The 288,358-nt window shown below is 38.8% G+C and overlaps 16 protein-coding genes and 1 non-coding gene across 21 annotated transcripts; 10 read left to right on the top strand and 7 right to left on the bottom strand.

Moving 5' to 3' along the window:
* Window positions 1-10,945: 10,945 nt before the first annotated feature.
* Trnal-uaa lies at window positions 10,946-11,017 on the bottom strand. Its single transcript has one exon. It is a non-coding gene; the product is annotated as a tRNA-Leu (tRNA).
* Window positions 11,018-69,494: 58,477 nt separating this feature from the next.
* LOC115626672 (broad-complex core protein) lies at window positions 69,495-102,842 on the top strand. Its single transcript, XM_030522098.1, has 8 exons — window positions 69,495-69,574; window positions 72,251-72,940; window positions 81,530-81,718; window positions 81,916-82,315; window positions 82,378-82,630; window positions 82,847-82,992; window positions 83,138-83,188; window positions 101,482-102,842. The coding sequence occupies exons 2-8, from the start codon at window positions 72,755-72,757 to the stop codon at window positions 102,840-102,842; spliced, it is 2,586 nt and encodes an 861-aa protein (XP_030377958.1). The 5' UTR covers window positions 69,495-69,574; window positions 72,251-72,754.
* Window positions 102,843-124,445: 21,603 nt separating this feature from the next.
* Window positions 124,446-127,953, top strand: LOC115626854 (vacuolar protein sorting-associated protein 18 homolog). The gene is made up of 5 exons (XM_030522356.1): window positions 124,446-124,800; window positions 124,870-125,498; window positions 125,564-127,016; window positions 127,072-127,223; window positions 127,287-127,953. The coding sequence occupies exons 1-5, from the start codon at window positions 124,527-124,529 to the stop codon at window positions 127,749-127,751; spliced, it is 2,973 nt and encodes a 990-aa protein (XP_030378216.1). The 5' UTR covers window positions 124,446-124,526; the 3' UTR covers window positions 127,752-127,953.
* LOC115626856 (protein C19orf12 homolog) lies at window positions 127,835-128,676 on the bottom strand. The gene is made up of 2 exons (XM_030522357.1): window positions 128,324-128,676; window positions 127,835-128,251 (listed from the first exon to the last, which is right to left on the bottom strand). Exons 1-2 carry the CDS (start codon window positions 128,523-128,525, stop codon window positions 128,031-128,033), a joined length of 423 nt encoding a protein of 140 aa, XP_030378217.1. The 5' UTR covers window positions 128,526-128,676; the 3' UTR covers window positions 127,835-128,030.
* Window positions 128,677-128,907: 231 nt separating this feature from the next.
* Window positions 128,908-133,611, top strand: LOC115626688 (protein halfway). The gene is made up of 4 exons (XM_030522116.1): window positions 128,908-129,237; window positions 129,937-130,940; window positions 131,016-131,526; window positions 132,180-133,611. The coding sequence occupies exons 1-4, from the start codon at window positions 129,205-129,207 to the stop codon at window positions 132,570-132,572; spliced, it is 1,941 nt and encodes a 646-aa protein (XP_030377976.1). The 5' UTR covers window positions 128,908-129,204; the 3' UTR covers window positions 132,573-133,611.
* Window positions 133,612-133,925: 314 nt separating this feature from the next.
* LOC115626887 lies at window positions 133,926-135,375 on the top strand. Its single transcript, XM_030522397.1, has 2 exons — window positions 133,926-134,404; window positions 134,465-135,375. Exons 1-2 carry the CDS (start codon window positions 134,045-134,047, stop codon window positions 135,371-135,373), a joined length of 1,269 nt encoding a protein of 422 aa, XP_030378257.1. The 5' UTR covers window positions 133,926-134,044; the 3' UTR covers window positions 135,374-135,375.
* A 490-nt stretch (window positions 135,376-135,865) lies between these two features.
* LOC115626818 (probable ATP-dependent RNA helicase DDX52) lies at window positions 135,866-138,084 on the top strand. Its single transcript, XM_030522298.1, has 4 exons — window positions 135,866-135,995; window positions 136,060-136,814; window positions 136,877-137,521; window positions 137,580-138,084. Exons 1-4 carry the CDS (start codon window positions 135,933-135,935, stop codon window positions 137,941-137,943), a joined length of 1,827 nt encoding a protein of 608 aa, XP_030378158.1. The 5' UTR covers window positions 135,866-135,932; the 3' UTR covers window positions 137,944-138,084.
* Window positions 138,085-139,315: 1,231 nt separating this feature from the next.
* Window positions 139,316-144,062, bottom strand: LOC115626802 (syndetin). Of its 2 annotated transcripts, none has more exons than XM_030522271.1 (9): window positions 143,904-144,062; window positions 143,535-143,789; window positions 143,157-143,471; window positions 142,238-143,092; window positions 141,665-142,168; window positions 141,496-141,606; window positions 140,890-141,213; window positions 140,713-140,825; window positions 139,316-140,396 (listed from the first exon to the last, which is right to left on the bottom strand). In XM_030522271.1, exons 1-9 carry the CDS (start codon window positions 143,967-143,969, stop codon window positions 140,024-140,026), a joined length of 2,916 nt encoding a protein of 971 aa, XP_030378131.1. In that variant the 5' UTR covers window positions 143,970-144,062; the 3' UTR covers window positions 139,316-140,023. The 2 variants fall into 2 exon arrangements, with proteins under 2 accessions (XP_030378131.1, XP_030378130.1); XM_030522270.1 differs by having other exon boundaries at window positions 139,317-140,396; window positions 143,157-143,474.
* A 109-nt stretch (window positions 144,063-144,171) lies between these two features.
* LOC115626803 (phosphatidylinositol N-acetylglucosaminyltransferase subunit A) lies at window positions 144,172-146,233 on the top strand. Its single transcript, XM_030522272.1, has 4 exons — window positions 144,172-144,412; window positions 144,476-144,721; window positions 144,780-145,017; window positions 145,085-146,233. The coding sequence occupies exons 1-4, from the start codon at window positions 144,311-144,313 to the stop codon at window positions 146,017-146,019; spliced, it is 1,521 nt and encodes a 506-aa protein (XP_030378132.1). The 5' UTR covers window positions 144,172-144,310; the 3' UTR covers window positions 146,020-146,233.
* Window positions 146,234-146,427: 194 nt separating this feature from the next.
* On the bottom strand, window positions 146,428-147,671 carry LOC115626858 (band 7 protein AGAP004871-like). Of its 2 annotated transcripts, none has more exons than XM_030522359.1 (4): window positions 147,415-147,671; window positions 146,846-147,362; window positions 146,620-146,785; window positions 146,428-146,557 (listed from the first exon to the last, which is right to left on the bottom strand). In XM_030522359.1, the coding sequence occupies exons 1-4, from the start codon at window positions 147,587-147,589 to the stop codon at window positions 146,456-146,458; spliced, it is 960 nt and encodes a 319-aa protein (XP_030378219.1). In that variant the 5' UTR covers window positions 147,590-147,671; the 3' UTR covers window positions 146,428-146,455. The 2 variants fall into 2 exon arrangements, with proteins under 2 accessions (XP_030378219.1, XP_030378220.1); XM_030522360.1 differs by having other exon boundaries at window positions 146,846-147,252.
* A 1,159-nt stretch (window positions 147,672-148,830) lies between these two features.
* LOC115626728 (band 7 protein AGAP004871-like) lies at window positions 148,831-150,447 on the top strand. The gene is made up of 4 exons (XM_030522174.1): window positions 148,831-149,353; window positions 149,411-149,927; window positions 149,988-150,153; window positions 150,216-150,447. The coding sequence occupies exons 1-4, from the start codon at window positions 149,206-149,208 to the stop codon at window positions 150,315-150,317; spliced, it is 933 nt and encodes a 310-aa protein (XP_030378034.1). The 5' UTR covers window positions 148,831-149,205; the 3' UTR covers window positions 150,318-150,447.
* Window positions 150,332-152,074, bottom strand: LOC115626727 (aminoacylase-1-like). The gene is made up of 4 exons (XM_030522173.1): window positions 151,931-152,074; window positions 151,197-151,688; window positions 150,721-151,135; window positions 150,332-150,666 (listed from the first exon to the last, which is right to left on the bottom strand). The coding sequence occupies exons 1-4, from the start codon at window positions 152,022-152,024 to the stop codon at window positions 150,456-150,458; spliced, it is 1,212 nt and encodes a 403-aa protein (XP_030378033.1). The 5' UTR covers window positions 152,025-152,074; the 3' UTR covers window positions 150,332-150,455.
* Window positions 152,075-152,933: 859 nt separating this feature from the next.
* Window positions 152,934-154,849, bottom strand: LOC115626734 (aminoacylase-1-like). 2 transcript variants are annotated; one of them, XM_030522179.1, is made up of 6 exons: window positions 154,819-154,849; window positions 154,507-154,609; window positions 154,048-154,392; window positions 153,845-153,991; window positions 153,361-153,778; window positions 153,101-153,305 (listed from the first exon to the last, which is right to left on the bottom strand). In XM_030522179.1, the coding sequence occupies exons 2-6, from the start codon at window positions 154,595-154,597 to the stop codon at window positions 153,101-153,103; spliced, it is 1,206 nt and encodes a 401-aa protein (XP_030378039.1). In that variant the 5' UTR covers window positions 154,598-154,609; window positions 154,819-154,849. The 2 variants fall into 2 exon arrangements, with proteins under 2 accessions (XP_030378041.1, XP_030378039.1); XM_030522181.1 differs by lacking the exon at window positions 154,819-154,849 and having other exon boundaries at window positions 152,934-153,305; window positions 154,507-154,597.
* Window positions 154,850-156,240: 1,391 nt separating this feature from the next.
* LOC115626789 (aminoacylase-1) lies at window positions 156,241-157,998 on the top strand. Its single transcript, XM_030522255.1, has 6 exons — window positions 156,241-156,530; window positions 156,603-156,947; window positions 157,013-157,159; window positions 157,207-157,490; window positions 157,548-157,681; window positions 157,739-157,998. The coding sequence occupies exons 1-6, from the start codon at window positions 156,437-156,439 to the stop codon at window positions 157,941-157,943; spliced, it is 1,209 nt and encodes a 402-aa protein (XP_030378115.1). The 5' UTR covers window positions 156,241-156,436; the 3' UTR covers window positions 157,944-157,998.
* A 2,613-nt stretch (window positions 157,999-160,611) lies between these two features.
* LOC115626668 (double-stranded RNA-specific editase Adar-like) lies at window positions 160,612-247,017 on the top strand. Of its 2 annotated transcripts, XM_030522090.1 has the most exons (11): window positions 160,612-160,852; window positions 196,087-196,174; window positions 196,232-196,380; window positions 234,642-234,810; window positions 236,327-236,509; window positions 236,576-236,856; window positions 236,920-237,070; window positions 238,803-238,968; window positions 240,440-240,539; window positions 240,610-241,089; window positions 242,319-247,017. In XM_030522090.1, exons 1-11 carry the CDS (start codon window positions 160,817-160,819, stop codon window positions 242,415-242,417), a joined length of 1,902 nt encoding a protein of 633 aa, XP_030377950.1. In that variant the 5' UTR covers window positions 160,612-160,816; the 3' UTR covers window positions 242,418-247,017. The 2 variants fall into 2 exon arrangements, with proteins under 2 accessions (XP_030377950.1, XP_030377951.1); XM_030522091.1 differs by lacking the exons at window positions 160,612-160,852; window positions 196,087-196,174; window positions 196,232-196,380; ... (2 more) ...; window positions 240,610-241,089; window positions 242,319-247,017 and adding an exon at window positions 232,990-233,471 and having other exon boundaries at window positions 236,920-237,084.
* A 12,235-nt stretch (window positions 247,018-259,252) lies between these two features.
* On the top strand, window positions 259,253-264,927 carry LOC115626781 (double-stranded RNA-specific editase Adar-like). The gene is made up of 8 exons (XM_030522246.1): window positions 259,253-259,661; window positions 260,317-260,499; window positions 260,566-260,846; window positions 260,910-261,060; window positions 262,124-262,289; window positions 263,869-263,968; window positions 264,035-264,517; window positions 264,788-264,927. The coding sequence occupies exons 1-8, from the start codon at window positions 259,319-259,321 to the stop codon at window positions 264,884-264,886; spliced, it is 1,806 nt and encodes a 601-aa protein (XP_030378106.1). The 5' UTR covers window positions 259,253-259,318; the 3' UTR covers window positions 264,887-264,927.
* A 1,602-nt stretch (window positions 264,928-266,529) lies between these two features.
* LOC115626765 (proton channel OtopLc) lies at window positions 266,530-275,781 on the bottom strand. Its single transcript, XM_030522222.1, has 6 exons — window positions 275,513-275,781; window positions 269,913-270,362; window positions 269,648-269,794; window positions 268,967-269,184; window positions 267,444-268,445; window positions 266,530-267,366 (listed from the first exon to the last, which is right to left on the bottom strand). Exons 1-6 carry the CDS (start codon window positions 275,620-275,622, stop codon window positions 266,849-266,851), a joined length of 2,445 nt encoding a protein of 814 aa, XP_030378082.1. The 5' UTR covers window positions 275,623-275,781; the 3' UTR covers window positions 266,530-266,848.
* Window positions 275,782-288,358: the final 12,577 nt, after the last annotated feature.

Below are 288,358 nucleotides of genomic sequence, written 5' to 3'. Positions count from 1 at the left end.
AAGACCCTTTTACCCTTTCAGGGTATAATTAATAACATTATAATACTCAAGATTTCTAGCTTTTGGCCAGCATATTTATTGCCCATACTTAAGCCTGTTTGGATCAAACAATTTAAGGTATATGTGTACAAACAATTAAAAATAAAATACCTTTCAGAATTTGTAAAATGTAAACTGATAGTAATGCTTCTTTGTATCCACCTTCAACAGAAGTTGTATGCTAAGAAAATTGTTGGACAAGCCCACTCTAATTCAAACTTTATATTTTAATTATAAGAATCGAGTAATACTCCAGAGAAAAAACATACTTTTGTATATTTATATATTTATGTTATAACAAATGGGCAAACAGTCGTCTTTAGGAAAGCTTCACAGCCATCCAAGCAAAAAAATGCATTTAATTATTTATGGTTTCGACAAACCAACATTCATACATACGGGTATGTATACGAGTATGATGTTCACATGCATTTAGATAGATACGAAAGCAGCGATTCTAAGATAATTAAATAAAACAAAAATTGTTCGCAATAACTTTATTAATTAGTGAATTAATTATATTAATTATCTGCGATTGTTTTGAGCTCAGTAACAATCAATACATGATTTTATCAGACCACATTCGAAGAGCACTTGCCCTTAAAAAATAAACCCCAAACGGAGAACAATTTAACAGAAGTATTCTATAAAAAAAACTGCATTCATTCAATAATTAATCCTTTTATTTCAACAATTTGCTAATTAATGTGTTAAACGTGTACTCTAACTAAATGAAATTTCATATTGCATGACAAACCATGAAAGGCTGTTAAAGACATCACAATATATCTTTAGAAATGTAGTTTGTTCTCCTAAAGCAGTCAGAATTTAGTTGGCATTGTAAGAATATATGCATCTTTGTGGATTGACCAGATATTTCTCCATTTATAAATTATAATTAAGCATAAAAGTTAACGAAAAGTTGTAATTGCTCAGAATTATTTCCAAATCCTGCACGTCATTAGACCCAACATATCCATTGCATTTCTAACATTAATTTTTATATTCAAACACAAATTTCTGCTACCACTCCATAAAGTATGGCATTAGTATGGCAACAAAATCTGACACTAAATCGACACTAAACTAAGGCACACTCCATACATACATATATAGTATAGTGACAAAAAGAGTCGATCTATATATGTCCGTCCGTCTGGATGAACGCGAGGATCTCAAAAACTATAAAAACTGGAATAACCAAAGTTGATATCCAAATTCTCTGAGAAAGGACGAGCTTATATATATATTTTTTTTAATTTTCCCACGCTCCAGAATTTGTCAATGCCGTCCACATTTCAAAAGCTACATTAACTAAAGTTAGCACAAGCAATTTCAATACTATTATCTATTTTCCTTTCAAATTTGATCCAATTCAGTAAATTTTAGGAAAACTTATTAGCGAAACAGTTTCACTCCAGTTCGCTCTTCTCCTTCTTCAGTGCCGGAAGTTTGTCTGGCTACAGGGTATTTCACTGTCGGGCTTGCTCAACTGTAGCGTTCCCTCTCGTTTCTATTTGCAATGAACAATTGATATTCAAACATATATTTGTATCACTTGTAAGAGCGATCGGGATAGGGAATGGAAACAAAACAGAGCTATAATCATAAGCTCTCATCTTATGATGGATTTTTATAGGCACTAGCTACTTATACCGCTACAAATATCATCAACAATGTCCGCAATGAAATGTGCATCGTTAACATTTATACTATAACTATGCATGTGTGTGTGTGTGTGTGTGTGTGTGTGTGTGTGAGGACATAAACAAAGCAACGTAATAATTTGGGCATTCGGACCACACATTCGGACACTATTTTTATGGGAAAAGGAAAAGGAAAAGGGAAGAGAGATATGGAATAAGATAAGAAACGCGAGATGATGCTTTCTATGTTTTTGATAACCCGTCATAAAGTGGGAATAATTCGAAGCTTTTTACTAGCTCCACACACACGTACACAAACAAACATGTATGCATGCATGTATGCATTTTTATGCGAGCATTAATAATTTCGTATTAGCCACAATAAAAAGGGGCACTAAACTAGCAGGATTCAGCATATGGACCGAATGGATGCATTGAAGGGGAGGGGAAGAACCCCAAAAGCGAAATAACAAAAATCGAAGCGTGCACAGGTCATTAAAGCTAACGGGGCTGCCGGGCCAGCGCTATATACCCACACATACAACTATACTATACTCGTATATGTATAATATGTACGTGTCTCTCTGCGTATACCAGCGTATGTGTGTGTGTGTGTGTTTGTGTTTGCCATTCCTAATCAACCCTTTTATGAACCCTAAAAAGAAAGAAAAATTGTAAAGCAGCAGCGGTAGCAACAACTACACGGCATAACAATAAAATGTAAAATTAGAGACTGCGACGTCAACGGCAACGTTGGCGCTGACGCTAACGCTGAAGCTGAAGCTGAAGCTAGCAGAGCGGCTCGCGTTTAGAGTTTCATTGCTGCTGGACGCACGGTCTCTGGTCTCTGGTCTCTGCTTCCCGCAATCGTTAGGGGCAATTTTATGCCCTGACTGACTACAATTACACATACAACAACAGCACAACAACAACAGCAACTATGCAGCAACATGAGGCATCGCTGCTGGGCGGCGAGGGGGCGAGCAATAATAAGAAAATACACAATGACAGAAAAGGGAAGGAAGTAGAAAAAAATAATAATAAACTGAGCAATAAGAGGCGCCTAAAAAGATGCTACGAAAAACGTTGAGGGCCAAAGCTAAGAATTAGACGGACCTTCTACTGTGACAGTGTGTATGTGTGTGTGTTTGTTTGTGTGTGTGACAGGCTCAACAGTGAAAAACTACTTTAAGCTCCGCAACGCTCTATGTTTCTACATCTACATCACAATACAAAGCTGCACACACAGACACAGACACAAACACACACACACAGAGCACGGGCAGGCGGTCGGTTGGTCGGTCGGTCGGGTGATGGGGCAGGGCGGCAGGCAGGCAGGCAGGCAGGCATCATTAAGGGTAGTTTGCAGCATCGTAAAAAATATAGAGAAATAAAATTGAAAAACAACAACGGCAGCAGCAATAGCAGCAGCGGTAAGACGAACGCACAACAAAAAGGCAACTACAATAAGCACACACACACACACACACGCACACACACACTAGCATACTTCCAGGAACGGCGCGAAACAAAAAGCGAAATAAATAAAACCAAAAATAAGTACAACCATAGAAGATGAAGAAGAAGAAGATGAAAAACTGTATCGATATAGCTGAAACAAAAAATAATTTAAGAAAAAACGAAGCAAACGAGTCGTTGCTGTTGCTGCTGCTGTTGCTGTTGTTGCTGTTGTTTGAGTGTGGCTCGCGGTGGGGGAGATGGGGAGGGTATTTGAGCCAACTAAACGCGCGCGCTAACGAACTAAAATCTTAGAGGCTGCTTACCACACTTACCCTTCCCCCAACACCTTTCCCCAACCAACAACCACTCAGACAGGCGCTCAGTCAGCTGCTGCTCGGTTTAGCAGAGGTGGTGGGGGTGGGGGTGGAGGAGGGGCAAGGGCAGGGGTAGGGAGCTTGTCAGCCGATGGCAGCAGCCAACGATGCGCGAACCGAAGCCGAAATCAATGAGCGAACAGCGAGCTGAACTCTTAATTTTGCTTCTGCCAGCCTTGGCGCGCTAGGTACTAGATGGGTGGATGGGACGGCGGGCAGAACCAAAAGGACCCCAAGGGAGGACTGAGGGTATAGCTACAATATGAATTGGCTTGGCCATAGTTTCTCAGCTAAAGTTTTGGCTTATTAAAAAGCATAGCAAAGCAAAGTAAAGCAGCAGCAGCAGCAGCAGCAGCAGCGGTAACAGCAATGATGCTCTAAACCAAAGCCGAACCACCCAGCCACCGAACCAAACTAAACTGAACCAAACCAGTGCCAGAGCCACCATGCCACCCAATTGCCCAATTCGTGTGCCCTCAGCTGATTTTCAAATGAATTATGCGCCTTTGCTTTGCTTTTTATTGAAAAATTACATATATACGGACAGACATACATAGTCATGCAAATAAAAGTATGCATGATTGTATGCGCGTCTATATATGTATGTGTGTATGTATATAAAAAAATATGTTTCATTTGAATGGGAGGGGGGAGGGGGCAACGGGCGGCATAACCAAAATCAAAGCACTGGCAGCGCAGCTAGTCAGGCATAAGCAGGCACCCCCGAAACTCAAACCCCAACCCCAACCCCAACTCAACCCCCACCCCAACCCTTACGCGCCCACACACTTTTGCACGTCGTCGTCATCGTCGTCGCCGTCGTTATTGTTGGCATTGCACAGTGGTCAATTAGACCTCAACTATGTGGATCTATAAAACTATAGACAATTAACAATTGATTAAGAAGAAGAAGAAGAAGAGGAATCTTATACACTTTTCAACAGTTTCAAAAACATTCGTTCAGTTTTCGAACTTAAATTTAAATCCATTAGTTCAGTTTCTAATTAGAAATGGTTTTCAAATACTCGACAAAGCAATCAACAAAATACACAATTAATTAAGAAGAAGAAGAATAAGGGAATTCTTATACACTTTTCAACAGTTTCAAAAACATTCGTTCAGTTTTCGAACTTAAATTTAAATCCATTTGTTCAGTTTCTAATTAGAAATGGTTTTCAAATCTGCGACATCGATATTGACATCTTAGTGGCCAGAACTTTATCAATCGCTATCTTCACTAGATTTTCAAAATTCTGTTTTAATAGACTATATTATATTCCAAAAAAAAAAACTATCAGTTTTTCAACACAACTTATTCACTTATTGTTCAATCAAACCATCAATCTTTAAATCAATAAGTCTTTCATTTACAGAATCAATCAATATAATAATCCAAATATCTATCAACATATTGATTTATCTATCATGCATCAATCAAAAAATATATCAATAATTATTGCTATTACAAAATCAGTCCGTTAACAAATTCAACTCTGCATTTATCAATTGATCACTTCTTCAAATATGATATTTATATCTATCAACATATTGATTTATCTATCAATCTCTCCATACATCAATCATAAAATATATCAATATTTATTGTTATTCATCAATCTACCAATCCAATTACAATATCAGTCCGTTAACAAATTCAACTCTTCATTTATCAATTGATCACTTCTTCAAGCAACCCAACAACTTATCAATATTGAAATCCAGTAACCTATCAATCCATTAATCAATTTTAATCCATTAATCAACAATCAAATACATCAATCTAATCATATCTGTAGATATGAAGTCCTTGTCAATTGTTCATATCCTTAAAAATTTTGATTCAAACTAAATTGCAATGTTTATGAGTCAATCAATATGTTATGATGAAGAATTTAATACACTTTGGAATGACTAACTAACTGGGCTATACAAAAAAAAAGAAAAAAGAATCCGAACCACTGTGCCTCGACGTCTTCGTCTTCGTTTTGTGAGCCTGTTTTCATCTTCAACTTCATTCCCGCAGCAGCCATTAAGTTTTCTCGCTGTAATAAAAAATTTTCCTTTCTTTTTTGCCGCTACTGCTGCTTGTGCCGTGCTGCTGCTGTTGTTATTGTTGTTGTTGTTGTTGTGCGTACGTACAGCTGTGAATATGTGTTTGTGTGTGTAGATACCTACTACATTTTCTAGTTCTTTTTATTTCCTTTTGCTCTGCCTGGCTGCTTGGCTGCCTTGCCTTGCCTTGCCTTGCCCTGGCATTAGTGTTTATTTTTTTGAAAAGAAGATTTATGTAAAATGCGCCGGGGGTGAGTGAAGCTAGCAGCAACGCCGACTGCGGCGCTGGCAGCGACAGTGAAGTCGACAGTGAAAATAGTCGCAGATGCTGTTGCTGTAAGTTTCAAATAGCCGCGCGCTTCGTTCGAGCACCAAGCACCGAGCGCCGTGCCCGTCGCCACCTACCTCAAGACGCCTTGGCCACCAACGTAGCTGAGGTGTAAGGGTTTCATTTTGGATGGTGGTGTGCGTGTCTGTGCGTGTTTGTGAGTGTGTGTGTGTGTGTGTGTGTGTGTGCCGCCTGGGGTTGCTTGCCAAAGCTTGGCAAGTTTTATGTTTAGATTTCTAAGACGACGACGACGACGACGACGACGACGCCGCCGCCAACGGATTTTCAACTATAAAATATTCTTTTCATTTTTTTAATAGCAACCACCCAATCCCACCCATCGAGCCACCCAACCTCCACCCACAGCAGGCGGTGCAAAGCCATTAAAAGCAAACTCTGAATTATAGTACGCTATGTACCCATACCTATATATACATATATATGTATATGTATTTATATATATATATGATATATATTTGTATGTATTTTGTTTCTTTTCGGTGTTTAGCAGTTAAGCGGAATGGCCGCGTAGTTTTTAGAACGACGAGCCATTCCTCAAGCACAGTGGTTGCAGCTCATTTGTCGCTGCCATTGTGACTCGTAGGCTCCAACATTGTCGACAGAGGCATGTCATTATATTGACTTTTAGAACACGCGTGCCGAATTGACGAGCAATATAGCAAATAAAATCCACAATAACCCTCACACTTTCAATATTTGCATTGACTCATGTGGAATGCATGGCTATATATGATATATACTTGTACCTACATGCAAGTAAACAGTCATCAATAAAGTTCATTCGGTCGTCGACGATGATTAGCAAAAAAAAATAGAGTCGGCTCGAAACTTTGCACAAATATCATTTTATTGGTGCAGCTGTTTCATGGTTGTCGAGTAAAGCGCATATATTTTGTTTGAGCTCGCTCCTCCACATACTGGATAAGTCGTTGCCCATTAATTTGTCTGCCCAATCCGACAGATAATGCCTCAAAACTAAATTGCAGTAATACCAAAAATTCAGCTTCTCATGGATTCTATTGAAAAGCTATGTAAGAGTGCGAATTCCAAACTTTTTAAAATACAAGTATTTTAAAAATAAAACCAAATTTGAAATCAACATAATTATAATATAAATACTGATTTTAAACCACGGTACGTTTCGCAGCCAGCCACGTGCCACAGAACTAAGAAAGTAAGCAGAACGCAACAAAAACGAGCAGAAAATCGAAACGAAAAAGAAACTTTTCTTCTATTGAAGCTCCGAAATTTGGCAAACGCCAACCATGGCCATGGACGCAGTTGCCAGCGCTTACAGTGGGCTGCGGTTGGAAGTGGCACTGTGGGCTGTGCCAGGGGCAGGGGTCGGGGGAGGGGGAGGGGGAGGGGTAAGGGCAGACACTAGAGTTTGCTATTGCTGCTGCTTTTCTGCTCGAATGAATTTTAGAATTTGCCGCATTTTGTCTCTCAACTATGTGCAATAATAATAACGGCAGCAACCAAAGCGGCAACTAGGAGTAGCAAAGTAGCAACAACAACAACAACCAGAATAAGAACAAGAACAACAGCACAAACAAATGCCGCGACGCGTAACAAAACAAAAAAAAATAATAATAAATAGAAGAAGGAGAGGAACAGTAAATGCCACAAAACGTGCTTCTAAGTTATTTTTCATTTTCCACGCTGTGCACAGAAGCAGTACCACCCTCCCTTCCCCCCCTCCCCCCTCCCTCCGCCCCCCTTTCACCCTGGAACAGCACCACCTTACCATCATTACAGCACCACCACTTACTACTTGCCACTTTCGCGCTACTGCTTGCCATTGCTGCTGCTACTGCTGATGTTGTTGTTGTTGTTGTTGCACAGTAGTTAGGCCAAAGGCAACAACAAGGAGCCCTACACACACACACACACACACACAAGGATGTGCGCCAGCAGCCCATTTTAAGATTTATGTCGGTGATTATTTCTAAGTTTTTGTGTTGCGCTCAGCCGCCATAAAGCAGCCTGCGTGCGGGCAGCCAGTCAGTCCCAAACAGGTATACGAATATACAAACAAACACACACACACACACACACACAGAAACACAGATAGGTAACATTCGTCCACTACTGGACCCATAGAATAGTCGACGTTGCCGTCCACGTCCACGTCCTTGTCGTCTTTGGCACAGTGTGCTTTAAATAGCTCATACGCCTCGTGGTCTGCGCCTTGCTTGGCATGAGAATATAACCCAAGAACTTTTGGCAAAATGTTAGTTTTGTACAAAGATGCAGACTGCCCTTCTATTCAGTTATCTGTCCGGGTGTCTGTTGTGTCCGGTTGTGCGTCTACCTAAGTGGCCACAGCTTTGCAAGCTTTTTCAGCTTTACGCCAGCTCAGTAAGCCAACTTGTGATTCACTTTTGTTGCCTTGCTCTTGCCCAAAAACGAGGCACAAATGCAAATTTTGAAGCCTCCTTGATACGAATACAGTGCGTATTATCGCCACTTTTACTGCAGAATGGTGTTGCTTCTTGTTGTTTTTGAAGTACAGATTTTTCAGATGGACACTTTCATTTTAAATTACACCTGAAATTTTGTTTTTATTTAAACATTTAACATTTCCAAGTAGTTGCAATTTAATGATCAGTTATTCGAGTACCTGATGAAACGATGAAAATAAATTTGAATATGCAACTAATAGCATTTTCTTGAATTATATTATGCAATCATATAAAAAGCAACAGTAGTTCCCGATAGCTTTGACAGTTTGCTCACCATTATCTAAATTCCAACAAAATAGTTCATTTATTTTACTTTATATATGTCAGTATGCAGACATAAAAACAATATATTAAGACTCAACAATCTAACATTCTAGGAAGAAAATAAAAAAAAGGCGCAGCACATTAGAAAGCAACAGAAAAAAAGATTTAGTTTTTTTAAGGTTAATTGAGTCTATAATTTCTTATGAAGACGTTGACAAATATTTAACAATTGTACTTATGTTCAGATTAAAACATCACACACTTGAGGATAAAAGTCCCACAAAACCATAGTTTCAAGCTTTAATATCCATTACAACCATTATTTGTGAGTTCGTGTCTCACTTCAAGCGTCAATAATGGAACTACAGCGTTCTCTCGATCGATTCGAAATGAAATCTGAAACTGGCAGTGCTAGTCAAATTATATTGTGAGCCATTGCTTTGCTACATTTTCATCGAAGACTTCTTGCAATATTTCAATTGCTTATACATCCTGTTGCTACAAATTAGAAAGCACTACCCGGTAGAACGGAATTCCGGGAAACCAGTTGTATAAGCCTTGAGGTCTCAGTTCCAATCTTTCTACTAAATGTTTTCCCATTTTCCAATACGACTCGAATCACGGCTCTATATTTTATTCGTAAGAACTACGGCTCGTTGAAGCTTGAGGCCTAACTAGATTGATTAATGGTTGATGATTCGAAAATATATTTCATTCTGCTTTAAAAACTATTGCAGATCATTTTCAAAGAGAGCTTCCGAGCTCTTCGCTGAACGTGTTGATTTGATTTCACATTTTTCGAGTCGCTAATTAGAAAACTAATGCCAACAGTTCTGGATTGGTTCTGAAGCCATGAGAGTGCACAATTTACTGTGCAAAGATGTTCATTTCGTACATCTCAGCGTTGTGGTTTGCTGGGCTATCGGGTTACTAATGGACAAGTAGCTGGCTATACTTATTTGGTACTGCAGGGCTTAAATATAAATTTTGTGGCATACAAACAGGCGCGCTAATGCCATGCTACTTTCTGCTTAATTGTATTGTTGAGTTCAGTTGTGGAGGGGCAGGTACAAATATAGAGCTGGCCATTACTTCAAGACGGTGCGCCAACTGAAGCAGCAGAATGGAAATGAAATAAAACTTAAAATAAGGCGAGAGCATGGAAACTGATTGTGCCAAGTTTTGCGACTTGGAAACGAAAAGCAAAAAAAAACAAAATAGAATAAATAAATAAATAAAAATAGAATGAAAGTAGGCTGTGATGACTTGGATTGAACTGGACAAGACTGGGCTTTTGGGAGTATATGTAGTTAGTAGTTTGTTGCCTATTGGGGGCAAGTAGTAGTTTTGGCTGCTGTTGTTTCTCTGCTTCTTACTGGCTTGGCTTTTTCGTTAAGCTCACTTTCCACTTTCCTTTCCTTTTATCGCCGTGCTGGCCAACAATTGAGCGCTGACAGGTGAAGCAATGAGGCAATCGCTCGGTCTTAAGGCCCAGTCAGGCGGCAAGCTATAACAACAGCAGCAACAACAACAACAACAACAACAATAACTACAGCAATAAGCAGCAATTGAAATGCGATGGCAAATGGCAACATAAAAAATGTATCTAATGTTTTCCTTAGTTATTTTTTCTGTTGTTCCTGTTGTATTTCTACTTATTGCATTGTTGTTGTTGTTGTTGTAGCTCTTTCCATTATTTAGCTCGTTGTCGTTGCTTGGGCTGTAGTTGTTGTTGCTTTTTTCTAAGCACACAATGCTTACTATTTTCGTATAACATTTGCGCTTGCCGCTGTTGTTGTTGTTGCTTTTGTTGTTGTTACATTTAAAATGTTTTATTTGGCCATTTGTATGTTTTATGGCATTCCTTGCCTGGCTAACCTGCCAGCTCCCCCACCCAACATCCCACATCCAATTCCCCCCACTTACTAAACGCTCGCAAGCACTGCTGTTTTTTATTTTATTTAATTTATGTGCCGCACATTCGCCCACACACGCACACACACACACACACACAGACACAGAGAAAAGTGTAGCTACAATATACGTGTATTATGTACAGCATCACATACATATATAAATTGGCAGGTATACTTGTATACTTACTTGTAGAGTATAAATAACTTTAGCTTAGAAAATCCCAAACAGCATTTGCCAGCAGTTTATAATTTCTTTGCTCCTTCCATCTCTCTCTTTTCAGTTTACACTGCGTCGTCACAGGTAAGTTATAGAGAGCTACAACAACAAAGGATAATGAATGCTTGCCCTCTCCCGGACATATCGAAAACGCTTCGATTTTGACTACGACGTGATTCGAACACGCAACCTTCTGATCTTAAATCAGATGCGCTTCCATTGCGCCACATAGTCGACTTTGGGCGTCTAGATATGGTGGGTAGAGCATATAGCATATATAGTATATCCGCACAAATATCAATTAGCATCGATTCAATCGTAGTGTCCATAAAGCATACAAGTAGTAGTTAAATAATTAAATTGAATTCAGCTGAAAAATAAAATGCAGTATCTGAGATCTAGGTGTTCATACGGACGGGGAGCAGTGCAGACTGACAGACAGGCATGGCTCAGCCCATAATTCTGATTAAGAATATATAGTATAACTATACTTAATAGGGTCGAAAATGCTTCCTGCTATCTGTTACATTTTGCACTTTGCAAAAGCCAAATATACCCTTTAGGAACTGGTTATATATATTTTGTAGAATTCACATATTTCAGAATCATATTAAAATTTAAAAAAACCTAAAATATAATCATTTTCACGGGTATTTCATAGTCGACTAAGAATATCTTTCATGTTTTTTATATCCCGTAGGGTAAAAAGGGTATATTAGGTTTGTGCAAAGTATGTAACATGCAGAAGGAAGCATCTCCGACCCCATAAAGTATATACTATATATTCTGAATCAGCATGACGAGAGAAATCGATCTAGACAGATTATCCCAGGTCCGAGAAAGGACGAGCTTATTTTATTTTTTTTAATTTCCTCCCTTCCCCCGCTACAGAATTTCGTCAATAGCGTCCACATTTCAATTGCGACCTAAACCAAACCTTGCACACATAATTTACATATAATTATCTACTGTTGTTTAAAATTTTATTCAATTCGGTCAATCAAAGAAAAGTTATTAGCGAAACAAATTCTCGCCAGAACAACCCCCACAAACTGCAGCAACAAGTTCGCTCTTCTTCTTCCTCTTTTTGCTACTGCTATGGGTGCATATAACTCAGTGACGGAAGTTTACCTGGGTACAGGGTATTACACTGTCGGGCTTGCTCGACTGTAGCGTTCTCTCTTGTTTTCATATAATGCACAGGGATGCTGTACAATCTAAATAGTTAATAGATTCAGGTTCAGTTTATTACAAGAGAACAATAACGAGATGTCTTATTATGATAATTAAGAATTCAATTAGATTTATCCACAAAATGAAAAACTATTTAAATCCACACTACTCCACTGGAACTAAAAGAAATTCAAAATATTGTAGAAAAACTTACTCTTCTGACACTTTTGTTTCTGAAGGAAACGTGTGAAATTTTTGCTTATTTGTGCGTTGTTAATCTCGTTGTTTTTGTTTTATAAGCCCATATTGATATTTTTATTAATACTACAGTTCCATCAACCAGGGACCGCAAATAATGATTATTTTGTTTTTTTATGAACGTAAAAATCATAGTAACTTTGCGAAAGCGAGAAATCTACGAATATCCTGTTTTTAGATTATCTATGCATTTTCACCATGATTTGTTTTCTTGTAAGTCTTTCATCTTTCGTCTTTATTTAAGATATGTCCTAAGGTTGGAGACAATTATTAAATTATATGATAATTTGGATATTTTTTAATCATGCTTCTATATCATGATGGTTGCAGCGTGATTCGAACTCAAGGAATGGGCTTATATTGTGGGGTTCCTGCTAGCACATTAATCATTAATACATAATATTCTTTAAATACGTTTTTTAGCCCAAAACTTTACTATACTTATATTTAATGAACTTTTTTTGCTCAAAAATAATGATGATTAGTTAAATTAAAAAGTAAAACTCTAAATTAATCATTATACTGTGAGCGAATGAATAACATTCAAAAATAATCATTGTTTTGTAAGTTTTATGATTACAGTCCCTGCTTTTAACATTATTGTTCTTGTTCTTAATATTGGTTTTATAGAAATTCAAAACAAATCAGGCATAGATAGTTTAATTATAATAATTTGTTAAACCATTTAAAATGAATCTATCTGTAGAATAAGCATTTAAAACACTTTGAGGAGAGCTTTAGCATTACTTGAAATACAAATGGGGGGAGAATGTTGTGATTGTTGCTGGAAACTACTTGCAACCATAGGCAGAAACAAAATACATGTATGTGTGTATATATGTATGGTATATTCGAGTATGTACTTACATATGCATGTACATGTGTACCTATGCATGTTGAAGTACATACATATGTACATACATACACGTACACGTACATTATGCTACTGTGGAAAGTTATATTCAATGTCAGACGACTTCAAATCAACATTACCCGCATCTTTTTTGCTCTGCTCGCTGTCAAGTTTACTTTCGTTTTTTTTTTCTCTCTACTTCCACCTCTTCTTCGACGTTCACGTACACTCTCATATTCTTATATCATATTGCAAGCTAAACACAAAAACAGACGCATACACACGCACACACATATATACAGAGATATATTAATATACAACTAAATGCGTCTACAACTGGAAAAAAGGAGCAGACGCAGCAGCCGCCGCCTTCAAAAACTCACACACACACACACACACACACACACAGACACACTCACACACATGCACACATACACATTCACAAACGCGCACGCTGATGGAGAAGTATTAAAAGTAATAATAAGTACCTTTTTGGTTAGAGAGGCGGGAGGTGGAGTGGGGGCGGGGGGCGCGACATAGTCTACCAGCCGCCCACCCGCACATAGACATTGAAATGAGGTTTTTTCTTTCTTTCTGCTTTTTGTTGTTGTTGTTGTTGTTGTTGCAGTTGTTGTTGTTCTTATTGTTGTGGCTGTTGAAATAAAAAGGATGCCTTCCTGCCGTGCCGAACTCACGCACACAGACACACACACACACACACACACACACATGGCCATGAGCTTGGCATGCTCAACATATCCCCCTAATATCCACTTACAACAACAGCAACTAATACGCTGGTTGTTGCCTGTGCAGCACCAACAACAACAACAGCAGCAGCAAGGAGCAATGCAAAAGAAATATATCAACCCTCGGCATTCGCGGCCTTGTGTGCTTTTTATATTTTTTTTTTCAAAGTTACTGAAGTTCTCTTCTATATGAGTGTGTGTGTGTGTGTAGGTGTATATGTGGGTCTGTGTGTGTTTGTGTGCTATTACTGTTGTAGTACTTAGTTGCTGGTTTGAGTTACATCTATTCAACTCGACAAAAAACTCTCTAAACACGGTGTTTTACAAAAGCAAAGGCAACGGCAACGACGGCAGCGCAAGGACATCGACAACAAACATGCGAGCTCGGCACTTATCATGTGCGAATTGCACTGAAAAAAAAATGTCATTCACATTAATTACACTGCTTAATAGAACTCAGGTCTGTTTAAACTTATGATGCAACGTTTAAGCTACAAACCAAAACTGAAGAGAGCCTCCTGGAACTCATAGAAACTAGAATTTAATAGGAATGAAAAACAGGCATTCTAGTCATTCGGCATCTCTCTTTGATACTAACTTTACAAAGCAATATAAGAACGTAACTTTTGTAAGACACGTAGGCTTCAAAAAATTTAACAGATAGCTAACTATTGATGGTAGTCCTGCATCTTATTTAAAAAAGACCACGCAAAGGGCTCCGCTATGTTGGTGTGGCATTGAAAAGGGTCAAGGATAGAACTCTCGGGGCTCGTAATAGTGAAAACATAAATGGAAGGCTTTAAAACATTGTACCCGATTCAAAAGATGTTTAAAAGAAGTTAAACAAAAACACGGGGACTGCATTGAAAATACAATTATAGTCCCAGAAATAAAAAGCACCCACCTTATAAAACTTTAGTGTGGAGCTTGCAGACTCTACATAATTCAATAGTTTTTGACAAGTGTCATTAGTGAAGGTTGAAAATTGGAAAGATGGAAAAATTGTTCATCGTTATGTGATACAGCATTTTCATTTGAAAGCATTCAGTCGCACCAATATCAAAACCGAGCTAGATTCGTTTACGAAAGTACTCGATAAGAACTGATACGCATTTGAAAAAGTGCTGTGCATCGCCTATTGACAGAAAACTTGGAGCTGAGTAAGCTCTGCGTAATACTTGTATGGATGAAGTGTATGCTCACACTGGAACAAAAACAGCGTTAAGAGAATGTTTCGAGCAAGTGTTTGGCGATAATTAACCATCATACAGCCAAGCGATCGATTCATATCCATGAAATCCATGAAACATGGGTCCATCACTTCACACCTGAGGCGAAAAGAGGAGAATCCGCAACACATTATAATTCTAATAATATTTAAGTAGAGTATGCAAACTATTTTTAATGCAGATTGTTCAGAAAAACTATAAGGTTTATATTCAAATGATTATTTTTATGTGAAAAAATGTCTTTGTTTTTGTGTTCATCATTTCTATGAGACCGAGAATTGGTTTTCGGGCGAAATTAGGGAAAAAGAGATTTCTGTGGCATATAAATTGAATTGCAAACTAATTGTTTTTTTTATTTTTTATTTAAAGTGCATGTGTTCTGTGCACATCATGCGTCTAAAAGGGCTCCATTTTTCAACTACATTTTCACTTTTCCGCCTGCACTTGTGAGCCAAAAGTAGACGACGCGTCGCATCGAGCCGCGTCGCGTCGCATCCCTCCCTAGTGTCGCTCTCTTCAAAACTGAAACAGACAATGACGACAACAACATACCAGCATAAAAAATGAGATGAGATCTCTTGGTTTTTTTTATTTATATTTTAAGCAGCGAACACGTAGTTAAAAAACAAAAAACAAAAAATTGAGACCTGTAAACCAAGCTGTAGATGATGGCACACAGAGGGGAGTGTGGAGATGGCGCGCTGCTAAATAGAAGAGGCGAAGATGAAGGCGACGGCGGCAAAAATTGAAAAAACACAACTACAAAATATACAGACATACATACATGCATACATATATAGACACGCACACATGCATAGAAGCCACCCTTGAAAAATAAAAATAAAAAAAAAGAGGAACGAACGAAAAATTTCGCGCAGCAAAATTCTAAAGCGAAATTGTTCAGAGCTCAGGAGAACGAAGTGAAAAAGTAAAGAAAGAAATGTTGAAATAAAAACCTTGTTTCCGCGCAAGTTACAACATAGCCACACACACACACACACACACAGACAGACAGGCATACATACGCGCACAGGCACACATACACACAGAGAGTTCCCCAAAAGCGGCGCGCACTAAACATACACGCACACTTTTTTGTTGTTGTTGCCGCTACTGCGAAGCTGCGAACGCAACGCTGGGGTTACACGCCCCCATGCCGCCGCCTTCATTGCCTTTTTCCACCTTTGGAGCAAAAGTATTTGCTAGCAATAAAAGTAGTAATCAGTCGCGCACAGCGACGCCAGCGTCGTCGTTGTCGTTGTCGTCTCAACGTCATCGTCGTTGTCGTCGTTGGCGGTCGTTCCTGGTGCTGCTGCTGCTGCTGCTGCTACTGCTGTCGCAGTTGTTGCTGCCGTCGAGTTAGAAAGAGATGAGCATTAGAAGTAGCAACAACAACAACAACAACAACAACAGCAACAACAACAAGCAGCAGCAACTTGGCAACAACTGCGCCGCGTAACGAGAACTTTTCATTTTATGTAATTCCAGTTAGTTGTTGTTGCTGTTTCTGTTGTTGTTGTTTTTTTTAACTTTCTTCTTTCGCTTGCTCATTTTTCTATAACATTCGAATTTTTTAGTGAGTGTCGTCGCGTCGTCTCTCCGGCATTGCCATTACCCCATTTCGCCCCTAGCGTGCTGCAATGCTTTTGCCAAACTAAGACAGTTGGCAATGTCGCTGGCGTCGTCGCCGTTGCCGTCGCCGTTGCCGTCGCTGTTGACGGCGCTGTTACGTCGCCGTCGCTGTCTCCTTTTTTTCGGCAGCTCTTGCTGTTGTTGTTTTTATTTCGTGTATGGGTGTGTGCGTGTGTGTGTGTGTAGAAATTACGAAAGCGACATTAATTTTTTAGAATTGCGCGTATGCGTGGGTAGCTGAGATGGTGCTCGCGGGTAGTAGGCAGAGGCCAGAGGTGTAGTGGGTGGATAGAGGCTGTGGCAGAGGCTGCGCAGCTTTTCAAAGTTTCACTTTATATGTGTGTGTGTATGTGTGTGTGGGTGTGAGAGGGTGGGGGGTGCGTTGCGGTACAGTACTTGTAATGGGTAGTAAACGCGCATGTATGTAGTTATATTATTTTTTACGAGCGCGATATGTTGTGTAAAATAGCACCCTCGTCCTCTACCCCCCCCCCCCCCCTCTCCGCTTCACCCCACCCTACCACCCCGCTGTCAGTTTTTAGCTAGTAGTGTCAATGCAGGGAGGGGGGAGCAACTAAGCTACCTTGTGTGTGTGTGTGACTGGTGTGGCTGGTTGCCTGCCGTTAAAATATTATAATGTCGGCGCTCATATGCAACAAAGGGCAGCCGAATGAGAACAAAAACAAGAACTGAAATAAAAAATACATGCTAAATAAAATGTAAAATGTATTAAAAAATGTTACTGCCACTTATTTATCATCCTCTTTTTTTGTATTCCACTGCTCTCTTTATTTTTTACCAGTTACCAGTTACCATTTTTTGTTATCAGTTGTTGCCGCTTTTTGTTGCACGCCTTTTAATGGGCGTTAATATGTGCTTATGGCAGAACCCCGTGATGTTAAGCTTAACACCGCCTGACAGCCGCCAAAGAAACAAAACCAACAAATAATATGAAATATATAGTATTCTTCCTTTTTCGTTCGTGTTTCATTTTAAGCAATAGATAAAGTTTTTGAAGCCAAAGCAGCATTTTTGTTTTTCTTTTCTTTTTGTCGCTGTCGCTGTCGTTGTTGTTGCTATTGTTTTTGTTGTGGCAGCACGAAAATTGCCCATAAAATTGAATTAATGCTGGAAAAATAATTAAGCATTGTCTACATGTAAAAATAAACTGTGACAACTGTATTAAATCTTTTAAAGGAAGCCAGAAATTTTGGGACACCATTTTTCAAGTGCTAACCAACAAAGAGAATTTTTTGGTACGTCTTATTACCAAGTGATTTAATATTAATGCATAAATAAAAAAAATTTATTTAAAGTAATCCGACTAGTCGTATCAGAAATTTAAGAAATTTTTATATTCAACTACAAGATCGCGGCATTCACACCCACATGCAGCTGAATAAAAAGACGAGTTTTTGAATAGTAAAGGAATTTTGTAACATAATATACTTGTATAGACTGAAGTGAAGTATTCGAAATTGATATTCAAGCTTAGGAACGATTTCATTTTAAGAACGAACTAATTGCTTAAGAAGAATACTTCCATTCCTTGACAAATATCCTTTTACAAAACCAATATATTTCTATTAAGTCCCCAAGTTATGAAAAGCGAGGGAAGTTTTTTTTCGAAGTATTCGAAATTAGTATTTGCCTAAGAAGCACATTATCCGCACATTATTACTGAATTTGGTTAAATACTAATTTACAACTATTTACTATCTTTATTAATTCAACTATGGCGTACACTTTATAAAAGCAGAAAAAGAAAAATAAATATAAAAAAATATTTTATTGGGTACAAGGCAAATTTCCATCGTCGTTTTCTTAATGTTGAATCAGAAAATTTGTCTAAAGGGTATGAGGGATAGGTAGGAGTTCTCAATTTTACATCGCTATTTGCTTTAAGTCAATGGAAGTGAGTTCAGCCCAATATGAATATGGCGCGTGTAAAAAGCCAACATAATATCTTTCTGCTGCATTCTCATTGCAGCAATTATATATGTATGATTTTATTTAATTAGTTTTCCATTATATGGCAAATGATTTAATCAGAACTTGAGATCATCATATTTTGTAGTAGAAATAAATCAATCAATTGCCATACAAGTATCTTGGAAAAATACTCACATTATATTTTAAAATATTTGTCATATTTGTTCATAAGCTCACCATCTTGAATAGTTTCGCGGATGATTCGTTTCAAATACCTTTCTTAAGACAACTTTAAAATGAACTTAAAAGTAAAACCTCGAAGTAGACTATTTCTGTGATTCCCTTCATTCTCTGAGGTGGAATGCCAGCAGTTTTACTTTTCTACAACTCCCTACATTGGAAACAGCTTTGTAAAATGTCAGAGATGATTTCGATAACGGCGCTATCGGACTGAGCACGTCTAAATCGATAGCAGTAACGGTATAGAAAAAAAATGAAAGTCAGTTCATAGATAGTTCATGCATGTTAGAGTTTATTTGCGTGTAAAATTTATCGCTAGCCGCTAATGCTAAAACTTTAAGCACACATTTATATGTATTTGCACGTGTATATGTCTAGTGTATAGTATACTAGTATATACTACATACTCTCAATAACTAAATATTTTATAAATCGTTTATGAAATCAAATGCACACACACGAACTCATAATATGCAGGTGTGTGCGTGTGTGAGTTTGTGTATGTATATATGCATGGAGTGTATTTAATTTATGAGTCACCAACTCGAAACCCCCTAGCATCCCCCACCGCACAGTCTGGGCAGGAATGGCGCTCATCTATGGCCATGCCAAAAATTATTTTATGCAACAATTAAAATTTATTTTTTGCAAAAACAAAAATTCAACCATGAATAATAGCACAAATATTTGAGCGTCAAATGTTTTTTCTATATAATGGTTAACCTTTTTTACCGCAATATTTTTCGACACTCACACACACACACTCACACACAGAAACATTCTGACAACAGCATGGCTGCCTATATTTGGCCATGTAATGATTTTTTATTAAAAAATATTTTCAACCCCGCATCCCCCACCCCACTCAAAAAAAAAAAAAAAAATAACGACTAAAGGAAAAACATTGAAAAAAAAGTAAACGACGGCTCGCAAATTTATTGATAAAATGGACAAAAAATCGCCACGAAATGAAATGTTAATTTTATTTGGATGCAACAGCATTCAACGTCGACGTCAAAGTTAGCGTCGGCAGCGGCGCCAGCAGAGACGCCTGCACCGCTGACCAACACAAACATTGTCGTTTGAGATCATCTATCTACCACGAATATGGCAGCTGACATTGCTAACAACAAACAATGCAAATCACTATAAGCGCCAGTTGTCGCCTGGCTGCCCGCTCCCTCTATGACATTGGGAGAATGTCCAACTCCCCAAAACCCCCAATCAGTCAGCCCCCCAATCATGCCGTTGCTGAATCAACATTGGACTGTCATATCATCATAGCAACATGACTCGCCACATGTTCCATATGCCCCCATTCTCCATCCCCCTATTCTCATCACAATTCCAATCCCAATCCGCTGCTCACCCATCTAGTCGGTAAAAATGTATAATTCAACTGTTTTCATTTTTTCGTTGCATACTTTTTGGCGCTTTGAATTTTTTTCTAATAACTTTCGTTCGCAGAGATGGGGCGGTGGTCAGTGACTGGATCGGGGTGTGATTGTGGGGACTGCGTCTGCCATGCATGACATGTGTAAGCCTGTCTATGTGTGTGTGTGTGTGTGTGTGTGTGTGTCTGTGTCTGTGTGTGTTCTCTAATAATGGTATTTGCCAGCGTCTATATAATTGTGTGTGACTTTCATTATTTAAATATAATGTTTGCGCGCACACAGACACACACACACACACGTACACACACACAGACACACATTCACAGAGAGCGGCATATACAGCGCCTTAGAAAGCGCCTGAAAGCCGTCTACACTTTTTCTATGGCTTTGCGTATGTGTGTGTGTCAATTTCTGTGTGTAACTCTATATATTTAGCGGGCGCTGTTGGGGTAGTTCCAAATTTATGTAAAACAACACACACCAAGATAACAACGCTCTATATACCCGTATGTGTGTGTGCTTCGCTTTTAAGCTTTTTTCAATTTCTATGCTCCGCTCATTTTAATGGAATTTTTTACAATTGCTCCAATAGACCTACAGACACGCAGATAAAGAACTAACAAAATGCTGTGGCTTAGTTCATGTTCGCTCAGCTTTCAGCTCCCACATGTACACATATGTACCTTTGAATGCAAATATACTTGGATAAGCACTTGCTTTAAAGTATGCAAGTAAAGTCAAGTTGCGACACACAATATCAGATTTTTAATCATTCCAGCTTATCTTGAGGCCTAGTGCGGCCAAAGCAGCTTTACAGAAAGTCCAATTAGAGCCGACTAGGAATTGAGAATATAATTGGACGATAAATTATAAGTAGTATATAAAAAAGCAATTACATTAATTAAAACTCATGAATCAAAAGAAAATATTTATCCAGAAAGATTTATCCATATGTTCTTTTATTTATCTATTGATTTATTTATTTATTTATAGCTATAGACCGATTGATCCCATCTTGCTCATCATAGATAGTATGTACCTGCATGTAATATAGAGTCTGCCAAGAGAGAACAAATATTTACAGTTGGCACTTATTCCTGAGCTAGAATTCCTTTAGAATGTTACAAGTCTGGCAGTGGGAGGCACTGCGATTAAAAAACACGTAATGCCATAATGCCATATTTCAAAATGAATTTGCCAGCGGAATTACATAAGTACTGTTTGTGCTAGAGTCGTTTACGTCGGCATTTCTTTTTGTACATATTGAACTGTGGAATCATTCGTCTACAGAAAGAGTATCTTAGATATATTTTATTTTATATTATATTCATATTTCGCTACAGTCTGTTTGAAGTCACTTTAGATAGAAACAACTATGAGGTTACAAGTTTCCTTTAAGAAAAATGTCACCCATAAATGGAGAAATGTAAATCCACAAAATGTGAACATTCAAACTTAATAAAAAAGCTACCTGAATAGAGTTAAATTGTTTATTAATGTTAAATTTGATTAAAAGGGGCATATTAAGATTATTCCCGATTTTCTGTTCCATTTGTTTTTGTTCATTCAATCCAATTCAATTTCAATTTTCGAGAAAATACACAAATTACAACAAAATATTTAATACTATACAAGTATAAGTGTTAATCAGCAAGATAATGAAATAGCTTTTGAGCGGATTTATCAAATCGTTAGTGAACGAAAAGAACGCTGCAGAAGTTGAATCAAAAGAATAAAAATAACAGCACCGTGAAGAATAGATTAGTTGCCTTTCATAGATATACATAGTATAAATATAATCGGATATCCCTCTAGTAATAAATTTTAGTTTAGCACATAATGATTGCCTTGAGAAAAAATATATTCCAATAGCTTTTTGACTGACTTATCTACCAATACTCGTAATCAGCTATATGCTTATGAACGTTCGCGTATTTCAATAGAAGGCAGGGAATAGGCGCTATGATTATTTCGTGGAGGCTTCGGGGCACATTAAGCATAATGATGAGGATGCATGTAAAATGATGTGTTAAAAAAAGGCAAGCACCCAATTCCGGCTCCAACTGTCAACATCAACTCCAACTCTAGCTCAAGCTTTAAGGCAATGATGCTTGACTGCACCTCGCGTGGCAGCAGCGACTGAAACTTTAGCTGAAGAGGTGGGGTGGCGGTGAGCGGGGAACGGGGAGCGGGGAGCTGAGCTCTCCTTCGAGGCAAAGATTGTCAAAATACACACACACACACACTCGCATACTATACTATGCATATACACGCACAAAAAACGTAATGAACGAATAAGCGCGCAAAGCTCATGCACACACACACACACACACATCTAAATACATACACATGCATATATGAACAGAAAGCAAAAAGTGTGCGCAGACCCAACGACATGCTAAAAAATTTGTATAGAAAATTAGTTAAAAAATTACTCCGCAGACACGCGCGTACACACACATAGACATATATATATATATATATATGTATTTGTATACATAAGTATATATGCATATATAAATATACATGTATGCTGCTTTACATGAATGCGAGTTGGGGCTTACATATGCACACACACACACACACACACACACACACACACACACACACACACACACACACACACACACATATACACATACACACTTACACACATGTGCGCCTTACCAGTTAGACACATACATGTACGAACTGGCGGCGCACATTTGGCATTAGTGGGCGGTGTTAGAAATGCGCGCGTCGTCCTCACCCGCTGCCCCAATCCCCGGCTCCATATCAGCCCCCTCTTCATCATCGTTCTGGGGCTCGTGCTCGGCAAACGCGACGTTGTCAACGTAGCCGTCGTTCCTTCTACCTTCTACTTCTATACTCTGCCACTAAAAATGTGCGACGCTACTTCTACTTTTTTTTCCACAATACACACACACACACACTCACACACCAAAGCACTCACACACACACACACACACACATGTTCACGTACAATTTGAATGTTTAGAGTCGCGAGCGCGTTTAAAGTTTGTCATAAAGCACCCCATTAAAAAAAAGGCACACAGGCGAGTTATGTAGCGCCTGTTGGAGCGGTGGCAGGCAATGAATGGGATGGGGTGGGGTGTTGTGGGGTGGCGTGGGGTGGTGTGGGGGGTAGCATCGCAGGTTTACTTTGGGCCTTGGATTCTTTGTTGGGGTTACGCATTCACAGTGTTAGACATTAAACAAATGAGTAAAAGAGAGCAGCAGCAGCAGCAGCGAGCGAGAGAGAACAAGCATCAAATTAAATACAAATGCGAATTAGAAAAACTTTTTGTACATATGAAAAATTAAATTGGCTGCTGCTGCTGCTGCCGGCGTCGCTGCCCTCTGCTCTCTCTTCGCTCATCTCCCACATCTGCAGCCTCCTCGCATCTCGCTACCCGCAGCCCGTTGCCTGCTTTTAGGCGTATAGTGGGTTATGCTTTCGTTGGCTGCAGTAACTGTCACTAGCAGAATAGCCGCGTTACTTCAGAGCTGGGAATACTGCGGCGGCTGCAACTGGAATGTCTGAAAAGGGAAGAGGGGCACAACATACGCACATGCCACACACACAAAAAAAGGAAACACGAAACGAAAAACTTTTGCCAAGATATGTGGAGGGATTGGGGAAGAAAGTGTGGCGGCATTGGCTCTTGGAATGGGGATTGTGTATTGTGCAAGCAAAGTTAAAACAAATAACTGAGCCAAGCAGTAAGCGACCATTTAATGCGCTGCCCAAGTACTAGTAGTACCGGAACGAACAGAATTTATTGCAAATGAGTGCCATAAATGCATCCAAACACATTTGCAGTCAGTGAGCCATTTCATGTTTTATTACAGTGTCATTCAATGATAAATGGTATTAAAAACTGTAGTTTGTTGTTTATTTATTAACTAAATGCATTTTATTCGTAATTAAAGAAGATATTACGCTCTTTATGCTTAGGTTGTTTGTACCATAAACAATGGTATTTAAATTGAAACGGAAAAATGATTAAGATTAAGAGTTTCAGCTCAAAAAGATCACTCAGTTAGTGTTATAGTATCACTTTAATAGTATCTACACATCCATATACAAATGTCACTTGATTTTTTACTCAAATTCATTCATTTCTGTTCAATTACTTGAACAATTTATCTTGTGTGAAACTAGAATTATCGAAAGGGTATTTTATGGAGATCCATACAATCATACTACTTTTTAATTAGTTACACTTTTTACAAAAAAAACTCATGCCAATATCATAGAGTATTGAAATATGATTGAAAGCAGTGGATTTTCCAAATCAACCAGTTGTATAATTAAAATGATGATTAAATGATAAAAAATCACCAATTGAAGCTCCAGGATCTTCTAATTCTGCTCGAATTACAATTCTTAACACAGTTGGAAGAAAAATGTTCCGAAATCTTTGTTATCGCGATTAGGGGCGATAGATTGTGGAACTGTTACTAATTAATCAAACGTTTAAAATAGTCACAATACGACAATAATAGCTTAATTGCAAATATGAAAAGGGAAACTTGAAATGTAACTTAAAGCCATAGAAAGAAAAAAAGTTATGAATATTAACCAATGATAGATATAAAAGAATTTAATAAAAATCTATATTTAAATTATTAAAATTTATTTTATATAATTTCAATTGTTTTATAAGTTTTCTACAATATATTCTGAGTAGAAATTTTCCATCTATATATAGCATATATAGTAAAACGGCTTGTTCTGACTATCTGATGGACTGCCTGATTGATAATCAACACACAGCTCAAATGGTAAGAGCCAGAACTAGAAAGCTGTCCTTTTATCGCATAAGTGAGCATTAGGAGTGTGATTTGAAAATTCCAATTGTAAAGGGGGAATGGGCTCCTATTTCTGCAAGAATCTACACCCTTCAACCAATGGACTTTAAACTTGGTTTCTAGCATGAAAACAATACAAACTGCCATCACTGTTTTCTACCCTGAATGCAAAGGATAAATTTGTATATTATTTATGTATATATGAGTATATAAAACATATTGTAATGACTATTATTCAAATGACTAATTTAGATTTTTACCAGCCACTTAACTAATTTCGTTCATAATCAAACTTATACTTATAGTGTTCCTACTGGGACGTACAAGTATTTGTACAATCAGCATCTTTGAAAAGTCATTCTTTCAATTAATTAATACTCATCATTGTTGTGTATTTTTTATGGCCTAAAGCATTTGTAAAGATGGGAATCAGTTTCTGCATTTATCGACGACAAGCATCTTTGTTATAGTTATAGAAAAATGTTGCGAAATTCAAACTGATTTGCTGTGTGATTTTTGTTCATTTCTTTGACTGTGCTTTAACTCATTAATTGCAGACAAACTATCGATCGAATTGACTGAGTGATATTATTGAGCTGAAACTTATGCCTTTTCAGTTTATATTTGATCTTTTTATTTATGGCATTAGAGGCATATTTAGAGGCATATTAAGTAGACATTTTGTAAAAAGAAAGCAGAAAATATTGCTTAATACATATTTAATATCAATTACCAATAGATTAATCAATAGATTAATATTAAAAATGTGATATTGCTATAGTTTTGTTATATCGTGCAACGTTTTTGAATAAATGAAAGGTTTATTTTTGGTTTGCTCTTCCGTCTTATACTTAGCCGATTTTTCAGTACTCTCCATTTTGTTTGTCGGTTATGGGAATTCAGTTCGACACTAAATGAATAATAAGCTGCGACAAAGTTTCAGGAAGTCATGGAATCCAATGAATTCGTATCGTTATAGTTTTGCAAAACATAACTTTAGAGATCTCCACACTCGACACTTACTTCACTTCAGAACTAAAGATCAAAAGATGCGGGTGCCTTACAACCTTCTTGAAGTCTGGTTGAAGTATTTCAAGTCTTTACTGATAGTTGGCATGTGATCGAGGATCCCATAGCACTCCTTCTAGGCCATATGCCGCATGTTGCATAGAGCAGGCAAAAGAAAATGTTAAATAATTTGGGAATGCGGCGACGGCGACGCGAAACTTTGCTCTTGCTGTTGTTGTTGTTGTTGTTTTTTTTACATTTTCGTTCTTATGCTGGGGACGGGCAAGGGCGCACAAATTAAAAAATAAGCTCAGCGGCGGCTACGGTGGCTGCTGCTGCTAGCTGCTGGCTGCTGCGGCCGACGAGGCTGTTCTCAGTGCGGGCGGTGGATAATGGGTGATGGGAGATGGGAGATGGGTGTTGGGTGGCTCGAAGTGCCGCACGCACCACAACGCACTTTTCACAAATACATTTGCAATTTACTTGCGTACCTTTTTTGCGGCACCAGCGCCAAAAAATAAAAGGGGGGCACACACACACACACACACACACCCATACACGGGTACACACACTTTAAGTTAGTCACACACCCAGCGCATACCCACACACACACACACACACACACTTATGCATACAAACATATATATATATATATATAGGCATTTCGACATGTTTTATATTTTTTACATATTCATATGTGTTTTTTGTTGAGTTAGCGTCTATGTGCGTGTGTGTTGTATATAAGCGCTGCCACGCAACTTTTACACATATGCGTGCGTGCGTATTGGGTGTATGTGTGCGTGTGTGTGTGTGTGTGTGCGTTGTGGGCTCAACTTTGTTTTTTTATGATTATTTTTTACTTTGCCGTTGTATTTTCGTTTGTAGTTGTTTTTGGCAATTAACCAAAAGTGGTGGCTCACGCTGACGCTGCCGACGTCGACGTGAATGTGAATGTGAATGCGAACGTGAACGTCGATGCCAACGCAGCCAAACAACGCCCCAAACTTTACAAACGCACACACACACATACACATACACAGACGTACAAGCCCCAACCCCAATCCACAGGATCCATTATACAACTGCCTGCCACTCGACATTTTTAAATATTTTTAACTGCTGCGCTTCACGACTTCTCTTTGTGCATGTGTTTGTCTCTCAGTATATGTACATATATGTAACTATGTGTGTGTGTGTGTGTGCGTGTTTGTTTGCGTAGTAGGGTTGGGGTTGGGGACTATGATGGGGCTTGCGTATTCGCTCGGCGCTCGTCTCTGTTTGGTTAATATTTCGGCTTGTTTATGGGCTGTTGTGCGTGTGTGTGTGTGTGTGTGTATGTGTGTATGTGTGCGTGCGTGTATGGGGCGTCGTAGACGCGCTAGTGTCGACTCTTCACTCACACTTGCCGATGCACACGCCCTCACAGCCACCCAACCCAACCGCTCTTCCTGTTACATGTGCGTAATGTATTAACTGAACACAACAATAACAACAACAACAACAATAACAGCAACAACAAGAACAGTCACTACAACACCAACTACACACACGCAAGCAAACGAGCATAATTTTGAAAAGAAAAAAATGCAAAAAGTAGGTGGAGCTGTAAAATGCGCGCTGACACTTTGGCTATTGGTCCGACTATAGCCCGAACTACCCCCCTCCCCCTCCCCCTCCTCCACCAACATATCAATCGCCAACCCCATCCCATGCTATCCCCTTACAATCCACATCCACACACACACACACACACTGCCCACATTTTAAGTTGTTGTTTTGTTTTTTTGCATTATTTATTTTTATTTGCGATACTTTTTTAATTTAATTTTTGTGGCATTAATAATTAATACTGGATAGACACAAACCACATACACATACATACATATACATACATATATCCATAAATGTTTGTTCATGCCATTAGCTGTGAAGGCCTGCAAAGAAAAATAATGGAAATATTTTATAGATACATATTAGCTCTCATTTATCAATAATGATAAATAGCATATATCACATATATTCCTTGCGAGAATATAAATTCACGAAGGGGGACTGAACTGCACAAGAAACCAAATCCCTTAAAGCCCAATACTTGTCCAGTCTCTACAAAACCGTGTTGGGGCGTAAATAGGCTTTTAAACTAAAACATAAATGATAACTAAATATACGAGTATTATTTTATCTTTTATTTATGAAATGCTCCTATGCGATGTGAAATACGAGTGTAGTATTCATCTTAGTATAACAAAATTTATATTTGAAACTGTGTCAGACGAGGCTGAAAAGGAGTGTTAGAAAGTCCAAATCAAATCAGATGGAATGGAGAAGGGCTGGCAGAGCTCGAGTAGGATCGAATACACAAGTCCGTCTGTCGTTCCACCCAGAACTTTGAAACCATAACTAACTATGAACACCAAACTAGCCAAGTAGACTTTCTTAATCCAAACGATGACCAAGCTTAGAGAAAGCCACGTATAACCCTTTCATGGCTCACTCTTAGAATGATAACTCTTTCGTTTATGGAGTACCAGAGTAGTACCTTATACCATTGAAAAGATTAATATATCTGCCTTAGGAGCAAAAATCAAGGTTAACAAACTTTTTCTGCATCCAAATATGATATAAAAGAGTTGTTTATTGTGCCTCATCATGATCTGAAGATTTAAATATATTAAAACTATTCTTGCAACTAAGTTGGTAAAAAGGTATTAATTGCCAATACATGTCTGGGATGGTTTTTATAATAAAATGTCTCTCTTACTCAAATGTTTGCTAAATGACAGATGAAAAGTACCATTTAACAGGTAATTAAATCATTCAGAACCAATAGAATCGAGTGATTAAAATATGTTGTGGAACTACATGCTCTAAATATTAATCGAAATAAACAAAAGAGTCCCATTCTTGTTAAACAATTATTGGAATCCAATGAATATGTTACATACGACGCACTGCAGCAGATCCTAGGCCAATGCCTTGCAGATCTTCCGCATTGAATATTTATGTAAATAAATACATTTTTTATGACTTAATTCAGTGGAGTAGCCATTAAGAAATATCATATCAGAATACAGATAATAAATAAATAAATAAACCTATTAGTATGCCAAACTATTTTCACAAGAAACAATCCTTCTTGAAGTTATTCAATTTTTCCATATTTATTTATATTTCCAATTAAATAGTATTTCGAAATTCAAAGCTTTGTTTCCATCGATAGACGGACTCATCGAATATAAGGTAGCTTCAACTTATATAAATATTTTAAAGCTAACTAGATTGCAAAAAGCAAATATTTAAATTTCGCACAAATATCTAAGCATTAACTTAATATATAAAATAAAATAAAAATGTGTTTATTTGTATTTACTTTTAGAGAGACGATTTGTAAAAGGCATAGCAGAAGGTCATAATTAACAACGGTAAGTGCTATGTTAAGTAATTACTTAGGATTTAAAACAGTGGCAAAAATATATACGTAAAACGCGATCAAATAATTATGCTAAGGCATAAGCTTAATATTTGACGAATTTAATATTTCTTCAACATTTTTCGTACAACGCAATTAAAATAATCAAAACTATTGCTACGTTCAAAATACCTCATAAAATATTACTTTTCAATCAAATCCGCCAATAAACATTTTGAAAAACAATGATAATTTGATATATTGTAATTAAATGTGGAGCTAAGATATTAAAAGCCAAAGCTAAACAAATCGGCATCATTTTACAGAGTCAAATGTGTTTGCGACCGAATCCCAATACCAAACGCAAAAAAGTATGCTATGGAAAAGTGAGCAGGCGACAATGTGTGTATGTATGTATGTATGGAAATCAAATTGCAATTGTGTGCCCCAAATGCAAGTGCAATCATTGAAAAAGCAAAGCAACAACAGCAATACTGTCAAAATCCTTGTCAGCTCTAGCAGATGCTCAATACTCCTGCTCCTCACACACACTCACAGACACACACACACACATACACAAGCACAAGGAAACAGAGAGGGATGACATTTGAAACTGACAAGTGAAGGAGCCCATAATGGGGTAGTTGGAGGCGCGCATCTATATAATTATATTAAGCATACGCAGTGTTAGGCAACCCTACACGAGGCACACACAGGCACACACTTGTCGGCAAGCACCCTTGTCGCACACACGCTCACAACTACACATGCAAAAGCTATTCCTATTGGCTAATTACTACAGCTGCAAAATTATACACTCCAAATAATCTACATATGTAGATATTTGTATATAAATGCGTGTATATGTGCGTGCATGTGTCGTGTGATTGTGTGTGGGCTGTACGTGTGTGCGTGTATGTGTATGTATTTAAAAAGCAAGCTCAAGCTGTGCTGTCTAAGAAAATACGTTAAAAGTTTTCGCCTTTCCCCAGTGCTGTTAAAAAGAAAAACAACAAAAAATGAAAACCCTCCGATGGTGCCTACCCAACGACTCGCGCCCCTTCTTCAGTGTGCGGGTGTGTATGTATGTATGTATGTGTGTGTCAGTGTGTGTGTGTGTGTGTGCTTGCAAAGTAAATCAAAATTATGTACAAACGCGCGCACACACAAACACATGCTTAACTACGATTCAAGCAGCAATAGCAGCAGCAGCACATATGAAAATAAAGAAACTTTTTACACAGGCCCTGTCTTTCCCAGTACTCGGATGTGTGCATGTTTTGCATGGCTATGTAATAGTAGTGGGTTCCGTGGGGGCTTAAAATTTGTTTTCTAAGATTTGTATGCAATGCAATGAACAGCAGCGGAAACAACAACAGCAAGAGCAACACAAGCAGCCAACATCAGCGCACGCCACATGCAGCTTAAATAATTTGTCGCATTTGCCGGCTGTCTACGCGCAACATCACACCCAACCCAACCCAACCATCAACCTTCAATCCCCAATCCCCCCCCCTCCCCTCTACCTACGTGCACAACCAAACACCAGTGTCGACCCTCCCATCCACTCTACCCACAAAAACTACTTACAACAACGAAGACGTCAACGCATTTCTCCCAACGCCTTCTTCAACTTCAAGCATGCCCTTGCCGGCATTCACAAGCGTTACACTTTCTTATTGCCTGTCCGTCGTGCCCGCCACCTCGCAGCACCGCACCACACCGCACCACTCCGCACCACTTCGCACCACTCCGCACCTAACCACCCATCGCTCTTTTTTTAGTTGCTCGCGCGCTCTTTATGCGCTCTTTAGACTTGCCGTTTGCCCGCCAACTCAACGCACTTCATTTCACATTGCCGAAAAAAATATCAGCAATCGTCGCACAGTGGGCCAATATCGAAATATTTAATACAAAAATGATTAACTAATATCAATAGCTATTGACGATAACTAGAATATAAGCTCGCAGGCTAATCTATAAGAAAGGCAACATGTTGGATCCCACATTATAGATTAATTAAAATTCTTAGGGCGAGGTTTGAAGGACCGTCCTTGGGAGAAATACTTTACGCAAAAAAATAAATTACCTATCAAATGCTGCTTATAATTGTCCGTTAATGGACCCATTGCTATGGCTAGATTATTATTAAAAGTAAGGATTATTTTGATTTAAACAACTAGTCAAAGGCTTTTTCAACTTTTTATACAAATTCCTATAAATTACTTTAAATGGCTATAGATGGCTATTAATGACAATAAATTCGAGGCAGACCATCTCTAATTAGTGTTTTGTAACGTCCTGAGTGCTCTACTTTCATCAAAGTGTCCGATAATATATAGCGCCCATATCGCTGAAATCCCTTCAAGCTAACGTACATAAATAAATGTTTAATCTAGTCAAAAAAACAATCTGAAAATATGCAAAGAAATTGCTGATTCCACTATCTATTCCATAATCTATTCGAGCTAGCGCACATAAATATAATTTAATCCAGTCAAACAAATAATCTGAAATATACTAGAGCCTGCTTTCATTTTGGCGTAACTCCAAGTGTACAATTATTCATTTTTTTTCCTATCGTATCCTTCCACTGTTCGTGGCTAGCGTGTGAGAAAAGAAAGGAGCAAACAAAAAATTGCTCGGCGACGCACTTGTTGGACCATCTCCCAGCATCCAAAGCCAAAGTGCTCGAAGAGTAAGCAAGTTAAAGAGCTTATTCTTCTCTTATGTGTAGCATACTTGGGGGCGCACAACAACATCAACAGCGGCCGCAGCGCTGCCGACGTTGTCGTCGTCGTCGTCGCGACTTGTATTTCTTCTTCTTCTTCTGGCGCTGCTGCTTCTTTTGCTTTGGAGCGCTACTGGTGGGTACTTTACTTGATGATTATGGCGACGATAATGATGATTGGAATGGCTTTGATGGAGTTGAAAATGAAGATTGCGTGTAGTAGACGCTTTTCTTCTTTATTTCATTTTTTTTCTTCCTTCTGCCTCCTTGTTCTTCCTTTCTTCCTGCAGCTAAATTTTTGGGCTGCCCGGCTGCTGGTGCTGCTGGCTCTGGCTCTGGGTCTGGCTTGCCCAACTGGGCGGCTGGGCGGCTGTCTCTCCCACACCAACTCTCCACTTTCTCTCTCTGTCGCGCGCGCAATGTTGTGCCTGTTGATGTGTGTGTGTGTGTGTGTGTTGGCTTCGTGCCTTGCTCTGTTGCTTCATTTGCCGTTAGTGTGCGTTAGTGTGTGGGGGGTGGGGGGTCAGTTACTGCTTTATGTAATGCTTACAACTACACACTATCAACATTTGATTTTATTACGCTCGTTTGTATGCATGTACAATATACGCACACAGACACACACACACACACACACACACTCGCGCGCACGCACACTCACTTACATAGTTGTAAATGTTGCAAACTACTTAGTAAGGAGATTGGGTGGATCGGAGGAGTGGGTGAGTGTGGGTGAAGGGAGGGGGCTTTGGCAATCTAATGGCCATAAGCAAACGCAGTTTTCTCATTGACTAAATTATATGAATAGATGTTTCTAAAACATCCTACAACAGCAATCGCAGCAGCAACAACAACAACAACTGAACGAACTTAGAGAAGTTTTGAGAAGTTTCGTTTTGTGTTTTTTGTTTTTGTGGGCGGCTGCCCCCACCGCTGTCCCAGCTCCGGCCGCTGCTGCATGGATTGACGCCAACGCCGACTGTGACGCTGACTGCGCTGTTGGCGCGACTTTGAAGGGCCATGGCGATTTCTGCTGGCTGGCGCGGCCAGCGAAGCAAATCGCCAACATCTTGGACAGTTAGTAACCGTTAAGACGTCGTCGTCGTCTCGTCGTCGTCGCCATCGTCGTCGTCGCTATAGTCGACTTTGTTATTGTTATTGTTGTTCCTGTTGCTGTTACTGTTGTTGTTGTTATTATTACTATTATTATTAATATATTATAATTATTATTGTTGGCACTGCTTGCTGTCGTCATTTACATCTCGGCCACAACGTCATCATCTTCGCTCCCGTCTTCGTCTTGGTCTACGTCCTTGCCGCCAGTGCGTTGTTATTCCATTCCATTCTTTTTCCTATTCATTTTTTTCATCTTTGTTCCTTTCTCCTCTCCACTCTCTTTTTATCTCTTACTCTCTTTCACTCTGTCTCTCTCTCTCTCTCTCCGTGCATTCTGTTCGTTTTGTTCAGTTCTGTTCGGTTTGTTTGTGTCTGCACGTTTGCCGGCTTGTCTTTCTTGGCCTGGCCAAAGACGAGCAGCCACTTGCCGGCTGACTAACTGGGACTGAGATCGCAAAAGCGTACATGTGCGAGTAATATTGTGGCTGTCTGAGTGGGCCATGGGTGCCGTGTGTTGAGGAGATTGTGGCACAACAACAGTTAGTTGTGCGGCAAATTGGTGCACGTTGCTGGACTTTGTTTTGGATATGGATGGACGAGAAGAACATGTTGCTTTCCTTCCAGCCAGCCAGCCAGCCTGTGTGTGTGTGTGCGTCCGTGTGTGTGTGTACTTGTATGTGCGTGTGTGTGCGTATTTGTATAGTTGGCGTGATTTACTGGCCTCAGTTTTGTGGCTGCCTTGGCTGTTCTGCCTCTATATGTTATTGTTAATGTTGTTATTGTTGTTGCTGCGTCTGAGTAACATTTGTATCTTTAAGATGGCACGCCGCTCAACCAAAGAACGCTTTAAATCTGCCGTTACAGACATTTTATTTGCTGTGCGGCAATCCGGTGTGAAATAGAAAGTGTAAAGAGTGCGCTACTTTAATCAAAATTCACGTATTCTGGCAAATGTTTTAGTTTAACGAATTAAAGTTTGATTTAGAAATCAAAATTTGAGAAGCTTTGTAACTGTAGCAAAATTAATTCCTTTGACCTAAATGTTCCTACCTAAATGTATTTCCTTGCAATCATTAAGAACAATAATTATAAGCACATAGCCGTGTAAATAGTAGATCAATTATACATGATTTAGTTAGAGCAACAATTCATTGTTTACGTACCCAAAAAAATGTCCCTATAAAAACTCTACAATTCACTAATCCACAATAGGGGTATTCATTAATAATAATAATAAAGAAAATTTAGAAAACACACCAACATTGTATGGAAATTTTGTGATAAGTGTTTGACGAAACTAGCGATGGGAAACTACAATCTATCTATTCTCGCTATTGTTCAGAAAATAGACTGCTGGAATAAACATTTTTATATTGCATTTTGGTTCATATTTCTTTGTTTAAAGATTTCTTATTTTCTAGAGATATAGGAATTCAATAGCAGTGGAATCCCATACTAATAATAAAATAAAATAATATCGGTCGGATAAAATGTTTTCCTAATTGAATATTAAAATAAAATAGTACTATGGCCCTGACTAGCTAACTTATATAAATAAAGATGTAAAATATTAGCTACAATATCCATTAAAGTACGATTCTATCTGTTCAATGGGCAATTAAAACATTTGGTTTTTAGTAACATTAAGTTAACTATGCTTACTTTAATTATATTCTGAGAACAGATTATGAACACGCTTATGCTTATTTTGCGGGCATTTGAAATGGTATTATTTCTGATAAATATTTTGAAAAGATAGAACATATTCATTAATTAAAATATAGAATTAATTATGCATTAATATTTAAAAATATTTCAGCTTTGTTCATGTTTTATATAAGAAGAGTAACAGATTAGAATGAATTTTACAATTTTGAGCCATCAATACTACAATAACGATTGGTTAGAAAAAAATATGTTATTATTGCTTCTCATAATAATATTATTATTACAGCAATCGCATTATAATTGTTACTAGTTTTGTGTTTATTGCATACTTTGGGGGACTCAAGCAGTCTCGAGAGAAACCGGAGCAGGAGCAGCAGCAGCGGGAGGGCGAGTAGAACTGAAGTGAGGCAAGAAAAGAAAAAGAAAATAAGAGAAAAGAAAAGCCGTGTCGAGAGAGTTTTGCGCGCATTTTTATTGCCTACGCAAAAAACTGCTGTTAACCAATGCAAAAAATAAAACGAGGCAGGGAATTAAAATTAAAAAGAGCGACACACACACGTATACATTTATATATATATATGTACATATATATTTATATATATATATATATATATATATATATATATATAGGCAGCACGCTATCCTTTTTTTGGTTGGTTACTTTTATGCGTTGCCGTCGCCCCGTTGTTTGATTTCCCCTTTTCAAGCGGCAACGTCGGCTTCAGCGCCGACAGCGACAGCAGCAGCGACGTCAGCGTTTGCAGCGGTGGGTGGCTGCCGTCTGCATACCCACATACCTTTCGCTCTACACTGCGCTCTAGCACAACAACAACAACAACAATAAGAGCAACAACCATAGCACTGACAGTGGCAGCAGCATTTTTCTTTTTTACATTCAACATTTTCATTTTTTCCATGCGCGCATCGTTTTAAAAAATATTTTTTTCCTTCTGCTGCCGGCATTCCACGGGGGTTGCTTTTGTTGTTGTTGTTGTTGCTGCTGCTGCTGCTGCCGCTGCTGCGTCGACGTCAGTGGGGTTGCTTGCGAATTTTTTCCTCACACACACACACACACACACATGCAGAGAGACGCACACACATGTGCGCCTGCTTACTCTTTTTTATTTTTCATTATTTTTGTGACGTGCTGTTGTTGTTGTTGCTGCCGTTTTTGGTTTTGGCATTTTTCGCTTTAATTTTTTTCCTTTTTTACTTTTTGTGTTTTGTTTTTGCTCTTCCCTTTGCCAGGCGCGCATCCTTTTTTATATGCCACACGCAAAAAAAGAGAGCAAACGTTTTAGTGTGTCTGTGTGTGTGCGTGTGTGTGTGTGTTTGCTGAGTGTTGTTGTTGCTGTTGCTGGTGGTGTTGTTGTTGGGGTTGCTGCTGGCGTGGGCGCCGGGCGGCTGCTGCGCTCAGCGCGCCTTGCCTGCTGCTATCCTGGCCTGTTGTTGTTGCTGTCGTTGTTGCTGCTGCTGTTGTTTTATTTTTTACATTTCTAGGGGGTGGCAGCAACAACAACAGCAACAGCAACAGAGTTGCCCAAATACAAAAAAAAAAGAAGAAAATAAAAATGAAACGAACGCAATGGCAATGAGTAATGAGTGTTTAGTACATAGTTTCGCGGGTGATTTTTATGACGTTGCCGCCGCAGTCGACTGCGTCGCAGCAGCGCTGCTCACAGCAGCCGGCAGCAGCACTTGGCAATTATTATTTCGTTGCACGGCAGCATGAAGCAGAAACTAAATAGACGCGTACGCGTGTGCAACTCACAGAGGCGCACCAGAGTGGCAAGTAAAGAGAAGAACGAAAAAAAGCAAATTATTGTAGTCTAGCATTAGGCGCGAGCTCAAGCAGCCGCAGCTCATTAACTCTGCGTGTGTGTGAGTGTATGTGTGATAGAGAGTGTGTGTGTGTGTGTGTGTGTGTGTGTAATCGCTTCAATTGTGTGCTAAATTTTCTATTTCATTGTCGGCGCCGGCAGCGCAGCAGCCCAAAACAAAAAAGCCGACGTCGCCGTCAATCGTCGCATCTTTTGGCCGCTGGTCGCCTTGCGTCGTTTGTTGGTTGCCGTTGCTGTTGCCGTTACTGTTGCCGTTGCCACTTCGACTGCGACTCGCTGCTCCGTACCTTTCTCGTCCTCGGCCTAGTCCTCGTGCTTGCTCGTTTACTTCGGCTGCTGCTACCGAGGACGTGGACGAGGACGAGGACCATACGACGACGACGGCGACGACGACGACAAACTTTGGTTTTAGCTTTAGCTTTGGTTCTGGCCCTGGCTCTGACTCTGGCTCTTGGTTTGGCTGCTCTGCGCTGCGCTGCGTTGGCGTCGTAGTCGTTGTCGACGTCGCTGCCCTGACAGCCGCCTTGGCTCGACTTCAATTGAGTTCCGTTTTTAAAAATAACGTTAGTTGCTGTTTGTTGCTCGTTACGTGCGCGTGTTGCGACGCGGACTCAAAATACCAAAATAACTAAACAAACAACAACAAAAAATCTAAAATTCCCAACAAACAACAAAAATATTTTTTGACTAAATCAAATATCAAGTAAAATAATACAAAAATAACAATACATACATATATTAATAATAACAACAACTTGTCTCGATATCCAAGCAATTCTTATCAGTTACAACAACAAGTGCTAAGCAATTTCATCAAACAGAAAAGAAATAAACAAAAAAAAACAATAACAAAATATCGGAATTTTTTTCTAATTTTTCCAACAACAATTTTTTTTCAAGTGCTCCGAAAGAATTGTAAACAAAAACAAAAGGCCGCTTCTGGCATAGACAACAACTATGAGTTGTAATAACAAGATATACAAATAAATACAAATTATAGAGAAACAAAAAACAAAACACACACACGAGCAGATCGAAAAGGCAAGTGCAATATGTTTGCTTGTATTTAAGCAGCAGAAACAACAACAACAACTACCACAACTAAAATTAATACGGAATTCTACAAAACAACAACAAACCAAAACGACAAATATCAAATTTTGTTGTTGTGAACCTCAATCCAGAAAACAAATCCCAAATCACAAACAGCAAACAAAAAGCGAAAGTGAAAGAGAGGACGAGAGGAAGTGGAAGTGGAAGAGGGAGTGCAGCGGAGAGAACGAAGCAGATTCGCAGCCGCAGCCGCCTCCAAGTGCAACGCGAACAGTGCACGCCTCACGCCATCATCACGTAAGTGCCCAAAAGTCAATTTGCCATTCTGTCACTATTCTTTTTATCAGTGTAGCCACGCTCTGAGTACACGTATGTATGTACACGTAACTCCCTCCATCTCCCTGTCCGTCTGTGTGTCTGCTGTCTGTCTGTCTGTCTGTCTGTCTGCTTGTCTGCCTGCCTGTATGTAGGTGGTGGGCGTCTGGCAAGTGCTGACCAAACAGACGACCCGACCACGGACACACCGACCGGCAAACATGTCCTCAAAGCCTGTTGCATGGCCAAGCAGGCGAGTTTTTGTTATTCCCGTTAAGGATTGCAGCACAACCAATAATTGAGAAACACACGTATTTGGATTTAGTTAATATATGAAACTCGTGAGTAGCTATTAACCATTAACTCAGTACGCCCGCCATCAGAAAAAATATAGTACTTTATTGTTAGCAGCAAGTCTAACGATCCAATAAAAAATCCAAGCTTTGCGCAAACAAATTAAATTAACAAAAAAATATTATTAAAATGGTAGCTGGTATTCTTCATTCTTCTTCGAAGGATTATCCAATGAAATGTTATTAAAATGGTAGCAGAGAATAGCTTACTTAGAAATTTTGCTGGTTTAGAAGCAAAAACTAGAAGATTGATTGTGAGTTTAAAAAAAAAGTTTACTTCTTTTATCTTTAAATACTTTTTGAAAGAGCTCTAAAAGTATAACGCTCCTCTAAAAAAAGTCTCTGCTTTGTTTTTATAGAAATAAACTATCATTTTACTTTTTGGCTTGGCACATTATCCTGTTGCAGGAAAAATGGCTCTACAATTATTCTGTAACAGTCCGTCTGGCACTAAGCACGATTCGTCAATTGTGCCAAAGAGGGTAACATACAAGTAGATATAGATAGTCCTTGAAAGTTATTTTATAAATTTCGGGATCGATAAATCACATTTAAACAGCAACAACTAGTTACAATTTTTAATTATGTTTATTTAAATTACATTGAACAAATAAAAGCGGGCTACAAAACAATCTTTTCATTCAAAACCTAAACAAAAACCTTGTCACTTTTCACAATTTGGATATATGGATAAAAACATATAGTATTCAAAATTTCATTGAACAATCACTGAAGTAATGAAAAGTTATTTGTTTGTTGTTTTAAAAGCCCGAAAAACACTTTCCTAGGTAGTTGTTGTATAGAAAAAATTTAGAAATATGTGATCAAAAAGATAGCTTTAAGAAACTAGCAAAGCAATTGAGGCCTCATAGTAAAAATAAATAAAAATAATAGGAACGTCTTCAAAGTAATCATTTTATTTTGGAAACCGTAGTGTAGGCCATAGAATACATAGAAAAGGAATCTTCTTCTTATAATCCGATATCAATAGGAACTTGAAGGAAGGTCCAAAATAATAATATTAAATATAAAAAATTAATTGTATATATATTTAGTGTAGATGGAGAAACAAGTCAGTGTAGCTTGCAGTCATAAATAGTCTGAAAAATAGTTGATCCCTTCCACGAATTTAGTCGAAATCATAAACAAAATCTGCATGAGGAAACTGTAATAATGAGAGTTTTCTCCATAGTTCATATCAACGGGGGGGAAAACGGATTGCCCAAGAATATTTAAAGACAAAGAACAAGTAAACATATATCAGTATTTTCGATTCCACAAATAATGATATGAATAACTGATGCTATCCACACAATAAATTAAATACAAGTACTACTGAATAGTGGAGAAACAGTATCAAAAACCGTTGCGCCAGCCACAAGAAATCTTTTAAATTTATTAGAAACTTCCTTAGAAATATGCATATTCAAAACTCATCAAAAAAACATATCAATAAATATTTTTAAATGCTGGCCAGTATTCGAACTGAATTTCAAAGATTTTCCCGACGTTAACATACGCTTGTTCCTAAGGTTTTTCAATTTTTGCGAGCTATGTTTTGATGTCATCTTAAGAACGAGATTTTATAGTTGTTAAGTAAACTTCAGACGAAATAACAATTTCCAAATAATTGCAACTGCATTTTGAAAACAAACTGCGAGTTTAATATTTTCGTTGAGAAAATACAAATAAAATAATAAAGATAAAACGGCTAATAAATTAAAAGAATGCATAGTACTTTTTTTTATTATCTAACTATTTACAGTTTTAATTTTTAAATTTCATGTCAAGAAAAGCGTGTTCCGTGTATAACTTTCTTTCCAACCCGAAGTTATTATTTTTTTAGATTCCAGGCAAAATTGCCTTAATCGACGTATTCTTTTCTTTCTCTTGTAAATTGATTTGCTCTGTTTTTTATATTCATTCTCAGCCGTGCGCTCTTTTCTTTAAATCGCAAGACTATGGCGATCATTTCATATTAAATTCATTTAATTTTGTGGTTACACCGATGTTTCTTGTAATGGATGTAAAGATCAGTTCTCCAATTTGATATTGATTCATAATTCATTCTGCTCTGAATGTTCTCAGATAGAAACTCAATTAAAGAATAATTTTGCATGCCTTGGGCCTTTGTTCGAAAAATGCAAGTGCGACCCTTTTGAACACATTCGTTTCAGTTTAGCTTCCGCATGCGATATGCGAATATTTGTACATAAGAATGTACATGAGTACAAACATACATTCATGTACATATTCATTCATACAATGTGTGTACGAGTATGCTTAGCTTTGTCAAAAAACTGAAGAATGTGGCGCGAGATCACGAGATCGCGTCGCATTGATCGCCCGACTCACGCCTCGACACTCGTTTTCGCACTTAGTCACGCGACAAATAGGTAGAAATGAATTGGAATTATTATTAAAAATGTGTTTGTTTTTTTCTGTGTTTTTTTTTCCTTTTTGTATTTCTGTATTTGTGTGGCGATTCGTTTTTTAAAGTGTTGAAAAATGAAAACGAATGAGTGGTCGTTGAACTTTTTGCTGATTACTGTAACAACAACAAAGGCGACTTTACACCCGACTGACTGTGAGTCTAACATTTGCGAAAAGACCCACACACACAGACATCTGTGTGCATATGCATTTGTATTTATGTAGTCAGGTAAAATATTACGCATACGCCGCTTGATCATTGCGATCGCTTGATGCTGACTTCGGGACTTACGAATACTGCTGCTGCTGTTGTTGTTTGCCTTTAACGCTCAGCGGTCAATGCACGCTTTGTATATTAGGCCTTCAAAACTGTATGCCTGCGTTTGTGCCTGTGCCTGTGTGTGAGTGTGGCTGGGGATGTGACTAACCCACTGCAGCTTCAATTTAGAACCAAAAACAACAGCAACTCGACTTGCGTCGGTGTGGTTGTTGTTGCTGTTGTTACTGTTGTTGGTTTTATTGCCTCATACATTCGTTCATTGTCGTTTTCATTGCCATTCTCAGTTCGTTTTGTCGAGGTCTTGCCAAAGGGTTAATGTCAGTGGCTACAACAACAGTAGAAGCTACAGAAACAGAAACAGCAACAACAACAATAACAATTGCAATTGCTTTTGTAAGCTTTTTACTCACAGCTCAACTTAACAATTTTAGGCTCCCCATATGGTCAATATTTTATTCACATTACATCGAAATTTTGCAAATTTTCTGGATTTTTTTTAGAATATTTCAAGTTCCATATGAAAACCAGATGGCTATACATTTTTTATTGTGGATTGTTTGTCATGGAAATATTTTGAATATTCTATAGAATATCTCATTAGAATATCACAAATGTAGATACAGAGATGATAGATAGATACGCTTTAAGCTATTTAAGAGTATATGGGTAGAACATAAATGATTTCCTAATATTCTCTTCACATGCTGGGTACATTATTAAATAAAAAGTGCAGCTTACAAGTGTTTTAATAGTTTCAGAAACTTGCTGAACATTATTGGAAAATCCTTTGGAATGCTTTATAAAATATTCAGCTTTAAATGCGAAGCGAAAATTAAGAATATTTGTAGAAAATCTTGAAATATTTTATAGACTATAAAACTAAATAAAAACGGGAAGCATAAAGGAATTGTAAAGCAGTTTAAGCAACGTTTTACAATGATGTTCTGCTTTAAATGCTATTTGTCTACTATTTGTGTCTCGAATTGCGAAATATTTATAGAAACATCCAACACTTCAAAAGAATAAGTAATAGTAGTGGACCTGTGTATTTATTTTCACAAAATTGTTCACGATACATTGTTTTGTGCTTCAGAGTATTGAACAAGTCAAGTTGGCTTCAAATTGCAACAAAAATGCGAAGACATTTAAATTAAATAACATAACATGGCAACTAAAAGAAAACATAAACTTGTTTTTGTTACATTTCTAATTCTTACATTTGATTTGAACATATGTACCATTTTAATGAAAATTGTCGGGCTGTGAAAGTGTCAATAGCCTTGGCAGAATTTCGAGGCATACAAGTATTCAACTATTTCTTGCAAAGCTTTTGTTTTCTTCATTGCAATTCATAGTGAGTCGCAAAACACAGATTTAGATCAAATTTGTATTTGTTTGCATCGATTTTGAAAAGTTTCCCCTTCGAATGTGGTTTGAGGTTTGAAAACGAATTCTGGTTTATTTCAAATTTATTTGCAACTCAGTTGTATTCACTTTTTGTTCTAGTTCTGCTCTCATATTTGTTGCACTTGAAAATGCAAAAGCAACAACAAAAAACAAGAAAAGTGTTGAGTGAAGCGCTTCGAAAAAATTCGCCTTTTTTACATTCAATATTTAACCAACACAAAAGGTCAAAATAACGCCATGGCGAGAAGAAATAAATAAAAAAAACAAGTAAAAAAACAACCTTTATAAACAAAATGCATGTATGTATGTGTATGAATAAGTGTTTATAAAACGGCAATGCGACAAGTGCGAGACTAGCAAAAATTAAAAAATTAAGTAGCCACGCACAAAATTGGGCACAAACAGCAACAGCAACAGCAAATCCAGCAGCCAAACCAAAACTGACCACCAAAATTATGAAAATAAAAAATAAAATAAATAAATAAAATAGCTGCAAGATGCAACTGCAGCCGAAACAAGTTCCCAGTTCCTCAGATCTCAGGGCCAGCAAAGCAACAACAACAAGAGAAGCCAAAAAAAAAAACAACCGAAAGAAAAAAATGTTGCAATTTATTTTGTGCGTAAATTTGGGTTATGGCAGGCACATGTAATCAGCAACAACAGCAACAGCAAAAAGTTAAATAAAACAATATAATAATGCCAGAGAAATATTGAACGAGGCATCAGCAAAAATTGCCGCTGAACATGAACAAAAAAGCTGAAAAAAAACAGGCCGCTGAAAAGCGGGGCAAAGAGCTTTGTAAAATGCGAGCAAAATGTGGGCTACCATAGGCCATGTGTACATGCAAATATAAGTATGTACATGCTTACGTACATGTGTATGTATGTACAATGCAATATATACATACTTGTATGCATGTGCATTTAATATAGGTAAGTGTGTGTGTGAGTGTGTGTGTGTGTTTCCATGCAAATATGCATAAGTACTTTCAATTGGGCGACGATTCACAAATAACGACAATGACGACGACTATGAAGACGAAGACGCAGACGACGAAGTTGATAAACGCTTTGATATGCCAGTTGATCGTGGACACACACACACACACACACACACACACACACACACACACACACACACACACACACACATACTTAGGCAGAGAAAGTCATTGCGTGTGCGTGTGCATCTGCAGTTGAACTCAATTCGCAAACGTTGTAACAACCACACACACACACGCACACATTTGTCTGTGTGGGCAGAGCAGCGCTCACAACATTGTGGACAATCGACGACACTTTTTTAACATTTCCCAGCCCAGCCCCGCCCCGCCCCCCATCCCTCCACAAATTTTGTGGCAAACTTCTAAATGAAACAAAAAAAAACAACAACACATTAACAATGTGTGCAGAATTGGCGACAAGAACGGCAAAAAGAAGAAAGAAAGACGGACCGAACGACAGGCAGAAAGAAACAGCCGCATGCGCCTGCGCTGCTCACAAAAAAATTTGGTTGGCTCTTTTTATTTTTTGGGCAACTGCAAGCAATGCTGCGTACGGCGCTGCCAACGTCAGCATCGGCGTCGGCGTCGGCGTCAACATCAGCGTGAGCGGCGCTGTAAAACCAACATCGAGTGCAGCGACATCGATCGTTGCCGTCGCTGCGCCGTTGCTGGCGTTGTCGTCGCCGTCGCGGTTGTGCTTGCCGCTGCCGCCGCTACCGCCTCTGCTGCTGCGGCTGCACTCAATGGCAAAACGCAAGCCCAAAAAATTAAAGAAATATGTGTAAAAAAAAGTTGTACATATGTATGAAAAAAGAGCAAAATATAGAAGCCGCTTTATATACACACACACACACGCACACATTTATACACATACATGCGCAGTGGCTGGGGCTCGGGTAGGGGCAGAGGCATGGGCAGGGCAGGCGGCCTTTATAGGGAACTCTCTGATTCAATTGGACAGACACACACACACACACACACACACACACACACATACATATATGCGCACACACTCACACAGAGGCGCGCGCATGCCACTCAACACATTTTTAACTGCATTTTTTCGGAACTCAGTTGAGCTTTTTAATTCGATCAGTTCAGTTACTAAAGTTAGTTCAACCAAAACGCACAATTTCAAATTTCAATTCTTTATTTTTTTTTATAAATTGTGCTTTGTGTGTTAGCCAACTAGGAAGAAGAAAAAGAAGAAGAAGAAGAAGAGGAAGAAAAAAAGTGTCACAGCACTCTCGCACACTAATCCAAGTATCAGAGACAACAACGATTGGAAGGTGTGAAGAAGAAGTGTGATGAGGAGCAAGGATTAGAAAAATCAAAACTTAGAATTATGCAAATTTTTTTTAAACATAAAGCAAGTGCAATTTAAACTGCAACTCACACAAATGTGTTAAACCAAAATCGCCAAAACTTAAGCATTATAATCCGCATAAATGCGCCTTGAGCGCGCCACAAAAAAAAAAAACAACAAAAATCAAAATAAAGCTCAACTGTGCAGATCCTTAAACTTAATGCTAAATCATAATTCAAAACAATTATTTTGTTGCAAAGTGAAGTGCAAATCATTGACAAAATGTTGTGTGTGGTGTGACCAAATTTGAAAAAAGGAGGAGCGGCCAGCCTGTAAGGTAGGTTTGAGAAAAAAAGCTTCTTTAATGTTATTTACTTGTATTTCCTGCTTTTTTAAAAGAAGTTGAATCAATCCTTTTTGGAGTTCAATAAAAAAAAGTGAGGCCAAAGGGAAAGTATTAGAAATTTAGGCATTTTAGAAACGTTTCCATTGAACATTTTAGAAGAGCCTGTCACATTTCTAATGAGGACTTTTAAAATCAACTTTTCGCTGTAATTTTCCAGCAATAAAAGCAAATATTTGCAGATGGAAAGGCATGCTTTCCAGCGATCCTCTGGTACAACAAATATTTTGATATTCTAAAAATAACTCACTGTACCAAAATTACGCAGTCGAGTGGACTGACATTTTATAATGTGCTATGTATTCTATATACATACATATATTTCTTTTTGAGCTAACATATTTTAAAAGTGCATTCTTTAGTTAAAGCATATTTGTTATACATATTTGTATATTACGACGAAAGTCAAAGACTTTTGCATAACATTTTTACAATTTGTTATACTTTAAAATGTGTTTTATTATAATAAAACGAGCCTCGGTTCTGCCAACAAACATGAGCCAATGTTAATAGAACCTCAATCAATATACAGATGGTAACCAGACTATATGCATTATATGTACTTGCATTAAAAATTATTTCGTGTGGGCGCATGACGATCCACCCAAATAACTCTCTATAAATAGCAATGATTCCCAAATAATTGGGGGAGAACATTTCAAAATCCAATCTAAATTCTTGCTGCAGCATAATTTGGAGCACAAATTGCGGTTGAACGCTTGAGTTTCGATGAAGATGTTCAAGGAAGTAAATTGCAAGCTGAGCGCAGGGCGCACATAAAGCTTACATACATACCACACATACATATGTACTATGCATACATATATATATATTGCCCTGAAACACGATCGGGCAGTGCCGCGCCCTCCTTCCCCCGCACAGGCTTGGAAAAAAAAAGGAAAAACAAAGTAGAAGGACATTTGAGTCATGCAATTTGCTCGAACTCACACTGCACTTGAGAGCGCGAGAGTGGAGAATGGAGAGCGAGAGAGAGAGAGAGAGAGACAGAGGAAGATAAAGTGTGTGAGAGCGTATGGCTTGTAAGAGAGCGTAACAATGCAGCTGCATGTGCCTGCGTTTGGAGCTGTGCAGCGCTCTCTCCTCAGTTAGTCGCTCAACTTGAACTTCACTGTGTCATTGCGTTCCCCACACACACACACACACGCACACACACACACACGCATACAAATAGACTTTTGTGCGTTTTGGGCGTGCAAGTGTTGGTGTGTGCGTGTGCCCTTCTCGTATGCGCTCTCAGCTCGCAACTTCGATCATTAGCACCACTTTGAGTCCCAAAAGCTGCTGCCCTGGTCCCAGAGGCAGCTTTGTGTGGCTGCTGCTATTGTTGTTGTTGTTGTTGCTGCTGCTGTTGTTGTTGCCCTTCGCTGATAGCGATGATAGCGATGGTGGCTATTGCGGCAGCGGCGGCGAGGGATTCAACACATTTCGCTGTTGTTGTTTTTTGCAATTTTATTTTAAGCTTGTACGCAAATGTGCAAGTATGTGTTTGCGTGTCTGTGTTTGTGTAAGTGAGTGTGTGTGTGTGTGCCAGAGAGTGCAGGAGAAGCAATTCTCATACGCTTTGTAGGGCGCACATTGTGAACTTCAATAAAGGGGTAGCCAGCCAGCCAACCAGCCAGCCAGACACAGGCCGCCCGATCCGAACTGCAGGAAGTCGGCGGCACCATACAGTAGCCAGAGTCCCAGCAACGGACACAGCAACAACACGAATAACAACAACAACAACAATATCATCTTCGTGTTGTCGTTGTCGCTCGTTGCGTTGCTGCCTTTGTTGTTGAATTTGTTGCTCTTGTTGTCTTGTTGTTGCTGTTGCTGTTGCAGCCCACGACGACGACGCCGCTGGCCGAGGATCTTTCCATGCGCTCGTCGCTTTTGCTGCAGTTTGCTATTTGGCGTCGCATCGAACAAACGTCGTGCGGCAGCTCGTTGCTAAAAATATCACTTCAAAAAAAAACAGAAAAAACATAACCAACAATAACAACAAGACAAACAGAACTTCAAAAAGGGACACAAAAAAAAGCGAACAATTAAACAAATAAATAAAAACTCTGAATCAAAGTGAACGTTAAAATTGCATTTTCTTGTAATTTTTTTTTTCTTGTTCTTCTGCCTCAGTGTGTGCACACACACACACACACTCATGTTAATGATATATACATATATTCATGTAAATTGAAGAGCATTTTGGCAAACATAATTCTATTGTTATCGCTTTCGTTGTAATGTATATTTTTCCATAAACTCAGGACTTTTCATTGCTAGCCATAAATGCAAGTTTTATTTTTTTTAATTTGTGTGTATTAATTTAGTCAGTCAATAGAACATAATACCGTCAACCAAAAGCAGCAGCAACAAAAACAACAACAACAACAACAAACACCTCAGCATAACTCAGGAACATAAACGCGATATGCGATACACATACCTACATATACGATTTTAAAGAGAACTATGTACTACTACTAATCAGGAATCAGGTAAATATTGAAGGTAAGCGACTTCAAGATTCAATAAGCTAGCAGGCCTGTATAAAGCACAACTTAACAGTAATTGATACGTCAGCTTTCGGGATTTGCCCTTTTCATTTCAATTTCGGATTATGTGTAATTACAATTTCTGGTACGAATGTAAATGGATTGAGAATTCAATGCTAATAAACGAGAATTTAATTTAATTTGAATTTGGCAAAAGTCACAGCTGAAGCTCTTGAGCCATCTAGCCGTGATTTGCTAAGCCAAGTAAATAAAAAGACCATATGTAATGGTTGAATGCTAATGTGTGTCGATCAAACCCCGATTATTCTTCGATTCATATTCAAGAGAAGTATGAGAATTAAGCATACTTTTATAACGATTTTAATGTTTATATGGGACGATTAAATCAAATCAACCTAATGAAAAAATTAAAAAAAAATATGTAGATGGTTTGAACAGTGTTCATTCGTTGAAGCAATTATTAATCACCAACAATAAATTTCAAACTATTTATATTCGAAAACATTATCGGCAATGTTTAGTTAATTTTAATTCTTTCAATGTTGATTGACTGGGCGTCATTATTCCTCTCTCTTGATGTAAAATACAATTTAAAATAAATAGGATACGACACCTTATTTCTCACTGTATTGTGGGGGTTCAGTTAACACCAAAAGCCGCACAATCTTGTGGCTAATACTCGTAAAGTCAATGCATTGCAAAACCAGTGGCAAGAAGAAGAATAGACGACATCATACACTTGCTCCAGGCACGAGCAGCAGCAGCAACAACAACAATAAAAACACCAGAGCATCGCAACAACATCTACCGTATGTGCCACAACTTTCGCTTTCAAATAGTAGCAAATACCTACACACACACCCATATACTTGTATATGTATGCATATATATACAAAGATAGAACAAATAAGCAAACAAAAACGGACTACGAAGCCGACGAGGATGATGGTGATGATGATGGAGATTATGATGATGGCAACGACAACAACAAAAAGTCAAATGGTCGACGGACAGACAGGCACGCACTCAACCGCAAAAAAGCGACAACGTCGGCTATGACAATGAGATATAGGGACGGACAGAATAAGAGAGATAGACGGAGAGAGAGGAGAGCGTAAGCTTGGCCATAGCAGATGTCGTGGAAAAGAGGAAGTGAGAAGCAGGAGCGGTCGAGGGTGGCGATGGTCGGGAGGGGGAGACAGAAAATGCAGGCATGGCAGCGCGATGGGACTCCAACTACGGCTACGACTACGACTACGACTGGGTGCCAATGCAATGTCTACTTCGCTGGCTCTCTGACTAGTTGCCTAGTTAGTGGCGACCCAGACCCAGACCGAGACCGAGACCGTGAACATGCGAGACAACGACAAACGCGAAACGGATCGGGAGACCGGTATGTGCGCACACAAACACACTTACATGCACACACAAACAGAAAGACACCAACGCAGACCAACATAAAAGCCGACAGACAGAGTCGGGCGGGCAGCCAACCAACCAACCAACCAACCAACCAACCAGCCAGCCATATAGACACGACCGACGCACACAAGGTGACGTAATGGCAACTACTCCACTAACACATTTTTCTGCATTCCTGCACCGCACGCTGTCGCTAACGTCGACGTCAACGGCAACGTCAACGTCGCTGCAGGCAACGTAGTCGTTGTCGTCGTAGTTGTTGGGAGAGATGAGAAAAACTGAATGAAAATTGCAGACAGCATAGAGCATGGGCGGTCGTGGTGTGGGGAGGGGAGGTGATAGAGGGGGGCGACTTTGTGGCAGGCAGCGAAGCGTGCCTAGTGCAAAAATAATAAGAAGAAGCAGCCACAGTAGCGACAACAACAGCAACAGCAACAACGACAAAAATATGCAAGTAGAGTCAGATGAGCAGACGATGAAGAGACAACGAAGCAGACACACACACACACACCGACACATACATGCACTACGTGCTGCCTGCCTCTGGCATTGGAAGCCAGTGTAGTAAAATGGCCGAAGTGCAAGAAAAAGAGGAAAAAAATAGTGTATGTGTGTGCGACTAGACTTTGTGCGTGTGTAAGTTTGTGACTTACAAAAGCAAATGCCCGACATTCAAGGTTGACGGCGCACATTTTGCTGTTGTTGTTGTTGTTGTTATTGTTGTTGCTTTTACTGCTGCTGTTCCTGCATTATACTTGTAGTTGCAGTTACAACAAAGCAAAAGCAAATGCAAAACAGGAAAGCCAACAACAACAACAACAATTATAAGAGTAACAGCAACAGCAACAACACGAATGCATAATTCCAGGAACATTCAATGGCCACAAATACAGTAACAACAACAGCAGCAAAAAAGAGTAACAGTAAATATGAAGCCGGCAGCAGCAGCAACAGCAGCAGTAACAGCAGCAACAACAACATGTACTCGTTATTATATGATGATGGGTCCGGCAATGGCGACGACAACAACAACTCTACTCTGTCCTCATAGGGCTTCTCCTACACAAACATACATACATACAAGTACATATACTTGTATGTATATATGTATGTGGGGAAGAGAGAAAAGAGGCAGAGGCAGAAAAGCAGAAGCAGAAGCGCTGCCCGCACAATTGAGTTGCCGTTTACAGTTAATCAAAATGACAGAACTCGGTCGGTCGCACGCATATGCTCGTACATAGTGTGTAGGTGTAGGTGTGTATGTGTGCCTGTGTGTTTGTGTCTGGCTGAGTGTGTAATTAGAAGTGACCGCCCTTTGGCAAGGCGGCCGTATTTCCGTTAGCCTTGAAACTCAATTAAACTAACAACAACAACAACCAACCAGAACTTAACCAACGACTGCTCAATTGAGTGAATATGAAATTTGTATGTGTGTGTGTGTGTATGTGTGTGTGTTTGTGTGGGTGCCTATCTATGTGTGTGTGACTACAATGTGCAGCCACTAACATGTCATGCACATTGGTTAACCAAAGCTTAAAGTTTTAAAACAGCATTAACTTGTCATACATCCAAATCTAATTGATTAGCTAAAAGGAAAGCCGTTTTAATGCTTTATCACAATTAGATTTCAATAAGGAACTAATCAAATTATATAAAGTGTAGAAAATTAATCAGTTTACTTCAATACATTCTTTCCAATTATTCATACATAAAAGTAGCGTACTAGTAATCCTGTTATCTTCATTGTTTCATAAAAATATTTGAAAATATAAAGTCGTATAAAATCGGCCACATTTAAAATGTATGTATATAGCAACAAGTTTTTTAAAGCAATCTGCAAAAACTTGCTAAGAAATTTAATTCCCTCAGCTAAGGTTACATGAGGTTGTGGATCATTTGGCCAAATCTAAGCGAAAGTTCTGTAAAGCAGTCTTTCATTAAAGCTCTAATTCTTAAACGCACTATTGCTTTGTTTCCTTTAAAGAATTAAATCATCACCATTTGTTGCAGTTCTAGCATTCATATTGGGATTAAATACTCATTTCTTTAGATATATTTAATAATTAGCAAATATTTTCAGTATTGCAGGCATTTGCCAGACAGAAAAATTTCCACTTAAAAGTCGGTGTATTTAATTTAAAACAAAAACAACATTTCGCACATGTTGTATTTTGTAAATAAATATCATTTCAAACGCTTTAAATATTCAACAATTCTGCAAGAGATCTTTCGTCTTCAATACACATTTGAAGTTGAATATAATGCATCAAAATACAAATCAAAATAAGTTACAAGTGAGTGTGTTTTTCAATTTTACTGTAAGAAAAAAAAAATGCCTTTTTTGTAGCTAATTGCTAAGCTCAGCAGTTTCCTAAAAGGATGAGTAGACTTGAGAAATAGTTTACATAGGAATTGTAGAAATTGTCTTAAATAATTGTATATGTATATACTGCATATATAAATGCATTGAATTAAGAATATTTATCAGCACTTTGACGATCTAAAACGCATTGCGAATGCCTTATTTGTGTGTAAGTAGCCCCATAAATAAATTGTTAGGCATTCGGACAATTGATATAGCGGATGAGTCAGTTAGGGCCGTGTAGACAACACACACATGCCAAAATGTTCTAGCAATGTCTACAGCGGACGCACTTGTTTGGTTGCATTTTAAAATCGTGAATATATAGCAGTAGTAGCATGCATGTATGTACATACATATGTGCGTACAAAGTTGATCACGTCATGCTATATACTATATATGTATGTATGTATGCATGCATGCAGGGGAAGAGCAACCGAGGAGGGCGTTCATGATGATGATGATGATGTTGCCGATGATATTGTTGATGATGGCGATGCCATTCAAGGCCGTTTTGGGCGCAGCAACGCAGTATGGAGTTGCAACACAACCACACACACGCGAATAGTCAATAAAATGCATACAGATGTATATGTATGTATGTACATAAGTATGTATGTGTATGTGCTCCAGCAACAACAGCAGCAACTCGTCTCGTTGTATTTTATTCTCGGAAACGGTTACTCCAAGGCCAACAGCGAGCAGATAGACAAACACAAATGGCATGCACAAAAGGCTAGGCATGAAAGCCAATGGAGCTTCATCGCTTCACAAACACACACACACACACACACAGACCCTAGCACACTCCTTGGTGCAGTCATCGTTGGCTGTCAGACCAGTGGAGAGATAACTAAAAAGAGCAAAAACCAACAACAACAGCAGCAAAAACTGTTGTCGATAAGCCGAGCCACTCGACGCCTTCTCCACTTCTCTACTTCACTTCGCATTTCGCATCCGTGTCGCGTTTCTATTTCTGTTGCTGCCTACTGCTGCATGCTGCTGTTGCTGTTGTGCTGCATGCAACTGCAACTGCAGAGACCATGGCGGCGTGCATCGCCCACTCGCCCCCGTCTTGTCTCCTCTGCGGCATGTTGCTCGTTGTCTGCATTTCGCATGCATTTCCAAGTCGTTCAGTCAGTCAGTTGGTCATGAGTGTCATGTGCATAGTTGCCGCATTCGTGGCCCTTGCTGTTATTGTAGTTGTTGCTTTTGCTGCTTCTTCTACTTATTCTTCTTCTTCTTCGTCTTGTTTTTTTTTTGTTATTATTGTACTTGTAGCCGCGTTTGCTGTGGTCTACTCTGAGTCTACTTTCTGTTCCCCTTTATCCGTTTTTTTTTTTCCTTTTTGTTTTTATAAATTGCACTTTCGTTGGCATTTTTGTTGTTGCTGTTGTTTTTTGCCGTTGTTGTTCCAATTGGCAAACGTCTCAGCTTACACACACACACACACACACACACACACACCACTCTTCTCTTCTTTTATTTTTTTGGTTCATTCTTTTAGCGACACTGACCCTCTGGGGTTGCATTTGCCACAAATTTTATGCATATTATGTGCATATAGAAAAACATACTTATCTGCATATGCGTTGTATATACGTGTATGTATGTATGTATGTATGTAGCATGTAATTTGAGCTCTCAACTCAATAACGGTGCTAGTAGCTGCACATGTACATATGTGCATATGTAGGTGTGTGTGTCAACGTGACGTATACGCTATTCTTTCTCCTTTAACCCACTTTCTTTCTTTTTTTTTCAATTTTTAAATATTGCAACGGATGTGCGAAAGATGAGAACAACAAAGAAATTATTATAAAGTTTTTCAATTTCTGTTCTCTTGCTTAAAGTATTCGAAATGTTAGAATCTGAACGTCAATGATATCGTTTATATCGAAAAATGGCAAACACATTGACTTAAATGCATATAAAATGCAATTATTTAACGGAAGACGCTGACACTGGCAATTAAGCTTAACATCGTAATCGTAGATCGTTTATTTATAGATCGACAATACTTGTAGTAGACATTGATGAAAGTATTGAAAAATATATGGGAAGTTAAGAACAAAAATGGAGAAACTTTTAAAAATACTATAATACTATCAACTACTAGCTCTTTGAAATAAAGAAACTATGAAGAACATGTATGTCATAAAGAGATCAGGCTTATTACATACATACTTTGTGAAAAAACTCTTAAATTCCCAAGGAATGTAGTATGTATAGAGTATTCATTATATACATATATGCTTGTGTCGAGATATTTAAATGCAGAAATCTTAGTACTGTTTGCATTTCTCTAGCAATTATTTAAGATCTGAAAAGTATGTATTTATTCCATTAAAGCAACGTGAACACGTAATTTGGTATTTTTGGTAAATATTATTGAAGCAATTTATTGAAATGCTGCAGCTTACGAGCCTAAAATCAATATGCACACACATACATATGCTTACTCGTATACACTCACATTCTTACTCATAATGCATTGACATTGTTACCCGTTCTATTCGGAAAGATCAACGGCATTTTGGGAACAAGCTAACTTCTGTGCAAGCAACGAAATAAAAATAAATATCCACACATACATGTATGTATACATACGTATGTGTATATGTACATATGTATGTATGTATTTAGCACAGGCGGCCTGAGTGACTGATATACGCGCCAACAGCGTTGCAAAAATGTCTAAAACGACAGCCCAAAAATAAGTCACATGGTAGTCGGTTAGACCCCATAAAGCTTCCCGCTAGCCAGCAGAAGAAGCTGCCAGCTGCCCGCCAGGTTCCATATGGCACACATAAACCCTCACACACATACATATAGATAAGTATGTATAGAAGTGTGTATGTATATATGTATGTATGTACATTGCAAAGCAGGCCCAACGCCAACGTCGTGCGTTGATCGTTTAATGTTTCCCCATTTTCATGCCCACAATGCGACGAACAGATCGTAAGTTCACATACACACACACACACATATATATATATACATATATATACAGGCATGCGTGAATTCATGCATATGTATGTACTATACATGCATGCATATGTATTTGCTCAACACATTTTTTATCTAATAACCTTGTGCAATGTTATTAAACCCAAAAAGTTTCTTCACCTCACGAGCGCAACGACGTCGCTGTCGCAGGCGCAGTCGCAGCGACGCAGCAGAAGCAGCAACTTTTGATGAGAAATGCTAATATATGTATACAAAATAAAATACAAATAAAAAAACAATACAAAAACAAAAAATGAGCAAATAATCAACACACAACCGACAACAGCAACTAAGTAAGCGAACACGCAGCGCACAAAGCTTAAAAAATTAAATAAAATAGAGAGCAATGTATAGCTGCCATCAGCTAGACGGCAAGAGGGGGTGGGTGGGGGGCCGCGGAGGCCGACATTGCCATCTACCGTAGTTGCAGGCAGCGTCGAGTATACGACGACAACGAGACGATGTAGAGCGGACGGCCTTCGTATGTGCCAATTGAACACAATGAGTAGGAGTTGGGTCTGTGTGTGTGTGTGTGTGTGTGCCATATTGCGCAAAACGGTCTATAAATTAATAAGCTACAAGCTATAACACAGCATATACTATACTGTACACATACATATGTACATACTGTATGTGCGAATGTGTGTAATACACACAAGTTCAATGCAAGCAATGGCGACCCAATTGGGCGCCATAGTGCAAAAATTGCAAAGCAAATGGCATGTAAAACGAATTAAATTGTACAGACGTACATGCACACATACATACATACATACATACATACATACATACATAGTACGCAGTACATGCACACAAAACACAAATGTACAGTTGTATGTGGGCATGTATGTAGGCTGTGCTCTACAAAGCGGCAGCAGCCGCCACACACAGGAATGCAAGCGAGGAGAGCAATGCGGGAGAGAGCGTTGCTGTGAGAGAGACAGAGACAGAGACAGAGAGGGTGCGCGCGCCGCTTACTGTGGCTCTTAGCTTTTGGGAGCTTTGCACTCGCGCGCACACACACACACACACACACACCCAGAGACATACACACTCACACGCACAGTGAGTGAGAACATACTCTAACACGTTTTTTTTCCCCATTTCTTCCCCCTTAGCTACGCCGTAGGCCGTTTTTAGTAAAGTTCTTCAATTTAATAAAAAATTGCTGCTTTTAATTTTTGCTGAAATTGCAATTAAATTCAATTTTTATGTATTTTTATTTGTTGTTTTGTTTAGCCAATACAAGAGAAGTCGAGTTCTTGCTTCGACTAGTTCTAAACATTCTGTTATTTTTATAGAAAATGTATGACAAGTAGCTAGAGAAATAATTCGAATATGCTTCTTTCTCATTGACAGTATATTTCAATTTTCTTAATTTCTTAGACTCTGCCCACAGGGCGTATTATCAATGCTTGCATATAGAAATGACATAGTTAGAGAAATTATTTGAAAATGCTTCAATTTCAATTTTCAATTTTTATCTCACTATCAATTTCTTAGACTCTGCCCACAGGGCGTATTATCAATGCTCGTATATACATATGTGCATGCAAAGAAAATATATAAATTCAACTGAATCTATTCAATTTTATTTCATTAAACTAAATTTGAACATTATAAAAAGTTGTCGCTGTAACAGAATGTTTGAAAGTACAATTATCGAATCTCCTGGAAGAAGTTATATGGAAATGCAATCTGTATATGTATGTGTGTACATAGTATATAGTCTAATCTAGTCCCATTTGTAATGCAAATGCTCTGTCAATCTTTATTTTGTCAATTGCTTTTGTCTCATACTTTCAAAATAGCAGTCGTATGTACATCAGAAAAAACACAAAAACCACAAACAGAAAAAAAATAAAAACTTGCTTGTAAAAACTGCGCAGCAGGCAATTTTTCAAAAACGATACAAAAACAACAGACACCTTGCCTACAATATCATTGAATAAAACAAATGCAAAACAGAAGAGCTCGTCGGCAATTTTATGCCAACGTCAACCAATTTCTAATAAAAAGCTGTGGCTCTTTTGTATTTCTTATGATTATTTTAAATGGTCGACTGTGCGATTGTTTTTTGTTATTGTTGCTTCGTCTACTTCTGGCTTGTAAAACGCAAATTAACGTTTTTTGTTGACACTGCCATTTGCGCGTACAGTTAGTTTTGAGTTAAGTTCGGTTTTGTTAGCACATGTCGCAAAAAGCAATTGAGAACGAGCTTAAAAGTGATCTTAAAAGATGTTAGATAAGGGTTAAGTGAAAACTATTCACCCATGGCCTTAGATAGCAAAGTATTTATTAATCCTCCTGTGTCGGTGCTATTTAATTTTTTATTAGAAGCCAAGAGTTATGCAACGCCGATGAAAAGCAAATTGGTTCCCAAAATTGAAATGAAAAATTAAATGAAAACTGTTTCTAACTAATAGACATGAGTATGTATGTATGTAGTGTCTAGTACGGGCAGAAGGACACTGTTTAGTGGAAATGATGGGAAATAGGCGGAGTAACACACTCACCCAGAATTGAGAGTGGTGGGGCCGAGTGTGTGAGTGCGTGGGGTGCGCTGCACTTGTCCATATGGCGAGAGAGCACACACATTAGGCAGCAACAGCACATCGGCGGCAGCAGAGGCAGCAGAGGCAGCTGAGGCAGCAGCAGCGGAGACGACAGCAGCTTTTTTTCGGGCGATTGCCGTTCGTGGGGTGAATGCACGCAAGTAAATAAGCGTGACGCGCATGCCGTGCTAGAAGCAAACGACGCACTCAATTGCCATTTACAATTGAAGAGCTGTTCTTGTTATTGTTGTTGTTGTTGCCGTTTTGTTATTTTCGTGCACGACTTGTGCAATTCGCAGTCACACACATTCACACATTCCTAGTTCCCTTTACAGTTCAATGTTCATTAGAGCAGCGCACTTTCGGGCCAATAACTGATTGGCAGCAACAGCCAGGCCAGCCAGTTATTATCAGGCAAATGATAATAATGCCAAGGCGCAGCATTTTAGCGCAAACTCACACAAACATACATGTACACATGTATGTGTATGTGTATGCACACATTTTTGGAGTTACACACGTTCGGTGATGCCATTGAACGACAAACGGCGAGTTCAAAGCCCCCGATAACCAACGACAGTGACGGTGACGGTGACTCTGACTGTGACTCGGACTCGAATTCGGCCTCTTACTGTGACTGTGACTGTGACAGCGGCAGCGGGAGCAGCGAAAATCTCAGCTCGCACAATATTACTTCCCGTATACATATTTACATACATATAAACACTTTAAAGTTTAAACTAAGAATAGCCAGGAAGGCCGTGGAGGCGCCGAGCTGCGACTTGAAAGATCACTTTATCGGGTTTTGTTGACGCACGTACAAACATATTTATGCATTTTGCAATACTTAATGCGCTTTGAAACGCTCCACTATTTGCACTTCACTGCCAACATTTTGCTTATCAAACCATCACTCGACTTGTTATGCAAATAATATATGTATTATATGTAACTATTTGGCTATTTTTTAAAACCGAAAGCCATTACACTTTGACTATTTTTCCCATTTCATTTTTTTTTTATTCAAATACATAGACATGTGGTTGTTACATTTGTGATGAAAAATATTTCCACATTTCTTGTTGATTTGATTAAACGGATCTACAAGTATATACGATTCCGTTTCTGTGTCGTTTATATTGCTTTTACATTGCGTTACTAATTTCTAATTATTGTATGCCTTTGCATTTTTTTTTAAATAAAAGCAACATTCATGCTTTATTCTTTAATTTAATATTACTCTTTGCGAACATTAATTTTCTGGAATTTTTGTAAAAAACTTGCGCACTTTTCCATTCATATATATATATTTATTTTTTTGCTCACAAAGCCTTTTTCAAACACATGAAATATTTGATCCTTTCGTTGCACTTTCTGGCACAATGCACTTCATCAGATAAATTTGCGAGCTTCACGCCACAAATGCGACATAAAAACATGTACATTTGTGTATATTTTCAATGGAAAGAAACTAGTTTCGGGGCAGCTCTAGGTCTAGCTCTTCAATCCAAACCAAAGCCAAACACGTCGCGCACTCAACTGAACGACAAACTGGAAAATGCGCTCTGCTACGATCTATTCCTAAAGCACGAAAACTATTTGCGCTCAAAGAGCAACGACCACTACAACTTTTCACAATGCTCACACAGAAGAAACATAAACTTACAGGCAGGCTGGCAGGCAGGCAGACACATTAGTTTTTCACCACACCATCTGGCGCGCTCAGTTGGGCCCGCTAGAGCTGCTAGATAAGGTCGAAAAGTGCTCAAATAGAGAAACTACACAAACTACTAGTTGAGTGACTTGCGATGAGTGTGCTTTTGAGTCAAAGCTGCCGCTGCGACTACGTTAGAAGCGATCTTTAGGGCACCGCTCCACACCGCACCGCACCACACCACACCAATGTCACTTCCGTTCCACGTATCCTGGACTTACATAATGGAACTTAAGCGCACCCCTTTGTTAAAATCGCTTACAATGCAAGACCTTCAGCCGGAAATGCGCGCAGTTGAAAAAACATAATACATGCAAATTGCCAGATGCCGAAATTTTGTCCAGCTAAGACAACATTATTAGACCGAGAGAAAGAGAGAGAAAGGGAGAGACAAAGTACAGTAGATGTCGCCTAAAAGGGTCCCGAACGACCCTCACATAAACAATTTTAACTTAAAAACAGTCTTAAAAACAAAGTGAAAAAAACAAAGTTGAGATCAGATGTGCTGTTTAGTTCTTCTCGAAAGAAAGAAAAATAGTATTTGTGATAGAACAAATAGTAAAGATTGAATGTCTTTAAGCATATTTTACATTCATTTTATGTAAATATGTAAAGAAAATAATAATAATAACAAAGACATCCTCCACTCTTTCCATTCGGACTTTATTAAAACTTAGCTAAGTTTTCTAACTAATTCATCTCTACATGCATACATTTATATCCATGTACAGTGTCGATTGCTTGTCTGTCAAGAGTGTGACAATTTTTGGAGATCGAAAGCGTTGATCATTTCGCCTATCTCCCTTAAGCCATATCAACTGTAGATATATGCATGTGTCCATGCAGACCTCGCTTGTTTATTTGTCTGCTCAGGCTCAAATGCAAGAAGTTATGAAAGTAAGCGTTGGAGCGTAGAGGGGGCCTTTAGCATATTTCTCAAACGGTGTGAACGATGGATGGCGTATTAATTTTCAAAAAAAAAAAAAGGGGAAAAAAATGAGAAGTGTTGAGCGGCGACGATGCCGGCTGCCGGTTTTTTGAAATCTACATAGATACCTACACATGCACACAAACGAGTACATGCCGGTGTATGTGTATTTATAAATTTGTTCACCTCTTTGCGGTTCTAACGAGCACCAACAAATGCTTCAAACAGCGCTCTCTCATTCACACACACACAGAGGCAGGCATCTATGTATGTATATGGAGGGGACACATGTGTGTGAGAGCGCACACAACTTGAGCTTTTTTCGACTTTGTCTCGGCTATTTGCAATGCTAAGGTAAACGACCGAATGTCCGACACACGATGACTAGGTTAAGGTGAAGGTCAAATTAGCGAAATGCAAAAGCAAAAGCAACAACAACAGCAGCGTTCGCCGAGCAAAGCTGACGGCGCAGTCGCAGCGCTGCGCACTAACAATAGAAAAAAACTTTGTCAGCATTTCAAAAAAAAAAAAGAAAAAAAAACAGAGCGAACACACACACACATACAAAGTCAAAAAAACAATGCCATAATCAAAAGCGCGCACAAAAAAAGGAAGAAGCAGCAGCAGCGCCCGAAAGAAATATAGCCACAGGCAAACGGCGGTAAATTTCATGAATTCGCAAAAAGAAGTTAAAGCGTAGACAAAACTTGCAGCCATGCATTGGCAAAATGGCAGGGCAGACATTCAATTTCACACATACATGCACACATACACTCGTACATTCAGACAGACAGACAGACACACAGGCATACAAACAGACAGACATAAGTACAGACAACAACACATAGCTCAAAAAAGGCAGCCTGTCTGGAGGCAAGGCAGACCAACACCAGACCCAATACCAATACCAATACGAATGGCAATGCGAATGGCTATGGCTATGGCAATGGCAATGCCAGACCAGACCAGACCAGTCAGGCCAAACAGACCGAGAAATTTGGTGTCTTTTATTTGTTGTACGAGTATGTCTGGCACAACAAACATAGAAACAGCAACTTCAATCGCCGCCCGCCCCTACGAAACTGTTTAGCCGCCTTAGTCATAGAAGAGACAGACGTTTTCAACCGAACAAATCTGAGCTCATCATCTCCAACATGATCATCATTATCATCATCATCATCATCATCATTACTAGTATCATAATTTCCAACATCAGTCAATTCTTCTGTATCCGTAGCTGAATCAAGCTAATAAACACAAATGTGCAGAACACTGCCATATGGTGGTGGGCTTATGATGGGGTGGTGGTGCTGCCGGGGGGTGTTGTGTCTGCGATCGAGGGGTTCGAAAATGCGTATACGTATTTTTTTATTGCGAAATCATTATTTACTTGTGGAAACGGCAGGGGGGTGGTCGCGTGTGTTTGAAAGTGTTTGTCGTGATCGAAAAGAGGGCCACTCGTACAGCCCCCAAAGCTTTCTCTCTCACACACGCACACACACAGATTAAACACATCTAATGCGCTCTCTCGCGCACACATACACCATTAGAAACACGCTCTCCCTCTCTCTCTCTCACTCTCTTTCTCTATTGTGCGCAACTAGCTGAGCAAAAGAAACGTGCGCAGACGACGGCAACGGCGTTGGCGAGCATCATGATGATGTTAGTGATCATGATGATGATGATGACGACGACGTTGAACGCAAGACCTTGAACTTGGACTCAGTTTACGAGTTGAAAAATTGGGTTTTGTTTTGAATTGTTTGTTGTTGTTGTTGGTGGTGGTGCGGCGGCTGCCTCTGCCGCTGTTGTTGTAGCTATAGTTGTATTTGGCGCGTCCCTCTCGCAATCTCTCTCCGTCTATCTCTCTCTCTCTCTCTCTGTCTCTGTCCCTCTGCTGTATACTCTATCTGTCTATCTATCTATCATGTGGTGCCTGCCTCTCTCTGCTTCCCTCACCATATTCTAATAGATATTGTGTGAACAGCAGAATTTTTTGACTGGTAATACGTGTTAAATTTTCTTCCTTTTTTTTTTGGTTTTCTGCTATATTGCGAAATATTTTATCAGAAGAGGCAAAGTGGGGGGTTCACAGAACTCGATCACTTGGGGCTGATTGCTACAGAATGTTTAGCGAAATGAAGAAAACCTCAGCAAGCTGGTGTGTCACAGAATATTATGCTATAAACTATTATTATTATTATTCCTATTATGTTCTAACTTGATATTCGAAAGTTTTCATTCACGATTAGCTACTCGTATGCACATGAGTGATATTCAATTATCAATTTAAAAAAATACATTTCCCAATTAAAAGATCACTTTAACTAACGTAGTCATTTTAAAAATGCATCCAAATATTTAACCATGCCCGGCAATTGCTATTTTCTCCGCACAGCTTCACAGTAAACGGCACTTAATCACTTGGTCTAATGGGATAATTAACACGCGCTAATCATCTGCACAAATGTCAGTAAACAGCAACAGCAACAACAAAAACAACGGCCAACAGCTCGCTCCAGTTGGGTTGAATGCTGGAGTCGGTGAGTGTGTGGAGAGAGAGGAGTAGCAACAACAACAACAAAACTAACGGCAACTAAAACGTTTAACCAATTGGATAAACATTTTACACACACGATGTCCGTCAGTCTGAATAACCGAACACACACACACACACACACACATACATATCTACACACGAGTATGTGCACATGCATGTGAAAATGTGGCACACAGACACATACATACATACATATGCATGTAAGCCAGGGACCATATTGACTCCATAAAGTGTCCATAAAATGCCACAAGCACTTACACACACACACAAGCAGAGCACTGACTTATGCAGAGCTCCACAGTGGCAGTTTCTAGTTTAGGGGGAGAGGGTGGGAGGGAGGTAGGTAGAGGAACTCCTGTCGCATTCCCGTTATGCGCTTAGCAGCACGCCACATGCATTTTGTAACGGCAACAGACGATGACGATGACGACCATGTAGACGATGTAGACGTAGACGAGGACACATGCGGCCAACATCATCAACATGCAACAACTGGCACAAATGTGCCGGCTCCATGCTAGCCTCCTCCTCCTCCCCTCCCCCCTATCCGTATTCTCGTCGGATCCTTCCCTTTGTCCATACTCGCATGTGCGCGCCCTCATCTACTTTTTACTACCATTTTTACTACGTTTTTTTTTCTTTCATATTTTTCTTCTTGTTTTGCCTTTTGGCACGTCATGCTGCAGCTCCACGTGGCACCCAGACCCCCCTCCCCCCACCACTATTCGCTCTCGTTCATTGCTTTGAAGCTTGGCTGCGCTTTTTGCTGCTGCTGCTGCTGCACTTGACGTGTGTGTGCGGTGTGAGTGTGTGTGTGTGTGATTGTGGCTCCCTAGTCTACACATTTGTGTCTAGCATTTGTCTAGCTCGCCAAAACGCACACACACACACACACACACACACAGAGACGCTTACATACATTTCCGTTACAACAGCTGCATGGCTGCTCTCCTTGCCTGTCGTCTGCTGCCTTCCTGAGTGGGTGTGTCGTGCGCCACGTCTCTCTCGCTCTCCCGCTCTCTCTCTAGTAGTTTTTACAGCAAAACTTTCGCTTTCGTTGTTGCTGTTACTGCGACCTCGACTGCGATTGCCGCCTGCTTGCCTGCCTCAATGATTGTGCGTATGTGTGTGTGTGTGTGGCTGTGTGTGGGTGTGCTTGGTTGTTAGATTTTACATCTGGCCGGCATACACATGTACACATATGTATGTATGTATGTATGCATGTATGTGCGGATGGGTGTGTGCACGCCTTGCAGCAACAAGTGAAAAGCTTTGCCAACTATTTGAATACAAAAATAAAAACTGACCTTGTTTAGTGCTTTGTAAACTGTCGCGCTGATTATCTAATGAAAGGCAATGGTTTGTTGCCAAGCAAATGGGCACGGCAATAAACTAATCCACACACACACACATACATATGTATATAGATTGATATAGAGCAGCACTAACTCGCTGACGCTTTTATCTGAGCGTATACATATACATACCTATGTATGTATGTATGTATGTATGTACATTTGTATATGTTCGTCTGAGTATCTGTGGCTGTTCGTATAACTAAAACATTTAACCTTGAAAATAGCAAACCAAGCCAAACCAACGGCAACAGCAACAACAACAACTACAACAAAACACACGCGCCACATGAAAAAGTTTCGAATGGCACAAACAAACAGACGCAAACACAAAAAGAAACGAAACGAAGCAAGTAAGAATAAAAAGGTGCCATGCAAAAAAAAAAAAAGAAAAACGTAAAAAAGAAAAGAATATAAGTTTCGGGCTGCTGTTTTATGGATGGACTATAGTGGACATACCTTGTTGTACATACACACACACACACATACGTATATATACATATATGTATATACATACATATATATAATGTACCTGCGCTTAGTGATGCTTGTATGTACAAATAGCCAAGAGGATGTTGGGAAAGCTAAGCCCCAAACTGAAATAAGAGCGGAAAAAAGGTACATAGGTTGAGCTAGCTGGAATAAAAGCCTTAAGCCTAGATCGCTCACTCACGAATAGATACAAATAAAAAATAAGGGATATTATTTTCGGCATAATCATCAATTAGCCACAAGTTCTTAAAAAACAATCAGGATATACACACACATACATATACTTGTAGTACGTGATTTGTAAAAGCGAAAAAAGATTGATTGAAAAAACTAAATTACGAGAACTTTTTGCCTTCATTGCTGGATTGGGTGGAATAATAGAAAGACAATAGAAAGAGATCCAGATGCAAAATCTAAAGCAATGCATAAAACATAGTAGATTTTCAATTTCTATAAATGGGCTTGATAATTTATAGTACTTACATATGTATATTATGAGGTATAATTGCAAAATGAAAAACAATGATACAAGTATATCAACGCATAGAATTACCTTTTCCTATGCATTGAAAATATAGTTCTTAACAACTTAGTTTTCATTGCATTTCATTTTAAAATCCAGCCACTCGTATTATTCAAATCGAATGAGGCAATAGTTTTGCAAAATTCTGGATTATATGCGTAAATGTATTAAAAGATCCATATAGAGATGGATTTGCATTTACGGCTTAAATTAATAAGCATTTCTGAGTAGGATAATAACAAACGAAATCTTCATAAATGGACACTTTCAGTTATATGTATGTTTGTGAGTGCATAAATATTTAAGTCTTCCCAACTTGATGTTTGTTTTTAGTCACGTTCGTATGTGCAATAAAAAATCACGGCCCACGCACACCTCTAGTTCAAACCCTCCGCATTTCAAAATGTTGTTAGCTAATCTATTAATTTAATCATAGCCTGTAGCAAAATGTAGTTTCCAACTAAACAAACTACTTACTCACTCGACTATCTAATCGCATTTGCTTTTTTCGTTATTTATTCGTATTTGTGTGCATTAGTATTTTATAGTCAACGTTCGTCAAATAATACTTCGTTTGTGTATATGTAGGTACATATGTCTGTGCATATATAGAAAATAAACGAAAATAAAAAGCACAAAAAATGCAGTGCAAAAACGCACACACACGCACACACACAGGCAGGCAGGCAGAAACGGCGCACAGAAACTTTTTCTAGAACTATTTTAAAAGCTGCCGCTGCCGCTACCGCTGCAGCCACCGTCGCCGATACACAAAACACTCTGCACCTCTCTACCACACCCTCTCTCGCACTCTCACACTCAACTGCTGGCACACTCTTCTCTATCACTTTGGCGCTCTGGCCAATTCGAGAGCGCAGCAAACAAAAATTTAATAATAATACAACAACAGAAACAACGCAAAAATGTAGTATTTAGCCTTGAAAGTTCGTAAACACTACGAAGATTTGTTTTTTGCACACAAAAAAAAAATTAAAATAAAAAAATATAATAAAAAACACGAAAACGAAATAAAAAATAAATTGTATGAAACAAAACAAAGCAGCTGAAATTTTGAAAAAAGAAACGCACCAACAGCAATTCGAAATGAAATGAAAGAAAGTGCTAAAATAAAAATGCAAAAATTTGTTGCTATTTTGTAGTGGCGCATAAATATTTTTAGCCCAAGAAACGGGAAAAAAATATTATTCTTAAAAAAGGCGACAACGCGTCCACGGTTTATAGTCATTTTGCGTATTGCCGGCCGAGTTTTAAAGTCATTTTGTGCTTTTTGCCAAATTCCCGGAACTCTCATATCTGATACATCAAGCTTAAGTGCCAAGCGCTGATTAATCTATGAATATTGTACAATAATAATAAAAATTATAAAAACATCAAACGAAATAATTACCAGCAACAACAAATTGGCCACGTACATAGGTCAGGATTTGTGGCATTCGAACAGCGTAGTTAATTTTGTGAATACATGATATTATAGTAAAAGGGACTTTCTCTTCAAAATTACTAAAAATGCGCTATGTTACAAAACTAGATTTAAGGAAAGTACAGACACAATATATACATAGCTAGTAGAGTATTAGTGTAGAATTGTCGAGTTAGCTTTCAAACTTATAAAAATTCTACTAATCTTTACTTTATGCTTGAACTTTTTCTTCTTATTTCTTCTTCCCTTTAATTGAATCAAAACCAATTAGAATTCTAAGTATGTTCAAATATGGTGTTATGCTACGAAAAACTACCTGTAAAAAAAGAAACCATTAATTTGTCTGGAAATTCTTTCATTAACTCGCTCTGATTCCTATACCTTCGATCGGTTGTTAAAAGGAGTTTTGCACAATATTTTCAAGTCACACAACAGCAAATATTCATCGGTTGCTAAGGTCGAACAATGTTGCCATTTATTCCACAAGTAGGGATCATTTTTCGCTATTCCCAGGACAATATACAACTGCGATATGGGTATATAACTATGTATAATCATGTGCATAAGCGAATGGCCAAGCCAATTCAATAACATTGTATGTGAAATGAAATATAAAACTATTGACCATATTAATTATATTTATGTATATATATACTATACTATAAATATACATATGTATGTATGTATGTATGTATGTATATGTTCCATAACCATGTCAAATTGCACTTTGCTCACACGCTTACAAAGAAACAAACACACGCTGCACTTTCTAGCTTGGTGCATTAGAAGCGCAGAAACTCGAGCATTTCCCACCCAATTGTTGGACTTCAAATGAAATTTTACGGTGCCTTGGGTAATGCTAAACCGGCGTTACGAGTACCCCACACTCACACACACACACAAACACAACAGCATGGGCGGTAGCTGCATAATAATTTGGGAGTGCGACCGGGACTGGGCCTAAGTGTGGGTATGGGACTGGCGCTGGCACTGGCACTGCCACTGGGTTCGGGTAATTAAATACATACATAGCGGTTCGATGGGAATATGCAAATTGAATGTGTCAGCGACGACGACGACGGCGGCGGCGACGGCGACGGCGTCGTCAAAGTTTCCTCTAGAAGTGTGGAGTGGTGTTAGTTTTAATTTTTTGCAATTTTTTATTTCTCAGCCAACCTTTTTTGTCTGCTTTTTCTTGCCATTATGTGTATTATTAGTCAGCAGACGCAGACGACAGCAACAGCAACAGCAGCAGCGGCAGCAGGCGGCGGCGGCGGCAACAGCAACGACGTTTTGTTCTATGCACAAAAGTTGTTTCTATTTCTATGTAGTAGGTACATAGTGTATAATGAAGTATAAAAAAAAATGAGCACACAAGTAAGAGCGAGAGCGACAAATTTGACACTGGCCTGATGCAAACAATAATATACAAAAAAAAAACACACACACAAAAATTATTTCGCATTTTTTTTCTACTTTTTAAACTTTTTTTTTGGTGCGCTGTCTGTGTGTAAGTTTTGTAGTGTGTGTGCTTTTTGGGGTGTCTGGCAATGATGACGACGCGGCGACGTGGACGACGACGACGCCGGCGGCGGCGGCGGCGGCAACGCTGCTGCAAGTTAACGCGCACTTTGCGTGTGCGAGTGTGTGTGTATGCTTGTGTATGCGTGCGTGTGTGTGCCAAACTTTTTTGGCTTTTGCCTGTGAGGAGGGAGAGCACAGACATTCTAATACACAACAGCAAGTTCAAGTTCAATTCCACTGCGCTCCCACACACATTCAAGCAGACGCTGCTCTGCACACACACGCACACACACACACACACATACCTGCAGCTCCGCACCGCAGCCGCAGCCACAACCCTAACGATCCTTGCTAGCGTCGCACGCCGATCGCCTGTCTGGGCAAACAACAACAGAGCGTGCGCGCACTCGCTCTCTCGCTCACACCCAGCCATTCACACACACACACACGCACACACAGACTGCTGCTATTGCCGAAATTTTCGCTGAATAGTTTAGGCTACGATGCGTGCTTTTGTGTTTGTATGTATTTGTATGTATATGTATGTATGTACTTTTTATTCGACTGCGACTGCGACTGCGTCTCTGGCTGCCTCCTAATGCGCTTTTTGTGCTCGCTACTGCTACTGCTACTAATGCTTCTGCTGCTGCTGCTGCTGCCGCTGCCGGCGTCGACTTTGACGTCGACGTGGTGCTCTGCTCTGCTCTGTTCTGTTCTGCCGCTAGTCCGAGCACCAAGCAAGCCACATACGTTCTTCTTCTTTAGCCTCAAATTCAGTTGAATTTCTACGCTTGCAATCATCAAACGCAACAAAAATCCAACACGCTGCCGCTGCCTGACCGCCGATTGCTGCTCCCGGCGTTCAGTGTAGTCGCTGACTTTCTCACAACTGCAAGACAACCAACATCCAAAAATAATAAATACCATTATTATTATTAAACTAAATCGTTGCCAGGCACAGGCCGCACGCCAACGCCTACGCCTACACCAACGCGTCAACTTAATCCCACTCTTGCAATGAATCTAAGTTTATAATACAAGTAAATAAATAATAATCACTTAAAATAGCTTAAATACAACAAATTTGTCGGTACGTTCGGTCGGTCGCTCGTTTCGGTAGTCTCTACTATTTCTAATAATTGTTTATTTTACATTTTTTTGCGTGCATTTTTTTTACCTCAAAATACGATTTCTTTGCTCTGTATTGCCAAAATTCTATTTTGTGTGAATTGTGTCTAAAAAGATCTCAAAAAAAAAAAAAACCAAGCATTTGAATAAAATTTGCATAAAACACTAGTTAACACAAATAATAATCGCACGACAACAAAATAAACGAAACCACAAACAAAATCAAAACTGATGCAGCAACACAATTAATAATAAAAAATGTGTAGTATAATTAAACGCATTGGCGGCCTCACATTGCAACAGAATTGAAGGCAAAGTATAACGCAGAAAATAAAAACAAAAAATACAAAAAATAAAAAAAATGTTTGCACTGTCAACGTCGCAAAATGTACAAAATATGCCGAAATTTGCTAAAACTAAATCATACAAACAATACTATTCGTTTCTTTTTTTGCTGTTCGCCATGAAAAATAACAAAGTGTACAATTAATAAAACTTATGGAATTGTGTGTGCATTAAAGTGCATACAAGAATCAAAAACTCACAAACAATCAATTTTTTTTGGTTTAAATGCTTCGAGTTCAAGTGCTCAACAAAACTCAGACCAGAAATATGAAAAGCGATTAACAGTATACATCCAAAAAAAAAAAAGAGGTGAGCGATGCAAAGCCAGAGTTGCAAAAGAAATTGCTTGATTGCTGATCTCGGCAAGTTATATCTACATACATATATAATATATGTAGGCTTTTAATTCGGCCATCACATACATTATAATTGCCTGTGTTTGCGAATTGGGTAGTTAGGATTTTCTTAAAATATTGATGCTTTAGATAATACCTTTGTAGAAAATATTCTAAGATACAAGTATTCTAAAGTATATTGTCTGTTAAAATATTTGGAGTTTTTTTAATTTCCCCTTAAGTCGGCGTTGCAGGATATATACGTATGTTTATATATACATCTGCCTATGCATATAGATTTCTCTAATCCTACAGATCACAGTTTTTATTGAAACACTCAATCTAGTTGGTATGCATACTTTTGTGAAGATCCGAAACTACTTTTTGCAAACACTCACAATCACATACAATTTTGTGGTTTTATTTACAACAATTGAAATATCAATTTAAAATAGTTTTAAACATTCAAAGTTCCAACGAATAATTGGCTTGAAAATGTCGAGTCATACATGCTTTATAATTACCTATCCACCTACACACATTTATCGTCTTACTGCGCTACTATTTTTATAACAAAGTGCAGCGCATTCACGCAATACTCGTGTGAGGAATATACATATCTGTTATGTATGTATGTATATAGAGCTCTATATGGCATGACTATTGTGTGACCACACTTTAGCGCTTTCCACTTATCTAATAGTTTTCACTTTCAATGCCACACACACACACACACTCGCACACACACATTCCGATACAAACAGACAACCGCAGCCGCAGCCGCAGCTGACTACGTGACCAAAGCTTTAGTTTAACTTATACATACATTTCAGTCTATTTGTAGGTAGTTGATGTTGTTGTTGTTGTTGAGCGCATTCGTCATGTGTACGATGTGTGTGTGTGTTTGTGGTTGTCTTCATGCCATTGCTCTAATGCCATAGAACGCATCATTTCGCTTATCTGGCTCACACTCTCCCGCTGGCAAGCCGAACGGGCCCGTCTGCTGTGAGCAGAAGAGCGCAAACCTAAACGAAACACTCACACCCGCACATGTGCGAATCCACATTCAGGTTTGTTGCAATCAAATGCCGCATAAAACAAATCGGACTTGCATGTACATACATGTACAGCTTATTCAGAATACGAGTACATACATGCTCGCAGGAGAAATTATTGCTTTTGACATATAATATCAGTTAAATAATTGAAATAAAAAAGCTGTAGATCAACATTGTATTTAAAATTGGATCAACTTTTATATGGGCTGTTAAAATAAGTTAATAATTAATAAAGCAATATAGTAACCATATCTAATTCTCATTTAAAGCTTGTACATCTGATTCGATGTAGAATAAATTGGCGAAATATATTCCATAAAAGAAAACCCTCGCAGCTATGGTGGACACTTTTATATTAATTTAGCTGTATTCTTGTATTCTTCTCTTAACCATATCTAATTAAATAAATTGGCGAAACATATTCCATAAAGGAAAACCACCACAGCTATAGAGCGTCGCTTCGTCCGCCTTGCAACTAGTCAGGAAACGTATTTGCAAAGAATTTATTAAGTCCTAGAAAACCAACACATTACTAGTAACAAGAGCTATTTTTTTCGCGGCTAGTGAGCGAGTCGGGGGAGCGTAAGAGATGCCCAAGGCCGTCGCTCTATGGGCAAACTAAATTTGCTTGAATTTCGATTCCATCTGCTCGTACTATTTGCATTTGTCGAGCGAATTTGCACGCACCGCTCCGACAGCAATCACACACACACACACACACACACACACACCCACACACATACAAATACACATACACTGTCAAAACATAGCTAAGCACAATAAGTTGACAAAAAATTTTCGCACTACAAGTGTTTTAGTTTTATTTGCATTGCGTTTGCTGTTTTCATTATTTTTTGTTTGTTGCCGCACTATTTATTATTACTTTTAACGCTGTTATTGTTGCTATTGTTGCTACTGTCTCAGTAACTTATTTACTATTGTGTGTGACATAGAAATAATGCCAAGTCGCCATCGTGTTGGCTGACACTCCCAAAATGCATTTGTTAACAATTTTGAACATTCTGCATTTTGTGGTAGCAAGCAAAGCGCTTATAAGTATTTGGTAGTAGATATGAGAATGAAAATAAAATGTTTTTTCGCTGCAATTGCAAAAATATGAAAAAGAAATGAATGTAGCGCTGCAATGAGTTTAGCTTTGTTGTTTGTATGTTCTGTAGACTTTAATTGCTCGTTTGTTTTAAATAACTATGTGTGTGTGTGTTTATATTTTAAATTTGGCCACAAATTATTTTAGGCTGTCAGTTTTGACTTTGAGTTCGTTGCTTTGACATTGCAGCCAGACAGTTTTTCTTCTGCGGCTCAATATTGATCAATTCTGGGCAACACATTATTTGAGTGTGTGGGGAAAGCAATTGTCTTTTGAAATTGAAAATTTTACTTGTTTTACATTAAGTATTGGAATCGATATTGGAAACAATCTGCAGTTGTGACTGTCTGTTGTATTTAAGATATCAGAACTAAGTATTTTAAGGTGAAATATTTATGCCTATTTTAATTAAATGTAAGACTATGATCACTTGTTATCTCTAATTAATTTCCCGACTTCTCTGTTTATTTCTCTATCGTTACAGCTAACAGTTAATTAGTTAAATAGTCAACTGAATGTAAGGCAAACAAAGTAACAAATAAATACAACGCGACAACTTTTATCTGTGTGTGTGTGAGAATAATTTTCACCAACCTTAATATAACAACAACAGTACCAACAACAACAGCAACAACAACAACATCTGCAGCAAAAAGCTGACAAAGAAACAACAAGAAACATTATCAAACCCTACGTTGCAATTAAAGCCGTCAAAATACGCAAAAAAGTGACAACCAAGAAAGCTAGCGTTGTTTTGGTTGAGGACGATCTAAATAATAATAACAATACCAACAACAACGTCACTACCAACACCAACAACAACGACAACGCTAGGCAACTAAGAATTGAGGAGCAGGAAGCAATAAGTGCAAGGATAAATCGAAGCAACATCATCACTCACCAAAAAACAATTGAGAACAACAGCAGCAACACGTATCCATCATACCCTTACCAGCAACAGCAACAGCAACAACAATCACAGATCAACATGGACGACACACAACATTTCTGTTTGCGCTGGAACAATTACCAGAGTAGCATCACCTCCGCATTTGAGAATCTGCGCGATGACGAGGACTTTGTCGATGTGACATTGGCCTGCGAGGGACGAAGCATAAAGGCCCATCGTGTGGTGCTCTCCGCATGCAGTCCCTACTTTCGTGATCTCTTGAAGGTGAGTACAAAAAGAGTTTTCGCAATTTTAACATAAGCCTCAGCTTTACAAAATCCTGGCAAATAAAACCCGTTCATACGCTCTAATAGAGTTTTGCAAAATGCTTGGTCTAAGCAAAAAATACTTGTAAATGAAACCCATTCATACGCTTTGGCAGAGTTCTGCAAGTTGCTTGGACTAAACAAACAAAATTACCCACCAATCCTACAACTAGGGAGATTTTACTAATCAAAAAGACCAACACTAACTTATCCTTAAAAAAAGAGATATATGTCTTCCAACATTATTATTTAATATCAACTAAATCAAAGCCGAGCACACCCGATTATTACTGCCTTTAGTTTTCCCAATTGTTCAAGTCACTCCACATTTTTCCTTAGATGAGGTATTCCCTTCAATTTGTCGATTTAAAAAATGCACTTTTTCTTATCCAATATAAATATCCATTCGATATTACGCGAAGAAGTGGCTTTAACTGAAAAGTTTTCGTCCAATTAATTATCAATTTAAAAAATATGTTGTTCAAGTTCTATTTGATATGCAACTCACAATATAGCTTCGTAGACATTTTTTGTCGGCATTGCAAAGTGTGAATAGGGCATAAGTAGCAGGCAGACAGAAAGACGGGCAGATGGACAGACGTACGAATGGACGAACGGACGGACAGTCGAATGGAGCTGTCAGACCAACGAGCTGCAAGGTCCCAGGCAACATAAAGTGTTGCATTATATTAGAGATGTGTGTGCGTGAAACTTGTTCACCCTGAGCAGCACAAGATGCAGATGCAAACGCATACATATAGATACATATGTATATATCTATATCTATATGTATATGTATACTTGTATATGGCTGCAGTCGTGCTTTTGTGGCAAAGGGCGCAGGCAGCCTGCTTACAAGATCACGACAGATCTCGTTTGGATCCAGCAGAGTGCAGAGTAGTCGGGCAACTTTTGTGGCGTTTTCTTCTGCATCTTTTGCAGTTGCCACATGTGCGTTTCGCAATTAAATGTTGTTTTCTTCCCTTTTAGTCTTTTTTGCGCTCTCCTTATTGCTGCGTTTTATTAACGTGATGACCTACATAGCAACAACAGCAGCCGCCGCAGCGAATTGTTGTTATTGTTGTTGTTTCCTGTCTGCCATTTACAAGCCCATATACTATAGAGACTAATATATAGGCATAGGCCCAACTTTATAGAATTGGTACATACAAGTATATATAGAAGTTGGCTCTTCGCACCTCAGCCGCTTGCCTTGTCTCCATTTCTATAGTGCAGGTGCACATTGCGCATACGCCGCGTGGGTCTAGCTTCTACAGTTAATTGCGGTGCTTTGCCAGATGATTAGAAAGATGAAATAATATTTTAAATAACTATAATAAATACAGAGATAATTGTGCTATGTCATTGAAGTGAAGAACTTTAGGAAACAACCACCGAAACATCAGTAGGGGATTGCTTTACTTTTTGAGTGAAACTCACAGTGACAGTATACTATGGCTAACTAATTTATAAATGATTCTTCGTCTATAAATTCATAATTTATTGCCGTAAAAAAAGAACATTCGGCCACTTAATACTGCATAATCTACTCGAGTGTTCAGAGATTAGACAGATCCATCATTTCGCTAACTAGTCTGACGTTTGCAACTTTTGTGTGTGCTGCAGTCGCCTGATATGCAGTAAATTAGACAAAAATGCGACTGGCAGATAGAGACAAAGAAAAACAGACAGACAGACAGACAGACAGACCGACGGTCATAAAGTCGAGGCGACAGGCAAGCCAAAAACAACATGCCATGGCACTAAAAAGTGCTGAAAACGCGGCACGCGAAACCTAAAAGCAAAAAGGGCAACGGGCAATAAACAAACCACAAAACCGGCAACAACGAGCGACCTAAAGACGATGAGGACTACGAGCACGACCATGGTTGCTGGAAAGCCAAAAGGGGGGTGGAGGGATTATAGTGGGGGGATGCGGAGCTGCAGTTACAATGGCAGCAATGCAGCAAATGGCTAAACTGGCGACTGCACGGCATCCAACGGCAAACAAATGCAGGGAATGGACACGGATATAGAAAGAGGGAAGGCTGCCGGTCGTAAACTTTGTACACCTTTGAAATTCATGTTGTTCTTATTGCTGCTGTTGTTGTTGTTGTGTAAAGCGCTTCTATAGCGCCACTTTAATAGCAACCTAATTAATAAAATGAATCTATTCTGCAATTTTTTGAAGTTTACGTGCAACTCACACACACACATGCTGCCAAGTCAGGGACATACATCTATACAGTATATAGTCGCAGCGTAAAACAGCCGGGCTGGTTTTATTGCTTGGCAAAAATAATTTTGTGCCTTTAGCTGAAATGTATGTGTGTACATGAATTATACTCGTACCACATACTATTATCAAGGTAGAGAGAGGCAACTATGTGTTATAGTTTTTGTAGTTCTTGGGGCGTTTTTGTTTGCATTTATACTTAGTTGTAAACGGAGAAAGCAATGACAACAAAAAAAAAAAAAAAAAACCGATGACAGCAAATAGAAAAGCACAGAAAGACCTTTCTTTACGATTAGCTGATGATCATTAGGGAGAAATAACATCTCAACTCTGGGGCATTTCAATCAATTATAATTATTTATTTATTAGTTATTAAAAGAAAAGAAAAACTCTTATAAATGAATGCATTAGTTTTCGTTGATAAGAAATTGTGTTAATGTTTCCTCATTTTAATTACAATTGAATGTGATAATTAGGTTGTAATACGGGGCGTATAATTGATCGCAATGCTCCTAAAAGAAAGACCTTTCTTTACGAATTATCTGATGATCATTAGGGAGAAATAACTTCTCAACTCTGGGGCATATCCATCAATTACAATTATTTATGTATTATTTATTTATAATTAGGACAAGAAAAAATCTTATAAATGAATGCATTAGTTTTCGTTGATGAGAAATTGTGTTAATTTTTCCTCATTTTAATTACAATTGAATGTGATAATTAGGTTGTAATACGGGGCGTATGATTGTTCGCAATGCTCCTAAAACTAAAGAGCTGTACTCAGAATAGAGACAAATATTAAATATGTATAATTATGGCATATGGCCCCTGCCAAACCCCCTCCCTGACAACAATAACGCGAAACTAACTTTAATGCGGCTGCGGCGATAAACGAACGAATGAACAAACGACTCAGCCACAGAGACAAGTGTAAATGCCAGCCGTGGATGCCTGCTGCGCTAATTTGCCAGCTGCCACAGCTATCCAACCCGCCTTCCTCACTCTCTCCCCAACCCGCCCCACCCCCTTCGGCACGACCAACCATTATTCTCCCAGTTCTCATAACCCTTCATCTTGCTGTGTGTTTTTGGTTTTAGTTTTGTTTTTGTTATTGTTTTTGGGTTGCGTTGCAAGTCGCAAGTTGCGAAAACTTTGACGTTGCACGCGCGGCACACGGCAAATGCCAAATAGAGAAAGGCACGAAGGGAAGACGGAATGGGGCGCGACCACGAAAGGGCGAAGCAACTAATGCAGCCAATGCCGTCGTCATCATTATCCACATCGTACTTTGCTTTATTATTTTTATTATGACATTAAAATTATGTGAGTAAACGTCGTCATCATCGTCGTCGAATTCAAAGTCGTCCTTTTCGTCTGCCCACCAAAACTTGTGCTTTTTCTGCATTGAAAATATTTGCACGCAATTGCGGTTTTTAGCTCGAACTCGAGCTCTAGCTCAAGACCTAGCCTCCCCAGCCCAGCCCAGTCCAGCCCATCCCATCCCAGCCCAGTTCCCCTCCTGTCTTGCCAACTCCAATCCGCCCCACAACTCAACTTTGAGTCAAAGTTTGCCATTTTGCATTGTTCGAGCTGTCATTGGCGTCACTGTAGCTTTAGTTGTTGCTGTTGTTGTTGTTGATGTTGTCGTCGTCGTTGTTGTTGTTGTTGTTGTTGCTGTTTTTAGTTGTTCCTCTTGTCGACGTTGCCGCTGTTGTTGTTAGGCGGAGGACGTGCAATGGCAGTCGCCATTGCAGCAGAAATTATATAAATTATAAAGTTCTCATTTTTGTTTGTGTGTGCAGCTCTGGCGCCCTTCCCTCGCCCCCTCTCCATGGCCTGTATGTGTGTGTGTGTGTGTGTAAATATTTCTTTTAGACATGATTTGTTAACATGATAGAAAACTTCGTTTTGTAAATTATACGCGCAGGCAAACAAAAAGCGCAGCAACAAATTAGTGTAGTAAGTTTTGTTAGTTAAAGGAGAACGCGAACATGAAGCAAAATAATGAAATAAATAACGAAAAATTCACAATAACCGTACATACTACATATTTTATAAATACTTAAGTTTCCCTTGCGCAGCTTAGTGCCATGAACGATGCATCATACAGACATACTAGTACAATGGAATGGGCTGAGGTCTCAACTTTTGCAACGCCTTGAACAGTTTTTAGCCGCAAAGGTAGAGTCAGAGAGTCCCATTAGATGACGGTTTAGAAGGAAAGCCATCGATCATACACTTTAACTCTACAACTAGTACAAGAAAACTGATCAGAATCGCGCCTTAGCATGGCTATATAATAGAAATAAATATCTGGATTCTCAGTTTGAGATTCTTAAGATTTGATTGATAAAATGGAATATTCTTCGACTATGTACTTGTATGGCAGTTCTTTAGGGCAGATCATCCCAACATACTCATACAGTATTATAAAAATGTCATTGTTATCTATATCGTTTATTCTTTATACACCAATGAAATCGAGCAACTGCGTTTCCATTTTCCACAATTATTCACTGCCTCCAACAACGAAACAGCTATGATCTAAGCAGCATTTTTTCAATATTCAGAGCAAGATTTGCTTTACCGACCACTTGGCTTCTCCGTCGTGGACGCTTTTCTTTTAATTGTCAACTAAACTCAGAAACCTCATCGCTTAAGACTGCTTAAGTATTTTACCAACAGCTCACAATCGCTGCAGTTTTCTTTCAACGATTGCTTCGAATGGCCCTTCCCACTCACTCGTATTATTGTTTCTTTTTTCTGCTTTAACTTAACCTGAGCAAGTACCAGAAGCTTCTGGGCCGGCAGTGGCGACTGAAGCATCTAATGTATTTCAGATCGCTACGCCTAAAACATGTCCAGTACTACATTGTAGCTAACAACACAAAAAATGAGCAACTAATAAATGACAAAAGTTTCGTTCTTGAGCAAAAAGAGCCCAAATTAAATGACAGTAAGTCGACTCACAATTGTGCAACAGCAGAGGGAAGAACGGGCAGGCAGGAACAGCCAAAGAAATGCACAGCCAGCGCTATGATAATGAAGTACAGAGCCTGCGTTGCACCCCCAGTACAAGCCCACCAATGACACTGGGAGAAGGTACTTGGTTTGGGAGTGAAGGTGTAGGTGCAGGCGGATGTCCAACAATTGGCAAATGTAACAACAGCGAGTCAACATCAACATTTAATTTGTTAAAAAGGTCAACTAAATGCGAGCCAGCAACAAAATGCAAACAAACAAACAGATAGACAGTCAGACAACAAGGACAACAACAATAAAATGTAAAATAATTATATACCAAGAAATTAGTATACAAAAGTTTGCTGGCAATGCAACAAAAAGGCAAAAGTTTATAAATTCAATTTGAAATACAACAACAACCAACAACAGCCATGAAGACAACTGCAGTGGAGCAGGTGGTGGTGCGGGCAAGGAGGACGGGATGGGAGCACAAAAGTCCACTCTTTTTTCTCCTTTCTTTTCTTGCTTTTTTTTTTGAAGACTATTGCCAGGGCACAGCAAACGGCTTGAGGGGAGGGAAGTGAGGGCACATTTGGCGCATTTGTGAGCGCCTCTTGCGCCTATGCATAAATATTTAATTAACTGCAGCGCATTATTTTAATTAGGTTTTTAAACTGCACAAAATACAAAAACAATAACAACAACAAGCAAGTGTAAATGAGCAGGGCAATAGAATAAAGCAATGCAATGGACAGTGGCAGCAGCAATATGGCCGGGAGGGGGAAAGGGGAAAAGGGGCAGTTGTCGAGGTTAATGGGCGCACCTAAAAGCATTTTTGGGCCTCTCTCTATGTGTAAGCTGTCAGCGACACGCGCTCAATTGCCATCAGCCAGACAGTGGGCGACTTTGGGCGCCCTGCCACGCCCACCCATTCATTAAGTTAGTAGCACGCCCATGTCATTGTTGTTGCTGCTGCACAGAATTTGCATTTGCCGGTTGGCAAGTGTTTCTTTTATTTGTTGTCGTCTTTTTTTCTGCAATTCTTGTTAGCAGCTGTAAATGAAACAGAAACAGAACGACAAAATGGCTACCAATTTGCAAATCGATTAATGCGCCATAAAATAAATACGAGCTTGATCTACATATATAGAACTGAGACTGAGACTTGGTAATAGATTATAACATTTTTATATAAAGTCAGTGATTTATTCATGCAAAGCATAATTGATATGCGCAAGATTTCAATGGTTCTAGGCTTTGTCATTCTTTCAAGTTTAAATTATAAATTAATATTAAGTAAACAAAATAATAATAATAATAATAATACTATGTAAAGCTAAATAAAACCCGCTCCTTCAACAGCCACTAATGTTCATAGCACAGCTTATAAAGAAAGGAAGCATTGTCTAAGTAATGTAAATATAATTAGTAATCGAATTAATGGCAACTGTCGACAAGCATTGTGGACGAATCAAGCACTTTCTGCCTTGCAACCAGTCTATAAAATCTATAAAATCAGTAGCTTGTACTAGTCAGCATTATTATCGTTTTTTAACGTGAACAAGATATGACTATTTTACTTTAGAAACATTTTTTTTTGTATTAGCAGAGTGTTTTCATTTAAAACTGCCCTGACTTCGACGAGCATAACTCTCAGACTTTACAAATAGGAATATACATAGTAAAATATATAGTAATACTGAAGAGCTAGCAGGTGAAAATCGGCACTTGTCACAATGCTTGGCCATCAGTTTCCGTCTCCTTTTTGTTAAAAAACAAACAAAAAAGAAGCACATTTTGCTTTTCAAGCGCAGCATCAGCTCATATTTGTTTTTGAAATTTAGTGGCTGGCAAGTAGAGAGTTTCACTTTTCTTGCTGCCTTTGCTGCCTGGCACTGATCGCAGGCGTATTGACCTCAATTTTGTAATCTGTTTTTCCTCTTGCAAAAGTGCAGAAATGAACAAACACACAGTCAAACTTTTAGCGCTAACTCAAAGGCAAATAAGCACAGTATCTTTGATATATATACGTACATATATACATATATATGTATAGGCGTAATATATGTATATACATACATATGTGCGCATATTTATGGACATAATGTGAGTGTGCATTGGCCAGACAAACGAAGACTGCACAGGCAGCGCGCAAGTAAATAAGACAACAAACAAATAAACTGAGAACTGGGAACTGGAAACTGCGACTGTGAGTGTGAGTGTGAGTGTAAATGTGACTGAGCAATCAAAAATAAAACCAACCAACCAACCAACCAGTCAACAAGCAACAACAACAACAACAACAAAAGATGTTAAAGCTTGACCCAATTTCTAGCAGCAGAGCGCCCTTTGTTGAAGTTGCTTTGAGTTGCTGGCACTTGATAAAGTGAAATTTACAGCAGAGTGCGCAGCGAGCCAGACAAACAGACATAAATACACACCAACACACACACACATGCATACACACATGCGTGTGTAAATTAGTTGGACGCGTGTTAAACTGGAAAGCGGACAGCAACAGCGACGACTGTAAAGAAGGCAACGCAATGCACGCAATGGCGTCGGCCCTGAACGCAGACATGGACGGCAAGATAGGAATTATACATACATACATACATACATGTGTGCGTGTGTGTGCTTGTGCCATAAAACAAACTGAACGCAAAATATAATGCATAAGGAAAAAAAAAACACAACTACGAGTCCAACAGAGCGACACAAAGCTCGACCATGCAATGCGAAACTTCAAATCGCAGCCCGTTGACATTTAAACGACAATTGAAGGTTGTCTACTCGCTTGTCGAGCCAAAAGCAGGGGAGCAGAGTGGTGTGTATGGGCTAGGCAGCAGGCTCTGTCAACCATATAGATAGCAGAGAAGTCAAAACTGCACACTAAATACGAATATACTTGTATGAGGAGGGAGAGACATGTGCGTAGGTTGCACATTTTGCAAGCGACTCGATAATTGCTTCAGCAAATAAACTCGCCAAGGGAAGGGTATGAAAAGTAGCCATACAAATGTAAGGTAGGGTATGCAAGGCACCGAAACCACTCAAACATTTAACCAGCAATAAGAAGACGAACAAGAAATAATTAGGCTTTACCCGTTGGAGTCTAGAAAAATGTTCCCCAAGGCTCCATATTCCATGTTTTATAGTTTGGGAGTTGGAAAGCACACTTGTATCCTTATTCTAAAAAAAAAACAAAACAAATAATAATTTATAAACAAATAGTATAACAATATACACTTGGACGAAGCTTTTTCTTTAGAGCGTTCCATTTCTTTTGCGTGTACCTTTCACAAAACCTTTAACGTCATCCTCTCCCTTTATCTTCATTTACAGAGCACACCCTGCAAACATCCCGTCATATTGCTGCAAGATGTGAACTTCTTGGATCTGCACTCGCTGGTCGAATTCATTTATCATGGCGAGGTCAATGTGCATCAGAAGTCGCTGCAGTCCTTCTTAAAAACAGCCGAGGTGTTGCGCGTCTCGGGCCTCACACAACAACAGGCCGAGGATACGCATAGCGTAAGTGTTTGAATATTATTTAAAATCAGTCTGAACAGGGAAAAATTCAATGAAATCATTACAAATATTTTCAAGTCGACAGCTTAAGTTCTTTGAAATAATCTAATCTCCTTCTCACCTTTCTTTGCTCCCGCTTGTGTTCTCTGTCTCGTTCTCTCTCTCTCTCTCTCTCGCTCGCTCTACCTCTCTCTATGCAGCACTTGGCACAAATACAGAATCTGGCTAATGCCGGCGTGCGAACACCACTCAACCCACATCCTCATCATGCGTCCACATTGCTCGACGATGGGGGTGCGTCCGCTCTGTACAGTAGCCGCCAGGGGGCTGGGTCGCCACAACCGCCACCACCACCACAGCTGCAGCATCAGTTGCTCAAGCGGATTGCAATGATCCAGCACCGGAACACCGCTGCCGTTGATGAGACGTCGCACGTGATGAAGCGCATGCGTAGCGCGGACAATGGACTCCCCACAAGCAACAACAACAGCCCGGACTTGCCGCTACACGCGCGCAGCGCTTCGCCCCAAACCACACCGGCCGATTTCAGCACGATCAAGCATAACAACAACAATACGCCGCCGCTCAAAGAAGAGAAACGTAAGTAATGCCCCATACCCATTCTTTATGCCCTCACCTAATCGAACCCATTTCTTTTGCAGGCAATGGACCCACAGGCAATAGCAACAGCGGCCCTGGCAATGCCAATGGAAATGGGATATCGGTGAGCGACAAACTAGGCAGCCTCACACCCTCGCCCCTGGCTCGTACCGTCGATGATGTCAAGTCCGAACCCATGGAACTGGTCTGCTCCAACAACAATGCCAATGCGAATGATGAGCACAGCAATGATTCGACCGGGGAACACGATGCCAATCGCTCTAGCAGTGGTGATGGGGGCAAAGGCTCACTGAGGTAGGCATCATCTATAGCACATCTTTAGCATTAAATTAAGGAAAGCCCCAGTAAGCAGCTGCTTATTTAAAGCAGGAGTCTAGTTTAGTTAACTGACTAAATGCTAAAGCACAATCACAGTATAACCTATGAATAGGAATGAAGATTGAATAGATCCTGAATAGATTCCACGATCTGTCCACGTTTTAAGCTAACCATGTCCATTTCTAATTGCAGCTCGGGCAACGATGAGGAAATCGGTGACAGTCTCGCCTCTCACCATGCCGCACAGCCCTACATAATATCGCCAGCTGAGAGCAAAATGTTTCCGGCCGCCGCATTCAACTTTCCCATGACCAATCTCGATCATTCAGCACTGCTCGGTGCGTACAGTTAGTAGACATTGCTTTGCAATATTACCAATTGATTGATCCGACTAACGCTTCTCCTATCTCTCCCTCTCTCTTTCTCTCGCTCTCGCTCTCGCTCTCGATCTATCTCTGTCCATTGGAACAATTCACAATTCAGGTCTCAACTCGCAATTACAACAAAGTGGTGAACTCGCTGTTTCCCCCCAAGGTGAGTCCATGCATTCCTCTATTAAAACTCTATTGTTTCGCTCTATTTGCGCTCAAACGCTCATTATTACATTTTTTACATCAAATGCAAAATACCAAAAAAAAAAAAAAAAATCCAGAAATATACCAAAGAGAAAGCAAAAAAATGTTTACGTTGAAGAAATGTATCATTTGTTTTACCGTAAAATGATTGAAAGTATTTGTCAACTATATTTTTTTTTTACTTTTTGCCTTAATTTCTGTGAGAACATATGCATATAAACATATATATAGATCGGTTATATATGTGTGTTTTGATTACAATTTGATTTAACTTTTGGTTTATTTGTTTTATTTCACTTTGTTTGTCATTTAATTTTATTTCAAAGTAAACACAAAATAATTTAAAAAAGAAAAAAAGAACAACAACAAAAAACAAAGTTCTAGCGTAATGTGGCCTAGCGCTTGCAAAAATACCAAGCAACAGCCAAAAATACCGCCAAAAAATACTAAGCCATACTTGGCCATTTTTGCCACTGACTTTCACAGCAACAAAGCGAACAGATTTATTTAAAAGAAGATGAAGAAGAAGAAGAAAAAAACAGAAATGAATAAGAACAGCAATTTATTTACACACATGATTTTTTTTTCTAATTTTTTTTTACGTTTAAAGTCTAGTTAAAAGTTTAACAAAAGCGTATAAATTTCTTTCTTGTTTGATTGTTTCGATGGTAAATGTTTTATCATTTATTTCCGTACCAAAGAACCAAAACCAAAAAACAACAAATACTGCCAATAGAGCAACAGTTAGTCGTAATAAACGTTATAACAAATACACACGCACACACACACGCACACACGCCACCGCCTCAACCACCACCACCACCAACACCACCGCACACACACATACACACATGTTGATGTTGATGATGATGATAAGTCCGATTACAATTACGATTACGATGATGATGATGATTATAAAATGTAAAGAAGAAGATGAAAAAGTAAAGACTAAACAAAAACACACAACATCCAAGCAAACAGAGTAAAGAACTCGTGCATACTAGCTGCAGAAAAGGGTGCAGGGGCGTGTGAAAAATGAAGATAAGCGGCCCACCGACACACTCATGTTTTATTAACTGTGCAACATTAATTAACTTCTCACACACACACATCTACATATATATATGCATATATAGATGTATGTACTTATACGCGTATGTGTGGGGAATGCTGGCCGCAGTTGCCACAAGTGTTTAGCAAAGTTTGCAAGTTTGACGCACATTTTAATTGATGTTGTTATGTTGCGGTTAGGCCGCAACAATTTGCCACATGCGTGCGCCCGAAAGCGTGCTACACAAATTTTCTAAAAGCTTTTGTGGCTCACCCACACACACACTCGCAGACACGCAGGCACAGGCATGTCAATTAGCCAGACACCCACACACACACACGCACACGCACACCCAGAGAAGTATTTCGTCCGTCTCGCTGCTTTATCTTCATATTTCAAGTCCACGTTGCTCTGCGCTCTTTAGAGCAGGTTCCTTATTGTAATTATCATTTGATTTTTATTTATTTGTTTTTTTTTTTTTTTTGGTAGAACTCAGATTTTGATTTACACACACACTTCATGCTTACACCCGAAGTCAAGCAAAGTCGTTTATCGAATATAGTTGTCATAACGCCTCTTCTCACACACAATACGATTCTCTCATACACCACAACGACTCCTCATGATATTTTACATGCATATCTGTATTTAAGAAACTCAAATCAGATCCGATTTTGTGGCAATACTATAGTATGCCCAATGCAGTTCGTAACCGCGATACCTAGTACTTAGCGAGCTAAGGAATGTTACACTAAATGAAATATATATTTTCCGTGTATTTGTTTCTTACATATATTTGTTATATTAATTTTATGCGTTACAACCCGCCCCTCAGCCCCCAGCCCCCACCAACCATTTTGTTCGTTCGTTTCGTTTATTTGTGTGCTAATTTTGTATTCGTATTAAAAACAAATAAAGAAAAAACATTTTGAAAAAAAAAAAACAAAAATTACATGTATAGAGGAGAAAAGCACTCCTCAAAATAAAAATAAAAACAAAACTACATACGTCCAATTATCTGTGCTCATATATACATACATACATATATAAATATATTTATACATATATTAATTATTGTATGCAGACATATTTATGTTTTATTTTTATTTTTTGTGCATAATCCCGACAAAACAACAAAAAAAAAGCAAACGATCGGTTTTTTATTACTTCATGTTTTTTCTTTGTTAATGTTTGCCTAAATAACTAAAACCAAAAACCGAAACAAAAAATGATGAAATTCCTTTTTTGTATTCACGTTTTCCTTATTATTATTTACAAGCTAAATAATTATGCAAATTGCCAATTAAATAGTATTTGTTCGTGTCGCAAATGTGTTGCAAAAATGTTATAAAAAAAAAAACAAAGCTACAGCCGCAGCCTGTGCCTCCACCCCCAGCCTGGCGACATTTTTAGTTGCTATACCTAAGCGAGATAAGCATATATGCGAATATTTTATATATTTTCATTTTTATTTTACTTTTGCTGTCGGCGCAATTGTCACTCGATTCGTTGGCGAGACTCGGAGTATAAGTGACTTGTTTGAAATGCCAAACTAACTGATCAAAATTATTAACTTCTATAATTTCAAGAGTTCATTTCACTCAAGCATCAGCACATGTTCTAGTTCAAAAAGTTTACTCACAAAGCTTACAAAGTTTTATGGAAAGCCATTGCTTTTTTTCAAATAAATGCCCATTTTATTTGTCATATAGAGCAGAATCCCCCTTAGATTATGGCATATTTTTGCATTAGACATCAATAGAAGCTCAAGTCCACTAACTCCACTTCAAGCCATTTCGAGATTTTTGCTTAAATCATTTCAATTAATCATTAATGTAAACAGTTTCATTTATTATTGATCCCAATGTTTTCGATGTTTTCTTATTATTGATTGAATTAACGAATCTTATTAATTGTTCCTTCTTGTTTTTGTAATGTGACATTTTAATATATCATCTGCAACAGCAACTGCAACCACAACCAGAACTTACAAATTTTGCAAACACATTTTGTTGATGTACATTTTCCGTTTTACGTGTAAAACGCAACGCATTATAAGCTCCAAATATATACATATACATTTAAATATATATATTATATATGTATATTGAATTTTTCCTTTTTACTTTGTACGTCGTCGTGCTTGTGTCTAAAAACTAAGAAAAACAAAACCAATCCAGAAACTAAAAATTTACCCCCCTTCCCAACCACACCAACAATCAAAAACCAACAAAACAAAAACGGAGAAAATAAAACCCTCAAAATCAAAATTTAATAAAAGCAACAACAACAATTTTAAATACATTTATGTGTAAATTGAAATAATTGTATTCTAAGCAGTTTTCAATGTGTTCTTGTTTTTGTTTTCAGTTAAGTTTGGTTGCATTCTTGTTTTCCTTTTCAACATTCACAATCAATTTGCGATATATATATATATTAATGGCAGCATTTAAAACAACAACAACAACGACAGCAACAGCAGCATCGACAAAGCGTATAAGAAGTCGTTGCTGTTAAGCGAAACAAAAAATAAAAACATATTGTTATCATTTATGTTTGCACACTCATACTCAGTCTCGATAAGAATTCACCAATACGCACACACACATTCGAGCACATCATGCTATTTATTTGGCCCATATAATGATCGGTTCCTTCGAGCAACGCGCCACAAAGTATGCAACAATAATACTTGAAGGCTGCGTTGCGCCCTATTTGTCACAATGCATAAATATCGAATACGAGTCCAACACCGCACACAGATTGGCACTTTTGTATATGTATCGAAGTTTGTAAACCAGCGATCGAGCTACGAAACCGTTAGGCGTGACCAGTCAACCAACCCCCCCCCCCCCCCCCCCCCCCCCCCAACACCACCCCCTCTACCAGTGGCCCAACTAAATTAAAGCCAAAGCAACATGAAAGGCCCCCCTCGCGTGAAATGCAGCTGAAACAGCAAAACAAAGTGTAATGCACAATACACACACACACACCAACAACAACAAAAAAACACACACACGCACAAACAAACAAGCCAGCCAACAAACAAACAAACACAAACAGACACACGCAACAATTCAAATGTTAGTGTTAGTAGAAAAAAATGTGAAAGCAACAGCAAGAAGAACACAATGGTTTTGGCCACACACATACAAAAACATATACACACACACACACACACAATCACACGCGGCTGCTCGAACAGCGCAAGAATAGACAAAATTATGTTTAAAGAAAAAATACCAAATCAAAGGCAAACCAATTGCAGTAATCAAAGCGGTCAATGTCGCTACTAATAATGAAACACATCCATACATATGCATACACCACATACACACGCCCTGCTCCACACACACACCCACACACACACATATACATACATACATACATGCAATCTCTTTCCCGCGCTCGCCCTTTTTAACACACAAACCACACTAATCCAAATCGAAGCTAACGCTATTTGTATTTACTTTCCAATATTTTTACTAACCGTCCAATTACAATTACAATACAAACAAATTACAAACAACAACAACAACAACAACAAATTTACGTTAGGCCCTTAAGATATAAAAACAAACCAAACAAATACCAACAACCCAAACAAACATAACATCCAAAACAAAAACAAAAAACAAACAAATATACCAAGCAACCTATTTAATATTACGGGTTCGATCAACATAACCGTTATACTACTAAACCAATGCTAATTGTGCTTTACTAAACGCTCGCTCCTATTACACAACAACAACAACAACAACAACAAATTAATAAGCAACAACAAAATTACAACAAGAACCTCTCCCACCACAACCAAAACAAAGTATTACCTATATATACTATATACAGAAATCCAAAAGGCTTCTAGTTTATAACAATTGACATACAATTTATAAATGTTGCTACACAAATCGCTTTTAAATACGCAATCTCTCTCCCTCTCTCTCTCTATAAATATATATATACATACATATACATATAAATACATTTAATTAATTTCCTATTATTTATATACACCAAAAACGATCCACGACACAAAAATGTTATATATATGAATATATACTTATATATGAACATTTATGAATGTCTAAAAGAAAAATAATTTAAATGTACCATTTAATTTAGTTTAACTTCGATTCGAGACTAAAAAAAAAAACAAAACAGAGGAAAAACATGTTGAAAATCAATACAAACATAAGTACCAATGCACGCATGTTAATATAAGCAGATAATAATCTTATGTTATCTACAAGTTATCTGTCACTGTTGCATACGAATGTAAGCATAAAGAATATGTATAGCAAAAGTGTCAGTCTCCAATAAAACTCTAAAGCGAACAGACGCACGGCGGTCCGCGACTATTGTCTTTTACTTTACTCCTACTGAGCCCTTCCCTTTTCAGCGAATATATAATCTATTCAACAGGTTATGGGCCCAGGGCATATAGGCTCATAGGAGAAGTTCAAAGTATTGTGAAATAGTAATCGTTTGGTGACTCAAGAAATATAACATTTAAAAAATGAGTGCGCTATATCAAATAGACAAATTGGAAGAGCATAACTATGACTCATGGAGCATACAGATGCGATCTGTCTTAGTGCACGCGGAATTGTGGAGTGTGGCATCAGGTGCTGAACCTAGTAATACTGAGAGTTCAAGGCCAAAAGATGAAAAGGCATTAGCAATTATAACGCTAAGTGTAAAAGCTTCACAATTGGGCTTCATTAAAAATTGCAACACTTCGTACGAGGCATGGAAAAAGTTAAAGGACGTTCATCAGCCGAGTGGACCTGTACGGAAAGTGTCGCTGTACAAGAAATTGCTAGGCAAACGCATGTTTCAAGGCCAAAGCATTTCAAGTTACATACACGAATTTAACGAAATTCTGGATGGTTTGTGTACAGTTGGCATCGAATTAAATGATGAGTTAAAAACAATCGTGTTGTTGTCAAGCTTGCCCGAACCATACGAAAATTTTGTCGTCGCCATTGAGACGCGTGACAATTTACCGTCATTTGATGTGTTATGTATCAAGCTGATGGAAGAGGGAGAGCGCAGAGGCAATGCAGATGGAGAGAGCGAGAATGCAAGAGCATTTATAGCTACGCAGCAGATCGTCGCGCATTCCAAAGCGAATTCAAAAAGGAATTCAAAAATCGTCGTTTGCTACAACTGCGGCGAAAAAGGGCACTACAAGGCACAGTGCAAGCGTGAGAAAATTCGCGGTGAAGGGAAAAAGCAATCGACAAAGAAAGAGATGGAAAAGCAGAGCAGCTTGTTAAATGCGTTGGACGTTGGAAAGATAGAGAACAACATGTGGTGTCTGGACAGCGGAGCAACAAGCCATATGTGTTGCGATAAGACGTTATTTTCAAAATTTATTGCGCACACTGAAATGATCGGTTTAGCTGACGCTGGTTTCCTGAAGGCCGAAGGCAGAGGAGAGGTGAAGTTACAGACAGAACTTTGTACCTTGGTGTTGTCAGATGTACTGTATGTACCGAAAATGAATGGCAACTTTATGTCCGTCAGCCGGTCAGTGCAAAAGAACAATGTTATACATTTTGGGCCACATTTTGCTAAAGTTATACAAAACGGCGAGTGTATACTGAAAGCGAATAAAGTTGGGAACCTTTATATGTTTCAAGGCAAACAAAATAGGTGTTATTCCGCAACTGAATCAGATGGTACATTGTGGCATAAGCGTTATGGCCATTTAAATTTTACCAGTCTGAAGGAAGTGATCAGCAAAGAGCTAGTGCGTGGTATTGGAAAGGTTGTTTTCCCAGACAACTTGAATTGCAAAACGTGTATGCTAAGCAAAATACATGTACAGCCATTCCCAAAGGTAAGCACTAACCGTGCCGAAGAGCTGTTGGAACTGGTTCATGCTGATGTATGCGGCCCATTCGACACGAAGTCACTTGCTGGATCCAAATACTTTCTGACCTTCATCGATGACAAGTCCAGGCGTATATTTGTTTATTTTTTGCGGAAGAAAGATGAAGTGTTCAGTAAGTTCGTCGAATTTAAAAACTTGGTTGAACGGCAAACAGATAAAAAGCTCAAATGTATTCGAACCGACAATGGAGGCGAGTTTGTCAACACAACATTCAACGGTTTCCTGAAACACCATGGTATTGCAAGGCAATTGACCGTGGCTTATACTCCGCAGCAGAACGGCGTGGCGGAAAGAGCAAACCGGACATTAACGGAGATGTCCAGATGCTTATTGGTGCAGTCGGGCCTAGGCGAGTCTTTGTGGGCCGAAGCAGTCAACACAGCAGTATACATAAGAAACAGATCACCTACCAGTGCACTGAACAACCTGACTCCAATGGAAGCGTGGACAGGTAAGAAACCCTGTGTTAGCCATCTAAAAGTTTTTGGTTCCATTGCAGTTGCACTTGCAAAGGGTCCCCGTAAAGGCAAATTCAAACCCAAAGGGCATGAGTACCGTATGGTTGGGTATTCGGTAGCAGCCAAAGGCTATCGGTTATACGACCCAGAGACGAGGACGATTGTCGAAAAACGAGACATTCTATTTGATGAGCGTTGTGGTGGTCATACCAATGAAGATACCGTTACGGTAGATTTTCCTGCATGCGAGGTTCAAGAGCATGTCACTCACACGGATGGTGACAGAAGCATCGACGACGATGACAGTGAGCACAGTTCTGACGACAGCAGCTCCAACGCATATGAGAGTGCAGTCGAAAAAGAAGACTCTGACGAGGATACTGTGAAGATTGGGCCAGGCCGGCCTAAAATTGTTCGAAATGGTAAACCTGGTCGTCCAAGAAAGCAATACAATGTGCTTGGAGCATTGGTTGCTAGTGACGTAATGGTTCCGACATCCTATGATCAGGCCGTTGGTAGCACACATGCAGTATTCTGGCAAGAGGCGATGCAAAAGGAATATCAGGCACTACAATCAAACGAAACCTGGCAGATGGCTGATTTACCAAAAGATCAGCGAGCAGTTGGTTGCAAGTGGGTATACAGCCTGAAACGTGACTCTGATGGAAAAGTCGAACGTTTCAAGGCACGACTCGTTGCTAAAGGGTGCTCCCAGAAGTATGGCGTGAACTATGTAGAGACGTTCTCACCCGTTTGCAGATTGGAAACCGTGCGGTTTATTTTGGCGTTAGCAGCGGAATTGAAGCTGTACCTTCACCAGATAGATGTGTGTACCGCCTATTTGAATAGCGACCTGCATGAAACTGTTTATATGAAGCAGCCACAGGGATACACAGATCCCAATAATCCAAGTAAGGCTTTATTGCTTAAAAAGGCAATATATGGATTGAAGCAGTCGGGGCGCGAGTGGAACTCCAAGCTCGATTGTGTACTACAAGGCATAGATTTTGTAGCATGTGAAAATGAACCGTGTCTTTACAAAAGGAACGGAAGAGGTGACTTATCATTAATCCTTGTTTATGTTGATGATATAATTATAGCATGCCGATCAAAAGAGGACTTGGCCAACATCAAGTCAGCCATTACAACATCGTTTGAATGTGTTGACAAGGGAGAGCTGCATTTGTTCCTTGGCATGGAAGTGCAGCGCGACGGTGAGCTTGGCGAAATTTCGCTAAGCAATTCGCAATACATCAAAGACATATTGCGTGAACATGGATGCGAGACCTGTAGACCTACAGCGACCCCACTGGATGCTGGTTTCCAAGTGATATGTACCAGCGAGCATTGTCAAAAGGTTGACATTGCATCCTACCAGTCTTCAATTGGCGAGTTAATGTGGCTGGCGCTTACAACAAGGCCAGACATATTGCATTCCGTTGCCAAGTTAGCTCAACGGAATCAAGATCCGCATGCAGAGCACCTAGTGGGTGTAAAACATGTGCTTCGATACCTGGCGTCAACTGTGGACCTGAAGTTGCACTACAAAGAGTGTGGACAACCCCTTACCGGCTATGTGGATGCAGACTGGGGTGGCGACCGCATCGATCGCAAGTCGTATACTGGCTATGTATACCACTTGGCTGGAGGACCCATATCCTGGCGATCTGAAAAGCAACGCAGCGTGGCACTTAGCAGCACGGAGGCGGAGTATATGGCTCTTTCAACTGCGTGTAAGGAGGCCATATACCTACGGCGTCTTATAGTGGAGATTGGCTGCGGTGACTCGAGTACTCCAACTATTCTTCATGGCGATAATTTAAGTGCTCAACAATTAGCTAAGAATCCTGTACACCATGAAAGAACAAAGCATATTGATATTAGATATCATTTTGCAAGACAGGTTGTAAACGAAGAACAAATTGTTTTACAGTATACATCAACCAATGAAATGATAGCTGATATTTTAACGAAAAATCTCCCTAAAGCGAAGCATGTTCATTTTACAAAGCTGTTAAATTTGATTTGAAAATTTTTGTAAAACATGTTTGCATTGAGGAAGGGTGTTGAAAATCAATACAAACATAAGTACCAATGCACGCATGTTAATATAAGCAGATAATAATCTTATGTTATCTACAAGTTATCTGTCACTGTTGCATACGAATGTAAGCATAAAGAATATGTATAGCAAAAGTGTCAGTCTCCAATAAAACTCTAAAGCGAACAGACGCACGGCGGTCCGCGACTATTGTCTTTTACTTTACTCCTACTGAGCCCTTCCCTTTTCAGCGAATATATAATCTATTCAACAAAACATTCAAACATATTCCAAATTATATATTTTTAAGTTAAAATAATTGGAAGCAAACTAAAAGGCTAATGGCAATATTGTAAAATATTTAAGTTATTTTCTAAGAATTCATTTCTACATTGGCGGAAACAAAATTATTAAAAACAAAACAAAAATAATTATCGTACTATAAAATAATCATTGCGTGCAAGACAAACTGAGCAGCACTACCTGAGAGTTGATTGTTATGGAAAGGAAAACTAAAAAGGAATATAGCTTAGATCGGGGTCACCAAATAAAATTAGACATTCTTTTGGGTAGTCAATTAGTGTGCAATTAAGTTGGTTAAAACAATAAACAAATAGTAAAAAAATCACCTAAAGCTATACATTTAATAAACTAGATGAGCAAGAATACCTATTTTGTCGCCGGACTGTGCAGCAGTACCTGAGAGTGGACTATCGTGGAAAGGGAGAGCAGAGCGATGCGATTCCGAGAATGCGCTTTCACCTACAAATCTCGGCATATGAGTATTATCATGACTTAAGGTTAAATTTATTCAGTTCTATGTTTAGTTAGAGATCCTAGTGGGTAGTCAAAATACTACAAGTATTATCAGATAATAAATAAAATAAAATTGGAGCAAACTTTGATGTTGCGCTAAAGCTATACTTTTTATAGAATTCTAGCTAAATGGATATTATTTTATGAACAAATACTTTAAATGGTTGATTTTTTACAAATGTAGATATGGACTCGCTGATTTTGTTACTATATAGAATGTAGACAATACCTGTTTAATACCTATATTGCAAAAGCTAGATAGGGGAACACATTAAAGAGTTTCGCTTGGAAATCTCCTGCCTGTTCTGGCTTGATTAATGCAATGATTATTTGATTTGCATTTCGATTTTTTCTTTTCCATTTGGTTCCATGTTCAAATAATCGTAATAAGCAAAATTTCATCTTCCATCAAGTTAATGTTTGGTTCGTTTCAACACGACTACACTCCAAACCAAGTTCGCGTCCAATAAAAAATACAAAAACAATGAGGGATGCACATTGAAAATCAAGATAAATGTAACATGAGCTCAGGCGCGCCAGCTGCATATCCTCGGTTCTATTTGATTTATGAGTGCCTACATACATCATTTTTCGTTTTTGCTTATTACATAATTTTGAATTATTAATAATTATTTTCGCCATGTAATTGTAACTACAAATAAACGTATTTGTATAATATCTAAGTGGAAAAAGCTCTATATATATACATATTTTATATTAATGTGGATATTATTCTTACATTCTTAACCATAATTTTACAAATTATTTAAATGGAAATGAATTGAAAAATGAAAAAAAAAACACACACAAAATCCGCCCCCAACCCCACAACCACAAGCCCAATGCCCACAAAGCCCCCCACCACACACACACACACACGCCCAGAAAAGAAAATGCCTAAACAATAAGCAAAACACAAAAAATATAAGAAATTAATTTGGAAAGAAACAAAAAACTACAACAACAATCCAAGCACAATATAAATTTGAATTGAAAATTCCAAATTATTCGCCAAGAAAAAAAAAATATAACAAAAAACAAGAATTTATTTTAAACACCCCTCTATGATTAACATTTTTGAAAACAAACTGTAGCAAGAATTCGAACATTTTTTGTCGTTTTTTAAGTGACACACATACACACACACAAACACACACGCTACTACAGCAACAACAACAAGTACGAGAACAACAACTATTTTTTGGTGATGGTGTTGTACACAAACACACACACACACAAACACAGACATATGTATATGCCTCTACACCTACACTTACTCCTATACACACACACACACACGCAAACACGCGGGTCTTTAGGCCTCCTACGTTGAAACTTTCTTTCTATAAACCAAACACACACACACACACTGATACACTACGGTTACGAGTACAACAACAACAACAGCAACAACCAGAAACAAAACAACAAACAATATTTTAATACCTACAGCAAGTATTAATCCCCTAAACAAAAAACAACAAACACAAAAATCACAATAAAACAATGTCCAACCATACTATATATGTATATTTAAATATATATGTATATGTATATACCTTATGCATACAGATACAACAGCTATTTTGCAAGCTAAGTAAATATTGGTAGAAAATCATGTTTAAGCAAACAAACAAAAAACAAAATCAAAAAAAAAAAAACACAACAGAAAGAAAAAGAATCAAAAAAAAAAAGACAAAGAAGAAGAAGAAGAGAAAAGCTAACAGCAAGCAAGGAAAATCGTTTTGACTGCAATTTCGAAGCTGCAGCCAGCAAATGAAATTGAAATTTGAAATCAAATTTGAAACACGTCGACGCCATTGCACGAACAATCAAAAAAGAAATAAATTTTGTTATAACACGCCACCTGTGTGTCTCTCTCTCTCTCTCTCTCTTCCCCCTCTACTGTAATCTACTCTACTCTTTTCACACACCCTGTCTATCACTCCAATTCTCTCGCTCTCGCTGTCCCTCAATCTCAATCTCTCTACCACTCTCTCTCTCTCTCTCTCACTCTGTCTGTCTATCTATTAAGCTGACCCCAAAAACAGCAATAAATTATTTAACACAGCACCTTCCAACACTGAAAAGTAGTAGGCAAAACATGTAAAAACAAAAATTGAAATAAAATCAAATGAATCCAAAAAGTTAAATACCAACAAATTGAGCTACAAAAAACCAACTGCAAAGTTAGCTTATGAAATAAAACCAACAACAGCAATTACAACAACATTCATTTCAAAATCAAAATCAAATCCAAATTATATTTGATGCAAAAAATGCGAACGAATTGAACAAAATTCTAATAATGATCCCAACACAAAACCAAAAAAAAAAAAAAACAAAATTCAAAAAGCGTTTAAAAAAATACCCAACAAAAATACCAAAACTCGTTGTTCTTGGGCTAATGCGTCGTTTTCTGACTTTCTTCCCCACCTTGTCGTCAGGTCAACTGACGACAAATGCTACAACTACTACTACTACAACAACAACAAACAACAACAACAAATTCAACTTGTTTAACAACAACAACTTTTACTCTCTACAAACAAACTACAACAACAACTACAACAACAACAATCGCACAACAACAACTCCAACATCAACAACAACTCCAACAACAACAGCAATAACAAACGCCTCTGGCATATGTGGCCTTAATCTCTCCACGTTCGCAGCCAATTGCAACAACAATGGCAACTCTGGCAGCAATGGTGGCATCCTTACACCAACCGGCGTCTCTGTAACCGCACTCTTGCCCCAGCAGCAGCAGCAGCAACAACAGCAGCAGCAGCAACAACAGCAGCAGCAGCAACAACAACAGCATCAGCACCAACAGCATCAGCAGCAACATTCGCAGCAACACCAACACCAACAACATTCACAGCAACAGCAACAACAACACCACCAGTCAAGTGGCAGCGGCAGCCAAACACCCAACGGTCTATTAGCCTGCAGCACGCCCACGCCCAATACGCCCACAACGGCGCAACAACAAATGTTTGCAGCCGTTATGGCCAACATGGCCGCTACGGCAGCAACGGCCAACGCTTCCGCATCAGCCTCGACCAGTGTGAACAGTGGGAACAGTTCGCTAAACAACTCCAATCTGAACACATCGGGCGGCAGTCTGAATGCTTCAAGCGGTGGCGATGACTTTCGATGCAATCCATGCAACAAGAATCTCAGCTCCTTAACACGCCTCAAGCGTCACATACAGAATGTCCATATGCGCCCCACCAAGGAGCCGGTCTGCAACATTTGCAAGCGCGTCTATAGCTCTCTGAACAGTCTGCGCAACCATAAGAGCATCTACCATCGAAACCTAAAACAGCCGAAGCAGGAGCCGAACACAACGCCAGCTAGCAATGCCTTCTATCAGCAGCTCAATCATCACTCATCCTCATAGGGTTTCATGTATTTCGACTACCATCTGGCCAATGTCAATTTCTGAGGTTGACCAGCTGATCAGCTGATCTGCCACCCAGCACATTGCCACAATTTGAGTTTGTTTTGAGTCGTGAGATTGGGCTTGCAGTTGGGCTTGGGCGTGATCGTGGGCCAGAATATGGTCGTGTGGGCATTTGAAATGTTTGTTTGTTAAGTTTGCAAAGCAATTATTTACATACAGTTATAGTTACACACACACACACAAACTCTCTGTCTCTCTCTCTCTCTCTCTCTCACACACACACACACACACAGAAAATACATTATATATACACACATACATACGTATGCGTACATAATATGCACATAATATGTACATACTTGTATGTATGAGAAAATGGAGAGAAGATAAAGAACGACAACGGTGCTTCTGTATACATTAAAGAGTAAAACAAAAAACAAATACAAAACAAAACTAAATGGAAAAGAATACAAAAAATATATTGCAAAACCCAATAATTATATTTATGCAAAGCAAAAGCGAAATACAAATTACAATTTGTTAGCTAAGCTCTAGTTATACAGTTAGTTGCCTTTCGTAGACTAAGCAATGGATACACAGTTTATACTACAGTTCTCCCGCAGCACCCCCAGTTCCCAAATTTTTGTAAAATGTATTTAATTCTCTGCTCAAAGTATATAATTTTTTTTTGTAGATTTAGTTTCCCAGACAGCAGGAGGCAGCAAGCTATGTTAGGTTATAGTTTCCATTCTCTCTCTGTATTTCGTTTAGAGAGCGCATACACTCAGGCACACAAGAGAGAGAGAGAGAGAGACAAAGAGTGTTGCCAGATCAGCATTGCATGCTCTCCGGCTCATCCTTTTTCTCTCTCTCTCTCGTGTGCGTGTGTGTAGGCTCCGCAGCTGTTTTTATTTCTGTTTTAACTGTTTAAGAAAAGGAAGAGTTTAGTTCACAAATTTGCCTTTTTCGACATCAAGGAATAAGCACTGATTTTTTTTCTTAGAATTACATTCGATATATATTCTATATTTACACACATACATACGTATGGTATATAAGTAGTATGTGTGTACATATACACGTACATGTAGGTTATAGAATTGAAACGAAAACTGCAAAGGTGCCGGTAGTGAATTCTTCAAATGGCTTTAATAAACTAAATTTAATGACACATACAATATAGATGTGTGCAAATGTTAGACGTTATACAAAATGAAGACCAAGAAAAGATGTTTTTTTTTTATTTTTGCAAAATTATTGTATTATGGAGCGACCGACCGAACGACCGACCAATTGCAAAAAGTTCTAAATATTTAATAGTATGTAATGATATTTCACAAAATGTTAGTCTAAGCAAAATCCGCATGCACATTTATACATACATATACAAGTATATGAAAAAAAGAAAACACAAAACAAAAACATATTATATATACATACATATAGAGATAAGTTTATTTTTTTTTCATTGGATAGTCTTACATACATATATATACATATATATGATATATGGAAATATTTACCGGATACTTTATATGAGTGCACCTGTGTTCGTTAATTTGTAGCAATTAGTAAGAGCAGAGCCGAAAAGCTAATGATGAAAAGCAGCAGCAGCAGCAGCAAGCAAAATGCGATATGTTATAGAAATCTAAAAACCTAAAATTACAAAATGATTGAAATGAAAATGAAACAAAAAAAAACAGAAGAAATCGAAAAAGAAAACAACAAAAAAAATGTGTGTAATACAAGAAGCAACAACAAATGCAGTAATTATGATAAAATGCAAGAATTCAAATACAAATAAAAACCTACATACTATATACATATATAAAATGCGCAAAATTACTTTTCAATTATTCCTCATCAATCGCAGCAGCGTGTACATATTTGTGCGATTATTAGTATTATATAGTGAGTAAGTGTCAAGTGTCAGGGTCGAAGAGTCAAAGTAAAGCCTACAATATAGCAATCAAGCAATCAAGCAATCATACCAACCAACAATCCAACCAACCAACCAAACCACAACAACAGCAACAGCAACAACACCAACTGCATCAATCATTGTACTTACTCTCACACGCGATCGCTCGCGCTCTCTCGCCCACTCTTTCACACACTGTCTTCTATGAATCACCCGCTCTCTCGCTCTCTCTCCCCCATGCTCGCTCGCTACCTCGCCCGCTCGCTCGCTCGCTCGCCCGCCCGCTACCTTTGTCACACGTCCAATACACTCACGTGACATTGCGCGCGGCGCTCTTTTCGCACTTTTGGGTGTGTGAAGGGCTGCAGAAAACCACACACCATCGATAAATATTAATAATACTTCCTACAGAATATATCATTTGGTTTAAAGTATTTTTTTTCTGTTCTACGTTTGTGTATCGATATAGTACTTACTGTCTATGTTTGCATTTGTTTTGTGTGCAGCTAGATCATATTTCTCGTTCTCTTTTGTTGTATTCATTTACATACTACTACAACAACAACTACAACAACAACGGCAGTTAAAAACCATAATAATAATAATAATAATATTACTATGCATAATATTAAAAGCCAACATGCGCATACGAAATTTAAATTAAGTGCCCCTGTTTTACAAGAGTATTGAAACGAAACAAATTCTACTAAACATACTACTACTAAAAACAAAATACCCAGTTTTCCCTCCAAACACCACCACCAAACCACCCACCTGCCATCAGCCACCTGCTACCTGCTCCTGTCACCACCAACAACTACAACAAACAGCAAGCAGCATATAGTATGTTGCTGCCATGCGAAATGTAAGGTATCACACAAATTTGATCAACCAAAACAAAAAGTGACCCCTACCCTACTATCCATACCCCTCTATTTATATTAAGCAACCCTCTCCCCTACAAGAATTGTGTACCGCAAACATCTAACTGTGTGTTAACCCCAAAGACCCCCAGGACACCACAAAAAAAAAACAGAAAATATATAAGAAGAAACCCCAAAGCACGTTTCGAAAATGGCACATTTGGTTTAATTTTTTTTTCTTGTTCTGTTAACCAACCATAAACCAACCGCGTCACACAGGCAATGGTGCTGCGTTTGAGTTTGAAAAAAAGAGACACTAGTGACAACAATAACAACTGCGAAAAAGAATTTAGTCAGCAAAGTACTTGCAAAAAATACTAAATTACAAGTACAAAAAAAAATTAAAGAAAAAATAATACTAAAAAATTATATACAACAAATCAATCAGGCCAAACATGTTTCAAAATTTTGCTAAAATGAAAAAAAAGAAAAGAAATGAAAAAAGACTAAAGAGAAAAGAAAACAAACAAAACAAATTGAAAGAAAACGAATTGGTTTTAAAACAAACAAAAATTTGGTAATCACTACCACAAGTTCCAAAATTTGTTGCAAAATATATTTTATATGTATATGCCAGAAAACTATTGAATTGGTTTCCACAAAACACCAACAAAATTCTATCGAAAGTTTTCGAAAATGAACACGCATGGTATATTTTTTTCTCCGAAAACGTATCGTGCAACGAAACTACAAAATAATTCCAAAATATTCTTCAAATGTTTACACAACATTTCCACTAATTGTGGTGCATTGAATCACCCTGTTGCCGCCTTGAAATATGCAGCAAAAAACATTGCCACATATCTACGGGGCGAGGCAAAATGGCGAACAAAAACGTAATCCGTATTAGAAACTATCACCAAGAACGATAAAAATTCGATACTCGATGCTACTCTCCCAAAACTGCGCCAATTCGCGCATAGACATCTTTTCAATTAACAACTACAACAAACAGCAACAACAACTACAACAGCAACATCAAATGTTTTATTAATATTTTATTTCCATGAAAAAAAAAAACAAACAACAACTACTACTGCTACAAAAAAAAAACCAGTAAAAAGAAAAGAAAGATCTAAACACAAGAAATATTAGAAAAAACCAAACAAAACAAAAACCAAAGCAAATTGCAATTGCAAACTGCGTTTTTTTCTATTGTTTGTTTATTTTGATAAATCAAGCGAGCAGAAAAACAACAATTTAGAACGCCTCGATTCTTCAAAGGCAAAATTAGCAAAAACAAAAAGAACCAACAAAAATTTACATTGTTTTGAGCCTGGATTTGTTAGTGTAATAAACTAAAAGAAACAAACAACAACAGAAACAGAAACAGACAACGACAATCACACGAACACACAAGCACAGACACAGACACAGACAAAAAAAAAAGACACACACTGACACGCACGCCACACGAATGCAACATCAACGACAAACAATACACACACACAACACGGACAGCAAAAACATACACACACACACACGCACACACACACACAAAGAAACATAAAACAATTACAAAATCAGTCAATAACAGTAAACAATACAAAACAATACAAAACATAAAACAACGTTAAACAAAAACGAAACTAAACAACAAATATATATCAACAATTACAACTACAACAACAACAACAACCAACCAACAAACAACAACTACCAAGTCAAATATACAGAAAAGTCACTATTGTCTCTTTTTTTCTTCTCTTCCTATATGACGTATAGGTGGCAGCACCAACCTACTCGGTGGCGTCATAGTGCCCGGTGGTAGTGGCAACCCTAGTAATAGTAGTAGCAACAACAACAACAACCAACAACAACAACTACAGCAACAACAACAAGTTGAACAGCAACAACAACAGCCAACATCACAACACCACCTCCAACAACAACAACATCATTCCACACCACATAACCCACAGCAGCAGCAGCAACAACAACAACAACAGCAGCAGCAGCAGCAGCAACAACAACAACAACTGCACTCCGAACGCCAAAGCAGCCTCAAGCCCAGCGATCTACTCAGCAGCAGCGAGCGCAGTCTCTCTCGCTCCTCACAATGCGGCATCGACACTCTGCCACTGCACCACAGTAGCAGCGCCAGCGCCACACCCTCGCCGACGGCCAGCAGCAAACGGGAGGCGAGGGAGAGAGAGAGAGAACGCGAACGGGAACGGGAGCGAGATCATGAGTTTGAGAGACCACAATCGGGACCGGGCGGATCGCCACCACCACCACCGCATCATGCACCACCGCCGCCACACTTTGGCCAACATCCGCTCTCGCTGCTCCCCAGCCACCATCAGCTGCATGCCCACGCCCATGAGCTGTCACCGGGGGCGGCGGCACATGCAGCCGCTGCCGCACATCATGCACACGCGCATGCATTGGCGCGCGCCGCCTCACCACTTGACCACCACCACCTGTTGCACCATCGTCGTGCCTCGCACTCGCCCTCCGGCAACAGCGGTGGTCGTGGCTCGGCCGGCGTTGGTGTGGGCGCCAACAGTGCCGCCAATCTGCTGTCGTCGGCACGGGCCAGCGATGTGGCGCAGGCCAATCGGTTGCTATTGCCGCTGCCCCTCAACGCCTGTCATCGGTGCGATGTGTGCGGCAAGCTGCTGAGCACAAAGCTCACCCTGAAGCGCCACAAGGAGCAGCAACATCTGCAGCCGCTGAACAATGCCGTCTGCAATCTGTGCCATAAGGTCTTCCGCACTCTGAACTCGCTGAACAACCACAAGAGTATCTACCACCGTCGCCAGAAGAACCACCATTCATACTTCCATCATGGCGCTGGCGTTGGCCAGGCAGGCAGTCCGGGTAGTCGGCTCCATCAATCGCTTAGCTCGCTGAGTGCCGCTGCCGCGGCTAATAGTGGTGCGGCTGGTGGTGCCAATGGAAATGCTGTTGCTGCTGCAGCAGCGGCTGCTGCAGCCGCCGCCGAGCTTTTGTTATCCCCCATTGTGGGCGCTGCAGCGGTCGCTGGTGGCAACGCCAGCTCCACACTACAACTGGCGGCGGCGCATCAGCAGCAGCAGCAGTCGTCGCCGAACATAGTTAAGCCCTGCATAGACTTCTTATAAGATCAGCATCAACTTTTGCAGCAGCTGTTCCATGTGGCGCTCAACAACTCGGCGGCAGCGGCAGCGGCTGCAGCAGTTGGTGGCGGTGCAGCGCCAACTGGGGGCGATTATGGAACGGCGGGCGCCACACCAACTGTGGATCTGACGCAAATCGAACATGGTAGCGTCGGCGGTGGCGCCAATGTGTATGCAGCGGCAGCGGCAGCGGCTGCTGCTGCGGAGGGTGAGTTGCGTGCGTTGCAGCAACAGCAACAGCAGCAACAACACCAGCAGCAGCAGCAGCAGCAACAACAACATCACTTGCCACATCTGACGCACCACTCGCATTCGCATGCACATCAGCATCAGCATCCGCACCCGCATGCCCATCCGCATACACATTCGCATCCACACTCACATCCGCATCCGCACCATCATCCCTATGAACGTATGAATTTATTAGACCAATAAGCGAAGCGCAAAAAAGTATGCTATACAAACCAAACAACTACAAATCCATGCATATATTGAGTTAGGAATACACTTACGCACTCACTCACTCACGCACACACACTCACTCACTCACCTACTCACACATACACACACACACACACACACACACGCACACACATACCGACCGACCGACCGACCGACAAACAAACACACTTCTATATATACATATGTATATACATACATAGATATATATAGCAACAACATTGATAGAAAATATTCTGAAGCGGCATAGAGAGGAAGCAAATAAGCGGGGAGATAAAAAGAGAAAAAGAAATTCTTCATGTTTCGGCCAAAGGATTTTTTGGTACGAAGCCGTATCTAAGGCGTTTTACATACATTATATATTTTGGATCTCAAGGGCGCGAAAAATTCCTAGATTTTTTCGACCAACCACTGAAACTAATTAAAATAAAAAATGAAGAGATACTGGTGAAGATATACATACATAGATGAAGTTGAAGGATTGAGGTACATGATGAGGAAGAAGAAGAGAGTTTAAGAAGAGCAAACATTTTTAGGCAAATGGAAAAACTGTGATTTTTTACAACTTGATTATAGAGCAAACGACAAACAAAACAAAAAACAAAAAGAACACTTTTATGATAATGCTAAATGTAAAGAGGACAACAACAAAAATTGACTAAATAAATGTAAAACACGGGCGAAAAGGAAATACAAAAAGAATATTTTTTTTTTCTATTAAGTTGAAGAACAAAAACAAAAAAGAATGGCAAGAAATAGTAAAGAGAGCAGCAATCTAGAAATTTCGACCCAACCGAGCAAAGCAAAGCAAAGCATTGAAGACTGTTAAGGTAACACAAGCACAACAACCACACACGCACACATACACACACACCGAGCACATTTACCTTCGAGTATTAGCCACACACTCACAATCAAACAAACACTCACGCAAAGCATGCAACAATGATTCATATTCATATCCCGAAGCAACAAATCAACAACAAACAATGGAACAAGATAAATGCGTTTAAAGCGACGACAGCAACTACAACAACTAAAAAAAAAAGAAATAAAAACAACAACAACAACACTCAACAAGCAAGCATTTGTATTACAGTGTTGACCAACTTAAGAAAAATAAATAAAAAGAATGAGAATATTGCCTAACGAATTACCTATTAACGATTATTGAATGTGCAATCTTGCTATATACATACATATACCTACATAAATGCAACAAGAGTAATGCATATAGCATAAAATATAACATAATACATACATATATAATTACACACACATGCACACACACTCAGACAAACACATACTTTCTTGTTTACTATAAATACTTATCCATTTTGACAATACAATTCATGAATTCATGATTACTTTTTTTTATGTTACTGACTGCGCCCAAGGCGCAACAAAAAACAGAGAAGCACTACAAACAAAAAAAAAAAAACAAAAACACATAAAATGAACTAAGAATTTACAGCTAGTATTTGTAAATTGTTGAACTGGCGTAAGAGCAGCACAAACACACACACACACCGACACACACAGATACACAAACACACGTGCATACAACAAGAAAAATACATTTATTGTTTTATTTAAATATAAACTAAAGCATTTTTTTTATAAATATACAAAGATATACATATAAATACATATATATACATAACTAGTATATAGTCACTAAGCATTCATCTAATGAGTAGCAAGGTCAATGTAAAGAGAGAGAAACGGCAACAGTAACAACAAAACAAAAACAGAAGAAGAAAAAAACTTAGCTTTAAGCAAATGTGTTTTTTTTTTTATATATATATAACTGTAATACTTACATATATCAAATACATATATATGTATATGTACCATATATGTATCACTAAAGAATTAGCACCTAAGCATATAAATGAATTTTTAAACAAATTACAAGAAACGAATATACACATACTTATATACATGTACACATGCAAATATACATACATATGTACACATCTATGTATATTCAACATAATAATTGTATGTATGACAAGAGCAACAACAACAAGAAGAAGAAGAAGCAAAAAACAACCTACAAGCGCAAAACAAACTGTGTACATAGCTAATCATAATGAATACATATATGTAGTACATACACAAGTACTAGCATACATGCATATGTATATATACAAATATATAATTATAAAACAGAGAAACAGACACAGACACACACACACACACATGCCCAAACAATTATGTACTATGTATATTTCCAAAAGCGTTTCAGAACTTGCATATTTACGTGATCGAAATTTTAAGACAAAAAATACATGGCAGCACAGCGCTAAAAAAAATATAGAAAGAAGTAGCAGTAACCAGTAACATTAAAGCACTTCCATGTCTGCCATATGCATTAGAGTCCTGCATGAGTCAAGGGATTCGTACTGAATCAATGGTACATTTATATCAGAAATAAGAGCTATCTGTCTCCTGAATTACTTCAATAATGACTCGAGCACATAATGGACATACCTAGTGCCCATAATGTGTAGATTCATTCCTTCATTACGATTATACTCAATCAGGGTAATTGATAAATCGATTTACTCCTTAAAAATACTGACTGTTGAAATATTTGAGACGGACACTCATTTAGGATTCACTAAATATATCTTTTAACTCGTACACGCACTCAACTGTTAAGTAATGAATTTTCGAATCGAATGATTGATTCATTGTGCCTAGCATTTAAAGGAATATTCCAAATGCATTTTATAGGCATTAATACTCGAATCACAATTCAAGTATCGAATAGCAATCCAACATCACATAACATAGCTCTTTTCAATAATGTTACTGCTGCACTGCAATTTTTGGTCAAGCGCACGGAGAGTGTTGAATGGTGATTCATAAGTATTTCATTGAAATTCTTTTGTTTGTTTTTTGAACGGAAGGACTGATAGTTTTTAGGCAACGTAAAGCAAATGTCTGGCGAATGCAAATAATTTTATATAGTTATTAAAAACACAAATCATTGCAATTCAATTGTTGGCCATGTGTTTGTAAGCTTGTATTTTTTTTTATACTCGTATATGTATATGTTTTTGTTGACCAATTGGCGAGAGCACAATATTTTTGTATAACGATTGGATATAGTTCGTAATGTATAATCAAAATTCTTTATTGAGAAAAACGCAATTTTTTCTAAGCATTTTTATTTGCATTCAATTGATTTTCAAGACTGAACTTTTGAAGTAACTTAAACGAAAAAAAGAGAAAACAAGAATTGAAACAAACAAAAAATGATTTAAAAAAGCGAAAATATTTTTTTCAAGCAATTTATGCAATTTTTTTGTGCAAAAAAAAATTTGTCAACAACACTAGAAAATTGGAAGGTGAGTGCATTTCAATTTATGAGTGCACTCACACGTGCTAGTGGAATTTTATTTTATTGTATTGTGTATTGAGACAGACATCCATCTATCAATGTTTTGATGATGGATGCCATGAGGAAAGGAAGCAAAAGTTCTCTTTTATTATCAAAAATATGTGTATTTTTTTTGGCAAAACGAAAAGTCTGAGAGTTTAATTTTAAATTTATATTTTGTATAAAACTAATGTGTTTCTATTTTACAAAATGAGTAACAATATTATATTTATGTTTTTGATACCAAATTGCGATTTACCAGCGTGTGTTTTTAGTTTTAATATAAAATTATACATACATATACCTAACATACACGTACATACATGCATATACATACATATTTATAAACTAATATGTTTTTATACCCATTTTTATGTATAATATTCTACACTCAAATAAAATATGCACATACTCGTACTTAGTACGTATGTGAGAGCAAAATTTTTTCGCCCCGACCATTCATGCACACTCAAGTATGAGAGCTTTAAAGCTATTGATGATTAATTGGTGATGATGGTTGGTTGGATTACAGTATCAAAATGTTTGTCAATAAACCGAGCGCCAGTTCAGTGTGCAAGACAACAAGCTAATTGATACGGAACTCTGATTCGTAGGTTCCTTTGCAACACTGACTTTGTATGTGCCTATACTCCTAGGGTATTTGAGTGTATCTTTTCAAAACAGTTGCATAATTTTATTCTTATTAGATATCTACTTTAAGAGCCTTTCACCCACAATTCTTGGCAAGTACTACACACTCTGACACATACAGACGAAATGTAAATACAACTTAAATAATTACTTAAAAATAAAACACGGATAAATACTAGTAGCTTGATTAAACAATGAAAAACGAAGAGGAAAACACTTGAAGCTTTTTTAACTGTACATGTTTGTTTTCCCCCACGTAAATGTTGTTTAAAAATAGTAAAGTAAAAGTACATTTTAAAAATAAATACAAAATAAAAATGAAGTAAACGAAAGGATGAAAGAAAGAAGAGAGGAAAGGAAGGAAAGGGCAAAGGTAAACTTGAATTGAATTCGTTTGTGTTAGTTACAAAATCCAATAATAATTATTGAATATCAGATCATCAATAATGATGTCAGATCTCCTGGCCCCGTTTATTTGTCGTATGTATGTATTTAGGTATTTTGTTGCTATATACGTATATGGCTATGTATTAAGCACTCACTCGCTCTCTTTCTGTCTGTCTATATATATATACTTATTAATGTCTTTACACCTTTTTACGTGTGCTATTCAAATGTAACAGCAACAAACAATATTATTCAATGAAACCTTAGCTCCAAGCCACACTTACCATATTACTTATATTACAATAATACTACCACATGCATATGAATAAACTCTCAACTACAGTAACTACAATAACTACGTGCATATGGGAAAACAAAAACCAGAAAAACGAATAGATAAGTGCATACGTATATACATACATACATACCCAACTATATAGAAATAGAACTAAAACCAAACAGCGTCAAGCACAAACATAAATAGCAGTCAGAACTCTACCAAAAGCCAAGTACTACAGTGAACACGTGCCACAGTGGACAACTCAATTGTCCACTGCATGTACTACGTTCCCAATCATACATTAAATAGCTAATATTATGATCGCGTATGCGAGATCAAGAAGAAATAAGTATCAGAGACCACAACACTCGCTCAATTGCAAAATCAAAGTAACATTTCAAAAACTAATATTACACGAAACAAAACAAAATACAAAAAAAAACAACAAAAGCAAAAGCAAACAAAAAAATGAAATAGATGAAAAATAAACAATTTCCATTTTCAATATATCAATGTAAACGAACAACATAAGAACTAAGCCATACCAACCACGAATTTTTTTGTTTTTTTTTTAACATATACATAAATATTTATGTATTTGATTTACAACTAGCCATTTTTATTATATTTGTTAATTTTTGATCGAAGCTTTCATTGCTTTCTACTACTTATACTATATACAAATATACGTGTAACAATAAAAACTATTAAGTTTTTCCTATTATAGTTTAAATCAAATAAAAACTAAATAAAACTAAAGCAAAACTATTTTTTGTGTTGTATATAAAAACAAAACAAAAAACTCTATATACTGTCAAAAAAAAAAACTAAGAAAAAACAAAAAAAAAAACCGAAAACAAAAGTACATATATGAGAGAAAGAAAAACTTTTGAACAAAAGTCAGAAAGGAGCACAAAATTTTTAAAGTAAATATTAATTTATATTCATGTAAATGTCAACTAGACAACATTAAGCAACCAAAACAAAAATGAGAAAAGCCAAACTGGTGCAGAAAACAAACACATTTATTTCTAAAGTCAAGCGAAAAGTTTATAAAGATGAACATACTTATATACACACTCACACAGACAGACAGACAGACAGACAGACAAACAGACACACAAAGAGACAGACAAACAGACTGATGGAGAATTGGACGGACAAAAACTAGAACTCACTCACACGTACTACAAAGGAAAATGAAATATTTTCATAAATAAAAGAAATCACAAATATTGTGTTATTATTTAAATAAAAGAAAAAATTGTGTCTAAGTAAAAACCAAAATGTGCCTAGAAGTGCTTTATCTCTTTAAACAATTGAGTGTGTGTGTGCCGTAGCGCCGAGCTTTTTCGCCGGCGCTCATTGCTACAGCACTCAGCAGGTGGCCTCTCTTTGCGTCTACGTTGCCTCTTTTCTCTGCCGACTCTTTCTCTTAAGCCGACCCTCGCTGCTGCGTTGATAAAAAAAAATCTGCGTCTCTGTGCCACTGTGTGCGTTTTGTTTAGTGTTAATTAAAATGAGTTAAATCGCTTACATACCGTGCATAATTATTTTATAGCCTAAGGACAATACATACATATATCTGCGTATCTCAACCATATCTAAATAATGTAAAACGAATCATTATGGTGCATACATGCATACAACAATATAGCGCACTAACTCTCTGACACCCGCTCGCTATCTACGTGCTCTCATTCGCACTCTCTCGCCCCCCCGCTCACCTTTAACGTGCTCTCTGGTCGCCAAGGACGTACGTGTATGTATGACACCCAAGCATTGACATTGTGTTCAGCTAATAAAGAAAAAAGAGCAACGCCTAACACATACTCGTAAGACCCACATACACACATATGACTTATGAACAACATATGACCCACTCTCCCGACATCCAACATCTCTCTTACGCACTCTTTTTCTCTCAAGCTCTCTCAAGCTCTTTCTGTTGCTGTGTCCCTAGACACTCTCAAACACGCTCATTAAATCATACACAATCGATCACTTGTCCCGCACTCTCTCACACACACACACACACACAAATACACCCATACAACCCTCCCAGTCACACACTCACAAAAACACAACCAAGATCCCTGCCACAGACACGCACAAGCGCGCGCGCTCTCTCTTATATACTATATGTATTCCTAATGCCCCATGCCAACTGTACACGTCGTGCCAACTGAATTTTATGCATAGCTGCCGTGTAAAAGTCAATCCTGAGGTACATTGACTACTCTTTTAAATATCTATATACACATCTATATAAACATATATATATATATATATAAACCAAATAGGGATTAGGTACGCATAAATATTTTTAATTAATTTCGTTATTTGTATGTTATTTGTTACTGTTTTGTCTCATTTGATCAATGTTATATGCATATACATATATACTTGTATACATGACAAAATGTTATGTCTATGTATATATGTATGTAACACATGCCATTACACGCACACTCATACATATTTTCTTAAGTTTAATGAGTCCCCCGTCCCCTGAAAAAAACTCTAAGTATAAAAAAAACAGAACACCAATTAAATTATAACGAAGAATAATTTAACAAACAAAACAAAAAAAAAAAACAAACAACAAACAATGAAAATGAATCAATGAAACAACTGCAACTCCAAACCCAATTTACAGGAAATTCACCCAAGAAACTGTTCTCATGCCAACTCTGCGGTAAGCTTCTCTGCTCGAAAGCCTCACTTAAGCGACACATTGCCGACAAACATGCCGTACGCCAAGAGGAATACCGTTGTGCCATCTGTGAGCGTGTCTATTGCTCCCGAAACTCGCTGATGACGCACATTTATACCTATCACAAGTCCCGGCCCGGCGAAATGGAAATGAAAGACATTAAGCTATATAATCAGTTCAATTCGTCAATCTGAGATTTAACGCCCATGCCCATGCCTCTGGGTCTAAGTGTGGTACAAACGAGTGCTAAGAAAGCCATGACAACAGCAACATCGACAGATACAGCGACATCGACATCGACAGATACAGCGACATCGACAGCGACAGCGACAACAACTGCAACAAATGCATTACAAATTATACAAAATCATAAATCAAATGCAAATAATCCTTACTATAACAATCATAATCATAATATGAATAGCAATAATCTGAGCAATATTGTAGAACCGTTGTCTCAGACCATGACAATGACAACGACTATGACGACGAAGCGACCTAATTTGCTGAATGAACACTATCAACATTTAATACAACAGAGACAAATAATGACTCTATATGATTACTATCTATATCAGCGTTCAAATTCTAATACGACGAACAACAGCAACAACAACAGCATTAACTCTACAATTACAACAACAAACAATTAGATAACAACTTAGACCACTTTTTAGATAACTCGCAACTTAACTCGAACTTAAAGCAATGCCATATTGTAGTGATACATATACAATTCTATTATATACACATATATACATATATACATATGCCTATACATATATACGTGTATATGTATATATATGCATACTTATACTTATACTATAAAAACAAAAAAAAGACAAAAATCAAGACACTAGTTAATAGGTTATATTAAACTATACTGCATAGCGACACTTTGGAACTCTTTTTGAATACGAAACGAAACGAGAACCTACTCGTATACTAAATATAAAGTTGACCTCAGATGTCGACCTGCTGACTTTTTCACAACTCATGCCTATGGACCATACAATTTATATACACATATATATTATTGTGTGTGATATATACATATACATATAGTATATATTCGCATACTATTTATACTCTGTGGCCTTCTTTATACCTCATACAACGTACTTGTAGTCAATTTTACAATTAAAGCCTTTTTTTTGTTGTTTTTCGAAACGAAGTTGCCTTTCTGAAACATTTCCCTACTCGACTATACATACATACATATATGACTAAACAGAACGTGCTTTCTTCCAACATATAAATTAATCGAAAATTAAATGCGAAAACAAAAACAAGAAATATAACATAATATAGCTATAACTTATAAAACGATAATATAATGATGCATCTATGGTATGCATTTGTAAAAATCATTCAAGAATCCATGCCAATTTGCCGGTCAACTTGTGCTTAGCGTTATAAATGTTGCTAACTATAGCGAGTACAACAAGAAAACAAAAAAACAAAACAAAAAAAGAGAGACAAATACAAAAAAAATTATATATATAAATAAAATACAGCCAGCACGAGAGAGCACATAGCACACACAATTTGTCTCGAGGGGAGCAAGAGAAACATATATTTTGCCAAATCGGAGAGATGTGAGCTGAGTTTAATTGACTTCAAGCCAACAAAGAGCCCACAGCTGCAACAACAAATCGGTACTCGGTACTCGATACTCGATACCTGCTACCCGCCTACTTGTTAGTCAGTCAAAATTACAAGTTCACACGCTTGCTAAAGGTTAGCACAAAATGTTAAACTACTTTGGTAGCCAACTATATACTTAAACAAATTTAAAAACAATATTTAAAGAGAAGATACGTAGTTAGTACATATTCAACAAGCTATAACTATCATGCTCTCTTACACATATACACTCTATCCGTCTCTCTTGCTCTCTCTCTCTCTCTCTCTCTCTCTAAATGTCTCTCTGTTAGCTACTATGTAGCTATCTCTGCATTTCACTCAATCTGTTCTCTGTCCCCTATAGTCTATAGTCTTTCCTCTCTAACACAGGAACACACACACCACCTATCTCTCTCTCTCTCTCTCTCTTTGTCTTTCTCTCTCTCTCTCACTTTCTGCTCATTTTGTATCCCCGGTAATACACACATACTCGTAAACTGTAGAATACATTCATCTACAAAGCTCTAGTTCGAAATACTATTCTTACTGTATAAAGTGTTAATTAACAAAAATTAGTAAAACGAAATCTCTTCACGCAACTGTATATGCAGCTAGTTGGCAATAAATACAGCGTTACTACTCTCACTGTCTCTCTCACTCTGACTCTCTCTGTCCCTAGCGCTCTCTTGCTCTATACAAAAGTATGTATTATACCACAACTTTGCTTGCTCACGCGATCCATAGCTCGTCTCCTCTCGTTCTCGTTCTCGCTCTCTAGCTTTAGCTAAACCACGTATAATGTACATACATCTGCGACTTGTAAGTACCACAAAAACCAACAAAACACTCAAAACTTCGCTATTGTAGTCACCTCGTACGTCTCTTCACTACTCGCTACTCGCTCACTCTATACTGACACTGCCAACAAGAAAAACGCAAAACTCAAAAAACTCTTTCCCTCGCTCGCTCGCTCGCTCGCTCGTCCGAACGCCTCGCTAAACTAAACAAAAAAAAAACTCGCCTGTCTGCTCCTCACTCGATCGTTCGTTCACCTGCTCTCAGTCGTTACGCTCTCATGTCGTATCGCCAAGCTCTTGTAATTGCGCTCCTGTTCTAACTCTATACTGCTACTGCCTACTACTAAATACTGTACTCTGTATGTACACTGCTGCTACCTACTAACGCAGAGTTCTCCTTGACTTGCTGTCTCAAGGATCACCTAACTATATACATACATCCGTACATACATGCATATATATATATATTTATATCTTACACACTCACCTATAAATATTTAGAACAACCATTGAATATAATATTAATATAATTATAATGATAACAAACATATAAATTGTATACATATAAACACAATAGTAGTTGCTCTGATAGAGAGCGCCAGTAATATAGCTTTAGGAGAGCTCTCTTGCTTTCTCGCTATTATATACATACCTATACATTTATAATTATACGCTCTACTCTATAACATACATTTATATATATATACATATATATTTGTAAAAAGTCACACAGACACATTACAGTTCTAAAAACTTTTGAATAGGCATCACGCTCTGAGTACTATCGATGCTTTTAAAGTGCGACTTAATCACTTGATCTTATCTAGCCAGCTTTCTTACGGAACTAACACTGTAAGCTGTAAGCTCGTTCAACCACACTCTATCACGCTATCTCTCTCCCTCTCTCTCTTTCTTACTATCTGTCCCCACCGCTCTGTCACTGCAGCGACCCCGCTCTCCCGTTTTTCCCAGGTATCCTGCTTTTTCACTCTTAGATGCAGCGTAACGGTGTATTCTACTGTTGCGTGCCAACCAACTTAACATCTGCCAGCGTTGCCTCATCGTTGTAACTCTGTCTGTCTCTCTCTCACACACACACTGTCCACTCTATCACCGTCTCATGCTGAGGTTATCGTTCAACTGTACAATATTTAACCTTAAACTTATGATAAATGCAGAAAAACAACAACTACAGCAACAAGAACAAAATAATAATAATAATGATAATTGAATAATCCATCACTTAAGTAATTCATATTTCTTTTCGTTTGTAAGTTTTAAGATCACAACTCTGAGAGATGTAATTGTCCTTAAAAAAAAAAAAAACTAAAGCTAAAGCTCCTCCGAGCTCTCATTTCTCACTTTCTCTCTCCCCCTCTCTCACTCTCTCTCACTCTGTCTCTCTTTTGGGCTCTCGATTCGAGCCTACCTAAAGAGCCGCAGCATTTTAAGTTCAGATTATCATTATACTTGTATTTACCACAAATAGGTGCATAATTCTTTCATTTTCCGTTCCATTCTTTACTACCCACTCGCTCACAACGACGACACATTCTATTTAAAAAGAAAATGCGTTACAGTTTCTTCTCGTTTTATACATATGTATCTTTTTAGTTTTACATTCTTTTGCTATTTACTTTTGTTGCTTTGCATTTTGCTTATTCTTTTCATTGCTTTTCCTTTGCTTTGATTTGCCTTTGTGTTGCTTTTGCTTTTGCTATTGCTTTGCTTCAGCCTGCGCACGCACGCACGCCCGTCTGTTGCCTACTTTTAAGCGCATGAACTAACCACACACATACACATGTATGTATGTATGTACATATCTCCAATATCATTCTAACTTAAGTATGTACAGAGCTCGTAAGTAAGTTAGTTAGTTCATTTTTCTTGCTTAGTTATTTTTTTATTTAACTAATCGCATGCTCATTGGTTTCGGCGTTCAATTCAATTTTGTTTCTTAACTAATTTTTGTATTTGTATTTATACTACATTAGCCCACCTGTGTACAGTGTATATAAGTCACCCAAAGGAAGAACAAAAAACAGTTGGAAAATATATATTTTTTTTTGGAAAGTTGAAAAAACGAGCTGCTGCTGCGTCCAGCCAGCCACAATATGCATGCCACGGAAAATTGATGGCTGGCTGGGCCCCGCACTATGCTGAGAAAGATTGTAACAAAATATGAAAGTCTCTTAAGTAGTCCTTTAGCTTCATGCATATATATATTACATATATTACATATACAAAATATATGCAAAATCAATTTTCGAACATGCCAAAATTTCAAACACATTTCGTATGCAACACACACCCATACACACATATTTCGTTAATTTTGTTTACAAAAAAAAAAAAGAAACACCAACAACTTTATTACGCGCGAATAAATTATAAAACTGTTCAAACATTAGCGGCTTTAATTTTAGTCTCAGCCGAATTTTGAACCGATTACACACATTTATTTTCCCTCTATGTACATATATATATATATATATATATATATATATATATATATATATATATATATATATATATATATATATATATATATATATATATATATATATATATATATATATATCGAACTATATAACGCTTTATCTACTCTCTCTCTCTACTAGCTAATTCCGAAATCAATTTAAAAAAACATACTTTCAAAAAATATGAACTTTCAAAAGGATTAGAGAATCCTCTTCAAACAGATCTTTATTTTATAAATTTTTCTTTGCGAAACGCAAGCAAAAAATAGAAATTGAAATAAACAGCAACAACAACAACAAACCAACATTTCGTTTTTTCACTTATATTTATCTTTGCACTTTTAGTTTCATTTTCTCAACAACAACCACAAAAACAACAACAACTATATAAATAAATAAATATATACATATATATAAGAATATTTCGCAATTTCTCTCTACCGCTCTATACCTCTCTATCTATATATATAAATATATATACCTTCTTGAGCTATCACTTAATGAAAATCTTTTCGCAAGAACTATTTTTATAAACAAATTGAATGAAAGGAAAACAAAATGGAGAAACTAACATATTTCTACTTCTTTTACTTGCTATGCCACGTGCAGGACCGCACAATATCATACGTTCCGCAGCTACCTCGCCAACCAGTTCTACCTCATCGCCGCCATCGCCGCCCACCGCGCTCACCTCGCCGACCAGCTCGCTGAACGGCAGTCTGGCCGCCGTCTACAATTTGCACACCTCGCCGCCACGCCCCGGCAGCGTGGGCGGCATCAACAGCAGTCTAGCCACCGGCAATGGCAGCCTCAGCCTCTGTCCGACCAACAACAATGGGAACAATGGCAGCGCCAGCAGCCCGTCCGCCATCCAGAGTAGCCAACAGCAGCCGCCCTCGAGCGCCAGCACCGCACCACAAACCGGAAGCGCCGCTGTGGCGCCACAGCTGCCACTGCGCATGCCACCGCCAACCAGTGGCGGCATCAACGAGCCCCAGGAGTGCCCCTATTGTCGGCGCACCTTCTCCTGCTACTATTCGCTGAAACGGCACTTCCAGGACAAGCACGAACAGTCCGATACACTGTATGTGTGCGAGTTCTGCCATCGACGCTACCGCACCAAGAACTCCCTGACAACGCACAAGAGTCTGCAGCACCGTGGCTCCAGTGGCATGCTGAAGCGCCTGCTGAAGACATCGGCCATCAAGCACGGCCTGGTGGGGCATGGACATCATGCGCATGCGCACCATCACGCGCTCTCCCATGCACGCACCAGCCTGTTTGACTTCCCAAGCGAGCTGGGCCAGCCACCGCCAGGCATCCAATAGGACTTAAGATGGAATGCAATTTTTTAGAGAATTTCTCCTCCTCTGTTTCGGTGAAAACCAGCTACAAATACTTTGCCCATTGTTTTCTTAGTGGAGGGCGCGATAAACGCGTCCAGCGTCCACGCTTACAATTTTAGTAATTAGGCTGCGGTTTATTTAGTGTTCGTTTTAAAATTACACACACACACACACACGTACATACATACATAAATACGAGTATGTATGTATATAGTTTTTTTTTTCTTATCATATAAGTTAGCCTTAGTTCTTAGTGATTTGGGATCGTTTTTAGAAGACGTTGTATGCGCTGCTCTCAACTTAGTTGAAGCGATCTGCGTGTCGCTTCCTGTGCAATACCTCAAGAGAATTTCGCAGCGCATGCTCGACAAGTTGTGTAAATAGTTTCGATAATAGTTCTATGATTAACTCTGATAATTATTTACATTAATTACACACACACACACACACGCACACACACATATACATATATACTATATATATTAGTTATTTTACGAACTTATGCTACAAGAAAAAAAACCAACAAGCAAACATACAAAAGGGAAGAGAATGAAGGACTAGAAACAAAAGCGCGCGCTGCTCAATGGGCGGCGTGAAAATGGGCGTGGCAAACCATGTCGACTACCAGCACAATAAATAACGGCACATATCAAGGCGTATACGCAAACAAAACCAAAACGAAATTTAACGGCAACAACAACTTTTCAAAAACCGACATCGAAACGCGCCCAAGCGACCGCGCACGCGTTTTAAATCGCCCAACAGCCGCGCTTTTGTCAAAGCATAAATTCAGGACTATTTTATTTAGTTATATCATCAAGTTTTTTTTTCGCTAGTTTTTATTTAGTTTTAAACTTTGCCTAGTGCTTAACAATGAATTCTCTAAAAAATCAAATTCCAAGTAAATACGACAACAGATCTAGTATATATATACATATATATACGGCGGCAAGTTGAATTTCAACGCGCGCACACATACATACATACGAGTAAATATTAATAAAAAAAAAAGAAATTTTTTTGAGCAAAACTAAATGAATTACAACAAAAATCAAGGAAACAAAAACAAAACTATATGAATAAGTCAAAATATATATACACACATATATTATATATACACATACATACATATATATATATATTAAATTAAATGTATAAACATAAATGTAATGTTTAAAACAAAGCTACACAACACACACACACACACATAAATGGCAAACAGACAAACAAAAAGCAAAAGAAGAAGAAAAACAACAACAACAACAACATTATCAGGGATAAAATATCAAGTAGTAGCAAAGTCCTTTTTCTACATGCAAACATACATATATATACAAATATATAGTATATATATATATATACATGCATACGATGACGAATAACATTTAAAAGAAGAATGCAAATCAATTTTTTTACATAAAAATATATATATACAATACTTTAAATATAAATAAATATATTTAAAAAACGAAACTATATATAGTACATATATTATATATAAATATATGTATATGTACACAAGCCGTAAACAACATTTTTTGCAACAAAACAAAAAACCGCAAAGCAACTCAGTGATTTTTTCACCAGCGAAGTACAAAAAATGTTCTGAAACTTACAAAAACTTACAAAAAAACAAAACAAAACAAATGGAAAACATGCCAAGAATATTTATGCCAAGCAACTAAGTCCAAGAGCGTAACGTTTAATTCGGTTTAGTTGCAACAAAAACTACAACAGCAACAACAAAAGCAAAACAACAGCAAGGAACATTGTAATATGAGGAGAAACAAATGAATGTAACTACGGTTTATACATATATTTTGTTTGCGCTACAAATTGTACATACTAACACGAAACACAGACACACGCACACGCATACATACATGCATACATAAATATATATGCTATATAGTATATATAACAGACAGAACAAATATATACAAAAATGGCAAAATCTAGGGCTCAGTGACCAAACTATATACATATTATACATATAGTATATACTTGTACATAAGTACATATATATACACAACGTCTGCCCAATCAAAACTGCAATAAATGCAAAACAAAATTCCAAATTGTTATTTGCACATATCTGTAAAATGTCTCAGGAATTTTCTAAAATACAAACAAAAGGGAAAGCAAGAAGTAAAATTAAAAAAATACTTTAAGCTATATACATATATATATAACAAACAAAAGAAAATATATATAAATATAAACACATACACATTTATAGAAATAGCAACAGGTATAGAGACAAGCGCAAGCACCACATACATACATACATATGCATAGGAACTATATTTTTTTGAAACAAATTAAATCATGCCATGTTGTCAACGATTTCTACATACAATTCTAGACAGAACTACACACACACACACACACACACACACACACACATAGATGCATACATACATACATATATCAATATATACATGTTTGAAGAAACAAAGCAGGCGGCTTGCAGTTTTTAGTATTATGTGTGCCATGCAAACTAGAGAATTTAAAATAGAAGCCGCAACTAGGGATAAGCAATCAATTTAAATTTTCCCAATTCCCTAGCTAGTCGCAGCATTACTTGCAGAGCAGCGCCAGAATAGAGCACCACAATAAAAAGGGCCATCTCAAATGAAAGTTTAGGGTCCTTTAACTAAAGTCAATCCGATTGCCAGCTTTTAAATTGTTAGTACTCCAGTACTGTCCTTGCAACCCATTCGCGCAACAGCTGTGGCTTTAGCTATCGAAAAGATATCGATCGCACAATCAATACAATCAATACTGCCGTGCCAGCTTATTGGAGATGCCAACTGTTCTGCAGCTATTTTGCTCAATTAGGCCTTCTGTAGGCGTGTGTGGTGCATCATAGTTATTAATATACGAGTACATAAGTATGTCAGTTTCAAGGCACGCAACTAGATGCTTCAGCAGCGCATTCAAATATAGTATATTCCATCCAGATCGTTGTACATACATACATATATACATACATATAACTTAACCTAAACATACATATGCACACAACTCGTGCCTCAGGAATAATAGCAAAGACTCGGCAACCAAGTCAGAATGAATAGAAGGAAGTAAGGCAAAAGGCAAAAATGTAACACGATATACCTCTGATGTGAGCGGTCTTTCTACATAGTTTTAATTTATTTATTTAATTTAACACAACTAAGTGCGTGCCGAAATAAACATTAAAAGATTATCTCTCTTGCTTTGCTTAAATGTATTTAGTGTAGGTCTTATGCCTAGTAGTGTATGATTTGATTAATTCATGCATACTATATGTATGTATGTTTCTTACTTCTCCATTTTATATGTATGTACTTCTATTTCTTAATCATTACTATTATTATTATTATTAATTTTTTTTTTGCTTAGTTCTAGGTGTTCGATTTTTTTCTAAAACCAATTAATATTAATTAATTTGTAAGTGGAACGCATAAACAACAACAACATATTTCCTTAAACAATTATCTTACATTTAAATGTATGTCATTTTTATTAACTTTGTTTTTTTTTTTTAAATATATACATAAATGTAAATCCTTAAAACAAAACAAAAAATAATGCAAATGCAAAAACAAACTGTGATCTTTAAAAAAAAACCCTTTGACAAAGTGACAAATGAAATGTTTTTTGTTTTCTTTGTACAAAATTCTCGTTTTGGCTGTTCTCATTTTTTTGTTTATACATAATAAATTATTTAAAATAAACAAATTTTTATACAAAATTTAAGTTTAGACACGCTGTGCATAACTGTGAAAGCAAAGAAGCAAACTTTTGTATTATTTTTTTGTGCATTTTTTACATTTATATTATTAACTATTATTCAAAATTATATTGTTTTGGCATATACCCACATACATATATATACATACATATATACATATGAAAAATAAACACACCTGTTTTCTTTAAAGAAAAAGAGCATTGCAGAAAAAAAGAAACGACAAAAAACACTTTCATTTAAGATTAGACTTGCACATATCTTTATTATTTGTAATTCGATTTCTTTCTTGTGCGCCACCATAATCCACTTTATTATTGTTTTTTTTTTTTTTTTTGAGTTGCCGCTCAGCATACAAACGACGAACGTGCCAAATCAACATATTTATAGAAAACTTACAAGTGTATACTATGATGGTTCAGACATAAGAAAGTCATCGGTTTGGCAATTGATCGTGTTTTAAAAACAAAACTATTAAGCCCGAGTCTATCGATCGGTGCCACCAAACAACAATCGATAGTCCTAACTGATTCATCGAATGTGTCAGCAAACATATCGAACGATCATTTTTGAAAGCGACCCAGCCAATTCCCATGCAATCATCAAATATTCAATCGACTTGCCTGATCTGCTTAATCAATATTCTGACTGAAACGCCGCTTGTTTTCAAATCAAAGACCAGTAGAAGAACTGCCCGGAACATGGTTTCAACTTCAGCAAAGACTTCTGCACTTGCAGATTAATTACGTTTGTATATTTTTTCATCGGATCACATACTTGCCATGTCCAGGAACTTTCTATGTTTGAACTATCCCGCTGGACACCAACATATGTATGTATTTTGCGCATAATTGCTCAAAAAGCGGACCACAAGGGGGTACTATACAAATGGTGTACTTGCAACACTCAGGTTCTTAAATTTTAAGCAGAAACACACATATGCAAACGAACACTGCTGGCAACGGGCATTTAAATTTTGTAAAACAGCAACAGCAATAACAAAACAAAATACAATACAATTTTTAACAATATTTGTGTAGTTTATAGTTATAAATCCCATTTATATATACATACATATATATAGGTGCATACCAATTCATATTTACATATGAAGAATGCATATTAGTAATACAAAAAAGAAACAAAAACCAACACACACACACACACTCACGCATAGCCACAACAAACAAACGAACCAACCACCCACCCACCCACACAGCCATACATGTTAAAACAAATTTCAAAATTCTACAAGAAATTTTGCAATTCAAGAGAAGAGGGCGCAAAAATTTAATGGAAAAAGGCAACGCATATCATAAAGAACAAATAATATTAAAAACAAAAAAAAACGAAGGAAAAAAAACAATTGAAAATTAAATGCAAAATGGAAAAAATATGAAATTTTAGATAATTGAAAATTATTAGTCAAAATTCTATACATACTTATAATAAATATTATTAACAAAACCAAATACATTTCGGAACTATGCTGTTTATTGATTTAATTTTTTTTCGGTAATTAAAACAAAAAAAATCTGTGATTTACTACAAAATTTAAATTTAAAAAAACAAAAACGAAGATGAAAAAACCAAAATTTAATGTATAGCGAAAACAAAATTAAGCAAAAAGAAAACAAAAGCAAAAGAGCGCAAGAAAACAAAAACAAAAACTACGACTCAAATTCTATCACGAACTTTTTTGGATTTTAACTATTACTATACATACATACATAAATTATACAAAATCGATGATAAACCGAATAATGCATCAATGCTTAAGATTGACAAAAAATTCGAAAAATTTAAAATAAAAAGTACATACTACATGTTGTTAAATGTTTTTATTATGCAGTTGCATTTTTTCGTGACTTTTGGCTAAAACTTACACACGAAACAAAAACAAAACAAAATCAACATTTTTTTCTATAGCTTAACTGAGACAAATGTATTTGTTTTAACATTAAGTCCCCTACATACAATATACTATATATACATCTCTCAGAAACAAACACACACACACACACATACACACGTTTAATAGTTGTAGTCAAAAGCAAAGCGTTAAGCCAGTAAAGAGTTTTTTGTAGTTTTTTTCTAGGCATAATTTAACTGTAATTTCGAACACTTACAAAGTCCGAATTTATTGAGCAAAGAACGATAGAGAGGGGAAATTGGCAAAACAAAAACAAAAGGAAAGAAATGAAAAATGAATGAAAAGAGACAAATGTTTTAAATATTAGCATAAAATTTGCACAAGTTTAAATGATGAAAAATTATTTATACATAACAATAATTGTAAATGTTTTTTTTTTAAATGATATATTAATATTATTATAAAAACAAATCAATGCCATAGTGGGTAACAGCAACCGTTCTTGATCCATGACTATGGAAAAGGGCAAAATGCAAAAAAAAAAAAACATAAAAAGAATGCTAATACATCGGATCTTTAAATGAGAACGATGGCACGAAAGAGGAGAATTAAAAGAAATCAGAGCAACATACAAGTATGTTTAAGTGTATTGAGCATTAAACATTATAAATACATAAAGCATACTGATTGAAGAAAGCTGGAGATGATAGAAGCAGATGAAGAGATGCAGAAATATATATAATTACTATAATTACGTGTATACAGACAAAAATACAAACAATAAATAAAAATTTAAAAAACACACATACCCACATGCTCTTTTCATATCGAAATGGGTTGGAGAAGAGCTTTGAGTTGTCTTTATGCGAGCGATATTCGAAGATGATGACATGTTAGCCGAAGATGCAGACAAAAACTTCAATGAAATTAGTATCGATTAAATATCCCCAACTCAAAGATTTATCGCATTTTAACGGAATATTTTGGTCTTGCTTTCTTCCGCAAGAATTCAGTATTCAACTTTCAAAAGACATCGTTAAGAAGTCAAAGAAAAAGGCCAGAACTTTTTATACAAAACTGTGACTGATGGTGAAAAGTGGTGTTTTCAATAGAAAATCAAATGGCCGATTGCAAGCAGCCAGATGGAGAAGTCAAAAGTGAAGACCATACTAATTAGTTTCTACGATTCCAAGGGAATTATCCATCGGAAGTTCGTTCCACCTGGTCGAACGGGCAATGCTGTGTTTTGAAGCGATTGGTTCGTCGTATGCGGCGTATTGCTTGAATATTTGCTTCAAGCTTTACAATTGCAAATGCGAGTAGTTGTTTTAAGGTAAAGTTTATAGCAATTAGTCCCAAAAACGTAAAAATAGCAATTAACAATATACTATATATATGAAATATAATTTAAAAAGCGATAAAAAAGCGGCATAAACAAAACATACATACGAGCAGCCACTTCATATTGGAAATAATCGCTTGGCCGTTTTTAGTCATTAAACAGATTGTTGCAATTTTCTTTACTATTAAATACAGAAGTTGAAAACATTTTGGTGAAAAAGCAGAAAGCAGAATCAATAAACTGTTATTATGAAATTAAATAAATGTAGACATTTGCGCTTGCGTGCAAGATATTTTTAAATCGACGTTTAAAAAAAGGTGGTATAGAAATGTATACATTTTGCCGTAAACGGTCGTTTTCCAGCACACACGTCGAATGCTTATCAGTCGCTGCCAGTGTGTACACACTTGGCAGAAGCAGTATTTTATTAAATCATAATCTGCAAATTATACTGGTGGGCGTTGCTATTGTTGCAAAAATTCGCCCAACATAAGAATTCTCGATACGGAACTATAAAGCAATGCAAATCAATAGGTTTGAAAATTTAAATATTGCTTAAGCATAAGCCACTGGTCATTACGGAAAATGGATCATCCGATGCCAAAGTTTCTGCCCCGCATTGAGAACCCTGGTGGGGCACCGTACGTGGCCACCGGCGATGGAAATCCTTTCGAGACAGACGACGATGAAGAGGAGATGTTTAGAAAGTGCAAAATGAATCTTCGCACGCCCGATGATTGCACGGGCAAGCTAACGCACTTAAGTGTGTCCAAGAACTGGTTGGTTTGTCTGCTAGCCAGCCCAGAAAACATAATCATGCTGCGATACTTCTTGCTTCGCGCGGCTCTTCCACCAGGAAGTCAGTTTGTATATATATATATCATGACATGAGCCGGTTATTTTTTAATACTTGGTATTTATTTGGCAGAAATTGCACTGGAAAAAATTGTAACCGCATCCGGCTATAAGATTACCAAAATATTTCATGATCCAACTGGTCATCATTTAATCATTTCGATTGTGCCCAAGCAGGTGGGTGTCTCAGCAGACTTCCTTTACGTGCACGCGAACGGCCCCAAGCCGCGCCGCATTGAGAAATTCAAGGAGCACGAAATTACAGCCGTGGCATTCAACACATACGACGGCAACGAATCAACGACCGGCCCCATATTGCTGGGCACTAGTCGAGGCATCATATTCGAGACTGAACTTGGCCTGAATAGTGATACGCAACGGCGCCAACTGTACGATTTGGGGCTGGGCTTGGCCAAATATCCCATCACGGGCCTGGAGCTGCTTCGGGTGCCTAACAGCAGCCGATACATAGTGGTGGCCACCACTCCCGACTGCATCTACACATTCCAGGAGACACTGCGACCCGATGAGCGTTCGCTGAATGCCATATTTTCGGGTTACGTAACAAGCATGAAGGAGCCGCACTGCGAGGAACGTAAAACAGATATAAATTGTTCCCTGCTGCGCTTCTTTGCGCCACCAAACAGCAAGTACCCGAAGCAGTGGGCCTGGCTATGCGGCGCAGGCATTCGCGTGGGCGAGGTAAGTGCATGAAGAATGCTACTCCCATTGCCAGCGCTAATCTGCCCTATTTCGCACGCCATTAGCTCTCTATTGATCCCAAAAGCTCTGCTACACTGCTGGGTGACACACTCATTAGGCTAGACTTTGACCAGCTGCTACATTTGTCGTTGGACGAGCGTCGCCTATGCGTGCCCAAGGCCTTTGTACTCACAGAGTATCATGCACTGCTCCTCTACGCGGATCACATCTCTGCCATTTGCCTGCTTAACCAAGAGGTTGTCTATAATGAGACGTTTGATGAGCACCGCCTGGGCCGCCTCCTCAACATGGATCGTGACGCCTTCACGGGCGACATTTACGTGTATACAGATCAGTATGTGTTCAAGATGCGAATAACACACGAGGAGCGTAACATATGGCGCATATATCTGGAGCGCGGCCAATATGAGCTGGCCACGGCGCATGCAGCGGGAGTGCCCCAAAATTTGCAACTAGTGCTCGCGCAGCGCGCGGATGCTGCTTTCAATGAAGGCAACTACGAGGCGGCCGCTAACTACTATGCCGAAACAGATAAGACCTTCGAACAGGTTTGCCTAAAGTTCATGGAGCTGGATGACAAGCGACCCATTATAAACTATGTGAAGAAGCGTCTAAGTAGGCTGATCACAAGCATAGCAGCTGGAGCAGGTCAACCGAATGCAGGTGCCGGAGGTAAAGAAGTAGCGCAGCCAGAGCTGGCAACCAAGGCGCTGGTCATTTGGCTGATCGATCTCTATCTCATACAAATCAACATGCCCGATCGTAATGCCGCCTGGCGCAGTGCCTGGCAACAAGAATATGATGAATTCATGCGTGAGCCGGCGGTCCTTGCCTGCACCCGTGAAAATAGTACTGCAGTCCAGCAATTAATTTCCCAGCATGCGGATCCTCATAACCTCGCCCAGTTCGCTATCTCCATTGGTGACTATGACGAGGTCATTGCCCAGCAATTAAATGCCGAACGCTATGTGGAGGCACTACAAACGCTGGAGAATCAACGTAATCCCGCACTCTATTATAAGTACGCGCCCACGCTAATGGAGCACCTGCCGGAACAGACGGTGAACGCTTTAAAGGCGGAAGGCCCTCGTCTGGATGTGGAGAAGCTGGTGCCTACTCTCATTGTAATGGACACGCGGGAGCAGCGCAAACATGTCACACGATATCTTGAGTTTGCCATTTATAACCTGAACACGTCCAACGATGCCATACACAATTATCTGCTGCATCTCTACGCGGAGCACGAGCCCACTAAGCTGATGAAATATTTGGAGATTCAGGGTTTTGACGAGACGCAGGTGCGCTACGACGTACCCTATGCGCTGAAGGTGTGCACGGATCTGGATCGTAAGGAGGCCTGCGTATTCCTGCAATGCTTGCTCTCTATGTGGACAATGGCCGTGGACTTGGCGCTTAAATTCGACATGAAACTGGCCAAGGAGACAGCCTCCAAGCCGGATGATCCCGAGACACGACGCAATCTTTGGCTTCGTATAGGTGAGTTCTTGTCCCATACTTTTTTATACGTTTCTATTTACAATTTCTGCGACAGCTTACCATGAAATCAAGGGCACAAATGACGTAAAGAAAGCGCTTAATTTGCTACAGGAATGCAAGCTGTTACGCATAGAGGATCTACTGCCATTCTTCTCGGACTTCGAGAAAATTGACAATTTCAAGGAGGCTATTTGCAACTCCCTCAAGGTCCGTAATCTTCACAGATCAAACACACCACATGCAATTAGCTAATTTCAAGACACCTTACAGGAATACAATCAACGCATACAGGAGCTACAGCGCGATATGGCCGAGACCAAAGAGCAGTCGGATCGCGTGTGCGCGGATCTTCAACAGCTGCGGACACGCAGCATTCGCATGGAGGCGAAGGATGTCTGCAGCATTTGTGAGCTGATGCTGCTGGTCAAGCCGTTCTTTGTCTTTATTTGTGGCCACAAGTTTCACAGCGACTGTCTGGAGAAGCAAGTGGTGCCTATGCTGACCAAAGAGCGCAGTCGACAGCTGACGATGCTCAAACACCAAATGGAAGCCCTGATGACACAAACAGCGTCAAATGCCATGGCTGCGCCGGAAGAACAACGCAAGCGCTTAGAACTTAAGACTAAGATTGAGGAAATACTAGCTGCCGATTGCCTCTATTGCGGCCTAATGATCGAGACCATTGATCAGCCGCTCGTTGATGATTGGGACAAGGTTAATGTGGAGTGGGACTAGCCAGTCCTCACTCAGTTCGCTTCGAATTCTGCAATATATGTACATTTTCATGTGCGTCCATTTTGTATTTGTTGGTGTATATATTAAGTAAACAGTATTTATTGATAATTTTTTACAAATCACATTCAGAGAGCTAAAATTGTGCACTGCTCCAGTTTCTGTGCATGGCCTATGAACTAAATACATACAACATATATAAATGTTATAAAAAACACTCGTGCAGCTGCATTTGTTCCCTGTCTTTTGGGTGGGTAGCTGGCATCCAAGCTGACCGTAGTATCAGTCAATGATCTGCATCCGCAGCTCATTGGATACAAACGAAACGACCGTTTTGAGCACAGCCTGCTGTATGGATGCATTATTCATTAACAATGGCAAGAGCATGACCACATCGCTCGGATGTATTTCGGCCACCGCTTTGGACACGTGCTGCACCAATTGCTCCCGTTGCCTGTCCGTCAAATCATTGAGTATGACCTCGCCCAAGGGTCGGAATTTGCCTGTGAAAAAATAAATGGGCATAGTTCCCATGAATTCATCGCTATGCGTCATTGCATACTCCACTTGCTTACCGCTGGTCATTTTGTAGGCTGCAATGCCACCGGCGGCGCCACCAATGGCCAGACCCACAGGACCCATTAGCATGCCGCCAGCGAAGGAAGAAGCGGCACAAATGGCAGCACCTTTGGCCGATTGTTTGACGGCGACACGCACTTGCTGCTCGTCGGCTATGATGGCAATAGCCTCCATTAGCTCACGCGTGTCCACAGGCATATTTGGGCGCTCAAATCGTCCGAAATTTTGTTGAGTATTTTACTTGGATGCAACACGCGTTAATTTCGCGACGTTACCGTTATTTGCGCAGTTATTTTACCGAATAAAATTACTTATAAATTTTAAAAGATAACACCGTTTTATCACAATTTGTCTATGTATATGTTTACGTTTATGGAAAGAGTACATACGTGTGTTTTCCAATTTTCAATTCTTGTTTGTGCTGTGCGAACAGCTGTTGGCTGGTTAGTCACTTGCCAGTGTTCGAAAATTGCAAAACAGAATTTTAATCTTGAATTTGGTGTCACACTGGCCGGTTCACAGTGGAACGCGTTTATAAACTGTTGACTGCGCGTCGTCGTGTACACCAAATATTTGTCGTCGCTCTTGTTATTGTTGCACTCCATTAATACAAATTTAGTGGATGTTTTATCATATTTAGCTCGTAAATATAACTATTGACACGGCTCTTGCAAACTTCATGTCAATGGCAAACCCCAAAATTCGGTAGTGTTCGAAATATGCGCAGATCGTTTAACCATAAACTGATGTTCAAACATGTAAACTCATATATAAAAGAGTCTGGTTTTTTATTATTTTAATGAGAAACGTGAAGCTTTGACCGTCGCCAGGGAATTGCATCTGTTGCTCAACGAACAACAGCAACAACAACCCACCGATGCGACAAGCGGCAATGTTTTCATGCCAAAATGTAAGTTCAATGCGCATACACCTACATATGTATGTATGTATGCATGTAAATACATATGTACGTAATAAATTCCAAGCACTTATCACAACAACAACCACAAAGACACGAACAATAAAAGCGAAACTGCTCGACGCCTTATATTTATTTATAGCACACATTTATGTATGCATACATTTCTATTCCCATTATAATAACAATTTCTTGCCAAACAAGAGCCAATTCATTTATTGAACTTTTATTGTTGCTAATTCCATGGCAAATGCGCTAATACGTTAATTAATTGCCAAATTAGCGCAATGCTGTCATTTGCAATTGAGCAGTAAGACGCTAAAAAGAAGAAGAGAACATACAGACACCCAATCAACACACACACACACACATACGCACACTAGTAATTGATAAAGGCGCCCCAGTTCCAACTGACTTCCAGTCCCCAACGCCAAGAATGATAAATAAAAAGGAATAACCAAACACAATGCACGACGCCCAACGTCCATGGCGCCTTGGGCGCGGCAACCGCAGGGCCAGCCTGTGGCAGCGGGCCAAGCCTTATCAAATTACGGGCGCGCTAATTGATTGTGTAAACAGAAGATAAAGGCTGCCAGCTGTGGTCGTTGACAATATTTGCTGGCATAACATTCTTGAGTAGTTGTTAGTTTACAGAACCAGTTGGCTTTAATGTGTGGCATATATTTGCAGTGCACGCTGCCTTTGCTGCTGCTGCTGCTGCTGTCTGGACACGCATGCGCACGCCCAGAGCAGTTATTGCTGCCGGCATCTGCTACGGAGCAGGCCCAATCCCTGCCAGTGGCAGGCGAGAACACATCCACGCCATCACCAGCTGCTGCCCCTGAGCTCAAGCGACCGCCGCCAGCTGATGGAACAGTCAGCACAACAGCCTCCCCGGCAGCCGCTGCTGAGCCGCAGAAGCCACAACTGCCGGTGCAGGCAGCTGCAGACACCGGAAGCGAGTCTGCAGGCGGACCAGGTGCGGAAGCAGCCACTCAGCCCGCCATTATCAACGTGCCGATCACGACATCACGCGCTGCAGCGCCCGAACTACCTGAATATCTGAAGAATTGCTTCTATGCCGAGGAAGAGTTATGCCTTAATTGGCATCGTCAAGATATTGGCAGTGACGATGCCGGCGTCGGCAATGGCGCAGCTGCAGAGAGCAGCAACAACAACGGCCAGGCAGAGCCCACCGATGCGCTCTCTTCAAATAGCTCCAACTCATCCAGCCTGACTCCTCATGGCAATGGCAGTCAGGGGCCACCTAGTCACCCAAATCCCCAGAGTCGTGACATAAATAGCTGCCCATGTCGGGCGCATCCAGTGCGTGCTAATTCCTGGTACTGTTGCAACATAACGCAAATCACGATGATCTCAAGCTGTAGCAACATACTCAACTGGACAAATCTGCATGTACGCAACCTCAGCGCGCCGTTAATGGATTTGTCCAACTCCATTTATCGGTCGCTCCAATCGCTCGCCGTCACCGACGGCAATATCAGTCAACTTATCAATGGCTTCCCGCGCCACAGCTCGCTCAAGTGCCTCAACATATCCAATAATAATATTGAGGAAATTGAATCGAGGGCCATCAAGGATGTGCCACATTTGGAGTTCTTCGGTATTGCTCAGAACAATTTATCGCGTGTGCCGCATCGCAATCAAAACAAAAACATTGCCCTAGACATTAGGTGAGTGAAATGGTTTCCTTTAATAGAATTTTTATCTTGATTTAGACTAATTGCCAATAAACTTACATATTTCAGCGGCAACCAAGGCCTGCTCTGTGAACCCCTCAACGAGGTCATCTACAGCGACTCCTTTAACTTTGTCAATCCCGAGAACTCGTTCTGTCTGTACAATGCCACGCATAAGTGGTTCAACTCCACGGATTACATGTCCATTAAGCAGCTGGAGCGAAACAAACAGTGCGGTACCAAATGCCCGGTAATACCCAACTTTGGAAACTGCACCTGCAAGTCTGAGAGGATTATGATCGTGCAGGGAGATCAATCGAAGCCCATTTGTCATGTGGACTGTTCGAATTTGGGTCTAGTGGAGCTGCCGGCCAAGCTGCCGGACAACACATTCACCCTGAACATAACTAACAACAAGATCAGAAGTCTGGGCGATCACTTCCACACAAATCCCACATATCATAACATTGCCAAATTGATGGCAGACAACAATCAGATCTCGTCGATATACGAGTTCGAGGGCACCAAGTTCCTTGAGCACTTTCAGCGTATCTACATGAGGAATAATTCTCTGAGCAAGGTCAGTATGCAAGACGTATTTTTCGTTTATTTTTCTGCTCGAAAGTTCCGAGAAATATGTATATTGTCTCGCAATATGGAGCGAATAATTCGTGTTTAGTAATGCCAATTTTAGTTTCATAATCATGAATATTCACTTTTTTGAGATATTTTAAGCAAATAATATGCTAAAAAGTTATGTATCGTGTTTAAAAATAAGGGAAACTACTTTTTTGTTATCGGTTTAATATTCTATTCAAGCCAAGTGTTGAACGGAGAAACAAATAATTGAAGCTATTACGAGGTGAAAAGAATCGATCATATACATACATACATTTGTATTGGCATAAAAATAAGCATACTTTTTATTTATAGTATCGGTCTATTAAAATATTTGTAACTGTTCACAGATTCCTGAATATTTTTGTTTCATAATCACACAATTCTTTTAAGCATGAATATTGACTTTATTGAGATATTTTAAACAAATAACAAGCTAAGAAGTTAAGTAGCGTGTCAAAAAATAATGGAAACCACTTTTTTGCTATAGATTTAATATTCCATTCAACAAGTGTTGAAGCCGAAAAGAATTGATCATATGTATATTGTCATAACAATAAGCATTCTATTATATTTGTAGTATCGGTCTATTAAAATATTTGTATTTGTTTACAGATTCCTGAATATTTTTTAAACAATGCGCTAATGGACACCGATATTGGACGTCGCATCTATTTAGGCGGTAATCGGCTGCAATGCGATTGCAACTCGGCCAAGACGCTGCAGAACTGGCTAAAGGAGCGCAGCACTGACATACCAGACTATATGGAGATACGCTGTCGCAACCTACCCCAGAGTGTCATTGAGTTGCAGGAGACGAAGCTGTGCCAATCGCCGCCAGACTGGACCGACTATATTTATTATCTGATTGCGGCCGAGGTCTTCCTTCTGCTGGCATTGATCACCAAAGTGTCATACGATTATTGGGTGTTCAAGACAGCTGGCTATCTGCCTTGGCCGGCCAGCAAGATGCCCAAACTTCCTTGTGACTGGCTGTGCGAGTCCTAGGCGAGCAACCATATGCGCTTGATAGCGAGTAATACATGTGCCTTCTATATACCCCAAGCTCTAGTGTTACGACACTTGTCTAAAATGTCGCTTGAATAGGATATTTATAGGTTATTTTCACTGTTAACACTCCTAACACTTTATTTAACGCTTAAGTCTGCTCGAAAACTAAAAGTTCTTTAGGTCTTTTCCAAACACACAGAAGATACGTTGAAAGTGCAATAGCAGCTAAATGATATAGTTGGCCGATCTATGTCTAATCGTTTTGACAGCATTAGGTATAATAAATGAATTTATATATACCCAATAATATCAAATATCTTGAACAACAAATCGTGTTTTCATGCAAAGACTCTGTTTTAAACTCATTAAAGCAGCCCGATTAAGTTGGTTCTGACTAGTTTCAGCTTTAAATGGAGTATTGATGAATTGACATGATCATTACATTTGGCCTTCTTGGCCTAAGTATAGGCTCATGCAAAGGCCTCTGCCATATCTATCTATTCTGATCATATTGAATCGTCTCTTTGTGCGGACTGCCATACTTTATTCTAAACAGCTTCTCACTTAAGTTACGAACATTATAGAAGCACAGACTTCACAGTTCCACTATCATTATTTTATAAGTGGTTCGGTTTGGTTTGGGGATCATCCACCAATTTGTGCGAAATTTTGATATTCCTCATATTCAGTTTAAAATAAACATATGTATAACATATCCGTAAAAACCAGTTCTGAAAATTGTATGTATTGTGAAGAAGAAGAAATTTGTCATGCTATGATTGAATATTGGTTTTTAAAACTACATTATGAACTGAAATAAAGCTTTCCAACCAATTAAATAAACTGCTGTACATTAAAACATTTATTAAGAATTTTCAGAATTGGGAGAACGCCTGATAATATTTAATTGAAAAACAAGTGTCTTACCACCATTAGGATACAATATGTTGCTTTATAAGATATAACAAGTGTATCATTTTTTTTAACAACTTTTTTTTATGCGTATGTATCGTAATAAATGGAAATGCCAAACTAATTCATTTCAGCGTTTTTAATATGAGAGGTCTTGATTTACATTGACATTTAATTTTTTATTTAAAATATTTTTAACTTCTTTTTAGGTAACAAATTCTTTTTTACAGCCTTTCAAAAAATGTTTCAGCTATGTCGAGAATAGGCCATGCACATTTTTAAAATTATTCAAAATCATTAAAAAAGGATTTTAAAACATTTAGTTCATAATTTTCGCTTAATTTTTAATAGTTTACATATGAACACACCCTCCATAGAGAAAGTTACTATGCTGTTGCTTTTCCATTTGAATTATGAAGGGAGCGCGCGCAAGGACGCCAAACTCACAGCTGGCAGTGCTGGCAATAAAACAAGGCATTGCCACACCAAAATGAGGATGATTGCGGGCCAATTATTGGCTGGCCATCCCCCAGACGACACTGTCTGAGTCTGCCACAATGGAGGAACGCGCCCTCATAGCGAACATTGCGACAATTATAACCAAGGACATGCTCATCGATGGAGCGCACAAACGCGCTAATGCTGGCATTGACCTTATGGCCGCTCCAAGCTGCTATCCACTGTTGGCGCCCAATGACGATGACGAGGCCGAAGCCTTTGCGCTAATGCAGCAACAACAACGGGCTGCGCCATCAACAACCATGAAGAACAAGAAGCTGAAGAGACGATCTATGCCGGCCGCAAGGCAGCGGAAATTACCGAAGCTGCAATGGAAATACGCAGAACTGAACTTGCTACACCGCTACGTAGATGCCGAGTTCGAGTCATATTTGCATATTCGGAAGCTCACTTTTCTGGTAAGTGGACGTACACTGTGACCAACTCCCAATGTTGCAATGCATCTTGACCATTTACAGAGAATCCAACAAACGCTGGAGGAGACGCTGCAGAGGAATGCGTTGCCGGGCGCACCCACACCACAAACGACACTGTCGCTATCTATGTGGAAACTGGCCACCGACGAGCACTTCGAGGAGATTGCCCGGAAGTTTCAGCTGCCATGGTCGCTGTGCCAGCAGGTGGTGCGCAGCTTTTGGCACATCATATCCGACAACTACGAGAGCTTTATTAAGTGGCCCAACTCGTTGGCGGCACAGCAGAGCACGCTGCAGGGCTTCCAGCAATTTCCACAGCTGCGCTGCTTTCAGCAGCTCTTTGGCGTGATTGCGCTCAAGCGGCTGGATATGTTCTTGGAATGCGAGCACGCTGAAGTGGCTGTTGTGCTGCAGTTGATATGCAATGCAGAGGATAAAATCATAGACTGCTACGTGGAGCTGGCGCAGGACTACAGCTTCGAGGAGTCGCCCATAGGGCAGACGCTGGCGCTAAATGCGCGGACCATGCCCGCGGGCTCCTATCTCATCGGCAGCAGCGCCTTTCCGCTGAAATCCTATCTGATTCGGCCCATTGAGGCAGAGTGCTTTCGCAAGGATGCCGTGTTCAATGGCCTTCTGGAACCGGCCTTCCGATTGGCCGAACGCGTCCTTGATGCACTGGCGCGTCGTTTCAACGCTCTCTACGCCCTGGAAGCGCGCGACCTGAACGAGGTCCGTCTGATTGTGGAGAGTATTTGTGCGATGCACAATCTCTGTTTGGAATTCAGTGACGATTACTTAGAGCAGCAGTCGAGTGAAGCACCGGAGGATCAGAAATTCAGCTGGGGAAGTATTGTCAAGGAGTTCAAGGGTAGCGAAAAGGATGCTAAGGGCGTGCGACGACGTGTAGAACTGCTGGATGCATTGGTAGCCTTAGAAGAGGGAGACTGAGTAACAACAAATAAATATTTAATGACAAAAATTCTCTTTTTTTCTCATTTTCGAATGCAGTACCGAAATTGGTAATATTTACGAATTCCAACCAATTTATAACCTTATGAGCGTTATGATTGAAATATTAGACATACTTATATACATATGTATGTATGTTCATGTATGTGGCAGGTCTGGTTCAAATATGGAATCACGATCTGCTTGTTTTGAAATATGAACTGAATTACATCTCCATATTATCAATTATAAAACTAAGCCCAACTAAATAATTAATCTCTGTAAGATCATATGTATATAATATATACATATGTATTATATGTGCAGCCGTTGGTGAAAAAACTTGGGAAACAACAAAAAACTGTGCATCAATCAGGTTTATTTCTTTTTCAATCGGCGTTCAAGCAATCCGTAAACCCTCATGGACGCTATCTTAACACAGTTGTGCGCCGCTTACCAACACTGAAACCTAAACTCTTTGGGCCAACAAAACAAATGCACGTGCGAGTGGAAATTCAAAATATCTTTCTGTGTTAGATTAGTAAACAATAGCAACAAAATGGATGTGCATGATGTTTTTAGACAACTAACCGCAGGTGTACGCTTCAGCAGAAAACGTCAAGTATGTAGTAAATGGAGTCGTTAAAGTGGAAACAATAAAACTAATAATAGGCTTGCATTTACAGGTGCCGGTAAATAACCAACAGCTAAAGAATCCTTTATCAAACGCTGTAGAAAAGCCAAAGAAAGAGGAGCCGGAGAAAAAGCGCATTAAGGTTGAGGAAGAAGATGTGGAGGCACCAGCAGTTGATTTCCGCCTACTGGATGGCGACGAAAGCGTCATACAGCCCAAGCTTAAGAAACCGAAAAAGCAAAAGGAAGGCACTGCGGCAGAGCAGGAGGAACAGCGCCAGGAGGAGCAAAACAATATCTTTCGAAAACAACACAATATCAGCGTGTTGGGGAAGCATGTACCGGCGCCAATTGAAAGCTTTTCCGAGCTTAGTAGCGAACCGTATAAGCTGCTGCCGCGCCTTCTGCAAAATCTGCTAAACTATGGGTTTGCAGAGCCCACGCCTATACAAATGCAGGCCTTGCCGGTGCTGCTGGCGAACCGACCCCTGATGGCCTGCGCTCCCACTGGCTCTGGTAAAACACTGGCTTTCCTCACACCCATTATCAACGGCCTGCGTACACACAAGACGAGCGGATTGCGAGCTCTCGTGCTGGCGCCCACACGGGAATTGGCCCAACAAATCTATCGTGAGTGTGTGGAGTTGACGCGTGAAACAGGTCTGCGAACGCACTTCATCAGCAAGGTGAGCGAGGCGCGTCATCACTACGGACCTGAGTGCAAACAGAAGTACGATATTCTGGTATCGACGCCGAACCGGGTGCGTTTCTTGCTCCAACAACAACCGCCACTTCTGGACTTGAAAAGGTAAGCGATGACTATTCCCCACCTAGCCCTCCTTGCTTAATATCTTGCCCGTTTGATGACAGGATCGAGTGGTTTGTGTTGGACGAAGCTGATCGATTAATGGAGGAGGGCCAGAACAACTTCAAGGAGCAGCTAGACGACATATATGGCTCGTGTACCCATCCACAGAAGCGTGTGGCGTTCTTCAGTGCAACCTACACGGTGCCTGTCGCGAAGTGGGCGCTGCGGAATCTAAAGAATCTGGTGCGTGTGACAATTGGTGTCCAAAACAGTGCCACCGATACGGTGGCCCAAGAGCTACTCTTTGTTGGCTCAGAGAGTGGCAAACTAGTAGCGATGCGCGAACTGGTGCGGCAAGGCTTGCACCCGCCGGTGCTGGTGTTTGTACAAAGCAAGGATCGGGCCAAGCAACTATTCGAAGAGTTGCTCTACGATGGCATCAATGTGGACGTAATCCACGCGGAACGCACGCAACATCAGCGCGACAATTGTGTGCGCGCTTTTCGCGAGGGCAACATCTGGGTGCTTATATGTACAGAGCTGATGGGTCGCGGCATCGACTTCAAGGGCGTCAATCTGGTCATTAACTACGATTTTCCACCAACGACCATATCCTACATACATCGCATTGGGCGCACGGGGCGAGCAGGTCGCCCAGGACGAGCCATAACCTTTTTCACACAGGACGACACGCCAAACTTGCGCAGGTAAGCTATAAATTGGTATTCCACTTACATGCTCACTCACTCCTATTGGCCTCTGTAGCATTGCACAGATCATTAGAAACTCTGGCGGAACTGTGCCGGAGTACATGCTGCAGATGAAGAAGGTGCGCAAGTCCGAGGCCAAGCTTCGTGCCAAGAAGCCGCTGGATCGTGATGATATCAGCACAAAAATACGCCCCGAAAAACTAAATGGCGAATCAGGGAAGTCGTCCAAGAGCTCAAACGAACCAGGAAAATTTGTAAGGCCTCTAAAAACTGAAAAGGCGAAGAAGCCCAAGAAACATGGCACAGATAAAGCAACTAAAACAAAACCGAAAAAGCTTCCAAAAAAACAGATCGGCAAAAGCAAACTGGTCTCCAATGGCAAGAAGAAGGTAGTGAAGGCCAAACGATCTAAAGTGTAGTGTGTGAACTACTTAGACTATAATTATAATGACCACGAGCCTTTGTTAATATATAAAAATAATTTTAAATATATTACGTTACAAAAAAAACCAAATACTTGTACTTCAGAATAAAAACAACCAGTAAAGGAAACCAAGGAACTTAACTATTCTGCATGCGTGTCTTAAATGTGTAGAAACACTTCATTCCATTAGAAGATAAATAAGAATACTTTTTTCAAAGTATTCTAAGTTGAATAATTTATATTTTCTGTGCTGATTTTTATCCATTCAATTATTAAATTCCGCTCAAATATTAAATAGTCTTATAAAATATATATTTCATGAAAGTCTTGCTTTCATTTCAGTCTATTTGCGAGCAGAATCTTGTTTTTTAAAACATGTTACGAGTTTCCCTTTAAGCTATCAGGTGTTGTAATTGAACACATTTTTATCAATTTTGTATCCGAAATATCCCAAACTGTTTAAGAAATACTACATGAGTATAGGTTGCACTTTTTTAGGGTGATTTCAATTTCTAGAATGTAAAAAAGAATCAAATATTCGAAAAGGAAAGCTACATTTAACAGCATGAATGATGATGAAGTCAAAACTATGCACCGAACACAAATTATTGTTAAAGAAAATTGCAGATCTTTTTAAACATAGTTTAGCAAAGAATATCCATATCTACAAGATGATCGTGATCCGTAATCAGACATATAGGCTATGCAATTCCATTTAGAATATCAAGTCCTCGATATTAAAATAGTGATGATAATCCATCTAAGACCTCTATTTAGATGTGTTAACTCACTCCAGAAAAGTTTCGAATTGGTTACCGAGATAGCCCTATAATTCTTGGAATTTATCTATAGAAACGTTTTGTGTTTAAATTTAAACGCTTTTTGGAAATGATTTTAAGTTTTGAAGTTCAGTAATAACAGATAAAGAAGCAAAATATGTGCACATTCCCTTCCAAAGATGCTTACCGCGTTATAAAGAAACAAACATATGGACCGATCTGGCTCACACAAATATCCAATTAGTATACATGTAAGTGCTCCCAATAAGAACATATATATTTGGTATAGCTTTAAGATTAATATTCAATTTAAAAATTTAGTTATAATCGATGGAATATACATCTGGATGATCTGCCTGCTCCAGCTTAACATCGAATATGTAGAGTAGGAAGCACCAAGTCGGTCCCATAAGATATCGCCTTCTCAGCCTGAAAATGTGTTTTAGAGCAAACTCTTTAGTTACATACAATACGCATATCTCAAAATATGTTCTCTTTATTAGCCGATGCAGGTTATACAGATCCACATACTCCTATACATTTATATAAGTGGTATATATACATACATGCTTATGTGTTTTATTTATAAAGAGTATATGTGTATGTGTCATATGTTTGCTTTATTACTTTTAGTTACTAACATTATTTGTCCGTTTCCTGTTGCAAATAAATATTACACGTAATTATTAAAATAAATACTTTTCGTTTATCAGTTAATATATAGGTTTATATATATTATATATACTCGTTTATATACACATCTAGCTTTTCTAGGTACTGAAGTTGTTAAAATTGAATACAAAAAACAAGTGCAAAGAATATCGCTTATTGTAAAAAAGAGCGAGAAAGGCGCTGTCCAAACGCCAAAATGGGAGAGAGATATATGTATATATATAGAGAGAGAGAGAGAGACAGAGAATCAAATTTAGATAGAGATTCGGAATTGTAAAGGAATTCGAATTGAAGTACATACGTGGAGATCCTTAAGTAATCAATTACATAAATATGCATAAGTAAAAATAAATAAAAACCAATCGATATAATCAAATAAAATTGCACTAAACGGAATGTTCTATACAGAATGTTAAAAGATTTAGCTAAAAACAATTGAAACCCGTGCGGGTTAGACCAAAACATAAAAGATACAATTAATTAACATACATAACATTAGTTGGTTTTATAAATTGTGTTGGGTAGGAGCTCCTGTCGTGGGTTCGTATGGGATGGAAACTATGTGGGGAGGTTATTTCGTAAGCCTGGGGGGCGGGAGAAGGTCAGGGACCGTGTGGTGCATGCCTAAATGACGTTGCTCAGATTCGAGGTGGACGATCCGGTGTTGTGAGCTGATGTGGGACCGTGTTGCATTGCATTATTGCAGTCGTCTAATAGCTGTAAGAGCTTCTGCTTTGTGCGCTTGTCACTACCACAGATGCAGTTTATGAGATTCGTTAATTGCTTAACAGAATACAGTTCGCCATGGCGCTGTTCCTTGATCCATTGCTCGAACTGCTCGGCGGAGAAATAATAGGTTTTGACAAAGACATCCACATAGGCGCCATATTGTGGAAACTTCTGGTTGGATATTAGTTCTAGGAATGACATGAAGTTCGCAAAATCCAATTGCATGAGCGCCCGTCCGCCGGCCGAACATTTTTTCACATTGGAGAAGCTGAAAATGAAGCAGGACAGGCACAAATGAATCATGAAGATGTTGATCATAGGTTTCGCTGAAAGGTTCTACTTCTGGTTCCTTTATCGAAAGGGGAATACTTTAGTCCATCACTAATGGCATAGATTGGTTTTAAACTCTCAGGTATACAAGTATGTATATGCAAACATTTTGTCAGAGCGATAGAATTTCGGAAAGGGGACACCAATATTAACATTTATACAATACTTTGAAATCATATGTGAACTAAAAATATGGTTACACCAGATTTTGCTTATCACTTTGTACTGAGAACAACGCGTTTTATGTTCCTTACCCCTCAACAAGCAAATGCGTAGCTACATGGGCCATCGAGTTCCAGACGTGTGTGTTGGGTATGGGCACCTCTTTGGCTATTTCCTCTAGGCGCATGGCAAAATTCTGTATATTCTGTAGGGGACATTGAAGTGAAACTTTGTTTATAATCACACATATGTATTAGATGTGGACTTACGCGATTCATAACATCACTGTAGCTGCTGTGCTGATGTATCACATGATTCACATCCCATTTGACCTTAGCCATCTGAGCGAGCACTGCTGACAAATCGATTATGTGCGAAGTGACGCATATGTAAACGGGTTTGGCCACATCCGCCATGAAATCTTCGTATTCGAGATAGCTGGCCAGCATTGGACGCTCGTTCGTTGGCAGCAAATGATTTAAATAGTGCTTCAACGTCTGAAACTGCTGAAGCATGCTTTGGCCGGCCTCCACGGCAACAATGCGCTGTTGCAAGCCGTACAGGGTGTCCGGATTAGCCAGCTCATTGTTGGCCTGCAAAGGAAAGACAGGTAGCATGCACACTCTCTTAGTTATACCCACATTAATATTACTCTATTATCAGTTAAAACTCATAAAAATAAGAACATAAGTTAGCTTTGAATCTGTGCTCCAGAAATGTCCAAACATACCCGTGATTTGATTAAAAATCGAGTATATGTTGTATCATTTGACTCATCCATAAAAATATGTATATTATATCTGGAGACAAAGCTCCATTGAAGCAGTTGGGAAACGTGTTGTGAACGTTAAATACCAAGTAGGTGGTCTACTCACCAGCGATGAAAAGTTGAGGGGCCACATCTTGATTTGTTTTAAAACATTTTTCTCTACGGCACGAAATCGCTGCTCCAAACGGGGCGTGTATAAGCTGCCAATGGGCACAATCTGAAAAGGGTGAAATGTTTGGATGTGGCTTGTTATGCAAAATAGCTATAAGGCTTACAGCATCCTTCGCAAAAATATCGTGCACGGCATAGGCGTAGAAGTCGAGCAGCTCCAACATGGACGCGATTATCTTGGGCGAGATGCAGTGCAGCAGTTTGCACATTTGCAAATAGCGGCCAATGCAGCGGAGGACATTGAGGGCCGTGTTGTTCACCAGCAGTTGGCTGGAGTCGTCAAATTCCTTGCTCTGCAGACTCTTTTGTTCTTCGTCGCTCTCCTCACTAAAGTAGCATGATGCTTCGTCAACAATGCCAGATAGAATGTCCTCTTCGAGCATGGCCGGATCCAAGCCGCCATCAAAGGGCGAACTCTTCTCGGAGAAACGCAAAAAGTAACCATAGGAACCATAGATAGAGCTGCCACCTTCCTGTGAGTGCACAGAGACCAGTTCGTCGCAGTTATTGTTACTAATCGGCGAGTTGTTTGCCGAGCTGGACGATGCGAGCAGTGCCACTGGCGGCGACTTGTGGCGACGCAACGTGTGGCGCACTGAACGGAACTCCTGTAATGAGATTAGGATGCATAGACAGTCGTTTTAATCACAACATTTCTTTCAATAGCTGACACCTACCGGTAGCTGCAAAATGTGTGCAAACGAATCGACAGCAGTCCAGGATTCGTTGTCCAGAAAAAGACAAATTTCCTCTACGCATGAGATGTGATAGCGTCGAAAGAACTCTTCGCTCTCCTGCTGCATAGTCTCGATTAGTTTCTCCGACTGCTCTCCGCAGAACTCAATGCCCACCTTTTTCAGGCGTTGAACAATTGACAGCACCTGTATGAACTGGTCATACTTGAGCGTCATCAGGTGAGCACTCTGCAAGAAGATGCAGACTTTCGTCAGTATATCGTTCCATATACGCGACTGGCCCTTTTTCAGCTTTTCCTGTATGTACAAGTCAGGGGACTCGGCTTCGCTTGGATATAATTTGTAGTTGTTGTGCCACATTACAACCTGATAGTACGATGCCAGTATGGTCCAGAATGTCTTACATAAGCTAATCAAACAAGGAATGCTCTTGTCCGCGGTCAGCTGACAGCACATCTGTTCGTACAGCAACTTGACATGCTCATCCGCATGCGGATCGTTGTAGCCACGAAGTACGGCATTCACCGAGGAGTGTATGGCCGAAATGTAGTTGATGTGAAGCTGATCCATGGCGATAAGCGACTTGTTAAGCAGCTTGTAGGACTCCTGCAGCTTGGCATACTTGCGCATGTCAAAATTCAACACCATTTCGTTGAGGACCGTGTCCAGCTGAAACTCCATGAGCATCATGGTTTCCTGCAGCTTTTTGTGCAGCGACTGAACACATGTGTACTCCAGGAACTCCTCGGCCGAGCTCTTGCACTGAAGTAGCAGCGCGATGGCGCCAGAATAGTTGTGCTCCACAAGCAGCTTCTGTACCTCGACATCCGTGGTGTGCTGTTAAAGAATTTGAGAAATAAAGCCGATGCCGATGCTGCTGATTTAACATACATGCACTCACCAGCTTCTTGATGGCGCACAGCGTGTCGAGCACATCCTTGAGCACTTCTCGCTTGCGATAGGATGCGAGAATTTCAAGGCTGGTCGTTGTCAGATTCGTGCGCGCGTAATTTAGATAGGAGCGCGCTTTTTGGCAGGTCCACAGTGACTCCTCCAATTTCTTTTGTGTGTCATTGATGGCAACGAACTCGTTGCTACATGCATTCCGTTGCTCCAGTATATTTTGCAGCACCTGTTTGTTCAGAACTTTCTGCTGTGTGCGTAACTGTGATATAGTCCTTTCGATAAGTTCGTAGTCGACGCCAGCACTAAGCACCTTCTACAAGCACACATTTATTAACGCCTCACATTTATGCAGTGTCCCGACAATCACACTCACCTTCAGTTCGTACAGCTGGGGATTTCTATCAGACATATAGTAACATGGCTCAATGCTTTCCAATATTTCCTGGTCGGATTTTTGTGCATGCGCTGATCCTGGGTCTCCTGCAGTTGGGTCATCGCTATCATTAATGACTGTTGATGGCGCTGTGGCAGTTGCGGCTACGGCTGTAGCAGATAAGGTATCGGCTGTGACAGTTTGTATGAAATAGTCGGAAAATCCCATAGCTGGAATTTTCATTTGTCGGTTCGTCTGTGGGCGCGCGTGTATGTGTGTGTGCGCATGTGTGTGGGATAGAAATTTGTTAGTTGCAGTTCCTGTTCCTGCTTTATTTTTGTTGCTGTAGATCAGCAAGTTCGAACTTACCTGTTTGTGCAGCAGGTCCATAAATTTTGTTTTGAACTCGTCCATTTTGGCCTTGGAGTTCTGCATTTTAAGGCCATGAACGTTATTCGAAGTAATGTGTAAGAAAATACACTTCGAGATATTGTTCACTCCCTCTGCTATTGCTGCTGGCACAATGATTTCTGCCAACTGGATGGCAACGCTCTGTTTGGCAGCCGTGCATGACCTATGGCCATTACTCAACACTGTATTGCAATAACAAGCATGAGCAAAAGAAGGGGAATAGGCCATATTTGTTGAAGTGCAATATTTTATTGCCAATAAGAATTAATATAGTTTAATTTCTAGTTCTGCTTATCACCGTCGTCACATTGTTTTGTTATGTTTGCAACTGCATGTGAGTGTGGCAGCTGCTATCTGTGTGAATTATGCGTGTGTGCATGGTGTCGGACTTTTTCTATCCCAGCATCGGTGGCGTCGAGGAGCATGTTTACAATCTCTCACAGATGCTTTTATCACATGGCCACAAAGTAGGCAGTCCGCAGTCCTTTGTTTTGGTTAGCTAAAATGAAATTTTTGCTCAATATTTACAGGTCATCGTGCTGACACACGCCTACGGCGACTGCAGCGGCGTACGGTACTTGACGCACGGCCTTAAAGTCTACTATCTGCCCATTAAGGTGTGCTACAACCAATGTATTTTGCCCACGGCCGTCTGTAATGTGCCGTTGTTGCGGGCAGTGCTTCTACGGGAGCGCATTGAAGTGGTGCACGGCCACTCGGCGTTCAGTGCCCTAGCGCACGAGGCCATTATGGTTGGCGCTTTGCTGGGCCTAAAGGTGAGTGGATAGCCCACCGAAGGCGATTCATATGTGTACTAATCGTGCGCCTTTGCAGACTGTATTTACGGATCACAGCCTTTTTGGTTTTGCCGACCTGTCCGCAACTCTTACCAATAGGATGCTGGAGATAAACCTGAGTATGGTCAATCACTGCATCTGTGTGTCACACATCGGCAAAGAAAATACCGTCCTGCGTGCCCGTGTGTCCAAACATCGCGTCTCTGTCATACCCAATGCAGTGGACACTGCACTTTTCACGCCAGATCCCTCTCAGCGACCAACCAACGGCACAAGTATGTTAATAGCCAACAGCATGCATTTCTAAGAACTCTAAACTCCAACTCTCTCATGATTTCGCAGTCAATATTGTTGTGGCCTCGCGCTTAGTATATCGCAAGGGTATTGATTTACTGGCCGGCGTTATACCGCGCTTCAAACATACGCCCAACATTAATTTCATCATTGTCGGCGATGGGCCGAAGCGTGATCTGCTTGAGGAAATACGCGAGAAAACAAACATGCAGCATCGCGTCGAAATTGTGGGCGCTGTTGACCATGCCAAGGTGCGAGATGTGCTCGTGCGTGGCCACATTTTTGTGAACACCTCGCTAACGGAGGCCTACTGCATGGCCATTGTAGAGGCGGCCGCGTGTGGGCTTCAGGTCGTGTCGACAAGCGTGGGCGGCATACCAGAGGTGCTGCCCAAGCATTTAATATTGCTCGTTGAGCCCGAAATCGATGCCATACATCAAGCTGTGCTGGTGGCCATTGAGCGCCATCGGCAAACTGTCACTGCCACATCATTGCATGCAAATGACATTGCCTCTGCTGTTTCTGCCAATGGACACATTCCGACCAATGGGCAGCCAAACTCTTCAGCAGGTCGCGTACGCGGAAAACGAAAGGGACGCAAGCTGCTAAAAGCACCGGTGCCTGTGCCAGCGTCGTCGCCAGATGCTCCCACAACTGTCGTGATGCGCGGAGCAGCTGCCGACGAGGACAGTCAAGTAGAGCCGGTGCTCTGTCCGTATCGTTGCAACGAAATCGTGGGCACGCTCTACAACTGGGACGACGTGGCCTTGCGCACCGTCAAAGTGTATGAACGCATAGCGGGCGAGCCCAGTTGGACGCTGGGCCAAATACTGTGCGTTGTAAATAAGTGTGGCGCCTGGTTTCTGGTCTTCGTAGTGATCGCACACATGTTGCTCCAACTACTGGAGCGCTGGCGTCCTTTGCGACATATGGAGATGGCTGTTGAGGTACGCGACCGAGCTTCTTCGCCACGCCGCTTCTAGCAAATAATCAGTTTATTTATACATACATACATATATTTATGAAAAAGTACTATTTATATTGCTGCAAACTACACGAATTGCTTCTGCTCGCCGCAACATGGAATTCTAACTCAATAATAGCAATAAGCATCCTTTCATTCCTTGCCTTCTGGATGCATAAGGATTGTGGAACAGGATTTGTAACCTGGCGCAGCCTCGCAGTTGTTGGCCCGTTCTTCCAAATAATGTATTTAGTCAATTAAATAAATATTTACTCATTGAAAAAATTAGGTGTTTTAAACTCCTTCATCATTGTTTTATAATTAGTTGTGCGTGATTTGTATTAACCTTGTGTTATACATATTTCAAGCAAAGAGTGAAACTACAATTATAAAATATGTATATATTTAATATACATATATCATACAAGTCATGGTATATAGCATACAGAACTGGCTTATTTATCCATCCATTTCTTGACTATGTCCACGGGGAATGGAAACACGTACGAGCGCGTCTCATTATTGGATATGGTGTTGAGCGTCTGAAGATATCGCAGCTGTGGACGATTCCAAGACTGTTGAAGCATTGGGCAACAAGTTGCGCTTCACATTAGCTCACCTGTAGTGCTATGGGATTCGTCATCATTATATCGGCGGCTTCCCGGAGCGACTTGACCGCGTCACGCTCGCCCTCGGCTGCCGCTACCTTCGCCCTTGCCTCGCGAGCCGCTTCCTGCTCTACGGCCATGGCCCGTTGCAACTGCGCCGGCATGTAAATCTCCTTTCTGGAATTCCGAATCGGACAGTAGTAGTCAGCACCCTATTAGCTATTATAATTAACTTACATCTCGACGCGCTCGACCCGCACCCCCCAGGCTTCGGTAGCCCCGTCCAGTATCCACTCGATCTGCTTAGACAACGACTCCTTTGAGGTGAGCAGCTCCATCAGCATATGCATTCCAGAGACGTTGCGCAGCGTGGTCATGGCCAGCAATCGCGTGGCTTCGCGCGCATTCGCCACCTGGAGAACAGCATCGAGTGGGTTCCTCACACTGTAATAGACAACTGCATCCACCTTGATGGTCACCGAGTCCTTGGTGAGTATCTCCTGCGGCGGCACATCGAATGAGGTGGTTCGCAGATCAACCCTCCGGTATGCATCGATGCAAGGTATTACGAGTACCATGCCGGGACCCCGTGCCCCGCCCTTGCGCAGACGGCCCAACCGCAAGATCACAGCACGCTGGAACTCCTGCAGCACAATTATGTAGAAAAAAAAGCAAAAGGGGACCGTAATGACGAACAGAACGTAAGCGAAGAAACAGACTATCTTCTCGCAGAGCGATGGAGGATCGTTTTCGGCTGTGGACGGAAGTCAGCACATATCGGGACCATCATATGGTCAGCTACTTACTCGTGCGTACGTTCCGCACCCCTTTCTCCGTGTAAACGATCGGGTCCGGAAATGAATCAGATGGCGTGGGGTGCTTTGGCCGTGGTGGTGGAGGTATAGGTGTAGGCTGCTCCGCCAGTGTTTCAGCCGCTTCATTTTCACCTAACTTTTGCTCCTCGGGGGGGTTGGTGTTCATTGCCTTAAATTTTGCATCTACAATCCAAGAAGACTACGAATTTTACACTTTTTAGAATAGTCGGAAATATTCAAATTGTGTAGTATCGAGCAGGAATGCTACGCAGGGCCAGCTTTATAGCCAGCTCAATATCTCTAATCCAAAGCCAAAAACTTACCATCAGACGGAACTATTCTTATCAGTTTGGATGTGATCTCCATTGTTTCGAAAATGTTGTCATCTCGGAAACAAAGGGCTGTGGTTTTCAATGCATTTCATGGATTTTATTTTATAATAAAAAATGAACATATTGTGCTGTCGATACAGATTACTGTAAGATATTTATAATATATTACAATAGAGATAAAGAACAATATTATGTTATAATTTCAACTAGAACAAAAAGAAGCCCCAAAAATAAACTATACAATAATGTCTATGCTTCCGAAAGGTTGGGATTTCATTGATAAAAAAATACTAGAGGAGAATTCTTTACTACTTAAAAGCAAATTAGATAAAGTAAGGAGTAGAAAGAAATAAAGAAAAATCTCCAACCCGGTGGGGGACAAATTTGATTGCCAGTCCGTCAGGCTATGCCGATTACCCCCATCAGAGATTAACCCGGAGATGAGTATAAAGGACAGCTGTTATAGAATAAAGGCGGAGAGAGAGAGTTATTTCCAAAGGAAATGTGAAAGATAATTTGAATTAGAAAAATGCCCTAATTAATCAGTTGTGCATCTAGACAAGATAACTGGTCTACAAGAACATAAAAATTAACTGACAATAAATAAAGAGATAACGAGTTTATGGAGAAAAACTACTTCAAGAACAGTCCTACGAATTGTTAATGAAGGAACAGTCTGCTAGAATACGATGGCAAGCGAAGATTAAGAACAGCTTCTGAACAGACTCAATACGTTCCTGATGCGCTCTATACTCTATACAAGAGCAGTATTCAAGCACCGGGCGTGCTAGAGAAGTGTAAAGCAGTTTAGTGGCAGTTCACTAACTTCCTTGGACAATCGTTTAATGAATCCGAGTACAGCCTTGGATTTATTTATAATGCTAGATATGTGAAGATTGATGTTCAATTTCGAATCGAAAAGAACGTCAAGGTCTTTAACTGTCGATATATGTACATACATGACTAAATGGGGAAACATTCCATGAAAGGTCATGATCTTACATCTAGAGCAGTTCAGATCATGAAAATGAAGAGGGTCTTTGTAAGACAGAATAGAAGTTTATGGCAGTGTGAAAAGGTAGAGGGGAGGTCTTTAATAAATAATAACTGACAACGGATTGAAACATCGTCATTTGTTTCAAGATTAATCGAGGAACTATCTTTCTGCCTGTAGGCATTCACGCGGATCAGCAGATGTAACTATTTTTCTTAGCTTTTTCCGGACAACTGTCAACTTCCCATTATTTCGATCTGTGCATCATCTCGGGAACTTATTTGTGCACTTTATTGGATCGTACCGCTTGCTAAAGCTCATATTTGTGTTTCGCAAATCGCAATATAAATTATAGCTGGCTCTGCTCAGCATCTGTGAGTGATTCGAATTACACATACATATGTCATACACACTCTAAAATTTGTACTCTTCTACGTAACTGCAAAATTCTGGGCCATGAATGCCAAACCCCCCGAGGAGCATCAATTGGATGAAGATGGAGCGATTGAGCCAATACCAGTGAAGCTGCCCCCACCAGTTCATTCCGATTCATTTCCGGACCCGATCGTCTACACGGAGAAAGGGGTGCGGAACGTACGCACGAGTAAGTAGCTGACCATATAGTGGTCAGTGGCCGATTTATGCTGATTTCCGTCCACAGCCGAAAACGATCCTCCATCGCTCTGCGAGAAGATAGTCTGTTTCTTCGCTTACGTTCTGTTCGTCATTACGGTCCCCTTTTGCTTTTTTTTCTACATAATTGTGCTGCAGGAGTTCCAGCGTGCTGTGATCTTGCGGTTGGGTCGTCTGCGCAAGGGCGGGGCACGGGGTCCTGGCATGGTACTCGTAATACCTTGCATCGATGCATACCGGAGGGTTGATCTGCGAACCACCTCATTCGATGTGCCGCCGCAGGAGATACTCACCAAGGACTCGGTGACCATCAAGGTGGATGCAGTTGTCTATTACAGTGTGAGGAACCCACTCGATGCTGTTCTCCAGGTGGCGAATGCGCGCGAAGCCACGCGATTGCTGGCCATGACCACGCTGCGCAACGTCTCTGGAATGCATATGCTGATGGAGCTGCTCACCTCAAAGGAGTCGTTGTCTAAGCAGATCGAGTGGATACTGGACGGGGCTACCGAAGCCTGGGGGGTGCGGGTCGAGCGCGTCGAGATGTAAGTTAATTATAATAGCTAATAGGGTGCTGACTACTACTGTCCGATTCGGAATTCCAGAAAGGAGATTTACATGCCGGCGCAGTTGCAACGGGCCATGGCCGTAGAGCAGGAAGCGGCTCGCGAGGCAAGGGCGAAGGTAGCGGCAGCCGAGGGCGAGCGTGACGCGGTCAAGTCGCTCCGGGAAGCCGCCGATATAATGATGACGAATCCCATAGCACTACAGGTGAGCTAATGTGAAGCGCAACTTGTTGCCCAATGCTTCAACAGTCTTGGAATCGTCCACAGCTGCGATATCTTCAGACGCTCAACACCATATCCAATAATCAAACACGCTCCTACGTATTTCCCTTCCCCGTGGATATCGTCAAGAAATGGATGGGCAAATGAAGGGGCTACAAACATGCATAGCTTCTTCGAAATTTATGATACATATGTATGTATGTATAAGTACTAGCCACTAGCGGAAAATGTTTCTGTGTCTTATTTTGTAAATGAATATTAAAATGCTGGTGGGGCAGACCTCGTCTATGCTTGGGTATCCGCTAGTGCCGGGATGAGTCGCTTGTAGACTTCGATTCCATGTAGATATGTGTCCGCATGCAGCCATTCATTATCGTCGTGCAGGGTTCTTGGCGTATGTTTGATCGGCGAAAATCCGAGAGCCGGAATACCAGCGTTACGAACGTAGCGCACATCAGTAGCGCCCGGAAGAACGAGAGTCTGAAGGCGTTCGCCGCTGGTGAAAGGATTAAATTAAATAATGAAGAGGATTATTAAGAAGTTCACTTACAACTGCTCTAGGGCGCTTTTGAAAGACAGCCAGTATGGATTGCTGTCGTCTATGGCAGTCGCGCCGAATCTAGGATTTTTCACCACAAATTCCACCTCAATGCCGCCTCCCGCCTCCTCGCACCAATCCCGTAACTGCTGCTCAAACGCCTCCATATCCACGTCGAGAGAGAAGCGAATGTCAAATGTGGCCTCGATAAGCGAGGGCAGCACATTTGTTTGAACGCCCCCGCGAAGCACTGTCAGGTTGACGGTGGTTACGTCCCCCAGACTCTTCCCTCCTGCCAGCAAGCGCTGCCGCTCGCCGGCTCGGAACTGCATCAATTTCTGAGTCACATAGTTAAGTTTTTCGCCCGCGGTATTTGGCAAGAGCATGAGACCGTGTCCCGCGGCTCCCGAGATATTCAGCTTGAGGTCTGTGGTTAGCAAAGGTGTTAAAAAATAAGATGGAAGCGCATGGAGAGAGGGTTAACTTACGCCAAAGAGTGCGCTCTGCGTAAAACACCGAGTATATCTCGCCTTCGTCGGCCATGCCTTCATCCAGAGCGAACCCTATGTTTAAATCTTTGAAGTGCTTCGTGTTGACGTAGTCCTTCATACCATGGGCCCCGCCAATTTCCTCGTCCGGTACAAAGCTCAGGAAGACGGTGCGCCTAGGCTGATACCCACTCGCTTTGAGGGCACGTATGGCTCCCAAATATTGCATTGCGACGCACTTCATATCCTGTGCTCCGCGCGCATAGATGCGACCGTCCTCAGCAAGATGTGCACTAAAAGGAGGATTTGTCCAGCGCTCGGGATAAACGGGCACCACATCCATGTGCGAATTAAGCAGTAAGGCCGGCAAAGCGGGCTCACTGCCCATCCACTTCATCACAACCACCGGCTTGCTGGGCACCACCGGGTGAACCACTTCTACGGGCAAGTCCAGACTAGCGGCCTGGCGTCGCAAAAAGGCCACACACTCGGCTGGATGGATAGAAAACAGAATAGTTCTTCAAATTTCAGCAATAACAGGAAATCCGTGGAGATCACCGATTTATTTCACTCTCATTCGCTAAAAGATTTTAGTTTTCAGATAAGTACAAGTATTACTTGTAGTATTTTTGAATAGCAATTGTATGGGAAACAACTTTAATATCACTCAATGAGGCTGAGTGGTTTTGGACCTATCATCTGCCTAATTATCTTCAAACTAAATCAGAACTCACTGTAGTCTATATCCGGCTGCACTGTGGGAATGCGCAGATACTCCCGAAAGATGGCAATCTCCTCATTCTTTTCCCACTTCTCGATATTGCTCATATTGGACTGATGTCGGCTGAAGTGGTCGGGACTAGCGCTGGTCCACAGATGTACGGAATTGAGTATAGCCCAGTATTTAAGTGTGCGTCGGAAAATGATAAGCCGATTGTTTATCAGCAAGTTGTCAAATGGATCCACTTGCTTTCAACGAGTCTTATCGCAGCCTCCATAAAAACAATAGATTACTTGCGACTTTGTCGATTTAGTTGCCCTCCCCCATAAAATGACTAAGCATATAATATACGCTTAACCCATCGCCTGCCTGTGGGCGTTAACTAGCACGTTAGTGAAAGAAAACAAGAGAGAGTTACAATCTTTATTCTGCACTCCAAGAAACTTTAAAACGTAGTTTTTCGATTGGTCGATTGTAGGAGAAAACTAGGAAACATTACAAATACAGTGAAAACTCTCATAAGGGACACCACTTTTTTCCGAACACCGCTCTTAGGCGGACAGTTTTTCTGTGTCCGGCCTCAGAGTTTTTACTGTATTCAAAGAAATAAAGTCATGGTCTCTAATCCGTAGAGTCTATATATGTAGCCAACTCGGTTGTTGTAATTTGAACCATTTTTGAAGTATGGACATTATAGTTTTACTCATTTGGGTAGAGAATATAAAAAGAGCGCCAGACCGACACTGGGATACTCTGCACCAGCCTCTCTTTCCGTTGCAGTTTATAAATTAAAATCGGTTTTTGTTTAATGAAAAATTTCAAAGTCCATTTTGACTCTCTAGTACATCATTGCCCTTCGGTTTTTGGGCATGAGTATACCATACCATATATAAGAACACAGTTTGGTTGAAATTGAAGAGTATCAAAAGTTATACACATATTAAAATCTCAGTTGAATATTCTTTTTATATTCATTAAAAGTCTAAGTTACGCCTTTAGATTGAGAATTAAAATAATTTTCCAGTCCTCTAGGCTTATTTCATTTTATTCCTGTTTTACATTCTACCTACTGCCTAAAGAGCAGTGGAAAACCCACACAAAAACCATTAAAAAAATGTGTAATATACATAAATGCATATAGAGGCTTGCTTCACAGTTGCATATTGCCACCGGGGAGGGGAGGTTAGGCGTTGGCCACAGCTGAGATGAGCTTCTTGTATACCTCGATGCCATGCAAGTAGGTATCAGCGCGCAAAAACTCGTCATGATCGTGTAACAGAATGGGCGTGTTGTTGATGGGTGAGAAGCCCAGGGCAGGGATACCAACTTCACGCACATAACGACTGTCGGTGGCGCCGGGAAAGACGCAAGTGCGCACCTTAAGTCCGCTGTGGATGTTAAAAAGTATGAGCATAGAGGCGCGGGCTTCAAAATGGCACTCACAGTTCATCGAGAGTCTGTTTGAAGGCTAGCCAATATGGATTTGATGCATCGATCTTGGTGGGCGGCACATACGGATTTTTCATCTCAAAATCTAGCTCGATGCCACCACCAGCTTCGGCGCACCAGTTGCGAATCTGCTGCTCAAAGGCTGCCACATCTACATCGATGGCAATGCGTATGTCAAAGGTGACTTCCAGAATAGGTGGCACCACATTGCTCTGCACACCACCATGCGCCTGCGTGAGGTTAACTGTCGTCACGTTGCCAATGTCAATGTTGGGATCCTGCTCCAGACGCTTAACTTGCGAGGCGCGAAACTCCATCATCTTATTCACCAGGTAGTTAAGTTTCTCACCCGCCGTGTTCGTCAGTAGCAACGAGCCGTGGCCTGCAGTGCCGCTGATCTTGAACCGGAGATCTGTAAACATAAATAAAGAGTGAGCTTAGAAGAGGAAATGGTTATTGCATATTGTGTGCTACTCACGCCACAATGTTCGTTCGGCATAATACAAGGCATATGTGTTGTCTTCACTGGCAATGCCCTCGTCAAAGCTGAAGCCTACGTTAAGCTTTTTGAAGTAGTCCATTTGAACCAGATCACGCATACCCAAATGACCGCCAATCTCCTCATCTGCAAAGGACAAGAGTGCTCAGTTTTCAAATATCGAACATGCCTTAAAAACTTACCCGGCACATAGGTTAAATAGACAGTTCGTTTGGGCTGGAAGCCAGAGGCTTTAAGCGCGCGTACGGCGCCTAGATATTGTGTACCTACGCATTTCATATCCTGTGCACCACGTGCAAAGATTCGACCCTCAGCATCTATGTCTGCTCCGAACGGAGGATGTGTCCACTTGTCGGCAAAGACAGGCACCACATCCGTATGCGAATTGAGTATAATGGATGGCAGCTCCGGCTGCTTGCCCAGCCATTTTATGACCACCACTGGCTTGGTCTCCACCACTGGACAGATGACCTCTACAGGTAGCTCCAAGCTAGCGGCCTGCCGTTTCAGAAACTCCACGCAACCGGCTGTAAATGGCGCGTGTTTTTAGTTTTTTTATGACATGCCACAAAGATACGGACCGGCCATATACATACATATGTACATATGTATGTAGATATAGCTAACGACCCAAGACTTACTGTAATCCACATTTGGATGCACCGTCGGTATGCGCAAATATTCACGGAAAATTTTAATTTCCTCATTGTTTTCCCACTTTCCTTGGCTCATTTTAATGGATAGCTAAAATGGCAGTGTTGCGCGTATGTATGTGTTAGTGCGTATGCTTATACATATGTACATACATATATAGATCAGAGTACGAATAAAGCAAATATATACATATCACAGCATTTGTTTTAAACTAAATTCGATCACAACAAGTTCACATTCTTCGTCGATCAGCTGTTGGTTTTTCATTGTTTTTGTTTCTGCTTCTCTTTAGCTCTTACCTTCACAACACTGGCAACGGTCGATCGCGACTATGCACTTTCGAAACTTGGCACTTGTTTAAATAAGCCACCAATGCTCGCCGGCATCTGCTTATTCCACTGTTTATTGCATTAACATATCTGTATCTGTAAATATATATGTGTGTGCGTATGTCTAGGCGTACACATTTCTGTGGTTCTCCCGCTTATCAGTGCCATAATTTGCACTATCAGCCGCTGAGCCGCTTAATGGGATACGGAATAATTGGTGTGCGGTTTCTTATCCTTATCTCTTGTTATTGTTTGCATTTAACCCAAATGTGTACAACTCAAGATACAAATGTATATTAGTTATAAGCGAATGCTAGCTTGGAGTTCATTTACAAATCGAAACACGCCAAAATAAATAGATTAAATATAAAGTAGTGAGGTTAAAGCAACTCATTAACAACAGTTAGGAATGAATTACTCAATAAAATGTTGAAAGAACAAATTTCAAAAAAGTTTTCATGTTCGCCTATTGTTTTATATTGTAATAGTTATGCTTGATTAACATGTTAATAGAGTTTGCACGATAAAAACTGTTTGGTTCGTGAAGTAACACCTTGTAATTCAAATTTATTTGAATCTTCTACAGATTTCTTTGAAGATTAAATTGCTTCTTCAATACGGTATAAAATGCATCCAATGGCCTATTTTCCAAAGAAGATGTGAGATTTTGAATTGGGATAGACATAGAATTCTGTTCAATGAACTAACGAGGCTTTATCTACAAAACACAAATCATGGCATTAATTTAAGACTTGGAAGAAGAACAAACACTAAAATTAAATATGCAAACACAAATGCGTTTAACTAAACACACACAACCCACACGTACACACACATATGCATTTTGTTGACGCGTTTGTCAAGCTTATAAATTAAAATAAATTGTCGTTATCCGCCAACACGCTGAGCAATGGATAAGAAATAGAATCTAGACTGAAAATATGAAACGGATGAACGAACGATCGAACAATCTAAACAAGTATAAGAAACTGTTAAAGAAACATTCTTGATTTTTCTTTTTAGTACAGATGTACCTCCCCTGAAGTGATTTAGCAGACGCATGATTTTTGCTATCCATTACAAACATACCAATAAAGATCGTGAAGTTTTTGAATTCTAAATAGTAAGCACTAAGAAATGATTAAGACCGTATATAAGCTTTAAGCAGATCCTTTGCAAACAAAACGAGGCTTTAAATGAAAACCATTAAGAGGGAGAATTCTTCAAAAAGAGAATTCTCGTCGGCATTATTTGAAAAGCCTTTATATATTCAACATATTTGTGATATTCGACAATTTGTTTGACCATATTGATCATCCTACAAACATCTAGTTTCAAATTATTCCATCAATCAATCTGGATATTTCCAATTTTAACTAAAATTTAGCTCAAATTTAGCACGGGAAAAGCGATCTTCAGCCACTGTGCGTCGCTCTTTAAACATCGCTATCAGATCGCAACGAAACGTAATGCCCTCGAAAATGCGGCTGCCTATGAAATTGAGTGTTGCGGCGATTCGACTCATAGACTCGACAGTGACACACGAGACGTCGCACGTCGTAGCTCGCACCTGGCAGTAGCTGTTGAAATGAGTGCCAATACCGATTGGGAGTCTAACGAGGAGCTGCAGCTCTTTCGAGAGTACCTGCGCATTCCCAGCGTCCATCCACATCCGAACTATGGTAGGTAGCAGTGGCGGATCGTTTGATCAATTTTCATGACGCAACGTCTTCTAATCATCGCTTTAAGTGCAGACGGTTGTTTGGAGTTCTTAAAGCGTCAGGCCAAGCAACTGGAGCTACCCCTGGCCGTTTATTATCCGAGCAATGCGGATAATCCTGTGGTGGTGATGACCTGGATAGGTCTGGAGCCTGAACTGCCCGCCGTCTTACTCAATTCGCATATGGATGTGGTGCCCGTATTTCCGGAGAACTGGACACATCCACCCTTTGGTGCAGACATTGATAAACAGGGTCGGATCTATGCGCGCGGAGCTCAAGACATGAAGTGTGTAGGGATGCAGTATTTGGGAGCCATACGTGCACTTAAACAGAGTGGGTCCAGGTTCAGGCGCACTATCCATATTTCATTTGTAGCAGGTTAGTGATTACGGTTGGGGGTAATAGAAGTATCATATAAAGGATTCCCTGTTGCTTGACATTAGATGAAGAAATGGGCGGCGCTCTGGGCATGCGCCCGTTTGTCCACACCGATGAGTTTCGTGCCCTAAATGTAGGCTTTGGACTAGACGAGGGTTTGGCTTCGCCAACAGATGAATTTCCAGTTTTTTATGCGGAACGCAGCGTGTGGCGTAAGTAGATTATGTACTTGTATATGGCGAGTCCTAATCCTGTGCAGGATTTTATTTTAAGGCTAGCGGCACCGCCGGCCATGGGTCGTTGCTGCTTCCCGGCACTGCGGGCGAGAAGCTGAACTATATCGTGGGAAAAATGATGGAGCTCCGACGTAGCCAGGTGTTACGGCTCGAGAACAACCCGGAGCTGACCATTGGGGATGTGACAACCGTTAATTTGACGCGTCTTAGTGGTGGCGTTCAAAGCAATGTGGTGCCTCCTCAACTTACCGCCTGCTTTGATGTACGCCTGGCTCTGGACGTAGATCATCGACAGTTTGAGGCGGATGTGAGTGCCAGTTTGTAATTCCTGTTTTTTCGAACAGCACTTACGCATTTATTTTAGATGCATAGGTGGATCGAAGAGGCTGGTGGAGGCGTTGAGCTGGAGTACGAGCATCAGAGGCCGCGAGTGGAGCCTACGGCCACCGATGAGAGCAATCCCTTCTGGATGGCTTTCAAGAGCGCCACCGATGAACTGTAAATGAATGAATGAATAATTCAGTACTACGATGTCTAATACATAATTGGTTACAGGGGTCTGGACATAAAGCTGCAAATTTTTACCGGCGGCACTGACAGTCGCTATTTGCGTGAATTGGGTATTCCGGCCTTGGGCTTCTCGCCTATGAACAACACTCCCGTGCTACTGCACGACCACGATGAGTTTCTACAGGCCGATGTCTATTTGAGGGGTATCGAGATATTCAAGAAAATTATTAAAAATGTAGCCAATGTGTAGGCATTTCGTTATTGCTTGCTATAGATTAAATATAAAAGTGGTTTCGAAAAATAAACATTTCATAGTTTATGCTGATTAGATTGCTTGATAACAAACTCACATAAATATAACGTAGAGTATGGGCGGGTGCTGCCGTTAGCATTGAAATTTCTAAACGTCGTTTTACCTCACTGAAACTTATCGGCTTTCGATGTCACCGCTGCGACAATAGCTAAATAAAATATGTCTCATTGACATTAATTTGCAGCATAGTTTCTGTGAATACAACTATTATGCCTTTTGTGTTCATAATCGAAACGTATTTTATTTAACAATCTATTTGTTTACGTTTTTTTGTAGGAATTTTTCAACACTAATCAACTTTCTTCTGCAATGGCAGAGCTAACCAGCACTATTCAGTTCATGCAATGAATAACTGACACCCTGTCTTAAAGTAATTCTAATTCTGGTAACTTTATGCATTAGGTGTGACGCCTGCTCTTACTAATTCCAAAGTTGTTTTAAATGTAATAGATGGATTAGCACTAAAAGACAGTGTCATTTAGCAACTACGAGGCCGTAATGTTACTTCGACAAATTTTCAGAACTCTAAAAATACGAATTTTAACATACATACATATACAGTACGTCAAGTCCCTTTTTTCCAGTTAAATAGGAAAATTGCTTTTAATGTTTGCCTCCAAGAAAAGAAAAAATGTTCTATACATTTTTATAAATTGCTTGTGCTTTTTTTTAATTCTGAACTATAATATGTACATATAGAATGAAGTTCCACAACTCCAATGGGTACTTTGGTATTAATGTTAATAAGCGTTAGGAAATAATGAATTGTATCCCATTTTCTTTTAATAATTTCCGGATGCAATTTATCGAAAATCTAACTAAACTAAACTTTCTTAAATATTTCTTTAGAAACATCGAACAATAAAATTTTTTTTCCAGAGTCTTCAATTTATAGCTTTGATGCTGAATATTTTTATAGTTCTATTGTTTTCGTTGGAATAATAAAATGCAACCGAAACACAAGCCATATGTTTAAATTAGCCGCTTTGTAAGCAGCTGCAACCGCTGGGGAATTTCTGCCCTTTACAGCACTATGAGTGAACAGCTGTGCCGTTTTTGTTTGCCAACTCGCTGTGACTGCCAAGTTGTGCTCCAAACGTTTCGCTCTCTTCGCAGTTGGCTCTTGTTTTTCACTGCGTTTGGTGGTCGTGGTCGGAAAATCGGGGGAGTTGTAATAAATCATAATATAATAGAAGCGCTGCAAAGCATAAACTTTTAAACCGAATGCAAATCGTGAAAGGCGTACCAACAACCATTTTTGCAAAATGCTAGCGAAATAGCAGCAGCATCGACAACAAGCTAGCAAAGTGTCAGCGTTAAATACCTTATTTTTTTCTCGGCATTTTTTTTACCTACAATAAAAATGTGCAAGTTGTAAGTGTGTGAGTGCGTGCGCGACAACACAACAGCAACAACAAAAAGAACAAGAAGCATGCGGTGCTCTTTGGCGTGAAAAAAGCAAAAGGCAACAACAACAACAATAAAATCAAACAGGGCCCCGTCAACACAAACGAAAATTATGTTGAACTAAGCGAGCACATCACACACCAAAGAAAAACAAAAACAGAGCAAGAAACGAAAAGAAAAAGTAAAACAAAAAAAAACAGCGCAAAAATCAATAATTAGAGCGCGTACCAAAGCAAAGCAAAGCAAGGTAGGCCAGCCAAGTAAAATGCGAACAAGAGTAAAAAGTTATTAATTTATGTATTTTTGTGTGCATTTTACACGTACATACATACATCACATTTCATGCTGTTGTTGAGTGTTTGTTTGGCAAACCACTTCCAGGTTTTTGCTCTTACCAATACGTAGTGCAAGTGAAATGAAAAACTCCGCGTAACCCTGTACGTGCACACGTAGGAGTATGTGTGTGTGTGTGTGCGGTGCCAAATCAGACACACAAACACACACGCACGCTCGTACATGATGCAACCCGGCACGGCCCGCTGCTGACAGTGCTTGGCCGTTTAGTTTGGTCCATGTGCGTTAGTTGTGGCAGCCGCAGCAACAACAATTTCCGCATAACTGGATGCTCAGGCTCTCAGTTAGTGAGAGCTTGTGCTATTGTTACGCTCTTTCTCTCTCTCCTCTCCCACTGTCTCTTGCTTTTCGTTCTGCCGTGCTCTTCGGCAAACGCAAACGCATGCAACGACGACGTAACACCGCCATTGCCGTCCAATTGGAAAACGACGTAAGGGCTGCTGCTGCTGCTGCCGTCACCTTTGCTGCATTGCAGTGCTGCCCAACACCCTGAACCTCCTGGTGCCATTATGTGCGCTCTACTCTGCTCTGAGCATGTCGCTTTGCGTGAGCGCTTTTGCACAGTGGACTCGATGATATCGGGCTTCTTCTTAAGTAAATGAAATAACATACATAACATGTACATAAATTTATGTGAAAACTTAGGAATCGCATTTACCCGCAACTAGAACTGCACACAACATTGAAAATAAAATTAGCATTACAAACTAAGGAAAGCAACAACAACTTAACCTAAGTAGTTTTTCTGCACTATTCAAAAATTTTCAGTTCGAATACTATTTTTAATTTGTACTACTATTGTCGCCTCTTGTACAGCATTCGCAAGACAAAACTTATTTTCAAAACAAAATTAGCAACTAGTTGCCAAAAAAAAAAAACAAACGTTTCCTTTCTCTATTTCTCTCTTTATTGAATTCCAGTAAACAAATCAATCGTAATCATACAAATTTTTTGTTGCGATTATACCAAAAACAATAATAAAGCCAGAAAAGAAAAACAATCATCAAAAAAAAGTATACAAAGTACGCGCCATTCCAATTGGAAAAGTCATGTTAAACAGCGCCAATAACAATTTTGTGCAGCATGTAAGTAGACACGACGAACGATTCAATCGTTTAAACTTTTTCAATAGCACGTAGAACCTCATAATATGCATTATTCTCTTTAATCTTTGCATGCGATCTTTGTAATTATATGTATGTACTTGTATTTGTATTTATACTATGTGTAAATATAGCAACACATCCATTTCTATTTATCACATCTACATATAACTCTCAATAATTTCAGTTTATTTTAACTTGTACACTGTGTAGAACCTACAAACAAACTTGGAATGCTTAAGAAGCTGATATGTGGCCTGTAAATCCCTAATATTTGCCTTAAAACACAATTATCTGCGGAATTATAAATGGCTCTCGCCTCACTTGGCTTCGTTCGTGTTCCAAATTCTAGATTCGCAGAGATTTAAGAATCGGCTCTCATAAACCTTAAAAATGCATATTCGTTCAAATATATCTGATTTATTTGGTTGAAATTAGTTTGGATGTTCTTTTCCTTCAGAAACAAGTTAAGAGATGAAATGCCATTCTTATAGTCGGTGCTTTTGTGATTTATAATATGTACATACTGGTTCATTTGTAGATCGAAAACGCAAATAAATTGATTAGTATTTATTATTATATATCTGCCCATTTATTATAGTTTGAATCCGATCACAAAGGAACCCACAGAGAAGGTTTTGAGTTGACGACTTTTGAATAAGCCCCTTTTAGAACATTTGAGTTGGGAACCTTTAGCTTAAGCATTTTTATTACTGTTTAATCATGTTGAAGGTTCATTAATTAAATATTCTTAACGATCAGTATGTGTATGTACTTGTAGTATATGAACAAATAGTTTAAATGTTGTAGTTTAAGCGACGAAGTTTTTAGTTCATATAACATAAAAGAGTATAAGGCGTAGAGCTTGTCCAGAAGCTTTAACTTCAGGAAACACCAGTGCGGTGTGTTAATAGGCGAACAAACCATCGTCACATAAAACGCATAAAATCTGCCCAGCTGTTTGTCAGATTCTTTATCTACTTATAATCAAACCATATCGTTGGATTATTATTCCAATTTTCAATTGAAGTTTTGATTGATCGTATAATAAATATTTTGAAAAGGAGCTGTTGCAAGTATTTGTGGCAAAAAATGCACTAATTGCAATCAACATTGTAATTGAAATCTGATGCAAATGGCATCGAACTATAAACTAGGATTTTGTGGCAATCAAAAATGTTACTTCCTTAGACATCACCCCAGCCAATTGACTCATGCATTCACAGCCTTTTGGTCCGATTATATACGTTGCTTTCACATCAGCCAGTTGATAGGTGCGCACAACTGATGGAAACAACTTTAGCCGTAGGGAACGGAATTCAATCTTACCAAACGTGAGTTGCCCCCAATATTGTGTGGCGCACGTTGCACGCACAGCAGCGTCTGGCTGTCTGCTTGTCTGGTTATCTAGCTGTCTGTTGTGCTGTCTCCTGCACTGAACCCTTTTTGACACATAAATCGTTGGGAAACATGTGTCACAGTTGTGCATGGGAGGAGCTTGAGGTTACCTTTGTAAATAATGGGGCTAACCGAGCATACCGAATTAACTCACAGCCAGTGCCTGAACAAATGGCAAAAACCAATTTGTGAACGCTCGACTTAATCAATTTGCATACTCGGAAAACTATTTAATACGCAGACGGAAGTGTGTCAATGACGACTCACCAGCCCCTAGTACTCCCCTCGCCACAGGGAGTCGCTCATCATTGAACGCAGAACTGTTTCGATGGGCCAAAGGCAAGGGGCAATAATTGCAGTGTTGTTCCGACTTGTTCCCTATCAATATCTTGCCCAGAATACACAAAAAAAAAGGCGTATTAGACTTCATTATATTTCAGAGTACCGGTATTAGGGGTGTCAATCAATACTTACATAACTATTATGGGACTACGTACACTTAAGGTTCCTTTTCTAATCTACCGTACCATGTTGTGATAGAGAGCTGTGAAGCTACTGTTTTCATAAAAACAAGATAGAACGCTACAGTCGAGCAAGCCCGACAGTAAAATACCCTGTATTCCCAAAAAAATGGAAAACTTAAAAAAACAAATGTGTATCAAAAAATAAACAAACTTGATCTGTTTAGAGGTCAGGAGAACCTGAATACCAAGTTTGGTTATTCTAGCTCTTGTACTTGCTGAGATCCTTGCGTTCATACAGACAGACAGACAGACGGACATTGCTATATCTACTCGTTTTTCACCCTCTGGGTACAGGGTATAAAAACTGTAAATAGTCGAACCCCAGGTATTATGTGTATGCTTTTTTGTAAATGTACCAAAAGTGTTTCAGAAATGGTCATTCTTTGGAACTGATTGTCTCTTAAGCTACATTTTTTTCCAATTGTATACCTATGTAATGGGATAGATCTAAATCTTAGTTTTCAGTTGCGAAAATGCAAGCTACTACATTTTCTTTAGTGTAGTAGAGTAGGCAAGGCCATTCCCTATAGTATTAATTAAATGTTTATGTTTTTTATTTGTTTCTTGAGCTCTTACTTTCAGACTAATATAAGTATCAGTTGCCTTAATATTCTTTCATATTGAAAAAAATTACGTTTCGATATCAGCGGAGGAACTGGCTGTGATTGAAACGGTAAATTTCCTTTTCAGGAATAGTGTTTTTCAAAGGCCTAACAAACTCACCATCTCCATCTGACGATCGCTTAAACGAAAACATTTAACTTTTGTTGGCTTCATTGAGAAGAGCACACCCGGGACTGTCTAAATTGTGTTCCATGGCCAGCATTTTTGTTAGAAAGCGCTACTTTCGGCAATCAGGAGACAGCTGAGTGTCCATGGACTTACAGTTGTGTCCACATGTACGTACATCTGTATGGGTGCACAGATTGATGTTGCACTCTAGTTGTCAGGTATCAGTGCATTTGCCAGCGCATTTTGTGATTTTCCCAAGCGCTGCATGTGAAAACTTTTCAATTATCTCAACCAAGAGACAAAAGTAGAATTGATTGAAAAACTGAAACCGAAACCAAAGCGAAGCGAACCAACCGCTGCTGTATTTCGCACAAAAGTCAACAGAAATACGAAAAAAGTTTTGTTCCCCATGGTTCACTCCCCCCCCCCCCCCCCCCCCCCTCTTTCTTGTTATTCCTCTTCATTTCATGTACATACTACAAGCGGCGATTTTCACTTCGTCTCCGTCGTCGTCATTCGCATCTTTTGCTTTTTTGTATTTGCTTGCATTTTAAAATAGTTCTCTACTTTGAAACAGATTTTATGCAACTGAGGGCGGCTAGGCAGGGGAAGGTGCTGGCCAAGAGCAAGCAGAATGCAGCACTACTCTGCAGTTGTTTATCGCTTGACTCCGGCCCCCAGCCCCCGGCCCCTGGTCTCCGGACCCGTTCCATCCACATTCTGGGACGCTTGACTAGCCCGCTCTGCTGCCAAAATCGGAAGGCAAATGCATTAAGTGCCTTTGATTGAACAAAAATTTAAACGTTCTCGATTTGTTTTGCACATTTTGCATGCGATTTAGCTTGTGATCTTTGTACATATTACATACGTACAAGTATACATATTTATATCTGGTATGTAATTATGTGTATGGATGCGGCCTGTCTGTATATCTGTGCGCGAATCAATACGTAAATCTTTGTAGGAACACGCGCCAAAGTTGTAAAAAGTAGTGCACATGCATTTGCATTCAACGAGTTGTCATACTACAAGTATATTGTCTTCTGAGTCATCCATCCAGTATGTTTAGTTTTGTTCAAATTTTCTGCAATGCTAACAAAAGTAAAGTGATTCTGGCCTTCATCTCGGCAACCCTTATTATGGGATCATTTTCGGCTAGCAAATACGATTTCCATATATATTTTTTAATGTTCTCAAATGTTGATAAAGGCTGCGACTTAATATTAATATTGGTATTCATCAGAGGTCGAGATCATATATACAAGTAATCTCACAAAATTTAATATCGAACGTATCATTTCTAATTAAAGACAAAAATATATTGGATATATTATATTGGATATATATATATAATATAACTAGATATTTGTATTCAAGTTTAGTCTCGTAAAATTGCCAAATGTGGCGTTATTATCATTTTTTGCCCGATTATTCCTGCGACATGCTAGTTTAGGGGATTATATATTAGAATTAAATGTACATATCTAGTATAATCTAGATATTAGTACAACAAAAAAGATACTTACGGAATGATGCAATCATGTGGAAACATTAAAAACGGTACGGATCCAACGCTCACGATGACTTTTCAATCTTATAATTTTTGCTACTAAGTAGGAGCTGTGCCCATCATATCAGAACTACAAGTATATTGCATTTTACTTGCTCACGTTTACTTCCTTCCTGCAAAGCGGATTATTTCATTAAACATCTATATAATATTATAGGGAAAGAAGTGCTTGAACGAATAGAAAGTGGAAAAGTTATACTTGTAAGTACTAAGTTAAATGTACGCATTTCACTCTAAAACATTCTTTTAAATGTGGGTTTAGAACATAAAAAGTAGATTATTCTTAAACTACAAGCTAACATTGCGTCTATATCAGGTTCAGTGTTTGCATTAGCTATATAGTCAAGAGGTATTATGAAGTTCAGGCAAAACAAGCAAGAGTCTTATTGGAGTCTTACTAAAAGAGCCTTAACTAAAAATAAATGTATAATATTAATATATTAATCATTTTAAATTAAATTGAGAGGGAGTCTTTCTTTCAAATTGTGGGTGGTGCTAAAGAAAGGATATTTTCTTTCCCATTGTTGTTTAAATGCGGGTTCCACTATCCATCGAAAGTATTTATAGTAGATTTCTGCGATAAATTAAAAAGCTAACGAGAGTATAACATTCCTGAATATTTAAGGTATTATAACATACTACATAAAGGTCTATAAAATGGTGTTTAAAGGCTTTGGGGGATCGATTCTGAGTATTATTTTTTTTTTTGTTGGCAGTTTTTGGTGCACAAAACTTTGGTGTTCAATTTTCTTTGGCTATAACTATTTACTACATTGAAAAATAAAATCAATCTCACCTTTGACGAGGAAGGAGGTATTGAAACAAATGGACTTGGCTTGCCTGATCAATCTTTTAACGAAAACCCTTCCGCTTAAGACTATAAAAGCGCTGGCGTCTTAGTCTCAAGAGAAGTTTTTCAACGCATAAGTTGCATGCCACTGTGCTCGGAGATTCCCATGGCCAAAGTGCTCAAAGAATTAATGTTGCATGACTGAAAAGTGCAAGCTGTAGCCGGCACAGGGGCAAGTCAGTCACTCGTGGCAAGCAGCTGCGTAAATGCAAAAAGTTTTGGCCTCTCGCTTAGGACGAGTGGATGCGATGGGAGGCGAAAACAAACTTAAATGAATTGTTCGATGCGGAACAGATGTACACACACACATATATATAGTATAGGTGCCACAAGCCATGACAATGTGGCAATGATGTCACACAAGCTTAACTGGCCCGAGGAAAGGGGACTCTGTATGGCAGTGGCGCCTATAATCATAAAATTGCAACAAATCGACGTCGCTATCCTTTACATTAGCAATGATTATCAACTTGATTAGGCGCAATGTCCAATGAGCTAATTAAGCTCAGCGGCTAAAAGCACCAACAATAACAACTCGAATAACAATAAACGTGCGCCTGTGCCTTGCGTGTCCCTTTCTTTTTTCAAGTGTTGTCTGACAACTTGGAAATTTATTTTGGCATACTTTTGTGCGTTCCTGTTTATTATCGCCGCCGTTGCTGTGGTGGCTCTTGTTGTTGCTGTTTGGGAATGCTAAAGCATTTTTGCCACGCTTGTGCAATTTGGGCCCCATTATGCCGAGCTGCGTTTTCCAGCCATTGTAGTTGTTGTCGTTGTTGTTGGTGCCGCCTGCCTGTCTGCCTGCCTGCCTAGCTGCCTAGCTGCTTTGCTGCAATTTGGCAACATGCCTAAATCAATAGCATTAAGTACCGCTGCAACTACCACTACCGCCGACTATGCAGCTGCAGCACTTGTGCTACTAGTGCGGAGCGCAGAATGTTGCCACAGGCTGGCCAACAAGGCACAGACCCAGTGCACAGTGTGCCATTTTGTCAAACAAGATGAATGGAAACACACACAAAGAACAAACACACACAAAACGGTCTTGCAATTACGAAAGTAATTCTCAAAGAAATCATTTCTTAAATTACAGTAAATACAACTGAGATGCAGTAATGTGCTATTCAATCCAATTCTCCACAACTTCCTTTTTACAACTCAAACTATTTGATCTCCAATTCTTAAATGCACTGTTTACTAAGAATTGTGTAATCGTTTATCGACTAACAATAGTCTTGATCAATGTTTTTCTAACACAAGTAGGGTCCTTAGCTCGTCTAAAATTACATAAAAAATTCTGTAATTATTTGTGACTTATCGCTGAGCGATTGCACTACGAATCGAGGATTTTGGGGTCAGGTGGAATGAACCAAAATGAGCAAAATTAGTGAAAAATTGCGAGTATTGTACTCGTAATAGTCTTCGTATTTAAAGCAGAACAACATAACTATATGTTCTCGCACGGTTATATGAATAATAAAAAAGGCAGCTCTATTATATGACATGTACTTGTATATAAATGACGTGTTGGTTTGTTCCGCACAAAAACGAAACTCAACAACTTTACAATACAAATTAAATAAATATAACAACGTCAACATCAAACTAGAAAACTGGAAAAAATTACACAATGCACGAATTCTCATGAAATAATATATTTAAGGCATTTTTAAACGATGTACATGCACCCTAATTTCCCGCCATCAAAACACTATTTAAATCAAGAGTCAGTCAATTATTTCATTTCGATGCTGAAACTGAAGCTAACATTTCTGGTAAATGGACACCAAAATTTTCACACTGTACGACTACATGACTGAACGACTAAACGGCTAGTCGTCGATTCATTTGTGGCTTTGGTCCCACTCCTGCCTACAATCCGTCCTCCATTGTTTTCTCGCATCCACTCTTGTTGTTTGAGTGACATGGCCTAACAACTATTGACCTCTCCACCCCGTGTTACATGTGCAGTTGGGTTCCTCGATATTGGGGCATGTTTTTGCATGTTTTCGTCCTTTGGCCAAATTAAAATCCACCTGCGAGCTGAAAGCATTGGACAGGCATCAAATTTCGTGCCAATTGTACCCACAAAGCCACGTTTCAGGTGTGCAGTTGCGCACAGTGCAGTGCAGTGCAGTGCAGTGCAGTGCAGTGCAAATCAAATCCAACGAAATCCAAAACACAAACAAACAGACAGAGAGCCGCGACGATGACATGCAATAATTATCAGCATTTATCTGCGAATGCAAATTAAATTTCGATAGAAAAACTCTAATTCAAACCAATTTTCGCATTGACAAATCGCTGGTTGACACAAAATCATGCAATGCTCATTTGTTGAATGCCAACGTAAAAATAATGAGTGCGCTTATCTAACTTTTTTGTGTCCTCGCAAAAACTCAGATATTTGTAATGCATAGAAAGAGGCATTTACAACGCCGACAAATCGATATATAATCGGCATTTAAATGCTGAAATCGGCCAAATTAAATATTCAAATATTAAAATTAGTTAGCAATTAGTGCTTAATCCAAGGCATTAAATCGAATCGCATTTGGGTTTCGGTTCGGTTCTGGTACGCATTGCAGCTTATGTTGCATATTTCTCTGGTTAAGTTTTTCAAAAATTACTTCACCCTATACGTTTTCATGTACGAGTATGTACCCGAAAGGAGTGGAGGCGTGGCAGACTACATGTTTATTATACATATACGATCAACACGACGAGATCCATAATAGCAAACTAAGTATTTGTCCTATCCATATGCAGAGCAAGTTTATTATAAACTATATGTGGCTTCATTATTTTATTTATGTGGCTGTCATAGGATTTGTGAGTTTCCATGATATTCTTCTTCTTGACTGGTCTTCAAACCCGTTATCCGGCTATGACCTGACGTAACACAGCTCTCCACGCGCCTCTGCTTCGCGCGCGTCGCTTCCAGTTGGTCACTCCGCAGGTAGTAAGTGCGTTCTCTACCTGGTCCTTCCAACGTAGGCAAGGCCTCCCCCGTCGTCGTCTCCCCCCAACATCTGTCTCTACAAAGCTCCATCTCCTCTCGCTCTCGCTTTTCTTGCTCTCTCTTCTTGCGTCTAAAAAGCCGCCTCTCCTCCCTCTTCTTCTCCCGATATACATCATGCACAGCGCGCGTTGTCGCCGTCTGCAGGGTTCTTTTGTACGCGGCATTCTTCGCTGCAGTGGCTTAGCGGCACTCCTCGTCGTACCATTGGTTTCTCGGTAGCGGCTGTTGGAAACCAATGACATCTTCTGCGGCTGTGTGCAGTGAGCGGGAAATATGTGCCCAAAGTCCGCTACCAGTATCGGTTTCCGAGAGCGGTTGAGAAAGCAGCTCAGAGAGTTGAGCGGAGTAAGCTTCGGCAGTCTGTTGTGCTAGCAGCTTTCCGACGTCTAGTTTTCGCTGCGTGTTGGGGCGTACATTTTTCGCCATGCATAATCGCATGCGGACCTTGGCTGCAACAAGTTGGTGGTCCGAATCAATATTCACACCACGGAACGTACGCACGTCCAGCACACTGGATGCATGCCTTCCATCTATCACAACATGGTCTATTTGATTTTTTGTCATTCGATCGGGTGACTGCCAGGTAGCTTTGTGGATATCAAGGTGTTCAAATCTGGTGCTACTCACCACCATGTTTCGTGCTGCGGCGAAGTCAATTAGCCTCAGTCCATTGTTGGATGTTGTCTCGTGGAGGCTGAATTGTCCGACTGTCGGGGCAAAGACGCGCTCTCTTCCAACCTTGGCATTAAAATCGCCAAGAACAATCTTAATGTCATGAGAGGGGCAGCGGTCATAGACTGTCTCCAGTCTCGCATAGAACTCGTCCTTGGTAATCTCGTCTTTGTCCTCCGTCGGAGCGTGGACGCAAATCAGGCTTATGTTGAAAAATCTCGCCTTGACACGGATGGTTGCCAGCCGTTCGTTCACAGGTGTGAACCTAGAGACACAGTTACGCAGTCTCTTGCTGACCGCAAAACCGCATCCAAATTCGCGTCTTTCTGCATGGCAGCTGTAGTAGATGTCAAAGGCTGCTCTTTGGGAGCAACCCTGACCTGTCCATCGCATTTCCTGGATGGCGGTGATGTCAGCTCTTACTTTATTGAGAGCATCCGCCAATTGGATAGTAGCACCTCCTCTGTTAAGGGTCCGGACATTCCAGGTGCATATCCTTAAATCGTGGTCCTTTAAACGTTTGCTAGGGTCGTCAACTTTTGGGTGTTCCTTATCCGAGGCTGTTGTTATGTCCTTCACTGGGAGTAAAAAATTTTCATGTGGTGGGTCCCAAGCCCTACGCACAAAAGCGCTGCACACATTTGCTCACTTACCAACTCCGGATGGAGCCGGAAAGCTACCCAGAGAGCACCGCGAGGAGGTCGTGTGTCAACTTGATGATGGCAGAGACAAAGATCACTCTGGCCATTTCCACGTTAATGGCAGTCAGAAGCTTTACATTGTTCTACCAAAATCCGAGCCCTCCTTTTCCATGTTTCCATGATATACTCTTTGTATTATATAGAAGTGATCGGAAGGGAAATCAATTTAAGTGTCTTTTTTATTGTAACCAAAATATGTTTTAGTTTTTTATAATGCCTCACCTAAAATTATTATAAGAATTGGTTGACTTTTTCATAGAGCTGTCATTGGAAAAATCGGTACAAAAATTGACTACTACGAACAACTTTGTTGGTTATTTGTTATTTATAGTGGCCCACTATCCTATTTAGTTGTATAAAATCAGGACCTTCTGCTATAGCTGCCATAAAAATGCCAATTTCGTCATTAAGACTTAAATATTGATTGAGAAGTGTGTTGTTGCAAATTTAAATTAGTATTCGATTTGTATTAATTTGTATTTTATATTTAAAAAGCCTAAATCTGCTTTATTTTGAAAAGAATCTGTTTGGTAAATCGTCCAGATATATGCATATATCTGATTACGCACGTAATCGACCTATTAATTAGTTGATAAATTATCTTTATAATAACTTGCGGCCAACTGCACATTTGCATTTGTGTCTATTCTGTATAAATGTCGGACATGCATAATTAATGAGAAATGTACGCGCTAATTAAATTTTTGTATACAAAAAATCATAGCATACTTCTGTGCGTAAGTGGAATGAATAGCTAGTTTAAAACAAGAGAGAACGCTACAGTCGAGCAAGCCCGACAGTGTAATACCCTGTACCCAGGTAAACTTCCGTCACTGAGTTATATGCGCCCATAGCAGCAGCAAAAAGAGGAAGAAGAAGAGCGAACTTGTTGCTGCAGTTTGAGGGGGTTGTACTGGCGAGAATTTGTTTCGCTAATAACTTTTCTTAGAATTGACCGAATTGAATAAAATTTTATACAACAGTAGACAATTATATATAAATTATGTGTGCAAAGTTTGGTTAATGTAGCATTTGAAATGTGGACGCTATTGACGAAATTCTGTAGCGGGGGAAGGGGGGGAAAATTCCAAAAAATAAAATAAACTCGTCCTTACTCGGACCTAGGAGAATCTGGATGCCAACTTTGGTTATTCTAGCTTTTATAGTTTCTGAGATCCTCGCGTTCATCCAGACGGACAGACGGACGGACAGACGGACGGACAGACGGACAGACGGACGGACATGTCTAGATCGATTTCTCTCGTCATGCTGATCAAGAATATATATACTTTATGGGGTCGGAGATGCTTCCTTCTGTATGTTACATACTTTGCACAAACCTAATATACCCTTTTTACCCTACGGGTACAGGGTATAAAAAATGAACAGTGTCGAAAAAATGGGCTTGTCAGGCAGATACACACACACACACACACAACAGATACACACATATACACACACATGTAGTTGTAGGTGTGTGTGTGTGTGTGTGCTGTGCACATTGAACGGATTGGCATCAATTACTGACATTTTAATATGATTAGAACTATAAATTGATGGCATGCCAATCAGTCGATGAGACAGTCACGGCAATGAAAAAGGGGACTAAAAAGCGCGTCTCAATGTCTGCAATACAATATGCAAGTGATTGTGTATATGCATATAGTACTTATATCTATACTATATACATATGTACATACATATGTGCACACACTCGACTGTGAGTATACAGCGAACATAAAGTGAGCAAAGAGAACAAGAATAGAGGTTGGCGTGTTAATGAAACATAAAATATGGCAAAAGGATGAGGGCTGCTGAAGAAATTGAAGGCTAAATAAATTGCTTTTGTGGCAATTATTTGATTCTTTCCCCACTGCTGTTGATGTTGGCCTTTGTTGCAATTTTGCAAAAAGCCAAGCGCTAAATGGACACGGGAATTTATTACAAATATATTTATGTGTACTTGTTATTGTTGATGTCAGTCTTTATAGCCAACAAAGTGCAGCCTGTAGAAATGTTGTGTCTTTTATCTCGCTTTCTAATTTCTTCCACTCTTTGCGGACAATGAAAATGTTTATGAGAGAAATGCGAGCATATAAAACAAAAACTCAGCCAACAGCTTCTAGCAGACAGTGAAATAAACTTTTATTTGCAACTTAATTTATAAAATGAAACGAAACAACGACTGCAGCAACAACCATTCTTATTCTCTCAGACAGCACGCACAAACAAAAGCAAAAACAAAAACAACGCAACAACAACAACAACTATAAAACTCAATGTCTCCAAGTGGCGGCAAAGTGCACAAAGTTTGTGCCGCCGGCTTCTTTGGGGGACCATGCGGGTCGGGGAGAGGCACTATATTTACATGAAAACGCAGCGCCGCCCCCTTCTCAAAGGACCTGCGGAGGGCTCTGTCCCACGTCAAGAAAGCGCCGCACAAATGAAGTGCAGCAAAAACTGCAGTTAACTGTTTTGTAGTGTTAAAAACAACGGCCATAAAAATTCACAAAACCAACAGCAACAGCAACAACAACAGCTTTCTTCTTACACGCATTACTACAACGGTAGCGACAAACAAAAGTAAAGCGTAGCCTTTTTTTAAAGTTGTTTCAAAAGAAAAACAAAAGTCGTTTTATTACAGCCGCAAAATCTTGCTGTATACTTGATTTTTGTTTTAAGATAAAGTTCTGTTACATACAACATTTGCATTTATTTCCATTTTGAGCTCATTTTACAAATGTCTAAGCGTATCCCCATTCCAGAAAAGACTTTCCACAAGAGTCGTGGTCGTAATTAGGTACATTTTAGACCTATTATGGGTTGCTTCTCTATTCTAGCACTACCACAATAACATCAAATCTAACTAATATATTTTATACTTGTACATATACAAGTATTAAATTATATATTTCTTGATATATTCTACACCATTAAGATAGTGTTAGTGTTACAAATGTCTAAGCGTATCGTCTTTCCAGAAAATACTTTCCACAAGGCTCGTCGTAATTAGGTACATTTTAGACCTATTATGGGTTGCTTTTCTATTCTAACACTACCACATTTACATCATATCCAATTAATATATATTAAATTATATATTTGTTGATATATATATATATATCTTCACGATTTAAATAGTGTTAGTTCCCGCTTTAATACCCCATTTAGAGGGATCAATGGAGAATCCAGTTTCTCAGCTACTCATATACATACTTATGTATGTTGTTCACGTGCGGTTTTAATTTATATGGAATAAAAAAGTAGCTTAAAATCGTTTTTACTAGAACAAACACATAGAAAAACTAGTAAACTAGTCCTATATGAACTTTTTTTTTTTTAAATAGGACAAAATCTCACGCTTTCTAACACTCCATTTGCAATGTTCCTAATGCTTCAGGTGTGTAAGAAAGGTATTCGGTACACCTTCCGACTCAGTACAACGTTTTGCACGATCAAGAAGCATTTCGAATGAGTGTTTTAGGTCTTATAGCGCTGTCCTTTCAAGGACAAATGTATTTTTCCAAAAAATGCAAAGTCCAATTACGCTAATATATAGCGTGATTTATGGGTAAAATGCGCATTGTCGTCAAAGACGAAACACCAAAATCCCTTTTACCCTTTGGGTACATGTTATAACAAGGCTCTTCCCTTCGAATCGTAGAAAAATTCAAATCAAATCTTCACTTTAGATTTATCCAAGTGATGATGCCTTAATGTTGTCTTTTGAATGTTGAATTATGAACAATTTTTGGTGATTAGTCAACTTGTGCGGAACTAAGCAAGAAGATGAAAGTTGTAACCAACTAACGCATTCTGACAGAATGGCATCGTTGTACTCAAGTACTCCCCCACTTCAACTTCTTGTCCGTCATCATAGTAGTTTGATAATTCCATATAAGGCGGATTAAGTGAGCAACTCTCGTTTGATTGATGAGGACACTTCAAGTTCAACGGTGCTGTAAAATGCATTTCATGCTCTGCAGGGTCCTTAGTTTAAGGGTGCGTGCGTCAATTCCATAATTTTTCTAATTGGACTGACGTAGGGGGCTCTTAAGACTCTTATTGCCGTTGGCGCGCCATAATTGCCGCAGTCGCCATGGTTTCTTTAGTTTAAATCCGTGTATACTAGTAGTATGAACGTACATATTATCGTCATCATCTTCATCATCAGGCCCTACAATGCATTTCAATTTGCTGCTATTTATATGCAAACAGCTTATTTGCTGTTTGTCTTTTTTATACTTATATTTATTTTCTATTTTGTATGCGCATCTATGTTGTGTGGACAATCATTTTTGTTCCGAGGTTTGTATGAACAATTAATTAGACTTACTAGCTGTCTTATTTCGTTTGTGCAAGGCTGTTCAGATAGAAAATAAACTTATTTTACTCTAAATATTTGAAGAATAAAAACAAGTTCACGTAACTAAATCATTTTTATAAGAGCGTACAAAAATTATGGCTTCTAATTGCTGCAGAAATGTTATATGAACGCTTTATTTGAAGACACTTATTTCTTGCATTTTGTTAGATTTCAATTAAACGAGCAGCATAGAACAAGAAACTTGGCTTCTCTCAACCTTAAACTGAATTACTGGCTAACATCAGCGTGTCTTAAATTGGTGTATTATGATATACAATGTTTTTAATCCACTGATTCTTAATACTTTTCATATACTTGTATATTCATATATAGCATGGATGATGCATCAGAAAGTTGTTCTAAGTATTTGTTATATGTATGCTTTTTCTTTTTAAATAAATTCTGCAAAATTGTCTTCTTTTGTCCATATTGTTCACATTCTTTGACCCAAATAGAATGAGTGGAAATTAATGTAAGATAAGATTTCAAAAGATTCCTGGGTGAGTTTAAAGAGCGATATCAGCAGACCCGTGAATTGCAGTTGAGAACGTTTCATACGCTCTCTGCAAAGGCGTCTGTTTAAACGCGCAGGAATGGTGACAATTCTAGTACGATTCAGATGGGATGATTCAGCTAAAATTCAGTTCTCAAGGCATAAGTCTAGGAAGTCCTGATGCAAGCTCAGCACATTGTCTGAATTCTTATGATGAGAACGAGGGAATTCAAAGCTGTATAGGAATCGTATAGGATTGTGACATTTTTGAAAAAGATGCGTGACTGAAAAGTGAACTTAAAAGTCCATGACTAAGGAATTTTTATCACGACGTGAACAGGCTTTCTGGGCTCTCAGCTAATGGTGCTGATTAGTTTGGTAGCCCATGAATATATTAAAACGCCTTTCATCCATTGTTGTATAGGGGGTCTTACTGTGGTGTTCTACTTTGGTTTGTCGTTCGTCCGTTGATTAATTAACTCTCATACAATTGCAAGCCGACTTTGGATTTTCGTAGGAGCTCCGCTAATACCAAACATGTGGAAACATGCATACAAAGTACACACACACATATATATACGTAAATATTTATTACCTTTGTAGGCTCGTAGACTATTTCGAAAAAGAACTACATATTTACAATAAATAGCCTCGTAGCCAAGCACGTGCTGCCCAATTTTCATAATTAATTGAGCGACATCAAAAAGTCTAAAATGACAACAAAATATGTATGCACAAATATGTGTGTATGTGTGCGAATATAGTAGCATATCTCTATATTCGTGTGTGTGTGTGTGTGTGTGTGTGTGTGTGTCTGTCTGTTTATGTTGATGTGTTTGTTTTCACCATTTCGCATTGTTTTGCGGGTTTTCTGCGGCCTGCAATTGGCGTCAAGTCGCGTAACAAGCCACATCAGGGGCGAGGATGGAAGAGGGCCAGATGAAATGACTAGGCGGCCAGTCAGTCGACCAATACACCACGCTCTCGACCATTTCGTTTGGTTGTCGGTGTTTTTTTTTATCGGTCTGTTTGTCTGTTCAGTTGTCGCTTTGCCAACAAGCGTGCAGTTGTCGTTGTCGTTGTAGTTGTAGTTGTGGTTGTTATATATAATTAGCATATATCATCGGCATCATTACCAGCCTCATCTACATCAACAGCAGCAACAAAACATCATCATGACGAGGCTTATGATTCCATATTATGCCACATTATTTTATATTGTACGGCCCAGAGTTGCCGCAATCATCATCGTTGCGTATTTATGTATGTATGTATGTATGTGTGACTGTCCGTCCACTCTTATTATTGTTGTTGCTGCAACCACATTAATTAAATCTTTATGCCACACTTGTTCAACAAATTGTTAGCAATATAATTTCGAATAACTGCCTCGGCCAAAAATGATCCACAATGAAGAGAGAACGAACCATGTAAACACTTGCCTACAAAACTATATGTTCGATTTTTATTATTCATGCTGTGTGATGCTGAATTTTGGATCCACAAAATTGTTTACTCATGTCAGAAATATGGGAAAAATTCAAATTCAAAAATGACTCAACAGAATTAATCAACAATTTTATTTTAAAACAAATTTGTTATTTCCTAAAAACGAAAAAATTAAATGCCTTCTGTTTCACAAATCCAAAGAAATTCAACTGAATTCGATGAAGTAGAAATGTATTAAGAAAGAACTCATTCCATCAGTTTTTTTCCTATGCCCGTCTCAGCACGAAGCGAACATTTTTTCTTTGGCATCTACGACGAAAAAGTATGTCAGAGTGTTGTCCGAAATAGAAAGCAACATAATCTGCTGGCAAGTACTCGTCTAAATAGCAGTTTACTAAACAACATTGATGTGATTTGGTTTAAAAAAAGTCAGCTAATTGATTCAGTTATGGAGAAGGTATTTGCTTTACAACAAAACACAAAGAATTATTTGTAGAAAAAAAAATTACCTGCAGGCTGAGTTGATGATATATTTTCTTAGGTTGATGGTGGAGGATAACTCATTTGAATGCTAAATATTGTTATTTTATTAAGTATAAATTAATATAACGATGTCTAAGAATGTTATTATGTAGTGTGGCTGAATTATATCTTTACGCATAAATTTGAGTTTCTCTTTATGTATATCCCTTAAATCTGGCTACACAGTCATAATTACTGGGTCAACTGTCTTTACACAAACTGACGCTGCAAACACATGAATAATTTTCCGTTGGAAAGCATTAACCTCAAAAAAGCCATCTTCAAAATATTATGATACATTAAGTACCTAAGAATGGTTTGAAAAGTGTGACAATCATTCTTGATTGTGAGCGTACAAGCACCGAAGATGCTGCTCCTTCTCGACGTCTAATGAGGTGACAACGCCAGGAAACATTCAACAAAATATTGGATAAACGCAGATTGAAATTAATGGAGATTACTAACGCCATAAAGGAACATGTTTCCAATACTTTGCATGAGCATTTGCATATGAAAAAGGTAAACGCAAGATGGGAGCCTCGATTTCTCACATCTTGTCATTGATTCAGAGAACAATTTGGCCCTCAGGAGCATTTGCGTCGTTTCATAACAGTGGATGAAACATGGGTCCATCTCTACACTCCAAAGTCCAATAGGCAGGTGGCAGAGTGGAGAGAATCGCATTGAAAAGCGCGGAAAAACTCAGGAGTGCTGTCGGTCAGGGTATAGCCAGAAGAATTATTAAAGAACAAAATGATCAAATCAAGGAAAAATGTTCTCGTTTCGCGAAGAAAACAGTTCAAAAATGTTCAAAATCGGTGACAAAAAGTAAATTAATTATACAAATTGCTGCTCCTTATCCACCATACTTTTGGAAAAACTTGAAGAGAGAGGCTGCAGGGAAAGCGAAAATAAAGCGTATTAATTGGATAGAAATAATTAACTGGCTGAGAAAACGGCCAACAATTCATTTTGGAGCAGTTAAGACTAGGCATCAAACTGAGATATTCCTTCCCCGTTGTTCCTTAATATTGTTCCTCAATATTTATTTATATATTTTCAATAATATTTACGTGACATTTTCATAGCGAAATTGTCAGTCAGCGAAGTCAAGTCAATCGAACATGCATTTTGTAATGTGACGTAATTAAATTTTCATTTTGGGAAAACTTTTTCAATATTTCAGTCATTTATGCTTGCAATATTCATAAAAAAATGAAAGAATAAGAAAACGACAGCTGTTACTTTTTGGACTTTTGTTTCGCGCACAATTTTATGTCGCGCACTGTGCGCGTGCCTCGAATTTTGAAATATATTTTTAAACGCTTTTTAAATGTGCGCCAATTGAATATTGCTACAATTTTCATGCCTCGACGCTATTTGGCTTGGGGGCTTTTTTGTTGCTTTTGTTGTAGTAGTTGTTGTTGTTATTTTGTTCTCCCTCTGTATTTTATTTGTTGGGTAGTTTATATGCTGGCTTGCGTGAGAATACATTTGTATGTGTGGCTACGTAGATGCGTGTGTGCAAATTTTCGATTTCACTAAAATTCTGAAGCATTCGAAATCGATGAAAAATCGTGCATGCTAAGTGGTTGAACATCTTCGGTACCTGGTACTTGACACTTTAATCGATTGGTCGCGTTAATCAGTGGCTGGCTGACAAAAAATGGTGAGTGGGGGAACGGAAGGGGAGGGGGGGGGGGGAGAGGAGAGGAGGGAGCTAGCATTTGGCAGCTGACTAATTTGCAGGCAGCGACCTCTGACGTTGCTGTCGTTTCCTCAATCGCGGTACCGAGGCTGCCATCGAGCTTGGGCGCCAGCACCACCACCAGCACCAGCAGATTAATTGATCAGCATATCTAACTTAGCCAACAACACTTTTTGTTGTTGTTCTTCTGGCAGATAATTTTTTGTGTTGTTGTTTTACTCAGCTCTTTGTGCTGTGCACAGCTGAGCTGACAAAGTGTGTCAGGCATTTTGTTCATAAATTCATAAATTCCACGCTCGATGATTTTCTGATAAGGAAAGGCAGGCTGCTGCTGATGATGTTGTTGTTGTTGTTGTTATTGTTGTTATTGCTCTTGTTGTTATTGTTGTTTCTGTGGCAGCAGGTTTGCCATTTATCATGTGCACAAACACACAAGCAAACGGGCAGACAAACAACCAAACAGACAAACAAACAAACAAACAGCAAACAAAGACTAAAAATCATGCCAAATTTGCCACACACACACACGGACACACACACACACACACAAACAAACACACGCATACACCCACACATTGAATGAAGCAGTTCGTCAGTTGCGCGCTCTCGCGCTGCCCTTCCTCCCCCGCCTGCACGCGTGCGTTTGAAGGGATGCTGGTACTGATGCCAAGAAAGCAAAAGAAAAGCCAACATTGCTAAAATAAATCGATTGTCATCTAGTTGCCATTTTCCGTCTTTGCCGCGTGCACGTGCTCCTGCCCCTACCCTTCGGCAATCCCCCTTCTCTTACCCACTATCTTTAGTACCCTTAGCCTTCCGCTACCGTTGCTGCTGCTGCTGGCTTGTTTTGCTTTCGCGTCATCGTCTTTTGTTGGCAACGCTTTGCGCCCTGACGTTAGGCTACAAAAAAAAAAGGAAAAAGAAGCAAAGAAACAAAAAAAAAGTAAGAAAGAGAGCGAGGAAAAGTTGCGGCAAACGACCAAAAAGCCATTTTGTCTGCGCTGTAAGGACTGCCCGGCAATCGTCCCCTACCTCGATGTCCCCCTTCGAAGGCATCCTCGATGGCCTCTCTCTATGGCTCTCTTATGACGCGTCTTGCTTTATGTCGCTGTATGTGTGTGTGTGTGTGTGCGTTGGTTATTGTTATGCCTTATGGGTGTATTTGTATGTGTATGTGCGTGTGTACGAGTGTGTGAGTTGCTGCTGTGCGGCAAAGCAAAGTATTACATAATGCGTTTAATGGCAACATTCAATGGAATTATTATTGCCGTGCTGCTGCTTGGGTGTTGCAAAGTGCCAGCCAGCCTTGTCAGGCCCGCAATGTTTGTCTCTAAATGTTCATGTGTGTGTGTGTGTGCGTGCGTGTGCGCCTGTGTCGGGGCTTGTTTTCTTCCATTATATGAATGTAACGTGCCGCTGCAGGCGTGACCCAACCAAGGAGTGTCTTCGTCTCCGTTCGCGTTCCCTTTCGATTTGTGTACGTGGGCTAAAAAACACGATTGACCTTTCGTTTCGCCTCTTATTGTATTTTAAGCTCTGGCATTGCATTTGAAATTGCAATTGCAAGCTTCTAGGCGCCAGCGTCGACGACAACGTCAGCTGCTGATGCTGCTGTACACGTATTCAATTGCCAAATTGAAGCAGTGCCAGCCAGACCAGGCCAAGCGGAAAAAAAAGTTTCAGAACTCTGGTCAGTGCGAGGCAGAAAATTGCATAAATATTTGATTAATGTTTTTCTTGCAGCTTGTTTGCTACTCACACTCCCGCAAGTCGGCCGTTTTCCTTTTTTATTATTCAAGTCCTTGTCATTGACTGCTTGGCTAATTCAATTTTATGGCCAATGCAAACGGCCGAGGGCATGCAATGAGGTCGCTTCCATTGGGAGATGAGATGATGGGGTCAGAGCGCAGCTCAGCGCTCACACAAATACCAACAAAATACCAACTCTAGGTGGAGGGAAATGAAAAGTTTGTGAAAAGCCTATTTTAAAATTAGGCTGCTTAGATATGCTAATTGGTAGGTATGATTGGGAAATTGTTCTCAAGGATTTTATTGCGTATTTCAGAAGCAGATAGTGGTCCCTTGCGAAGGCTGCACTAATTCCTGCGAGAAACAGAAAAGCACTTCTTTTATCATATCTGTATTTATTTTTTATGAGCAGTTTGGAACATAAGCAGAAGTACGTAATTGGGTTTGTGCATTGCTCTTAAATAATATATAATGCAAATACTAGCTGAGCTGAGGGGCTTGAAAATAAAGACAACAGCTTTCCTTATAACATACGATCGTATATTGCCATTCTGTCGACAAGATTGCGTTTGTGGTTTAAAAGAGCAACATCTCAACATCATTTTTGCGTTAACGAAAAAAATACGCTCCTGAAATTGTTGGCATGGCTTCTAAAGGTTTTCTTTTCCCAAAAAAAATATTTCCATTTTGCTATATAAGTATGTAATATAAAGGGCATTACCAAAAACAATTTACACTGAAATCATACACAACAACATCCTGGCCATAAACTTACTGGATAACAGTGAGTCGTCTCAAGAGGACTCATCCCCTCGACCTCCCATTTCTCACTCATTTGCGAGTGTGGCCTGGCATAGCTCAGCGAGCTAGTTGAATCACGTCACAACCATCATGACAGAACCCCTAATTGAACACTTCAAGGTTATCACATAATTTACCTAAGATAGATCTTAAATAAAGATATAAGAAACAAGAGAGAACGCTACAGTCGAGAAACGGGCAGAGCTTCGGCAGAGAGTATATTTATAGCTACAACTTTCTTCATAATTAAACTTGGCATACGGGCTCATAATCACTAACTGGCGGTATTTGCCAAATTTGAATCAAAAATTCCACAGAAATCAGCAAACTCCTTGGTCTAATTTAATCAAACTTGATTTTAAGTTATGCCAGATCTTAGATCATCCAAAAACTGGACTGAAATCGACTGTTTCAACATTTGTTAACGTTCCCATTCGATCCAAATCGAATTTTACGAACAGCCCCCTCCCTGCTTGACAATAAAACCTGTCGCTTAAATATTTTGTTTTTAAGTAGGAAGAGTAACCCTTGCCCTTGATACTTGGGCGCAAGTTAAAAGTTTGTTAGCTGTCGTACGTGCTCAAACGTTTAATTAATTATATTATATAAACAGCAGCTGGGATAGACTACACAGTGAGTGTAGCAGTGAAGCAAAGGGAGTCTTAATAAGCGTCGCGCCTGAAAGTATGCACTGCATTTTTTATTTTCGCTGAGAAACGCCCACGCCATTTTGTTATTTTGCTGCTGTTGCTGTTGTTGTTGTTTTAAACAAAAGTTAGCCAAAAAAGGCGGTGCGTTGCCAACAATAGCCAGAACTTTGGTAACAACGGCAATTGTCAGGCGCCTTGCCGCAGCAACAAACAACAACAACAGCGACGAATAGGATAACAACAACATTCAGTGGTGGTTGTGCCGCCTTTTGTGAGCACCTTTAAAATGTTGTGGCTGTTATTATTAGTGTTGCTTTAGCTACTACAAGTTTAATTTCCCTTTACTTGATTTTGTTTTCATATTTTTGTTATTTACCAACCCATTCGTATGGCCCACATCGTACACCCTTCGCCGCCGATCTGCATGCTTTGTTGTGTACTTTTGTCGCCGCCTTGGATTGTCACGTCTTTGCTCAATTTTTACAGTTGTCTTCTTTTTTTTTGTTTTTTTTTTTGTTTTTTGTTTTTTGCGTACATATTTGCCTTGCTGCTCGTTTTGCCTAATTTCGTTGTATGGCCCGCCTTTTAGTCTTTGCGCTTCGCTTCGTTACGTTTTTATTGCAGTTTGCGGTTCTTTGCTTTAGCCAAGTTCCCTTTAAGCCCCTGCCTGCCACATTAATAGCATTTTGTCACGCATATTTTAACGCTAAATAAGAGACCATCCTTCCCCCATTCCACCATTATATGTACATATATACTATACATATGTATGTATATCTGCACCCACAACAGACAGCTCTTAAACAAAACAGCTGCCGCTGTCTGCTAACTGGTTCTTCTTCTTGTTTTTATGCTCCACCTCCAACACCTCAATGCTTGTTCACCATCATTTGGCTTTACCTTACCCCGTTTAACGTGCTCATCATCCTGCTTGCGTTGTGGTTGTGGCTGTGTGCGTGCTGTTGTTGATTGTTTTTGCGTTTCTTAACAACTTTAAAATTGTTAAAATGTACGTGACTTCCGCCTGTTCACACGTAAACGTCGCGAGTTGTTTCCCTTCATTTTCCATATGCACGCAGCCTTAGCGTTATTGTTTACACATACACATGCATGCATACGAGTATGTGTGTATCTGTGTGTTCTTAACTACCATTTCAAAAGATTGTTATCGAAATTGCAGTCTAATTGCTTTAAATTATTATTTGCATACTGCAAATGTATGTTTGGTAAATACATAAAGTTGTTTGCGCGCCTGAAAACTCTCATGGGGGGAGGGTCAAGAATGCTGTTGCGACAAGGTTTCGGAATGTGCGGATAATATATGGAAACATATGTAAATATTTATACCGCAAGTACAAAATTCCAGTGCCTTATCGGTAGTGTTCAGAAAAATGGCTGAAAGATGATGTAAGCGATATGCACTTTTGAATCCAACTCACCAGTTTGTTGTACATAAAGCAAAAAACTGGAGAGTAAGTTCCCCATTAATAATTAATTATAATCTGAACATTATTATTAACAATAGGTTATTAAAAGTTCGCCCAATGAGATTGGACCGGTTGGTTTATTAATCTGACTACTGCCTTCATGTCTCTAGAGTCTACACTATGAACACTACGAACAATTTTTGTACTTTTTTTTTACAGTTTTCTAAAACTCCATTTTAGTATATTCCATATAAATCGTGTCCTTAAAGATTGTTTAGTCCACGCTACAGTTTCGCTTTTTCTTTTTAGGAGTTGTTATCGTCCAATTTGAATTGAAAATAAAATAAATGCCCACTGCCGCACACTTTGTCTTCTTTGGTGATAAAAATCATGTCGGATAATCTCTTGCCACATCTACCACTTCCATCGGATGTTTAGCTGTCTCGTCTGTCGCTGACCACTAAGCGAGTGCGAGTCCTTTATAAACAAATTTCACAGCAGAGTTTATACCCGGAAGGGGAACATCAATTTTTCTATGCTGCTTTTATTCTTAATGCCTCCGCACTATTTGAAAAGGGTCATCTACAAGTATGACGCTGGCTGCCCGACTTGGAAAGCGATTCTCTCAGTCCATTTGCTAGAGGTTCCTTTCATCCATGTACGAGTTCATAATTCTCGACTGCGGGCATTTGATTGAATTAGAAAATGGGGAGAGTTCTGTGTGTAATGCTTTTCACCTCTTTGCATCGTGTTTCGCTTCATTTTTATGCTTCTCCTAATTTGTTGCCTTTCGTTGCTCTTCCCTGGCCCTTATATCCTATACATTCTGATATCCTTTCCCCATATTTTTTCTCTCGCCGTTTTTGTTGCTGTATCTGCATTTAATTTGCTTCCTTTGGTGCCCTTTGGTGCTCCTTCATCAGAGCCATCATTCAACTGGGCTGCATGTTTTTATGGCAACTTAATTAAATTCAATTTGCTTTAACGAGCTCGCAAGCTACTTAAAAACTGTCACTGGCTGAATGGGCCAGTGCTAAATGGAATTTTTATTCAGAGCGCCTGAAAGTCGACCGCAAGTTTTACGGTCGTCCGCGCTGGCATTTTGCACTTTCCTTCTCCTTCTCCTTCTACTCTCTCTGTTTTCTTTTTCTTCTTTTTTTTGCGCTCATATAATTTGGTTTAATCGACAAGCTTTTAGCGCATAGTTGAAAATTATGACAAAAGTTGAGCAATTCAATTTAACGAGCGTGTGGGTCGCCAGGATGATGGCTTTTTCGGAAAGGGGGCGGGAGGAGAATACTTTTTACACGACTGCGCGCGACATGTAATCAAATTAAACACGAAACGGCAGCGTCGGGAAACCGAAAAACACGTGGCAAAAAGGGTTTAATTTAATTTTTTTCCTGTTTTCTGTTTTTTCGTCTTGTCATTATTAGTATTTTGTGTTGTTTTATTTCTGTTATTGTAGTTTTATTTTATTTTTTTTTTGGGCCGGCCCGAAATAAGCGAACCGTAACGAAATTTGCCGCGCAGTCGTGGCATTCAATCAACATTGTAGTTGTTGACGCTTCGGAAAGGGGTAAGAGTGGCAAGGAATAGTGTGAAGAGGAGCTGGGGCTAGTGGGGAGGTGGAAACCAGGGTCGTTGCTGCGGCGGCTACATAATTTTGCGCTACAAATTGCATTGCGCGGCAAGTGACAATGGCAGCTCTGCCATCGAGTTGTCGACGCTGTCGGATATAGTGAGAAAGTGGTGAGGGGTGTTGGGGTGTTCTAGTAGAACGGTGTTTGGAGGGGGTAGCTAGAGGTTACACCCTTTTCTGCAGTCTGAAAAGCAGACGCCGCTGTCGCTGTTGCTGTCGCTGTCTCTGCCGCTGTCGTCGGCACTTGTTGTCTAATTTAGCACAAAAGCCCTGCCGGGGAAGGCCTTTTGCAGACAACTGCTGTGCTCCCGCCCCAGCCCCAGCCCCAGCCCTCGTTCGGCCAAGCGGGCAGCTGACACTCGCCGCACAGGTGCAACGATATGCAACGTCAGAAACAAACGCAACTTTTTGCTTTTTCCCTTTTTTCCTCCCATTTTATTTGTGTCTCGTCAAGCTCGTACCTCGGGCTTCTAGTTGGGAGGCCCATGCCATTTCGATTGTCTCGTTTTAGGGTTGATTTGATTTTCATTTCATTTCTGGTGTTGTTGATGTTTTTTCTTTCTTTTTCTTTTTTGTGCATTTATTTACGCTTGGCTGCGCGTAACTGCAATATACATCTATAAGTCTCTTTGTATGTGTTGTGCATAAATTTGTGTGTAGGTGTGAATGCAGATGATTTATGCGCATTTGAAAGTGCCAGCGACATTACGGGGCGAATACGTTATGTAGAAACGTCACTGGTTAGTGTCGATTGACTGCCATTAATATATGTATAGTACATATATGTGTATGCATGCGCTTACCAGCTTTATATCTCACTTATGGTTGCACTAATTGCAACAACAGCAGCCGAACTGAGGAGCAGCCGAACATAAATTACAACAATTGTCGTGCCTTGCAGTAAATAAATGCATTTTAATTGCAGCCGCGATTTTAGAAGACGCCGTCGTAGTGTTTTGTGTTTTTATTGCAATAGTACGCGCGACAAATGTTCAAAGCACACTGAAGATCCATACAGCCAGCCAGTCAGCCCCCTGACCAGATCACTGCAAAAGCCATTTGAAATCGCAGTGCATTTTGTTTTATTTATGCATTTCATCTTTTTCCTTTTTGTGTTCATGCCACACTGGCAACTGCGAGCACTCTGTGCTTCTTGATGCCTGCGCTGTGTTATCTTTAGCCATCAATTTGATTTATTTGTCATGTGTGTGTGTGTGTGTGTGTGTGTGTGCGAGTGTGTGTGTGTGAGCGCGGATGTGTGAGCAAGTAACAGCAAAGTCGTCAAAAATGTACATATACATATGATGTATGTATATGCATGCATCTGTATATAAGCATATATATGTAGATATGAGTGGCATATGCCATGGCGCAGCCACAACATCAAGTGCCACGGCTGCTGGCCATGCTGAACTTTCTCTCTCTGCTTCACATTGGATTTAACACATTAGTGTTGGTCCCATAAAATCGCTGACTGTGATTTAATTGCGTTTAAATAACACTGATACAAGTATGTATTTTACAAATTCCTTAAAATAGAATTCATTATAAATATGAATAGTTTCTTTTCCGATCGGCAACAGCATTCATAGTCATTTCATTTTATCGATATTTTGATAGCATTTCCGTAGCAGTCATTTGTGAATGCTGAATTTGTATGCTGCTCTTAATTTAGCAATTTTTGACTTCGTTTGCAGTTCGTTCCATATATTGGACACGTGATTCGCGTGTGATCGCATACCAATGATCTACTCATCACTAGATCACAGCTGCCACATAATTTGAATGTGTCTTGGCCTGACATGACTTTATCTTGAATCTCTCTCAAGTGCAAAACAAAACGTACATATTTCTATTCATTCATAAAATTTAAAGATTATCTCTTCAAATATTATATGCGCAACAAATTTAGACCATTGCGATTGCTTTTTACAAAATTGTACCAAAACAAACTTATTTCGGTTCGATTGCTGCAACCTTGATGTGAAAATGACATTTGATTAATAATATTATTATTAACAATACAATGATTAGTTTAATGAACTTCTTTATTTAATTTATGTACGCTGCGGGAAGTGTAAGGCTTCAGGTATAGGTTTTAGGGAAGGATTTTCCACAACTTTGGAGAGGTTCCCAATTCATATGAATGCTTATAAATAAGAAAAAATAGTTTATTTTAGTTGAATGGATTTTGTTGACATTAAAAATAATGCTATTCATATGGGCTTATTCTAAATTCAATTTAAACATATACTTATGACTAGCCTGATCAATAGATATAGACCTGCCCGTCTGTCCGTCCATATCAGTTACAGCCGTTAAACTTGCTATGAACACTTTTCCAATCCATGCACAGAGCAAGTTTATTACAAACCATAAGCAGCTTCGTTATTTTATATAGCTGCCATAGGAACGATTAGTATTTAATTAATTTGATATTCTAAAGATTTATCGAAATTGTTGCGTTTTCGCATATAGCTACTATAGGAATGGTCTTTATTTATTTTTTTTTTAAAGTGTCTCAACACAAGGTAAACTATCATATAGTTGCCATAGGAACGATCGGTTCAAATATTACTCTTACTATATTTCGGTATTCGGTATTCGGAAGTTTTTTTCTATAGTGCCTTACCATGTTATTAAATTTGATCAACTAATAAATGATTGATACAACAAACTTTATTTTAGTTGTAATCCTGTAGTGTAGTAGTAGACGGCCCTTTTAATTCCAATAAGGAATACGCTCTCAAGCAAAAGAAATAAAAATGGATTTTATGTTTCTTACAAATATTGAAAGCCAGATTTTTAGTTAAAGTCTCTAATGCTTTGGTTCCTATGCATACATTTGCGGTTTGCTTGCAAAAAGAGCCGATCCCTAAAGCTGAGTCCACAAGTGTCTTTGGAAAGTGTGTGGGCGGCCGTTGAAATTTGTAATGCGTAATGGGACGATATGAGTGTGTAGTCAATATCCACATATGTATTTTTAATTGACTGACCAGTACTGTTGCTCTTTTTTTTACATATACATACTTTCCGATACAGTTGCTAAGTTGAGGCAAAAGTGCCTTTTACGCCTTTTGACAAGGTGCTTGAGTAATCGCCTTTGCCATTTTGCATGCATTATTGATTTGCATGTTGTTCAATTCAATTCAATTCAATTCAATTTCTTTTCATGCAATTCAATTCAATTCCACTCAATTCATTTAATTTGATTTGATTTGATTTGTGAGCGCATTCAAAGTGCTAGAAAATGTCTCAAAGGCTTTATCAATGGCTAAGAGCGGGGAAGGGGTCTGGACAGACAAGGCAAATCAAACTTTAAGCTGGAAATTGCTGATTTTTATTTTCTACACATACTTTGACGGCGGTACACCCACATACTTCTAGTACACTGTGTGCAGATATATATATATATGTGTATGTGTGTGTGTGTACTACAAATTTTCAATATGCAAATGCATGTGGAAGTCATGCATTTAAGGGGCTTCGCAGCGACGGTGACTTTTACGGGAACTGCAAAACTTTTTCTGCAATTTGGATTGGTTTTTAGCGTTTTTTGTTGTTGTTTTTTTTTTTTTTGTAATGTTTTCTGCTGCCGCCTTTTGGCTCCTCCGTACGTAGGACGAACGCGCGCGCATTTAATTAATTTGCAAATTTGTTTGCTGGCACTTTGCAGCGTTTTATCTACACCGAAGCATCAGCACTGGCGACAGCGACAGAGACAGAGACGGTGACGTCGCAGCTGACTGCAGAACGCACGGGCAGGAAAAACATGGCAAATAAATTAAGATGCCCTGCCTCAGTGCCCTGGCCCAACACACACATATACACATGTACATATATATATATATATATATATATATATATATATATATATATATATATATATATATATATATATATATATATATATATATATATATATATATATATATATATATATATATATATATAAATCTATATATTTTTTTTTGTGTACAATGTATACATATTCCCTAATATTTTTATTAATTTCTTGCTGCTTCTTCTTCTGCTGCTGCTGCTGCTGCTGCTGCTTTGGTCGCTCTACAGTCAAGCAAATTATATAGATTTCGCTTGCTGTTCATCTTCAGTTGAGATTCTGCGCTTAGACACCGCACAGCGCTAAAAATTTCGCGGTCTGTTTGCGTACGACTGTTACATTTTGTTGTGGTTTTCTTGTTTCTCTCACTTGTGTGTGTGTGTGTTTTTTTTTTGCCGTCTGCTGTTACTTCTCAGAGAACAATATGTATCCCGATTATTATAAGCCAACGCGTTTATACTATAAACCGTTTCATCATGCAGCGTCGCGTCGCGCAACTTCTGCTATTTTCTATCAGCGCCGGCAGCATCATCATCATCATCATCAGCAGCAACAACTACAACAACAGCAGCAGCAGCATTATCAGCGTCCTCAACATCAATATAATCAGTTTTATGTTGCCTCGTCCTTTTTTGCCAAGAAAACGCGGGCGGTTTTCAAGAGACGAGCGACTTTGCCACTGCACTACAATAATGTGAGTGTGCCGCAGGCCGCAGGCTGCTTGTGGGCTGTGTGGGGTGTGAGAGGTGGAGCGGGGCGGGGCGGGGCGGGACGGGCGTTGATGAACCACTTAACATTTAATAGCGCTACTTTGCACTGCATGCCTGTCCATGTCCTTTTTGTGCTTCCGCTTTTTGTTGCGCCTTTGGACGTGCAGCAACAGCAAGAAGAACAACAACAGCGGAGGGAGAAGAGGCGCCTGGTGTCTTGGCCACACATACACACACACTAGCAGACAAAGGCGCCTGTCCATTTCGTCCTTGTGCCATTAGGCGCACGCATATATCAAGTTCACGTGGCTAAAAATGTTTTCATTGTACTCGTACTTACTTACGGCAATGGTATGGGCGTCGTATAGTATATGCAATATTTTTGTTTTTGTTTCTGGCTCTGCTGGCTTTAAAACTAATTTAAGTGTCGCTAAGTGGCATTCGCAATAATTTGTGCTTTAAAAATCGCTGTCATTTTTAATTTTTTCAAGCGTTGCAATTTGTTTTTGTACAGTGGCCTTAAGTGGCATGGATATTCAAATGAGTGAGCGAATGAATGCAAATGAAAAATATGAAGAAGTTCAGCAAAAGGCATGTCCTTGGGGTCAGCAATTAATGAAATCCGCATAGCATTTCAAATTGTTACCAAATCCAACCGTTTCTCGTCTATTTAGGTTCCATGGAAATTCGTGTCACGATCTCTCGATGACTATAAGTAGGTAGACTCTTCTTTAAAAAGCAACATACTCTTGAGGACCTTGTTAATCATAGGAGTATAAGCTGAAAAACATTCTGCGTGTGTTTGTTTACAAATATTTGTTAGAAGCTCTTATGTTATGCACAAGGAGAACTTTTGGCAAGGACACTCATGTACATTTGTAAATGTTAAGGACGTTATTGTTCGCCCAATATGAGTTTTCTCAAGTTGTGTTGCTGCTTAAACGATAGTTTCATCTTAATTTGCTGCCTTACTAAAGTTCCCTATCCATTCAATGACACAGTCCAGTACCATCTTCTAACTATAATTATGCCATTAATGCACTTATTGTTCCTAAGAGGCTGATATTAGGAAAAAATTTTAAAATGTAGAAAATAAATAGCATTTGTACAATCGACTTACATGCTCTACATACCTGAAAATAAAATGCGTTTTTCTCCCAAACCTTAGTCATTGCCATTTAAAGGTCTTCTAATAGAAAAACGAGATCTACAAACTTTCTCATGGTTGTGGAAGGCAATATACTAAGAAGGGAAAAGATTTGGAAAATTTGCTGAGCGAAACGGAGTAAATCAGCTTTCATTTTACTCCGATTAGCTCAGTTTTTATACTCTATAAATGTGATCTTGTGTAGCATAGAATGTTTATTATTGATGACGATACCAAGATATATGATATAGTTTGAAATAGGAATATAATGTAAAATGATGATGGCGAATATTAGCATATGTATGCAGCTAATGCACTCTGACTCGACGGCTGACTTCTCTGACGGCTTCTCTCTGCTTCTTCTTCTGACTGCTGACTGCTGACTTCTGCTTCTTTCTTTACGGCTGACGACTGTGTTTGTAGTGCGGCTGACAACTTACTACTGACAACTAAGTACATTTCTACTGACTGCTTAAAACCAAAATGAATACCGAGTACTGCTGGCGATGCTGCTTCTAAGTGTTCCGCCATTGTCACTATCCTTGCCATCTTACATAAATATAAAGGAACTGGACAAATAGCTGCTCCAAAGATCCTGCCAAGAACAGTTCGAGCATTTTAAAGTATGGAAACCAAATCGGCTGACTTAAGAGCTACCATATTTCAAATGTCGAATGGCTGATGTGATGTTGGAGCTAATGGCATTATCCATCTTTTACTATTTCGGGTAAAGAGTGCAAATGAAATTTGTAGTGAAATCATGCATTTAGTCTCCACTCTCTCCTCGGTAATTTTTTATCGCCAAGCTACTAGCATTTTAGTTTTGAACCCTAATGTTGTTTGCATTTTCCCACCACGTGCTGTCATTTCCACTGGTTTCATAGCTTTTTAAAAGGCACTCAAAACAGACATCCGTCCAACTTTCAACGGTCTCCCACTTTTCCGGTATTTGTGACGCGTCAGAAGATAAGGATACGAGCGGTAAAGTGGGTTGCTGTGCAATTAAAGTGTGCTTAAGTATTTAAATGAAGTTATAAATTTGTTTTCAATGCAAATGCAAAAAGGCGTTAAGAAACACATTTGAAGCAAAACAAAACAAAACTAACAAATTAACCAACTCGCTGGCGAAAAAGCTATAATATGAATGGCTCAGCAAATAACTTGTCGTGGAAGAGTTCTGAAGTTGTTGTTCAAGTTGTGGGCGAGCGCAAACCCAAGGGGAGGCTTGAGAAGCACATGGCACAAATCAAAATTAAAAAAGCTGACTGTCTGACTGCCAACACATTTCTTGGATAGTTTATACGTTTTTTTTTTCTTCTTGTTTTTTAACGGGTGGATGCGGGTACTGGTCTGGTGCATTTATTCGTATAGTAGTCGTATGTGTGTAACCAGACTGTCTGTCGTCGGTGTTTGGTAGTCAGTCGCCAAGCTAGGACAACTGAAGTCGAGCTGAGCCAAACAACAACCATACCAAGACAAACACGAACACAAACACAAACTGTGCATTCGTCAACGTGCCTCTTCAAAAAGCGCATTTTCCCCCTTTCTTTTCTGTGTTTTCTGTTCTTATTTTTTTTTTTTTTTTTTTTTTTTTTTTTGGCACAGTATCAAGAAACTTTTCAGTTGCAACTTTTGAGCGTCAGTGACGCGAATTTCAGCGATGCTTTTCCCTTTCCCCTTTTACATGTTCGGCTGCTCCACTTCTTGTTGCGGGCACTTCACTTTTTGTCTCTCACGTTGCAAGTGTCATTTGTGTAATGAACGCAAATTGCAGTTGCAAAAATGGAAAATGAACAAGCGCCTTGGCAATATGCATAAAAATACAATAATCATGCCGGAGCCGACGCGTGGTATTCGTAATATTAGGAAATTGCAGCTTAAAGTCCTTGCTGAGCGACTCTTGTATACTCTGTGTCCATTCCTTTTGGTCCTTCAACTAAATACGATATTAAAATTAATGACTTAATAGTTTTTAAGTTAAACTGACGAGACATACAAATACATGCTAGTTGTTATTAGCTTGCCGTGCAAGTTAGGGTTCGAGATCTCTGGAGGTTGATATCGAATCGTCCTCCTTCTTCTCTTTCCTGTTACCGCCCTTCGAGTGTAGGGTATAAAAAGCAGTTGGGAGGACATTACTATGAACCTAAGCACACACACACACACATACCAGCTAATCAAAGTCGACAAGACACACACACAGATACACATACACACGCACATCACCGCCAACAGCAATTGCAGCGGCAGGCCGCAGTAGCCACCATGTTTGTTTAACTGACGGACGAATGAGTGAAGGACGGAAGGATGGTTGGACGTTTGGACGGACGGTTGTTCGGTTGGTCGGTGGTTGGTAATTAAAACAACAAGAACAACTACAACCAACGAGCCCAACGAGTTGAACACAAGTTAAATCATAACGCGCACGGCAAAAAAGTTAAAATTTGCAAAACTAATACGAGGAACGGGAAGTGGGGGATGGGGACCATGTCTGGGCACTCTTAAAGTTTCCCCATCAAAATTCGTGCCACAACAAAACGTGCAATGGCTAAATGCTTTAGTTGGTTTTGCCTTTTGCACAGGGACGACGACTGCATGCATGTTGTACAGTACACTGCAACAGTACTTTGACAAGCCATAACAGCTGCTGTTGTATTTGTGGATATACATAGAATCTAAATATGAGTCACAAGTAGACACTAGATATTAGAGTTGTACAAAACTTTGCACTATTTCAACCAACTCCATATGCCATTTGTATTATTAAGATAGTTGTTTAAGCTGCAGTGCTAGAGTGGCGATGACAATGCTGTGTTTTAGAAAAAGAAATCAACATATCAGTTGCCAATATCTTCGCCTGAATGTTAATAAGTTTGTCGACAGCCTCTTAAGGACTTAAATGAGTCGTCATATTTAGCAGCTCTAGTATATCCTCCTCTTGCATAAAGTTTTTTTTTTTGTTCATTTTAAAATTCCTTCACGCTACCATTCGCAATTTTTTTCGTGCTGGTTTTCTTTTTTTTTTTTTGTGGGCGACTCTGTTTGCTTAGTTGTTGTCAGTGGGAAAATGGAAATTGTTGCATTGCACGAAAATTATGTTAACTAAATGCTGCGGCATTGAGTTGGCTTGCTTAGCACTTAATGGTGTCGCCGCAGCACTAGCAACAGAAACCGCAACCGCCTCCCTCCTCACTCATTCCATTCCGTGCAACCACCCCCCTCCTCCACCCCACCTGAAGCTTCTGCCCACTTCACGCATCGGCCTTGTGCGCTCTTGAATTTTTGTCTCATTTCGTTGGTGGATGGCTCATTCTGTCGGTTCAGTCTACTATGGGCTTAGACTGACTTAAAATTGAATTTAATGCCAGTGGATTGCCAGTGACTGATGCTGCCGTTGCTGCTGCCTCTTCTTAACTGGGTCCATAAAATGTTTGAGCTTAGCAAGCTGGCAGGCGCGGACTAATGAATTCTCTGCTATCGTAGTATCCAGACTCTTACAGCTATCGTCTCATCATTTCAAGGTTGGGTATAGGGGGAAGTATAGGGGGAACCCCCTTCCCCCGAGGGGAGGGCTATCAGCGCAGCCACATTTCGTTGCCAAATTATGCAGTCGTTGCAATTTCCCAACAGTATATACATTTAAAATATACATTCAGGGACTGGAGGGTGTCTTTCTCTACGAGGAAAATTTGATTTGAAATACCAACAAGTATAGGCATTTCTGAATCGGAATCGAATTGAAATCTGTTTTGGACTGGCTATAATCGTACACTGTAGTGTTACTAAGTTGTGTTCAAAGCTGTACAAAATTCGGCATTATATTTATAAAATTATAGTGTGTTTTTTGTTTTATTTACCTTTTTTATTTACCTTTATTTGAAACATTTTAATTTGAATTTATATAAAAATATTATACATATATATAGCGTATTCGATATGTACAAAGCTTATCATAAATGAACTATTAATCGATATTCTGCAAACGTTTGAGTTTTGTCTGTATTTTAGAATGCATGAAAATCTAAATAAAGTCAATAACATAATTCATTGTTCAATTTTTACGAAACATTTTCTAAATACCGTTCTACGTAAACTTCGTAGCTAATAATACTTGAACAAATTTTGTAAACAATTTTAAAAATAAAATGCAATTAAAGGAAGAGCGCTTTTATCGTTTCCGCAAAACATTCAATTTTCTTGATTGGAAGAGTTAATGCAATTACAAATAATTTAATTCAATTAAAATTCAATTCCTTCATGTTTCCCTTCATTGTTTTCTAATAACGTCTTTGAATATCGGTGGAATATCACCCGGTTTATCATTTGAATTACAACAAAATTGAAAACAGACTAGACTATGTATTTATTTATATTTGCTTATATCTGTAAACCTATGTAGTTGTTGTAACACAGTTTTTATCGGTTATTTATACTTATATGCTTTATACTTAATACCAGTAGTTTTATCATTTTCTTTTCGTAGTTGCTTGAAGTTTAATTCCAATTATCGGAATTACAAGCTCACAGCTGAACAAAAAATCAATCACCAATTTGCTAGCATCACTCAATGTTGTGTGTTATTATAATATTAAGAAATATGACAACAGTAATGGAGAGAAAGACCTGGTATTTAATTAATCAAATGGAAATCGGGTTCCATTTCGAAGTAATAAGTGCTTTCATCAAATTATCAAAATGGACGGAAAAATCCGAATGAAGTTCTAGATTCCAGAGGCAGTTCAAATCAAGCATGTAGAAAAATGTTTGTAAGGATGTGGATACGTACGTTTTGGTCGCCACAATTAACATTGAGCAACTACTACTAATAGTTGATTAATATCTATAAATTAATATATAAATATGAATGTTGTCTATGTGTTTGTAGTTAATGTAACTAGTTGCTAAGTTAACAAATAACTCACTTCGTCGTGTAACACTCTATCTCTCTGTCTGTCTCTCTCTCTCTCTCTCTATCCGTCTTAGCAAGATCTCTTGATCCTACTATGTGTGTGTATTGTAAACTAAAACCTTAACTAACTTACTTAATACAATGCTATGCGACGCCTCGCATTTAATCTAAGCTGTCTATTCTAAATAATCGTAAACATATGTATGTCATCTATAACTCTCTTCTTATACTTCATGTGCCAATCAGTATTAAATTACAAAATTTGATTATCTGTCCCGTCCACACAAACAACTCTTCTAATAACCTCCACATTTGATTTCTTCAAACGCACAGCCGGTGGCCGCACAAACCGAGGGCAACATGAATGGGTATAATAGGAAGACCCCGCAGAAGCGGCGCTATGAAATGCCAAAATTTGCTGGTAAGTTAAAAAGACTTTCTGGGAAAGCAGAAACCGTTGAATCATTGCTGTCTGTAGTGCCACCGAAGAAGAAAGCCGGGAAGGAACGCATACCACAGCCCAAAAACACAGTCGCCATGTTGAACGAGTTGCGACATGGCCTGGTGTATAAATTGGAAACACAGACTGGTCCGGTGCACGCACCATTATTTACGATCTCAGTTGAGGTGAGTCAAAGAAATAATCTAAGAGCTAAGTGTTCAATACACCTCCTAGTGGGTGTTGTATCGGTTCAGGAGAACTCGGGGTAATTCTGAAAGGCTGATTACAAAAGTGTTAGTGTTGCTGCTGATCCGATCCCTTGATGGAGCATCTGTTGGCTTAAAACAAATTAATTCATTATTGTGTTAAAGGTAACAATGGAAATCGTACTCTCGAAACGAAACTAAATCAAATTATTTGGATTTCGTGAAAGTTTTACTTTACTTTCTTCTACTCGGACTATATGTGTAAATTTGCATGAAGAATATAAATATGCCAGCTTGGTTACCTCATGCTGCTGACCTGCACTTAGATTTGAATAGATAGTGCAAATGTTTGCAGTTTCTGGAAAAGTTTCGGTATGCATTTAGTTATAAGTTTTAAAACTTTGCAAAAATTAAACAAACAAAAAACATTACGAATGCCGACACTCAATAAAGGCTTCGAGCGTTTAATTAAGATGCATTCCTTCAACATAGGCATGCATTTCAATTTACAAACAGGCAACAGGACAGTTTCGATTAAAAGAAATTACAATACTGCTGGAAAATGGGCCCATCAGGCGAGTTTCCGTTTCAGAATCAATCAAAATTAGTAAACGGCTTCAACTCCCAGCCTAAAGCAAAGACTTTTGAAACCGAATAATTTAATCGTTCTACGGCACAGAAAATCCATCAGTGTCCATCCACAGAGATGATTCGAGTTAGGAAATGGGAACTACATCACTAAATTCTCCCTTACCTACCAATCTTATATCAATAGCTAAGGAATAATATTCACGCAGTAATACTATATATTAAAATATTTTGTAATACTATAGACTTGAATAAATAAACGAATTAAAATCGTGGCCAATTATTGTTTGTCAGCAACATATAACTGATGTTGAAGTGATTCCATGATCTCTCAGGTGGTCACGGCTTAAGTTTCGATCTCAGCAGACCCCTCGAATGTATTTAAGTTAAGTGACGTTCACTGTAGGCAGCAAAGTGAAGCCAACATACAGTTTCAACAATGACAGCTGGTGCACAAAATTTATTATTTCAATAAAGTTGGTGGTGATAATGTTGCAATGGGCTGGGATCGAGATCCAGGGCTGCTGGTTGCTGGTTGTCGGTTGCTGCTTCGGTCGCAAACTTTCCGTTGTTGTAAACTAATGCTATAAATAGTGAAAAGTACATTGAGGCTGCCAGCACGACAGCCCAAAAGAGCGTAACGAGAACCCCACTCGAACGAATCTCACTGCAGCAAGTGTTTTTGTAGTTTGTGTGCGAGTGAATGAGTGTTTGTTGCTCTGTATGTGTGTGTGTGTGTGTGTGTGCGTTCGTTTGGCAAAATGGCGTCGGCAGTTGCAGTGTGCAACATAAAATGCAAACAATGAGCACAATATGGTGGTATACTGTTTTACTTTTTGGCACAAATATCACGTTAGTCACACACACATACATGCGCAGACTGGCAGGCGTTGGGCCCATTGCATAATATTTGTCCCTGTAGTTCGGGCCGCCAGCCCTAGGCCTCATAGCATATTTACATGATGGCCATCAAAAAGGTCGCAATCACTTGTTCATTGCATTTTTTAAGAAATTTCCATGCATTATAGAACGCCAATAATTTCTTTATAATTAACGCATTCAAAAAAAAAAAAAAAAAAAAACAAGTCAAGTGTTCCGACTTTGAAATACTCTGTACATATGTTTAAAATAATTATAGAAATTAAAAAAAATCAGAAAAATAAAAAAAATTTGGATCGATTTTACCTCTTTCGGTATTCGAACTCACGTAAAGGGTGTATAATTGCACATTTACATAGCAATTGCGTCTGTGTGAGTGTATGAATGCCTATGCTCGTATATTCGTGTCTGTGTAAACATGTTAGCAGTCAACCAAACAGCAACATCAACAACAGCCGCGGGCATCACTTGGCATCACAGCAGCAAATATATTTATGGCTATAACTTCTTGTTAAATTGGTCTATCATAGTGAAACATACGGCATTCGGACACATAATAACTAACTGGGGGTATTTGCAAAATTTTAGTTTCAAAGAATTACGGGAGTTAGAGAAAATCTCGATTTGCGGAGGAGAGTAGGGAGGGAGGGAAATTCCAAAAAACACATTTTCTGCGTATTCACATAAGGCATCTTGGACTTTAAATTTGTTATCCCTAGGTCTTATAGTCTCCGAGATATAGGCGATTATACGAACGGCGTTACGGAAAAACCCCCATAGGGGGGAAGTGGGGGGAAAATCAAAAAAATAAAACAAACTCGTATAGCGTACACACATAAGGTATCTTTGTGCAAAATTTGGTGTCTCTAGCTCTTATAGTCTCTGAGATCCAGGTGTTCATACGGACGGACAGACGGACAGACAGACAGACAGACAGGGCTAGATCGACTCGTCTCATCATGCTGATCAAGAATATATATACTTTGTGGGGTCTGCCACGCCTCCTTCTGCCTGTTACATTTTTCAGCTCGCGCAAACCTAATATACTCTTGTACATTTCATGTACAGAGTATAATTAATTGCAGCCTTCACTGCAACTCTATAGTGTTGTCAGCTTCAAAAATTTACATTAAAGGCAGGGAAACTAGATGATTACAAATTTTACATTAGAGACAGGAAACCTATTGATCGTAAATCCTGCGATAAAGAAAATCATTTTGGGATCATCAACACCAGCAAAACACAAATAAAAAGACAACACACTTCAGTCCACTTCTCACTTTTTGAAGTTTGGCAAGGAATGCAGCATCTTTTTGCAATAGTCAAATAATTTTTTCTGTGTCGTCATGATACAGTCATGTCTAACTGTTGTTTCCTTCTATATAAAATGAGGTCCTTATTCTTGCACACAAATAGTAAAATAAAAAAAGCCATCGAATTGAGTCAATATATGCTACTGCTGCAATAACAAAGTTCTAATAATAACTACTTTTTTAAGAAATTGGGCAGAAATTGGAATATTGGGCAGGTTTTTGGTGTTTTCGACTATATTGCCAATGTGGGTCGCATCCTTTTTTTTATATTACAAACGAGTATATCTTATGTAAAAGCCGAGAATAGCAACATTACGTTTAGGGATATATCGGCCACCCAGCGACAAATTAACATTTTAACGTACCACTCGAAGTCTCGAGATCTACCGCGTACTAGTAGTTCCATGGTCAGTGCTTTTGTACATAGAAACTGCAGGGCTTGCGTTAAAAAACCAACGACTATTGCAACAACTATAACAATTGTGAAATTATTGCTTCATTTGCAAACAGTTCGTTTCATAATTTGGCACGAGACTCACAACTGCAGCAACCGCCCAACCAGCGTCCAAGGTCCAACATCCACATTTCAAGCCCATTGTCAAACAAAATGTTCGCTCGAAAGGCGCCTTACAGCGAGCCGAAAAGGAAGTTTCCATATTTTTATTTTATTTAATTTTTTCCCCGGATGTTTTATAGGCTACCAGATAGACTATGGGAATTCAGAATATATATATGTGTGTGTGTGTGTGTGCATAAATAAATAAATATATATATAAATATATATGTACAATACATATTCTCTCATTCACAGCGCCACACATAACACACACACACACACACATACGTAGTGTATACACACGACTATACTTATATACGGGCAGATGTAATCGCAGAACATGCAGTTTTGGCAGCTCTGCTACTTTTGTTGTTTCCATCTGTTGGTTTTGGGCTTTAGGACTGGCTTTATTGTTGTTGTTGTTGTTGACGCGGCTGCTGCTACTTCTGCTGCTTTTGGCGTTGCAGTTCCAATCAGCCTGTGACCTCGAAACAGGTCAAGCTCGCGAATTCAACGTTGAGTTGGACTGCCGATTACGGTTCGACGTTGTCCGCATTGCCCACTCAATGGCGCATTTTTCATTTCGTAGCCGAGCGAATTGCTTATTGAAGAAAGTGCAGAAATTGTTTTAATCTTGGTTGTTTGCAAAGCTACCTACAAACATACAAAGATAAAGTACATACTGATATAGTATATATACTATATGCGTGCTGCGCATATTGCCGTTGGCACTTCAAATTGTTGATACTGCTGCGATAGTTTTTGCCATCCAGTAATAGTTTATTCATAGTATTAGTTAATAATTTCAATAGTTTCCTATTCAGTCCATCTACGAAAATGGGAGCAAGCTATTCAGCTTAACAATTGGGATGCACAGTTCATTATAATCTTCTGCTTTTAAAATATGGCTTATACGAGAATCTGCTTCACATCTAAATTAATCGGTGGGTGTACAATTTCCAGACTTTTCCACATTTCAATTGATTCTATCTTTTCATTCAGCAAGTCAGTGAAAAGGCAATAAAAAGTATTTCAATTTAAGTTCGAATTAATTGATTAATGAAGAAATATCCGACAGCATGTTGTCAAACTACAAAACAAAACTTTACTTGCGTTGAACTTTCGAACTGATGAGTAGTATCATGGTTAAGTCGCCTTCATGCTTCAGTTGATTATTTAAAGCTGGAAGTGTTCGCACATTCGGAAAATGCAGAAAATGCAGTAAATGTGAAAAATAAATTGTGGTAGACTCTGAAAAATGTGCGCAAGAGCGCTCACAATGCAGGATATTGAGTGTAAAGTTAAATGCCAAAGCTTGTGCTTATAATTAACGATAACATTATAATAATCAATATCAAATACAATTAAAAGTAATGCCATATGGTTGTTGGTATGACTGCGCAAAAAAACACGGAAATACAATTTAATGCAGACCGTGTGGACTACTTACAACAATAATGTGCGGTATTTTGTAATAACTTCATTAAACGTGGCCAATAAACAGCCGCAGAATATGCGCCTAGTGCTGCGTGCCGCCCACGCGACTTAAATTTTTAGCATACTTTTCATAGTTAGTGAGTGCCGCCTGCCTGCCGCGTTTCAAATGCAAATGTTTGCATGTTCCCGTATAGAGTAGATTACGAATATGCATGCATGTGTGTGTATCTGTGTGTGTGTCTGTGTATGTGTGTGTGTGTGTGTGTGTGTGTGTGTGTGTGTGTAGCCACCCGCACACAGTGGCATGGCATATTAAATGAGTGAAACGGCAAGGTTGATGGAGATTGACTGTGGGATGCCCTCTACCCCACTCATTATTAATGAATTCGAAAGTGTGTGGCTTTACTCTTCGTATTTAACTGACGAGCATCGAACCATACAAACCGCAAACTCTACCGCAGTTACCATTTCATTTTAATGATGACTTTTGACGATAAGCCCACTGTGCAAGTCAGACCTTTCAACAAATCTGCTTATGATCTTACATAAGCTTCAAACCAAACTGCATGCGCATTCGAACGGAATATTCGATTGAATATTGTAATAAAAGGTGAAATTTAAATAACATCTAAACCGAATCAAAACTAATGCAGATTCAGCGGGGGATGGTTAAATCAATTTCCACATTTATTTTAATAAATAATTCGCATTCGAATGGAATATTGTATTGAATATTGTAAAAAAGGGTGAAAATAACATCTAAACCAAATCAAAACTGATGCAGATTCAGCGGGGGAGGGGGCTGCAAAGCGAAAGAGAAGAATCTTCGGACCTTCGGTAATCTATGAAGTAACTTAGTTCAATTAATTTTAATATCTATTTCTATAAATATTTTGACATATTTAGAAGATACACTTGCGATCACGAAATAAGTGGGAACATCTCTTAAAGTCTCATGCGCCTGCTGATATTTAATGGCCTCTTAACCATCTGGATAGACAGGGTATTAAATCACGCAGCGCTGCATGGAATAACCCACCGTTCGCTCATAAATAAATCATGCAGTGTAATAAATAATTTAAACTTGCCAGGGCTGCGCCAATACACAGGTAGGGTTGCGACAGCTTAGGTAAAGAGTGCAAGCGGGTGGAGGGGGCTGGGTCGTAGTTGTTGTTGTTGCTGTTGTTGTTGCTGTTAAATGCAATGTGAAATGATTTATTACGCACAGCGTTGAAATTTTAATTGAATGCATTTAATTTTTACACCAACATTTTGCGCTTCAATATATTTTGTGCACGCAATGCATATTGCCATTGCTTTTGATATTTATTGAAGAAAATTATTGGCATTTGAAATTAATTGTGAGCAATGGAAAAACGAAAGATGCGCGAGAATGTTGTTGCGCGGGCAAGGCGCCAAATGCCTTTTAAATACAACACACTTGTGACTTGGAAATTCTGTTTACACATGTGAACATCGTATATCGTGTGTTCCAAGCAATTTAGCTGCGTTCGAGCATGCCCCGAGAAGCAGCCACTAGCAGAATTGGTTGCACGGACAGGGGCAGGGGGCATCGGCAGCTGCTGGCTGCTGGCTGCGCGTTGGCGTCAGCCACATCATTTGGTCAGCGAGCATCGCTGGCCCGCAACGCGCTCAATAGTGGATGTGGGGCTCGATTTGGTTGTCCTATGTATTTTGCAGCCCACTCCTAGCAGCTGGCCAGCAGCTGCCCCAAAAGCAGGCGAGCCTGCATGGTCAGCAGCAAACATTGACGCTCCGTTGGCAGAAATGTTGCGGTTTTCTTGCCGTCCCTTTCAAATATTTGCATAAGCCTAGCAGGCGAGGCAAGTGAGCTGCAGAGCTGCCGAGTTGCCGAGCTGGCAGACTGGCAACAACATTGACTGACGAACCAACGGCAACGATGTTCTCGTAGCGCCCTGGCATAGGCAACGCATAATTTATGTCGTCGTCACCCCGCACTTTTTCTCCGTCTTGCTACGAGTATTCATTTGGATACGTTGCGCAATCGTGTGACAGTCGACGTGGATCAGTCCATTCGTCCCTTCGTCTCCCCCATTCTTTTTGTGGGACAAGCTCATAGCTGCAATAAAGTGGCACGTGCAGCTAGTTGGGCTCTTAATGCGATATATACGCATGTGTGAGTAAGGTGCTTCGTGTCGACAAAAATTTCGTTGATTAAATGTGTGTTATCTTGCATTAAGTACTCCATCAACCCATATCCATATCGCCCATCCATAATTGTGCCAACACATTTACTCTATTTAATCTTATCATGCAACTTGTACTCGTTAAACTGGAACGACATGTGCTAAATAAACCGTACCGCCTTTTCAAAACCATATGGCAGGGTAAAGCTACAGTGTGGACCGGTCCGGTCCACTCTTCATACAAGTTGAAATTAGTTAGTTAGCCAGAAGGGTTGGTGACCCCCCTCCCTCACATTTGCTTAAAGTACAATCTAGTTTTAAATCCACTCATACCTGTTATGGAAATAACAGATTACATTGTTCACATGTTATTTTATGGTCAATAGTTCTACATGGGAGTGCTATACTGTCAAACAAACTAATCGAATTTTCATTCAAGGCTATTCTAAAAATCGGTATTCTCTACTCTAAACTTTGGAAATCCATGCAATTTCTGTTGCAACTTAAAATAAGAAATGCAGAACCACTAACAAGTTGATGCAATAGAATTAGATTTCATTGAAGAAAGCTGTATGATAGGTTAAAACCTATGGATCCAGGAGGAAATAACGAATAAAAAACACTTTTAAGACTTCTAGTACTGGCGTTTTCTAGGCGTATAACATTTAGAATCCAACAACTTAGTGACTTAGACCACAACTAGTGGCCAATTAACATTATTAATCATTTGGTTCAATACTCTTCGGAATCGAAAACATTGCAAATTTCGAGTTTTGAAACCAACTTCTGATGTTTGATAAATTTTTGCTACCGATTTCTTTAAGCGAACTTGCTGAGTAAACAAATGGCTACGTTCCAATGAAGTCTTATTATATAACATTTGTACGCAGATCTTGGCTATTCATTTCTTTTTGCTCAATTCCATTAAACAATTGCCATTAAGTAGTTGCATTTGTTTTCCTCTTAAACATTGTTTTGTGCATCGCTGTCGGGTTTTCTATTTTCCACTCAGGGCTTCGCATCGTGACATTAAATCTTTTCCAACAACAACGTTGTTTTTGGGCAGCATATGTTGAAGTGTAGACATCTAACGGTACATGAAATATGTAGCTGTATTGCATTGCATTTTTATAGTTTATGTTGTTTTTGTTACTCGTATTTTGTGCACCGTTGCGCCTGAAAGTATGCCGTCTTTTTGGTTTAATGGCATTTTATGCATATGATGTAATGCGAAATACGTAGCAATATATGTACATAGTATATTTATATACATATATATATATATAGTAGTAAGTATGCATTTCATGAGCACACAAGCTAAGGCTTTTAGTGTGTGTGCGTGTGTGTGTATTTCTGTGTCTGTGTGTCCACTTCCGCTGCCTGCCGTTGAATCACTTCAATCAAGGTTGCCATATATGAAGGATTTCTTGTGTGCATTCTTTGTAGTGCGCTGACACACACATACAAACACACACACACACATATCGTGAGTCTGCTTACTTTTACCTGCCTGCGGTGCCATTGCACACACACACACACACACATACATGAAACCCTGCTGTTTTAATGGTGACAATTGGGTCCTAAGAAGTTTTTGTTTCCTAGCAGCTCAGTAATTGCAGTTCCATTTCCTGCAATCAGTTCAGTTATAAAAGAAGAAGAATTTCAGCAATGTAATTAATATGTGGTAATTGAAATTGATCGTCTCTTAAATGTATTAAATTGGTTTATTTATTAATTCGTTTGCTCTTCTACTGAAAGTACTGTAATTTAAAGCACTAGTTATCAATTTCTTGCTTTTATAATAGCGACGATTTTAAAATAAGAAAAAAGAATAGTCGTGAAAATAAAAAAACTATCAATATAAAGGAGCTATAACTATTTTAGACTTTTAGTAGAACGGGAAAACGATAAAACGCATTACTGCAGTACTGTTGTGGGCAAATAGTTGTGGGATGACTGATGCTTTGGTTTTGTTTTTCTGGTGGTTAATATTGTGGGTTCTCATAGCGTGGTACTAATCCCAAGATCTGGGGGGCACTTACAGATGCGCGGACCTTGAGTGCTGCATACATTTGTAAGTGCAAAAAGGTACAAAATGCAAAAAAGAAGAAGAAGGAAACCCCTCTTTGAGTGCGCCGACTTTTGCGCAGCCACACACACACACATATATATACACATTTGCTGCCGCAGATAGAGAGGACAGAGAGTCACCTGCTTAGTCTATTCAATTTTCTTGCATTCGCGTATCTTACGCCTTCCCATTTATATATGTGTGTATATATATTTATACATTTTTTTTTTTGCTGTTGCCAAGAACAAAAGTCATGAGTGACACTGATGAAGTGTCGTCACAGTCGTCGCCGTCGTTGTCACAATCATCACAATCGTCATCGTCGTTGTCTCCATGGTCCTTGCGATTTTCAATTGTTAGGCATACAACAGCGACAATAACAATAACTGCGGTGGCGGCGGCAACAAAAACAACACTCTTCGCGCTTCTAATGAACAACACTCCGCCAATTTTAATTGCAATTTGTAGGTCGTCAACGCAGCCACACACAAATCCCGCCTTCAGAAATGCAACCACGCTGTTGTGGAAGCAATTTATGTCCAACTTTGTTGCAATTGAAAATACAGCCTTGAGTTTTGTTGCTATTTGGCGAAAATCGCTTTCACAACAAGCTATTAGGTCATGTCGTATGCGAGTGAAAATTCTTTAACTATGACAAAAGACCTGTCCATCAAAATTGTGGAAACCGAAAATGAAAATCACGAACTCAGTGATTAGCAAGTCATTATTTTTAGACATTGTCAGATTTGAAAGGAAATGGTGGAAGGCGAGGTACGCTTTATTCAAAAAAGCTTACAAATTAAAAGTGTGTTTGTATGGACTACCATGATTTTATTGTAACTACGATTTAAAAAAGAGTTGCTCGCTCCGGTTGTATAAGTCTAGAGAAAATATTATGAAGTCGTCTGAGAATGAGAATCTTTTGGAAATGACTTTCATTTTTTTTGTATTTGCGAGAATTAGTTGCCTGCCAGTACATAAATCATGAAAAAATTGATTTTTAAAGGAATTAGGGAAACGAACTAACCTTTTATTCCGGCTACTAAAATGATTATGAAATCCTTGGTTATTGTTAGCACATTTCAATTGGCATTGCAGGGGAAGCACCTTGACAAACTGGCTGTCAGAGTCCATTATGCGAATCAATCTCATTCCACATGCCATTTTTCCCATTCAACGCAGTAGCGAACGGCGCGCTTCATTATCATTTTGTTGTTGCTGTCAAAGGTCTTCTGATGGAAGTGGGGGGCGGTAGGCGTGGCAGAGACTAACAGTGTCAGCAGAAATGCAAAATATGTGTGGGCGACCACGCCGCCTCTGCCGTGGAGGTAGGCGTTGCTTGTTTTCAGTAAAACTAAAAATATATCTGTACGCAGACAGACAGTATTATAGATTTCAATACACTACACTCTAAACGGTTATACGAGACTAAAACATTCAACAGATATATCGGACGTCATATGGTATTGAGTTCATTTTTGAAACATCTGTTTGAATTGAAATTCTTTTTATTGATTTATTATTTTATTTTATTTATTATCGAAATGTGGCTCTTGCTCTGATATGTTGAGACTGGATTTAAAATTCGATTGAAACTTCATTGAAAGTGCTGTGCTAGTTTCGGAGTAAATCTTGAATATTTAGATCTTTCCTTGCTCTACAAAATGCATGTATTTGCGAATTCGTTCGTCATTGCACTTGCAAACCACTAAGAAAGCTATATTTCAGATTTTACTTTGCTTATTAATTTTTAAAATTAAATTGTAAAGAAAGGGCTGTTGGTGTTTCCACATTCTTGAGTGACTTCAATGAATCTCTGGTCGCTTCAAAAATAGCAATTAAAATAAGTCAAGTATTGTAATGTGTGTGCCAAAATAGGATATGGGGAAAAATTGGGGAACTAAAAATCATGGAGTATTCGTCAGAGTTCGCGACACATCCATCAAGCAATACAGGACTGCTCTCAGTTAATTTCATCACATATAGTATATGAATTGAATGACGATTTATATTTTTTGTTGTCGCTAGCTGGCGGCTCGTCATTAAAACTGAATTACATGAAAATCCTGTGAGCACTGAACTAGATGTTCGGTATTTAGTCTGTGTGGTGTGGAGGTGTGTGTAAAATTAGGAAGGATGTGTACTTTGTATCCATCATCAGCAAAATAGCAGCAGATTTTGTTGTAGTAGTTGTGCGACATCAGGCCGCAAGCATTTTATGAATTTGTGGCTAAGAAATGTTTTCTGTTAACATACTACTACTACTACTTTGGATAACTATTTAAAGGTCGCCTCTGTAATCCAAGTCCTCTATGAGTGACGATAGCCACAAGATAGCAGCAGAATAATGCAGCTACATGTTTTCCTTTCCTGCGTGGGTAGACCATCCATCCGTTCGGTAGACCCGATCTCAACGCAACGACGTAACCTAAAACGCACGGCATTGTAATTAAATTTTATTTGGAAAGTGCATAACTTGCAACTTGCAACCTGGCACCTGCTACCTGCGAGAGAGAGTGAGACAGGGCTTCGGTTTCAATTTCAACTCCAGCCGTAGGCGATGCTTGAGCCTCAACTTTGGTTGCAGATATAAGGGCAGAGGTGGAGGTGTTTGTGCTTATGTTGGTGTTGGTGTGGGGGTGGAGAATGGAATGTCGGTACCACCGATGTCGTTGTCGTTGTCGTGGCAGTTTAAGTGCCGCTTGAATTTGCCTGTGGCCTACACACGAATGCAGCTCTCTCGCACACACAAAGGCGTGGTAAAACGTGTCAAATGGCACGGCAAGTTATAGGACTATATGCTTCTCCCCACCCCACCCCTCCCCTCCCCTGCCCACCACTGCTCCTTCCCTTGGCACCACCGCCTTCAGGCCTTGCATCGTTGCGCTAAAATAGATTTGGGCACTGCCATTGCCCAAGTGCAATCGAATGTAAAAACAATGCAAACAGTGCTTTAGCTGTAGCTATAGCTATGTCTGTGACTGTGACTGTGACTGTAGGTGTGGCTGTGTCTGGCCGTTACTTTTTCACATGCCATTTTCAAAAGTACGAGTATCACTCACCACAATGCCATTCCGCACGGTGATGCTCTTCAAATTGGATGAGAAGTCACGGAGAGAATAGGATTTTATTTAGCCACACAAATATATAAATTTGTCTGTGTGTGTGTGTGTGTTTAGAGTATAAAAGAATGTCAATTTAAGATGAAATGCTAAATAAACTCAATTGCAAAAGAAAACCCACACTATTGATTTCAGTCAATATCTAAGTTTTGCACACAATTATATATATATACAAGTATTAGTACTTATTATATAGTATGTTTGATACGATAATTTATACTTAGAACGTGCAACTTATTTATAGGCACTTCTTGCTGATTTCTTAAATGGATAGTTAAAGCCAGTTACTAAACTAAAAATTCATTGCCTACAATAATTTAAATTGAGGAAAAAATTGGTTATTAAAAATATCTTCTTGCTAATTTCTTAAATGGATAGGAGGAAAAAATTGGTTATTAAAAATATCTTCTTGCTGATTTCTTAAATGGATAGGAGGAAAAAATTGGTTATTAAAAATATCTTCTTGCTGATTTCTTAAATGGATAGTTAAAGCCAGTTACTAAACTAAAAGTTCATTGCCTAGAATAATTTAATTTGAGGAAAAAATGTAACTACATTTTCGGTTTAAAACAAGTAAAAAAGCTAAAGCCGGGTGTCCCGACTTTGAAATACTCTGTACATATGTTTAGAATAATTATAGAAATTAAAAAAAGTAAGAGAATTACAAAAAAAAATTTGGATCGATTTTACCTCTTTTGGTATTCGAACTCACGTAAAGGTTGTATAATTGAACATATGCAAAGCAATTGCTTCTATGTGAGTGTATGTATGTTTATGCTCGTATATTCGTGTCTGTGTAAGTATGTTCGCAGTCAACCAAAGCACCAGCATTAACAACAGCCGCGGGCATCACTTGGGCAGCGCTTGAGCAGCGTTGCAGCAGCAAATATATTTATGGCTATAACTTCTTGTTAAATCGGTCTATCATGATTAAACTTGGCATGCACACATAATTACTAACTGGGCATATTTGCAAAATTTTAGTTCGAAATTGCAAGAATTACGGGATTTAGAGAAAATATTTGCATGGGAGAGGGGGGTGGAAGGGAAAATACACATTTTCTGCGTATTCACATAAGGCACACATGGTGTCCGTAGGTCTAATAGTCTCCGAGATATAGGCGATTATACGAATGGAAAATCGGGGAAACCCCCATAGGGGGAAGTGGGGGGAAAATCAAAAAAATAAATCAAACTTGCACAGCGTACACACATAACGCATCTTTGTGCAAAGTTTGGTGTCTCTACCTCTTTTGTTCATACGGACAGACAGTCAGACAGAGAGGGCTAGATCGACGCGTCTCGTCATGCTGATCAAGAATATATATATGTACTTTGTGGGGTCTGCCACGCCTCCTTCTGCCTGTTACATTTTCAGCTCCCGCGAACCTAATGTACACAAAGTATTTTTATTATATTTTTTATAAAGGATAAGTCCGGGCTCTCCCCAGCCTAAATACAGCATGTTCTTCATCCAATGTGTTGTAGCTCTAGCACTTAAAACTCAAAATTTTCAAACGGTGAACAGCTTTGTTTGTGAGACCTTCCTTCACTGATAGTCGTGGATCGTTTCTCGATTGCTTGCAGCTGTATTGCTTCGTCTTTTGAGCGGCCTACTAGCACGCTATTATTAGAGCGGATTTTCTGGTTTTAGTAAATGCATCTCTAACTATATGCAGTTTTGTGAACAATTGTAATTGGGAAACGTACCATCCACTAATAGAGAATGGGTTCTTAGTTGGATGTACAAAATTTTTGAAAGCGAATTCCATTTGACACCTCCCTCTGCTTTTCATTGCATAACTTGGAGCGCGCTTAGTAAGGGACTCGCTGACTAACTAACTGACTGACTGACTGGCAGACAATTTGACTACTTGACTGCGTTATGGTGTATTTGTGTTAAGTGTGCGGATGTGTGTGTGTGTGTGCGTGTGTATATTAGTGTGTGAGTGTGCGTATCTAGGTAAGTGGGTGTAACAATGCTGCGATTTGAGCTTTGACTTTGACTTGAGCGGCATTTTTCATCCAGCTGTGCGCTCGGCTAGACAAGCGGCCCGTTGTGCATTGTTAGACAGAAACGGAGATGGAGTGAGACACGGACACGGATAGGGGCATGGACACGAACATAGTCATGGATATGGACACAGACGTTTAGAAAGGGGGCGGAGGGGTAGCAGTACAGAAGGACAACTGGTAGTGGGAACGTTTTTGTTGTGCCACTTCATTGAATTACGCAGTCAGCTGCACACAGACAGGCAGAGAGACAGACAGACAGACTGAGAGGCAGATGGAAAACAGCAACAACAACTAACATTACAACAACATCCTTGGGTTTACGTTTTCGGTCAAATGAAATAATTGAGTTTGAATTTAGTTCAAGTCTCACGACACTGGGAGGCAAAGTGCATGAAGAGCAGGCAAATATCTTGTTTATTTTCTCTCTTACATTTTAAAGTAGCAAGTTAGAGGACGTACATTTTTTTTGCCACTATGTGCGAGTATACCTGGCCAGCAGTGTCTGTCCCTCCGCCCCTCTCTACCGCTGCTGTATCGCCAGCAATGGCACGTAATTGGCCATTAGTTTGGCCAACATGTGCGCCCTCGTATTTCTGTTTTACTTTTTACATTGTGCATTCCACTTGAAATTGAAAACGTAAGCTGTATAAAAAGCATACCATTCGTTATTTTCAAGTGCAAAACAAAAAGGGGGGAAAAATATACAAGCATTAAAATTGTGTGGAAATTGATATGGAAATGGCATTAAGAAAATCAAATAAGTTGCGAATATCTTCAAGCAACGGAATTGACTTTTTCCATGCTAGACTGTAGCTGGGCACATAATCGAATTAGTTCTCTTGATTAAAGTTATTCGTTTTTAGCCCCAAACCCTTTTTAAATGTAACACCATTCGGGGCTAAATTGAATTCAATGTCAATCAGTTCACATGCGAGCGAGTATTCCCGCCAAGCTCCACGTGCCCGCCATTCGAGGATGTCAGTGGTGTACCAAGGTTTTCTGCCAAGATGTCATCGTTTGACATTTTGCGTAAAAAAAAAACGCGGCAAAAACTCGACCTCGGTTTTTGGTCAAGTGCCACTGCAATGTGTTGTGCTCGTTAAAGCATTGACAGGCTGTTGAGAGGTTGGATTGGGAAAAGAAATTGGAAAAGCAACTGAATTGAAACTGAAGATGCGAGAATCTGAACAATTCAACTGAATAAGCCCATATTGTATATTATTCGGCACTGAGACAACTTGTGTTCAGTTTAATTTAATTTAATTTTAATATTTTAAGCATATGTATTAGTTTACTTATGTATAGCAAATTATTCTGCCCTATAACCATTACCTAGATGTACCTGCATCGAGTCTTGCTTCAAATGGAACATAATTCCCACACGATGTGGTAAAACAAAGCAATCAGTTTTTTTGAATTCATAAAAAAGTTTCTGTATCCTAAAATAGAAAATCATGAAATGTGTATATTATACCCTTCTGGGAGGGCTAAAGTCATTTAAGTACACATTGCTTTGTATATTCGGATATTCGGTCGATTTGGCAATAAATTTACTCAACATTTATTCAGAACCAATTTTTATAGACTCTGATCTGATTAGCATATACAGTGTGCGTGCATATCATAAGCATAATACGCCTTGAGTATACAGAATAAATCATAGCTTGTGCGCGTGCAGCTAATAGCAAAGATAAATACCATATAAGTATGATAAAAAAGAAATGCTAAAATTAAAAAAAAAAAGTCTATCAAAAACTAGATGAAATAAGAAAGATCTATCCACATCTCCCACATTTTAAATAAGTTGATAAGAGATGAAAACTTTTTTAATATTGAACATGAAAATGTCAGACCGGTTGTAAATGAAACTTTATAGAGCTGAAGAAATGTTTTCATACTATACTATGTATTAAGCGACGTAATGCCGCATTTTTGATTTATTTGAACATTGCGAAATCTGTGCTTTGTTCTCCCCATACAAGTATATGTTTCATCAACATTATCAAAAGCTTTATTTTGTAACTGTGACTGATTAAATGTGAAAATGCAGACCAAAGAAAAGCTGTCAATACCAGTCATGAGCGATGGCCAGCTGAACAATATCAATTCTGCATGAGAATTAATGAGTCGTGTTCAAGCTGTGCATGTGCCACATGGCGTATGCGTGTCGTTTATCAATCATACGCTCGGTAGCCATAATTATTGCTGCTGCATACTTTCATGCATTTTTTGTTGTTATTGTTTTTGTTGTTGCTGCTGCTACTTTCTCGTACCTGTGTTTCTGGCTGCCTCATTTCCCCTCGGCCCGGTCGCCATGAAACGCACACATTGGTGCCTTCCACATGCAACATACGACGAGAACACATATGATATACTTTTATATGGTTGTTATATCATTGACGCGCACGCTCATTAGCATAACGCGAGCTGTCTGACAGACTATGGTTGCCTTTCTGACCGCCCCATCGCCCCGCTCCCCGCTCCTCGGTCCGCACCCTGCCACCCAGTCCCGCCTACCAATTGAGCGCAGGCAATGGTGCAGAAAAGTCAGTGCACACGGTACTGTCATCAAATGTCAGTCGTCACTGGTGACGACAACGACGCCCATAAAACTTGTAGTTAAGTTATGACACATAAACCGAAAATAAAGTATATAAGTATATGCATACTTGTAAATAAAAAAAGAGAAACTGAGTAGAAACAAGAGGAAGGATAACTGCGCCAAGTCAAGCAATTTGCATTGTTTGTTCGCCTGCCTGCCTGCCTGCCTGTCAATAGCTTAATAATAATGATAAACAAATCAATTGAACATGTCATAAATCCAATGTCAGCGTCAACCGCCATCAAAGTTGGCCAATAAACTAAAAGGAGTCGCGGCTATAAAAGCGAACTTACAGTTTCTCGCTCATGCATACGACTATCTACTCGTAGATAGATAGATAGATAGATGCTTGTCATATGAATGGTAAATGGGTGTCTGCCTTCCTTCGCACATACATGCATTTGTGTGTGTGTGTGTGTGTGTGTGTGTGTGTGTGTGTGTGTGTGTGTGTGTGTGTGCTTGCGGGTGCATGCATGTAACAATAAATCAAATATAAGGAGAAAAATTCCATTATACATACAAGTAAGTAGAGCTTCGCTACCTATGGCTACGTAGATACTCAGATACTCGATAGCAAAAAGCGAGAATGTGAACAACTCAGTAGATCAATAGCACTCACGTGCACACATGCACCCTACAATTGGAACAATAGAAAATGGGGACAGCCAAAGGGGCATGAATGAAGGCCCGCAGGCAGCTTGAATGCCTCGCATCCCACTATCTTTTCTTTGTAACAGTGCCGCTTCTACTGCTGCTGCGACTGATGGTGATGATGATGCTAATGAAATTGCTGTTGTTGCCCTCATAATGATAATGATGATGATGATGATATGTATAATGTCTGTCTTTTAAGCCAGAAAATTGTCGCACAAATTAACCAGCATGTGGCCCTACACACATATACATACATACACGTACATACGAGTATTCAAGCCAACAACAATGGCAACGGGACTAGCATAACAATAACAACAAGAACAAGAACAAGAAGAACACCAACGCCAACAACTATAACAACTATAACTTGAATCTTTTGGGCTGGTAAGCAAGCAAACAACAGCCAAATAACAATTGACAAATGAAATCGAAATCGTTTGTTTGTTTGCCATTCATGCATATGCATATATACTCGTACTCGTAGTATTTGTATTTGTAAGGAACAGAGAGACCCATCGAGCCATGAGCTACGAGCCACGAGCCACGCAGGCACATCTGTTCATGCATATATTCATGTGTAAGCATATATAGCACACTTACGAGCAACAGCAGCATATTCAAGTTTTCGCAAAGGTGGTGCCTCTTCCTGCCCTGCTCTGCCCTGCCCGTCTGCCTGCCATGCTGCTGTCGTCCGTCGTCGTCCTTCCGTCTGCCTGCCAGTATGCTTGCTTGTAAGTAGTTCAACTTATTCAGTCATTCGTTTATACAAAGCCCAAACATTTATGTATGTAAGTATATGCATGCTGATGCATTCTTCAATTTGAATTCCTTGCTTTCTTTCCCCACACACAAACACACACACACACACACACCCACAACAACAACAATAAAACAAAAAAGAAAAGAAAAGAAAAATCGAAAATAATAACACGCTCATACATACTACATGGCTTAACATTAAAATGAAAATGTTAATGAGCGGCAATAAAGCAATTTTGGTATTAGGCGCCAAGGCGAACACGAACAACGAACTTAGATGCAGGCTCTCCGATTTGTATTTGTGTATTGTTTCAGTCATCGTTCTTGTTATTGGCATCGACATAATTGCCGGGACTAGCTACGGCCCGCGTGGCAAATTGCTGCGTAGATTAAGGTACGCTTTGATAATTCTGTTTACAGTAGCAACGGGGCCATCAGTTTGGTCATCAGGAAGGTAATCTGTGAGGTAACCGGCAATGGGGAGAGTCGCTCGTAAAGAAAATTAGCAAACTAACCAGTGACGTCATAGTGGGTCCAACATTCGAGTTGTCATTAAGACAATCACTATGGCCACCTAGCCAGCAACGGACTCACAAATGTGCTCAGCCATGGGATTAACCAGTAGGGTGTCATTCTGGTAATCAGTAGGGTAACCAGCAACGATGTCAGCGATGCGGTCAAGGGGAAAGTCATCATTGAAGTCACTGCTGGTGTTGTCCTAAATGTAAAAGTCACATTAGTTATAGTGCATATGTGGCATTTATTATACCCTATACCCGTAGGGTACACCTAAATCTGTTTTTACACCGTCTTTTTTACACGATTTAAAAATTTAAAATTGCATATATATTTCTTTAGAGATAACGAACCAATCACCTATTTTTGCATATGATCATTCAATGTCTTTTTTACACGGTTGTTTCTAGAACCAATCAGTAAAAACAGAATTTGGTGTATATTCTTGATCAGCATTACTTGGTAGGTAGATGTTCCTAGGTTCCAGGATCTTATTTTATAGCGCAATAAAACCACACCAATTTCATTACAATACTGTGTACACATTTTTAGAGCTACGTAAATCAAACGTGGTATGTAAACGCTTCTATTCCCTGAGCTTTACGAAGGTTTTTAATATTTTTTTTATTTGATTTGCTCGTTCGTCTCGTCCCACTACAGTATTTCGCCAATACGCACTTCAAAAGCTACATAAATTAAACTTTGCACGCGTATAATTATCATCTTTTCTTTCATCTAAATCGGTAAATTCGAAGAAAAGTTAGCAGCTCGACTTGGCGTTCTCTCTTGTTTAAAATCTCCTTATAAACCAGTCGGCTTCTAATGGAAAGACACTGATCAAAATACATATGCATTGGTGTCACAGACATTCCACAAATTTAATTTAATTTTTCGTTTGTTTGTTTGGAAGCTCCGCGAATACTGTCCTCCATTCTATTATCAAAGTAGGAGAATTGGAATTTGATTGAAAAAGATCTTCATTTTCACCTCTGACGATAAACGTTTGCGTTGCTTGCTAACTATAGCCACTTTTTTCTTTTTATTAAAACTAAACTACAATTTCATTAAACCTCATGATACTGCATATTTATTTTTTTTATTTCACTGGCTTTAAGCCACCGATAAAATGCAATAATTACTGGTAATTCTTTACGTCAAGTTACAGAGCACTTACTAGTGCGTTGTGAAAAATTATTTATACAAAACATGAGCACGGGTTAAATTTTTAAAAAAAATTCGTTTGTTTTATTTAAAATAATCATCTTTCGACTTAATTCAATGTTTTGCACGATCAAGAAGAGTTTTAAACCACTGTTTTGGGCCGTTGGGCGGCATGTTCTTCAGAATGTTGGTATAAGCCTTTTGAATAGTTTCATCATGAGGCATTGACTCCTTAATGATGTCTTTCGAGTGTTGAATTCTGAGCAAAGCAAAGGAATATCCAAATGTTTGGTTTAAATGCGATAAGTCATTAATTGGGAGTTATTTAATTCGATTTACCTTAATATCACGAACAATTTTGGCCGATTTTTGATAAATTCGCGAACTTTTCTTCGAATAATTTACGATAATTATGAATTGTGGGTCGATTCATTCAGGGCATTACAATTATTCTTAAACCGTCGATTCTGATACGATAATATAACGAATTGTTTAGCTCCTATAATACAAGTATATAGTAAAAGGTGTGTGCTTTTAGGCTACTTTACTTACCTATGTACGTATGTCTGTACGAATATAAAATCAGAGCATCAACAACGTTTAGAGCTGTTAAGATAATGGACGACAGCTCTTTCATTTTATGTGCCTTCCCATTATATTACTTACATTTCGCACATTACAATGCCGATGTCTGTATTACGTGGCGTCTAGTCGGCACTGCTCGCACCCATTTACATACCCTTAATTGCATTTTTTCTCCATACACAACTGTAATAATTAACTTAATACATATGTACTATACTTATACAAACGTATAAAGTATTTTTATGGGTCATTAATGGCCGGCACTTAAGATTTTTTTACTGCATTTGCAGTCTATTAAATAAACATTGAATAATGGAACCTCCAATTCCCATTCTCGTCCAAGGCCATATATTCTGCATTGACATGTGAACGGATCCACCTTTTTCCATACCTGTTTTATTTTGTTATGGTTGCTACCGTCCTGATGGCATGTGTGCCAGCGTTTTGAAATCATTTTGATTTTCTGCAGAAAAAACAACAGGAAAAGTGAAGAAACAAAGCAAATAAACAAACAGCATGAGAGTGCGCGGCGTGTTAGGCCAAGCGGTTTGTTATAATAATATGTAAGTAATAGCCATAAGCAGAAGGGGGGGAGGGACCCATATAGAAATCGTGATAAGTAAAAGTAAATCTAACAAATAATGCATATAGGCATAAACAAAGGGAAAAAGGCTAATGACATTTCGAATGGCAGGCAAATGTCATAAAAATTGCTTGCCATCGTTTGCGGTTCTTCAAATGCGACACTGTGTGCACCACGGTAGAGGTAGAGGTAGAGGATTGGGGCTAGGCTTGAGGGTACAGCGCATGTTGTTGGAAAGGCTGCCGGGGTTGCAAATTGAAATAAAACAGCAAGTAAGAAGCCAGAAGCCCGAAAACGACTGAATTGACTGAAATGAAAATAGAAATGGCAATAAATAAATGAGTGGGTGCGCTTGCCCCTGACTTTTCGACTCGGGGTGCCTCCAAGGAGCTTGGGGCGGTGTTTACGCGAAGGCGTAAGGAGCGTGAGGGGGCATGGGCGGGGGCGCGGCCGCGTTTGGTTTCCAGCTTTTGTCCCATTGTCTAACACGTAAGCAGCTAATGACATTTTGCGGTAGACTTTGTCACGAGTTTTCCGCTTTGTTGTCGCAACAACAAAGGCTACAACAAGCATTTAGCATTTAACTGGCGGCAAAAAATTGGTTATAAGGATGACACGACTGGCTGAATGGCTGATGGGGTGGCAGGCCTATCCAAACTTTCTCCAGATGCTTTTCACTTTTCACTGTCTAAACGGCTCTGACGACAAAACGATGACAAAATAGAAGCCGGAAGTGCCAAAAGCTGCCCAACGCGTTGCCATTAATCTAAGGAGCGCTCATAAAGCAAAAGGAAAAGCATCAACAACAACAACAGCAAGAACAACAACAACAGCAGCAGCAGCAGCACAAGGCATGCAAATAATTCAACAGCCGAGTGAAAAGCACGAAATCGTTTCTTCACTGAAACATTAGCGCCGGGTGTTGTGTGTGTGGGCGGCGGGTTCATCGGTTCATGGGGGTATTGGGGGCGGGGGGGCGAAGCGTCAAAGATGAGTTTAAAAATGTATGCTTGCAACATGCTTTTATGGTGGCCAGGCAGGCACACACACACACACACACACTCATATACATATACATGTACGCCCAACCCACTGAGATTTCTTCGCATTCACACGCATACACACAAAACATAGCGGCTTTATAAATTATTAATGATACCTCGCCTGCTCAGCTCTGGGTGGTAAGTGTGTGGATGGGTCTATAGTATAGTATAGTACTGTATATGATGAGTATTTACTCTTTTTTTCGCCCTCTCCTTTTTTCATTTTGTTTTTTGGCTGCCAGGGGCGAAAGAAGAGCTTTCAGCTCATTCAGGATAATGCGGTCACATCTATAAGTGTGCATGTATGTATGTATATGTGTGTTACATCCCCACACACATACAAGTATATATATATATATATATATAGGTGTACATACATACCAACACAACTGCACAGCAAAGCCTGGCTAAGCGCTCAGCTTGTCCAGCCGAACTAGCTTGTTGCCTTTCATTGCCCTACTCCCTGCCTCCCTGCCTCTCTGGCTGACTGTCCAGGCTTAAACCTCTGCCTGGGCTCGTTAGTTTGGCTTTAGTAAATTCACTGAGGGCATTTACTATGTAATGCACAGCTGGCCTGCCTTCCTTGTTCTGTCCTGTCCTGTCCTGCCTTGGCTTGGCTTGGCTGGCTGGTCCGAGCACTCACGTGCCATATTTATATGTGTGGGTAATACATTTGCCTGATCAGCATCATAGCGCGTCTATTTTACAATGTTTGTTAGTGGAAAAGTCTTACAGCTTATGTCACAACTTTGCAATAAGGCTATGCACATATAGATTGGGATTCATACTGAAGTTTATTTATAGCTTCCCAGTAAATTAGTTTTTATATAGTCGCCAAGGGAACTATTATTGCATACCCAACTATTATTAAATACCCTCAAACAATTTACTTCATTATACAAGGAAATTGTAGCAATTACTTCTGGTGAAAGCTTTATTTTAGTAATAGGCAACGCTCTTTATTATTTAGATCAGATATTGATCAGCAGTTTGGATTCCATAGCATTTATAGTTGATATAAAAGCATATACACTATAAATCGAACATACTATGGCCTTAACATTCTTAAAATTTTCACAGACTATTCGGTAGTTGTGGATGTTATATTGTTGTTTTTTTTTCTCTTAAATAACCATTCGCTAGTTTGGTTTGGAAAGAGTATTAAAGCTCTACTGTGCTCGAAACCCGTAATTTTGATGGTTTCTTTTGTGTGGATTCTATTGGCCAAATAGCAAAAGCAGATTATGCAGCAGCCATTGTGTGTACCATACAGCTAAGTTTACGTGCGTGTAGGTGTATGTGTGTGTGTGAATGCAGTCGTAGTGGCTTATTGGTCATTTAGGGGAGTTGGGTTTTGAGAGAGCAAGCCATTTACGTAGAAATTGTTTGGCCTGTTTCTGCTTTAAAATGTTCATTTTATCTGATATTTTAGCACGCCCCATGCTTCGGTTTTATCTATCTGCCCATTCGCATGCCAGCCAATGCCGGCTTTAATTGCCTCTCAAAAGATTGCATTTGTGGCAAAGTAACATTAATGTAACAACTGACGACGCAGAGAGTAGAAACATGCTCGTACATTCAAGTCGAATAGTTTTTGGCCAGCGCTTTAGTTAAGGCCCCAAACAGTTTAAATTTTGGGCAACTCTTACGAGTATTTCTATGAATGTGTGAAGCAAAAAATTTGTTTTCTCATTCTCCACTGCGAAATATTTTTAAAATGAATGTTTAAGGGAGTTTGTTAGCTTATTGTTTTTTTTTTATCAGTTAATATTTAGATAATCGCTAAAAGTGTTGCATGGCTAAGATTTAAAGCTTTGCCCTATAGACATTCAGCTCAAATTTGATGAAAACTACTTCCAGTTATTCTCCGGTTAGTGTGGTTGTAAAGAAATGAAAACAAATATGTGGCAGTCGCTCGCCAATAATGTTCTGGGCGCTATTTGGTTTATCCTTTCGACAATTTTCAATTAAATTTTACGATGATCCTAAAAGTATGTTAAACTAAATTTGATTTTCTGTAACTCCGCTCTGCTAGGTTGTTTTATGAGCTTCCCTTATCCAAATGATCTCCCCACGAGATCTCTTGTGTGAAATATATAGTATAATATCTTAAATATATAACTTATTAAATCTAAAATATACATACATTGTATATATATGTACATAGATATAAGTGCGTCCTATAGATGCATACTATGGACAACTGTTGTATTCCCCATTAATTTTCAACTAGCTTAAGCTGCCATATTGGTAGCAGAATACTGGTTTAATAAATTGTATATTAATTTTTTATAAAAAAAAGCGAGCTTTCCTTAATCCCAATTTTAATTCACAAACAACATGCGGATAGATTAGTATTAGAAACCATATACAGCTGCTTCAGTGCTTTTCAAATAAGTATTCATGTGGTTATAGCATTAGGCCAGCCACATGAATTCATCAACATATCCTATTCTGAATTTATGGGCATAGTGAACAATGAAAATTCAGAGTTTTCTACTCGTACGTATGTGTGGACAGGCTATAAAAAACCCTAATTAATTATTTAATATTTAATTATAAACACTGAGTGTTTGAAGCAGTCGTGTTCCAAAACAATTGTGAATCCTTCAACTTAATTCCTGAAATACTTGAACGGCTGCAAATTTTTTAAAAATGCCGCCCAGATTTTCTTTCGCATACCCATTTATCACATTGTTGCAAAAACACAACCGAATGCATTCCAGAATGCGATTGGGCACTGATTGATATTCATGGAGGTCATTTTCAAATCGCATTTTAATAGCCAACTGATAATGAAGACACAGCTATATGGCGCAGAAGCCACATAATTACATATGTACATGTATGTAAAAAAAAATATTGAAAGCGGAAACAAATGAGAAATACATACTAGTTGTGCGTGCCTTTAGCTCGACGGCGTGCATGGCCGCGTTTCCGTTTTCGCTCACCAAATGTTCATGCGGTAGCTTCATATATTTTGCAGTCGTTGTCGCTTATGCAAATTGGCCCAACGATTGCGGGTGTTTGGGCCAACAGGGACAGCGACGGCAACGGTAACGGTAACGACAGCTGATAGAGTTACGCACGGACGGTCAGGGCGACGTGACCATGGCCAGATATAATTGCGTTGCATAATTTAAGGCGCGACTGCATATGCAAATAGCTTTGCTAACTGTTAGCGATAGTTTGCGTGTCAAATGCCGATAAATGCGTGTCGTCTAGGCCATCTTTGCGGCAGCGCCGCTCAATTTTCTGGCTCCTTCGGTTCCGCTTTTCTATTCCTCTACTTCCACTTCTCCTCGAGACAGTCTTATTTATGGCACAACTATTGCTATTGCCACTGTGACTCTTGTAGGCCATTTCCTGTTGCCCGATTGTCATACATTTGCTGCTGATTTGTTGTTCTAACCGGCCATAATAATAACTCGACACTCACAGCATGGACAGACAAACCATTGTGTTTGGGGGGGGGTGGGGTTGTATGGGGCAGGACTGAGGACCGCTCGGCCTCACGTGCTCGTCGTCGGTACGTGAGGTTTATTTGTTTGTTGATATGCTGGCATGAGGAGCTCACCGCTCGGTGGTCGGTCGCTCGCTCATCTTTCGGCACCGCATTCATCCCTTTCCAGGGGTGCTGCTCTGTGTGTTGTTTGCATGAAAGTTTAATAAGCAGTTAATAATGTCTACACTGGGCCTCTGTGTGTGATTGTGCTTGTGTGTGTGTGTGTGTGTGTGTGTGTGTGTACGTTGGGTAAACTGTAATTTTGTGACATATAGTATGCATGTATTATGATCCAGACCTGACAGGCATTGTTTCCTTCTGCTTGCTGGCTGCTGCCTCAGCGCGTTGCTTTTCTAATTAATTTCTATAATATGTATAACGACAGAGCGTCCTATACAGGAAGAAGGACACACACAAACACTCGATCGATTATACAAAACTCTCCATCTCTCTCACACACTCTAATACTTATACTTTTTTTTGGCACTTTACTGCACATTTTTGTTAAAATATAGTAAATATTTTGAATGCGCCAGCCAACTTCCACGTTATATTCCCCAATCCAATTAAACAGCCGCCAATGTTGCCGCCAATGCGGGCAACGTTGCCATCGTTTCCATCGTTGCCGTCACCCTCATCCTCAACCATCCCTGCTCCATTTTATTATGTGTTGTCAGTGCAGAAAAGTGAAGGGGTGAAGGGAAAAGAAAAAAAATTGACGGCCATTTGTGTCGCAGATTACCTCGTTAGGGCTCGGAAAGCAGGGCATTATGTGTCAAAGGGTTCTGCGCCATCATTGGCTTTCTCTAGTTGCTTTTGTTATTGTTGTTGTTGTTCTTACAAAGCGTAGCACTCTTGGTAATTTCGACATGCCCTTAAAATTATGCCACAGTTATTTTTGCGTTCTTTTCGCTTATGAGCGAGCATTGCCTCCGAACATGCTGCTTATGTATGCGCGAAAACTGAATAATTTGTGATTTTATCATTTTTTAACAGCGGCATTTTGTGCTTCGGTTTGTTTACATTTTCATCACAAAAAAGAAAGACCGATTAGCATCAGTAATGTGGCTTTAATGGAACAGCAGCTTTTCCTTAAAAGACGGACGTTTACTGGAAACGTAGAAGTCTTGTATTTATATTGCAAATCTTTATCTTGACCGCATGATTCCTATTACGAGCTTAACTGAATCCCACAAATATCATTAGCACATGGATTTCCATTCAATTGGTAACATTTTCTGCCTTAAGAATCTTTTCGAATCTCTAGAAGCCATAGTGTTAAAATTGTGTTTGCATATGATATGATCGGTGGATGGGGCTTCAATTTGTTTCCGTTAAGTAATCGCATATCGTAGAGAGGATTGCAAAGAGATAGGAGTGTGATTGTACAGCAAAAACATTAGTCAGCTGTCTCAGAAGAGTCTCCTTTCATCAACCCACAATGAACGCACATTTAAATGTTAAGAGAAGCAAAGAAGAATATGATCACTCATTTATGTATTTGAATATAACGTGATTTCGTAGCACCACCCACTTATTCCACTTGAAGTTTCAAAATACAGCGATGGCTTTTCAATATGATAATTGAACATACTCGTACAGTTGGCTCGTAGTAGTTGGCTGGCAATCCAATTATCGTAATTATACGCCAGCAGCCACTGTGCTATTTATATTCAGTGTTATTTCCGTTATATTTTTCTCCAATCATAGACTTTATGGCAGCTCAAAGGCAAGATATGCACTCGTCCACATAACATCCCTACTGGTATAATATTAATTTAAAGCTATCGCTCTATTTCCTCGCAATGCTTCTACATCTATGCAAATTTATGTAATTCTGCATTCAAATGGGCAGCCACAAAATTGGAAGGAAGGAAGTTCGTTCAAATGCAATAAATACAAAGTGGCACGCATAATAATACATATATGCAGCGTACACACACACACACACACACACATACACACACACACACACACACACACACACACACACACACAGATACATACCATGTATCATGTACATACGTATTGATGTGTTCATATAAATGCAGCTCACGGACGCGGAAATATTAGAATAAATATACAAATAGCATTGTGATTCAAACACAGCCACAAGCACGCACACACGATCACACACTCGCGCTCGCGTTGCTGTATGGTTTTTAAAAATTCTGTCGCATAAAGCAAAAACAAATCTCGTAATGGAAGAAGAAAAGCATTGCTGTATATACAGCGAAGTCTGCATACTCTTTCTAAAAACATTCAAACAATTCATTAAATGGAGACTTAAAAATATGATTATTGTGCCTACAATGAGTTATTCGATGAGTAAATAATAAAGTAAAGTAAAGTGCATTCCAAAGTAAATAAAATCAATTATCATTTTATTCAGGATGTCGGTACGAGCCTTTTGTATGGCTTCTACTTTTACATAACGCTTTGTTTTTATGGGCCAATGCACTTTTCCGAAAAGATAAAAATCGGGTGAATACAAAGAATGGATGATGGTTAAAATGCGATTAATTCTTTAAAAAAAAAAAAGAAAAGAAAACGGTGGTTATAAGCCAACTTGTGCGAAACAAAATGTTTATATCAATTTAACCGAAGATTTTTGACTGCATCTTCGATAATCATTGTGCCCGTCCAAACGAGTACGACCATTGACGACCATTTTGAAATCGCGTATACCATTCGCAGCCCCAGCCACGAGTTAAGCAATTATTACCGTAACTTTGTTTCATAAATTAAAACGCTACGGTTAAAGATTAACCAATTTTAAAACCAAACTTAATATTAGCTCTTCGTTCGATGCTCATTCTTGTATCGATGGCAAAAATATAGAATTACTTTTTGAACGATAACCGATAATCCAGTGGCTAAACACTTTTTACATGCTATACACTTTTTACTGGAAGTCGGTAAGGGATATTTTTCTAACCAACCAGTCCCATACAGATAGCGCCATCAAAGTCCAAGTCTCATATAAAGATTTCCTAACTTAAGATTCGCTCAGTGGTTTTGTTTTAGCTTTTCTTTCTGTTTCGTTATTTAAATTAATTGATATAAGAATAATATAGCGAAAGGATTTAAACATAAAACTAGGACGAGTCCATCTCTAGCGTACCCTCTACACGCTTCTCGCTCAGCTGCAGTCCTGCAGCTAAATTAAGGTTCTTTGTACCAGTTTTTTATGCTGCTGCTATATGATATAGTGCACCGATTTCGATGAAGCTGCAGATTACTACACCGGCACTACAAAATTATTAAATTTGGAAGTGATTATTATATACAAATAAATACTGGAATAGCTTTCATTTGTGCAGCGATCAGCCCTGTGGAAACGGTATAAAATAATGAGGTTCTATATGATATAATCATCAAATATGAAGATTTGTTCATCGTTCACTGTTTCGTACAATTTTTGTCATATTAGGCATGGCAATAGGTTTTTATTTTAATCAAATTCATCGGAAATATTAAATGCATAAATATAAATTCAAGCCTCTTTTTCCATCAGTGTACTTCCAAATCGAGATTTGTATAGATTCGTAACCAATATGTTGACAGCTAAAAATATTCAGTACACGTATGTATTTTTATGTGTGTGTGTATGGTGTGTTGTGACCATATTCAAATTCTTCTGTACCCTTATGAAAAATATATAAATATAAGAAGTTATGATTTATGAGGTCGAAGATGCTCACCTTGTAGCAACTAGCAGCAAGGGTATAGAAAAGCAAGGGAAAACTAAAGCATATTTGAGACTGGGTCCTCGTCTTTGCTTTGTTTTCCACTTTTTCGGGCTATGCATTCAGATATTATTAAAACGGTAGCAGCTGTGTCGTGCTGGCTAGAGCAGAAAAATACAAAATAAAAGAGGACCCCAAAAATAGGTGAGGCTAGCAACAACAGACCTTAGCGTTTGACCTACCTGTGCACACCACGTCATGCTTTTAGATTGCCCAACTACTGCTATTGGCATAATTTCTCATCTGGTTGGCGTTCCTTGATCGAATTCCGTTCGCTGCATAAATGTGTGAGGGCCAGTTTTGTTTTTGTAGCTATTGTTCTTCCCAGCCAGCCTATCACACATCGTTGCTGTCCTCCTGCTGCGTTGTGGTTTTGTCCTTGTCGTTGTCGTAGCCACTTCCGTTGAGCTCCTCTCTTTGCCTAGCGGCATTGCCCTGCCATTTCATATTTGACTCGGTTGCTTTGTGTTGCGTATACGACGCGTGTGCCGGAGTTTCACTGGCGCCCCGCAGATTGAATCGGACAGGAAAGGAAAGGAAAGGGTAGAGTAGGGAGCTAGAGCGATTTGTAGTGGCAAAGTGATTTGCACGATGCGCACAGCACACCACAGCACAGCAAGCAAATTATCCTGCAGGCATGCTGGTAAGCCGCCAACCGACTAAATGGCCAAACAGTGAGCCAGTGAGCCGGAGAATGTGTTTGTCAGCAAGTTGGCTTTCATATACATACTGCAATTGCAAGCCAATAACTTTCATAGTGCCATCACATAAGTGAAGCCTTAAGCTAGGTACACACGATGCAAACAATTTGCAGCAAGTTAAAAATAATTTGCAGCAAAAGTTTGCACCAATGTTTACACCTATGCAAATATTGCAAGAAAATTTCTTGCTGCAATCAATTTTTGTTTTGCATGCAAACTTTTGCATGGCTATTTCGTGCAATATATTGCGTCAATGTCTACACGTGTTTTCATTTCTTGTTTGCAGTGCTTGCAAGTGACACTCATTTGCAAGTTCTGTTGTTTTGTGAAAGTCAAGGAATAACGACGTGTTTATATCAGCGGTGGACACGAAATGTTAAATCGGGAGCATATATAAAACAAGTAATTACTACGATATGTGCAATAAATTGTACTACTTACCAAATTTTGAATTTTATAATTATTTCCGTCGTCATTTTTAATAAATTTAAGGGCATCGAAAAACTGCTGGTATAGTTGTCCGATGTACCCTGGCCGCTCTTTTTATAGCCTGTACCCAAAGGGTGAAAGGCTATACTAGTTTTGTGCGCATGTATGTAACACACAGAAGGAGGCGTGGCAGACCCCACAAAGTATATATATTCTTGATCAGGATGAGATGCAGAGTGGATATAGCATTGTCCGTCCGTCCGTCTGTCTGTCCATATGAACGCAAGGATCTCAGAAAGTATAAGAGCTAGAATAACCAAACTTGGTTTCCATATTCTCCTAAGACCGAGAAAGTACGAGTTTGAGTTTTTTTTTCGATGCGCCCCCCCCGCCCCCCACCCCACTCCACCGCAATTTGTGTTTTTTCTTATAACTTCCGTGATTCTCGGAATTTTGAAATCAATTTTGGTAGGTACATCCAGTTAGTACTTTCATCATGATAGGTCAATTCTGAAGAAAGTTATAGCCATAAGTAAAATCGCTGCTCATGCGCTGCCTGCAGCTCTGTCGGCAGCGCTGCCCGCAACTGTTGTTGTTGTTGTTGCTTTGGTTCAACTTTGTGCTGCATACATACACGCATATAAACACGCATAGGTACGTGATGTAAATGTATGCTGTTTAAACTGAACATAAACATGTATTCTAATTTAATTTAATTAATTATTTTAATTAATTAAATCATTCATTTTTTTTAATAATTTAATTTTTTTAAAATTTTTTTTTTTTTAATTTTTCCTTTTTGTGGAGAGTACAGGCTATTTTACTGTCGGGCTTGCTCGACTGTAGCGTTCTATCTATTCTGCTGCCGAGACATCCCATAAAACAGAATAATTCTCGTAAAATTCAATTAATTTTATCGTTTCCTCGCGATCCCACATGTTGCTTTGCTTGCTGCAATATTGCGACTGAAAGCAAACAGCACATGCAAGCAAGCAAGCAACTGACGCAACCAAGAAACGGTAAAATAATGTATACAGACGACAAGCAAAAAATATTGCTGCAAACAATTTTTGCAAGTTCTTTGTTTGCAGCAAAATGGTTGCACTCGTGTTTATACGTGCAAATTTGATTGCAGCAATCAACTTGCTGCAAATTGTTTGCATCGTGTGTACCTAGCTTTACAGGCACTAAACATAAATACAATAAATGTATGGTAATGTTTCTAACTTACCCACAAAGTTGTTTGTGCAGAAACACGTACTATTTGTTTGGGCAATTGTGAAACAACAATGTCAGCACTGCAGTCAAATCAAATTAAAATCAAATGGTAAATGATGCCAATTACATTTCCATGCCCATCTTATAACGGCAAATTGAAATTGGAAACTGAATTATTTATGCAAAATGCATGCCTTTTTCAACTGTTACATGCTTTGGTCAAGTTGGACAATAAATTATGTACAACATAAAGGTGTTATTTACCTTGTTTTCATTTTATTGCAAGGTAAGAAAATAAAGCAGAAAATACAGTTAATTGTTTAATGAAAGCTAGTCTTGCATAAGAGCTTAGAATTGAGTACAAAACAGTTTTAAGCCACAATTGTCGCAAAAAAAAAAAAAAAACAATGAATCGCTTGCCAATTGGCATGAAGGCAACTCATTTCTTAAATAGTGACTGGCCCCTTAAGATAATGTTGCGCCTAATCGATGCTGGCCAAGGCTCCGTCCCGGGACTTATCAGCTAACAAGGTATTTGTCTGGTAAGACAGGAAAGGAATCATCTACCATGCGCTGCTGCCAGATGGCCAAGCAATAAATTCGCAACTCTGCTGTCAACAATAGAATTATGTAAAGCCAGAGATAGCCAAGAAGCGATCAGAATTTGATAATAGAAATGTTGTTGTTGTTCACCACCTACACCTACATATAATAACTTGCCGGAAAGTCAGGACGCTTGCTTAGGAAGTTTTCATGCATCCACAAAATGGATATAATTTTTCTCAGTTAGTTGTAATAATCAAATAAATTGACGTTTTAAAGATTTCTTTGCCGCCTTCATTCAAGTGTCAAGAGTAATAAATTAATAAAATTTAATTGTAATTGGTAACACACAGAAGAGAGGAGGAGTGGAGCCCACAGCGTATATATTCTTGATCAGTGTGACAAGACGAGTCCGTATAGCCATGTTTGTCTCTCCGTATGAACGCAAGGATCTCGAAAAGTTCAAGAGTTGGAATAACCGCACTCGCTAAGTCCGAGAAAGGATTAGTGTCGGTTAGTGTCCTCTATCATTGTGTTGTTGCTGCTTTGGCTGAACTCTGAACTGCACACATAAATAGACGCGAATAAACCTAAATACACCTAATTCTGTTTTTACACGGTAGATTAGTTCTAAAAAAAGTCGTGCAAAAATAGAAAACCTTGTAAAAAAAGGCTTTGATCATATGTTATTATAAATCGTGCTAAATCAAATAATGTCGTGTAACCATATATACAATTTTCAATTTTCAAACCGTGTTAAATCAAAACCGTGTAAAAAACAGTGTAAAAACAGAATTAGGTGTACCCCCGATACGGATATTAACTTATGACAATTCATTTTTGCATTTTAATAATTCTCTGTCTACCCTTTCTGCCTTTATTTAATCATCTATGTTTCTACACATGTTGAATACGGTTCATCGTGCTGTTGATTTGCTTGTTTATTTTTTTTTAAATTTTCATTTTATTTTTTTTTTATTATTTGTATAATTTTTATTTGATTTATTTATTATTTGTATAATTTTTATTTGATTTATTTATTATTTGTATAATTTTTATTTGATTTATTTATTTATTATTTGTATCATTTTTATTTGATTTATTTATTTATTTTTTGTATCATTTTTATTTTATTTATTTATTTATTTTTTGTATCATTTTTATTTTATTTATATATTTATTAATTGTTTCATTTTTATTTATATACTTATTATTTGTTTATTTATTTATTATTTGTATCATTTTTATTTGATTTATTTATTTATTTTTTGTATCATTTTTATTTTATTTATATATTTATTAATTGTTTCATTTTTATTTAATTTATATATTTATTAATTGTTTAACTCATATTTTATTCATTTATTTTTTGTATCATTTTTATTTTATTTATAATTTATTAATTGTTTCACTTTTATTTATATATTTATTAATTGTTTCATTTTTATTTTATTTATATATTTATTATTTGTTTAAATTTTATTTGATTTATTTCTTATTTATATCATTTTTATTTGATTTATTTATTTGTATTTGTTAACCTTCTTTTTGATTTGAATTATTTTTTCCTAATCTTCCTTTAAATGTTGCACTCCTTGCAGATAATGTCGCAAGCTGTTTCGGGAAAATTGGTTGTCATAAAAGAAACCCAGACCTTCCAGCTGGCTTTGAGAAACTGAGCCGATCCAGTTGTATTGCTTGAAAAGCTACTACCTATATTCGGCTGGAGCGTACATTCTATGAACTAATACACAAAAGTCACATCCAACAATAAGTTGTCAATGATTAGGCGTGTTCTCTTTACGAAAATGTTCCTCCACGCCCCGCACACCGAATGCGTCATTCAGGACATTTCAATTGTTTTATGTGCATTTCTCGTATATATGTACTACAAAACTTTAACTTGAGTTTCAAGTATGTATTGCTTATATAGAACAGAACTGTGACATGACTGTGTGTGTGTGTGTGTGTGTATATATATGTATGTGTATGTAGAATTTATGTACATATATAAAAGCTGCTGTCCCCACTCAACCTCAATGGCATTTGCATATAAAACGCTGCGTCATGTGCCGGCTGCCGCCTTCGGGCCACGGGCTACGGGCCACGGGCCAGAGACCACAGCAGCTCGTCGCTGCCTTCCGTTTGCCTTTTTCTTGGCAATGCCATCGTTGCGACCAGTTTTGTTTTGGTTAAAATTTATGGTCGCTAAATGTCATGTCGACTTCCGCTGCACGCGCAGCTTATGCGGCCCGTGCGGCTGGTCCGGCATGTGCGGCACAAGTGGCATGGGCGCCGCTCCCGTGCGCCATGTGCGGCAAATGCAGCAGTTTTCGCAAAACAGGCCACAGAGCCAGCCAAGCGGATTTTTCGTGGGCTCAGCAACGTAAGCCTACAAAGTTGTAGTAGGATGGTGGATGGATGGTAGAAGGAGCAGTAGGCTGAATGGGTTGTGGAAGGATTGCTTGGATGGTTGGATGGTTGCTTGCCTGCCTGCCCGCCTGCCCGCCCGTCAGCCTACTTTAGTTGCATTTAAAGTTGCAACCGACTACGTTGCTGCACATTTTGTTGTTTTTTATGCAAGCCGCCATGCTTGCTATATTGTTCTTGTTGTTTTTGTTGTTATTATTATTGTTGTTGTTGTTGTTTTCGTTGTCGTCAACGTTTTTGTTGCGTCCGTTTGCATATTTTTGTTGCTTGCTTGTTTATGTATGTTTGTGCCACTGTCTGTCTATCTGCCGCCTTTCTGTGCGTGTGTGTGTGCGTGTGTGTGTGTGCGTGTGTGTTTTTGTGTGGATGTGTGCGTATGTGTAATTCCATTTAATGTTCCTTTACAGTTTATGTCATGCGACAACAACAAAAAGCAAGAATTGCTTTGCTATTCGTCGTCGGGTCCAAAGAACGGGGTAGGGGGAACCAAGAAAGAACAGTAACCCGGCTGCCCAAAGGCAAACAAAATTGTTCCCAACGTTGCCTTTAAGCATTACAAACTTGATTTACAGCATTTGGGGCAGTGTGTCCGGCAATAAGATAACGTGCCATTTAATTTAACACGACACACTTCAACAAATGTTACGATGAACACGCACATGCAGCGCACAGACACACACACACATAATATATATATGTATATATATGTGTGTATACAAGGAATTTATATTTGCCTAGAAAAAGTCAACAAGAGCCCCGTTATATACTGCACAGTGGGACCAGAACAAACTGAAAGCGAACATTTATTTTAGATGCAAATATTTCAAGCACCAGAACCGCGCGCATCACAATTCGTAAACTTGAATACAATTAATTATTCTACAAATTTTACACTTATATTAAGAAATGACAAATGATTTTTATTATTTTTTTTTTTTATAGAAAAAAACTCAAAAATACGAATTTGGTTACGATATTAATATAGTTTGTTCCTGCACAGAGTGTGGTGAACATTTTGAATATAGTGAGCGGTTACGATATTGAAGAAATACCTATAATAAAAAGGGTAATCTACTTAGTAACGTTATGAACCATATTGTTGGTTAATCCTTCAAGAGAGATTTTTGAATTTTTTAACTCGTCGTGCTCATAAAAACATAAACTGCTTACGTTTTTGTATACACTCAATTACTGTGCCAGTACAAGGTATGCAAATTATGGTCCTACTGTCAAACTCTCAAAAAAACGGATTCCTTTGTTTATAATATAATTGTTTATAAACATAACACATGACATTGTAACGATTTCAAACAAAAAATAAAAATTTTCTTGTAGTGGGGCTATCACGACTATTTACATCAGACCTACCCCCATACCTTGTAGTTTCTATATACATTCCCTTTTCTTAGTTAACCTATTTTCCCTTTTAGGTATGGGACATTAAACACAGGTTTTCAATTTTTTCATTATGTGTGTAGCTTTAGTACGCATAGTTTTTGTAGCGAGTGTAAATGTGTACATATACATTATGAAATGCCCTGCGGTGGCGTACTTCATAGTCTGCAAATTCGCCATGTTCCGCAAAAAAAAGCTGGGAATATAAACAACGAGAGTCGTGCCAAACCGGCGGCTTCTACGCTTATCGCAACCGATATTCAAGATGTGTTGAGTGACGCGCCTTCAGTGAATCAAGAGCTCGCGAATTGAAAACAAACAATTGCGCATAATTCTCGTGCATATACTCGTACTACTATATATTAAGAATAGTGCGCTGACACTGAAGCTTTAGCAGCATGCCCGCTGAAGCCTCTTCCTACCGGCATAAACGCCTTCATGTTAAAAGATTTGATCAATGGCATTTGCGGCAGCGAGCTGGACATGTGCCAGAAAACTGGCGACGGCACGCTCCTGATTAAGACACGCACCACGGAGCAGACCCGTAAGTTATTGCCACTTCGCGCGCTACCAATCGGGGTGGGCCTGTACCTGCCCGTTCTCGTCATTGAGTGCTGTAGAAGCCCGCACTGCCAAGGCATCATATACACCCAAGAGCTGCGCAAGCTGGACAAGGCAACGATTTTGAAACGCCTACAGTCCCAAAATGTGTCGAATATCAAAAAAATGCTCAAGAAGGAAAACGGCAAGCTTGTAGACACCGGTCTCGTCATCGTCACCTTTCTCAGCACTCAATTGCCTGAGATGCTCTTCCTAGGCTACGAGATGGTGCGGGTGCGACCCTTCATACCACGCGCTGTGCGTCAGAGAATAACGCTACGCGAGGAACGCATGAGCGAAACACTCCAGAATGCGATGCAGTGGAGTGGCAGAGACGCGGCCCATCACGCAGCCCTAGTGGCTGTGCAGGAACAGGCAGCTATTGCTCACATCTGCGGCTCGGTCAACTTTGCGGCCAATGTGGTGGAAATTTTGAAGAGAGTAAGTTTGCAAGTGGAGCTCCAAAAGATTGTGTTGCTTTCAATTGAAAAATGGTTTGTGTTGTGAACCAAAACGAAGCTCAATAGCCTTAAAACTTGTACGATTCTGCAAGTGTATATTGCGTTTGATTTGATATTTTAATATCAAGGAGGTGGGCAGGCCCGATGAGGTCGATGGTCGCATAAATAGTCAGGAAACTGTTACATTCCAATTTAATTTTGAAGTCGAAGATGTTGCATTTTATACTCATAGTTGAAGAGAGAAGTTAAGTCGCCATTGCGTGAAAAAAAAATTATTTCATTCAAATCGAATGCGTCTCCTTACTTTCCCTTGCTTCCATTTAGCAGAGCCAGAACCGGTATAAAGAACTGTGTTGTTAATAGAGTATTTAAATAAAATATTCTCTGGGTTCTTAAGAGTGCAATTAATTGAATTGTAAGCGTTATTTGGTACAGCACTTTACTGTACAGTAATAACAGAGGTATGTGCTCCAACACACTCGTGACGTCATCTTCGTGATGACCACTGTTGAGGGCACTGCCTTGTGCTGTCGAGTGGGCCCGATGCCTGGTACTCACACACAGGTCCCGGTGGATGACAAAGTGTGTCTCCTCTGTTGTTCTTGCCACTCGAGCTGCGACACAAATATCAACAAGAGCAACAATAACAACAACAACAACGACATGTTCTCACACGCTGTGCCGCCTTAGCTGCGCCTTAACAGCCGTTGCCTACTTCTAGGCGCCTGTGTTCACATGGTGCTTGTGTGAGCTGTGTTCCTTTGTATTAACTCATCCAAGTCACTTCAGCCAATAAAACGAAATGAAATAAACTAATGCCCAAGTAAGGGCGAATGCGATGGCGGAAGTGGCAAGTGAATATGAGGATGGGAGAAATGTGAAATGCGTGGTAAAGGGAAAGGGAAAGAGTGTTTACTTAGCCAAAGTTTGTAAGACTGCAAAGAAATACAATTCACACACAAATCTCAAGTCCGGAAAAGGAAGAGAGGCAGTGCTGTCTGCTCTTGTTGCTCGTCTAATGCCGTACGAGTAGTGAAGAATAGCTGCAAGAGGTGCTATAATCTTTGTGGACCGAGATACGCATTGCTGGTCCGTTGTGAATGCCCCAAACATGCTGACCAAGCTATTCTCTTTCATTGTTTCATTGCAGGTGGATGGCCAGAAGTACATGGGCCAAGGGCGAAGCAAAAAGGTTGCTCGCATCGAGGCAGCTGCCACGGCACTGCGCAGCTTCATTCAGTTCAAGGATGGCGCTGTCCTGTCGCCGCTGAAGCCAGCGGGCAACTTGGACTTCACCAGCGACGAGCATCTAGAAAACGGTATTGATATTGAAAATATGAGCAAACAAGAGTTGGTTCAACGAATTGAGGCTATGATTGTGCTTGAAAAGAGCCCCGCATTAACCCCGTTTGTACATTTCATGTATGATCGCATGAGTCAGAGCAAGTATTCGTTTCCTTTATTTGATTTATTTAGTATTTTACTTTAACACTGGGTGCACATCACAAAAAAGTTTCAACATTTTAAGACCTTTCTTTTTTATGGCGTGTATCCAGCCTTTTGTATTATTTATTTATTAAATTTTGTTGGTGATTTTTGTTGTGTTGTATTTATATATTGCTTCTTCACTAAAATTAATGATGAGAACCTGGTAAGCCAACTATAGTTTATGTGTTGCAGAGTATTAAAAGCAAGAAAAAGATTATAAGTATGTATTGTTCTTCTAACCCATGAATGATGTTTAACAATTAATTAAATTATTCTAAGAATTTGGAGTATAATGCACCTTTATATATATTTTTATACCCTGTACCCGTAGGGTAAAAAGTCTGTCCGTCCGTCTGGATGAACGCAAGGATCTCAGAAACTATAAAAGCTGGAATAACCAAAGTTGGCATCCAGATTCTCCTAGGTCCGAGTAAGGACGAGTTTACTTTATTTTTTTTAATTTTCCCCCCCTTCGCCCGCTACAGAATTTCGTCAATAGCGTCCACATTTTAAATGCTACCTAAACCAAACTTTGCACACATAATTTATATATAATTGTTGTTCAAAATTTTATTCAATTCGGTCAATTCTAAGAAAAGTTATTAGCAAAACAAATTCTCGCCAGTACAACCCCCCAAACTGCAGCAACAAGTTCGCTCTTCTTCTTCCTCTTTTTGCTGCTGCTATGGGCGCATATAACTCAGTGACGCAAATTTACCTGGGTACAGGGTATTACACTGTCGGGCTTGCTCGACTGTAGCGTTCTCTTTTGTTTTTTTTTTTAGTATGTAGAGAAGAATTGACATTATAAAGCCATTATAAGACTCTTATATAACAACTGAACTACAATTGCTTTACGAATAGCAAATAGGTATCCAGAGGTCTATATATTAATACTAACCTGTAAAACTTGAAAGAAGGATCTCTTATTATAGAATACATCATATACTTAAACTCATTCTAAATTGATAGAAATCGGATGACCATAAAATACTACTGAAAGACTATTTAGTTATTGGGTGGCAATGTAGCGTTTATTTATATACAAGTAAATCCTTATAATTTCTGTTCAATCGCTCGTGTTTTTATGTGTATTTATGTTTGCTTTGCAACATTTGGTTTTGTGTTAAGCTTATGTGCGTGCGATTTTGTTTAAAATATTTTTGTTCATTATAAAAGCGAATGCTTAATTTTATTTTGCATAGTTTGGTTTCCTCCTCTGCTCAAGACAACAAGCCGCCCAAACACCCGCGTATTAGCTCAGATATCTAAGTCAGGGCTGTGCATTCCAAGTGCTGCCAACAACCTGTAACAGTTTTCTTATTCATATTCCGCACCCCCTGCCAGATGTTAACAAGAGCGCCATAGCGGTTGATGGACAGAAGAAGGTGCCAGACAAGGGGCCCGTGATGCTCCTCTACGAGCTCTTCAATGATGTCAACTTCGAGTGCATGAGCATTGACGGTGCCCAGAACAATTGTCGCTTCAAGATGACCGTCACCATCAACGAGAAAAAGTTCGATGGCACAGGTGAGAAAGAAAGATATAGAAAGATGAGAATATGAAAGATTACCTCATTATGCTTTGCCTTGGCAGGTCCCTCCAAAAAGCTGGCCAAAAATGCTGCCGCAAAGGCTGCGTTGGCCTCGCTTTGCAATATCTCCTACAGTCCAATGATGGCGCCTCAGAAGAATGTTCCACTTCCAATCGACGACAAGTCATCGTCCATGGAGTTGCCACAGATTCATGCCGACACCATTGGCCGGCTGGTGCTCGAAAAGTTTATGGAGGTCATTAAGGGTCAGGAGGCGTACTCACGCCGCAAGGTTTTGGCGGGCATTGTCATGACGGAGAACATGAACTTCAGCGAAGCCAAGGTGAGTACCCGAGGTGAGAAGAGCAATGTGCTGACAACTGATTATTGTCTCCTATTATCGCAGGTCATATCGGTTTCAACGGGCACCAAGTGCGTCAGCGGCGAGCACATGAGTGTCAATGGAGCTGTGCTCAACGATTCCCACGCCGAAATCGTCTCCAGGCGTTGCCTTCTCAAGTACTTGTATGCACAACTGGATCTACAGTGCAGTCAGGGTATGGTTCTCTGATTTGTCTTAAAACTGCAACTGAAACTGCATTTAGTAGCTGGCGTGAGTGGGTGTTCGTTTGTGTGTGCATGCATTTGCTGTAGCTTTATAATTTCTACTTGAAACAGTCGGTTGTAGACGGTACAGATAGTACAGATATATGTATACTATACACATATTAACGAGTAATTGTATGCATTATACGCGTCTACTTTGGAATACGTTGCATTGCATGCCACATACAAGTATATGTACCATATGTTCATCCCGATCCCACCCAAATACAAATCCATATGTTTATCTAAAAACTCCATAGCTTATTTATGTTTCCATGTACATGTACCTAGCTTGTAAATATGTATGTATTTGTAGCGTAGTAGTCGTTGCTTCACTGCCTTATCGCCTCACCTTATTTTCAATAATTTGTGTGTAAGACAAATATCCTTAGTTGGCGCTTAATTACGACTATCGCATGCCCACATTCGTTCCGTTAGTTAACGTCCAATGCTCGCCTTCATTATTGTGTTTTGTTATGGCCGTCACGATTGCGTTCTTTTTTCTGGCAGCCGCCCAGGGCCACGTCCAATTTGGCATTCGCCCGCCACGAATGAATGGGCCTGTCAACTGAGTTGGAGACTCAAACTTTTGCCTAATTCGAGTTGATGTCAAAATGAAGGCTATCAGTCCACCATCTAGAGTAATATTTCAAACAGAAGATATAAAAACAGCGAGCTGGAGGTCTCATTTAAATTAAATGCAGTGTTCTACGCCTGGCTGGCAAGGATTGACCATTTTTTTTTTACATTTTTAAAATTTTTTTTTACTATACAATGAAAGAGTGCATCATGTTGTTATATCATCTGGACATCTTGAATATAGTACATAGTTAAATGTAAAAGAATATATTTTTGTAAGCCAGAGACAGTATTCTTTTAAATATTATACAAATAGAAAGTGGAAATCGTAAAAAATATAGTAGAAAATAGAAAGTACAGCTTTTGTTTCGACTGACTTGGGCCTCCAGTGCATCTGCCTTAGACTTACACGAAATTCAAAATTATTTAGCTAAACTACTTATGTAGTGGCATTTATTATTTGTTATGCTATGTGCTTTGAGTTTTATGTGGAAAATCAGTTACTTTCTTAGTGAGCGATTGTTAAATACTTATCTAAGATTTCCCTCCAAATAGCTAATCACATGTCATCACATGCTTTGCAATATTGGATGAGTTGTGTATGAAGAAACAAGGTTACTTGAAATTGTTTGTAGAACCGAACACATGGTATTTTACTAAAATTCCAATTTTCCATTTTAATTATTACATAAATTATTTTATTTAGATTTTATTTCTCTGAGCTTTCTTAGTTACAGCGCAAACAACACTCTTGAATTCTCGGCGTAGCTTTTCTACACCTCTTCGAAAGATCATAACAGATTTAAAATGCAACTAGCAAGAATTTTTCTTCATTGCTTTTTAGCGCGATTATGTTTTTAGAAGTACTTATATACTTATAGAATTTTGGTTGATTTTCTTTATTCAAGACCAAGAAAACATTTTTAAAACTTGTACTCTTTGAAACTAACCTTGAAGCAAAAAAGCAGATGAAGATGAAAAGCAGTTAAAGTTTTGTAAAAAGCAAACAAAAAACAAATCAAATTACATAACGAAACCTAAAACTTTACTTTAATTTCATTTGTATTCGATTGCTTTTATTTACTTTTTTTTTCTTAATTATAGCAACAGCATATCAGTCGATTTTCGTGAGGAATACAGATGGGCAATACCCTTATAAACTAAAATCCGGGGTACATTTCCATTTGTATATAAATACAGCACCTTGTGGGGATGCACGGATATTTAGTCCTCACGAAAACGACACTGGTGTTGACAAACATCCAAATAGGTTGGTACAAAAACTCCTCCTAAATACTATATACTATGTACTACTACTACTACTACTACTACTACTCAACTCTATACAACAACAACAAAAACCAAAATCAATCGCAAAATACAATCCAAATGAATATTAAGTACTACTCCAATTACAAATACACCAAATTACTTTCACAGTTTTCCGTTCGCTCGACTATAACTGTGCGCAGGCTTGTGCCTGGAGTCGCAGTTCTAGTGCTCGCGTTTGTGTTGGCAGCACGCAGGTGACCGAGTCCTGGGCCAGGGACTTGCGAGCCAGCGCTGCCTACACGTGCGCGAAAGATCCTGTGCATGCCTCACTCACAAACATTGTTTTTTTTTCGTGAATTCATTTCATAACTTATGTGTTTATTTCATGTTTTTTTTTTCCTATGGACGCTTTTTATACCGTGATAGGAAGATGTTGGAACCTAAAGGGGGAGCAATATATCTCTTAAGTTAGGAATTCATTTGAATATCAACTCTCACATACTGAAATAAGGAATTAAAAGACTAGACTAGAATTTCACCAGAATTATAATATTATAATTAGAAAGTATACTTAACTGCCAAACATCTATAGAAACATGAAATAAATCGTTAATTAGCGCGAGACATCAGTAGAGTCAGCTTATTATTGTAAAGCAGTCTTAAAAGTACAATACCTTTTAAATAGCCTCATAAATAATTTTTAAACAGCCCTGTATTGGACCCACATGCATTTGCAGTCCAGTAAATGCTGGTGGAAAAGGCAGGATAAGACAAAGGATTTAAACAACATGAAAATGAAAAGTATAGCTCAAAACATTGGTGTAAATGTTTCTTTGGAAATTGTTAGGCTTGGATACTTTGGAGATATATTCTATCAGAAGTTCTTAGTTGGTTTATTTATTTATTTTTGTTTATTGTTCTCCTATAGAAATGTTTGGGTATAAAAAGTGTTCCATAAAAAACGGTGGGTCAGTTTCATAATTAGGTTCGATTTTTTTTGTTTGAAATATCACTAGTAATAATCCTTAAACATGAAACTATGTGTCTTGAGTTTTTGCCTTTGTGTTACGTTCAAAATCTGCACCCTAAATCCAAGAACTACTATTGTCATTACCATCTGGTCTTAACCTATCACTATCGTTCCCTTTTGGCCATATAAATGCCTGCCATTGACAACATGCAACTGATTGATTTTTGGTTCTACTCCACATAAATTCTGTGCCTGCTACCATGCCGTCACGTTGCGCTACCGTGGTTTAACCCATAACTGCGGCTTGGACCACACACCAACACCAACGCCACACACAACGTACTCTTCACAACACATTGTCTCTCTGTCTCACACACACACACACACACACACACACACACACACACACACAAACACAAACACAAACATCAACACATCCAACAACCCCACATCTGCGCTTATATGCTACACAACCACTCTAACCACTACTAACGGACAGGAAAGCACGCGGTCAGCTGCGCACGAAAATCGAGTCCGGCGAGGGCACCATACCGGTGAAGAGCAGCGACGGTATACAGACCTGGGACGGGGTGCTGCAGGTGAGTTTAATGTCAGTTCTGTGTATTACCAGATATTAATCTCTGTCCGTGCGTGTCTGCCTTATCACAGGGCCAACGTCTGCTAACCATGTCGTGTTCGGACAAAATTGCGCGTTGGAACATCGTGGGCATACAAGGTTCGCTGCTATCCTCCATTATTGAGCCGGTGTATCTGCACTCGATTGTGCTGGGCAGCCTGCTGCATCCGGAGCACATGTATCGTGCGGTGTGCGGGCGGATTGAGAAGTCTATACAGGGCCTGCCGCCGCCATATCATTTAAATAAGCCACGTCTGGCCCTGGTTACGTCCGCAGAGCCTCGCAACCAAGCCAAGGCACCCAATTTCGGCATCAATTGGACCATTGGCGATACGGAGCTCGAGGTGGTCAATTCTCTGACTGGCCGTACCATTGGAAATCAGGTGTCGCGCATTACAAAGCAAGCATTCTTTGTTAAATACGGTTTTCTGATGAAAAATTTACCGGGCATAGTCAGCCGCAAGGTAACGACAGACTACGGTCAGACGAAAGCCCGTGTCAAGGACTACCAGGTGTGTAGGACTCATTCAATGACAACAGAAAATAATGCCACCTCCCCAAGTTGCATGAATATTTTGACATAGCTCAATGAGCCGTTGATCGAATTAATTCCAACATTGGAAAGTATGCTTTCCGGGAAAAGTGTAATGGAAAGATAAAGTTCTGCAGAGATATGCTCTGAAGAGAATACATTTCTGGAACCCTTTCCGTTATTTCGGTAACCCATTATTCATCGATATTGTGGAGAGAAAAAAGTGTCACCCCAAAAAAACACGAATGAGGCAGGCTTACATTACATACGAGAGAGTATTTACCGTTACAATAGCGATAGATCGCGGCATGAGAGAGGCAACTAGGCTGCTATTATGATCAGTGTTGCCAATTTCATTCTATCCCGTTAAATCTGGTTGTTTTTTAAATAAAATTGCGGGAAGCGAGAATTCTGGCTTTTTGCTAAATTGCATTTAGCTTTTGTTCCGCCTTTTGTAGCTTGGTTCTCTTTAAAGAACAAAAGTGCCGTTCTCCAAAATAATAAAAACCTTGAAAAATACATTTTACTAAGTAATTTTATAGTCTGTACCCAAAGGGTAAAAGGCTATACTAGTTTTGTGCGAATATATGTAACAGGCAGAAGGAGGCGTGGCAGACCCCACAAAGTATATATTCTTGATGAGGATGACAAGGCGAGTCGATATATCTGTCCGTCCGTCTGGATGAACCCAAGGATCTCAGGAAGCAATTTCGAGAAAGGACGAGTTTGTGTTTTTTTTCTGATGCTCCCTCCCCCCCCCCACTCCCCGCCAATTCGTGTTTTTCCAAATTCATCCATATAGTAGTTATGTGTCTGTTTGCCAAGTTTCATCCTGATAGGTTAATTATGAAGAAAGTTATAGCCATAAACATAATTATTTTTTTTTTTTTTGTGGGGTGGTACAGGGTATTTAAGAGTTGAGCCCGCTCGACTTTAGCATTCCTTTCTTGTTTGTATAAAGAAATGTAGCTTTTGTTACGCTTTTTTGTTCAAGTTCTTAGCTTTATTTATATTCCTTCTAAAAAATTAGTAACACTGATTATGAGAGGCCTCTGGTCAACAACATTTTAGACAACAGTAAAGAACAGTATTTTAAAAATTAAATTATTGATTCATTGCAACTGTGTGGTGTGTTATTTGTTGTTATTGACATTCATAAATACACATGTACATTAAATTATAAATGACTAATTTTCTACCATCGTTCAGATTGCCAAACTGGAGTTGTTTGCTGCATTCAAGCGTGAGGATCTCGGCAGCTGGTTGAAGAAGCCCATTGAGCAGGATGAGTTTGGACTTGCCGAATGACTGCACTTAGCAGGAAACGCGACGGCCATACCAACAACAATACACACCAATACCAATGTAGTAGTAAATTATTCGAGTATCAAACCGAAAGAAAAAGACAAGAGCAGCAAATGCGTTGGCAGCACTGGCAGAGACAATGGCAACCGCAAGCAATTAATAGACGTAGGCGTTGTAGCTCGTACAACAAAATCTAGTTTAGTATGCAATCTTAATTTGGTGCAAGCAGAGCAAAGCAAACAATTTCATTTGATTGATAAAATGCTTGATGTAAAGATAATGTATGCAATGCGCAGCTATGCAACTGAAGATGCTAATGTTCGAAAGATGAACAATTGCTCTAGAATATTTCTAGAATAGAGTGTAGTTTTTATGCTGGAACTGAGTAAAGAAGTATTATGGCGTTTTAGTAGAAATCAATTTATTATTTTCTAGCCACCAATCGCCCCACACACACACACACACACACACACACACACATACATACACAACACACATACACCTAAACTTATACGCAAACACATTTTACATCTCTCACTCCCTCTCTCAATTTCTATATTTATATCCTACCCTCTCAAACTATACGTCTTTCTTTATATATATATATATATTTATATATATCTCTCTCTATCTCTTTCTCTCTGTACACAACTAACTCTTGATATAATAATTGTTAGTTGCATACATTTGACTAAGTATCACCTGCTAATATAATCTCTTATGCAATAAATACAGTCATAACTAAATACACATTCACAGCCACGCCCACGCACACGCATGTCAACCTCAATTACAACAACAACATAGGTGTATAAAATACAATGTAAGAAATAAATATCAAACAATATTTGTAACACTCATAGACGTTCTGATTTCAAATTTGTCTAAGGCTAGCGACTTATGTATTACCTCCTAGACTATGAAGTCGTTTGAAAGGAACAGATGAAGCAGAAAAATATATTTAAGAAGAAAACCCAAATAATAAAAAAAAAAAACACAGGCATAGTTTGGGTGTAAACGTAATGTTCGCTGAACTCTTACATTCAACTTTATTGTTACCCTGACTTGCAGGCGTATAAAGATCCCTTTCCCACGCCGTTGAAATAGCGTCGTCGGTTTACTTTCCCGTCTCACTCAGTATTCTGTTACGTCATTTTTCATTAAGCGCTTCTCCAATGGGTGCTCTACGAATACGAATACCATGCAACGAAACAATTTTACCTTCCAATATTTTATTTGTGTCTATACTCCAAAACATATTTGGATTTTAAGTTATAATATTTTTGTATATAGCGCAGTAGAGAGATCCTCTGTTAGTAAATCGTGATCATGTACTTATTGAGTTCCTTTAGGTTTTGTTTGTATATTTATTATTCTTATGTTTACTTAAACCATGTTGTGCAGCACCCAATATTGTTTGATGAATTTCTCTATATTATTTTTATATTTATTTATTAGTACTATTATTTGTTATTGTCACTATTTTCTTGAACTAGCACGTGACCATATGCCGGGTTTTTATTTGTTCCTGTGATATATTCTTCCAAAAGCAACTTTCCAAGATCTTCCAGTGCAGCACAATCCATAGAGACTCATATAGAAAGGAGTGTTTTTTTAAAATAGTCATGGCATGTGTTTGAGCTTTTAGCTGAGTGGGTCCAAAGTGATTTGTTTGGGGCTTCAATTGAGCAAGTCAGCATAGAGACAGTCAGATAGACAGACAGACAGAATACAGAAAAATAGTTCAGCATCTTCCAAAATCACACATTGCCCAACTTCTCCTTCATGTTAAAGATTAAATATTGAAGATTAAAGATTTACATATGTAACGAAAATGCGACAAATGCATCGAGATGCTCAGACGTGGCATGCGGTCTCTGTTTTGTCAATTGGAATCTGAAAGACTTTAAAAGTGGACTAATTGAATAAAAGAAAGTATATACAAGAATAAAATTTAAATTTAAAATACAAAACTAACCAATCAAGTGCATAACGAAATATAAAAGTAATGCAAATACGAATCATATGAATATTTTTAATGGTTTTGAAATTAACTTATTTTCCTTCATTATTTCTTTTAGTTTTTGTACAAAAAACCAACATTGACACTAATTTGTTGGACACCTGAAATTCAATTGTTTGGTCATCGTTATAATTTGTTTTTGGTTATAAATATACAAGCATTTTTCTCACCTACACGACGAATAACATTTTTGTAATCGTATACGTAATGGAAATTACTTTTAGGAAAATCAGAAAAAGAAAACAAATATCGAATACAATAAACATATTAAAGAAACTCTTAAAGCGTAACTCAAAACACAAAACCAACTTGGGCGCGTATACAAAATTCAAAGGATAATATTTACGAGTATATATATATAGTATAAAAATAGTTCGTTTTGACGAGATGCGCTATATTTATTAAATACATATGTACGCTCCAAAGTAGCCAGAAAATGTATGCTAAAAACCCAACTAAATCCTATGATCAAACTATGAAACTAATAACGAGAATATCTAAAGGGAAATTAAATATATAAAAAGGAAAAATATTAACGACAACTTTTCATAAAAGTAAACAACTTTGCGCTCTGCAAAATGCATGAAGCCTTTTCTTCAAATTATTTAGTGCAATACAAATAAATTAATTAACTAAAATTAAACACAACATTTAACGAACATTTTAAACAGAAATCGAATAAACAATTTAATAAAAAAAAAGAAAAGAAAAACATAAAATCAAAAACAAAACAACTAAATTGTAGACTAGCAGTTGAAAAAATACGCTCACACCTACACGAACACATTCACCAACATACACACACAGAGAAACATTCACACATACATATACAAATGACTGCAAGGTGATGTGCAAAATGAACGAATTATTAGTATTATAAACTTATATGGTGCATGAATAAACGATATAAAATGCGCCATAACTTGTATTCAAAGCGTAGTGTAGTGATTTTCCAAAATACAACTTTTACAACACACACACACACACACACGCAAAAAACAAACGTACGGAAAATTGCATAAAATCTTAACAAACAGCGACAAGGTGGTGTGGTTTAGGAACTATTTCAGTTACAATTTCTGCATGATTAGGGCAATCGAAATTGATGAAATGCAGGGGATTTTAAATAAACAACCAGTCTGTTATATTAATTCCAAGGAAAGAATTTCGTATGTTCTGTAACCAAAATGCTGAGAAGTAATGGTTAACCTGTGTATGTCTGTCCGGCAAATGAGACCCCACAATTGTCGGGAAAATTTGGTTTATTTCCAGTCCTATTTCACGATCGAGATTTGTGGCATATTTTAATGAAGTTTGTTGAGATAGGCCATGAAAAAATTTGTAAATAATTAGCTAGCACATTTTTCAAATTTCAGAAGCATGGCATGAACCAATAACAATTCTTCAGAGATGATTTTTCAAAGCATTATAATAAAATGTTGGGTGCAAATTTTTTCAATGTCTGTCATGTGGGGTAATAATATATGCCATGAATAAAACAAATATGATTCAGTTTTTCGGACAATTCGCTTGAATTATTATTCGTTAATCGTTAGCTTTATAGTTCCGTCAATATTTAATTCCCAGTTATGATTTGCTTTGTCCGCTGGGTACTTTTTTTTGTATAGTTGGAACGGTCCAACTATTGGTTCCTTAATTGTTTGTTGCGGAGAAGCTGCAGCTGTAGTGTGAACAAGACGAAAAAAAGATAACGATACAGATAAAACTCATTAAAAACTCGGCAATCTAGCTGGCTGGTGCATTAGCTTTTTTCACTTGGACAATAAGAGATGCTTGTAATTTTGAAACGAAATTCTCGCTGTAAGTTCTTTGATTGCTTTTAACTAGAACCTACATGTATTTCTCTTGCTCACACTACCAGACATTGCTTACAGGTGCATGCAGTTAGTTAATAGCCAAGATTCCAGAGTTCGGTTACTTACACTATGTAGTAGTATATATTTGGATAGTAAATCCATTTCATTTGCCCTACTTGTGATTTGTTTTTGTTTTTGGGTTTGGTTCAACTAGCGAACACATCATACACAACGCTGAATCATAGATGAAATTATATATGTAGAGCTTGGGTATAGTTAATGCACACACACCCACACACATACATACACACAAACACACACTTGGGCCTGTATACACATACACATGTGTGTGTATAATTACACATATATAGTACGAGTATACATAAGTATATATACAATGAATTTTAGAGAGGAGAAAGCAAATATACATGCATACAACAAATAAACAAAGAACAAAGATAAATACTTACAAGTATATACGAAAATAATTAATGAAAAAAGAAAACAACAACAATTACAAATAACAAACAAATACATAATAACAGACATATATAACTAAATTTGACCTTATATAAAATACTGTGATACTAAATTTTACTAGTACTTCCAGCATAGCTGCATTTTATCCATTCTAAAATATTCTAAGTTATAAAAACAACAACAACAACAACAAGAAGAATAACAACAACAGCAAAAGAATATGGAGATCAAGAATATGAATACGATGAACAGCATGAATATGGCATTAAAATGAAATTGAACAGCAAGCGAAATTGTTATAAAAATTATTAGAAGTAACTAACTTATTTACTTAGTTGATCTACTTATATATATATACAAGATATATATATTATATATAAATTTCATTCAATTAGGTTTTTTTTTCGAAAATTAGGAAATACTATGTATGTATACATAAATAAATAATAACAATAGTCATGTATTTATTTATTTATATATACCACATATACACATGTACAGGTATGTGTGTGTAAAATGAACAACTGTTTGGTTTCGTTAGGCAGCAATTTGAGGAGGCGCGAGAGCCATTTATAATTACAATACAAAATTATTATATTGTATACACATAGGACATATTTGAAAATTTCACCATGTACTCAATGGAAATTTAAGAAACCATAATACAAATATTTTGCGGCAAACAACCAAAAACTACGTAAGATATATATATATGTATATATTATATACAAACATATATATACATACAAGACAAGAAAATTGATCAATAAATTATTAAAGTATACAGATGACGAAAATTACAAGCAAATATTTTAACACGAACGCTTTTAAATGCCATTCAGATGGAACTATTATATAGAACACATACTATATAGAGCAAGCAGCATGGCAACATAATTTTAAAAAAACCAAACCAAACAATCCGATGGATGAAGTTGAAATAAACGCAGTCAATATTCCAATATTCCAAACTACATTTTAATGAAACAAACAAATTTGTATAACAGAAAGGGGAGACAAATACAAAAATACCTACAAATAGTTAGTTGCTCTTTGTTATACTCCTAACAGATATATAGTACATATACCTAGGCATAGATTTTTTTCTTCCCAGCGTTTTTTCGTTTCCCAGTGGAAGATTTCGTATAGGCACATACTCGTACATACATACAAGTACATACATATATGCATAAACATATTCGATTGAGAGTATGTGAGAGTATTTAAGAAAATTTTGCACAGGCAAAAGTTTTACAAACCTACTTTTTAGGCAAACTATATGCAAGGGTTTAAAAAACAGCTCAAATAATACTGAGAGGTGGGTTCCAATATATGTATATATATGTGGCACCTGAACAGCATCTGTGTATGTCTCCTGAGACATATCCTCCGCTTCCATAGTAGTTGGCGAGTGCACAGCACTGCTTTACGAGTATAGGTTCGTACAAAACGAGTATGTATGTAGCTGTCTAGTTCATTTATACACAAGTACAAGTAATTCCCAAAAAAAAAAAAAAAAAAAAAATTAGTCAGTCAGCCAGTTAAGGATGTTATGCTCCAGCTCCGATTCCAGCTCAAGCTCAAGCCAAGCAAATCCCTGTACTTCTATGAGAAAGCAATTACGCGTACTTATCTAACAGCTCCAGTAAATAGTTTAATAATGAGAGTAAGCAAAACAAACAAACGAAGCAAATCAATACGATACTAAGCACACCCAGCAGAAAAGCAAGAAAATGTACGCCCATAACTAGTTTGCTCATTAAATCCAAAGCGAAAAGGAAAACCCACATATGTAGATACATGTAGAAGATGAAATAAAAGCAACCTTTGTTTTATGTTTTAAATCAAATCGAATCGAATCGAATCACAACAAAAATTGCGGCTAGAACGATGAATGTCAATCTAAACAATATTAACATGAATATATATATGTATACACATATACATATATGTATTTATAAAGTATTAATTGTAAACAAATTATTTTTAGTGGCTTACTCTTCAGATTCACTTGCAAATTTAGTAGTAAACTTACAATTAATTTCTTCTCCCAAACAAACTATTTAAACAAATCGAGAAAAACAAACATACATACTTAGAGCTATTTAAAGACGAAACACAACATATGTATACATACGAGAACGGAATAAATTATTACTTACCAACAATGGAAACTAAATACTACTTAATTAAAAGTATATTGTTATCGAGTGACAACAAATTTTACTTATGTAGTTTGAATTTGTTTCTTTTCTTGGCTTTCAATGCGTATTACACACACACACACACAGACACACATGACATATGCACACAGAAGAAGTAAAGGTACGTAAATACCTAAATGCATACTCACACACATATATATATATATATATATATATATATATACATATATATATAACATGCATACATACATACATACACACATACCTACATACAAAAACTAAAATGTTGTAAAGAACAAGTGGGGAACAGCAAGTGGTGAAAAAAAAAAAACGAAAATGCAAACGCTGTTTGGCAAAGATTTGACGAATGAACCAATCAAATAAACAACAAAATGTTTTTAAATGCAATAAATAGTAAACAACAAAAACAATGAAACCAAAATTATAGAGGAAAACCCAATTACAATTTGTATTAATGAGAACGAGAGCGAATCATATAAGATAAATTGTAATAGGAAATTATAAATGAAGGCAACCAAAACCAAAAACAAACAAATGAAATAAATGAGTAAAAACAATTTTTGAAGTTACCAAATAATTACAAATCTCCAACAAAAATTTTACTTACTGAATAAAGAAAATGAAATGAAACGGTTGTATGCTATACTGATTTATTTTTATCTCGAATTTGACAGTGCACTATAAGTGCCATCTGATGAAAAGTGATACCAACTGGTCCGTAATTAGAACTTGCTTTCATATTCATATGAAATTTGAGAGCGTATGCTTAAAATATTTTATGCTTCCAATGGTGTTACGGCTACAGAATAGTGGAAAATGTTGCAGAAGTATTCGAAGAACGCAATTATGTATTTGAGGGTCATACATACTTGTATGTATATTCGTTAGACAGCTGCATGAATGGCAAAAAAACCACATTCGATTGCACAATGCTCAAAATGAGTTGAGTGAATTAGAATGCAAAGGCAAAATGATATGAATGAATGAGTATACACATGTACAACTCAGTCGCACTCAGTCGAAACGTAGAAAAACGAATTGAATGGAGTGAGAATACGAAAAACTTAGACGTAGTTCTCGAATGATTCAAATGACAAACCGGTAAAGAGGAAAGAAAAACTGTACTCAATAAAATGGTTGATATTTATATTTTCATTTGTATTTATTTTACTTATTACTAACATAACAACATATTTATTTTATATTCGAATTTAAGAACATTATCTGGTTAATTTTGTCAGGATTAATGGCTAATAGGCAACATTTTTCTGTTATTAAATATATAGCGTTTGAAAATGTGCGTTCCGAAGCTACGCTACTGGTTGGAATGCAAAATATTTTGCAGCTTGTTTTGTGCAACAGAGGAACCTCCTCCTTTATATAATGAATTGTACAGGACAAATACGACGCTTTTAAATAATTATCTGTCCATATATCACTGGTGATGGCATATCGATTTCGGCCTTTATCGGCCGAAAATGTTTTCCGATATGTCAATTGTTTCATTCCGTTTTATTTATTCTAACTCATTTCAATGAATGTCGTATGCTATGAGACACAAGACGCACTCATATTCATACAAATTCAATTCATTTTCAATGTCCCACTTACTCAACTCAATTCAATTCGATTGCATTATTTTCAACGTACCTTAGCCATGCAGCTGTCTAATATACGTACATACATACATATGTATGTACTATATGTAGGCCGTCCAGTAAGGCCGTAAATGAAATTGCGCTCGGGCATCGTCGTGTTGGCAGTAGGGAGTAGAGTACCCGAGAATCTCAACATCTCTTATGAATCGACTGAACACATTTTAATTGATGGTTTGGGTTTGAAGTAGAGATGGGCATGGGCCGGCTATTTTCGGCCCGACACGGCCACGAAATGAAGACGCACGCGCACGCTCATCGAAAATATTTGTAAACACGGCCCAACATGAACATGTTATAGGCATTAAATGTAAAAACGAAAAATATATCCATAAATTTGTATTATCTATATTAGAGCTAAGAAGCCGAGCTCATCGTTTATTTAAAATGTCTCCAGAAGTGAAAAACTTGTTCACTTATTTGAAGAGCTGTCAGGGATATTGACTATATGTCTTGATATTTGCCTTAGCAATTCCAATTTTTTTTTGCTTTTTTCCATTTCTTTAATAATTATCAAAAGTCGTGTTGACTTTTTTTTATTACTTTAGTTGTTACTTTTTGTTCGTTTTTGCTCGTGCGTGCTTTGTGTGCCTTTATAGCTCAACACGAACACGCAGGGCCACGCACGAAATCGGAATTTGCAACACGAACACGCGTGTCACGACCGGAAACACGGCCCGTGCCCAACTCTAGTATGAAGCACTTAAACTCCAATTCGTGGATTTTTCACCACGAAAGCTGCCGTCGAATTCCAGCCTGCTTGTGGCTGAATTTTTGTCCTAACACGAAATAAAAGTAATCATTCAGCCACCTGCGACTACTTCCCGTTCCCAAAAGTTAAATATCCATTACGGGGAGGAAATCATTCGCTGAAGGAACTAAAGCTCAGAAGTGGATGGTAAATTTAAGTAATCGTCATCATGGTTGTATTGCCTCCAAAAGAACCCTATTTTGAAGACGATAGTAAAGATTTGCATTTTAATGCAAAAAATTAGATGGTTCGCAGTTGGATGTATACAATTACTATGAATAAAACTTTCTGCTTATAATTATTTAAAAAGCAAAATTTATTTATAATTTTGAATTTTATTTAATGAGTTAGATTGAATTAAGAAAAATTATAATTTACTTTGGAAAATTTAGAAATATAAGAAATGTGTTTTTTGTTTTCGTGGAAGTGGATACAGGGTATTTAAGAGTTGAGTTCACTCGACTTAACATTCGATTCTTGTTTTATTTTCATTCGTTTTTCATAAAAACTAAATACTTAATGCTTTTCTGTTGAACTTGCTCTACAGTCCGTTGCCATAATGTGGCAAACGCATGGTTAAAAACGGCCTCAAACTCTACATTTGTGTGTACATACATACATACATATGTATGTACATATAAACAATAAAATCTTGCTGACTGCAACTATTCAGCAACCATCATTGTATGTCCATACATACATACATACACATATACATATATACTTATGTATATATACATATGAAGTTCGTTTGGTGACTCATCAGTTCATAATCACATAATCCCAACTTTTGCAGCCTTTTTACGACCTTAGCGTTTCCTCAATATGTACATAAGTATGTACATTGGAATATACATATGTATATGTACGTATGTGAATAAATAGTACATGTATATGCATATAATAGTATGTATGTATGTACATATGTACATACACATGTGCACACATCAGAGAACTGCAACGAGTATGTTCAAGCACCCTTGCTGAAAATTCAATCAAATCAGATCTTTGCTTGGCTGCAAACGAGCTCGAACGAGTTGAGTACTCTCAGCATTTTTCTTATGATCGAACTTGCAATCTTTCTATTTTTATAGCCTGTACCCAAAGGGTGAAAGGCTATACTAGTTTTGTGCGCATGTATGTAACACACAGAAGGAGGCGTGGCAGACCCCACAAAGTATATATATTCTTGATCAGGATGAGAAGCCGAGTCGATATAGCCTTGTCCGTCCGTCCGTCTGTCCGTCTGTCTGTCCGTCTGTCCGTATGAATGCAAGGATCTCAGAAAGTATAAGAGCTAGAATAACCAAACTTGGTTTCCATATTCTCCTAAGACCGAGAAAGTACGAGTTTGAGTTTTTTTTCGATGCACCCCCCCACTCCCCCGCAATTCGTGTTTTTTCTTATAACTTCCGTAATTCTCGGAATTTTTGAAATCAATTTTGGTAGGTACATCCAGTTAGTACTAATGTGTCCGTGTGCCAAATTTCATCATGATAGGTCAATTCTGAAGAAAGTTATAGCCATAAGTAAAATCGCTGCTCATGCGCTGCCTGCAGCTCTGTCGGCAGCGCTGCCCGCAGCTGTTGTTGTTGTTGCTGCTTTGGTTCAACTTTGTGCTGCATACATACACGCATATAAATACACATAGACACGTGATGTAAATGTATGCTGTTAAAACTAAACATAAACATATATTCTAATTTAATTTAATTAATTAATTCATTAATTTTTTTTAATAATTTAATTTTTTTTTAAAATTTTTTTTTTTTAATTTTTCTTTTTTGTGGAGAGTACAGGCTATTTTACTGTCGGGCTTGCTCGACTGTAGCGTTCTATCTTGTTATTGATTGGTTTGCTTTCAAACAGTTCAGGGTATTACTCGAGTATTGCGCGGGTTATACCCGAGTACCCGACCGTATAAAAAATGCATGTATGTACATATTTACTTGTATGTATTTGTGCGTGCATGTGTTGTTTGCAATTATGCGCAAACATGTATGTATATGTAGGTATTTATACTCTGTACATGAAATGTACAGAAGTATATTAGGTTTGCGGGAGCTGAAAAATGTAACAGGCAGAAGGAGGCGTGGCAGACCCCACAAAGTATATATATTCTTGATCAGCGTGACAAGACGAGTCGATCTAGTCCTGTCTGTCTGTCTGTCTGTCCGTCTGTCAGTCTGTCCGCCCGTATGAACACCTGGATCTCAGAGACTATAAGAGATAGAGACACCAAATTTTTGCACAAAGATGCGTTATGTAATTATTCTATACGAGTTTGTTTTATTTTTTTGATTCCCCCCCCCCCCCCCCACTTCCCCCCTATGGGGGTTTTCCCGATTTTCCATTCGTATAATCGCCTATATCTCAGAGACTATAAGACCTAGGAACACCAAATTTTAGTCCCATATGCCTTACGTGAATACGCAGAAAATGTATATTTTGGAATTTCCCTCCCTCCCCCCTCTACCCAGCAAATCGTAACTCCCGTAATTCTTGGAATTTCAAACTAAAATTTTGCAAATATCCCCAGTTAGTTATTATGTGTCCGTATGCCAAGTTTCACTATGATAGACCGATTTAACAAGAAGTTATAGCCATAAATATATTTCCTGCTGCAGCGCTGCTCAAGCGCTGATCAAGCGCTGCTCAAGCGCTACCCGGGGCTGTTGTTGATGTTGCTGTTTGGTTGACTGCGAAAATGCTTATACAGGCACGAATAGATGCGCATAGACATACAGTGGCTCACAGCTTATTTCAACCAGCACCCTAAAAAAAATTGTAGCCTCTGTAAAATCTTAACCAAACGGGATATCAAAATAATTTAAACGCAATTAGTTAGTCTGATGACTTAACTTACAAAATTTAACTTCATATATTTTTTAAGTATTTTTCTAACATTTTATAATAATTAAAAACTTAAAATTCAACGAAAAACAATGCCACAGCTTATTTCAACCACATACTTTACAGCTGAGCGAAGATCTGTTATTCTACGATGTAACGGTAGTTTTTTTTTCTATGCTTTAGTCATTGTTTTCGCAATATGGTGAAATATATTTTTGCTAAACTTTGAGAGTGGATCTTGCAGAAAAGTGTATTTAGCGAAATGGGCCCACGCACTACTATTGAGCAGCGAGAACTTGTTCTCAGGCACTTTAAAGCGGGCTATTCCCGCAGGAAAATTGGAGAGATGGTTGGACTTAATGATTCCACAGTCCAGAGCATCATTTATCGATTTGTTCGTGAGAACAGAACCCATGATAAGGGTAGAAATGCTCCAAATAAAATTTTTAATTCTACGGATGAGCGCTATATTGTTCGGAAAATCCAGGAAAACCCAAGATTATCAGCTCCAAAACTGGCCAATGATGTTGAGGCAGAGTTGGGCAAGTCATGCCACCCAGAAACAATTCGTCGCGTGCTTCGGGAACACGACTTTAATGGCAGAATACCACGCAAGAAGCCTTTTATAAGCGAGAAAAATAGGACGTGTCGCCTTAAGTTTGCCCGGGAGCACTTGTACAAGGATAACGATTTCTGGAGTACAGTGTTATTTTGTGATGAGTCCAAATTTAATATTTTTGGATCAGATGGAGCCTCATATGTGTGGCGTAAGCCAAACACAGAACTCGATTCAAAAAATTTAAGGGCTACAGTTAAGCATGGCGGTGGCAACGTAATGGTATGGGCCTGTATGTCAGCAGCCGGCGTCGGAAACTTACAGTTTATTGAGACGACAATGGACAAAACTAAATATCTTGAAATATTGAAGTCCAATTTGATTGAAAGTGCCGAGAAACTGGGCATAAGGGACGTCTTTAGGTTTTACCAAGACAATGACCCAAAGCATACGGCGGGCATTGTGCAGACCTGGATGATATGGAATTGTCCGCATGTTATGAAACCGCCAGCCCAGTCACCTGACTTAAATGTCATTGAAAATTTGTGGTCAATTTTGGATGCAAACATTCGAAAACGCAAAATTTCAAACATTTCCGACCTCAAAACAGCATTGATTGACGAATGGTCCAAAATTACGCCACAAGTGACACAAAAGTTGGTCGAATCAATGCCAAAAAGGCTCAAAATGGTGGTTGATCAAAAGGGTGGTCACACCAAGTATTAAATTTAGTTAATTGATCAAAAACGTAGTTGTAATAATGTAATACATTAAGTGGTTGAAATAAGCTGTGGCATTGTTTTTCGTTGAATTTTCAGTTTTTAATTATTATAAAATGTTAGAAAAATACTTAAAAAATATATGAAGTTAAATTTTGTAAGTTAAGTCATCAGACTAACTAATTGCGTTTAAATTATTTTGATATCCCTTTTAGTTAAGATTTTACAGAGGCTACAATTTTTTTAAGGGTGCTGGTTGAAATAAGCTGTGAGCCACTGTACATACACCCACACAGACGCAATTGCTATGTAAATGTGCAATTATAAACCCTTTACGTGAGTTCGAATAGCGAGAAAGGTAAAATCGATCCAATTTTTTTTTTATTTTCTTAATTTTTTTATTTTCTATAATTATTGTAAACATATGTACAGAGTATTTCAAAGCTTTTTTACTTGTTTAAATAAAGAGTTACAGAATGAAAAGAAAACATATGTATACATATGTACATATATGTATTTTTATATTATGATATTTAGCATGATTTTATTTCAATAAAAAAGGAACTCAGATATCTTAAAAAAATCAAATTAATATACATTAAAATAGCATAACCTTTTTTAATTGAAATAAAAAGGAAGGTATTTCTTTTCGCTAATAGTTTTCTTGGCTTCTCTAATTTATATGCATTAACATACTTGTGTACTCACTTCTGAGTTTTTGCAGTTGTGATTTGAACTGAGTGTTCGTTGAGGGCTCGTTCGCAACCAGTCATTGCTTGTCACTATACCCAAATGAAATAATCATACCGAGTATGGGTAAATACTCGAGTATGACCGAAAATGTAGTACTCGTTGCAGTTCTCTGGTATACATATACAGATATACACATATACAGATATACACATATGTATATATATATATACACATATACGATACTAAGCACTAGCCGCTGTGGGTTTTATTGCTTTCTGGTATCACGCTTGGTGGCATTTGTTCGCGTCCGGCAGTTTGCGGTTATTCCCCGGTTTCCCCTTTATTATAGGCGAGAGCAGCTGAAATCAAAGTTTGCTACCTCTCTCTCTCTCTCTCTCTCTCTCTCTCTCTCTCTCTCTCTCTCTCTCTCTCTCTCTCTCAGATTGATTCGCGTTGCATTAAAAAGCGCTCTAAACTCGATCTCCCCAAACTGAGGCGAGCGAAGGCGATAAGAAATGCGTTGGAACGCGACATGCTCAATTATTTTGCGCGCACATTCGATTTTGGGACAACAGCGATTTGACTCTCAGTACATTACAAGAAGTATATACAGATATATATGTACATACATATGTACATATGTATGTATTTAAGTACTATTTATCAATATTAGTACATATTATTTACAATAAAGGTAGTATTTATAAACATATGTAGATATTAATAAGGCATTATTTAGCTTAAATTAGAACATATATAGTATACATACATACATATGTGTGTATGTATTGCCATAACCATCCTATGATGACAGAAGTTAGAATTCCCTTTATTAGATATTCAATTACGACCTACATTTCATTTAAACGACAAAGCCTCTAATATGAAAATGAAATTTTTGTCCGATCTTTCCAACACAGGCTGCCAATTGAGTCTGCAAAGAAGAATCTTGATTCGATGTGCATAAAAATAAATATGTACACATGTATGTATGTATGTATGTATGTATGTATGTATGTATGTATGTATGTATGTATGTATGTATGTATGTATGTATGTATGTATGTATGTATGTATGTATGTACTCGTATGCATGTACAACTAATGTGCAGTGAGAGCAAAAAGTTTCGCACTCTCGCTCATCTCGCTGAGCGAATTTGTCATGCTCAGCATAAAAAGTTGGAATTGTAAACAAAGAGCGTGGTGCCAGGGCGGCGGCTTTTACGCTTATCGCAACCGATATTCAAGATCAGTGTTGAGTGACGCGCCTTCAGTGAATCAAGAGCCCGCGACGGTGTGATACCAAAATATTGCGCATATACTACTATTGTGTATATTAAGAATAGTGCGCTGACATTGAAGCTTTAGCAGCATGCCCGCTGAAGCCTCTTCCTACTTAGTTATGGCTGCGGCGCAGCCAATGTCGCTGGCGAACATTAACGCCTTCATGTTAAAAGATTTGATCGATGGCATTTGCGGCAGCGAGCTGGACATGTGCCAGAAAACTGGCGACGGCACTCTCCTGATTAAGACACGCACCAAGGAGCAGACCCGTAAGTTATTGCCACTTCGCGCTCTACCAATCGGGGTGGGCCTGTACCTGCCCGTTCTCGTCATTGAGTGCTGTAGAAGCCCGCACTGCCAAGGCATCATATACACCCAAGAGCTGCGCAAGCTGGACAAGGCAACGATTTTGAAACGCCTACAGTCCCAAAATGTGTCGAATATCAAAAAAATGCTCAAGAAGGAAAACGGCAAGCTTGTAGACACCGGTCTCGTCATCGTCACCTTTCTCAGCAGTCAATTGCCTGAGATGCTCTTCCTAGGCTACGAGATGGTGCGGGTGCGACCCTTCATACCACGCGCTGTGCGTCAGAGAATAACGCTACGCGAGGAACGCATGAGCGAAACACTCCAGAATGCGATGCAGTGGAGTGGCAGAGACGCGGCCCATCACGCAGCCCTAGTGGCTGTGCAGGAACAGGCAGCTATTGCTCACATCTGCGGCTCGGTCAACTTTGCGGCCAATGTGGTGGAAATTTTGAAGAGAGTAAGTTTGCAAGTGGAGCTCCAAAAGATTGTGTTGCTTTCAATTGAAAAATGGTTTGTGTTGTGAACCAAAACGAAGCTCAATAGCCTTAAAACTTGTACGATTCTGCAAGTGTATATTGCGTTTGATTTGATATTTTAATATCAAGGAGGTGGGCAGGCCCGATGAGGTCGATGGTCGCATAAATAGTCAGGAAACTGTTACATTCCAATTTAATTTTGAAGTCGAAGATGTTGCATTTTATACTCATAGTTGAAGAGAGAAGTTAAGTCGCCATTGCGTGAAAAAAAAATTATTTCATTCAAATCGAATGCGTCTCCTTACTTTCCCTTGCTTCCATTTAGCAGAGCCAGAACCGGTATAAAGAACTGTGTTGTTAATAGAGTATTTAAATAAAATATTCTCTGGGTTCTTAAGAGTGCAATTAATTGAATTTTAAGCGTTATTTGGTACAGTACTTTACTGTACAGTAATAACAGAGGTATGTGCTCCAATACACTCGTGACGTCATCTTCGTGATGACCACTGTTGAGGGCACTGCCTTGTGCTGTCGAGTGGGCCCGATGCCTGGTACTCACACACAGGTCCCGGTGGATGACAAAGTGTGTCTCCTCTGTTGTTCTTGCCACTCGAGCTGCGACACAAATATCAACAAGAGCAACAATAACAACAACAACAACAACAACAACAACAACAACGACATGTTCTCACACGCTGTGCCGCCTTAGCTGCGCCTTAACAGCCGTTGCCTACTTCTAGGCGCCTGTGTTCACATGGTGCTTTTGTGAGCTGTGTTCCTTTGTATTAACTCATCCAAGTCACTTCAGCCAATAAAACGAAATGAAATAAACTAATGCCCAAGTAAGGGCGAATGCGATGGGAGAAATGTGAAATGCGAGGTAAAGGGAAAGGGAAAGAGTGTTTACTTAGCCAAAGTTTGTAAGCCTGCAAAGAAATACAATTCACACACAAATCTCAAGTCCGGAAAAGGAAGAGAGGCAGTGCTGTCTGCTCTTGTTGCTCGTCTAATGCCGTACGAGTAGTGAAGAATAGCTGCAAGAGGTGCTATAATCTTTGTGGACCGAGATACGCATTGCTGGTCCGTTGTGAATGCCCCAAACATGCTGACCAAGCTATTCTCTTTCATTGTTTCATTGCAGGTGGATGGCCAGAAGTACATGGGCCAAGGGCGAAGCAAAAAGGTTGCTCGCATCGAGGCAGCTGCCACGGCACTGCGCAGCTTCATTCAGTTCAAGGATGGCGCTGTCCTGTCGCCGCTGAAGCCAGCGGGCAACTTGGACTTCACCAGCGACGAGCATCTAGAAAACGGTATTGATATTGAAAACATGAGCAAACAAGAGTTGGTTCAAATAATTGAAGCTATGATTGTGCTTGAAAAGAGCTTCGCTATCACCCCGTGTGTAAATCCCATGCTACCTGAAACGTATGATCCCATGATCCAAAGCAAGTATTCGTTCCCTTACATTGATTTACTTAGTATTTAATCCAGCCCAATGATTTATGTTTTTAAAATTTTATTTTGTTGGTGATATTTGTAGTGTTGTATTTATATTGCTTTTTCATAAAAATTAATGAGGAGAACCTTGTGAGCCAAATACAGGTTTATGTGTTATAGAGCTTTACAAGCAAGAAGAAAGAATATAATATATTTGTGGTATAATATTTGTTGTCCTAACCTATGAATAATGTTCAACAATTTATTAAAATAGTATAAGAATGTGGAGTACATTTTCTGAATAAATAGCGAATATGTATCGAGATCGAAATTTTTGAAGCCAAGCCTATTCTCCTATCTATCTATTATATAATAATAAGAAACTGTAAGACTTGAAAGAAGGATGTCTTACTGTAGTAAACACCATCCACTCAAACACATTTAAAATACAGCTGAAATATTAAGATATTATTAAGATATTGCAGCTTTTTCCAAAGGGGGCAAAAAATGCAATTTTGATGCGTTCAGATAATAACTTATGCATCTGATCAACAGAAAAACTTCCTTTCTTGTTTTTAAATAAAAACCAAAGCCTAATTTTTTTACTTTTAACTTAACAACCTGTAACAGTTTTCTTATTCATATTCCGCCCCTCCCTGCCAGATGTTAACAAGAGTGCCATAGCGGTTGATGGACAGAAGAAGGTGCCAGACAAGGGGCCCGTGATGCTCCTCTACGAGCTCCTTAATGACGTCAACTTCGATTGCATGAGCTTTTACAATGCTCAGAACAATTGTCACTTCAAGATGACCGTCACCATCAACGAGAAAAAGTTCGATGGCACAGGTGAGAAAGAAAGATATAGAAAGATGAGAATATGAAAGATTACCTCATTATGCTTTGCCTTGGCAGGTCCCTCCAAAAAGCTGGCCAAAAATGCTGCCGCAAAGGCTGCGTTGGCCTCGCTTTGCAATATCTCCTACAGTCCAATGATGGCGCCTCAGAAGAATGTTCCACTTCCAATCGACGACAAGTCATCGTCCATGGAGTTGCCACAGATTCATGCCGACACCATTGGCCAGCTGGTGCTCGAAAAGTTTATGGAGGTCATTAAGGGTCAGGAGGCGTACTCACGCCGCAAGGTTTTGGCGGGCATTGTCATGACGGAGAACATGAACTTCAGCGAAGCCAAGGTGAGTACCCGAGGTGAGAAGAGCAATGTGCTGACAACTGATTATTGTCTCCCATTATCGCAGGTCATATCGGTTTCAACGGGCACCAAGTGCGTCAGCGGCGAGCACATGAGTGTCAATGGAGCTGTGCTCAACGATTCCCACGCCGAAATCGTCTCCAGGCGTTGCCTTCTCAAGTACTTGTATGCACAACTGGATCTACAGTGCAGTCAGGGTATGGTTCTCTGATTTGTCTTAAAACTGCAACTGAAACTGCATTTAGTAGCTGGCGTGAGTGGGTGTTCGTTTGTGTGTGCATGCATTTGCTGTAGCTTTATAATTTCTACTTGAAACAGTCGGTTGTAGACGGTACAGATAGTACAGATATATGTATACTATACACATATTAACGAGTAATTGTATGTATTATCCCGTCTAGTTGCTTGACTTCTAAATTGTGTGCGAGATAAATAGTTGGCGTTTAATTAGCATTTTGGTTTTTTATACCCTGTACCCAAAGGGTACAAGGGTATATTAGTTTTGTGCGAGTGCACATGGAACACACAGAAGGAGGCTTGGTAGACCCCACAAAGTATATATATTCTTGATCAGCATGACAAGCCGAGTCGATATAGCCATGTCCGTCTGTCCGTCCGTCTGTCCGTCTGTTTCTATGAACGCAAGGATCTCCGAAAGTATAAGAGCTAGAATAACCAAACTTGGTTATTAGTAACGATTTTCTATAACTCCCGTAATTGGAATGTTGAACTAAAATTTGGTAGTCACATTAGGTTAGTGATTATATATCCGTATACCAACTTTCATTATGATAGAATGATCGGAAAGAAAGTTATAGCCATATAACCAGGCCCAATGCACACATACATACATATGTACAAGTACACAAACACGCATAAGGCACGACTCTGATGTAAATGTAAATGTATGTATGCATGCATGGAATATTTTATATTTAATTTAGTTAATTTATTAAATTAATGTAGTTAATTAATTTAATTAAATTAATTAATTAATTTAATTTCTTTTTTGTGGGGTGGTACAGGGTATTTAAGAGTTGAGCCTGCTCGACTTTAGCATTCCTTTCTTGTTTTTTTCTTTATTCAGGAACACGGAAACATTTATAAAACTTGTACTCTTTGAAACTTATCTCGAAGCAAAAAAGCAGATGAAGATGAAAAGCAGTTAAAACAAATCAAATTTTATAACGAAACCTAAAACTCTACTGTAATTTCATTTGTATTCGATTGTTTTTATTTACTTTTTTTTCTTAATTATAGCAACAGCATATCAGTCGATTTTCGTGAGGAATACAGATGGGCAATACCCTTATAAACTAAAATCCGGGGTACATTTCCATTTGTATATAAATACAGCACCTTGTGGGGATGCACGGATATTTAGTCCCCACGAAAAAGACACGAGTGTTGACAAACATCCAAATAGGTTGGTACACAAGCTCCTCTTAAATAATACAAGTATATACATACTATGTACTACTACTCAACTCTATACAACAACAACTCATCAATCGCAAAATACAATTCAAACCTGACCCTTTTTGTACAATGTACCTCAACCCTGAAAGGGTATACTAAAAAGTATGGCAGATCTCATGGTAGAGGCACATTTATTATTATGATGAGACGAATCGATACAGACAGAACCGTTATTCGGTGCCTTTGAGCATGAGAATATTGCTTTGATATTTATTTAATTTTGTATTTGATAGGAGTTTTGCAATATTTTGAAAAATGATTTTTTTTTTAATCCGTGCAATGTGCGCCAAATAAAGATTTATATGAAAGTAAGAGGCCAATGTTAAAACTGTCTTGACAAGGTCACGAAAGTCTGTTCAGTTTTAGTTTGAATTATATTTGCGAGTATAATAACAGTTTAAAACAATACGAATGTTACAAATTACATATACAAGGTGTGTTCCTAAGTAAACAGGACTTTTTTTTTTTAAAAAAGAAGAACAAATGGTTTTTTCGGCAAAATCACTTTATTCCTTCTGCTTCAATACAGCTTTTTGCACGATCCAAAAGCATGTCGAACGAGTGTTTTAACTCGTTGGCCGGTATGGCCGCCAGTATTCCGGTGCAAGCCTTTTGAATGGCTTCTACGTCTGTATAACGCTTTCCTTTCATGGGCAAATGCATTTTTCCGAAAAGGTAGAAGTCGCAAGGTTCCATATCAGGCGAACGCGGCGAGTGGTTAATGGTTAAAATTTGATTTTTGGTCAAATAATCGGTCACAAGAGTCGATCGATTCTGAGCAATTTTTGGTCGTCAGTCTATTTGTTCAGAACAAACCGTGCACACACCTTTCGTAAGTCCAAATGTTCGGTCAAAATGCGATAAATCGATGTTTTGGAGATGTTCAATTCCATTTCTATCAATTTCAATGATGATTTCGGCTGACTTTTGATGAATTCACGCACAGTTTCGATGGAATTTTCGGTGGTCACGAATTTAAATTGGCCCACATGTTGATCGTCATTTATGTCCTCACGACCACTTTGAAAACGTTGAAACCACTCGTGCACTCTGCTACGGGATAGGCAATCATCGCCATAAGCTTGCTCCATCAATTGAAACGTTTCGGTAAAAGTTTTACCAATTTTAAAACAAAATTTAATGTTGGCTCTTTGTTCGAAGCTCATTTTCGCACCGATAACACAAACATACTGACACTTAAAACGCAATAACTTCACTACCAATCGATGAAATATCATGAAATTCTAACTGGATAATCGATAAAGGTAGCAGATTCTAACGCACCAGTCGACATATAGATAGCGCCACCAGGGGCGCTAGATTCAAAAAGTCCTGTTTACTTTGGATATCTACCTATAAATGACTTGAGCTTTTGGTTTCTGTTAGTTTAAATCACAAGCACCACTATCGTTATGCTGTTTGCTCCCGCTTTCTTTGCCTTTTGAATTAATTATTTCCGGTTCAACCCCCCAAAAAAATGACATCTATTACCTCATGTGCAAATTAAAACAACTACTAATGGGTAGAAAATCACGTGGCCAGCTGCGAACGATAATCGAGTCCGGCGAGGGCACCATACCGGTGAAGAACAGCGACGGTATACAGACCTGGGACGGGGTTATGCCGGTAAGTTCAATTTCAGTTCTGCCTATCACCAGATATTAATATCGGTACATCGTCGTGCGTTCACAGGGCTGTCAACGTCTGCTAACCATGTCGTGTTCGGACAAAATTGCGCGCTGGAACATCGTGGGCATACAAGGCTCGCTGCTATCCTCCATTATTGAGCCGGTGTATCTGCACTCGATTGTGCTGGGCAGCCTGCTGCATCCGGAGCACATGTATCGTGCGGTGTGCGGGCGGATTGAGAAGTCTATACAGGGCCTGCCGCCGCCATATCATTTGAATAAGCCACTTCTGGCCATGGTTACGTGCCAGGAGCCTCGTAATCACGATAAGTCGCCCTTATTTAGTGTCAATTGGACCTTTGGCGATACGGAGCTCGAGGTGGTAAATTGTCAGAAGGGCCGTACCATTGGAAATCGGGTGTCGCGCATAACAAAGCAAGCATTCTTTGTTAAATACGGGTTTCTTATAAAGAATTTACCAGGAATAGAGAACCGGAATGTTACCACGGACTACGGTCAGACGAAAGCCAGTGTCAAGGACTACCAGGTGTGTGGGATTTATATGATGAAAATTGAAAATATTGGGGCTATATTTTTTTAGGGCTGGGAAGAATTGTTAAGAATATAAAGGAGCAATTTATATGTGGTATTTATTTGTTTTGGATGAAGCTTTTATTGGAAAATCATTTTTTAAGAGAAACCAAATCTAGTAAAATAAAGTATAGTTCCAACGGAACGAACGATGGGTAGCGAGTCGAATAACTAGACTTTAGTTAAACCTTTATTTAATATCAACTTACCTTCTTCTCTCGATCAGATTGCCAAACAGGAGTTATTTGCTGCATTTCAGCGTGAGGATCTCGGCAGCTGGCTGAAGAAACCCCTTGAGCAGGATAACTTCAGACTTGCCAAATGAAACGCAGCTAATTAATAATTACTTATTTTTACAGTTATCACATATGTTTATCACTTGCTATAATTCCATTAAAGTGCATTCTTTCGTCTATACAACGAATTTACTAATAATATTTTGCTTAAATATCAAGTTCCACACTAGGAATTAAGTTACATGTACTTGAAACAGCCATATACAGTATGTGCCTCAAAAGTAAGTTAAGTTTGACTTCGTAATTATCTGCATCCTATGTATTTCTACTTGTGCTTCCTTAAGCCTTTTTCATTTAAAATAAACCATAAAGCAAGTATTTCAATTAATGGAAAACAATTTTTTGTTTAAATCTGTATTTTTTATGTTACCCAACAATGAATGAAATAAGTATTAGAGATTAGAGCTTTTTCGATAGGAAGCTCAAGCCGACTGGTTTTTCTGGTAGTCGACAGAGGGCGCATTCACAGGACTTCAAAAGCTGTTCACAAGCTTAAGCACACACCCCATCAAAGGATTATGGTACAAAATCGACAGGCTGCAACTTTTTATACTCTGTACATGAAATGTACAAGAGTATGTATATTAGGTTTGCGGGAGGTTAAAAATGTAACAGGCAGAAGGAGGCGTGGCGGACCTCACAAAGTTTGTATATCAGCATGACAAGACGAGTCGATCTATGTCTGTCTGTCCGTCCGTATGAACACCTGGATCTCAGACACTATAAGAGCTAGCGACACAAAAGTATGCAAAAAGATGCCTTATGTGTGTACGCTATACGAGTTTGTTTTATTTTTATTTTGTTGTGCAAAGGAAGGAAGTCCCCCAGGGTAAGGGTTTTCATTCGGCCATGCGACTATCATCTGACGAGTCCAAATCCAATATCGAAAGGCACCCAAATATTTTGATAAAAGGAAAATGAATGAATTGAAAATGAACTGTAAATTAATTTAATATTCAGTTGTGCCAACTACATTTCACTGAAATTTTTAACATCTAGTAAAGTCATGTTTCCTTTCCATGCACGATACGCTCTAAAAGTTTCTACATTTATGTGAATTCAATTATCGTCGGACTTTTTTAAGCAGCAAGTTCTTAGTACCTTTACTGGATTGTTTAGGATCGTGATCGTGTAGGAAATAAATTTTACCGTCGGCTCTTCTGGTTTTTTCCGAAAAATATTTATGTTAACACCATAAATATCCTACTGTGATAAGCAAGGGCGTACGGGCCATTGCCGATGAAAGTCAAAGTCGTACACTTGGATGGATCAGATTATGCTTAGACATAATAAAAAATGTATAAATCTCAATATAATATTTTCCGCTGATTTAAATGACATTGCAGAATATTGTGAGAAGGCTCACAAGCACCAAATTTGTTCATGATACATATCCAAATAAACAAATAGTTGTCTGATTTACAATGACTTTTGCATGGATCTGTTTGGGATACCAATATGGTTGGCTTTAGAAAACAAGTTTTGTTTAGACGGACACATAAGTGGCATGTCCGCCTATGTTTATATCGACTCGTTTCGTCAAGCTGATTATACATATGTACAAGTATATCTATAATAATGTCGGCCACATCTCCGTCCGTTTGGCGTTCCCTTAAAGCGATTTGCATTTGCACAAAACAAAGACGATTTTTGTATCCTTTTGTGGGAGGAATATTATTTTTGAGTATAAATTTTGTTGCATGGTGTCGCTCACCCTTATATTTTATATAGGGGTTTCGTTTTGGAGCGCCATCTATGTTAAGCTTTTACAATTTCTTCACTTAATTGACATGCATTGGGTTTGCAAAATTGTGAACATTCTGATGCGCAAAAATCAATTTTCTTCGCTTTAGTTTCATTTAATTAGACGCTAAATTAATTACACACTATGAATAATTTAAGAAACAGTAACGGATATAACAAAAAAAAAAAAAAGAAAAAATGTTGCTATATATAAGTAGTACTCGGTTATGCGTCAACACCAACTACAACTAGTGGGCCTTGGCCTTGTAGGCTATCTTCCACACCTCGAACAGGCAGATGGTCGAATGGAAGCGATAGAATATGGCCAGCGGCATTGAAATGTGCGTGATGATCGTCCAGCCCCAAATGCCAAAAAAGGTCAGATGCGACTCACGGAACACGGCACGTCCTTTAATGAGCGTGTTCACAAACCAGATGGCAATGTTCGCGACCAGCAGAAACGTTATGATCTCGCGGCCTGGCTTGCGACGCACCTGCTTAGCGCCCTTGCAGCGCCTATGGCTTGAGTGTAATATGAACATGGTCTGAAGCGAGGTCTGGGCTACACCAAACACCTCGGCAATGATGCCCTCGACGCGATCGGGTACAGTATCCCATTTGGCAAAATAGCTGCCCAGTATGCTGAACATGCCATAGAGGTAAACGCCCGTCTGGGCCACTACCAACAGCAGATTGTCCAGATCCATCGAGTGGTGCTCGTCTGTGGTGTCCTTGATATACTTGAGATCGCGCATGACAATCATGCCTGTATTGAAATATTGAAATAGCGTACACGTTATACAATACTATAAATGCAGATGATTGGATGCAAGGAGCACCAACCTGATATCACGGCAACGGCACATAGGAAGTAGATGATCGTTTCCCAAAGCGTTACCTCCTGCGTTGCGATCAGCTCGTAGCCGGGCTGCGTGTAGAGCACAAAGTACATTATCATCGAGATGATTGTCATCACGATGATCAGTATGCCGAAGAAGAGACCCTTGTGGGACTGTGAGCAGTCGACGGAAAAGTGGTGGGCTGGCTTCTGGGCTACCGGCTTCACCGAATTCTTGCGCGACCTGTCAATATCCGGTATGGACTTGACGGTCTTCCACATTTCGTACAAAATGACGGCGCAAATCAGCGAATACTCGATGGTGCAGGGAAACAGGAAAGGTGACAGCTGCTGCACAAGGGCTCCCATAATCGTAGTGCGGGAGCAGCCGGTGTAGGGACCCTCTTCAGGCATAGGCGCCAGCGTACGGTTGAGCACAGTGGCGGTCATGTTGACGAGCACCCCCTGCGTCGGGTGGTTTTGCGCCATCGTACGGTTGAGCACGGTGGCGGTCATGTTGACGAGTAGCCCTTGCGTTGATTGGTTATGCGGCAGGTGCATTGTGGCATTGATAGCCGACCAGTCGGGACCACCGTGTGCGCCGGCGTGCATCATAGGATCATTTGGATCGATATCGTTGTGATTTATGTGAAATATCTCGTGTTTCGTCTCCTCGACCAGCACATACAGCCACTCGCACAGATTGGTGGCCACCATGTGCATGAGGCCGAACCGCGAGGTTACCTTGTGGCGTGCCATGTCCATGTAGGTGGTGTTCAGGAAGATGAACTGCACTTGGGCGATGCACAGCACCATGCGGCAGATTGGTGTAATGGCCACAAAGGCATCATGGCAGCCGGGCTGTCCGTTCAGCTCAAAGAACTGTCCAAATTCCAGGCCCGAATAGACCATGGTACCAATGGCAAAGGCAATGGCACCCACCCGCAAATAGAAGCTCCCGAAGTGGGTGACCTTGTGCTTCAAATGAACGTTACTGTTCTTTTCGTCTGTGTGCAGTAGAAAGAAAACACAGTTAAGGGTATTCTTATGTTGTGATTTGGGGGTCCAAAGCCAGTCTTACTACTCTTATTATTTTTTTTTATGATAAGGTATAAGGGATGCTAAGCCAACCAATTTTAGGAATGCCCTAACTGTGTAACAGTAGGAACACTCAGTAATCACTAACCGCTAATAATTAAGCAGTGACCCAATAGTGATCGAATCGAAAAGCCAAGTAGTGACTAACAATTAACAGTGATCAATAATCGATAAAAAGCGATAACACATAAGAATGAATCAACTGACCAGCGATAAGAAGAGGACGTTAAGTGAAAATTTTTATTCAACGAGAAATAATAAATATTGTTTTGAACTAAGTTAGATCGTTTATATAGTAAAAGGAAGACAATTACAATTACTAACTCACTTGATTGGAAGCTGCATCTCTTGTATAGTAATTACGAAAGTATGGAAAAGTCAAGGCCGTCCTCACTTTAGCAAAAAAAGGTGCAATTCATTTGATACTTACGAAAATCCTTGAGCGCATTAAAAAGTGACCGATTGCGAACGGCGCTGATGTACAGAAAGATGACGAAGAGAATGCTGCCCACATATAGGTAGACATAGAATCCTTGATAGACGTATGTGGGTATCTGATCCGAGATAACCTCAGTGATGGGCAAGCAGACGCCCAGCAGCACAAGCAGCTTGCAATACGTGGCGGAAAGTGCCGAGCTGATTGCATCGCTATGTTTAAAAGGAAAACAGGACATATGTTATGTATTGGTATGCATGTATTCATTAATAGTTTATAAATGCATGAACTTGAAAGCCAAAAATATGTTGGTTTGACCAGAAAGTGCGGAAGCTTGAATGTACTTGATTTTGATTGCCAATTTTGGATTTGATTTGAAATCAATAGTGGTTGTAAGCTCTGGAATTTATAGAATGAATGCTTTTTCTTGTATATGCCCATTAAATTATTTGCAATCAATTGCACCCATAGATGAAACAAGAGTATTTCAAAGCCGGGACACCCGACTTTAGCTTCACTACTTGTTTTTTTTTTATCACAGATGGTTTGATAAACGGATCACAGTCCAATTATATGTTCAATCCGATTGACTCATAATATTTTGCTTTTATGAACGAAAATCTGATTGGTCAGATTTTGGATTAGTGGCTTGGAGTTGAAGGCAACTGTACTTACTTGCCGGTGCGCCGATTCTTTTCCTTCTGGTGCTTGGCCTGTATGCTCTTGGCTCCATTGTCGTAGTACGAGCCATTGCGGGCGCTCGTCGTACCGCTCTGAAAGTTAATGGTGGCGGTGCTGCCGCTGGCCGTGGCCTGGAGATTTCTATACGGGGGGAGGGGGAGAGGGAAAGAGAGAAAGAGAGAGTGGAAGTTAGATATTGTGGGAATTGGTTGATGAGATGCGCACAGAGGACACACAGAATATAGAATGTGGGCAGTACCCGCCGTTTCTGGCGCTGCGGGCTGATAGAAAATTGTTATTGCCATTCTCCTTGCGTCCCAGCAGTGGCGGCCGATGTGTCAGTATCTCCTGCAACAATATGGAGGGTCGCCGTGATACTTGGAGCGTGCAGGACGTGTCACTGGAATGCATGCCATTGGTGATAGCCGGCACGGGCAACAGCGCCTGACGTTGACTGGCGTGCTCCACCAGCTCCAGATTGGTCTGAGATTTGGCCAGCGGTGAGATGGGGGGCGACATCATCGGTATGTTATGATGGCCGCAATGATCGCAGGCGGTGCGAGCGTATCGTATTACAGCGTTCGAGGTGGCAGCGATGGCCGGATTGACCGGCGCCGATGATGACTTTAATAGGGTTGGGGTCGTAGAGGGCGATTTGTTGCGCTGCTTTATGGTAATGTATTCACAGCTGCCACTTGGGGTATGATTGCTGCTGTGAGATGAAGAGTCATTGGTGAGATAAGACGGCAGACGAGCCCGTGCGACAATTGCATGCACACACAGACACACCAACACACACGCACACACACAAACACACACAGACACACACACACAAACGCACGCCCTTTAGCAATGTACTGAGTCAAAATTGGGCCGGACAATGCCTGCGGCCAGTTTAAGGTTTGCAATCAAACTGACTGCGTCGTGACCAGTTGGCACGTTATGGTCAACTTGGCATATTTCGTTACTGCCACCGAGCGACATCCATCTTATGGGTGAGACTGTAATCATTGCGACTGTGTGGTGCTTGATGGCTTTTTGATTGATTTCACAGCCAACCAAAATTCAATTGCTGGGCCCCATATCGACGGAGGCACGTGCGCAACCGCTTTCACGTAGCGCCCATATAAGCCTGCACATACACATGTATATACATATATGTATGTACATATATATTGTATTATACATATACATACATGTAGAGAGCTAATGAGGCAACGGCGGCACTTTGAGACTGAACACTGTGCCTGTCCGCTACTGATAACGATATGGGAATGAAAGTCATATGCATGTCCGTCCATATGCCCCGTTTCATCATCAATCAATTACAATGCAAGTCTAAGTGTTGTTGTTGTTGTTGTTGCTGCTGTTGGCAGTTGTGCAAATAGAAAAGGAAATGATAAAATACAGGTATCTTCCTACCATAATACAATATTATCGCATGCTTTCAAATTTCTGGCCAATCTTTCTCTTTTCGCTGCGCCATGTCTCCTCAAATCTCAAGCCTCAAGTCTCAAGTCTCAGTGCGGATGCGTGATTGTTTCGTTTGTTACTATTCTGCCTTGTATATCTTGTTAATTAACAATACACATTCGCACACACACACACAGACACACACACCCATACTGAATTGCTTGCCTTTTGGCGTGTCTTACACGAATTGAAATGCGAAATTTGTAATTGGTTGTAAAATGAGAAAATTATCAGCGCTTTGTAAATGAATTTGCGTGATAAACAAATTGAACTGATTTGTATAGGGACATAATAGGTGGTAAATAGGGGATTTAGCACTAATAAGGAGGCACGTTTTAAAGATATATATTTAATTTTTTATAGATCCTGTTGATAGCTACAATTATTTAAACAAAATTTATTGATTATTGTTTAATAAACTTCCCATTTTAGATTTTATAAAAATTTTAGGAAGTCATAACTAAAATGTTCACACTCCTTTGTACCTTAGATTTGAAGCTGTGAAAGCCCATTATTACTACTCCGTCTTCAAAGACAATTCAGCAAATGTGTCTCAAATTCCAATCCATTTTTCTCTTCTATTTTAAAAATGTGCGAAATTATTCAGCAAAGAAGTTTGGCGAAATTTGGTGTAAAGAGTGGAAGGCTTTCGACTTTTCGAGAAAGACGACCAAGGACATTAGGCAAATCGGAGACAATACTGATGTTGTTGGTATTTCTAATGGATCAGCCAAACACCATTTTAAAATAACTTGTGTGCCTCGTAAAAGTTATTTCTCGTTTGGTTCCAAGAACACTGCACTATTGCAATTATTTTTCGTGACAATTGCGCCAAAAGCAAAACGCATATCGTTCCTCAATGTTCTGGCTATTTAATAAATTAAATAGACTACTTCAAGGACATCGTTTTTCGGAGAGGTCATTCCAGAAAGAAAGAAATTCATCCGAAGTGGGCAATCACCTTTGAAGGCGATCAAAGAGATACTAATAAATAAATAGAGACTTTATACGTTAAAACTTATTTTGAAGGCCTTTTAAAATGTGCATTAGCAGTATCTGTTGGAGAAGAGTAGACTACTTCATTGAAATTTGTTATATTGTTGGACGCAATGAAGCTTTATAAGAATGTTTCGTCTGGCAATGCAAAATGCTCTCCCTTTAAATAATTTTGTGCTAATCTTCATATTCCTTTATATAATATACCGCTAGCGATTTAACACCTAAACATATTGCATTATTGTTCGTGTGTGTCGAATTATTTCTGATTAAGAATTGGGAACGGCCGACAAATCGGTTAACAATATTAAGAGCCATTCTTTTCGTTTTTCGTCACCAAAATGGGATTTTAGTAGTCCCTTGGCATCTTGCTCGATTATAATAGTATTAATTGTGTATTTGTATTCTCCACATTCTGCACATTATTTCATAAACATTTTAGCACTTGCTAGCCTAACAAGGAATGTTCAACTACTGTCAACTCCTGCTTCTTCTCACTAATAGTAAATATTTTCAGCTACGATCGAGACTTGGCTGACTAATAAGTCTTTTCCTTCCCTCTAATTTGTTTGCATGCCATTTTGTTTCTATTTATTTTTAAATACTATTAAAAACAATTAATCCGAAATCCCGGCTATTTGCTTTTGAGCGGCCTATGGGAGTTATGTATTTTATTATTTTTCTGCAAATTTTTTAAATGGACTGAGCATTTATTTCTTTTAAAAACTATTTCAAAGCACCTTAGCTTGGTATGCGAATTAGCTTCCCTAGGCGGCAATATTTTAGGTACCCTTCCTCCCTATATATTCAACAATGCCTTGCATGATTCAAATCGGGTTTTATGTTAAAACTATAGTTTTATAAGTCACGTCTTTGGCACAGTCAGCTCTATTAGTATACTTGTAATTAGCTTCTGTTTATTAAGTTGTCTTGATCATTTCTCGTTATTTGTTGAACTAACTCTTGCAACCTGTTTAGCCTGTTAGCTATTAAATAAAAGGCATTAGTATCCACATTGCTTGTATTTTCTTTGTAATTTTAATTCTACCGAGGACATGTGTAGGAGCTTGATTTGAATTCATTGAATTGATGTTTGCTTTGAAGTTGAAATTAATTTTTTTCATATAGTGCTCCGCACTTTAATTAAATAAGTGAAAATCAGAAATGAACACACGTTCATAGCCGTAGATTTACGTAGCTTATCAAATGTGTTGGCAAGTTGTCGGCGGGCGAATTGTTTATTGAGTACTGAATGTGTTAATTTTGCTAAAACCGAATTTTTCCTGTTTAGACTATTCCGATCAAAGGGACTGACTAAGAAGCAGCAGCATTGCATCAATGTTTAATAATTAACGGGAACCTGTTAAGTACACATGCAAATAGATTCGGATCACATCGGCTTGAATTGGATCGGATCAAACAGACAAAAGTGAGTGCAGAAAGTAATACTTTTAAATGGAGTTGGGTTGAACTCTCTCTCTCTCTCCATTAAACACACCGATAATTTCCAGTGTTGTAGGGCTTTTGGCATTCGTCTATGTCTGATTGTTCACACTAGAATCTTGTATTTCTTTTAGAGCGCATTTGCATGAGATGTGGATAAATATTTACACAGTTGCCAGTCTGGTTCTACTATATAGTGCTAGAGTTTACGATGGGAATTATGACTGGTGATAAATATTGAACAAAGCTTTATTCTATGCCACTCGAGTTGTTTGCATTGATGGAAAAATCGATGCGAATTTCAATACCTTCAACACACATGATTATAGCATGTCAATAGGCAAGACTGAGGTGTAAACTATATAATTAATTAAAGCACGATGAGATTGCTAATGTGGAATCCGCCAACGCCAACGAATAATTAAAATTAAGTATAATTAAGCTCTTCGAGCTGCGGAGTGGAGATATAAAGAAGCCATATAGACGTTTGAAATAATTAATACAGATAGAATCGTCTACTATATAGTTTGCCAACTTCCTACGGCTATATAGTAATTATTCTTTGAACATCATAAGCTTTTATTTAATCGAATTTAATTTGAATTGCAATATTAGACTCAGACTTTAATTTCTGGTATAATTGTTAAATATTTCCTGTTAAGGGTTTAATTATAGACTTTAATTTCTGGTATTATTGTTAAATATTTCCTGTTAAGGGTTTAATTATAAAAGTTATGTTGGCAAATAGCTATAATTGAAGAAATATATAGATTCTTTATTGCTATTTAGTATTTAAAAATATTATGAAGGTATGTATTTCATTAATTGTTTTTTAGTTTATTTCTCTTCTTTTTTTGGAATTTTGAATTTTCAGATTCCATGCAGATCCAACAAACATTAAGCGGGACAAAAAGGATTATATCTTCTTGTCTGGTCTCATAGGTCTTTTATGTTTTAAGAACTTAAATCACTCCCCTATAAATGTTTTGTCAATTGTTTTGCATTTTCTTATTCATTCTACAATATATTAGAAATAATCACCCGATAAATATTTTTACGACTCTAATCGTTAGTCACGGCCAATTTCAAATACATATTAAAAAGATAATGATTATATTTATTGAATTAGCCAGCTTTTAGAAAATTTCGATAATTTTTGACAAAATATTAAATGTATCATGTAAATGAAACTTTGTTTTTCGTTCTAATTGGAATTTACGGAACGCCTTTAAGCCAAATTCTAATAAAAACATTTCGCTCTTTTCTCTGCCATAGTTCTTCAACGAATATGAACTTTTAATCGATTTAAAGCAGCTACAAGTATATGATATACGGCACCGAAGTTATTGCAACATGAGATTGGTTATTGCGATATCGTGATAAATAAAAACATTTAATCACTAAGCGATTTGTGTACATACATGATATAGTGCACCGATTTTTATGACTATAGCGAGGCACCACATTTTATTGGGTGTTATTTTTGCACAGATCGTTCCAATGACAGCTGTATGAAATAATTAGGATACAAATGTCTTTTCAAAGAGTTAGCTTGCATATGGAGAAGCTACATCTGCAGATCAAGTCTGGGGATCCCTAGTTGCTATGTTTAAAAAGTTTAGGTGTTCATATCTGAAGCTGTCTGTATCTATAACATGTCTATAACATGTCTATAACATATCTGTTCCTTCCATTGCAACAACAACAACAACATAAATTTGCATGCACACATTATGGGCCACATACTTGTATACATACATACATATATAGTATGAACGATCATTTCAATTAACACGATCGTTCTCATTTGTTTAGTGATTCGTATACAATTTTTATATTGTTTTGTGGCTCTCGAGTGTGTGATTGTGTGAGTGAGTTGTGCTTACAACTGCGCATTCAGATCGGATCACTTGAGATGGAAAATGTGAGTGAAAATGTGGAACGCACTTCCTGTTATGATTAACGACGTCATCCCGATAATGGACCCGCTGCTTTGACTTCCACAAATTAACGTGCTCATAGTATTGGCCGTTGGCGTCTAAACTGGTTAATGACATGACCGAACGAAGGGTAAAACTGCAACGGGCCGGCCCGCGATCACAAGCGGGTCGTCGAGGGGTGCCGGGAGTTGTAGCGAGGCGCGAGAATTATTTGTTAGCACTCGGACCGCCAGCCACTTATGGAGCTCGTTTTGGGCGTCAGCCGTTTCTATCAGCTGTGATCGAGCCCGGGAGGCGGATGGGCGGACAGGCGGACGTTATTAGATAAGCAACGATAGCTTCCACAGATCCGAACAACTTGTTAGTGCGATTCGATTGCGCGCACGGCCCGGCTAAAACGGCTAAGCACGACGACGCCTACTTGGAGACTAAATGCGGCGAAGATTCGCGGCGATTATTTCAGTCGTTGACGCTCTTGGGAAGGCAAGGCGTCAACATTTTGGCTGCTTGATTAGCGCTGCTATATATGTTATTGTTAATGCTTATTGTTGTTGCTGCTGTTGTTGTTGTTGTAGCTATTGGCTCATAGTCTGGCTTTCATGACTAGAATGCAGCCTCAATATTGGCTTTATCTAATTTCACGTGCTTGAGTGCTGCCTTTGTTGTTGTCGTTGTTGTCTTAAGCAATTTATTATTCGCAATAGGCTTACTGGTTGTTGTTTTTGTTCTTGTTGTTGTTACTGTTTTTGCACACAACTCAGACTATTATTGATTTTGTCTAGTAAGTATTTGTGCCTCCTTGCTTAGATTTGTTCAGTTATAAATAGAGTGCGAGTTGATCTTTCGGACGGTTGTTAAAAATAGAAACTGCTAAAATTGTTAACACCTAGTATAGCTGGCAAAAATGTCGAAGGAACTAGCTTGGTCAGTCAGTCATAAATGTAAGAATTTTGTTCAAATGCATACAAGATTGCCAGAATGATGTTAATTTCGCACTCAAGTGGAAAAGTTCGCAAAAAAGGTCTACAAGCTGACGAAGTAAAATATTTTTGTTGGTGCCTTTTTTTTATTAAGAGTCACGTGCTTGGCTGACGCATTTCATGATTCGCCGTCGATTTTGTTATTGACTCAAGTGGCATAGCCACCACAAGGAATGCTTCAGATGAGTTCAATTTTATCAATTCCCTTTGCAAGAGGAATGACCATATTGTGGGAGACCAACGGATCTCTCTTTACTCTTCGAACAAACGCAGTTTGCAGACATTTTTATTTAAAAACTAAAATCTAACTACACATTAAAACAACAACTTGAAACTTAAATGGAAAACAGTGATTAAAGAGCTGCTGTTTATCATTTCCCCTACATTTGCAAACTTATTAATTTATTTTTAATTTAAATTTGCTCAATTATTGATTCAATTGCATTCTCTTGCATTACCCATTATCATTGCAATTACTTCGTAGCTCGTTAAGAGCTTTAATTGAAACTGCTTCGGTCTATTTGGAGCTGATAACAAAGTATTGGTAATCTCAGATTTTGGCACAAAGAAAGCTATAAGCATACCTGCCTCTTTAAATAAGATTATCTATCTATTAATTTTCAATTGATTAAAAGTATCAAATTTTCCGTTATGTCAAAGTCTTGGTCGAACTAGCAAATAATTTACACCAAAATCGAGTTCATCGAATTTTTCACGTTTTGTAAACTAAATATTTGCCATAAAAATTAGATGTTCTGTGTTCAACGGGGCGCTGTTCTACGGACTCTAGTCTAAAGGTTATCAGAATGTCAATGAATGGATAAAGCTGATATGAATGGCTTCAGTTGAAGGATTGACGTCAAACTGTAGAAGCAGATGCTACTTGCAGGGAATATTGAAGTAACGGTACTAATTGTGTTAATGATACTAACAATATATAAATTATTAAATGAAATTGTTGTCTTTGTCGCTTCTTTTCTGATTTCTTTTTGAAGTAAAGTCTTAAAGTTTCCGGCTCTACATTTCTCACAGATTCTGCTTTTTGCTGGTTAAGGATAATTGTGTATTTGAAATGATTGGTAAGCGATTGGTGAAGAAATATAGAAATTCCAATTAAATATATATGTACTTGTATGTAAATGGCAATTCAGTCAAGAAGGAAAACAGCCTTAGTTGATAAGAATAATTAATCATTGCTGAAATTGTCACATGCCAGCACATTCCATGATGAGTTCTAATAGTAAAAAGTTTTCATATTTATTTCTTTACCTGAAGGTAACCGATGGCATTCTTTCGTATTGCACTGCACTGCTACGGTCCAACATTTAAGCCAGCCACAAAAACTTATCCAAATAGAAGTCGACACAAGATGGCCAAAACTTTCTATTGATGTGGTTGTTAGTTGACAGTTTGAATTGGGTTTTAGTTTGTTGTCGGCTATATTCGTGATTGGCTTAACAATATTTTCATTGGATAACAGAATTTCGCTTTTATATCACAGTTGGCAGATGTAATAAACTAAAAACACAAGTATTTATGCAAATATCTCGTTTCTACACGCTGGGAGCTTCGATGCTATGGACTAGGTCGTCATCAGCTTATAACACCGATATATGCTCGTTTGCATGTTGTGCTGAGGCACATATTTGAATTGTTACCAAAAAATCAATTAGGTAATCATTAGTAGTAGTAGTAGTAGAGACCGACTGTAGAGCTCTTGCCGGTGCTAGCGCTGTTCTCCAAAGACTAAACATATACAAAATCGTTGCCCAAGTTGATTCTTATCGTCCCTGCCATGCATGTCATACTTGGGTAAGTCACGGCGGCGTATGCTAGTTAATGCCAAGATATTAACTACGGCTCGTTCTGGCAGTGACAAATGGTTGGAACTTGGACACAAAGTTGACTCAACTAGCCAGCGAAATTGCTAGAAATTGCTTCTTCGTTAATTTCGGGGATTAAATCTGGAAAGCTTCGTTTGATTTTCAACTGCAATTGAAGATCTTCCATATACTTTTTTGGCATTTCGAATATAAGTAGTTGCCTTCACTTGAAAAGTTACCGAAGTGTGCTCGGCTTGCGAAATTTCTAATTATCTAGCCTGAATATTCACAGCAGGTTTATTTAAAGGCCATGACGTTTGCAAAACGATTCGTGTTATTTTGGATATTAATCAATAAAGGGTACTTTCAGCTATTTGCTCGATTTGGATGCGATTAAAACAAAGCGAAAATTATAACAAAGAACAATAAAAAAATCACTGTGCATTTTGAGACAAAGATGCCAAATAAATAGGTCTTGACTGGCATTGTTTTAACAAACAGGTGTCTCTTATTTTGAAAAATATTCCTCGATTGAGCAAGTAATTGGAGATGTAGAAAATTTGTGTGTATTTTAAGCATATTGCGAAGAAAGTTTTTAGCAAACTGGCGGTGTCTGGACTGGCATTCTAACTAAGTAACTAACTTGTTTTATTAATTCATAAATAAACACAAGTAGTAGCTTGCCAGCAAGCAATAGAGTAGTTCTTTCATCCTAAAAAGGGGGATTAAACATTCACTAAAATGCCAGTCCAGTGCGCATTTTTCTAGCACTTTTTGGTATTTCAGAAAAATAATAATAAATATTTATAATACATATGTGGGATGAAAGAGGCTCGCAGGCTAAGCTTGCTGTTATGGCGATTAATGGAGGCTTCGATTACTTCACGTTTTGGGACCAGCCTTGTGTTTTTTTTTTTCTGAAGGGCTAATGCAGCAGCCATTCTCTAAATCTAGATTTCGCACCTCCAGATGGCCATAATAATAATAGTCATTACGAGTACAACAGAATAATGACAGAAACATCCTGAGGACATTTTAGTTGTCCATTTCAAAAGGGACTAGGTCATATTTTTCGCTTAAATATACTATGTAATAAAATAAAGTAATTTTTAGGGCATTCAAGTTTCGACGTTTTCTTAAACAAGCAAATGTCTGTTTGCTTTTGACTGTCATTGAAACCGCGATAAAAAGCAACGGGCTCTGTATTAATTGGGGCGATAGATTGACAAAAATGTAAACATATAATTTTGCTATGTTCGTTAGAGGTTTACAAATTCTATAAACAGATAAGAAAGTGCAACTGGGGTGTGTGAGTGTTTATATTACTTATATACGAGTATACTTAGTGTATATACATATGTATATACTTGTATATTTGAAAATCAGTGCAGACTGATAAAGCTGTTAAATGTTTTCGCCATTCAGTTTTGCTTCCAGTTTATCTTGGAGCCGTTTTATTTACACCTGCCATCAATAAGTTGATAGATACGCTATTTTATCTACCTTGACATCGAAGCGCGGGAATTATTTTGGTCAGATAACAGAGCATGCAGACAGATACAGATAAGCAGAGTTTCTTGCGTGGAGTGGCACTGATAAGGGGTTCTTAAAATCTGTCAAGACCAACAGAAGGTCTCTGCACGATATTCATTGGAGGAAACGGGAAGGAGAAATGGCCAGAGTCCACAGCAAGCTTAGTTGTACACGATAATGTGTTAAAGCGTTGTACGACATTCGTTGGAAGTTACGTTTCAGATTGGAAATAGACGATGTCGCTATGTCGCATTTAACGATACTCGAATACATATTAATCAAATGCTATAAAAATGCTGATATATAGGCTTAACTACGATATAGGCAGACACACTGCCCCACTTTGTTTGCATTTGCGTGGAGACATTAAAATCATGATTAGGTTCGAGTAATATCACAAATTTAGATTAAAAGTTGTTTTCCATATTTATTATTTATTATTTAAATATTTATATCATTTAGGAACTGTGATTACAGTTCTCAGCAATTTAAAACATATTTAAATATTTTTTACTAACTTCTAGATACTTCTATCACTTATGTTTGTAATGATAATTACTGTTCTAAAGTCAAATGTTTTCGAAAAGCCCAAGTAATTTTGAAAATTTTTGAAATGCAGTTTTTGTCAGTTTTATCTTCTTGCTGCAAAATGATTCCTGAAAGCAATATTGGGGTTCGCAAAACAAAGCAAGCTTAACTAAAATAATAAAAATAAAATGAAATAAATAAAGAAATATACAGATTTTAAATAATACACACAGTCATACTGCACACAAACACAACCCGCATATACAAGCACATATCAATCAAATTTTTTAATTTTCATACCGTGTTGTATCAAGATCGTGTACAAAAAGACCGTGTAAAAACAGAATGTGGTGTACAAACGACATTAATGAGAAACCACAGTCAATAATTAAAGTTGCTAGAGTTTTGGAAGCATGAATATTACAATTCTAGCTTCTCTGAAATACTGAAATCAGGATAAGAGTGTTAATGTTAACTTTTATCATATAGGATTAGTTGAAGTATAATTTCTTGTTGAAATTCGATTATTGGTATTGTATAAAATTTTGTAATTTGATCAATATTGATTGGAATTTATTTAAGTTCACTTAAGTAGACTTCGTACTTCACATTTCACGTACAGTGTAATTGGATCACTGAATATCCTTCAGTCTTTCATTTCATACAAAACCACCGACTACTTACTTCTCAGAAACCCCTTGCATGTTATAGAATATTTACTACAAGGCCGGAAGTAGTTTTTGTGTTGTGGTGTATGGGCTATGAGATTTTGATTTAGTTCCGTTGACATATTTTATTCGTAGGGGGGCAACGATTCGATTGGCTTGCGAGCTTCCTCAGAAAGCCTTTCCCATCCTATTTGGCGTAAATGTTTGCAAAGGGCAAAATGTTTGCTATTTCTGCCTTTTTTCCTTTTAAGTATTTTTAGTCTTAAATATATTTTCTTTGGCTACCTAAAAAATGAGTATTTCTGATATGGAGAAGAATACAATATAGTACAATATGAAGCTTTGGAGAGATATAAAGGGTATATAACCAAACAAATGCAATTCTCAGCCTTCATTAACTGGCCAATCCACAAAAAATTTCCAACATAATCGAAACTTTTTGAATGGAATGGCATACAAAAGTTATCAGACAAAGACCTCTGTAAGCCGGATCAGACTTAAATTTCGCGACATAATTGCGTATACCAAAGTTGATACTGCCTATGTGTCCTATGGGAATATGGGTAAATTAATTTTGAGTATCCAAAATAAATGTAACAGATAAAAGAAGTCAATTATACAAGTACATATATCTCAAATAACTTAGTCGGTATCTTCAAAAGCTAGTTACCAGAACCAGTATTAGCATCAGCATTAACATGGACATTGTCATCATCGACGGGGCTCCTGTTCTGTGCCTGGCTAACGAAATGAATCTCTTGCCACCGGAAACAGGCAACATGCACGTGTACAGCAGCTCGTGTGTGAGTAAGGGAGTTGGTTTCCATGTGAATAATGTGTGTATATCTTTTGTTATCTTCCTGCCCGTCCTCGGATGTCTGTCGTCCGTTTCAAGCTGGGTTATATAAGAGTTACTCACATGCCTGATTAAGCACCTGCGCACACCGCCCGCTGCCTGGCATCGCAGCATGTGTCTGTTTTCAGGTGAGCGTTTGAATTTCTGCCTTTTTTCATGTGCCTTTTTTTTGTCCATGTTTTTCAACAAATTTTTCGCCTAATTTAGCGTAAAGACTGTGAACAAAGGCAACTACGGCGTCAGTGACAGAAACGGAACGAGGGCTGACTAATGTCAATTTTGTACAATTGAATGCACTTGAGAAGTCCCAACCAGTGGCTATGGCGTTTATCTAAGCGCGTCACCGGAAACACTGCCCCCTATACAGCCACCCACCACGGGGCTTGAGGTTAGCCTGACTGTTGCATAATTACAGGCTCACAAGCAATGAACTGATGAAATATTTAGGTGCTGGATAGTTGCACGCTTAAGCGACCGTTTGGCCGCCTGACTGGGTAATTATGTTTTACGTTGTCAGCCACAAAATCCGTCAACGTAGCTACATCGCCGACCTACCTCATACACTTACATGGACCCACCACATACACATGCAAGGCAAACCCAACTGTGCAACCGAGGCACAGGCGATATTGCATTATTGTGCATTGAGGCGCACGGCAAACAAAGACACCCATATACTCGTACATCTCGGACGTCGATTGAGCCCTGTTGCACAGTGGTTTGATTGTGGCATCATTTTCCACTATGAATATATTAAGAAATATCGTACCCTTCCTTGGATTGAGATGAGTTTAGCTTCCAACTTTTCGAAATACTCACAAGTATAGGCAGAAGTACAGTTTCTCATTGCTGAAAAGTGGAGAGCGCATCGGTATCATAATGTATCCATAACAATTTCTTAGAATAGCCCCTATATCAAGTTTGGTGGCTCTAGCTCCTATATTTTCGGCAATCCTTGCGTCATGCCTAGAACGACTAGAAAATATTATTTTGTGGGCTCCATGATGCCTTCTTCTGCATGTTGCATTAATTGAACGACTTAATAATTCTACTTGTATTTAGAGGAAAGGCAATTAAGAAAGAGAATGACAGAAGAATATTCGCAGAGTTGGAGAACAGTTACAAAAATAATACGAAAATATTGCTTCAAAATAAGCTGAAATGTAATATAAATTACAATGTTTAAGTGAACAGGATAGATGCAAATTATATTCCTATATAGATTGGTAACATCTTAGGCTTGGGCGGATTGAAATCGTTGAAAAAACTGCAGAAATGATTTTCCAAAATGAAGGAGTTTAAAGCCATTCCAGCCGAAGCCTATGCCAAGTGTATGGAAGATTGAATTAAGTTGAGATGCTTGTATTAGCTTAAAAGCAGCTCTATTTAATGAATTTTATTAACATACATAAAAAAATTGTTTTTTTTATAAGCCAGTGAATGAAAATTTATTCCAGGAAAATCAAAGTCTTTGAGAAAACATAAAATAATAATGATACATATATGTACTATAAAGAGAAAAATGCTCTTTAAATGGAGTAATTAACAGATTCTGGATATTATTATTATTATTAATTTATATGTTGTGTTAACTTAGTATACAATGTGGTGATGAAAAGAAACATCTATAAATTATAGCTTAAGAAGACTCAGGCTTACTCGTAAATAACTTTTCATAATGTGCATCCACAAATGAATAAAATTTGATGAAATATATTTGAAGAGATTGTTAAAGCGAACAAGTATGAGAGTTATCATATTATATTGCTGTTGAATCATCCTCTAGAGTATGGAAAAATGTACAAAACCAAAAAAAACTCTTGTAAATATAAAAAACGTTTTGTTTTAAGAGAGAACTTTAAAACAAATGGGCGTTCACAGAACTTAAAAAGATAAGTTATTGAAGTTTTCGAAAGCTATATGCAATTATTTAGTTTTATTTTATATGGCTAAGATGTCGATGAAGACAATAAAGTAAAAGTAAAGTCTGCCGTTTTAATGACATAACATTTCATTTATAATGGTGAAGGACATATAATTAATATTCCTGTATCAATATGCCTATTAACATGTCAGTAGGTTATTATTATAATATTTGACTCGTATAGCACCAGATGTGAAGCTCATTGGCGAAATTTTGAGCTTGTTTAATCAAAACTGGCCCACTGCCTATAGTTTATTAAACTGACACTTTATTTTGAATACCATAAACAATTTCGAGCACGTTGTCAGTCGATGGCCCACTAACGGCTTGCTGGGCAAATGCCACGCCCAGTGCACTGGGTGCTGATGGCTACAAAGTGCTCGACTGGTTCGGCCCTTTTCGGATTGAAATCATTTGACCGTCAAATATGTTGCCCCAATGCATTAAACACGCTTCGTATGCCACAAGCATTTTGTCCGTGGCGATAAGTGTTGTCGTCAGGCGACATGGTCAAAAAATAAATGAAAAGAGTCGACGTTCGGCTTTGAATGCATTTAATGATGAGCGTTACATAAAAAAGGCCGCTACAATGAACAAGCGTTCGCCTTTAATCCCTTCCGACCTTCACCCTCCATCCGCCCACTCGTATGCCTGTGAATGTGGAAAACTGCGTCCGCTATCAAATATGGCCATGCAACAGGCTCCTCCCGTTCCTGGTGTTGACTGAAGACCAAGTTGATGGCTTTTTGTCGTTGCATGCTTTTGTTGGCTTTTCTTTCAACTGCAGTTAATTGCAATGCAATTGCCATTGCACGAAAACCGAAACGTTTTCGTACGAGGCCTGTACAATAAGTGCGTTCTGCGAATCCATCCAGATATACGAGTATGATGATAATGCATCGCAGAATCGCGTTCAATCAAAGCGAGCTCTGGTTTCATTTACTCGACCACTGACTGGTTGAATAAAATGTCCAATTTGATGCTGTTTAAAAAAATTAAAAAGAAATTAAAACGTAACAGCACCGAAATGTTGCACCAAAGCTGATTATAGGCTACTGAATGGACTAAGAATAACTATTAGAAAAGCATTCCTAATATAATGAGAAGTACGGGTATACGTCTCTTATCCATTTTCCATAGGGTTCGGCTTTTTTCCAAGAGGAATAACGTGTATTAAATTACAGATCATGTACAGAAGACCACTGTGGCTTACATGACCAACTTACAGCGAACAAGCAAGTTATACCCTTCACTGCTTATATCCTCCACTGTCCATATGTTCGTCCGTCTGTTGCTATTAGAACTGTCGCGTTGAATCTTTGATCGAGGCTCCCAGATAATACTGATATGTATAGTCCTATCTTTCTAAATCTCTTATACAGTATTCGTGTTTCTGCTGAAACAATTTATTGCTTAACAAGATATGCGATTTAAAGATAATATTGATGATAATGAAGTGGAGTGGAGTCGCGAAAGATGGCCAAGGATGAGTAACAAGCATCTTATCCTTGTGGAGGCAGCAGAGGAATTCAGTTTCTGTTGTAAGGCACAGTAAAGGGTGTATGTATAGCTCCGCCGCAGACGAATATCTTAACTAATTTTTACTTTAAATTAATGATAATAAAATAAATAATAATAAAAGCTTCTCGTTTCCCAAATAGTACATATATTGGGGACTGGCGGATTAATTTGTAAAGTAAAACCAATATCATTCTCGGACTTGATCCCATTTTCCAAATCTCGTATATTTTGCGAATGCGAATTGATTTCGCTGGCACTAGAGAGTTGCTGCGAAATGAATGCATTTACCCTTCCTAATTGAGAAATATATCTCATTTATTATTTATGTCAACAAACATTAACTGTCGACATAGGAAATATATAAAAATTATAAAAAGCATCTTATAAGCTACAAAAGCCTAAGAAGGAGAAATCTAATCAAATTACAATAATATCTAATTATTATACAGTAGCATGCAACAATTATTGCAAATATTTATGGCGCTCAGTTTATTTTAGTTGAAATACTATCTTTTTTTTTACGCAAAAGAAACATGATTTTTTTTGTACAGTTAGAGTTTAAGAAACTACGTTTGTAAGCAAATTATTTGCGATGTCTGAAAGCTACATTTTAGTTTAGTTTCATTATACGGGGCACAAGGGAACTGCAACTGGAACTTTCAATCGCAAAATGGAACACCAATGTTAAATGGTGTAATTTCGTTGCGATTGCAAATTAGAAAACTGAATAACAACTGGTACTTATGTTTATTTCTTTTGATTTGTTTTCTACACGTTTGTTAATGAATTGTGAAATTAGTAGTAGTTGTTGTTGTAGTAGTAGTAGTAGTAGTAGTAGTAGTAGTAGTAGTAGTAGTAGTAGTAGTAGTAGTAGTAGTAGTAGTAGTAGTAGTAGTAGTAGTAGTAGTAGTAGTAGTAGTAGTAGTAGTAGTAGTAATAGTAGTAGTGGTAGTAGTAGTAGTAGTAGTAGTAGTAGTAGTAGTAGTAGTAGTAGTAGTAGTAGTAGTAGTAGTAGTAGTAGTAGTAGTAGTAGTAGTAGTAGTAGTAGTAGAATTGTTAGTAGTAGTAATAGTAGTAGTAGTAATTATGAACTGAGTACTTGGGAAAACGTTTATTCTTTAGATCAGCCTTCGTATGCGCACGTAGATTAGTGCACGGCAGGAGATCAAAGACCTTTTGTGTTCCGGTTGGCGAGGTGGCAAATGGAAATCTTTTGTGTGTGTTGTGCTGCCTGATTTTGGCTTTCTGCATCTCTTCATAAATTCAATTGCTGCACTATACTCCAATTTGTTGGCCGTGGATGATGCTCTTAGATCCCAAAGTGCCGCAGTTGCGGTTTTAATAGTTCTGTTTCTGTTTAAGTTGTACTTACGAGCACTTGTATTTATGGGCCGCCGTGCGACTATGCGCGACTCAACGCGACTGTGCATTCATGGTCGCATCTGCTCATTTAATATTAAGCAAATAAATCGCGAAAACCCACTCGCCGATGCAGTACTATACGAATACATACATATGCAACATGGGGAATCTGGGGCGTGTGAGTTTGTGGGGCTGTTATTTACCCAAAAGATATAGCCGAAAAGCAAGGAAAATCCCCAGTCGCTGTTTACCTGCACACATCGCATATTATGCGATGCTTGGAGAGCATTGTTTTTATGCCGCATCCTTGGAGTCGTGGGGTCTACTATTCCACAACTACTTACGTACTCCGTTGCTTTGCCAATTTTATCTGCCTCGGCTGCTGTTTTTCTTGTTGTTACTGTTACTGTTGTTGCTATTGTTTTTATTATTTTTTTTTTTTTGGGTCCCACACAACTTTAGCAGCGAATTCCTTGCTTTTATGCAAATCCGCACAGACAACGTATGTGATGACGAGGATGTAGATGATGATATTGCTAGCCTGTTGGTGCGTCCTGCTCTTTGCCGCCTGCCATTTGCTGCCGCTGCCGCTCCACTGTCGACGCGACGGTGCGTTGCGGCTCAGGTGCAGTCTTGGTTCTGGCTCGGACTAGGGCAGGAGTAGGGGCAATATGTATGTACTTGTACGTGCTACCCTCAGTTTCACACATATTACTCAGATTTATTTGCACTTCTTATGAGCATCTAATGCATAATGTAAATTCCACCATTTAACTCAAGGCTGATGTGTGGAAGCGTCTGATTTCGATTCTCAACGAAGGAATTTTCATCTATTTTTACCTTCACGTAAGACCGCGAGCTTCAATGAATATGAATAAATATCCCAGCATAAGGCTGAAGAAAAAGTCCAAATAATGCCCGATGACATGATAAAAGCCCTCTAAAAACGGTGAATAGTGGGGATAAACCTTAAGAAGGCTAAAGGACGGCTACATATAATTTAATGCAGGTGATATCTTTCCATCTTTTATAGTTATATCTCTAACCTTATCTTAACGGAACAGTTGGTTTAGCAATTTTAGAAATCAAATTATCCTTTACCGGACTGGAAGTACTCTAATTAGCTATTATTTTAAATTAAGTCCTTCTCTTCTATATAGTCTTTGACCAAATTAGGCCGTGAATCGGAACATAGCTGACCTTTCAAAGATTCTGTAAGATTTGTTCAAGGCACCCCTTAAGTTAAAATTATACCACCTTGTACATTCTTCACTTAATAAATAAATAAAATATTGCGGGAGCTCATTCGTTTATCCCCAAGGAGGCTTGAATTAATATTGACTAGCTGCCCAATATCAGTTTTTCTCCCAACTTTGCGATTGGGCGATGCCAGATAAATGATATTACAGATGTGAAATTAGTGGTTAGATTAATGACTTTATTACTTTTTCCTTTGTGTGCAATCTATTTGCCTCCATGTGGCTGTGTTCCACTGGCCGGCGGCAGCAATGGTTTCACTGTAAATAACAATTGATTGAATTTCATGCTCAGCTGAATGCGGCTCACAAAATGGTGGGGTCCAGCAATCCGGGACGGATGGTTAAATGCCTACCATCGGACCACACGAATTCATTTAATACCAGTGCAATCTAGAATGG

The sequence above is a fragment of the Scaptodrosophila lebanonensis genome, unplaced genomic scaffold (genome assembly GCF_003285725.1).
Source record: "Scaptodrosophila lebanonensis strain 11010-0011.00,11010-0021.00 unplaced genomic scaffold, SlebRS2 tig00000089-arrow-pilon, whole genome shotgun sequence".
NCBI lineage: Eukaryota > Metazoa > Arthropoda > Insecta > Diptera > Drosophilidae > Scaptodrosophila > Scaptodrosophila lebanonensis.
Note: the sequence above shows the minus strand (reverse complement) of the source record. Positions and strands in the feature narration are given on the sequence as shown.

Bases quoted from the DNA above. Each gene is read 5' to 3' on its own strand.
- LOC115626858 (XM_030522359.1), bottom strand. From the start codon at position 147,589: ATGAACACCAACCCCCCCGAGGAGCAAAAGTTAGGTGAAAATGAAGCG. The intron at 147,363-147,414 runs GTAAGTAGCTGA...TTCCGTCCACAG, and splicing joins GGTGCGGAACGTACGCACGA to CCGAAAACGATCCTCCATCG. The intron at 146,558-146,619 runs GTGAGCTAATGT...AATCGTCCACAG, and splicing joins CGAATCCCATAGCACTACAG to CTGCGATATCTTCAGACGCT.
- LOC115626781 (XM_030522246.1), top strand. From the start codon at position 259,319: ATGCTGACCAAGCTATTCTCTTTCATTGTTTCATTGCAGGTGGATGGC. The intron at 260,500-260,565 runs GTGAGAAAGAAA...TTGCCTTGGCAG, and splicing joins GAAAAAGTTCGATGGCACAG to GTCCCTCCAAAAAGCTGGCC. The intron at 262,290-263,868 runs GTTGGTACACAA...ACTAATGGGTAG, and splicing joins GTTGACAAACATCCAAATAG to AAAATCACGTGGCCAGCTGC.
- LOC115626854 (XM_030522356.1), top strand. From the start codon at position 124,527: ATGGATCATCCGATGCCAAAGTTTCTGCCCCGCATTGAGAACCCTGGT. The intron at 124,801-124,869 runs GTCAGTTTGTAT...TTTATTTGGCAG, and splicing joins CGCGGCTCTTCCACCAGGAA to AAATTGCACTGGAAAAAATT. The intron at 125,499-125,563 runs GTAAGTGCATGA...GCACGCCATTAG, and splicing joins CAGGCATTCGCGTGGGCGAG to CTCTCTATTGATCCCAAAAG.
- LOC115626802 (XM_030522270.1), bottom strand. From the start codon at position 143,969: ATGCAGAACTCCAAGGCCAAAATGGACGAGTTCAAAACAAAATTTATG. The intron at 143,790-143,903 runs GTAAGTTCGAAC...GCGCGCCCACAG, and splicing joins TGGACCTGCTGCACAAACAG to ACGAACCGACAAATGAAAAT. The intron at 141,214-141,495 runs GTGAGTAGACCA...TTTCCTTTGCAG, and splicing joins CCCTCAACTTTTCATCGCTG to GCCAACAATGAGCTGGCTAA.
- LOC115626789 (XM_030522255.1), top strand. From the start codon at position 156,437: ATGAGTGCCAATACCGATTGGGAGTCTAACGAGGAGCTGCAGCTCTTT. The intron at 156,948-157,012 runs GTTAGTGATTAC...GCTTGACATTAG, and splicing joins CCATATTTCATTTGTAGCAG to ATGAAGAAATGGGCGGCGCT. The intron at 157,491-157,547 runs GTGAGTGCCAGT...CATTTATTTTAG, and splicing joins ATCGACAGTTTGAGGCGGAT to ATGCATAGGTGGATCGAAGA.
- LOC115626765 (XM_030522222.1), bottom strand. From the start codon at position 275,622: ATGTCATTAACCAGTTTAGACGCCAACGGCCAATACTATGAGCACGTT. The intron at 270,363-275,512 runs GTGCGTTCCACA...ATCTCACAGCAG, and splicing joins GTCGTTAATCATAACAGGAA to CAATCATACCCCAAGTGGCA. The intron at 268,446-268,966 runs GTAAGTATCAAA...TACTGCACACAG, and splicing joins TAATGCGCTCAAGGATTTTC to ACGAAAAGAACAGTAACGTT.
- LOC115626803 (XM_030522272.1), top strand. From the start codon at position 144,311: ATGCGTGTGTGCATGGTGTCGGACTTTTTCTATCCCAGCATCGGTGGC. The intron at 144,413-144,475 runs GTAGGCAGTCCG...CAATATTTACAG, and splicing joins TTTTATCACATGGCCACAAA to GTCATCGTGCTGACACACGC. The intron at 145,018-145,084 runs GTATGTTAATAG...ATGATTTCGCAG, and splicing joins GCGACCAACCAACGGCACAA to TCAATATTGTTGTGGCCTCG.
- LOC115626668 (XM_030522090.1), top strand. From the start codon at position 160,817: ATGTTAAACAGCGCCAATAACAATTTTGTGCAGCAT. The intron at 236,857-236,919 runs GTGAGTACCCGA...CTATTATCGCAG, and splicing joins TGAACTTCAGCGAAGCCAAG to GTCATATCGGTTTCAACGGG. The intron at 240,540-240,609 runs GTGAGTTTAATG...GCCTTATCACAG, and splicing joins CCTGGGACGGGGTGCTGCAG to GGCCAACGTCTGCTAACCAT.
- LOC115626734 (XM_030522179.1), bottom strand. From the start codon at position 154,597: ATGAGCCAAGGAAAGTGGGAAAACAATGAGGAAATTAAAATTTTCCGT. The intron at 153,992-154,047 runs GTAAGTTTTTAA...TGTCCTTTGCAG, and splicing joins CTATTTAACCTATGTGCCGG to ATGAGGAGATTGGCGGTCAT. The intron at 153,306-153,360 runs GTGAGTGCCATT...TAACATCCACAG, and splicing joins AAACAGACTCTCGATGAACT to CGGACTTAAGGTGCGCACTT.
- LOC115626887 (XM_030522397.1), top strand. From the start codon at position 134,045: ATGGAGGAACGCGCCCTCATAGCGAACATTGCGACAATTATAACCAAG. The intron at 134,405-134,464 runs GTAAGTGGACGT...GACCATTTACAG, and splicing joins TTCGGAAGCTCACTTTTCTG to AGAATCCAACAAACGCTGGA.
- LOC115626856 (XM_030522357.1), bottom strand. From the start codon at position 128,525: ATGCCTGTGGACACGCGTGAGCTAATGGAGGCTATTGCCATCATAGCC. The intron at 128,252-128,323 runs GTAAGCAAGTGG...ATTTTTTCACAG, and splicing joins AGCCTACAAAATGACCAGCG to GCAAATTCCGACCCTTGGGC.
- LOC115626688 (XM_030522116.1), top strand. From the start codon at position 129,205: ATGCGACAAGCGGCAATGTTTTCATGCCAAAAT. The intron at 130,941-131,015 runs GTGAGTGAAATG...TACATATTTCAG, and splicing joins AACATTGCCCTAGACATTAG to CGGCAACCAAGGCCTGCTCT. The intron at 131,527-132,179 runs GTCAGTATGCAA...ATTTGTTTACAG, and splicing joins GGAATAATTCTCTGAGCAAG to ATTCCTGAATATTTTTTAAA.
- LOC115626727 (XM_030522173.1), bottom strand. From the start codon at position 152,024: ATGAGCAATATCGAGAAGTGGGAAAAGAATGAGGAGATTGCCATCTTT. The intron at 151,136-151,196 runs GTAAGTTAACCC...TGCTAACCACAG, and splicing joins CGCAGAGCGCACTCTTTGGC to ACCTCAAGCTGAATATCTCG. The intron at 150,667-150,720 runs GTAAGTGAACTT...TCCTTTCACCAG, and splicing joins AAAAGCGCCCTAGAGCAGTT to CGGCGAACGCCTTCAGACTC.
- LOC115626672 (XM_030522098.1), top strand. From the start codon at position 72,755: ATGGACGACACACAACATTTCTGTTTGCGCTGGAACAATTACCAGAGT. The intron at 81,719-81,915 runs GTAAGTGTTTGA...CTCTCTATGCAG, and splicing joins AGGCCGAGGATACGCATAGC to CACTTGGCACAAATACAGAA. The intron at 82,631-82,846 runs GTAGGCATCATC...TTCTAATTGCAG, and splicing joins GGGGGCAAAGGCTCACTGAG to CTCGGGCAACGATGAGGAAA.
- LOC115626728 (XM_030522174.1), top strand. From the start codon at position 149,206: ATGAATGCCAAACCCCCCGAGGAGCATCAATTGGATGAAGATGGAGCG. The intron at 149,354-149,410 runs GTAAGTAGCTGA...TTCCGTCCACAG, and splicing joins GGTGCGGAACGTACGCACGA to CCGAAAACGATCCTCCATCG. The intron at 149,928-149,987 runs GTAAGTTAATTA...TCGGAATTCCAG, and splicing joins CGGGTCGAGCGCGTCGAGAT to AAAGGAGATTTACATGCCGG.
- LOC115626818 (XM_030522298.1), top strand. From the start codon at position 135,933: ATGGATGTGCATGATGTTTTTAGACAACTAACCGCAGGTGTACGCTTC. The intron at 135,996-136,059 runs GTATGTAGTAAA...TTGCATTTACAG, and splicing joins GCTTCAGCAGAAAACGTCAA to GTGCCGGTAAATAACCAACA. The intron at 137,522-137,579 runs GTAAGCTATAAA...TGGCCTCTGTAG, and splicing joins GACACGCCAAACTTGCGCAG to CATTGCACAGATCATTAGAA.